Below are 288358 nucleotides of genomic sequence, written 5' to 3'. Positions count from 1 at the left end.
GGCTTCTGATTCTATCGTAGAAGTGAATGGGGCTGGGCGCGATACCAAGCACAGCAGCTATATAATGTACGGCACTGTGCTTGGTAATCACAGAGAAGACAACAGTGCTTACAGGAGTTCCGGTGCCTTCTCAAACAGCTGATCACTGGGATCCCGGGTGTCAGACCCCCACTGATCAGACACTGATGACCTATCCTGAGGATAAGTCATCAGTAGTAAAATCCCGGAAAACCCTTTTAACAACGATGTCAGCTCCTCTAGTGGCATCTCAACTTTTTATTGTAATTATCCATACTCTTCTTCAGTCTCTGGGTCAAATTCAGTGAATCCTTCGTTGGATGTTATTGTAAATCATCTGTGCACAGTTTAGGCCCAGGCTCACAAAAGCCTGGAAAAAAAAAAAGTACCGTCTGGTAAACTAGCTCCTAAGTTCATTGGACCATCTAACATCACGTCAGTTATAAAACCGGTATCTTTTCATCTTCAATTACCATCCTTGTTCAAGATGCATGACATTTTTCATAACTCATTGCTTAAGAAATACATTCCTCCTGTGATTCCTCCACCTAAACCTCCTGATCCAGTGGTAATGATGTGGAGAACAGTCTTGACTCTTTATCATATATTAACTTGGAGAGTTCAGGGCTCTCTGCAGTACCTAATTCATTGGAAGAGATATGGTGTTGAGAGAACATGGGAGCCAGCTCTGAATGTTTATGCTCCTCGTTTAACCGCCTCCGGACCGCCTAACGCAGGATTGCGTTCCGGAGGCGGTCGATTTGTTCCTCCTTGACGCTTCGGCGTGTCATCTCGCGAGACGCGAGATTTCCTGTGAACGTGCACACACAGGAGCCCTCCTAAAAGGTACTCATTGGAATTTGGGCCCCTTTGCGCACCTAGGCTGCAAAAAAGTGTCACACATGTGGTATCGCCGTACTCAGGAGAAGTAGGGCAATGTGTTTTGGGGTGTATTTTTACATATACCCATACTGTGTGTGAGAAATATCTCTGTAAATGACAACTTTTTAAAAATGTTTATACAAAGTTGTCAATTTACAGAGATATTTCTCTCACCCAGCATGGGTAAATGTAAAAATACACCCCAAAACACATTGCCCTACTTCTCCTGAGTACGGCGATACCACATGTGTGACACTTTTTTGCAGCCTAGGTGCGTAAAGGGGCCAAAAGTCCAACGAGTACCTTTAGGCTTTACAGGGTTGCTCACAATTTTGCCCTGCCCAAAATGCCAAAACAGTAAACACACCCCACAAATGACCCCATTTCGGAAAGTAGACACCCCAAGGTATTCGCTGAGGGGCATATTGAGTCCATGAAAGATTGAACTTTTTGTCACAAGTTAGCGGAAAGAGAGACTTTGTGAGAAAAAAATAATAATAATAATTTCCGCTAACTTGTGCCAAAAAAAAAAACTTCTATGAACTCGCCATGCCCCTCACGGAATATCTTGGGGTGTCTTCTTTCCAAAATGGGGTCACTTGTGGGGTATTTATACTGCCCTGGCATTTTAGGGGCCCTAAAGCGTGAGAAGAAGTCTGGAATCCAAATGCCTAAAAATGCCCTCCTAAAAGGTACTCATTGGAATTTGGGCCCCTTTGCGCACCTAGGCTGCAAAAAAGTGTCACACATGTGGTATCGCCGTTCTCAGGAGAAGTAGGGCAATCTGTTTTGGGGTGTCTTTTTACATATACCTATGCTGGGTGAGAGAAATATCTCTGTAAAATGACAACTTTGTATAAAAAAAAGGGAAAAGTTGTATTTTACAGAGATATTTATCTCACCCAGCATGGGTATATGTAAAAAGACACCCCAAAACACATTGCCCTACTTCTCCTGAGTACGGCGATACCACATGTGTTACACTTTTTTGCAGCCTAGGTGTCACTACCAGAGCTCTGAGACGTTCTCACAGCTCTGTTTCTCCACCCCTGTGATGATGTCACTACCTGAGCTTGGAGGAGTTCTCACTGCTCTGTTTCTCCACCCCTGGGATGAGGCCATTACTTTCTGTTTCCTTCCTCTCAGCTGTTTCTCCTATGTTTGATTTCTCTGCCTTTAAATCACCCCTCCTCCTTTTGTAGAGTGTGGATTATATTTCTCGTTTGAGTTGTAGCTCTTGCTTGAGTATCTTCACTTGTATGCTATCATTTCACTGGACCTGTGTTCTGCTGCTGCAAGTACTCCGGATATTGCCACCTGTCTTTGGATCCGTCTTCTCTGCTGCTGCAGCCCCTTCAGCTAAGTGTGCAGACATTGTAGTGTATCTGTTTGTTTTCTGACCGGATCCGAGGCGACCACGGTTCCCTCCATATACTGAGCAGGGCACCGGTGGCCGTGCCCCTTCCACTATTGTAGGGGTTACAGTGGTCATCAGTCTTAGGTACGCGGGCATGCCTCGTTCCACCTTTAGGATCCGGGTATGTGCTTAGCAGCGTAGGGAAAGCTTTGAGGGTCTGACAGGGGTCACCCTTTATCCTCCCTAGTTTGGGTCCGGTCAGTGGCTCTATTTTCTGTGTATGCTCTAGTTGCTCACATACAGCCGTGACATTATAATCCACCAAAACCGTGTTTTTTTACATGGATCCGCTTTCTGGCCTTGTTGACCGCATGCAGGGTCTTTCTTTGGAGGTAGCGGATCTCCGTCAATCTATGACTCAGCTTCAAGCATTGGGCTCTGCTCCGGCCCATGGAGTCTGTTGCGAGCCAAAGGTCTCACTTCCGGAAACGTTCTCCGGGGGCAGTGAGAATTTTGTTCGCTTCAGAGAGGCATGCAAACTCCATTTTTGCTTGTGTCCCCATTCCTCTGGTAATGAAGAGCAGAGGGTGAGGATTGCCATCTCCCTGCTATGGGGTAATGCTCAGACTTGGGCTTTTTCGCTGCATTAGGGGATCCCTCCCTTCGATCCGTGGAAAGATTTTTTGTGGCCCTGGGGCAGATATATAATGACCCGGATCGTGTTGCACTGGCCGAATCTAACTTACGTTTTTTATGCCAGAATAAACTGTCTGCGGAGCTTTATTGTTCTGAATTTCGGAGATGGGCAGCTGATTCAGGTTGGAATGATGCTGCACTCCAGAGTCAGTTCTGTCATGGTCTCTCAGAGAGATTGAAAGATGCGTTTGCTTTCCATGAGAGACCAACGTCCTTAGAGTCTGCCATGTCATTGGCGGTACGCCTTGACAGGCGTCTAAGAGAAAGAAACGAGACCTCTCTGTCCAGCCATTGTCAGTCTAGGGGCAGTGGTGCGGACTCATTCAGTGTGCAGGGGCCTCATCCTGTCTTGCTCCCCTCTGAGGAGGAGCCCATGCAGCTAGGTCGACTTGCCCCTGATAAAAGAGGATTTAGTCCTCAGAGTATGGTGTGTTTTTGTTGTGGGGGCATAGGTCATTTGGCGAATGTTTGTCCGTCTAGGAGATTCTTGAACTGTACTAAGAGCGATAATAAGAGAAAAACCTCAAAAGGTAAATCATCAAACTCTGCTTCATCTGCTACTTTGGGCAAAGTTGATGTAGGAATTGATGCTTTTCCTCTGACCTGCAGTTCCCGTTTTCTCCTGTCTGCCAGGGTGGCGCTAGAGAGCAAAGTCATTTCTTGTGAGATTTTTGTCGATAGTGGAGCGGCCGTCAATCTTATTGACACTCAATTTGTAGCCATGCATGGTTTTCAGGTTTGTACATTAGAAAAGGATATACCTGTTTTTGCTATTAACTCTGCTCCACTCTCACAGAGACCTCTGAAGGGCATTGTTCACAATATCCGGTTGGCTGTGGGTGACACTCATGTGGAGGATATATCTTGTTTTGTCCTTAACGGATTGCCTTCTCCTCTAGTTTTGGGGTTACCCTGGCTCACTAGACATAACCCCACTATTGATTGGCAAGGAAGGCAAATACATGAGTGGAGTGACTTTTGTAGAGAGAATTGTCTCACAGCGACTTTTGCAGAGGTGTCTACTAAAACTGTGCCATCATTTCTCTCTGATTTCTCGGACGTGTTTTCCGAGAGCGGTGTTCAGGAGCTACCTCCTCACCGGGAGTTTGACTGTCCCATTAACCTCATTCCCGGCGCCAAGCTGCCAAAAGCACGCCTCTACAATCTCTCACAACCGGAAAGAATCGCAATGCGAACCTATATTTCCGAGAGTCTCGATAAGGGGCATATTCGTCCCTCAAAGTCACCTGTGGCCGCGGGTTTTTTTTTTGTTAAAAAGAAAGATGGCTCTCTGAGACCTTGCCTAGATTTTAGGGAGCTGAACCGTATCACGATTCGCGATCCCTATCCCCTTCCTCTGATCCCAGACCTCTTCAACCAAATTGTTGGGGCCAAGGTTTTTTCCAAATTGGATTTGAGAGGCGCGTACAACCTGGTCAGGGTCAGAGAGGGGGATGAATGGAAAACGGCCTTTAATACCCCTAACGGGCATTTCGAGAATCTCGTTATGCCTTTCGGCCTGATGAATGCTCCGGCTGTCTTTCAGCATTTTGTTAACAGTATTTTCTACCATTTAATGGGGAAATTTGTATTGGTGTATCTTGATGATATTTTGATTTTTTCCCCTGATGTTCAGACCCATCAGGATCATCTTTTTCAGGTTCTGCAGATTCTGCGGGAGAATAAATTGTACGCCAAGCTGGAGAAATGTGTTTTTATGGTATCAGAGATTCAATTTCTGGGTTTTCTCCTCTCTGCTTCTGGTTTTCGCATGGATCCGGAGAAGGTCCGTGCTGTACTTGAGTGGGAGCTTCCTGAGAATCAGAAGGCATTGATGCGCTTTCTGGGTTTTGCGAACTATTACAGAAAGTTAATTTTGAATTATTCCTCTGTTGTCAAACCCCTCACTGACATGACAAAAAAGGGGGCGGATTTTTCCTCTTGGTCGGAGGAGGCGCTTGCAGCTTTTTCTAAGATTAAAGAGAGTTTTGCGTCTGCTCCCGTCTTGGTGCATCCCGATGTTTCCTTACCTTTTATTGTTGAGGTGGATGCTTCCGAGGTGGGTGTGGGTGCGGTTTTGTCCCAGGGCCCTTCTCCTGCCAAATGGCGACCCTGTGCCTTTTTCTCTAAAAAACTCTCCCCGGCAGAGAAAAACTATGATGTGGGAGATAGGGAGTTGTTGGCCATCAAGTTGGCTTTCGAGGAATGGCGCCATTGGTTGGAGGGGGCCAGGCACCCTATCACCGTTTTTACCGACCATAAGAATCTGGCATACTTGGAGTCGGCCAGGCGTATGAATCCGAGACAGGCCAGATGGTCTCTGTTCTTCTCCAGATTCAATTTTGTCGTTACATTCCGCCCTGGGATCAAAAATGTGAAGGCTGATGCTCTCTCTCGCTGTTTTCCGGGAGGAGGAAACTCCGAGAACCCGGGTCCCATTTTGGCAGAGGGGGTAGTTGTTTCTGCTCTATATTCTGATTTGGAGGCCGAGGTCCAGGCTGCCCAGACTGAGGCACCTGCCCGTTGTCCTTCTGGGAAGTTGTTTGTGCCTCCTGAGCTACGTCACAAACTCTTCAAGGAGCATCATGATACTTTTCTTGCTGGTCACCCCGGGAGTAGAGCCACGGTAGATCTCATTGCTCGGAGATTTTGGTGGCCGGCTCTTCGTAAGTCGGTGGAGGGTTTTGTGGCTGCTTGTGAGACGTGCGCTCGCGCTAAGGTCCCTCGTTCACGGCCTTCAGGTTCCCTTCTCCCGTTACCCATACCTTCCCGTCCTTGGACACACCTGTCCATGGACTTTATCACGGATCTTCCTCGTTCCTCAGGGAAGTCGGTGATCCTGGTGGTGGTGGACCGTTTTAGCAAGATGGCTCATTTCGTACCTTTCCCTGGTTTACCCAATGCTAAAACGTTGGCGCAAGCTTTTGTCGACCATATTGTTAAATTGCATGGCATTCCCTCTGATATTGTTTCCGATAGAGGCACGCAGTTTGTGTCCAGATTCTGGAAGGCTTTCTGTTCTCGCCTGGGGGTTCGGCTGTCCTTCTCTTCTGCTTTTCACCCGCAGTCGAATGGTCAGACTGAGCGCCTCAATCAGAATCTGGAGACATATTTGCGCTGTTTTGTGGCAGAGAACCAGGAGGATTGGTGTTCATTTCTCCCTCTTGCTGAGTTTGCTCTGAACAACCGTCGTCAGGAATCTTCTGATAAGTCACCATTCTTTGGTGCATATGGGTTCCATCCGCAGTTTGGGACATTCTCGGGAGGGGCTCCTTCTGGTTTACCTGAGGAGGAGAGATTTTCCTCGTCTTTGTCTACCATTTGGCAAAAGATTCAGAGTAATCTTAGAAAGATGAGTAAGAAGTATAAGCGTGTGGCTGATAAGAGACGTGTGCCTGGTCCGGACCTGAATGTGGGTGATCTGGTGTGGTTGTCTACAAGAAATATTAAACTGAAGGTTCACTCCTGGAAATTGGGTCCCAAGTTTATTGGGCCTTATAAAATCTTGTCAGTCATCAATCCTGTTGCCTTCCGTCTTGATCTTCCACGGGTTTGGAAGATACATAATGTATTTCACAGATCTCTCTTAAAACCATATGTCCAGCCCACGGTACCCTCCTCTTTGCCTCCTCCTCCGATTTTGGTTGATGGCAATCTGGAGTTTGAGGTTTCCAGAATTGTGGACTCTCGCATTGTCCGCAGTTCTCTTCAGTACCTCGTTCATTGGAAGGGTTATGGTCCTGAGGAGAGGATGTGGGTTCCGGTGTCGGACATTAAAGCCACTCGCCTCATCAGGGCATTTCATAGGGCTCATCCTGAGAAGGTGGGTCCTGGGTGTCCGGAGTCCACCCGTAGAGGGGGGGGGGGGGGGGTACTGTCACTACCAGAGCTCTGAGATGTTCTCACAGCTCTGTTTCTCCACCCCTGTGATGATGTCACTACCTGAGCTTGGAGGAGTTCTCACTGCTCTGTTTCTCCACCCCTGGGATGAGGTCATTACTTTCTGTTTCCTTCCTCTCAGCTGTTTCTCCTATGTTTGATTTCTCTGCCTTTAAATCACCCCTCCTCCTTTTGTAGAGTGTGGATTATATTTCTCATTTGAGTTGTAGCTCTTGCTTAAGTATCTTCACTTGTATGCTATCATTTCACTGGACCTGTGTTCTGCTGCTGCAAGTACTCCGGATATTGCCACCTGTCTTTGGATCCGTCTTCTCTGCTGCTGCAGCCCCTTCAGCTAAGTGTGCAGACATTGTAGTGTATCTGTTTGTTTTCTGACCGGATCCGAGGCGACCACGGTTCCCTCCCTATACTGAGCAGGGCACCGGTGGCCGTGCCCCTTCCACTATTGTAGGGGTTACAGTGGTCATCAGTCTTAGGTACGCGGGCATGCCTCGTTCCACCTTTAGGATCCGGGTATGTGCTTAGCAGCGTAGGGAAAGCTTTGAGGGTCTGACAGGGGTCACCCTTTATCCTCCCTAGTTTGGGTCCGGTCAGTGGCTCTATTTTCTGTGTATGCTCTAGTTGCTCACATACAGCCGTGATACTAGGTGCGCAAAGGGGCCCAAATTCCAAAGAGTATCTTTACGATTTCACAGGGCATTTTTTAGGCATTTGGATTCCAAACTACTTCTCACGCTTTAGGTCCCCTAAAATGCCAGGGCAGTATAAATATAATTATAATAATAAAAATAAAAAAACTTCCATGAACTCACTATGCCCATCAGCGAATACCTTAGGGTGTCTACTTTCCGAAATGGGGTGATTTGTGGGGTGTTTCTACTGTCTGGGCATTGTAGAACCTAAGGAAACATGACAGGTGCTCAGAAAGTCAGAGCTGCTTCAAAATGCGGAAATTCACATTTTTGTACCATAGTTTGTAAACGCTATAACTTTTGCGCAAACCAATAAATATACACTTATTGCATTTTTTTTTATCAAAGACATGTAGAACAATAAATTTAGAGAAATCTTTTTATGGAAATGTAGTTTTGTTTGAAAAAGTTTACAACAGAAAGTAAATTTTTTTATTTTTTTGCAAAAATTTCGGTCAATTTCGATTAATAACAAAAAAAGTAAAAATGTCAGCAGCAATGAAATACCACTAAATGAAAGCTCTATTAGTGAGAAGAAAATGAGGTAAAATTCATTTGGGTGGTAAGTTGTAGGACCGAGCAATAAACCGTGAAAGTAGTGTAGTGCAGAATTGTAAAAAGTGGTCTGGTCATTAAGGGGGTTTAAGCTAGGGGAGCTGAGGTGGTTAATAAGAAAGTTTTGTCTCAAATTTCCCTCAAAGCCTGCTCCCCGGGTTGAGGGTCCAGTGGCCCCTCTTAAGAGTGGGGGGTAATGTCACAAACTCACCTGTCTGGGCTCCAGCGGCACAATATCTGGCTTCAGTGTGGTGGCATCGGGAGAGATATGCTGCTAAACCACTCCCTCTGGTGATGTTCAGTGCCAATGATATTCTCTGACTTACTAGCTGCATTCCTGGTTCCTGTAATTGTTGGATTGCTCATTCCTCTGACCCAGGCTTGTCTTCTGACCACACTCTGTCTCTCGTATGGTACTGCGTTGTCCGTCTGGTTCTGAACCCGGCTTGTCTTCTGACCTCTCTCTGTCTCTCGTTTGGTACTGCATAGCCTGTCTGGTTATCACCTATTTATGAACAACCTTGTTTTTGTGTTTTTTTGTCTCTTGGTGTGAGCTGTGTTCTAGGTCGGGGCTCACTGTTCGTGTCTGTCCCTACCTGCAAGCAATACAATTTAGGATCATAATCCCTAAGAAGCAGAGAGGAGTATGAGGCAACTATTCAGCTCAGTGTTCTAAAGTATCTTGTCTTGCTGTGTGATTAGGACAGATTTTGTTTATACTAATAGGATGGCGGTCATTTTATTTCTCCTAATGATTGCTCCCTAGACAAAAGGAACAAATATAAATAATGAAAGATATTTGGGAAATTATTTTTCATAAAGTTATATTTAAATATAATATTTTCATTTCCTTAATTCCCGTAGAACCGCTTTAATTATCTCCCTTGCCCCAGAGGTTCCCAACCACCGGGCTGTGGACTAGTACCAGACCATGGATCAAGCTTTCAGGCTGATCATTAGTATATTCAAATTCTGGCCTTTAGGAACCAGCACTGCTTTAGAGTATACCGAATCCTGTATAGAAATCCATTACAGAATATAAGTGGCAATCTAAAGATTGCATGTTATAGTCACCTAGGGTGACCTTAAAAAAAAAAGTTTACTTTTTTTTTCTAATCACCCACTTTTCCTAAAAAAATAAAAAATAAAAAATCATGGGCATACATTGACACATCCCGTAGTATTAAAATATTGAAATATTTATCCCATACGGCGAACAGTGTAATGGAAAAAAATCTAAATGGCCCGATTTTTTGTGTCGCTTCATTTCCCAATTAATATCCAATTTAATAAAAAGTGATCAAAACCTCATACAAACTCCAAATTGGTATCAATCAAAAGTACCAGTTGCTCTGCAAAATATAAGCACACATAGCTTCATTGACCTAACTTTTAAAAAGTTATTTGGTTCAGAATATGGCGATGCAAAGAAATAAATTATTTTCCAAAGTTTTTACTTCTTTTTTCAGTGCTAAGACACAAGAAAAATTATATATCAATATGGTATTATTGTAATCATACTAACCCATGAATGAATAAAGGGCACAGGTCAGTTTTACAACATAGTTAATACCATAAAAACAAAAAACATAAATCTGTGGTGGAATTATGTTTTTTTTCAAATTTCACCAATTTGCTATTTTCTTTCCAGCTTCCCACTACATTGTATGCAACAGTAAATGGTGCTATTAGAAAGTACGACTTGTGCCACACAAAAAAAGCCCTCATAAGGCTATATGAACTAAAAAATAAAAAAGTTATGGCTCCAGGAAGGCCGGAAGCAAAAAATTGAAATGCTAAAATGGAAAATTGCAAGGTCCTGAAAGGATTAAAGCTGTGCTGAAATACACTGTCAGGACTGCTGTTAATGTGTGTCAAAGTCCTCTCCATTGTGTTAGCACAGCACAACAATCTGGACTGTGTATTTCAGCACAGCTGAGTCCAGATAATTGAGGAATGGGAGGCAGTATAAATGTCAAGCTGGACTCCTTATCTGAAGTACTACTCATGTATTACTGTAGATATTAATCAAGAATCGTGGTGACAGATTCCCCTTAAGGCCAAATTTAGCTATGTCCTTAAAGGGTTAAAATACATGGACGTGTGTCACATTTGAAATAGTATTCTTTAGTGTTCCCCAAATGAAGTACTTTCTTACACACTGGAAATACCTTAAAGTATTTATTCACAAGAAAATGTGAAAATACCTTCATAATTCTATTACATACTATTATTTACTGGTAATCTTCTCCGGCTGAACCACAGTGATGTGATATTATAAAAGAGTACACAGCTGTATTATATAATCGCAGGAAAGACAGCATTTGTGTTTGTTAGACAATCCCTGCATGTGTCCCAGTTTTCCAAAGACAGTAGAAAATTTTCTTTATGCTTAATTTCCTAGGCTGAGGAGGTGAACATGGGAAGTCTTTAGCAATGAATCCAGGTTCTATTTCAGGTTCCACGATGGTTGGGGTTGGTAATGGAGGCCTCGTGGTGAGCACTTCAATCCTGCCTTTGCTGTGAAGCAGCACATTGCCCCAACTGCTGGTGTTGATGATCTGAGCAGCCATTGCATATGATAGTTGGTGCCATCTCTATTAGTGATATTAGGGACACTAACAGTGCATCAATATGTGCAGAACATCCTGCAGCCACATGTGTTGTCTCTCATGGCAGGGCTTCCAACTAGCATTTTTCAGCAGGAAAATGCTCACCTACTCACAGAAGGGGTTTCCCAGGAATGTCTCTGCCAGATTGCAACACTTCCTTGGCTTGCCCAAGTGCCAGACTTATCGTCAACTGAGCATTTATGGGACCAGATGGGATCCCAGCTTCAGCAACCTATGAGTGTGCAGCCTCACCTGCAACATCTGTGTATATACGTGCCACAGGATACCATATGGAATCTGTATACCTCCATGCCCAACCGTATCTTCTCTTGTATCCAGGCTAGAAGTGGCCAAACAGGGTACTACGGCCTCGTACAGTTTTCCCCAATAAACTTATCCTTTCACTCTAATATAATCCCTTATATAAACAATGAATACAGGAAGTCTTTAAACCCTTTTACTTTTTTAACATTTTGGTATGTTGAGGCCTTGTGCTAAAATAAAATAAAATCATGGTTTTCTCCACCTCAGTCTTCAGGCAAGATCCTGCAAATTTATTAAAAAAGAAAAACTAAAATTTTGCATGGACATAAGTATTCAGACCTTTTGCTATGACAATAGAAATTTATTCTGGGGCCTTACACTTTTCTTGATCATCTTTCAGATGTTTTTTCACCCTGATTGGAGTCTAACTGTGGTAAATTCAGTTGATTGGACATCATTTGGTAATATACAAACTAAGAAGACAGGTTGGCATTAGCAGGAGGTGCTCAAACCCACATGCAGTTGTGCATATATATAGGGGAGCACATCCTGCACTTGTGGCCCGTTGCTAATGGCAATCCCCAGCAAAATGCATACGGTGGAGGATGCCCGCAGCGAACCACAAGTACCACAATAGACATCCTACACAAGGTAACAAGTGCGGATGTCATAATTAGTATAACAATATAACAAAACAATAACAAAGACAGGTGCACTCTGCAGTCTCACTAAACCCTCAAACTGATTTTAAAATTGAGAGATTAGTCAACATGTCCTACGGTATAGAACATGTCTAAGCCCGGGCACCACGCCAAGGTTTCTCAAGTAGCCCGGTACCTAACACTCTCCTACCTGAGCCGTATGGGCAATACCAGGAGCCAGTGGGCAAATTACAGGAGCATAAGGCCAACTCACAAACAGCTCACCAGTTACCTCCAGCATGTAGCCATGCTTGCAATGGGAAAAGGGAGGAGTCTGCGAGTCCCACTCAAGACTGGCTGATATGTCCCAGGCCTCACAGGTGCACCTAAATGTGGCCTGTAGATGGAAAACAGGCACATTTAAATTTGAGTTTATACACCTCCAGGAATCTATATATACAAACTAAGAAGACAGGTTGGCATTAGCAGGAGGTGCTCAAACCCACATGCAGTTGTGCATATATATAGGGGAGCAAATCCTGCACTTGTGGCCCGTTGCTAATGGCAATCCCCAGCAAAATGCATACGGCGGAGGATGCCCGCGGCGAGCCACAAGTACCACAATAGACATCCTACACAAGGTAACAAGTGCGGATGTCATAATTAATATAACAATATAACAAAACAATAACAAAGACAGGTGCACTCTGCAGTCTCACTAAACCTTCAAACTGATTTTAAAATTGAGAGATTAGTCAACATGTCCTACGGTATAGAACATGTCTAAGCCCTGACACCACGCCAAGATTTCTCAAGTAGCCCGGGACCTAACACTCTCCTACCTGAGCCGTTTGGGCAATACCAGGAGCCAGTGGGCAAATTACAGGAGCATAAGGCCGACTCACAAACAGCTCACCAGTTACCTCCAGCATGTAGCCATGCTTGCAATGGGAGGAGTCTGCGAGTCCCACTCAAGACTGGCTGATATGTCCCAGGCCTCACAGGTGCACCTAAATGTGAACTGTAGATGGAAAACAGGCACATTTAAATTGGAGTTTATACACCTCCAGGAATCTATATATACAAACTAAGAAGACAGGTTGGCATTAGCAGGAGTTGCTCAAACCCACATGCAGTTGTGCATATATATAGGGGAGCAAATCCTGCACCTCTCCATATAAGGTCTCACAGCTGACAATGCATATCAGAGCATAAACCAAGCCATGAGGAGGAGAGAACCGCCTGTAGAGCTCAAAGACAGGATAATAAAGAGGCACAGATCTAGAGAAGGATATAAACATTTCTGCTGCACTGAAAGTTCCCAAGAGCACAGTGGCCTCCATAACTCTTAAATGGAAGGAACTGGCCGCCCCCCCAAACTAAGTAATTTAGGAGAAGGTGGGAGAACCTTCCAGAAGATCAACAATCACTGCAACACTTCACCAATCTGAGCTTTATGGCAGAGTGGCCAGAAAGAAGCCTCTCCTTTGTAAATATACATGAAAGCGCACCTTGAGTTTTCAAAAAAAAGCACCTTAAGGACTCTGGCTGAGAGAAAAAAGATCTATGGTCTGATGAAACCAAGATTGAACTCTTTGGCCTGAACCCTAAGCGTCATGTCTGAATGAAATGCAGTGACCCAGCAGATCATAGCAAAAGGGTTAAAGCGCACATGTCATCACCTACCAGTAGGTAAAATGGTTAGCTGCTATAGATCAGTGTTTGTCTGCAGACTCTAATGATATCTCGAGTATCTCCGTATATACGGGTAATCTGTAGAAAAAAAAGGCTTTTTATAAACCCCTAGGTGCAAAGAGGATAATACTGTTGCACCTTGTTGCACCCAGAGACTCTGCTCCCTGTCTACTATTCGGTGCCCCCACTGCTGTGACAGACAGGCCAGGCAGTGAAAACATATTCACACCTGCCCCTGAAGTCTTGTTGGAGTTCATTCGGCACATGTGCAGTTAAGGGATGGAGATTGCCTATGTGCCCAGTGGTCTTCAACTCTTTTCTGTGCATGTGCCGAATGCACCCCAGAGAGACTTTAGGGCCATATGTTAAAATTTGTACGAATGTTCGTACAAAGCTGCCGAGGTAAAGCCTATATTAGACAGGCAGATAGTCTGCCGATCTTTGCTAATGAGCATTCATAGTAACGCTCATTAGCGATGATCTGGCAGTGTAATACTGACGCCGATTACCCATTGAACGAGCAAGCTTGTTCATCAGGCAATTGGAATTTTTTAACAGGTTTAAAAATCGTTCGCCAGCGGCAAATCCTGCTGCTGCTGACAATCAGTGATCAGTATGGGAATGAGTGATGGCATAAGAGATTGGTCTTCCCTATACTGTGGAGAAGATTGCTGCATGTAATAGCAGTAGTCTCCTCTGCCAACGAGGAGGCCATTGATGGGAAGGAATGCTCATTTATTGGGTGAATTAATCTTTCAAGCGGACACCTAAATCATCGTTTCTGGGCAGCAGATCATGCTGTCTAAGCAGCACTTTGCTTCCCAGAAACAATGACTCTAAATAGGAATGAGTGATAGCAGTAGTCATCTTTCATCCCCATAAAGTGGAGGGGATGGCTGCATGTAAATGCTGCACTTCAACATAACTCTCAAACAGGCAGTTGTCGCACTATCGGGCCGTGTAAACCCACCTTTACTTTTAGACGGTATTAGTAAATGTGGTCCTATAGTTATCAGTCCAGTGTATTGATTAAGGAAGTGCTCCCCACCCACTTTACAGTGATTGCTGGGCTGCTTTGTATGTACATAGTAATGAGCTCCCCTGATGGGGCTATGTAGTTCTGACTTCAGGAGCCAGAACTATACCAGTACAGCTGAACGGCGGGGATGTGTGGTGATGATGAGCCCACGCTGATCAGCTTGTGATGGCATATTCTGAGGATAGGCCAACATTTCATCAAACCTGGACAATCCCTTCAATAGCCAAAGCTCTGTATCCCTTTGTCTGTTTCCTCAAGTGTTGTAGCCCAGAGGTAAGACTTATTTCTCAGAATTCCTCTTGCAGAAAACATCCAGTATTTTATTATAGAACAATTTAATATGAATGCAGTAGATGAAATACAGAATATGATGATGTGTATTGTATAAAACCTCAAATAAAAGTACATTGGAACAGGCATCTAAGGGTACGACCACACATTCAGGTTTCCGGATGTAGTTTGAGGCCAAGACCAGAAGTGAATAAAAATAAAAAATATCTGTCCTTTGTATTTTCTCTCCTTTTATGATCCATTCCTGATTTTGGCCTCCAAAACTGCAAGACACAGCATGACACACTGCAGTGTACTTTAATGGACATAGAAATAACATTTTATTGTATATAAAATGAATAGAAAGCAAGCAGAGACTTATGAATAAAAGCGTGGCAGACACAGATGGGAGTTTTAAGGCAGAAAAGAGGATTTTAGAAAATCATAGAACATTTAAAAGAAATGCAGTCGTTGTATGTGCTTCTTCCCTCATTAAAGAATTAGTCCATTTAAAAGTCATTTTCTATTTAAAAGAGGAGCTTATGTAAGGGTGACCTTTGGGTAATAAATAATTGTGGTCAACAGAGTGCCAACTGCAGTACTTCTCCATACAGACAATTAATGAAGATGATGGCTGAAGCTATGACAGCTGCGCATAGTCATAACTTTAAATGTAATGCAAGAAAATGTAACAGAGACTGGATTAGTGGGTGAAAATGCCATGTATGGTTTTAGAAAAATGGGCAGGAAGTTAAACCCTGTTTTTCTATAACTTTCAAATGGAAGCATGGGGCAATTTCATAAGTAGATAAATATGTACAGATGAATTCAAATAAAAAGCAAAAGTATGTAACTAGGGATGAGCAAATTAATTCTAAACTATCTAAAAAAAAACAGAAATCTTCTACAATATTCTACCGCTTTGTCCATCTTGTTCCATACTGAATTGCTGTTACTGCTACTACTACCCCTACATAGCTGCACATCTCATTTTCATGTCCTTTATATTCCATACTGTACTGCCGCTACTGGAAACCCTACCTTGCATAGTATAACAAACCTAAAGTTTCCTTACTTTCCATGGCTAAATATATTTTCTTTAAAATAACACCCAATCTGTTGCTACTCCTCCTTTGTTAAAAACAACCTGCCATTGCTTCTTCTGATACCACTGTGTGTATAAACACAAGCAGAAATCTTCCCCCAAAAGGGTCAATTTCTTTACTTTTTTTTTTTTTTTTTTCATTTTAAAAAGGATAACAACTCTAACATTACAGTGTGTTGTTAACAGGCTGTTTGTTACCAACGGGTACTATCTGTTTACCCATGGCCCTACATGTCACTGTCATTTTGATGTTACTAATGCAGTCTTGGTGTTAAAGGGGTTGTCTCATCATGCACAATGGGGTCATATCGCTAGGATATGCTCCCATTCTTATAGGTGCGGGTCCCACCGCTGGAACCCGCACCTATATCGAGAACGGAGCCCGGAAAGGTGGTGGCTGGAGGACTCCGGTCCAGCCACCACCAAGCCGGCTCCCCATAGAAGTGAATGGGAGCGTACCGCGCATTTGCGGCCCCCGCTTCCATTCATTTCTATGAGGCCGACGGAAATAGCCGAGCCAGTGCTCGGCTATTTTTGCTGGCCCCAAAGAAAATTAATGGAGGGCGGCTGTGAATGCGCAGTGCGCCCTCCTTCATTTTTGGGGCTTCGTTCTCTATATTCCACCATTGTCCATGATGAGACAACTTAAGGAGCTGGAAAGGGGTTGGATACAGTCTTAGGAGATCTCACAGTGACATATCTTTCCAGGGTAATTTGAACACATTCGATTTGGGTCAAATTTAATCGTGCCCAATTTTGAATATGCTGACCGATTTGTTTGAATCAAACTCGAAACAAATTTCAATAAATCTCTATATGTAACAGTAAATAAAAAAGTAAAGAGAAAATACATAGTAAATGAATAGAGGAGATGAAGATACAGGCTGGCATAGACTTCAGCTATAACTTTCGCCACTTTCTGGCTGTTAAAGTAAATCTGGCAGGCAGCACAAAGTGCTGGCCCTTTTCTTGGCACTTCGGAAAAGTGCTAAGAAGCTGAAAAATTATGATGCACATATGCTGTGTGCCATAATTTGTGACTTTTTTACATCATAATTAGCCTGAACGATGACACATTCCCTTTGGAATTTTAATCCCTTGAGTACCGCCACTGTACATGTACGTCAGAAGTACGTCTTTTAAATATGGCGCCCAGTCGTGAGTGCAGCAGGCGCCATAGCCAGTGAGGCTCTGCTGTTTCAAACAGCAGAGGCCTTTAGCTGTGACTGGCAATAATTCCAACCTACGTTTAACACTTCAGATGCCGTGGTCATGCACATCTAAATGGCAAAAAACTGGATGCAGCGATCGGGGAGAGTCGTTCCTTCTCTCGGAAGTGCTGAGTCTCTCTGAAGAATAGCGGCGTATCAAAGCTGCAGTTCCTATGGAGGGCTGCAGGTGGAAGGTCTCCATAGGAAAACCGCAAATGTAGTTCTATTGAACTACAGTCCAAGGTAAAATAAATCAGAATGTTTCATATTGTAGCCTCCTGGAGGGGGCTAAAAAAAAGTTTTAAAAATGTTTTAAAGAATAAAAATATGAATCACCCCCTTATAAAAAACATGATTATGGGCATCACTATGTCCCAAAACGCCCGTACTATTAAAATATAAAAACATTTATTCCATATGGCGAGTGGCGTAATGGAAAAAAAATCATCCAAATAGCTGATTCGCAATTTTTTCATCTCTTCACTTACCAAAAAATTAAATCAAATTTCAACAAAAACACCCTCCAAAACTATATCAATAAAAAGTATTTGCTGTCAAAATATGGCAATGAAAAGAAAAAAACACTTTTTTTCTAAGTTTTTTTTTATTTTTTCAAGAAAAACTATATAATTGTTTCATCGTTGTAATCATACTGACCCAGAGAATAAAGGGCACATGTCCGTTTTACCACATAGGGAACTGTGTAGAGACAAAACTTGGAAAAACTGTGGCAGAATTGAGTTTTTTCCAATTCCACTCCATTTGGAATTTTCTTCCCACTACATTGGATGCCACATTAAATGGTGGCATTAGAAGTAGAACTTGTCCCACAAAAAAGCAAGCCTTCATATGGCTATGTGAACGGAAAAATAAAAAAGTTATGGCTCCGGGAAGACAGAGAAGAAAAATGAAAACGAAAAAAAGAAAAAAAAAACACCTCCAGTATTCAAGGGGTTAAGCAAAATATTCCTGAAAGTCTTTTGCAAGCAGGAGTTCTGATAACAATCCTACGAGCAGCTGTCTCTGTCATATCTTAATAACATTTCCAATTGAGGAAATGACAACCAACAATCTTTGAGAAACCTCCCTACTGTTGATAGGATAAAAACTAACTTTTTTTGATATACACTATAATGTGATAAATGACATCCCTATTAAAAATGAGATAATAATGGTTTCGATAAGTGAAAATAATAAATACAGGATCTCTATGAATGGGACCAAAACCTTAGTGTGTGTTTGGTCCTTCTTACTCTTGATTTGTTGAGATAACAGTTGCTGGGGTGGTAATTTTTTTCCTATGCACAGTCAGGAATACCCTGTCTTAAAAAGTGTGTTTCATCTTTAAAGGGGTTGTCCGGGTTTAGAGCTGAACCCGGACATACCCATAATTTCACCCAGGCAGCCCCCCTGTTGTTAGCATCAGAGCATTTCATGCTCCAATGCTCTCCTTTGCCCTGGATCATGCAGGGCAAGGGCTCTTTTATTTACAATAACACACTGCCGGGCGGAGGCTTCCGCCCAGCAGTGTGTTCGGTGACGTTATCAGCTCTGATGGGTGGGCTTTAGCGCTGCCCTAGCCGTTTTACAAGCCTCCGCCTGGCAGCCCCATGGAGAGCCCGGTGCGTCACCGGAACTCCAGAAAATGCCTTTGCCCTGCGCGATTTAGCGCAGGGCAAAGGAGAGCATCAGAGCATAAACTGCTCCGATGCTCTTGTCAGGTGGGCTGCCTGGGTGAAAATGGGCATATGTCCGGGTTCAGCTCTGAACCTGGACATCCCCTTTAACTTTATGCCTTTTGGAGATCATTTCATCTTCAACTTGCTTAACTGTCCACAGTAACAGTAATTTTGACCAAGGGTGCCCAAACTTTTGCATGCCACTGTACATTTAATGGCTTCATCATGCTAATGCGAGCAAATCAGAATGTACCCTTTAAAACAAATGTCATTATAGTCTATGGGTGACTGACGCCACTATAAGGCCCCTTTCACACGAGCATGACAGATTAGGTCCGGATGCATTTAGTAAAACTCGCGACATTTTGCAAGCAAGTTCAGTCAGTTTTCTCTGCGATTGCGTTCAGTTGTTCATTTTTGTCTGTGCGGGTGCAACGCGTTTTAATGTGTTTTTCACGAGCGTGATAAAAAACAGAAGGTTTACAAACAACATCTCCTAGCAATCATCAGTGATAAAAGCATTGCTGCCAGGGCTGCGTGAAAAACGCAGAATATAGAACATGCTGCGTTTTTCACGCAACGCAGAACTGATAAGTGAAAAGAAATGCTCATGTACACAGACCCATTGAAATGAATGGGTCAGGATTTAATGTGGGTGCTATGCGTTCACGTCACGCATTGCACCCACGCGGGAAAACTCGATCGTGTGAAAGAGGCCTCAGGCATTTGGCATTGCCTCCATTTAACATATACATAGGAGTAGTCTTGAGCGAGCATGCTCGGCCGAACACCACGTGTGCTTGAGCGTGATGCTCGAGTCAGTGTATTTAAATCGAATGTAGCCTCTATTTCTATGCAGAAGATCGCTGTACAGGGAGGGAATCCCTCAGTGTGAGTCCGCGGCTTAGGAGTCCCTGCTCTGACTCCATATATAGCTATGTCTTTATATGTAATCAGTGCTTGGGGACAACCCAGTGTATTTAAATCTAATTTAGCCTGTTTTTCAGAAAAGTTTCTGCCGGGATTCAAACTCACAACCTTTTGCATTAGAGACAAGGCACTTAACCACTCAGATATAATAGCTGCATAGCCAGTTACTATAGAAATAAAAATAAATATGAGACGTCTACTGTCCTGTACTACTACTTAGACCTATATAGTAGAAGCCTCTTTTTTTTTTTTTAAGTGAATGGCTATGCAGCTATATAGTGTAGTGGTTAAAGTTCTGGCCTATGATGCGGAAGCTGTGAGTTCAAATCCCATCACAAACTTTTTTTAGAAATAGAGGTTAAATTTGATTTATATATTTTATATTTTTTTTAGTAATTGTAAAAAATATATGGCACTAAATAAATGTGTAATTACAAAAAAAAAAAAAAAAATATATATATATATATATATATATATATAATCATACTTCTGATGTATATGAATGTATAATATGTGGGACTGAAACTACTACTGATGTTTTAGCCATAATATATTCACATATATTATATTATATATTCTAAATATATAATAATATATGTAAATATATTATGGCTAAAAAAAAAATATATATATATATATATATATATATATATATATATTTAACCCCTTAAAGACCCTGGGATTTTCCATTTTTGCGTTTTCGTTTTTCACTCCCCGCCTTCCCATAGTCCTAACTTTTTTATTTTTCTATTTACATGGCCATATGAGGGCTTATTTTTTGCGGGACAAGTTGTACTTTCTAATGGCACCATTTACAGTTGCATACCATGAAGTAGGGAGCGGGAAAAAAATCCAAATGGGGTAGAATTGGTCAGTACGGTTCCAACGATACCACACTTGTATAATGTTTCTTGCGCTTTAATACAGATTTTTTTTTTTTCATAACCATATTCTGACCCTTGTAACTTTTTTGTAGCTATGTGTACGGGGCTGTGTGAGAGCTCATTTTTTGCGGGACGATCTGTTCTTTTCAGTGATACCAATTTTTCCCGCTACACCATTTGCCGTATGCCATTTAATATTGTTATATTTTAATAGTATGGGCATTTTTGTATGCGGCGATGCCCATGATGTTTATTTTTTTATTGGTTAAGTCTTTTTATTTTAACAGAAAGGGGGTTGATTTTAACTTTTAGGTTTCTTTTTTTTTTTATATTTGTAAAAGTTTTTTTTACTTTTTTTAAGTCACCTTGAGTGACAATAACTGGCAAATATTCGATTGCCCATAGTATTCAGTGATGGCTAAATAGCCATCATTGAAGACTTCATTTGCACTATATCAATACAAGGCTGCCACCTAGTTGCACATCTAATTGACTCTGAAGCCTGTTTGAGACTTCGTTCAATTAGCGCAAGGTAACAGGTTCCCCAATCTCAGCCGGGGAAAACTGTTACCGGTCTGAAAGCGCGCGACTTCCGGTACCGGTCTGTGCAAATGCCGTGGTCAGATTTGACCACAGCAACTGAAGGGTAAGATGTATGCGATCAGCCTCTGCTATTTAAAAAAACGCTGCACGTGTGAGCGGGCGCCATGTTTAGGGATCAGACCCATGAAGTACAGCTATGTCATGGATCCTTAAAGAGTTAAATTAAGTTTAGCCTCTATTTCTGAAAAAGTTTATGACAGGATTTGAACTCTCAGCTTCTGCATCAAAGCCCAGAACTTTAACCACTACACTATATAGCCACATAGCCAGCTGCTTTTAAAAAATAAAATAAAATATGAGACTTCTACTGTATAGGTCTCAGTAGAAGTACAGGATAGTAGAAGTCTCATTTATTTTTTATTAATTTTTTTGTAACCGGCTATGCAACTGTACAATAGCTGAGTGGCTAAGTGCCTTGCCTCTAATACAGAAGGTTGTGAGTTTGAATCCCAGGGGTGTCCCCAAGCACTGACTCCATATATGGGCATAGCTATATATGGAGTCAGAGCAGGGACTCCTAAGCCGAACTCCTGACACCCTGGGGTTCTCCCATTGTGCTTGGTAGAACACCCAAGCATCGCGAAGTGTTCTACTCGAGCACTTTGGTGCTCGATCAACACTAATTAGGAGATTTTTGCTGCATACTCTACACACTAAAAAGAAATAGAAAATGATGTGTGTAGCCCTTAGGAGCCATGTTAAGGAAGGACATGTCTGTACTACTCATGTATTTTTGCATTACATGTTGTGGGACTCGCTCTGGTAGACAGGATTAGCGGACGCAGTATAGAGGCAACAAGTTATTTGGATGAAACAGTTCAGTGTTTTATTCACACTTTAGGCAAGTAACAAAACAAGCAGTCATACTCAAACAAAAATCACCTTGCGGTCTTGGTAGTAATTCACACCATGCGGCAATTATGCCTCAAAGAGTCCTTGCTAGTAGCAGCACCAACCTGTTTTCACCCCAAACAGGTAGCAAGCCTTCATCCAGACACAAGGCTCCCAGATCCCAACACAGAGCCATGGCTTCTGAACCCAGCTGCCTATTTAAGGACAGCCAGGTGCTGCCAAAACGCAGACTGGCATTTAAAATCCGGTCCAGTATTTGACCTCACCTGGCTGTTAATCAGCCCAGCAGCATTTGCTGGGAAAAAAATACCTGTTTTCCCAGACCAAACCTTTCACTGTGTCACAATGTATAACCATTGATTTTAATGGGTGCTGTATAATGCTTCATTCAGTTTAGTTGTAATAATAAGTGCTTAAAAGAACCTTTATACATTTAACAGAATTCAACATATCCATAGAAAAACCTGATAAATTAGATATCTCTTCCTAAACTCATTCATTGGGTAAAATATCGCTGATGGAGACACCTAACTTAGCATTAAGCAGATTGTGCTGTGTAGATAGCCATCTGCTGCCCAAAAACAATGAATGCGTCTGGGGACGAGCGATCTGTGTAGCGATCACTTGTCCCCATTTAGTGGAGGTGTTTGCTGTATGTAAATGCAGATTTCACTTCCTGTAACGGGCAATTATGCTGTTTTAGCCTATGTAAGGATGCGTTCACATGCGGCAGATTTTGTGGCAGAAAATTCTGTGACTGAAAATCTGTTCAATCCACCTTAACCCCTCAGTGACCACCCATACATGTTTTTACGGCGGTCACTAAGGGCCTTATGCCGAGCCGCCGCTTTTTCACATGAGAGCCGCGGCCCTGCTCTAACAGCCTGGACCGGTAGGAGTGACGATCCGAGCTGTTTAACACTTTACATGCCGCAGGCAATGGCGCCCGCCGCACGTAAGGCCCTCTGTCTCCCATTGGCAACCCGCAAATGTGATCGCGGGGTGCCCATGTGTGTGAAGGCTGTATAGCTTCTGATGTAGGCACCAGACCAGCCTTCAGTAATTTTCAGCAGACTGTGCCTCTCTGGCACAGCCTGCTGTCAATGTTAGAATAGCACTGACATTAAAATGCAATGGACTATAGGGATTTTTACGGCGTTCATGAAAAAAATTAGCGATATGACATCTAGGGAACATGGGCTACAGTGTGAGGCATCGCTTTTATAAAGTAAAAACTGGTGAAAGGTCCTCTTTAAAGAGGACCCTGTGATACTAGGAAGGCTGCCCCTGTCACCGCCTGCCATTGGCTGCTCTCCCCCCCGACACCAGATGTTTTCATCCGTGTAGATGTTTTCATCCGGAGAAGCAGCTGAGGCAGTGCGGGACCAGGAGCGACACGGGTGTCAGGGAGCAAGGTAAGTAGAATTAGTGTGAGTGGCCCAGGCATATAGGGGGCCATTTACAGCATCGGATAACCCCTTTATGTAAAGACCTTATAATTTACTTATCTTTGTCTTTGTGGGTTCCCATGTGGCTTTCAATAAGTCAGAGCCAGCCCTTGGTGCCTGAGTAACTGTTTAGGATTGGGTTTCTGAGTGAGCAACTGCTTTCAGAGACTGAACATATGTCCTAGGAGTGTCTAAATTTTAGAGTTGTTACCCCATGAACTGGCTGAAGGACCGTGTCCAGAGAGTTGTGGTCACTGATTCCTATTCAGAATGGTCCCAAGTTATAAGTGGTGTACCCCAAGGTTCAGTGCTGGGCCCTTTATTATTTAATTTATTTATTAATGATATTGAGGACGGGATTAATAGCACCATATCTATTTTTGAAGATGACACTAAGCTGTGTAGAACTGTACAGTCTATGGAAGATGTCCATAAACTACAAGCTGACTTGAACACTCTGAGTGATTTGGCATCAACTTGGCAAATGAGGTTCAATGTGGACAAATGTAAAGTTATGCATCTTGGTAGTGATAATCTCGGTGTTTCATATGTCCTAGGTGATGTAGCACTGGGAGAGTCACTTATAGAGAAGGATTTGGGTGTCCTTGTAGATCATAGATTTAATAACAGCATAGAATGTCAATCAGCTGCTTCTAAGGCCACCAGGATATTGTCATACATTAAACGAGGCAAGGACTCGCGGGGCAGGGATGTGATATTACCACTTTACAAAGCGTTGGTGTGGCCTCATCTGGAATATGCAGTTCAGTCCTGGGCACCAGTACATAGAAAGGACGCACTGCAGCTGGAAAAAAGTACAGAGGAGAACGACTAAATTGATAAGGGGAATGGAGGGTCTTAGTTATGAAGAAAGATTAACCTCTTTAGGACACAGGGCGTACAGGTACGCCCTGATGTCCTGGTACTTAAGGACACAGGGCGTACCTGTACGCCCTGTGTATTTCCGATCACCGTCGCGCGGCTGGCAGTGATCGGAACCCGGTGCCTGCTCAAATCATTGAGCAGGCACCCAGGGCCAATGCGCCGGGGGGGTCCTGTGACCCCCCCGTGTAGGAGATCGTAGCAAACCGCAGGTCAATTCAGACCTGCGGTTTGCTGCGTTTCCGGGTTATTCGGGTCTCTGAGGACCCGATAACCCGGAACAGGATGGTGATCGGTGGTGTGATATTACACCACCAATCACCATCCTGCGATCCTGAGAGGTGATGTGACATCACCTCTCAGGATCGTCCCTGATTGGTAGGTGGGCGGGCAGCGGGAGGTTCAAATCCTAGCAGCGCTCCTCTCCTCCTCCTTTTGTGTCCGGGGAGCAGAGGAGAGAGGAGTGCTGCCGCTGCACGTGTCGGATCTCAGCCAGCACCCCCATCTATCCAGGCATCGCCCCATCTGTGCCCAGCACCCGATCTGTGCCCCAGCACCCCCCATCTTTTCAATCAGGTACATAGGGAAAGGTTGGGTTAGGCAGGGATAATAAAAGGGAAAGTTAGTGGAAGTAAAAAAAAAAAAAAAAAAAAAAAAAAAAGTTTGTGATTGCATCACCCTAAATTGGGTGTCTGGGGTCCACAGCACAGCTGTGTGACCCTAGACCGCCCAGGGGTGCTGCAGCTTGCCCCCCTCCCCAACTTTTTTGGGGCACAGGCAGTTTTTTTTTTTTGTGCGTACGCTGACTGTGGCCGGCACTCTTAGCGTCCGGCCACTGTTAGCGCATCGCACACGCCACCGCTGATCAACTTCGGACGGTTGATCAGCGCTTTATTTTATTTTTTTCCACATTTTTTGCCCTTTTTTAGTTAGTTTTTTTTTTTTGTCTGTTAGGTTGCCCCCACACAAACGCACACTGAATAAAGATTTACACGCACACACACACGCAGACACACACTCCCCCCCTATGGCCCGCCGGATGTTCTCGGCCGAGGAGGCATACGCCCAGCTTGCCTCCGAGTCCGAGACTCCTAGTGAGGACGAGGATGACCCCACTTTCCTGTTGTCATCCGCGTCCTCCTCATCATCTAGCGATCATGATGAGCCCCCAAGGCGGCGGAGATGCCGCCAGGTGGAGCAAGGGTACCGCCATGCAAGGGACCCTGTGGCCCACCCTAGTGCGAGCAGCTCTGGGGCTCGTACTAGTTTTCCGGCCCACCAGTTAAATCCACCGGAACCCTGCCGGTGAACTTGTCTGGTGTACCCCAGAGCGTTATTAGCCTGTGATTCCTGATTTTGTAGGCTAACCAGGAATCCAGATTTCCACAGTGGGCTTCACTGAATATGACCTTTTTAGTCTTTTTTCAGTGACCACTTTGTAAATCTAATGGTGGAGCAAAAAAACCTGTATGCCCAACAGTTTGTTGCTCAACACCCTGGCTCCTTTTTGGCTAGGCCCGGTGGCTGGACCCCGGTCAGTGCAGCCGAGATGAGGACATTTTGGGGCCTCGTGCTGCACATGGGCCTAGTCAAGAAAACTAGTGTCAGGCATTACTGGAGTGGGGACATCCTCTACCAGACCCCACTTTACAGTACGGCCATGACACATACCCGGTTTGAGGCCATCCGGAAATGCCTGTTCAGATAATGTAGCATGTCCCCCCCAAGGTGATCCTGCCTATGACCGCCTGTACAAAATCAGGCCGTCATCGATCACTTTGGGGCCAAATTTGTACAGGCCTATGTACCTGGAAGGGAGGTCGCGGTTGATGAGTCTCTCATTGCGTTCAAGGGGAGACTTATTTTCCGCCAGTATATTCGCTCAAAGAGGGCGAGGTATGGTGTGAAGCTGTACAAACTTTGTGAGAGTACCTCAGGGTACACTTACATGTTTTGTGTGTACGAGGGGCAAGATTCCCGTATTCAACCCCCAGAATGTCCCCCCACTCTGGGTGTTAGAGGGAAACTTGTGTGGGACCTTATGCATCCAACACGGCCTCCCTGCCCACCCACTCCAGGTACCTATCCCCAGGGGTGAGACCCGTGCCCTTACCAGTGAAAACCTGTTGTTGGTCAGAGATAAGGACAAGAGGGATGTCCTTGTACTGTCCACAATTCATGGTAACGGCATCACCCCTGTCCCTGTCCGAGGTACCGCGGCAACGGTCCTCAAGCCCGATTGTATCGTCGACTACAATCGGTATATGGGAGGAGTTGGCTCTGATCAAGTCCTCAAGCCATATAACGCCCTCCGCAAAACCCGGGCATGGTACAAAAAAGTTGCGGTCTACTTGGTGCAGGTTGCCTTGTACAACTCTTTTGTGCTGTCCCGGAGCGCTGGCAACACAGGGACATTCCTTCAGTTCTATGAGGCAGTCCTCAAGGTCCTGATCTTTTCGGACCGGGAAAGAGAAGGGTGGAGTACCTCGGGAACTGGAGGCGCCCTGATCGTCCCTGGCCAACACTTTCCAGGTGTGGTCCCCCATACTGGAAAGAAGGGACGGACCCAAAAAAAGTGCAGAGTGTGTCGCAGGAGGGGGATATGGAAGGACACCACTACTCAGTGTGACACGTGCCCCAATCATCCGGGCCTCTGCATTGACAGTTGCTTCAGGGAGTACCACACTTCCATGGAGTACTAAATTTATATCCCAATTTAGCCACTGAAAATCGGATAAAAAAACTGGTTCTCAGATTTGAGACACTAAAACAATATTTTTTTTTCAAAAATATTATTTTGTAAAACTAAAATAAAATAGTAGACATATTGGGTATCGCCGCATCCATAATAATCTGCTCTATAAAAATACCCCCCCCTAACCCCTCAGATGAACACGGTCAAAAAAATAAAATAGGTGCAAATAATACATTACCTTACATCACAAAAATTGTAATAGCAGGCGATCAAAAAGTCAAATGCCCCCCAAAATAGTGCCAATAAAGCCGTCCTCTCATCCTGCAAAAAATGAGCCCCTACCTAAGATAATCAAAAAAAAAAATACTCTTAGACTATGGAGATACCAAAAACTTTTTTTTGTTTAGAAAATGATTATATAGTGTAAAACATAAATAAATTTAAAAAAGTTGACATATTAGGTATCGCCGTGTCTGTAAGAATCTGCTCTATAAAACAATGTTAAGGGTTAACAGCCAAACAAAACTTAATATTTATTACCCTCATACCGCAGTTTACAGAAACACCCCATATGTGGTCGTAAACTGCTGTATGACCAAATGGCAGGGCGCAGAAGGAAAGAAACGCCGTATGGTTTCTGGAAGGCAGATTTTGATGGGCTTTTTCTTTCCCATTTGAAGCCCCCCCCTGATGCACCCCTAGAGTAAAAACTCCATAACAGCGACCACATCTAAGAAACTTCACCCCTCAAGGTATCCAAAACTGATTTTACAAACGTCGTAAACCCTTTAGGTATTCCACAAGAGTTATTGGCAAATTTTAGATGAAATTTCTGAATATTTATTTCTGGTAACCTTGCCTCACAAAAATGTAATATAGATAAACCAAAAATAATATGTACCCTAAAAATAGTCCCAACAAAACTGCCACCTTATCCCGTAGTTTACAAAATGGGGTCACTTTTATGGAGTTTCTACTCTAGGGGTGCATCAGGGGGGCTTCAAATGGGACATGGTGCAAATAAACCAGTCCAGCAAAATCTGCCTTCCAAAAACCACACGGCTCACCTTTCCCTCTATGCCCTACCGTGTGCCCGTACAGTAGTTTACGGCCACATATGGGGTGTTCCTGCAAACTACAGAATCGGGGCAATAAATATAGCATTTTGTTTGGCTGTTAACCCTTGCTTTGTTACTGGAAAAATGGATTAAAATGAAATTTGAGAATTAAATTTTTTGGGGAAATTTTTCATCTCCATTTGCCAATAACTCTTGTGCAACACCTAAAGGGTTAACAATGTTTGTAAAATCAGTTTTGAATACCTTGAGGGGTGTAGTTTCTTAGATGGGGTCATTTTTATGGAGTTTCTACTCTAGGGGTGCATCAGGGGGGCTTCAAATGGGACATGGTGTAAATAAACCAGTCCAGCAAAATCTGCGTCCAAAAACCATATGGCGCACCTTTCCCTCTACGCCCTACTGTGTGTCCGTACAGTAGTTTACGGCCACATATGGGGTGTTTCTGCAAACTACAGAATTGGGGCAATAAATATAGCATTTATTTGGCTGTTAAAGGGACTCTGCCACCACTTTCTAACCCCTCCTTTTAAAAGTATTGTTCTCTCCATGGCGCCCTTGTGATTACAAAGGTGTTGTTATAACATAAATTCGTCGTCTCGTTTTGATAAAAATACCTTTTATCTAACCTGTCAATCTTGTGGATAAGGTGCCCAGGGCGTTTCTGAAGGTCTGAAGCTGCCGCCCGCCGCCGCCGCCGTTGGTGCCCAGCTCCTCCCCTGATCCTTTCAGCGCCGCCGGAATGTAAAGAAATCCGCCTCCGGCTCTCGCTCAGTGCCCCCTCCTCCTTTTCAAAGATCCCGCGCGTGCGCACAGGCCTGTGCCTGATGCGCCCGTGCGGACATTTAGAATCAGCCTCATTGAGCGAAGTGCGCATGCGCGCACTTCGCTCAACCTCCTCATAAGACGAGCACTGCAGCCAGCCACTCAGAGCCTGCCAAGCGCTGTATGGAGCCGCAGGCTCTGAGTGGCTGGCTGCAGTGCTCGTCTTATGAGGAGGTTGAGCGAAGTGCGCGCATGCGCACTTCGCTCAATGAGGCTGATTCTAAATGTCCGCACGGGCGCATCAGGCACAGGCCTGTGCGCACGCGCGGGATCTTTGAAAAGGAGGAGGGGGCACTGAGCGAGAGCCGGAGGCGGATTTCTTTACATTCAGGCGGCGCTGAAAGGATCAGGGGAGGAGCTGCGGTGGGCGGCAGCTTCAGACCTTCAGAAACACCCTGGGCACCTTATCCACAAGATTGACAGGTTAGATAAAAGGTATTTTTATCAAAACGAGACGGCGAATTTATGTTATAACAACACCTTTGTAATCACAAGGGCGCCATGGAGAGAACAATACTTTTAAAAGGGGGGGTTAGAAAGTGGTGACAGAGTCCCTTTAACCCTTCATTTGTTACTGGAAAAATGGATTAAAATGGAAAATTTGCCCAAAAATTTTAATTCTCAAATTTCATTCCCATTTGCCAATACCTCTTGTGCAACACCTAAAGGGTTAACGACGTTTTGGGTGACTTATATTATGTAAGCCTCACAAAGTGGCTTCAGACCTGAACTGGTCCCTAAAAATTGGGTTTTTGAAAATCTCAGAAAAATTTCAAGATTTGCTTCTAAACTTCTAAGCCTTGTAACATCCCCAAAAAATAAAATATCATTCCCAAAATGATCCAAACATGAAGTAGACATATGGGGAATGTAAAGTAATAACTATTTTTGGAGGTATTACTATGTATTATAGAAGTAGAGAAATTGAAACTTGTAAATTTGCAAAATTTTTTTACAAATTTTTGGTAAATTTGCAATTTTTTTTATAAATAAAAATTATTATTTTTTACTTCATTTTACCAGTGTCATGAAGTACAATATGTGACGAAAAAAAACTATCTCAGAATGGCCTGGATAAGTCAAAGCGTTTTAAAGTTATCACCACTTAAAGTGACACTGGTCAGATTTGCAAAAAATGGCCTCGTCCTTAAGGTGAAATAAGGCTGTGTCCTTAAGGAGTTAAAAGAATTGAATTTATTTAGTCTTGAGAAGAGACGTCTAAGGGTACTTTCACACTAGCGCTTTTCTTTTCCGGCGCTGAGTTCCGTCCTAGGGACTCAAATCCGGAAAAGAACTGATCAGTTTTATTCCCATGCATTCTGAATGGAGAGTCAGTCCTTCAGGATGCATCAGGATGTCTTCAGTTCAGTCTTTTTGACTGATCAGGCTTTTCAGAAAAACGTAGCATGCAGTATTTTTACCTCCGGCCAAAAAGCCTGAACACTTTGACTGAACGCCGGATCAGGCCTTTTTCCCATTGACTTGCATTAACGCCGGATCCTGCGCTGTGTGTTCAGTCAAAACGGATCCGGCTTTTGCATGTTAAACCCGAAAAATGTGAAAAAAAAGTTAAAGTCCCTAAATGGCGGATCCGTTTTTTCCAATGCATTTTTTCATTGTGATCAAAATCCTGATCAGGATTCAAATGTAATCCGTTTTCACACGTTTTTCCGGATCCGGCGGGCAGTTCCGGTGTCGGAATTGAACGCCGGATTAAAACAACGCTAGTGTGAAAGTAGCCTAAGGGGGGACATGATTAACCTATACAAATATATAAATAGGCCATACAAAAAATACGGTGAAAAGCTGTTCCATGTAAAATGCACTCAAAAGACAAGGGGGCACTGCGTCAAAAAGTTCAGTCTCCGGAAGCGTCAAAGCTTCCTTACTGTAAGAACTCTGAAGCTGTGGAATAGACTTCCTCAGGACATAGTCACAGCAGGAACAGTAGACAGTTTTTTCAAAAAGGGTTTAGACAAATTATTTAACGTAAAAAACATTACTGCTTTTGAAAATGTGTAGAAATCTGAGTCTCAATTCCTTTTGGGATTCACTTCCCCACTTATTCCTTGGTTGAACTTGATGGACGTATGTCTTTTTTCAACCGTATTAACTATGTAACTATGTACAGTAACTCTTTTACCTTCTAGCGTTTAATCTTACTAAGTGTTCAGATGTGGAGAAGCATGTGCTGCCTCTAGTCTCTTTGGTGGTGCAGAGACAGCTTGTCCCATAATCTTCAGCATTTTCACTGCTTGAAGGCTCATGCACACAACCGTATGATCATATGAGTGCGGGACAATAGCCCTGCGGGCGCCCCAATGTGCACAGTATCATAGTAACCTACAGTAGTGTTCAAAATAATAGCAGTGTGTTTAAAAAAGTGAATAAAGCTCAAAATCCTTCTAATAGCTTTTATTTCCATAGACACAAATGCATTCTACATAGAACACTACACATTCTATTCCAAATCAAAACATGAAGAAAAATATATCAAAATTTGTGTTGTTCCTCTAAAAAAAATTAAGAAAAGTGAATATTAGACTGTTCAAAAAAATAGCAGTGTTTGTATTCTTCTTTACAAACTCAAACATTCACTATATAAACTAAAACATGTTTGAAGATTTTGCTTTCCTTTGAATCACTTACCTAATATTTAGTTGCATAACCACTGTTTCTGAGAACTGCTGTACATCTGTGGCACCTGTGAACAGGTATTCCAGCCCAGGATGATTGGACTACATTCCACAGTTCTTCTCTATTTCTTGGTTTTGCCTCAGAAACTGCATTTTTGATGTCACCCCACAAGTTTTCGAATCGATTAAGATTCGGGGATTGGGCTGGCCACTCCATAACGTCAATCTTGTTGGCCTGGAACCAAGATGTTGCACATTTACTGGTGTGTTTGGGGTCGTTATCTTGTTGGAATCCCCATTTCAAGGGCATTTCCTCTTCAGCATAAGGCAGCATGACCTCTTCAAGTATTCTGATGTAATCAAACTGATCCATGATCCCTGGTATGCGATAAATAAGCCTAACACCTTAGTATGAGAAACAACCCCATATCATGATGCTTGCGCCGCCATGTTTCACTGTCTTCACAGTGTACTGTGGCTTGAATTCAGTGTTTGGGGGTCATCTGACGGCCACTAGACCCAAAAAGAACAATCTTACTTTCATTAGTCCTCAAAATGTCTCTTTAGGCTAGTCAATGTGCTCTTTGGCAAATTGTAACCTCTTCAGCACATGTCTTTTTTTCAACAGTGGGACTTTGTGGGGGCTTCTTGCAGTTAGCTTGGCTTCACATAGGCGTCTTCTTAATGTAACAGTACTCACAGATAACGTTAGACCTTCTTTGATCTTCCTGGAGTTGACTGTTGGCTGAGTCCTTGCCATTTTGGCTATTCTATTTATTCGAATGGTAGTTTTTCGCTTTCTTCCACGTCTTTCAGGTTTTGGTTGCCATTTTAAAGCATTTGCGATCATTTTAGCTGAGTAGCCTATCATTTTCTGCACTTTTTTATATGTTTTCCCCTCTTCAATCAACTTTTTAATCAAGGTACGCTGTACTTCTGAACAATGTCTGGAACGACCCATTTTCCTCAGAATTTCAGAGAGAAATCCACTGTAACCAGCATGTACAACATTTGCTGCCTTCCTTCCTTAAATAAGGGCAATAATTGCCACCTGTTTTTCAAAGAATGAATAACCTCACTCATTGAACTCCACACTGTTATTATTTTGAACATGCCCCTTTAAATACGTGATTGAATTACACAGAATCAGCAGCATGCATGTCATGACTGTTGGGTCTGTTGAGTTTCTATTACTCTACTACACCTGCTAGTAAATTATTTGCCATGTAGAAATATAATTTCTACCAAAAACAGTGATTGATCCGGTTAGAGATGTCTGACTGCTATTATTTTGAACACAACTGTATGAAGCTGTGCGCTCCCGTGCGCACGATGTATGCCGCTCCAGGAGATATGGCCCGCTCACGAACTGTATGTGTCGGAGGACATACGGTCGTGTGTTTGAGCCCTGACAAAGGAGATGCTGAGCAAGCATAAGCGCATTTTCCTCCTCTAAGGAGCAGAGAATTTCTACCAGGCACTGAGTACAGAGCAGCTCTCTTGAATTATGTGGGTATACACAGTACTTTGTTTGAAACTGGCAGGAGTAAAAACAGACCCATTCTGGATCGGATTAAAGCTTGCAGAGAGGATGTGGTATGGTACTGCTGCCTACTTGCAATCCAGCCACTGAAACCTACATGTGAACCCGCAAAGACAAAGATAAAGATAGCTAAATTATAAGGTGTTTACTTAACGGGGTATTCCCATGTGGGACATTTCTAGTATATCCATATGATATGCCTTAAATGTTCAAACTATGCGGGTCCCACCTTCAGGACCTGCTCCTATATCGAGAATAGGGCCATGGGGAGAGGCAACAGGTCATGCACAGCTCTCGATTCACTACTATGAAGGTTCCAAAAATACCTGAGTACGCACAATGGGGAGATTTATCAAAATTGGTCTAAAGTAGAACTGGCTTAGTTGCCCATAGCAACCAATCAGATTCCACCTTTCATTTTCCAACGAAGCTGTGAGTCATAAAAGGTGGAATCTGATTGATTGATATGAGCAACTAAGCCAATTCAGGAAATAACCCTTTAACCCCTTGCCATGCGCTACATGCAGCATACATGCACAGCACAGCAAAAAGTGAGTTCCAACACAAGTCGTAATAGCACAGCATGCTGATCAGGCAGGCAGGGGCCTAGCTGTTAGGGCTCATGCACACAAATGTATTTTCTTTCCATGTCCGTTCCGTACTTTTTAGGACCGTACGCGGAACCATTCATTTCAAAGGGTTCGCTAAAAGAAAACGGAAGTTACTCCGTGTGCATTCCGTTTAAGTATGTCCATTCCGCAAAAAAATAGAACATGCCTTTATTATTGTCCGCATTACGGACAATGATAGTACGGTTCTATTAGGGGGCAGCTGTTCCTTTAAAAACGGAATGCACACGGATGTCATCTGTGTGTTTTTTAAGGATCCATTTTTGCAGACCGCAAAAGACATACAGTTGTGTGCATGAGCCCTTTCTGATAACCGGGCACCTGCTGTATCTGCCGACATTGGTGAAAACTCTGATGCTGCTGCATTAACCCCTTAGATACCCTACTGAATGCTGACTGCCACGTCTAAGGAGATTTACAGAGGGAGGGGCTCCCGCTCTCACCCCATCAGCTCTCCACAATTTGATGGCTGCTATGGGTGCCACTGTAGGACATCTTTTACAGGCACACATTTAATGGAAAAGGGACCTGCCAGCTACAGAGGCTGGGTATCATAGGTGACCTGTCAGTATAATACTGACAGTTCAGTTCAGTAATATACAACATATAACAAGGATCAGCCCTTTAAAAGTTGAAGTCTCATAGAAGGACAAAAAAAAAAAAAAATGTAAAAAAAATGTAGAGTGTTTTATAAAAAAATAAAATTATGAAAGTAAAAAAAAGCACTCTTTCCCCTTATCAAGCCATTTACAATAAAAAAATAATAGATATATTAGGTATAGCTGCGTCCGTAATGGCCTGCTCTATAAAAAAAAAATCACAATCACATGATCTATTCCATCAGGTGAACACCTCAAAATAAAATAAATAAAAACTGTGCCAGAACAGCCATTATTTGGTCACCTCACAAAAAGCATAATATTGAGTGATCAAAATGGTACCAATGAAAACGTCATCTCATCCTACAAAATATAAGGCCTCACACAAGACCATCGGCAAAACGTCTGTCACGGCTGAGGATGGGGAAAACCCTCAGCCGTGCGATGCCTGGAGATGTTAGGTCGCTACTTGGCCAGTAACACAGAATTAGGGAGCAGGTCACCTCCTAGAGCTTCCCTAATCTGACCCTGACTCCTAGCTGCATGAGCCGCCCTTGAAGGTAGGAGGGCTCATGCTCAGGAACCTTGGATCCCTTCTGACCCTCCGTCGATCACTGTACTAGGAGCTGGGTAGACAGCCCGTTCCTCCTGGACACGGAGTAACAGGAGTCTAAAATGGCCAAGCTATAAAGAAAGGGGAACATAAACAGACATATGGCAATGGCAGGTAAGTGCAACTAGAACCACACTTACCTGCGACAGACACACAACCTGGAACCCACGTGCAAGTGCTGCTGTCCACAAACAACACAAAGGACACCGCACACACAGACATCACACGGGAACCCAGGAAACCATATTCTGCAATAAATAAAGACCAAACAAACATCTTCTAAACACCATACATAAACCTATGACCACAAGGGTGGCCCACACTGGCTGATGGAATACACAGACGGCTGCTCCAGCTAACCATGGCTGAAGTACCCCTCAGACAAGGATATTCACTGAGGCTTTATAGGCCCAAGTAGCCACACCCACATAGACACACCCCATGTTCACACACACAGAAGGGATTTAACCCTTCCAACACCAGGCAAGGGAAGACGGACTCTTAAAGGGGAATACACACATAAACAAACACACTTCACCTGTTGCCGCGGGCAACAGCATGCGTGGCAATCATGTCCTGGGGATCAGCCATAGGGCTGAGACACTGCCACCACATGCACACAACACCACACGTTGCCACGGGCAACCAAGTGAAGGAAAGTGTCACAAAACAAACCACTGGCCGTGACAACGTCACCTCTACGTAGATGTAGAGGTCTCTTCAAATGTGAAAACCATTACAGCAAATTTTACCCTCCAAAAGCCATATGGTGCCCCTTCCCTTCTAAGCACTGCAGTGTGCCTATACAGCAGTTTATGACCACCAATGAGGTGTTGCCATGTCCAGGAGAAAATGAGTAACAAATAGCAATAACAATAGAGCTATATTTCTCTCTAGACGGTAAAGAAGGAAATTGTGGGGGCATTACATATCATATGTATCTCTGAGGCTATATGTAAGTTAGTCATTTCTATGCAGATGAGGAAGAGATTAACAAGAGCTGATTGCAAGCCATCCTGGGAGTTGCTGGTGTTTGATGACCTGCTGCCTACCGACAGAAAGGGAGGAAATTCCTCCAAATATGTGAGAAAAAACTGTTATAAATTAGTAGAATTAGTAGAATACTGATAATTTTGCTTCTTATGCTACTTTCACACTCGCGTTTTGACTTTTCGTTTGTGAGATCCGTTCAGGGCTCTCACAAGCGGTCCAAAACGGATCAGTTTTGCCCTAATGCATTCTGAATGGAAAAGGATCCGCTTTGAATGCATCAGTTTGCCTCCGATCAGCCTCCATTCCGCTCTGGAGGCGGACACCAAAACGCTGCCTGCAGCGTTTTGCTGTCCGCTTGACGAAACTGAGCCAAACTGACACAATAGAAAACGGATCCCGCTCCCATTGACTTTCAGTGGAGTTCATGACGGATCCATATTGGCTATATTACAGATAATACTAACAGATCCGTTCATGACGGATGCATGCGGTTGTATTATTGTAATGTAATCCGTTTTTGCAGTCCAAAACGCGAGTGTGAAAGTAGCCTTAGCGTGGCATTTTCAGTGCATTGTACATACCGCTAGCCACTTGATATCTTCCCATTTTTAAACCCTCCACAGATGGTACCATGCATTACCATGAGCTGTCTCCCTATGATTAGCAGCAAGTTTTATGACTTTGTAGTGGAGATTTCAACCTTCCTTTTGTTATTCAAAGTGCAGCCTGACAACTCCAGTTATACTTTATATTGTATCAACTTTCTTTCCCATTGAACGACCTTTATTACTACTTTATATTTATTGCCAGCCTGACTGTGTATCACAGTACAGGATATTATTTGCAGTGCAATCATAATCAACATGCAGCTTTATAAATAATTATTATTTTGAATTCTTATGTATTGTTTTTTTAAATTGCTAAGAAATATTGTTACGTTTTAACACCCTGAATTGGTTACTATTTAGCAGAAGTGTCATGCACATGACTGTATTTTGCATCACATTTTTTGCAGATGGCAACCACGCCCATTTCTACGGGTCCACAAAAAAAAAACATAAAACGGAAAGCACCAGTATGTCATCCGTGTGCCGTACGCATCTGCATGTCTGTTACATAAATTATAAAACATGTCCTATTGTTGTCCTTTTTTGGTTGAGAATAGTCGTTTCTCAGGAGTGAGAGAATTGTGAGTGCACATGGAAGGGGTCCGTAACTCATGGGTCCATGTTTTGTGGAACGCAATACGGACATGGTCGTGTGCATGAGGCCTCTTACATAGGATTTTTAATCTGGATTTTTAACCCCCATATTAAATCGCAATAATAATAATCATCAGGGCATAAGGCATCAAAGTCATTACTTTACCTACTGCATTCAACATGGCTGAACACTGCCTCGTTATTATTTTTACTCCAAACTTCTGGATGCTTTTCGAGCTTCAAAAATGCAGACAATAAAATTTTACTTTTAACATACAACAGTTAAAAGTTTGGAACAAATACACCTACAGTACTAATATTAATTTGCATTATTACCAATAACAAAATGTAATCTTCCTGGTGAAATACCTTCCTAGGCAACAAATAGGACGCTCCAATTTTTGCAAACCCCTTACATGAACTGGAATGATAAACACTATACCATCCACACTTTGTGCAATGTACAGATACACATTTAGAGATACACACAAATACAGATACACATATACAGGTACACATACACAAATACAGATGCACATATACACATGAACAAATACAGATACACATATAAAAATACAGATACACATATACAAATACACATACACGTATACACAAATACAGATACACATATACAAACATGCACATATACACATGCACAAATACAGATACACATATACAGTACAGACCAAAAGTTTGGACACACCTTCTCATTCAAAGACTTTTCTTAATTTTCATGACAATGAAAATTGTAGATTCACACTGAAGGCATCAAAACTATGAATTAACACATGTGGAATTATATACATAACAAACAAGTGTGAAACAACTGAAAATAGGTCATATTCTAGGTTCTTCAAAGTAGCCACCTTTTGCTTTGATTACTGCTTTGCACACTCTTGGCATTCTCTTGATGAGCTTCAAGAGGTAGTCCCCTGAAATGGTTTTCACTTCACAGGTGTGCCCTGTCAGGTTTAATAAGTGGGATTTCTTGCCTTATAAATGGGGTTGGGACCATCAGTTGCGTTGAGGAGAAGTCAGGTGGATACACAGCTGATAGTCCTACTGAATAGACTGTTAGAATTTGTATTATGGCAAGAAAAAAAGCAGCTAAGTAAAGAAAAACGAGTGGCCATCATTACTTTAAGAAATGAAGGTTAGTCAGTCAGCCGAAAAATTAGGAAAACTTTGAAAGTAAGGGCTATTTGACCATGAAGGAGAGTGATGGGGTGCTGCGCCAGATGACCTGGCCTCCACAGTCACCGGACCTGAACCCAATCGAGATGGTTTGGGGTGAGCTGGACTGCAGAGTGAAGGCAAAAGGGCCAACAAGTGCTAAGCATCTCTGGGAACTCCTTCAAGACTGTTGGAAGACCATTTCAGGGGACTACCTCTTGAAGCTCATCAAGAGAATGCCAAGAGTGTGCAAAGCAGTAATCAAAGCAAAAGGTGGCTACTTTGAAGAACCTAGAATATGACATATTTTCAGTTGTTTCACACTTGTTTGTTATGTATATAATTCCACATGTGCTAATTCATAGTTTTTATGCCTTCATAGTCATGAAAATAAAGAAAACTCTTTGAATGAGAAGGTGTGTCCAAACTTTTGGTCTGTACTGTACATAAATACAGATACACATATACACAAATACAGATACTGAACTAAGTGTACTGATATTGAGAAAATCCGGTTCACCAGAAAAAGTCTTAGTGACTTCCACTTGTGCTTTTAATTTCTCAGCCAAATTGGTGAGGTTAATTCTTTCCTCCTCCAACAGCAACGTCATTAGTTGGAGTGAGCTATTAGTAGCCAGTTGTTCCCAACGGGCATTGAACCCCGGGCTTCTCTGTCTATATACAGGGGTAACTGAGATACGGAGCCCACGGGGTACAATACCGTGTTTGATGTACCTCCCACCAACTTGATAAATGTTCTTTGTAGAGACGGTTGAGCTCCTTAAAGGCAACCTTAAAAGAGGGTATACACCTTTTCTGTAAATACGATCTGTCTGAAAAGACCTCCTTAGCCTCCTCTAACCAAGTGTCTGTATTAATACCACTGTCCAGAAATCCTGCCATACCGTTTGGTGAATATAATGAACTAAGTGTACTGATATAGGAGGTCACAACAATAGAAATTGGCGCTCCAGATTACCAAAAATAAGGGCAAAAATCAGAAAGTGGGTAATCTAAAATTTAATATTTATTGATAATGCAGATAAAAATGGTTTCCAAAATAAAGTGTGCAAAGGACATACCTTGGGATAGAAATGATGTGTAGACCCTAGGGTAACCCAGGTGTCTATCCCAAATGAAAATAACAAAAAAAATACACTAATATAGTGCACGGCGGCACCAGTAACCGTTTGTCCTACCGGTACCGCGGAACAGGATGCGGATCGATCACCACCGTCGTCAAGCCTTCGATTAAGGTTTCTTCAATTCAAGGTAAGGATTGAAAAAATAAATGAACATTAGGCAGTGATGCACATGTGTGCAGGGTCCCTGTTGAGGCCCTATGGCTAGCTACGATGTATATCCCTAATACTAGATGTAGGTAGCAGCCTCACCACAGGGCACTCGTCATTACAAGGACGACCCCGTCCGGATCCTGTCCCTAAAAGGAATAAACTATGTGTCCCTAAAGGATCTAAAAAGAACTCCCTACACGCATGTTTCACTGCCCAAAAAACTAAATTAAAAGGCAATTCATCAGGGGAGAGATAAGGGAAAAAGTACTAGGGATAGGTATAAGATAAACCTTTCAGCCCTAGAGACCAGCCTAACTAAATACGTCAGCCAGTAGTGGGGGTAACCAGATGGTGGAAACCTCCTGGGGCGGTCTCTATAGATAAGGAGACTATGGTGCATGCAGTAACATGATAAAGAGAAGACTGCACATGGGACGCCAACCTGTCTGGCGTGTACACCATGTTTAAATAATCACCTGGCTGTCGCCTCCGCCGCCCACGGTGTAACAGGGCCAATGGGCGCATCCGTGCGCTCGCACGTCGGCGCCGCGCATGCGCTCACTGCAGAGTCAGAAGCGAGGTTTGGAACGCAAGGAAATGCCATCGATGCCGGCTCTCTCCTGCGCATGTGCGGCCTCGTTTGTTCTTACGATGCCGCGGCTGCCAGCTGATTTGACAGCGATACTATAGACAAGGACTGATAGCAGTTGTCTATTAATGCTGCAGAGTGGTAGAACGCTCGGAAATCGTCCCATCAACACAGCATATTAGCCCAGAATTGGGCCATCAGTAAAAAACGATATTTAGGCTATCTAGTCAGATACAGACCAAAGATCAAATTTCTGGATTATGGAAAAAACAGACACCATGATATTATGACTAATAGATTGTCACAGCCAGACAGTTGAGAAGCTCTGACAGGAGCCTTTCAGATCCTCCTCCTTGAATTTCTTAGTTTTGGTTTAGTTTCTCATCTCGTTAGTCTATCTCAGCTGTCATGCTGTTGGACTGATTGCTGCCCTTTAAGTTCCTCCCCAGAATGCAGTAGTGTGCGGCTTCCCAGTTCCCAGTTCCCAGTCCACAGTCCACAGTCGTCTGCAAGATAAGTTCTGTTTATGTATTTATGATTTTCTGTTTTCTGGATCCAGGTGACCCTGACTCCCTCCGTGTCTGTGTAGGGAGCCGGTGGTCGTGTCCCCTCACTATTGTAGGGTCTTCAGGTGTAAGATAGTCGAGGTACGTGGATATGCGCCCATCCACCTTTGGGGTGGTCGCATAGGCTGAGCAATAAGGGAGAGCGGCAGGTCTCTTGCAGGGGTCTCCCCTTTTGTTCCTTAGTTGTGGATCCAGTGAGTCATTGTTTATATATTGTCTTGTTTCCTGTACACCATCCGTGACATAGATATATTGGCACAAAATATTGTAGATGGAATGGAAAAGGCAATATTAATAATAAACATGGTAGAGAGATACAGGCCTACTCGATACAGCCCTAAATAGTGTCTGCATCCATACAGAAGTAGGGACACAGCTGAATTTTTTACAGAAAACAACTGTAATTCAGCTGTTCGTTTAAGCCCGTTGGTGCGACTGTTCGCAAAAGGAAGATCCAGCGGGCTTCACGCTGTAAAAGGATCTTATCCCAATCTCCTCCCCGTTTGGGGGGGGGGGCGACTGCTTCAATACCACTAACTCTAATGGCACGTGTATCACCTTTATGAAAGTCGCACACATGACGGGCAACAGCCGTATCTCGTCGTTTATCAATATCAAGGAGATGTTCTCCTATTCGCCTACGTAATTCACGTTTGGTCTTGCCAATGTACTCTTTTTCACAGATGCATGTGATTTTATGTATAACACCTGCCGTTCTGCAAGAGATGAAATCCTTGATGTCAAATGTACGCCTGAGGTTGCTACTGAAAAAGGTCTTTCCAGTGGCAATACTGTTACAGGCCACACAGCCGCTACACCTGAAACTGCCAACAGGCCGACGACTCAGCCAGGTGTCTGGGGCAGCCGGTGGTAAGAGGTGGCTGTGTACCAACAGGTCCTTGAGGCTCTTGCCTCGTCTAAATGTGACCTGTGGGTAATCAAACAAGATATCACTCACGTCAGGGTCCATCAAAAGAATGGGCCAATGGCGTTCAAGGATACAAATACAGATACACAAAAATACATACACAAATACACATACAGCTACACATACACAAATACAGATGCACATATACACATACACAAATACAGATACACATATACACAAATACAGATACACATATACACAAATACAGATACACATACAGCTACACATACACAAATACAGATGCACATATACGCATACACAAATACATGCACATATACAGCTGTACAGAAGTCCAAAAAATCCAAATCGGTGACTGAAATCCTAAAGACAAATCAGTTCATATGATGAATGGAAAACAGCAGCAGACTGAAGCAAACCAGGAGCATCTGCAATATTTCAGGGGGTGTCCCCCTCTCTGGTTTGGCTCATATCACTAGTCAGGTTTTATGGGACTATAATGGGTTACACATTGGCTTACAGGGTAGCTAACTATAGGTGGCACTAGAGTTTTCTTATCTCTGGAGGAGAGCAATTTTGCATGCTGGAATCCTGAAAACAGCAAAACACATTTCACTCTTCATTTCAGAAATTGGTGACAGGCGTGCGTTCCTGCGTTACTTTGTATTTTTGTGTCATCCGCCACATGTCCTGTAAGGATAGTCCTGATAGCTGACTGCAGATACAGGCGAGTTTATGTGCATATTATATAATGTGTGGAAAAGGGGCCTTCTATGTGTTGCTCTTTTACAGCATACCACTGTCATTCCACAACTTTTTACTTTTATAGCTAACTTCAGAGAAGGGGTTTGTTTGTAAAGGATCTATTAGGTTTAGTGGACCCAAATAAAAACTGTGTACATGCCTTGCAACAGATTTATTATGAGTTTTAGAGACTTGAAATAACCCTTAGAGCAGTGGTCCCCAACCTTTTTTGCACCAAGGACCAGTTTCATGCAAGACAATTTTCCCAGGCTAAATAACCATAATAGAACACTCCATTTACAGTATAACAATACAGTGCTACCACCTGCTGGCCTATTTTGATTTATACTAGTAATAGCTACGGAAGCCTGCTTGAGGCTTCGGGCTATTACTATACCATGACAGGTTCTCCAATTTCAGCCCGGGGAACGCTGTTACTGGTGCAGAAGTGTGAGGCTCCCGCTTCTGTACCATTGAGATGCCGTGGTCACATGTGACTGCAGAAAGGAGCAATACTTACCTTTCCATTCTGCCAGCATCTGCGCTCCTCTGCTATGTGTGAAGACACCGGCACCTTCACTTCTGGGTGGACTGAAGTTGACTGCGATTTCAAACATGGCAGAAGAGGGAACCTGCTGGAAGGTTGCAAAGGTAAGCTCTCATCCCTGCACAGCGCTTGCCCCTCTATGCAGAGGCTCCACTGCTACCAATGACTGCATATATATAAGACACAGCACATTATCAAAATCATGTATTTGGGAAATGCTTGATAAAATCCACTGAAACCAATGACTCCATATATAACATAGTAACACTGGACCACAAATGATTATTAGTGAGTCACAGAGTAGTCGCCATTAGATAGAGCTAATAGCCCTGTCAAGCAAAAGGGAGACAAAAGTGCAATGAGCACTAGGGGCATGGACAAAGTGCTACAGCCCGCCCCTTGGTGCTCCAACTGCCTGATTTGCATAGAGATAAAAATCCTCATATCTAAGGTACATTGCAACCTAAAAAGATAAGGTATCGTATTAATCCACATGATCAACTCCTGGTTTAAAAGGATTAATTATGCTGAGAGAGGCTCTTTAGCCACACCCACTGTGTATATTTAGAAACCTAACGGATCATAAAGACATAATAACTGATTGGCAATAAAAAAAAGAGACAAAAAAAGCAAAACCGGTACAAAAGGATAAGTTGTAGGCAAATTTATTTGCCGTGTTTATGGGAGGGGAGGCTTGGTAACGGCCCTATTTATGGACGTCCTCGGGCCCTAGGGTGACGTCAGCACGCCGGCTTTTCACTTCCGGGTCAGCGTGAGGGCGGTCTCGGCGGAGTCTCGTGGCCACACATCAGCGGCATCTCAAGTGCGGGGCAATAGGAGAGCCACGGCTGACTTGGTAGGATCGGGGTTGGTGGGTGTGGTGGCTTACGTCCCGGTTCGGTGCTGGCTCACGGCGGCGGGTCAGGTGCCATGCTAAGGGAATGTTTGTTTGGCGTGTATGTGATATGCTGAGGGGCCACGCTCACGGTCGGATGCAGTCATGTACGGAATCAGGGTGTTTGTATTCTATCTTTAAAAAAAAAAAAGACAGTATGGTTTAGTCTAGGGAGCTGCATTCAGAATTCAGCAAATTAGGTGTGTATGGTTGCACGTACTTATGGGGCACGTTCAGGGCGCTTTTCCGACCGTTATGTATACGTTTTTGTTAGGTCCGTGAGTGTCGTCTTGGGTCAAATTGGTGTCATTTCGGTGTTACTGCTTGCCAGAGGGTAGGTATGGTAAGGATGGTCGAGTCACTGTAGGGGTGCACTAGGTTTCACTTAGGTTCTTCGCGGTGGTTGTTTTAGGTAGATCCCACATAGTAGATCTTACTGGTTGGCATGGTCAGGCGGTCACGTCAATAGGCACAATTATACGCAAGACCTGTCACGACTACAGGCACAAGGTTATGAGTCCTGTCACGACTACAGGCACGATGTTACAAATCCTGTCACGACTACAGGCACAATATTACAAAGTATTCACGACTACAGGCACGATGTTACAAGTCCTGTCACGACTACAGGCACAATATTCAGAAGTCTGTCATGTCTACAGGCACAATGTTACAAAGCCTGTCACGACGACAGGTACGAAATAAAAAATAAAAATAAAAAAAAATGTTGCAGCAGACTCTCTTTCCCGGCTTAACTTTAAGCTCTTCTTCCAGGTATTCCCAGAGGCAGACTCCTTGCCGACACCAACTCCTCATCACAATCAACTGGTGATGGATTAGCGTTGCACCTCGCCGCGGCCAGGAGTCTTGTTGCTAAGTCATTATCCAGCAACACGGTTAAAGCATATAAGACCGTTTGGGTGTTATTCAACAAGTTTAAGGGAATGTACCCACCTGGGCCTGAGCATCTGTCGAAGCAGTAAGATAAGGGACTAGCTGCACTAGGGAATTCTAGGGACAAGTAGCTTGAGGGCAAGGTTCCAGACGGGGGTCATTCTTTTTAGGATGGGTGCTCCGTGGCTAAGACGATAGGGCCAGCATAGCACCCGTACCTTAGGGCTTTCTAGGGATCTAGAGACCCTTTCCGTACCTGTCCGTTACCTGACTTGTTTTTTAGGATCATATCATCTTCTGTATCCACGGAGTCCGGAGGACCCCCACGAAATGGTAGCCGCCGTGCACCACAATGTTTGAGTGTCATTGAGCACTCTTATTGTATACATTTTTTTCTTGTTGATCTGTTATATTCTTAGGGACTTATATAAATTTAACCGTTTAAATGTTACGTTTTATTTGGGATCACCGTTGACTATTTTCTTGATTCTGTACCCCGTGGTGATAGTGTTATTAATTATCATACAGTACTTATTTAAGTGCATAGCAGGTTGCCACTAGTGTTTATCGCGAATATTCGTATTACAAATTTTTATCGCGAATATCGGCACTTTGAGAATTCACGAATATTTCGAATATAGTGCTATATATTCGTAATGCCGAATATTCATATATATTTTTTTTTAATACAATACAGATCAGGTGATCATCCCTCCCTTCTTCTAGCTTGTTGGCCAATGAGAAGGCTTTGTCACAGCTTAGCAACATCCCTAGCAACCAACAGAAAAGTCGCCTAGCCCTTCTCTATATAAATTAAGCCACTCCCCAGCAGGCATTTTGTGGAGTTTCATGTGAGAGAGAGAGGAGCTGAATACCGTGCTGTGCTTTTTCAAATTACATTCCAAATCGCATATAAATATTACAGATAGTTAGTGTTAGGGTCCATTCACACGTCCGCAATTTTGTTCCGCATTTTGCGGAACGGAATTGCGGGCCCATTAATTTCTATGGGGCAGCACGATGTGCTGCCCGGATCCGGAATTGCGGATCCGCACTTCCGGGTCCGCAATTCCGATCCCGAAAAATATAGAACATGTCCTATTCTTGTCCGCAATTGCGGACAAGATTAGGCATTTTCTATTAAGTGCCGGCGATGTGCGGTCCGCAAAATGATGTCCGTGTTTTGCGGATCCGCAAAACACGCACGGACGTGTGAATGGACCTTTAGATAGTAATAGGGAATTGTGTAGCTGAATAGCTGATAGGGTCCAATGCAGGGTGTAGTGTAGGTTATAGAGATAGTTAGCTGAAATATATAATCCATATAGTTAGTGTTAGATAGTATAGGTTATAGTGTGTGGCAGGAAAATAAATGTGCAATGTGCATTTGAGAGAGATTTCTCTGCTGTCCATACATACATGCTACAGAAATAGTGCTGTGATGTCACAACAATACTAAGTTCAACAATCAATATTATGTTGTCAGACATGATTAAAGGTGAAGTTGTATGTATTGCGCTAAAATATTTGAATCAATAGTGGCGATTTGCGCGATCTCGAATACTTTGAAAAACTCTATCTGCATATAAAGCTATTGTTATGACATGCATGGAATTTTAGTCTAAAACAGTGCTGTAATGTACAATTACTTGTCGTGATCAGGAGTTCTTCCTCACTATCTTGAAAGTTGCTGCCAACCATTTCCATCACTTATGTAGCTACTAGTGCGTGCGTGCCTAAATATTTGTGATATATCGCGAATTCGAATATTGCCCCTGCCGCTCATCACTAGTTGCCACATATTGTATAAAAGGGAAGAAAAGAAAGAGTGGAGGTGTTAAGGAACCATATGAGGATGGTAGGGGAGAATGATATGGACATTGGGTAACAAATTTAGAAGAAAATAAAATTGAAATAAATCAGAATTTTTACAAAGAATTTTACACAAGGTTATTACTAGCAACATCATTATTATCATAGGCGAACCATTGTTAGCATTGTAGGCACCTGGTTACAGAGGGGGGAAAGGGACGGTAAGAGGTAAGTATAGGGGAGGGAGGGGAGGGTAAAGGGAAAAAGAAGGTGGGTGGGTTTCTCACCCTCACCAGATGCGACAAGAAATTCAACGGGTCTGAAAGAGAAATAAAGTTTGTGTTAGAATCCCAAATTCGTGGAAATAACAGTCAATTTATACATTTATAAAAAAGTCGCATTCACGGTTCAGACCATTAGGCGACAATGTTCCAAGCTTATGGATCCACTGGGCCTCTCTCTGTTTCAAAAGTAATGTCCGATGTCCGCCCCATCTGTTTCGGTATTTGAAAGCGTAGCTCAGACGCTTGATGTTTCTTTTCGGAAAAATGATGGGGGATTGGTAACATAGTATGTCCAAGTCTGATGGTTGATTTGGGTTTACTCACACGATCTCAAATGTGTTGCGTGGTCTCTCCGACATAAGCGAGGCCATAAGGGCATTTCACCAGGTACACCACGAAACTTGAATCACATGTAAAGAATCCTTTGACGGGATAGAGTCGTCCTGTGCGTCCGGTGGGTGACATATTCGCCTTTGATGACACTTGAATATTGAGCACAGTTCAGGCAGGGAAATGTTCCCTGTCGTTGGCTCCGTAAGAATAATCGTTTGGGCAATTTGACAAAGCTGCCTACATGAGCTTTGACGGGTTTGTCTCTGATGTTTTGGGGTCTTTTATAACTTGTTAATAGAGGTTGATGGAATTCTTCAATATTTGGGTATGCCTTAGTGAGTAATGGCCAGTGTTTCCTTAGGGCTTGGTGGATTTGAGGTATTATAGAATGGTAAGTGGCAACGCATGCTATCCTCTTTTGGTTGCTATTTTGCCGTGGTGTAGCTTCTCCCAAGTTGGTTAATACAGTGTCAAGGAGGAATTGTGGATAGCCCCTTGTGAGGAACTTTTGTGTCATGTCTTCAAGTCTTTCTTTTTAGTGTCATGATCTGATACAATACGGTTGACTCGCGAGAATTGTGATCTGGCTGAAGATTTTTTTGTCTCTCTGGGGTGGCAGCTTTTGTAATGCAGCAGGCTATTACGGTCGGTGGGTTTATTGTAGAGGTCTATTGTGATGTTTCCCCTTTGGTAAATCTTGACCATAGTGTCTATGAAACTAATTTCATCCTAACTGGTATGGCTGGTGAAGCTTAACTCAGTATGTACCCGATTGAGAACTTGGACAAAACCATAATTTGTGGATTTGGGGCCCCTCCATACGCAAACAATATCATCGATAAACCAAAGCCAAATGGTGGCAAATTGGCAAAACAGGGTGTGTGTGTGTACACGTGATCTTCTTAAAAAGGCATCATATATGTATTAGCATAAGGAGCCTCTTCTGGCCATGTATCACCGAACAGAAAAATTATGATGTTCAATAATGGAGAGCAGAAGGGAGAGATAGTGTCACGATAGGTAGGGAAGGGAACAGCAAACTGAAAGACCAACTAAACAACGGACTATGCCCCACAAGCTAGGGAAAAACAAGACCACCTCCTAGCAATCCCTGACACACTTTCCCTAGGCTGCTAAGCCTATGTGCATACCTCAATGGTAGATATACACATGTCCCTGTGCCTAAGACTATAACACACTAAACAGACCCTCAGCAATAGGGAAAAAGGATAAGAGACACCCAGCGCCTTCTACCACCGAAGGCGCTAGCGTCCCCACTAGAGGCCTAGACCAAACAGAAACCAAAAGGGGAAATTGCTAAAACTTGTTAGAGACCCAAAAGTCCTTTTAAGGACTATGGTGTGTGGCAGCAATATATATTTATAGCGTAGCCTGCACTAAATTGCTAAAACTTGTTAGAGACCTAAAAGTCCTTTTAAGGACTATAGTTGTATCTGGCAGCAATATATATTTTTAGTGCAACCTGCGCTAAATAGCTTGCAATTGTTTGGCCGCTGCAGACAGTGACATTATCTGCGCTAAATTTTCTGTCCAACATGTGCGCAGCCTAAAAATATCTGTGACATCCTGTGTAGTTTTTCCGTAGATTGTGTCCGCTGCAGACAGTTACATGACCTGCGCTACATCTCCTGTATAACGTTTGCATATCCGAAATATCAGTGACATTCAGTCTAATTTGTCTGCTGCTGGTGGCAGCAACATTACATGCGCTACATCTCCAGTATAACGTTAGCGCAGCCTAAAAATATCTGTGACATCCAGTGTACTTTTTCTGTAGACGGTGTCCGCTGCAGACAGTTACATTACCTGCGCTACATCTCCTTTATAACATTTGCGTATCTGAAATATCAGTGACATTCAGTCTAATTTTTTTGCTGCTGGTGTCAGCGACATTACCTGCGCTACATCTCCTGTATAACGTTTGCCCATCCTAAATATCAGTGACATTCATTCAGTGTAATTTTTTATTAGGCGGTGGTGACAGCGACATTACTTGAGCTATACCTCCTTTTTAACGTGTGCGCATCCTTAATATCAGTGACATTTGATCAGTGTAATTTTTTATTAGGCGGTGGTGAAAGCGACATTACTTGCGCTATACCTCCTGTATAACGAGTGCGCATCCTAAATTCAGTGACATTCATTCAGTGTAATTTTTTATTAGGTGGTGGTGAAAGCAACATTACTTGCGCTATACCTCCTGTTTAACTTGTGACATTCTGTGTACTTTATTTGCGCATACACTTACAAAACCTGCACTACTGTATGTGTGACATACTTGCAAGCATATATACCATTTAATATCGCAAGGCGAGCAGTAAGGGACGGGGAAGTGGCCGTGCTGCTGATGGTGCACGCAGAGGCCGTGGCCCTGGGCGCGGTGAAACAGTGCCTGCTGCCAGAGCACAAAAAAAACACACTCATCCACGATACCTAGCTTCATGTCCCAGTTTGCAGGGCGGTGCAGGACACCACTCTTGAAGTCACACCAGTGCAACCAGGTGGTCGGTTGGATTGCAGCAGATAATGCTTCCAGTCAGTTAAGCACCACCCTGTCTTCGACAAAGTCCAGTCTCAGTAGTCAAGAGTCTGGTCAATAGAATCCGAACCCTGATACTCCTTCCACCCACCATGGAGATTCTTGGCAAACAAGTGATCCCACACTCGGATATTCTGAGGAGCTGTTTTCATCGCCTTTCCTTAATTTGGGCCTCTCACCAAGCCCGCTTGAAGAGGGACATGAGGAGATCTTGTGCCCTGATTCCCAAACTCTGGAGCATCCACAGTCAGAAGAAGATGACGGTGGGGAACGGCAATTAGTGTTTCACGAGGTGGATGATGATGATGAGACAAAGTTGCCAATAAGTCAACCGCAAACAAGTGATCCCATACTCGGATATTCTGAGGAGCTGTTTTCATCGCCATTCCTTATTTTGGGCCTCTCACCAAGCCCGCTTGAAGAGGGACATGAGGAGATCTTGTGCCCTGATTCCCAAACTCTGGAGCATCCACAGTCAGAAGAAGATGACGGTGGGGAACGGCAATTAGTGTCTCAAGAGGTTCAATATGAGGATGAGACACAGTTGTCAATAACTAAGGTTGTTGTTAGGTCAACAAGTCAGGAGGATGACCAGAGTGAGGAAGTGGAAGAGGTGGTACTGGACGATGAAGTCACTGACCCAACCTGGAAAGGTGGCAAGCCGAGCGAGGACAGCAGTACAGAGGGGGAGGGATCCGCAGCACCGCAACAGGCTGGAAGAGACTGTGGGGTGGTAAAAGGGAGAAGGTGGGCCACACCAAACAGGCCCGCAACTGTTCCCCAGAGCACCCACTTGCGGCAATCTCCCTTGCCAAGGGGTAGGTGTTCCACAGTCTGATGCTTTTTTGAGGAAAATGTGGATGATAAAATAATTGTCATTTGCAACCTGTGCCATACCAAAATGAGCAGGGGTGTGAACACTAGCAACCTAACCACCACCAGCATGATCCACCACATGGCATCAAAGCACCCTATGTGGGCCGAACGCCTGGGTCCACAACCAGTGTCTGCAGGTCACACTACTGCCTCCTCTTCCCCTGTGTTACATTCTGGCCGATCCCCTGTCCAAGACACAGGCCCGGATGCCTCCCGCCATGCACCTGGACCTTCACAAGCACCATCAGCTAGCACATCTACTTCTGCGTCCCAGCACAGCGTACAGATGTCTATACCCCAGGCCTTTGAACGAAAGTGCAAATACCCAGCCACCCACCCACAGACCATATAGCACTAAATGCGCACCTTTCCAAATTGCTGGCCCTGGAAATGTTTCCATTTAGGCTTGTGGACAATGAGGCTTTCCGCAGCTTGATGGCGGCGGCTGTCCCATGGTACTCTGTCCCCAGCCCTCAATATTTCTCATGGTGTGCAGTCCCAGCCTTACCACAGCATGTGTCCCTTAACATCACCTGTGCCCTGACCAACGCAATTATTGGGAAGGTCCACTTAACGAGTGCTTTTGGCCAGAGACGCTACATTTCCCTGACAGCACACTGGGTTAACGTTGTGGAGATCGGGAGCGAGTCGTACCCTGGGATCGCACAGGTGTTACCGACGCCAAGGATTGCAGGCCCTACTTCCATCAGGGTTTCCACCGCCACCTACGTTAGTGGCTGCAACCCCCCCTTCTCCTCCTCCACTTCCACCTCTGAATTATCATCTTGCAGAACCAGTCAGCCATCAGTCAGTAGCTGCAAGCAGTGTAGCACTGCAGTGGGGAAGCGGCAACAGGCCGTGCTTAAACTGATCTGCTTAGGTGACAAACAGCACACCGCCACAGAGCTGTGGCAGAGGATAAAGGACCAGACTGAGCATTGGCTGTTGTCACTCAACCTACAACCAGGCATTGTTGTGTCTGATAATGGCCGTAACTTGGTGGCGCCCATGTGTTCAACCTAGTGGTTTAGCGGTTTCTCAAAACCTACCCCAATTTGCCTGAGCTACTAGTGAAGGTGTGTCCATTTCCGCAAGTCATCGAAAGCTTTTGCCGGTCTGGCAACGCTGCAGCAGCGCTTGTAATTGCCAGCTCACCGACTGTTGGGCGACGCGAGCACTTGCTGGAACTCCACGTTCCGCATGTTGGCCAGGCTTTGTGAGCAGCAAAGGGCAGTAGTGGAATACCAGCTGCAACATGGTCGTCGCCATTTCAGTCAGCTTCCGCACTTCACAAGCGACAAGTGGGCATTGATGTATGACCTCTGTGAGGTTTTGCGCAACTTTGAGGAATCAACACAGATAGTGAGAGGCGATAACGCTATTTTTAGCGTAACCATCCCACTTCTGTCTCTACTCAAACACTCGCTGCTCACAATTAAGGCGGACGCTTTGCATGTGGAAGAGGTGGAAATGGGGGAAGAATGTACACAGGGTGATAACCAGACCACCCTCAGTTCATCTTCTCAACGCGAATTGGATGATGATGAGCAGGAGACGGTTGCCTCCGCTACAGAGGGTAGTACACATGGAAGTTTTATTCCATCTGTTAAGTGTGGATGGATAGAAGAGGAGGAAAAGAATGAGGCGATTGAGAGTCATCCTCATGATGAGGACAGCGAAGTCTTGTCTGTTGGGACTCTGGCACACATGGCTGACTTTATGTTAGGTTGCCTTTCCTGTGACTCTTGCGATGTATGCATTTTGGCCAACACCGATTACTGGTTGTTCACCCTTCTCGACCCCCGCTACAAAGAGAACTTCTCATCTCTCATTCCTATGGTGGAGAGGATGAGCAAAATGGTGCAATACCAGAAGGTCCTTGTGGAAAAATTGCTCCAAAAAATCCAGCTGACAACGTCGGCTGCAGAGTACGTAGTTCCGTGGCCAACTGAGGAGGGGAGATGAGGGGAACACACAGCAGTTCCAACAGAGGTAGGGCAACACTTTCCAAGGCCTGGGACAATTTTATGACACCCCGCCAGCACCCTCAACCTGATGCGCGGTCACAAGGAGGGAAAAATTTGGGAAGATTGTGAAAGAGTACATAGCAGACCGTGTCAGCGTCCTCAGCGATCTATGTGTGTACAACTATTGGGTGTCCAAGCTGGACACGTGGCACGAACTGGCTCTCTACGCCTTAGAGGTGCTGGTCTGCTCCGCCACCAGCGTTTTGTCAGAGCGTGTATTTAGTGCTGCTGGGGGCATAATAACTGATAAGCGCATCTGCCTGTCAACTGAAAATGCTGACCGGTTGACTCGAATGAACAAGGCCTGGATTGCCCCTGACTTTTCTACTCCACCAGAGGAAAGCGGCTGAACATAAAGGCACTCTAAATGTGGCTTTTATGGTGTATTGAATACACTGTATTCCCATGCACCCTTTCCACGACTAAAAAGGGTATATGGTTTAATCTCCCTTTTCTCGTCCTCCATCATATCAAAATGCTTATTAGACTGCCCTCGCTCCTAATGTTTTAGAGGGTCAGCTCAGCAGGGGGCCCACACCCACGATGTTTTTGAGGGCACCAGCAGGCCCTCAACCATAATGTTTTTGAGGGTCACAGCAGGCCCTCAACCATAATGTTTTAGAGGGTCAGCTCAGCAGCAGACCCTCCCTCCTAAATTTTCAGATGGTCAGCTCGGCAGCAGGCACTCGCCACAAACTTTTTTAGATGCTCAGCTTGGCAGCAGGCCCTCGCCCACAAAATTTTTTAGATGGTCAGCTCGGCCGCAGGCCCTCGCCCGCCAAATTTTTTCGATGGTCAGCTCGGCAGGAGGCCCTCCTTTATGTGATATACAGGTTGTATCGGAGTGCCTCTTCCTTGTAATTTTTGGCAGTACTTGCACTTTATATACAAGTAAATATACAGGAAAGAATGTTTCTTAATAATTTTTCCTCTAAAATCGATTTTATCTTCGGTTTGGTCTGTATTTTTGTCAGTCTGTAAAAGTGGCGTACTACTCGGACAACATCGTTCCCAGCAGCGACCTGGGAGTCCAAGATGCATCCAGACATCCTCCACATGCTGTTCCCGAACTATTTCAGTGGTGTTTCCATCAATTTCTGACGTTTTCCTATGAACCGGACACACTCCCCTCTTCAGAAAAGGGGGTGCCTGGTTTAATGCTCGGGTTCTCCCATTGTGCTTGGTAGAGCACCCAAGCATCCCGAGGTGTTCTACTCGAGCACCTGAGCACTTTGGTGCTTGACCAACACTAGAGGCTACTATTGGACGTCTTGGGCGGGTATTGAGTCTCTTATGGATTTTAGGTAATGTGTAAATAAACAATGTAATAGGGTCCTGTTTGGTAAGAAATTTTGCTGTTTTAGAATCAATCACCCCTTGGTTAGTAAATATCATCAACGTGTGGGATATTAATCCATGAATGTGTCTGGTGGGGTCATTTGGAAGGATTTCATATGTGGTGGTGTCTGCTAATTGTCTTTTGATATCCCGAAGGTAATCCACTTTGTCCATTACTACCAAGGCTCCACCTTTATTGGCCGGCTTGATAGTGATGTCGGTATTAGTCTGTAGGGTATTAAGGGCTATCCTCTCTTCCACGGATAAATTATTAGTGTCTAAAATGGTCTAGTGTATTCTTAGTCAGGATTTCTTGTATTGTATTATAAGAAAAGGAGATATAGGTTTCGATTGGATGATTGTTCCGTGGGGGCATGAAAGAGCTCTTATTCCGGAGGCCTACAGTCTCTATCAATAGTGTGCTCGGTGGGTTAGTGGTGGTTTGTGGGTTAGAGCCCACTTCACTGAAATGGACTATAGGTCGTAGAGTTCGATAGAATCTCTGAAGTTCTTGTTCTAGTGTAAATGTATTTAAGTTCGGTGTAGGACAAAATGACAAACCCTTCTGTAGTACACTAGTCTGTGCTGGGGACAAGTTCAACAAACAAATGTTGATTACTAAGTTGGCCTCCTTACCTTGGATCTCGTCTGGATTCGTTCTCATTGGTTACTTTCTGACACCTCTCCTGGTGCACCTCTTCCCGGTCTGCCTCTTCTCCTCAGATATCCTAAAAAACGAGGTGGATGTCTTTAGCCTGTTGATCTGTCACTGTCGAAGGACGATCCCGGACCAGAGTGATAGGGGTATTGATTTTCCCAGAGACTCTGTTGTGGATTTCCTTTCCATTTGTAGACCGTATCCAGACGGTATTCCTCTGCGTCGCGGATACATTTTTGTCGCTTGTTCTGTTCCGTGATTTTCTTGTACTCACTCAGTTGTTTTTAGTTCTTTCCTTGGCTTTCTTCCACTCTTCCTCTGGTGCTGTTGTTGTTAACGTTGTTTCTGTTAGTTCGATTTTACACATTAGCTAAAATCCATAAGAGACTCAATAACCCCCCAGGACGTCCAATATTAGCCTCCACAGACTCCGTCTTCTCTCCCCTTGCAATCTATGTAGAAAAAATTCTCACACCGCTGATCAGGTCATCCAGATCCTTTCTCCTTGACACAACTGACTTTCCTACTTGATACGCAATTGTACGTTACTGACATTAGATGTTAATAGTTTATATACGTCAATTGAACACGATAAGGGCATACAGGCAACAGACTAATTACTTCACACTCACTCCAAATTACAAGATAGGCAACAAGAATTCTGCCTTGAATTATTGAACATCATACTCACACAAAAAAAATCTGTTCGGTGATACATACTATGGCGAGAAGAGGGGGACCGCTATGGGATCTAACGTGGCCCCTCCTTATGCTAATGCATATATGATGGCATTTGAAGAAGATCACGTGTACACACACACACACCCTGTTTTTTCTAATTTTCCACCATTTGGCTTCGGTTTATCGATTGATATTTCTTGCATAAGGATGGGCCCCGAATCCACAATTCATGATTTTGTCCAAGATCTCAATCGGATACACACTAAGTTAAGTTTCACCAGCCATACCAGTCAGGATGAAATTAGTTTCCTAGACACTATGGTCAAGATTGACCAAAGGGGAAACATCACAATAGACCTCTACAATAAACCCACCGACCGTAATAGCCTGCTGCACTACAAAAGCTGCCACCCCAGAGAGACAAAAAAATCTTTAGTCAGATCACAATACTCGCGAGTCAACCGTATTGTATCAGATCATGACACTAAGAAAGAAAGACTTGAAGACATGACACAAAAGTTCCTCACAAGGGGCTATCCACAAATTCTCCTTGACACTGCATTAAACAACTTCGGAGAAGCTACACCACCGCAAAAAAGCAACCTAAAGAGGATAGCAGGCATTACCACTTACCATCCTATAATACCAAAAATCCACCAGGCTTTAAGGAAACACTGGCCATTACTCATTAAGGCATACCCAAATATTGAAGAATTCCATCAACCTCCATTAACAAGTTATAAAAGACCCCAAAACATCAAAGACAAACTCGTCAAAGCTGATTGCCCAAACAATTATTCTTACGGAGCCAACGACAGGAAACATTTCCCTGCCTGAACTGTGCTCAATGTTTAAGTGTCATCAAAGGCGAATATGTCACCCACCCACACACAGGACTACTCTTTCCGTCATAGGATTCTTTACATGTGATTCAAGTTTCATGGTGTACCTGTTGAAATACCCTTGTGGCCTTGCTTATGTCGGAGAGACCACACAACACATTTGAGATCGTGTGAGTTAACACAAATCAACCATCAGACTTGGACACACTATGTTGCCAAACCCCATCATTTTTCCGAGAAGAAACATCAAGTGTCTAAGCTACGCTTTCAAATACTGGAACAAACGGATCCACCCAGACGGGGCGGAAATCGGACATTACTTTTGAAATAGAGAGAGGCCCAGTGGAGCCACAAGCTTGGAACATTGTCGCCAAATGGTCTAAACCGTGAATGCAACTTTTTTTTATAAATGTATAAATTGACTGTTTTTTCCACAAATTTGTGACTCTAACACAAACTTTATTTCTCTTTTAGACCCGTTGAATTTCTTGTCGCATCTGTTGAGGGTGTGAAAACTCCCCGCCCCACCCCTTATTTTACCCTTTTCACTCCCTCTCCTATACTTACCTCTTACCGTCCCTCCCCCCCTCCTTTATAACCAGGGCCTACAATGCTAACAATGGTTCGCCTATGATAATAATGATGTTTCTAGTAATAACCTTGTGTAAACTTCTTTGTAAAATTCTAGTTTATTTCAATTTTATTTTCTTCTAAATTTGTTACCCAATGTCCATATCATTCTCCCCTACCATCCTCATATGGTTCCTTAACACCTCCTCTCTTTCTTTTCTTCCCTATACAATATGTGGCAACTTGGTATGCACTTACCATATAGTTTGTATGTAATTTTATACACATATTACATATAATTATATCAGCGCTAACACATAAGTGAGTACTATTGCCAACCCTTCATGACATTTTGATGTACATATTGCGTATACTGCGCTCATGGGACCTCACTTTGTTCTCCTTCCAACACGACTTTCCACTATAGGTATGGTTCCACCATATGCTACCCACTACTATAAAATCCACACTACAGTCTTTCCTCCCCCTACAATACAGAAGTTACCCTTGTGGAACGCAGATCGCGACTTCCGTGGTCACGTGACGCGGTGCTGGAACGCAAGTCCAAGCCTACCGCATCACGTGATCGGCACTCCAATGAGCCAATACAGTTTAAAACCACGGCGCTCACAGGCCAGCGTCCTGTGATCCAGCGCGCCACAAACCTCAGCCACAGAGGAAGGTAACACATTTCAGAATACAACCATTTCCAGATGCTATTCCATATATGCCTACTGATTTCTTGAGTACTTCGGCTCTTGTTCTAATCTTTTTTTAATCCTTCTCCTAATAGCCATTTGTCCTCCCATCCTTTTTTCCCCATTTCTAAATGTTGGAGTCTGAACACTCCTTTTACTCAGGGCATTTGTCACCACCCCCTTAATAACATGCTCTATTTATAAATAAAAATGCCTTTAAGTGTTTAGTTCCATATTGTCTTACACCATATTTTGATCATGTATATCTGGTTACTAATATTACTAATAGGATCTATATTATTAATACACCATAGATAACTAGACCGTGCTTTTAGGACCGAAACGTCCGGTCAGCGCGATTATCAAAAGTGGCTACAATATTGCATGATGTAACTGGATCATAATTCATATATAATGATGTCAAACTAATAAATGGTATAAATTGCAAAAGAAGAATCTGTGTGCTGCAATCTTCTCTTCTCTGATTACGACTACCAAGTCCTTGCTGGCACTAGCAAACCTAGTGTGCGGAGCTCCATCACTATAACATTGTCATAAATTAAGAGCATACTCCAGCAGCGCAGGGTGTATCAAAGACTGACATAACACGCTAATCTTTGATAAATGACCCCCGATAAATTTTTCTCTATTTATGCCTCATGAGGTATTAATTAGGAGTCCTAAAATCGACATTTATTAATTTAGTGTTCCAGTATACTGAAGTAAAAATATTGGCGTAAAGTAAGGCAGTGGAAGAATGCATTATTTGTGTTTTATTCCATAACTTTTTTAGACTTTTCCTTACTGGTTTAGGCCCGCATCTGATCTGTGTTTTTTGCAGATTGGATGCGGACCATTTATTTAACCGTGTACTGTCCGCATCCGTATGTACATTCTGCAGTCCCGCAAAAATGATAGAACATGTCCTATTCCTGTCCGTTTTGGGAACAAGTATAGGCAATGTTACAATGTGTCTGTAAAAAAAAATGGATACCAGACTCTATCCGTATGTTTTGCGGACTGCAAAATACATACAGTTGTGTGAATGCACCCGCAGGAATAGTTGTGTGCGCACAAATTTATGAAAAAAAACATGATGGTTGATGAATAGCCTGTTTATTTTTATTTTTTTGAGACTTTTCAAAAAAAAAAAGTTGTAAAGATAAATCTGGCTAACAATTCCAGAAAACTCACAGAATAGAGTGGCCTTACTGGGAGGAAATGCTCAAACCCCAAATACTGTAGTGTATTTATAACCGGGGGAGCAGATCCTCCACATGTGATCCGTTGCTAACGGCAATCCCCAGCAAAAATGCATACAATGGAGGATGCCGGCAGCAGACCACATGTACCACAAAAACATCCTACACAAGATGAAATAATGTGTGGATGAAAATATAAGAGTAAATAGATCACTGCAAATGGTGCACCACACTAATATGCACCTGACAATACAAGGCTAAACCCTCACACTGATATAAAAAATATGAGATTTTAGCCAATATATTCCTGTCAGGAACATATCGGAGCCCGCGCACCCCGCTAAGGTATCTCAGTGTAGTGCGGGACCTACCGCTAACCTACCTATAGTGTGTGAACACTGTCCGATAGATGCCAAGGTCCGACTCACAGCCAAACTTCCACATACCTCCAAAGTAAGATCACTAACACTAAGTTCACACACTATAGGTAGGTTAGCGGTAGGTCCCACGCTACACTGAGATACCTTGGCGGGGTGTGTGGGCTCCGATATGTTCCTGACAGGAATATATTGGCTAAAATCAAATTTTTTAACATCAGTCTGAGGGTTTAGCCTTGTATTGTCAGTTGCATATTAGTGTGGTGCACCATTTGCAGTGATCTATTGGCTAACAATTCCACCCACTTTTATACCACTTTTCAAAGGGCTGACGTAAAACAGCTAAAAGTTGCACATTTTGGAGCATAACAGCACATGCGCCACATTTTGACTTTTGTATGGCAAAAACCACAGAGACCTTTTACTAAAGTCGAAAAATTCACAAGCCACTCATAGTGGGAGAGTTCTTAAGCTTCTACTCCAGTTTTCGGGCATAGAAAAGTTGGTATGTGTCAAAATTTACGACTTTTTGCCCTTTACAACACTTTTTTTTGTAAAATTAGCACAAAGTGTGTGCCAGAGGGTGCAGGCCGGTTGACACCTAAGGGTGAGTTCACATCACCATTTAGCTTTCCGTTCTTCTGATCCATCAGAAGAAAAGAAGGAGAAAAAAAACTGGATCCAGTAAAGAAACGGATCCTGTTGCATCAGTTATGCATTGGATTGCAATGGATCCGTTTTTTTACAGTATCCAGTAAAACAACGGATCCTGTGGTATGAGCTGTCATCCGTTTGAGCCATTTCCGTCTGAGATCAGTTTTTTAGACAGAAACAAAAGTACTGCATGCAGGCAGGGGCCCAACTACCATAGCGGCAGACCATGCGACTGCTATGGGGCCCAGGGCAAGAGGGGGCCCAGTCTTAGTTGGGATTATCTCCTCTTCTACTGGAGGTGAAAACTTAGTCAGGACTCTACCCTCTAAAGGAACTACTTTTAGCAAATGAGGCAGTGGAAAAAATGGCCCAAGGGTCATTGAAGAGGGTTTAGGCAGAAACCCTTCTGTCCTCTGTGGGGGCCTGGTTTGATTCTTGCTATGGGGCCCTTACTTATCTATGTACGCCACTGCATGTAGGACTTTTTTTCCCATCTAAAAAAAAGGATCTCAGACAGAGATGACTTAAACGGATGACAACTGATGCAACAGGATCCGTTTTGTTTTTTACAGGATCCTGTTTTTTCCCCCCTCTCTCTTCTTCTGACGGATCAGAAGAATGAAAAGCAAAACGGTGATGCGAATGCACCCTAAGATCTACTCTGTTTTGGGAAATGGGTGGCGCAGGATGTACAACAATTGTTAAGAGGTGTGCGCCTCTTAATAATTATGGCGCATCTCACGAAGAGAAGCACAGATTAAAACCCATCCCCCTTAGTAAAAAAAAAACCTCTGGAGGAAGATCCAACCAATTTGTTAAGAGGTGTCTGCCTCTATAAAAATGTGTTGCATCTTCTGCTATCTGTGGACCAGAAAGTGAAATCTACTCTAGCTCCTGGCTGGGTTTTTGGTTTTTTGGCATAAATGATATTGCGAGTTGGCGAAAAGTGTGCCAACTGTATAAAAAGTCACATGTTAAATTTGTTGCATCTGTAAACCTCACACTTTGTCTAGAAACAGTGGCGTTAGCGTGGGTTGCCGGCAAGCAAAGTATTGCGCCCCCCCCAACCTGTTGCCACGCCCCTTTTTACAGAAAGTGTAGTAGATGTCACCTGCAGTCCTACGTAACTTCACAGATAACACAGTGATAACTCTGAGTACAGATAATGTAGTAGATGGGTGTGAGCCGCCAGAATTCAGAACACACACAATGTGACCTGAAGTCTGGGGCCAGGATGCGGCAGGGTGGGTCAAATTCTATATCCACCCTCCCATCACTACAGAACATACAGGGTAATACAGCGCCCCCTACCTTTTACATCCAGTGACGTCTCCTTTGATGTAGATGGTCTCTTTCCTCATCTTCTCCTTTCAGACCAGACCACTCTTTTTCAGCCATTTCTCGTCTGAAAAAGGGTGGTCTGGTCTGAAAGGAGAAGATGAGTTTACTACTTAGTTTACTACTTTTCCATCATTCTCCCATCTTCTGGATAAATCATCCTACCGCCTCCAATACTCTGCCTGCCATGTTCCCCAATATTATACTGCAGAAACAGATAAACCCCCTGAAAATACTAGTGCCACACTGCCCTATAACTGAGCCCAGCAAATAGTGCCCCTGACACTAATAGCGTAAACATAACATCCCCCAAAAATGATTGTGGTAAGCTGATACTGTGCCAAGGTGCCCCCACAGTAATAGTGCTCCCAAAAGTCCCACCAATAGTAATAATTCTCTGCTAGAGCACACATGGTAGTAATAGTGCTTCTACAGTGCCCCCAACATCTCCCCACTGTGACCCAGAATAATGCTCTCATAGTGCCCATACTAGTAATCATGTTCCCCCTAGACCCCTAGTAGTAATCAAGCCCACCATAATGCCCGCCAGTAGTAATAATTCTCCTTATAATGTGACAGTATAAAAAATGCCCCCTTATAATGTGTGCCAGTGCAAAAATTACCCCCTTTTAATGCCCCCAGTTGAGCTAATGTCCCCATAATGTGGCAGTATAAAATACCACTATGTAGTGCCCCCAGTAAATGCCCCCATAGTGCCCCTCTCTCCCTTTCTCCTAGTGTCCCCCATATTGTACAGGTATAAAATGCCCCATATATAGAGCCCCAGTAGATGGCCTCAGTGTCCCCCATAATTTGAGAGTATAAAAGACCCCTTCTTAGTTCCCCCGTATATGACCCCATAGTACTCCTCTTCCCCATAGTAACCACCATGTGTCCCAGTATAACATACAGAGCCCCCATATATAATACCCCTTCTTTGTGGCCTCAGTAGATGCCCCCAAGAATGTGCCAGTAAGAAGTGCCCCCATAGTACCCCCCAATAATGTGCCAGTAAGATATGCCCTATAGATGCCCCCTATAATGTGCTAGTAAGAAGTGCCCCATAGATGCCCTACAAATCATGTGCCAGTAAGAAGTGTCCCCCATAGATGCCCCCCAATCATGTGCCAGTTAGTGCCCCCATAGTACCCCCCAATAATGTGCCAGTAAGATGTGCCCCTATAGATGCCTCCTATAATGTGCCAGGAAGAAGTGCACCATAGATGCCCCCAATATTGTGCCAGTAAGAAGTGCCCCATAGATGCCCCACAATCATGTGCCAGTAAGAAGTGCCCCCCAATCATGTGCCAGTAACAAATATTGTACCATATAAAAAAATAAACACTAATACTTACCTCCATCAGGCTGGCAGCAATGCGATGCAGCCTTCTTTCGGCCTGTGTCCCGCGCTGTACGGCACCGGTAGACGCCTCTCCCCTGCCCCGCAGCATCCATCTGTATCAGATGACTATGGAGATGAGCGCTTCCACAATGGAAGCGCTTATCTCTCTGTGCCCTGCTGCTGCGCCTTTTCAGCAAAGCCGCGCCACCTGGGGCGATCGCTTCACTTTGCCTAATTTGCGGTGTGGCCCTGCTGGTACCCCCTGAAGTTTTGCACCCGAGACAACGCCCCCCCCCTCCCCCACGCTACGTCACTGTCTAGAAATGCGATCTGATTTCCCCTGGGGTGTGATTTGGCAACTTTTTTAAAAAAAATAAAAGTTGCTTTGATAAATCTGCCCTGACTTAAAGAGGACCTTTCACTACAATAAAAAAATCTAAACTAAGCATACAGACATGGAGAGCGGCGCCCAGGGATCTCCCTGCACTTACTATTATCCCTGGGCATCGCTCCGGTATCTTCAGATTTTCGCCTCAACTGGGAGGAGCCTGCCGGCGTCTTCTTTTCCCAGGCTGGAGTGCTGACCAATCGCAGCGCTCAGCTCATAGCCTTTTTTCTCCCAGGCTATGAGCTGAGCGCTGCGATTGGCCAGCACTCCAGCCTGGGAGAAGGAGACGCCGGCAGGCTCCTCCCAGTTGAGCCAAAAATCTGAAGATACCGGAGCCTATACCGGGAGAACGGAGCGGCGCCCAGGGATAATAGTAAGTGCAGGGAGATCCCTGGGCGCCGCTCTCCATGTCTGTATACTTAGTTTAGATTTTTAATTGTAGTGAAAGGTCCTCTTTAACCGCCTCCGGACCGCCTAACGCAGGATTGCGTTCCGGAGGCGGCAGCCCTGCGCACAGTCACGCATATATGCGTCATCTCGCGAGACGCGAGATTTCCTGTGAACGCGCGCACACAGGCGCGCGCGTTCACAGGATCGGAAGGTAAGCGAGTGGATCTCCAGCCTGCCAGCGGCGATCGTTCGCTGGCAGGCTGGAGATGCGATTTTTTTAACCCCTAACAGGTATATTAGACGCTGTTTTGATAACAGCGTCTAATATACCTGCTACCTGGTCCTCTGGTGGTCCCTTTTGTTTGGATCGACCACCAGAGGACACAGGTAGCTCAGTAATAAGTAGCACCAAGCACCACACTACACTACACTCCCCCCCCGTCACTTATTAACCCCTTATTCACCCCTGATCACCCCATATAGACTCCCTGATCACCCCCCTGTCATTGATCACCCCCCTGTAAGGCTCCATTCAGATGTCCGTATGATTTTTTACGGATCCACTGATACATGGATCGGATCCGCAAAATGCATACGGACGTCTGAATGGAGCCTTACAGGGGGGTGATCAATGATGGGGGTGATCACCCCATATAGACTCCCTGATCACACCCCTGTCATTGCTCACCCCCCTGTCATTTATCACCCCCCGGTAAGGCTGCATTCAGATGTCCGTATGTTTTTTACGGATCCACGGATACATGGATCGGATCCGCAAAACACATACAGGCGTCTGAATGGAGCCTTACAGAGGGGTGATCACCCCATATAGACTCCCTGATCACCCCCCTGTCATTGATCACCCCCTTGTAAGGCTCCATTCAGACGTTCGTATGATTTTTACGGATCCACTGATACATGGATCGGATCCGCAAAACACATACGGACGTCTAAATGGAGCCTTACAGGGGGGTGATCAATGACAGGGGGTGATCACCCCATATAGACTCCCTGATCACCCCCCTGTCATTGATCACCCCCCTGTAAGGCTGCATTCAGATGTCCGTATGTTTTTTACGGATCCACGGATACATGGATCGGATCCGCAAAACACATACAGGCGTCTGAATGGAGCCTTACAGGGGGAGTGATCACCCCATATAGACTCCCTGATCACCCCACTGTCATTGATCACCCCCCTGTCATTGATCACCCCCCTGTAAGGCTGCATTCAGATGTCCGTATGTTTTTTACGGATCCACGGATACATGGATCGGATCCACAAAACACATACGGACATCTGAATGGAGCCTTACAGGGGGGTGATCAATGACAGGGGGGTGATCACCCCATATAGACTCCCTGATCACCCTGCTGTCACTGATCACCCCCTTGTAAGGCTCCATTCAGACGTCCGTATGATTTTTACGGATCCACTGATACATGGATCGGATCCGCAAAACACATACGGACGTCTGAATGGAGCCTTACAGGGGGGTGATCAATGACAGGGGGGTGATCACCCCATATAGACTCCCTGATCACCCCTTCATTGATCACCCCCCTGTCATTGATCACTCCCCTGTAAGGCTGCATTCAGATGTCCGTATGTTTTATTACGGATCCACGGATACATGGATCGGATCCGCAAAACACATACGGACGTCTGAATGGAGCCTTACAGGGGGGTGATCAATGACAGGGGGGTGATCACCCGATATAGACTCCCTGATCACCCCCCTGTCATTGATCACCCCCCTGTCATTGATCACCCCCCTGTAAGGCTCCATTCAGACATTTTTTTGGCCCAAGTTAGCGGAATTATTATTTTTTTTTCTTACAAAGTCTCATATTCCACTAACTTGTGTCAAAAAATAAAATCTCACATGAACTCACCATACCCCTCACGGAATCCAAATGCGTAAAAATTTTTAGACATTTATATTCCAGACTTCTTCTCACGCTTTAGGGCCCCTAGAATGCCAGGGCAGTATAAATACCCCACATGTGACCCCATTTCGGAAAGAAGACACCCCAAGGTATTCGCTGAGGGGCATATTGAGTCCATAAAAGATTGAAATTTTTGTCCCAAAAAAAAAAAAATCTTTTAAATTTCCGCTAACTTGTGCCAAAAAAAAAAAAATTCTATGAACTCGCCATGCCCCTCATTGAATACCTTGGGGTGTCTTCTTTCCAAAATAGGGTCACATGTGGGGTATTTATACTGCCCTGGCTTTTTAGGGGCCCTAAAGCGTGAGAAGAAGTCTGGGATCCAAATGTCTAAAAATGCCCTCATAAAAGAAATGTGGGCCCCTTTGCACACCTAGGCTGCAAAAAAGTGTCACACATCTGGTATCGCCGTACTCAGAAGAAGTTGGGCAATGTGTTTTGGGGTGTGATTTTACATATACCCATGCTGGCTGAGATAAATATCTTGGTCAAATGCCAACCTTGTATAAAAAAAGGGAAAAGTTGTCTTTTGCCGAGATATTTCTCTCACCCAGCATGAGTATATGTAAAAAGACACCCCAAAACACATTACCCAACTTCTCCTGAATACGGCGATACCACATGTGTGACACTTTTTTGCAGCCTAGGTAGGCAAAGGGGCCCACATTCCAAAGAGCACCTTTCGGATTTCACAGGTCATTTACCTACTTACCACACATTAGGGCCCCTAGAATGCCAGGGCAGTATAACTACTCCACAAGTGACCCCATTTTGTAAAGTAGACACCCCAAGGTATTCCGTGAGAGGCATGGCGAGTTCCTAGAATTTTTTATTTTTTGTCACAAGTTAGCGGAAAATGATGATTTATTTTATTTTTATTTTTCTTACAAAGTCTCAAATTCCACTAACTTGTGACAAAAAATAAAAACTTCCATGAACTCACTATGCCCATCAGCGAATACCTTGGGGTGTCTTCTTTCCAAAATGGGGTCACTTGAACTATCCTGGGATTCTAGGGGCCCTAATGTGTGGTAAGTAGTTTGAATCTGTAAAAAATGGCCGGTGAAATCCGAAAGGTGCTCTTTGGAATGTGGGCCCCTTTGCCTACCTAGGCTGCAAAAAAGTGTCACACATGTGGTATCTCCGTACTCAGGAGAAGTTGGGCAATGTGTTTTGGGGTGTCATTTTACATATACCCATGCTGGGTGAGATAAATATCTTGGTCAAATGCCAACTTTGTATAAAAAAATGGGAAAAGTTGTCTTTTGCCAAGATATTTCTCTCACCCAGCATGGGTATATGTAAAATGACACCCCAAAACACATTGCCCAACTTCTCCTGAGTACGGAGATACCACATGTGTGACACTTTTTTGCAGCCTAGGTGGGCAAAGGGACCCACATTCCAAAGAGCACCTTTCGGATTTCACCGGCCATTTTTTACAGATTTTGATTTCAAACTACTTACCACACATTAGGGCCCCTAGAATTCCAGGACAGTATAACTACCCCACAAGTGACCCCATTTTGGAAAGAAGACACCCCAAGGTATTCGCTGATGGGCATAGTGAGTTCATGGAAGTTTTTATTTTTTGTCACAAGTTAGTGGAATATGAGACTTTGTAAGAAAAAAAAAAAAAATCATCATTTTCCGCTAACTTGTGACAAAAAATAAAAAATTCTAGGAACTCGCCATGCCCCTCACGGAATACCTTGGGGTGTCTTCTTTCCAAAATGGGGTCACTTGTGGGGTAGTTATACTGCCCTGGGATTCTAGGGGCCCTAATGTGTGGTAAGTAGTTTGAAATCAAAATCTGTAAAAAATGGCCGGTGAAATCTGAAAGGTGCTCTTTGGAATGTGGGCCCCTTTGCCCACCTAGGCTGCAAAAAAGTGTCACACATGTGGTATCTCCATACATCCCAAGGTATTTCATGATGGGCATAGTGAGTTCATGGAAGTTTTTATTTTTTGTCACAAGTTAGTGGAATATAAGACTTTGTAAGAAAAAAATAAATAATAATAGTTCTATAAACTCACTATGCCCATCAGCGAATACCTTAGGGTGTCTACTTTCCGAAATGGGGTCATTTGTGGGGTTTATCTACTGTCTGGCCATTGTAGAACCTCAGGAAACATGACAGGTGCTCAGAAAGTCAGAGCTGCTTCAAAAAGCGGAAATTCACATTTTTGTACCATAGTTTGTAAACGCTATAACTTTTACCCAAACCATTTTTTTTTTTACCCAAACATTTTTTTTTTATAAAAGACATGTAGAACGATAAATTTAGAGAAAAATTGATATATGGATGTGGTTTTTTTTTGCAAAATTTTACAACTGAAAGTGAAAAATGTCATTTTTTTGCAAAAAAATCATTAAATTTCGATTAATAACAAAAAAAGTAAAAATGTCAGCAGCAATGAAATACCACCAAATGAAAGCTCTATTTGTGAGAAGAAAAGGAGGTAAAATTCATTTGGGTGGTAAGTTGCATGACCGAGCAAAAAACTGTGAAAGTAGTGTAGGTCAGAAGTGTAAAAAGTGGCCTGGTCTTTCAGGGTGTTTAAGCACTGGGGGCTGAGGTGGTTAAAGAGCCATAACTAGCCACAAACCACTTTTCAAATGTAGCAAGTGTAGTGGAAAACAGTATGCTAGAAACCTGGAATATAGGGGGAGATTTATCAAGACCAGCGTGAGGTACATTAGTCTTGATATCCCCTGCGCTGCCGGAGGATGTGTTCATTTATGGCGAGGCGCATCCCCTGCAATCCATACACCTTAGGCCTCTTAATAATAATAATAATAAAATGTATTTATATAGCGCCACAATAATCTGCAGCGCTTTACAAGTTCATAGGGTTCATATAGAAAACAAAAATAACTGGATAATATGCAACTGAAACACTAGCAAGAGCTTACAATCTATGAGGAATTGGGGGTGACACATAAGGTAGTTGATTGTGATAAGTATGATTTGAGCCTTTATTGAACTGACAGGAGTGGTGCCGGCCAATCTGCTTCGGGTTTGGGACTACTAGAGGATGGAGTTTAGGCCTGACGAGTTGGTGGGGGAAAGGTTTAGACTGGGTAAAGACATTTTAGGTAGCTTGATAAGCCTGCCGGGAAAGATGTGTTTTTAAGGCACGTTTGAAGGCGGAAGAGTTGTGAATTGACCTAGTATTCCGGGGCAGAGTATTCCAGAGAGTAGGTGCAGCTCGAGCAAAGTCTTGAAGACGGGAGTGAGAGGTACGAATTATGGAGGCTATTAATCTTAGGTCGCTAACAGAACGGAGAGCACGAGTAGGGTAGTAGATGGGAGGAGATATATGGAGGTGCAGCACTGAGGAGAGCTTCGTGGGGGGGGGGGGGGGGGGGGGGGGTGAGAAGTTTGAACTGTATTCTGTGGTGGATGGGCAACCAGTGAAGTGACTGGCATAGACTAGTAGCATCACTGTAACGGTTGGATGGATAGATGAGCCTGGCTGCAGCATTTAGGAGAGACTGAAGGGGGGAGAGTTTAGTGAGAGGGAGACCGATTAGTAATGCGTTGCAGTAGTCAAGGCGAGAAGGAATTAAGGCAACAAGAGTTTTTGCCGTTTCCACCGTAAGAAAAGGGGGGATTCTGGCGATATTCTTGAGGTGCAGACGACAAGAGCGTGCAAGTGATTGAATATGGGGAACAAAGGAAAGATCAGAGTCAAATGTGGCCCCAAAACAGCGGGCCTGTCTCACAGGAGTTATGATAGCGCTGGAGACCGAAATTTAAATATCAAGTTTAGGTGAGTTAGTAGATGGGGAAAGACACGAACGTTGTGTGCCCGTGGCCGTATTGCGGCCCGCATACGGCGGGTCCGCAATACACGGGCACCAGCCCGTGTGCACTCTGCATAACGGATGCGGACCCATTTACTTGAATGGGTCTGAAATCACAGAGATACGGAACGGAAGCCTGGATCGGAACCCCACAGAAGCAGTACGGAGTGCTTCCGTGGTGTTTCTGTCCGTGCCTCCTCACTGCAAAAAAATAGAACTTGTTCCATTTTTTTGCGGTGCGGACGGATCACGGACCCATTCAAGTTGAATGGGTCTTGATCCGTCCCGGCCGTCGCACGGACAATGCCCGTGCATTGGGGACCGCAATGCACGGAGCGGATGCACAACGTTCGTGTGTAAGGGGCCTTAACCGGGATTGCCAACCAGAATTTATTTTTTTCTGGACAACTTGTCCCATTGTCATATTTCTTACGGACATGTTGGAAAACCATAATGAATGATAAAAATGACAAGTAATACAGGTCTATAGATCAATATACTGATTATAACTCATCACCAGCGTTTACTAGTTGCCTATTTTTACGGACTGTCCAGAAATTTCTGGACGGTTGGTAATTCTGCCCTAAACTGAAATCTGCGGCAGCATACAAATGACACTTGCGACAGTTGGCATTTGAAAAGTCGCAAACATGGGGTTTGCAACTTTTTTCTGGCAGGAAACTGGCATAGGAAGATGATAAATCTCTATAATCTTGGTGAAAAGTGTTAATAAATCTGCCTCATTTTGCGCCGTGTGTCAAGGCCATAGCCCTCCGTCCACAGGTAATACCGGGGCAATGATTAGGCGCAGGGCACACTGTGCAGGGACGTGCGGTTTCCTCATGGCAGAGTTGACAAGTTTCGCCGTCCCTCCCGCTCTCCTCCCCCTGCTCTGGCTCAGTGACACACAGCGGCGCCGCCAGATCCGCCTTCCTCCTCACTCTCAGCACATCCATAGGCTGCCCTCCTCGGCTTCTCCCTGTCCCCTCAGAGCTGTCACCCTGCAGGCATCTGCTGGAAGGTAAGAGCGAGGTGAAGCCGCGGCCCAGGCCTCGCCAGCACCTGGTTATGGGGAGAGGTGGCACTCACTGGCGGGGCGGTGCGATGCCAGGCCTGCGTCTGCTGTGTGCAGCAGGGATTTCCATGTGTCAGCCGCTCCCTGTCCCAGTGCTCTGCCGGCTGGGTGTCACTGCTTCCTCAGGCAGGGTGTTGGGGGAGGGGGCCCATCCTGTCACAGGGTCCTGTATGGCCGGGAGCACTCTGTATCATGTATGCCCCCTAGACTTCTCTGGACATAGACTAGTAGGCAGAAGATGGAGGGCTGTTGTGGGAGCCCCATCTCTGCATCTACTGGACATGTATGACCAGGCTGACAAGGCGGTTCTTTGTGGTAAACTATACCATTTCCCTGGGTACTGTGTATGCAGGGGGCATGGTGTTAATACTATTACTTATTGCTGTGCTGCTGTCACATAAGTATAAAATATCTCTCAGTGAGTGAGAATGTCTCTCAGTGTGTGAGAATGTCTCTCAGTGAGTGAGAATGTCTCTGTGATTGAGAATGTCTCTCAGTGAGTGAGAATGTCTCTCAGTGAGTGAGAATGTCTCTCAGTGAGTGAGAATGTCTCTCAGTGAGTGAGAATGTCTCTCTGTGAGTGAGAATGTCTCTCTGTGAGTGAGAATGTCTCTCAGTGAGTGAGAATGTCTCTCAGTGAGTGAGAATGTCTCTGTGATTGAGAATGTCTCTCTGTGAGTGAGAATGTCTCTCTGTGAGTGAGAATGTCTCTCTGTGAGTGAGAATGTCTCTCAGTGGGTGAGAATGTCTCTCAGTGGGTGAGAATGTCTCTCAGTGGGTGAGAATGTCTCTCAGTGGGTGAGAATGTCTCTCAGTGGGTGAGAATGTCTCTCAGTGGGTGAGAATGTCTCTCAGTGAGTGAGAATGACTCTCAGTGTGTGAGAATGACTCTCAGTGTGTGAGAATGACTCTCAGTGTGTGAGAATGTCTCTCAGTGTGTGAGAATGACTCTCAGTGTGTGAGAATGACTCTCAGTGAGTGAGACTGACTCTCAGTGTGTGAGACTGACTCTCAGTGTGTGAGACTGACTCTCAGTGTGTGAGACTGACTCTCAGTGTGTGAGACTGACTCTCAGTGTGTGAGACTGACTCTCAGTGTGTGAGACTGACTCTCAGTGTGTGAGACTGACTCTCAGTGTGTGAGACTGACTCTCAGTGAGTGAGAATGTCTCTCTGTGTGTGAGAATGTCTCTGTGTGTGAGAATGACTCTCAGTGAGTGAGAATGTCTCTGTGTGTGAGAATGACTCTCAGTGAGTGAGAATGTCTCTGTGTGTGAGAATGTCTCTCAGTGAGTGAGAATGTCTCAGCTTGTGACAGCTGTGTGCTGCAGACCTCTCACCTCTGGAAGCTGCGCACCAGTCAGCATGATGTATTCGCCCAGTGGGAACAGCCGGGCATGTGTTGTGGAACTGGCGCAGATTCTAAGGAGGGGAACGGCTGCAGAACGTGATGGTTGTCCAAAATATATTCTCTTTAAAGAGTGTTCCTTTAATCTGGCATTTGATCACCCAGATGGTGTGATAATCTGCAAGAAGAAGACCAAGTGCCAAACTGGTTAGGAAAATTCTCTGATTAAAACCCAGTTTAGGCAAGGGCTACATGGTGATCTCATCACATCACCAGCAGTCGCTGGGTAACTCTGCAGTCTATGAACTGAACGGGGGTCACAGCTCAACAAATTGCCACAACCCCAAAGTTTTTCGTGATTTAGTTCAACGAGCAACAAGTGTTGTGGCCGAGATTGCCATATAGATCCCGGCCTTATAGGGGTTGTTTATCTTCTGGGGGTCTTTCAGCAGACCTCCCCCCTTACTCTTGGGCATACCTGCGGAGGAACCTGCTCCATCACTCCTCCGCTGCCACTGTAGCCATCCACTTTGATGCCCCTGCAGCCGGTGTCTGCCCCCCCTCCTTGTGCAGGGGTGCGAAGGGGCTGGGGCCCAGTGGCAGAGAGGCAGGTAAGGCCACAAGGGGGGTGGGGAGTATGTCAAAATACCCCCAGAAAATAGATGAATAACCCTTTTAAGGGTAAATCCGGATTTGCAAAGGGATTCTGGGATTTTAAAGATTCTGTAGAAAATTACAGTAAAATCCATACACATGTAGTGACATTTTTTACATGGAAAATGAAGCATGCTGCCAATTTTCAGATCTGTAGGTCATTCTGTGATGGAAGTGCCGTGGATTCGAACCGTTCAATGTATAAAGGCAGACCAGACTCATCCACAGGCAGCACATGCTCTTCCCGTTGCTCCAGATTTGCCCTGAGCAGTGGGAAAATCCCACCGCAGCCGCCTTCTCTAACAAGGTCAAGGAAATTCAGAATTGCACAACCATAGCTGCTGTTGACTTTATTTTTTAGGTAGAAAAACACTTGGAAAAAATTCAAATCTAGTTGTATTTTCTTCAGTAATAAAAGATTGTGTACACGTTTTCCCCCCTGGGGAGTAATGGAGGTCTCATGTGATGGCACATGTGTCTTTAGGTCACGATGAAGCCCTAGATTTTATTTTGGGCTTCCTTCATGGAGGTTCCTGATCATGACAAGTTATGTACAGCGAAACCTCTCCATAAAACCACCTTTATGGAAGACCAGCCCCTTATCCAGACCACAAATTTCGGTTCCATATGTCTTGCCTACTGGGTCTCCTCTCTGAGAAGACCACCTTTCAAAGCAATGTTTGGTGGTCCTGTTCTGATGGTTCCCCTGTATGTATCTTCCTACAGCCATTTGATAATCTCTTGATTTATCTCATATTTGTTCCATTGATCTCCGATTAGGAATGTGTCCTACGTATACAGCTCTGTGTAGCCTGTGCACAAAGCTCCTGCCGTCAGCAGATGTCCACGGCAGCCAGTTCTTTGCACAGTAGTGTCGCACAAGTAAACATTGTCCCCCCCCCCTTGCTTTTATGACACCGGGTGGCCGTACAGTTCTCCTCATACTCCTGACTCATTCTCTTCGTATGTCATCTTCCAGCATAAAATGATAGTTGGAGGTGGTGTGCGTGTCACTACAGGTATCTGACAAGATGAATATTCCAGCAATGTAGTTTTAACCCTTTAGTCAAGATATGTTATGTGGCCAAGGCCAGCAACCCTGGGGCTTAGACATATTCTGCGTATCCAGAGATATATATATTAGTTGTCCCTATTTTTATTCATTAATGTTTTATATAAATCGTTTCCAATTATTGCATAATACAGAACTGGTATAAAAAGAGAAAAATTGGGTTGACCATATTGGCATATCACTTGTGGTTAGACTAGTGGAGAAGCTCCGTTTGGACAGTCATAGGGTGTACAGTATGGAGCATGCAGATCTGGGGAAGAAGAATATTACATCAGCCATCAATGATATAACGTGTGCAAACCCACAAGATGCAACAAACAACGAGGCGAGCATTTCATCGTTGGTCACTCAGGTGATGGGCACCTTTACATTGGCAATATAAGGGGACGTGTGTATGAACGATTGTTCAGCCAAGTCTCTGTGCCATGGTCTTCTGTTAGGGGGGTAGTCTACATGCTTGATTAGGAAGAGTCCATCTGACAGGTTTATTCTATTGGCCAGACCGTATAGCTGCTGCAAAGCATGGACCCGCTGTCCGTGTAATTCAGGCCTCATGCACACGGCCGTGGTTTTGTCCGCATCCGATCCGCACATCAAAAGATGCGGACAGCACAGGTTTTACAGACAAGGATAGGACAGTTCTGTAGACGGGTATCCGTGTTTTGTGGCTCTGCAACTTGCGGACCGAGAAAATTGCAACGGTCGTGTGCAAGAGCCCTAAATACAGATAGTGAATAGATATGTAGGAGTTGTATCAGCAGAAACAACCCCTTTTAAAATGTGGCTGCCAGGTCAGATCTACTGTCCTATCTATCTATCTATCTATCTATCTATCTATCTATCTATCTATCTATCTATCTATCTATCTATCTATCTATCTATCTATCTATCTATCTATCTATCTATCTATCTAATATCTATTGTATCTATCTAATATCTATTGTATCTATATAATATATCTATCTATCTAATATCTATTAATCTATCTATAATATATCTATCTATTGTATCTATCTATCTATCTATCTATCTAATATCTATTGTATCTATCTATCTAATATCTATTGTTTCTATCTATCTATCTATCTAATATCTATTGTATCTATCTATTTATCTATCTAATATCTATTGTATCTATCTATCTTCTTTCTTTCTTTTCTTCCATGTAACTATATATTGGCACTACACATACTGAAGTTTTACATGTGCTCCGATAGCATCAAAGCAACACCTAGAAAAGGCACAGGTAATTACAGAGCATATACAAAAATACAAATTTTTATTGTCATAACAGAAAAACAGACAAGTGAGAAGATATAGTATATCAGAAGGCAATGGTATCCTGAGGTCAGGCAGTAACAGACACTTCAGACAAAATCCTATGCATAACTCCTACAGGGAAACATGTAAGAAGAGTAGAGTAACAGGACTATAGTTTCTCATATTTTTTTTATTGCAAATGGAATTAAAAGAATTAGAGTAAAGGTAGAGAGAAAATCGATTTTCACACCAGTGTTGGAGACATCTGGCATGCTGTTCTGGCAGAGATGGAGCCTACTGGCGTTCCCTGGATCTGGCATAGCTGGAAAGTGCCACCTGCCCATTGGCCCCATTGACTGTAATGGGATCTGGCAGAGATATGGGCACTCTCCAACATATGCTGGATCCAGAGAACTCGGGCAGCCTCTTCTCTGCTGGAACACTTATACAGAGGATGCCATCAATCACTGATAACACCTCCCCTATGTACAACTATCAGTGACTGACACTTATCTCTGTATACACACTTACACAGAGAATGCTATCAATCACTGATAACCCCTCCCCTGTGTACAACTATCAGTGACTGACAGCTATCTCTGTATACACACTTACACAGAGAATGCTATCAATCACTGATAACCCCTCCCCTGTGTACAACTATCAGTGACTGACAGCTATCTCTGTATACACACTTACACAGAGAATGCTATCAATCACTGATAACCCCTCCCCTGTGTACAACTATCAGTGACTGACAGCTATCTCAGTATACACACTTACACAGATAATGCTATTAATCACTGATAACACCTCCCCATGTACAACTATCAGTGACTGACAGCTGTCTCTATATGCACACTTACACAGAGAATGCTATCAATCACTGATAACATCTCCCCCTTTTACAACTATCAGTGGCTGACACTTATCTCTGTATACACACTTACACAGAGAATACTATCAATCACTGATAACCCCTCCCCTGTGTACAACTATCAGTGACTGACACCTCTGTATACACACTTACACAGAGAATGCTATCAATCACTGATAACATCTCCCCCTTGTACAACTATCAGTGGCTGACACTCATCTCTGTATACACACTTACACAGATAATGCTATTAATCACTGATAACACCTCCCCATGTACAACTATCAGTGACTGACAGCTGTCTCTATATACACACTTACACAGAGGATGCTATCAATCACTGATAACATCTCCCCCTTGTACAACTATCAGTGGCTGACACTTATCTCTGTATACACACTTACACAGAGAATACTATCAATCACTGATAACACCTCCCTTGTGTACATGTATCAGTGACTGACAGCTATCTATGTATACACACTTACACAGAGAATACTTTCAATCACTGATAACACCTACCCTGTGTACAGGTATCAGTGACTGACAGCTATCTCTGTATACACACTTACATAGAGAATACTTTCAATCACTGATAACACCTACCCTGTGTACAGGTATCAGTGACTGACTGACAGCTATCTATGTATACACACTTACACAGAGAATTCTATCAATCACTGATAACACCTACCCTGTGTACAGGTATCAGTGACTGACAGCTATCTCTGTATACACACTTACACAGAGAATACTATCAATCACCTCCCACATGTAAAGAAAGAGCAGACATATAAATGTATAAATTACTGAATCTTTTATCAAAACTATATATCAATCTACTCAGCTCCTCCTGCTCTATAACATACTGCCTGCAGATTACACTATATTTTGTAGTGACAGGTCCTCTTTAATTTACCATGATCACCCTACCATGTAGTATGCCTGACATAATAGGGTTGATCATGCTGACAGATGCTCTTTAGGCTACTTTCATGTATGCATTTTTGCATTCTGGTTTAAAGATCCTACAGAGGATCTTAAAACCAGCCCAAAATGGTTCAGTTTTGTCCCCATGCATTCATTTTGTGTCTGGTCATCGAAACGGAACAAACCGGATCTGTAACTAAAAACAATGTAAGTCTATGGTGACGGATCTAGTTTTTTTAGGATCCTAAAAAAAACTGATCCGTAACCCAATGACTTTCAATGTTTTTAGTGACAGATCCGGTTTGTTCCGTTTCGATTTCACACAACCGCATCCTAACGGAACGGATGCATCTCTGCCGGATCTCAAAACCTGAAATCAAAACGCAGATGTGAAAGAAGCCTAAGATAAATGATTGTTTTTTCTCTAAACTAGTTTCCCCTATTATGATATTTGGCTTTGATTGCTGATAACATTTGTTGATGAACTGGCATATAATAATACAGTAAATGTATGTAATTTATAGCAAAAGCAAAGAATAAATCCTCTCTTCCCTATCCATTCCCTCCACATGAGAAATTATCCTCCATTACTGTGTTTGCTAAAAATGACAGCCATGAAGCTGGTTTTGGAAAACCTGGCTTTTGTAAGTTCTGCTCTGTTGCTTCCAGGGTCACGGTTTGCATTCCTGTAAAAGAATGTCGGCCCCTTTTGTGAATAGAGCTAGTGAACAGCGTGGGTCCTATTATTAACGTTAAATAATATGTAAGATGGGTCCGAGATCTGGCCGTTCCTCAAAAAGATAGGACTTGTTCTATCTTTTTGCGGAATGGAAGTACAGGACGAAAACCCCCTCCGTAGTGCTTCCGTAGGGTTCCATTCCGTGCTTCCGTTCCGCACCATTCCGCATCTCCAGATTTGCACACGGAACCGTGCCGTGTATTGCGGATCCGCAAATGTGGTCCGCAATATGGCCACGGAGCGCACACGTTCATGTGCAATAAGCCTAAGTCGTGGATCAGTGAAAATGGACCTCACACAGATGGCATACATGCAGTCCGTGGTTTTTATGGAATCATTGAAAAGAATAGGTGCATTATGGCCAGAAAACGGGCCACGGTAGTGCATGCTCCTTTGCTTTTGCTATGGACTAGCAGTCCTCAGAAAAAGACGGACGTCTATATACACATATACAATTTAATGACTCTGTGAGCTGTCTGTGGGGAACATAGACAAAACACGGACGTGAGTCACTGACGTGTCAATAAGCCCTCAGATCGTAAACCCGGACTAGACAAATTTATCAGTGGTTCATAGATGATAGATGGTAAATTTGGTGGATTTTAAGACACTTTTGTCTAAGTGTGTGCCTGCTATTGGCTAGTTTACTTTTGTGCTTGAGATTTACGGAAACATTTTGGTGCATTTTTGGTACACAGTATCGCATCATAAATCATGCTTTCTTTCGGACAAACCACATCCCTTTCTTGCTAATACACATCCCTGGATTGTTAAAACACTTAAAGGGGTTTTCTGCGATTTTTTTTTACTGATGAACTTTCCTGTGGATAGGTCCTTAGTATCTGATCGGTAGGAGTCCGACAACTGGTGTACCCGCCGATCAGCTGTTTGAGACAGCAGCGGCTCTCCTGTGAGCACCACGACCTTCTCTCTGCTTTTCCTAGGCCTTTGACGACACGTTCACTGATTACGTGGCCTAGGAGCTGCAATACCAAGCACAGCCACTATACAATGTACCATGGACTCACAGAAGGTCATCAGTATCTGATCGATGGGGGTCTGACACTTGGGACCCTCGCTGAGATTGGTATCTCACTGAGCCCCATTCACTTCTATACAACTAAGCTGCTCCTAGGCCATGTGACTGATGTACGTGTCGTCACTGGCCTAGGAAAAGCTGGAGAAGGCCGCGACACTACTTCAAGTGCCACTCCCTTCTCGAACAGCTGATCGGAGGGGGTCCCAGGTGTCGGACCTCCACCGAACAGATACTGATGACCTATCCAGAGGATAGGTCATCAGTATTTAAGTCTCAGAGAACCCTTTTAATATGAGATGTCTCAACAATCTGATTGCATTGTATGCATAAAATGGCATTAGAAATTAAGATTAGTCGGTGGATCATCTGTTCAGGACTATAATACATGCACAGTTCTGCATATAAGGAGCCCAGTTCACCATTTTTTATTTTCTGTCTGCCTCCCTGTTCCAACTCTCTCAGCACACAAAGCTGCACTGAAATACACTGTTCAGTCTGCTGTGCTAACACAATGGAGGGGACTTCTGTGCGCATGCACAGCAATCCTTACAATGTATTCAGACAGCAGGGGAATGGAGGGCAGTAGGAAAATTGAAAAAAAAAGTCTAGATTTCTTCTCTGCAGTACTACTCATGCATTACTGCAGGTAATAGTCCAAGATCGTGGTGGCAGATTGTCTTTAAAGAGCCTGATGATAGAAACCTTTTCACACTGAACATTCAAGATGATCAGAGGTATAACTCATTAAGATACTCTTTCTGCATATTCTTATGCTTGATGGAAACTTGAATTGGCTGTAAGGAGAACCAGTGGTCTAAGTATATCCAAAGTAAGTCCTCAAGGCAGCATGGTGGCTCAACCAAGGACAGCATCTGCCTGCAGTTTGTGGGGGAAATTTATCAAAACTGGTATAAAGGGAAATTAGCTTAGTTGCCCAAAGCAATCAATCAGATCCCACCTTTCATTTTAAAAAGGAGCTCTGAAAAAAGAACCATCAGAACAACCACTGACCAAACATGGATGCCATTTGTGTTGTGCCTGTGGTTTTCATGGACCTATAGACTATTACCTCCGGCACTCCAGCTGTGGTTAAACTACAACTCCCAGCAAGCTCCAGTAGAATATGACTGATACTTGCATTTTATCAGATCATGTATGCAGAGCACTGACTTTACTTGCTATGTACAGGTATACACACATTCTACATTCATGATTCTAGTCCCCGTCTCATTCGCCCTCTCTGATTATTCTGAATTTACTAAATAAGGTTATATTTTAGCTCTGGACAAAAATCTAATAGCTCAGGGACCAATTCCCAGTTCTACTTTTCATGTTGGCATTTGAACAACTATGTGATGTTTAATACTTTTGGCATTCCTCTCCGATGTATCCAGTTGCAATGCTGTAACTTCCTTCCACCAGGCAGGTGGGTGTAATATAAACTTTTCACAATGCGTCTGCGTTTAGTAGGTAGTCTGGCTGTAAGCAATGAGGCTTTATTTGGTGTTTTTATACCATACTAGCAGAAGGACCCCACTTCGCACGAGCATATTTCATCTATTTAATTTATTTTTCCGTGTCGTAAAAATATATCAACAGTTTCACCCATAACAGTGACCTCTACAGTTCCCGCCCCTTTAACAATGACCTCCACGGTGCCCGCCCCTTTAACAGTGATCTCCACAGTGCCTGCCCCTTTAACAGTGACCTCCATATTGGCCACCCCTTTAGCAGTGACCGCATCTTTAACAGTGACCTGCACAGTGCCCATCCCTTTACCAGTGTCTGCCCCTTTAACAGTGACCTCCACAGTGACCGCCCTTTAACATTGACCACGCCTTTAACAGTGACGTTCACAGTGCCCGCCCCTTTAACAGTGACCTCCACAGTGCCCGCCCCTTTAATAGTGACCTCCACAGTGTCCGCCCCTTTAACAGTGACCTCCACAATGCCCACCCCTTTAATAGTGGCCGCCCTTTAACAATGATCTTCACAATGGCCCCCCTTTTAACAGTGACTTCCACAGTACCTGCCCCTTTAGCATTGACCACCCATTTAACAGTGACCTTCATAGTGGCCGCCCCTTTAACAGTGACCTCCACAGTACCCGCCCCTTTAACAGTGACTTCCACAGTGCCCGCCCCTTTAACAGTGTACTCCACAGCGGCCGTCCGTTTAATAGTGGCCCCTGCCCCGATGCATGTAGCAGCATAGTTCTGCTCTCATACGTCATATGACTGAATATTTAAGGACCTGCGAACCTCTAAAACCTGTGATCAGTTGTTATTGCAACCTCGAGTAGGACCTGCGAGCTTCTATTGGCTAATAAGGGACATGTGACCGTGTAAATGGCAGTTCGGATTTAAGTGAAAGGCTTGCTGGCTTGGAAATATATCAGGACCGGTAAGTCCTAGAGAGCTGAGACCCGGTCTAAAACCTTCCCACACACCTGATGTACCTGTGTGCCAAATTTGGTGAAGATCGGTCCAGTCGTTTGGTCGTGCATAAAGAACGTCCAGACAGACAGAAACTAATTTTTATATATATACTAGCAGAAGGACCCGGCTGCACACGGGTATATTTCATCTATTTCATTTTATGTTTCCGTGTGTCGTAAAAAGATATCGACAGTATCCCCATAACAGTGACCTCTACAGTACCCGCCCCTTTAACAATGACCTCCACAGTGGCCACCCCTTTAACATTGACCTCCACAGTGGCCGCCCCTTTAACATTGACCTCCACAGTGGCCGCCCCTTTGACAGTGACCGCCCCTTTAGCATTGACCACCCCTTTAACAGTGACCTTCACAGTGTCCGCCCCTTTAACAGTGACCTTCACAGTGTCTGCCCCTTTAACAGTGACCTTTACAGTGTCTGCCCCTTTAACAGTGACCTTCACAGTGTCTGCCCCTTTAACAGTGACCTTCACAGTGTCTGCCCCTTTAACAGTGACCTTCACAGTGTCTGCCCCTTTAACAGTGACCTTCACAGTGCCCGGCCCTTTAACAGTGACTTTCACAGTGACCACCCCTTTAACAGTGGCGACCCCTTTAACAGTGACTTTCACAGTGACTGCCCCTTTAACAGTGACTTTCACAGTGACTGCCCCTTTAACAGTGAATTTCACAGTGACTGCCCCTTTAACAGTGACTTTCACAGTGACCGCCCCTTTAACAGTGACTTTCACAGTGACCGCCCCTTTGCCAGTGACTTTCACAGTGACCGCCCCTTTAAAAGTGACTTTCACAGTGACCGCCCCTTTAAAAGTGACTTTCACAGTGACCGCCCCTTTAAAAACAGTAACTTCCACATTGCCCGCCCCTTTAAGCAGTAAAGAAAAATTACTGGGTTGTTATGGAAACCTGGAGTAAAACTGTGTTTATAGCAGTTGGGATTTGAAGAGAAAGACTTGCAGGCTTGTATTGGGGGGGGGGGGGGGGGACCTCATTTTTGGGGAATATCTCAGGAACAGTACGTTCTAGAGAGCTGAGACCTGATCTAAAACCTTCCCGGACACCTGATGTACCTGTGTACCAAATTTGGTGAAGATCGGTTCAGTTGTTTGGTCGCACATAAAGAACGTCTAGACAGACAAACTCATTTTTATATATATATATAAGAGATAAGAGACAAGTATATCCTGTATACGCTGAGCTACAGTATTATCCCTGGTTGGAATACAGCTGGAAAGTTGTGATGATGTGTTTGTGTCACTCAGAGTGCTCAGTGTGGTGAACGCTCTCCCAGTTACGTCCGGTCGGCTGATAATTATGGTTCTGCCAGCTCAGCGTATTGCTTATGCAAGTTGGACGAGAGCTGCAGCCAGAGAAAGGTTTTACAGCTTTGATTTCATCTTTGTATGATAAAAAGTTACATCAGAAATCTTGGCCACTGCACGGCTGCTGCCACACAGGGCTGTAGTGATGCAAGTGAAACACAGCCACTGCATCTACATGTCCCCCCACATGTCCAAGTGTTTTAATGCAGTTTGGGTTCAGAAACTGCATCACAAATCCTGAATTTGTGGCAACACCCTAAGGTGTCATGTCCCTTTTCCACTCTGCAAACAACAGATTTACAAATTAAGGATGCCTTCCTGTGTGCATTCCATATTGTTCTCACTCAATAGAAAGGACTATGCAAAACGGACAAGAATAGGACATATTCTCTAAGTTGCGGAACAGCCTCGTGGATCCACACAAAAAATGGGTGGGAGGAGGCGGAGCGCTGGCTGGATCTCCGTGGCCCGATTTTTGGGGGTGTAAGGACCCAAACCCGCCAGTTAAAACTCCTGACATATCACTATGACATATCAAAAGTTTTATGAAACAATAGGTATGTGGGGAGCATTTCCTGACAATTATACTCAAACATGAGTGAGACCCTAATGCAGGTTGTTTTCAGGCGATCCAATACAGGTAAAATATATCACCAGAGCCTCATTTTCCATGGTCGAACGGCTTTCTGCCGGGTCAACTTCTTCTTCCATTCTACAATCTAGCATCTCCATTCTACTGCACACATTGATGAATATATTCATCTCTACAGCTAAAAGCCTAAAGACTTGGATGCATGGATTTTGTGAAGAAGCAAACCTGTGTGTGGTGTGACAAGCTGGATATAGTCAATAATGACTGCTGTTTAGCTACTTATGAAAGTGTCACTGTAAATTGCATTCAGCTTTTTCTTCCATTTACGGCAGCTTTGATCTCTCAGGATGTTGTCACGCCGTACATTAAAGCCGCAAACACTAATGTCTCTTCTTATACTACCCTTCTGTTGGGTTTATGATTGATTTTATTCCTTGACTTCACGCTACAGTCTAGAACACGGGGGACTGCGAGGGGATTTGTAACGCTACTCCACATTAAATTGAGGCGAAATGTTGTGACTGTCTGACACTCTTTTTCAGTCGAGAGATCACATGTGAATGTATGTTTGTATCTCTGTAGAACATAGCCTTGTATGTAGCTTAGGCTACATCCAAATCTTTGGGTTGTGTTTGGTCCGGCAGAGGAACAGAATACCGGAACAGACGTATCCGGCATAGCCGGGAACGTCGGGGCATGCAGCAATATTTTTCTGGCAGATAGCCAGGATTCATACCGGAAAGACAACAGACCCCATTATACTGAATTGAGATCCGGTGGTCCCCTATGGTGTCCCGCTATGCAGACTACTGAAATGCCGGCCACAGATGTGGACGTAGCTTAGGGCTAGGTTAGTATCCAGGGGTGCAACTAGCCTTTCTGCTGCCTGAGGCGAAAACTGAAACGACACCCCCCCCATGCCAATTTCTTAACCTAATCCCTTTGCCACAATGAAAGCGCTCATTGCCCATGGCCCCTCCTCTGCCCCCCTCTTGCCCTTAAACCTGACAGACCTCATTATAGTCAGTGGAAAGCACTGGGTGATCCCCCCCCCCTTCCTATTTTATGTTCCTATACCGGAACAGAAAAGTGGGGCATTTCTGATCCTAGCTTCATACCTTATTGAGCTGTCCATCGAACCTGCTATTTACAGCAGGATCAGCCACAATCTGATGCATATGAGGAGCTCCCATATAGGTAATGTTGCGGGCAAGAAAGATGGGGCGAACTGATTTTTTTTCACCCAATCCTTTTGTTCTCCCAGGAGGTAATCCATGGTCAAAGGTGCCTGTCAGCTGCTGTCTCCTCTCCCCATTAGAACACATATACACTCAGCAACTGTATTGGAATAGATCGCTGTCAGCAGAACGGACGTTCAGCCAACCACTGTATGGACACGTTTAGGCTTTGACCAACAGTACTGATCATGTTAGGATAAACTCGTAGTCATAAGGGTGCCTTCACATGTGGTGGAAATATCCTCCAGTTCAGACTCAAAGTAAAAAACGCACCAAAAACCAAATAAGCTTCTTCTTTATGTTTCTTTATAAAAAATACTTCACATTATAGTGGATACATGAATGGTAAAAAGCACATAGCATCACACAGTTAATACTTATCGATAAAGTCCTGTGTGCATAGGGTCCTTCTGAGGTTCAGCACATGTGGTCCGCCCCCTTTGTCAAGCATGCTAGGCCCTTAATTTGAAACAGTGAAGATATGTATGATCTACCTCGATAGTTATTTTAATTGTCGGCTGAAGCAAAATATGTCTTCCACGATTTCTTTCAAGAGGTTTTCCAGGTTCAGAATAGGTCATCAATAACAGATCGATGGGGTGGGACTCTGCACCCCTGTCCATCAGCTGCTTCATTGTTTACATGAGGCCATCTACCTGCACACCATCTTAGTTGCTATGGACTGCATATTAAGGGTATGCATAATGTGGATCATACATGATGCCTTAGTGTATATTATATTTCTTCTTTTTATATATTATGTCACCTTTTCTGTATAACCAAATAATAAAAACAGGCATTGGTATTTTAGTTTGGATGTTACACTGCAGCATCAGGTTACACCCCGACAATGGAAGTGAGATAAACAGGGTGAGATGTATCATGTTATCATTGTGCATCTTCTGCTCTGGTGTTCTGGCAGCACCGTGCAGTGATCTATTCTGGTTAGGTAATGAGCTCACCAGGGACGGGTGCAGGAGGTAACAGTCCCATATCTCAATACATATTCTTGTTATTATTAATATCATAATTTTGAATGTGATGCATCTGGAACAAGGACCCATTAACTAGTACCACGGAGGTGCAGCTCAAAAAGAAAGTGAGAAAACTGGCTTAAATGGTCATTACATTTTCACACAACTTTGCATAAATCATTAGGCTAAATAACCATAAGAAACGTAACATGTCTTATCAGAGAGAAATGTCCAGTTCTCATGTTATCAGCTGTTTACCTCTCCCCCTCCTTGCTAAATGCTTTTCTCATTGAAACATGCTTACACATGTCAATACAATTCTATGGAGAGGGGAGAGGGAGGAGTGAGCAGGAACAGAGTGAGAGAGGAAGCTAGGAGAGACAACAAATAGAGTGCTGCAGCTAAATAGAAAGTTTGTATCTCAACCTAAGTGCTTTATTCAAAACCATACATGTCAGTTCTTCTCTGTTTTTCCAAGTTTGTTAAAGGGATTCTGTCATGACATTTTAGGCCTATAACCTAAACATATGGCCAGGTCCGTCCAAATAGCATGAATCCGAAACTGTACCTATTAAATGTGCCTGTGGCTCTATTAGCACATAAAACAGGTTTTTATAACCTGTCATTCACCTACCTAAGGTGCCCAAGGGGACGTCGCTTCATACTGGGTGCCCGGCTGCAGCCATCTCCGTCTGGTGCCCAGTGCCGCCTTCCCAGTTGAAATCGCCGCCTTCCTCACCTCAGCCCCGCCTCCGCAATCGTCCGGTCCCTCAGGTTATGCCTGGTGTGCACGCGCGGGATCTGGCAGAGGGACCGGACGATTGCGGAGGCGGGGCTGAGGTGAGGAAGGCGGCGATTTCAACTGGGAAGGCGGCGCTGGGCACCAGACGGAGATGGCTGCAGCCGGGCACCCAGTATGAAGCGACGTCCCCTTGGGCACCTTAGGTAGGTGAATGACAGGTTATAAAAACCTGTTTTATGTGCTAATAGAGCCACAGGCACATTTAATAAGTACAGTTTCGGATTCATGCTATTTGGACGGACCCGGCCATATGTTTAGGTTATAGGCCTAAAATGTCATGACAGAATCCCTTTAAATGGTTAGGTATGCCTTAAAGTTGTTATTTTTAGATCTATGTCCGGATGTTTAATATTGATCACCTATCATCAGAATAGGTCATCAGTATCTGATTGGTGGGGGTCTGACTCCCAGCAGCTCTGCAAATCAGCTCAGTTCCGCCAATCAGCTGTTTGAAGAGACTGCGGTGCTCACCGGAAGCTCTCACTAGGCCTTTGGCAAAAGACCTAGACACAGCTCAATCCCATTCAAGTCAAAAGGCCTGAGCTGCAATAACAAGCACAGCCAGCATGCAATGAATGTGCTGTGCTTGGTAAGCTGCGAGGAAACAGCTGATTAACCCCTTAAGGACCCAGGACGTACCGGTACGCCCTATTTCCCGAGTCCTTAAGGACCCAGGACGTACCGGTACGTCCTGACTTAAAATCTGTATTCCGGTGCCCCAGGGGTTAATCGGAACGGGATTTCGGCTGAAATCATTCAGCCGGCATCCCGTAACAATGCAGGGGGGGGGGGGGTCATTTGGCCCCCCCGTATCGGCGATCGCAGCAAACCGCAGGTCAATTCAGACCTGCGGTTTGCTGCGCTTTTTGCAGTTTCTGATCCCCGCGGGCCCTGACCGCGGGGATCAGAAACTTTTGAGTGCCTAAAATCATTATTTTTTATTAACTGTCATCGGTCAGGGAGCTCCCTCCCTCTCCATCGGGGGGCTGCTGTGCCTTTGCAGCCCCCCGATGGAGAGGGAGAGAGCCCCCCTCAGCCCTGTGCTCACCCTTCCCCGTCTGCGAAGTTCTGAGCAGACGGGGAAGGTTCCCATGGCAACAGGACGCCTGCTCCTGCTGTCCATGGTGCTGAACAGATCTGTGCTAAAAGCATAGATCTGTTCAGTGTAAGTAAAATACAGTACAGAACAATATATATTGTACTGTACTGTATTATACAGACATCAGACCCACTGGATCTTCAAGAACCAAGTGGGTCTGGGTCACAAAAATGTAAAAAAAAGTGAAAAAAGTTAAGATAAAAAAAAAAAACATTTATCACTGAATAAAAATTAAAAAAATAAAATACACTACACATATTAGGTATCGCCGCGTCCGTAACGACGTGATCTATAAAACGGTCATGTTACTTTCCCCGCACGGTGAACGCCATAAAAATAAAAAAATAAAAACTATGAGAAAATTGAAATTTTGCCCACCTTACTTCCCAAAAAAGGTAATAAAAGTGATCAAAAAAGTTGCATGTACGCCAAAATAGTACCAATCAAACCGTCATCTCATCCCGCAAAAAATGAGACCCTACTCAAGATAATCGCCCAAAAACTGAAAAAACTATGGCTCTTAGACTATGGAAACACTAAAACATGATTTTTTTTTGTTTCAAAAATGAAATCATTGTGTAAAACTTACATAAATAAAAAAAAAGTATACATATTAGGTATCGACCGGCTCTATAAAAATATCACATGACCTAACCCCTCAGGTGACCACCGTAAAAAAATAAAAACAAAAACGGTGTAAAAAAAGCCATTTTTTGCAATCTTATGTCACAAAAGTGTAATAGCGAGCGATCAAAAAGTCATATGCACCCCAAAATAGTGCCAATCAAACCGTCATCTCATCCCGCAACAAATTAGACCCTACTCAAGATAATCGCCCAAAAACTGAAAAAACTATGGCTCTTAGACTATGGAGACACTAAAACATTTTTCTGGTTTTAAAAATGAAGTTATTGTATAAAACTTACATAAATAAAAAAAATAGTATACATATTAGGTATCGCCGCGTCCGTGACAACCTGCTCTATAAAATTACCACATGATAAAACCTGTCAGATGAATGTTGTAAATAACAAAAAAAAAAAGTGCCAAAAAAGCTATTTCTTGTTACCTTGCTGCACAAAAAGTGTAATATAGAGCAACCAAAAATCATATGTACCCTAAACTAGTACCAGCAAAACTGCCACCCTATCCCGTAGTTTCTAAAATGGAGTCAATTTTTGGGAGTTTCTACTCTAGGGGTGCATCAGGGGGCTTCAAATGGGACATGGTGTCAAAAAACCAGTCCAGCAAAATCTGCCTTCCAAAAACCGTATGGCATTCCTTTCCTTCTGCGCCCTGCCGTGTGCCCGTACAGCGGTTTACGACCACATATGGGGTGTTTCTGTAAACTACAGAATAAGGGCCATAAATAATGAGTTTTGTTTGGCTGTTAACCCTTGCTTTGTAACTGGAAAAAAAATATTAAAATGGAAAATCTGCCAAAAATGTGAAATTTTGAAATTGTGTCTCTATTTTCCATTAAATCTTGTGCAATACCTAAAGGGTTAACAACGTTTGTAAAATCAGTTTTGAATAGCTTGAGGGGTGTAGTTTCTTAGATGGGGTCACTTTTATGGAATTTCTACTCTAGGGGTGCATCAGGGGGCTTCAAATGGGACATGGTGTCAAAAAACCAGTCCAGCAAAACCTGCCTTCCAAAAACAAAACCGCGCACCTTTCACTCTACGCCCTACTGTGTGGTCGTACAGTAGTTTACGGCCACATATTGGGTGTTTCTGTAAACGGCAGAGTCAGGGCAATAAAGATACAGTCTTGTTTGGCTGTTAACCCTTGCTTTGTTAGTGGAAAAAATGGGTTAAAATGAAAAATTAGACAAAAAAATGAAATTCTCAAATTTCCTCCCCATTTGCCAATAACTCTTGTGCAACACCTAAAGGGTTAACAATGTATGCAAAATCAGTTTTGAATACCTTGAGGGGTGTAGTTTCTTAGATGGGGTCATTTTTGGGTGGTTTCTATTATGTAAGACTCGCAAAGTGACTTCGGAGCTGTAGTGGTCCCTAAAAATTGAGTTTTTGTAAATTTCTGAAAAATTTCAAGATTTGCTTCTAAACTTCTAAGCTTTGTAACATCCCCAAAAAATAAAATATCATTCCCAAAACAATTCAAACATGAAGTAGACATATGGGGAATGTAAAGTCATCACAATTTTTTGGGGTATTACTATGTATTACAGAAGTAGAGAAACTGAAACTTTGAAATTTGCAAATGTTTCCAAATTTTTGGTAAATTAGGTATTTTTTTGTGCAAAAAAAATAATTTTTTTGACTTCATTTTACCAGTGTCATGAAGTACAATATGTGACGAAAAAACAATCTCAGAACGGCCTGGATAAGTCAAAGCGTTTTAAAGTTATGAGCACTTAAAGTGACACTGGTCAGATTTGCAAAAAATGACCTGGTCCTTAAGGTGAAAATGAGCCCGGTCCTTAAGGGGTTAAGCAACTGATTGGTGGGGGTGCCGAATGTTGGATCCCCACTAATCAAATTTAACCTGAGGATCAATATGAAAGTCCTGGAAAACCCCTTTAAGGCCATTTCACATGGGCCAGTGCCCAGGCAATAATTGGGAACAAACGGAATGTTGTGAGTTGGGGTGATAACTGCATTCACATGCAGGATCTATATGGGGATGAATGATTGCAACTGGGATTGCTAGTCTACATGCAGATTCATTGTTTGCCAGAAGCACATAACGTATTTTTCGCCCCATATGACGCATTTTTCCCCCAAAAAAGTGGGGGGAAAATGTCCCTGTGTCTAATGGGGCAAATGCTAATGAGCGCTTCCATTATGAAAGTGCTCATTAGTACCGGAGGGCCTGGAAGCGGTGAATGCAGCGCTTCCCGTGCTCTGTACTCACCGCTTCCTGGTCCTTGGCTGTAGTCTGTGCTGTGGCTGCGCGCAGCGTGAGGGCGCTCTGTGACCTCACGCTGTGCGCGTCTGATCACAGCACAGCCGACGGAGGAGGAGGAGGAAGAAGAGCGCTGGAGCGGCGGCGTCTGGAGGAGGAGAGGTAAGTGTTTTTTTTTTAATTTTATTAAACATGAGGCAATAGGGGTTACTGGGGGCTGATATGAGGCAATGGGGGCTGCTAGGGGCTAATATGAGAGGCAATGGGGGCTACTGGGGGCTGATATGAGAAGCAATGGGGACTGCTGGGGCTAATATGAGAAGCAATGGGGGCTGCTGAGGGCTGATATGAGGCATATGGGGGCTAAAGAGAGGCATATGGGGGCTGATAAGAGGCATATGGGGGCTGATAAGAAGCATATGGGGGCTGATGAGAGGCATAAGGCTCTTACCTGAGGTCTGATTGGGGGTCATTCACATTGGGGTCTTGTTGGGGTCTTATTAACATTGGGGGTCTGATTTGGGCTGTGAGCTCAGGTCTGATTAACATTGGGGGTCTGATTGGTGGTCTGACCAGAGGTCTAATGAAAAACTTTTTTTTTCTTATTGTCCTCCTCTAAAAGGTCTAATGAAAAACATTTTTTTTCTTATTGTCCTCCTCTAAAACCTAGGTGCATCTTATGGGGCGAAAAATACGGTACCTGTTTAAACAGGACTATGTGCTAACAGCAAATGATGATCTAAACTGGGCAGCACGGTGGCTCAGTGGTTAGCTCTGGTGCCTTGCAGCGCTGGGGTCCTAGGTTTGAATCTGACCAAGGACAACATCTGCATGGAGTTTGTTTGTTCTCCCTGTATTTGTGTGGGTTTCCTCCCACACTGGGGACAGTTGGTTGCTAATGTCTGTAAAGCGCTGCGGAATATAGTAGCGCTATATAAGTGCATAAAATAAAATAAATAATGTGGCGCATAAAAGATGAGCAAGCATTGCTTCAGGTGATCAATGACACATTTACACTGGGCAATTATTGGGAATGAGTGCTTGTACAAACTCTAATCCCACATAAAAGGCCTTTAGTCTGCAGCTCTTTCTACGTGATCCTGACATAAACAGTCATGTAGAAATCCTTCAGAGCGCTAAGGGAATAATGTCCTGGTGACCAAGGGGTTGAAGTATTAACTGTGCTATGACAAAAAAATAGGAGTAAGAATTTTTTTCTGTGATTAGTGTTCTAGTGGGATGGTAGTAAAATATTAAAGGGGTTGTCTCACTTCAGCAAATGGCATTTATCATGAAGAGAAAGTTAATACAAGGCACTTCCTAATGTATTGTGATTGTCCATATTGCCTCCTTTGCTGGCTTGATTCATTTTTCCATCTCATTATACACTGCTCGTTTCTGTAGTTACAACAACCCTGCAATCTACACACTTCAGGAAGGCTGGCACTTTTTTCTATAGTGTGCAAACACAGCCACCTCTGCTGGATCTGCTGTATTAACTTTCTCTACACGATAAATGCCATTTGCTGAAGTGAGAGAACATCTTTAATGTTCCTTTAGGCTAAAGTCTCATGTACATATTGGTGTCACATATAGCATGAAGGTATAGGAGCTATATGGTGCCTCCATATGAAGTCTTTATCCTATAAGAAATACACTGACGAGCAAAAGGGTAACAATGTTTTGAACTTTTGACTTTCAGGCTCCATATCTCATCATCCACTACAGCTTTGAACTAGGGCTGAAGCGATTCATCGATGTAATTGATTCAGAAAAATCCTCGATGCGGTTTTCCCGCATCGAGGATTCGTTTAAATCACATCACCACGGAAATCTGGCTGACGCTGTGTGTTATGTCAGGTCCCTCCCGGTGCATGCTGGGAAGAAGACGCATTAGTCTCCTGCGGACTCCATGTCAGCGCACTGCCAGGAAAGGTAAGTATAAGATAGCACTAGCAGGGGCACGAATCTGGGGGGTGTTGGGGCCTGCAGATTTGAAGGGGGCACCTGTAATTTGAATTGATGGCACTGGAGGACATGGATAGCAAATTGGCAGTGGCATGGAGGGGCTGATGATGTCTGATGGTACTGGGGGACATGGATCATTGGAAATGGCATGGAGGGGCTGATGATGATATCTGATGGCACTGGGGGAGTAAGGGACATGACATGGAGGGGCTGATGATGATATCTGATGACACTGGGGGAGTGAGGGACATGACATGGAGGGGATGATGATGATGATATCTGATGGCACTGGCGGGGTAAGGGACATGACATGGAGGGGCTGATGATGATATCTGATGACACTGGGGGAGTGAGGGACAGGACATAGAGGGGCTGATGATGATATCTGATGGCACTGGGGGAGTGAGGGAAATGGCATGGAGGGGCTGATCTGATGGCACTGGGGGACATCACAATGGATGGCATGGCATGGCGTGGAGGCACTGGGGGAGTGGGTTGGGGCCGGCAAAATGGCAATGGATAGCATGGGGGTCTGGCTCTGATTGCATGTTTCTGAAATTCTTATTTTACTCCCCGTTAAGGTGTGACTCTTTTATTGTTGTACAAACCAAGAGGCAAGACCTAAAGAAGTATTACGTTACTTCAACTGTGAAATGGAGAAAGAGAGAGAAAATAGTGAGGCCGAGGGGCGAACAGAAGAGACAGGACAGAGAAAACGACAGAGAGTGTCCAAAGTTTGGGATCATTTCAAGATGAAAAAGAACAAAAGCTCTGTACAATGTGTCTGTTGTAAAACCGAACTACCCTACCATAATATCACAACATCAATGCTTCAACATCTCACCAGAAAACACCCAGTTTTCGCATTTAGTTCACCGAGCGGACCAGACCCAAGGTAAGTAAAGCAAACATTTTATATAATCTTAGTGACACACACAACACACAGGCTTTGTATTGTAAGAATAATTGTTTATTTGACCTCTTTTTCAGTACATCACAATCACCATCATAGCGATGTATGGACAGCTATGTGTGGACAGCTGCATCAAGTTCAAGTAAAGCAGCTGAGCTTACAGACAGCATTCTGAACATGATTGTCACAGACATGCGCCATGGTGGAGGATGAAGGTTTTCAGAGGATGATTTCCACTTTCAATCCAAGATACACTCTTCCTTCAAGAACCTACTTCATGAAAATTAGGGAGAAAAAGTATGAAGAAATCAAAGGCAAGTTAAAGAACACTCTTAAGGAGACTGCCAGCATTGCACTTACAACTGATATTTGGACGAGCGTTGCTACAGAAGCTTATCTGGGGGTGACGTGTCATTTTCTTGGGAAGGATTGGGAAATGAGGTCCTACAGCCTAACAACGATGCCCCTTGAAGAAAGACACACAGCTGCAAATATTGCAGAGTGGCTTGAGGATGTTATTGCTGTATTTGGCATTCCAGCAGAGAAAGTCAAAGCTGTTGTCCATGACAATGGTGCTTATGTTGTAGCGGCAGTGAAGATTTATAAAAGAAAAACATGGATGGGCATCAGTGCGATGTGCAGGCCACACCCTGAACTTGGTTGTGCAAAGCGCTCTGAAGAACCGTCAAGCTATCTCTAAGTATGTGGCTTGTGTAAGATGCCTTGTTGAGCATTTTAAGAAAAGTGAGTTGGCATGCACCAAGCTAAAGGAGAAGCAACAGCAAATGGGCACACCACAACACATGCTGGTGCATGATGTAAGTGTGCGCCGGAATAGCACTTATCACATAATATCAAGAATGCTGGAGCAAAGATGACCAGTGACTGCTGCTCTCTCAGACCCAGAAGTGACTTCAAGAGGAAAACACTACTACCTTGATCTGAAGCCTGAACAGTGGAGCCTGAGGAGCTAACCCAGTCCCTTGAGCCATTTGAAGGAGGCCAGAAGTACGTTACCCTCTCTGCACTTCCACAGGTAGTGCAGAGCCTAAAGAAGTTTATACGGGGTTTAGCTTTTGAGATTGCACCATTAAGGTCATACCAGGCTCATGTGGTAGAACAGATCACAAAAAGATGTTGAGAACTGTCTATGTTTCAACCTGACTCTTCAAACACTGCCCTAATTGCGGCTGCTCTGGATCCCAGATATAAGAAACTTTAATTTTTGTCTGCTGATGAATCATTCAAGGTCCAAAGCACAGTACGGAGAATGGCACTTGTTGCCAAAAATGTAATGACACGGCCCGGTGAACATGATGGAGCTTCTTCTAGAAGAGGACAAGAAGATAACCCTGCTGCAGCAAAGCATGCCAATGATCACGCAACAGCCACACCATTCCTCCAAAATATACTGGGATCATCAGAGTCCAGCTCCAGTGATGAAGAGGATAAGGAGCAGCAGTTAAGTCAATCAGATACACATTCTGGCAGACGAACAGCCTGTTATACCGTATTGGGTATAGCCGGATACAACCAGCTATATGCTATCATTGACTATAATGTGGTCCAAGGCCAAGGCCATCTGGCCATGTTCCGGCATACATGCTGGGTATCATCCAAAGCTTTTTTTTTTTATCCGGCGAAAACCCAACTTGAATGCTGTAACAAGGCCGGACCCCATTACAGTCAATCGCTGCAGCAATCGGCAGTATCCAGCTATACCCGATATGGTACATCCTAGCCGGCTGTTCTTCTGACAGAGTGTATATTGCAGCTGTGAAAAAAGCCTTATGTGTGTGCAATTATTTGCTATACCACTTTAATAAATAAAAATGTTATTTTTATAAAGCAATACGTTATTTTAAGAAGGTTTTTCTTATTAGAATACTCGATTAATCGTAAAAATAATCAATAGAATATTCGATTACTAAAATAATCGTCTACTGCAGCCCTACCTTGAACGTGAGACTACCATATTTTTATAGACAATCCTCTTGGCTATCTCATACATAAATTTGCAGATTTTTGTCATGTAACTGCATTGTTACGATTTTGCTCCTAAAATTCTAGATTTTAATTTTTATTATTTTGTTCGTATTTTGTAAATCCAGCTTTGGTTTTCAACACTGCCTGAATCCTTCTGGACGTGATATTAATCAGATTCAACCACGTCTTGACTAAAATCTGTTCCCAGGTCTCTTCTACACAATGCCAGTGTTGGTACACACTGGTCGACTCACTTGGATATCAATATAGCTTTTTCATAAACTCTACACACAAGTGTTCGATTGGGTTGAGGCCTGGGGCCTGTGGGGGCCAACCCAGCTCCTCTATTTAATTGTCATTGAACCGTTATTTTGTCAATCTCGACAAATGCTTTGGGTCGTTGTCCTACTGGTACACTATGTTGTCGTTTTCATACCCATAGTACTCTAGTGTACAAAGTAACTCATCTTGTAGGATACTCACATATATCTCAGAATTGAGCCAAGATGATTGTCTATAAAATAATGGTAGTCATACGTTCTAATCTGTAGTGGATGGTGAGATATGGAGCCTGAAAGTCAAAAGTTCAAAACATTGTTACATAGTAACATAGTAACATAGTACATAACGCCGAAAAAAGACATTTGTCCATCCAGTTCGGCCTGTTATCCTGCAAGTTGATCCAGAGGAAGGCCAAAAACCCTGTGAGGTAGAAGCCAATTTTCTCCACTTTAGGGGAAAAAAAAAATTCCTTCCCGACTCCAATCAGGCAATCAGAATAACTCCCTGGATCAACGACCCCTCTCTAGTAGCTATAGCCTGTAATATTATTAAGCTCCAGAAATACGTCCAGGCCCCTCTTGAATTCCTTTATTGTACTCACCATCGCCACCTCCTCAGGCAGAGAGTTCCATAGTCTCACTGCTCTTACCGTAAAGAATCCTCTTCTATGTTTGTGTACAAACCTTCTTTCCTCCAGACGCAGAGGATGTCCCCTCGTCACAGTCACAGTCCTGGGGATAAATAGCTGATGGGATAGATCTCTGTACTGACCCCTGATATATTTATACATATTAATTAGATCTCCCCTCAGTCGTCTTTTTTCTAAAGTGAATAACCCTAATTTTGATAATCTTTCAGGGTACTGTAGTTGCCCCATTCCAGTTATTACTTTAGTTGCCCTCCTCTGAACCCTCTCCAGCTCTGCTATGTCTGCCTTGTTTACAGGAGCCCAGAACTGTACACAGTACTCTATGTGTGGTCTGACTAGCGATTTGTAAAGTGGTAGGACTATGTTCCTATCACGGGAATCTATGCCCCTTCTGATGCAACCCATTATCTTGTTGGCCTTGGCAGCAGCTGCCTGACACTGGTTTTTGCTGCTTAGTTTGCTGTTTATTAAAATTCCTAGATCCTTTTCCATGTCAGTGTTACCGAGTGTTTTACCATTTAGTATGTACGGGTGACTTGCATTTTTCCTTCCCATGTGCATAACCTTACATTTATCAGTGTTAAACCTCATCTGCCACTTATCTGCCCAAGCCTCCAATCTATCCAGATCCCTCTGTAGTAGTATACTGTCCTCATCAGTGTAAATTACTTTACACAGTTTAGTGTCATCTGCGAAAATTGATACTTTACTATGCAAGCCTTCTACAAGATCATTAATAAATATATTGAAGCGAATAGGGCCCAAGACTGACCCCTGAGGTACTCCACTAGTGACAGTGACCCAATCTGAGTGTGTACCGTTAATAACCACCCTCTGTTTTCTATCACTCAGCCAGTTACTTACCCACATACAGATGTTTTCTCCCAGTCCGAGCATTCTCATTTTATATACTAACCTTTTATGTGGTACAGTGTCAAATGCTTTGGAGAAGTCCAGATATACGACATCCATTGATGCGGTGCTGTAAAGTCTAGAACTTACCTCCTCATAGAAACTGATTAAATTAGTCTGACATGACCGATCCCTCACGAAGCCATGCTGATATGGCGTTATTTGCTTATTTCCGTTGAGATGCTCTAATATAGCATCTCTCAGAAAACCTTCAAACAGTTTACCCACAACAGATGTTAAACTTACCGGCCTATAGTTTCCAGGCTCTGTTTTTGGCCCCTTTTTGAATATTGGCACCACATATGCCACGCGCCAATCCTGTGGGACATTCCCTGTCAGTATAGAGTCTGCAAATATCAGAAATAAGGGTCTGGCTATGACATTACTTAATTCCTTTAGGATACGGGGGTGTATGTCATCCGGTCCTGGCGATTTGTCTATTTTAATCTTTTTAAGTCGCTGATGTACTTCTTCCTGGGTCAGACAGGACACTTTTAATGGGGAATTTATTTTTACATTCTGCATGTCATCTGACAGTTTATTTTCCTCAGTGAATACATTGGAGAAAAAAATATTTAACAGCTTTGCTTTCTCCTCGTCGCTCTCTGCGACTCCCCCCTCATTATTCTTTAAAGGGCCAACACCTTCAGATTTATACTTTTTAACATTTATATAATTGAAGAACATTTTAGGGTTAGTTTTACTCTCTTTGGCAATTAATCTCTCGGTCTCTAGTTTGGCCGCTTTTATTTGTTTTTTACATGTTCTATTTTTTTCCTTATAGTTTTTCAGTGCTTCCGTGCTACCCTCCTGTTTTAGTGTTTTATATGCTTTCTTTTTGTCATTTATTGCATTCTTTACAGTTCTATTTATCCACATTGGTTTCTTTTTGTTCCTTAACCTTTTATTACCATACGGTATGTACCTCTCACAATGAGTTTTTAGGATGTTTTTAAAGATATCCCATTTTGTGTCTGTATTTGTGAGGACTTTGTCCCAGTTAGTTTGGCCTATGGCCTCTCTTAGTTGGCTAAATTTAGCTTTTTTGAAGTTTGGTATTTTTGTTCCTCCCTGTAGAAACGCTCTTTTGAATGATAATTGGAAGGTTATTACTTTATGGTCACTATTTCCCAGGTGTCCCCCAACCTGCACGTCTGTTGTTCTGTCAGGTCTATTGGTTAATACTAAGTCCAGTATGGCCGTCCCTCTAGTCGGGTCCTGAACCAGTTGGGAGAGGTAATTGTCTTTGGTTATTGCCAAGAATCTGTTTCCTTTATGAGATATACAAGTTTCAGTTTCCCAGTCTATATCTGGGTAGTTGAAGTCCCCCATAATAACCACCTCATTATGATTTGCCGCCTCGTCTATCTCGTTTAGTAGTAGATTTTCTGTGGACTCTGGTATATTCGGTGGTTTATAGTAAACTCCTATTAGTAATTTATTGTTGTTTTTAGCTCCATGTATCTCTACCCACAGTGACTCCACATGTTCATGTCCCTCACTTATATTTTCTCGGACTGTGGGCTTTAGACAGGACTTTATATAAAGGCAGACCCCTCCCCCTCTCCGGTTTTGGCGATCCTTTCTAAACAGACTGTAACCTTGTACATTAACTGCCCAGTCATAGCTTTCATCCAGCCATGTCTCAGTTATTCCCACTATGTCATAGTCCTCCTCACACATCACTAATTCCAGTTCACCAGTTTTATTAGTCAGGCTTCTGGCATTAGTATACATACATTTGAGAGGTTTATGTATATTTTTTACCCTACACCTTTCCTTCTGAACTGTTCTAGTCCCTCCTTCCATTCCTCCCCCATTCTTATTACCTTGCCCCCGGTCTCTATCTGCACTATCTTCCCCTCCTATAACGTAATTACCCTCCCCCCCAGTCCCTAGTTTAAACACTCCTCCAACCTTCTAGCCATCTTTCTCCCCAGCACAGCTGCCCCTTCCCCATTGAGGTGCAGCCCGTCCCTACGATAGAGCCTGTAGCCGATAGAAAAATCGGCCCAATTCTCCAGGAACCCAAACCCCTCCTTCCTACACCAGTTTTTGAGCCACTTGTTAATCTCCCTAATCTCCCATTGCCTTTCTTGTGTGGCTCGTGGTACAGGCAGTATTTTGGAAAATACTACCTTTGAGGTCCTTGCACTCAGCTTTTGACCTAAATCCCTGAAATCATTTTTAAGGACTCTCCACCTACCTCTAACTTTGTCATTGGTTCCGATATGGACCATGACCGCTGGATCATCTCCAGCCCCTCCCAGTAATCTGTCAACCCGATCCGCGATGTGTCGAACTCTAGCGCCAGGAAGACAGCACACTGTTCGGCGATCACGGTCTTTGTGACAGATTTCCCTATCTGTTCCCCTAATAATGGAGTCTCCCACTACCAGCACCTGTCTGGCCTGCCCTGCTCTCCTGGTTCCCTGCTTACTGGAGCTGACATTCCCCTGACTGGCAGAGGAAGTGTCTGGCTGCAGCAGTGCCGTCCCCGGACTGACATCCCCCTCATCTGCCAAACGTGCAAACTTGTTGGGGTGTGTCAGATCAGGGCTAGCCTCCCTGGCACTCTTCCCTCTACCCGCTTTCTAACTTTTACCCAGCTAGCTACCTCACTTTCCTCAGCCTCCTCTCTGTCACCCTCCCCCTCATCTACCCCAAAGAGTGCTTGCTCGGTGAGAAGCAAACTCTTTTGCAAATTATCAATGCCTCTCAGTGTTGCAACTTGCCCATTTAGAGACTCGATCTGCGATTCCAAACGGGTAATTTGCTCACATCTAGAACAAAGATATACACCCTTGAACTCCTGTTCCAGGACTGCATACATCATGCAAGATGTGCACTGGACTGCGTTGTAAATTGTGCAACACATACTAAATGGGGATTACAACAGTAAAAAAGTAAAACAGTATAAATTATTTAGATTCTGTCTGCTGTAGTCGAAGGACCACGTAAAATTAAGCCAACAACACACAAGGAAATTATATCCAACCTTAGTTCCCAAACTCCTTTTCTTAAACTCCTGGTTTTTTTGTTAACCTTTTGCTCATCAGTGTATGTAATAGGGCATCATATAAAACATGATGGCGACCAAAAGAGTATAGCCTTTTTTTTGCCTTAGTTGACTATGCTATTTTGTGTAGAGGCATCCAAAAAACAGCATACACGTTATTTTTTAACATGGCAGTCTATAAGCGATGAATGCCACTGTGTGCCTATAAAGTCTGAAAGAAATTCCTGCTGACAAATGTAAGTGGATGTACTTGGGATCAACCCACCACAAACTACAAAAAGTTTGTATATGAAACTAAAACATAATTTTTAATCAGATTTCTACTTTAAAAAAAATCAACATCATAGACATATACACAATGGACACCCCAAGTCAAATGTGCAAAAAAACAAAAAACACATATTCATGCGTAAACTCAATAACCAAAATTAAATGGTACAATTATGTTCACAACCTGAAACCGCAGTGCCACAACAGACCAGTAGTTATGGAATGATCTTACCAATATCCATGTATTACTCGTGTTTCTTAGGTCACCGGATATATTGAAAATTATAGCATAGGGGTCAGGGCAGTGGTTTCTTGCCCTAGAATGCCCTGTCAGGTCTATTTTTACCCTGGTAACCTCCTAAATACGGAGTCATGGCCCTGACAAGAGCGGCCCTGATCTGGAACCTTTCCCTGTTACCAAGGCCCTGGACGTCCCTTCCAGTGGGCAATGATAATAAGTCCTCAAAGTAAGGAGAAGTTAAAGAAAAGAGTCCCAAAGCCGTTTCAGGTTGTGGACATAATTGTACTATTTAATTTTGGTTATTGAGTTTACACATGAATATGTGTTTTTTGTTTTGTTGCACATTTGACTTAGGGTTCACATTGTGTATATGTCTACAGTGTCAATTTTTTTAAGCACAAATCTGATTAAAAGTTATATTTTCGTTTCATATACTCTAATTTATGCTGATAAAGTCGCCTTTGTCAGAGGCATCCATTGGAGGTATAGGTTGGAGAATGCTCCCAACATATACCGACATGCACTGCAGACATATTGCACTGTTCATAAGGACTGTGAGGCCTTAGGCTGGCTTCGCATAGAGTTTTTGCCTCCATCAGGTATTCAAACATTACACTGCGAAGGATACAATCACTTTAGTAAGGTACATTCACTGCTTTCCATTTGTTTCTCAATTTTTTGCTGTACAGATTAGCAAAGATCAAACAGGCTTGGAAAAGAGTCAAGGCCTGCCTGAGAAGAGTCAGGGGTATTTGAGCTCCAGCTCACCTCACCCACATAATTCACCGTTTTCTCCATTGTTGCCTTCTTTAGAGAAAACTGTCGATCATCAGCAGGTGGGTGGAGAGAGCAGGGGCTCAGGAATAACCATGACTCTTCTCAGACAGGGGCTAGTATACAGTAACTTCTCAGCAGACACCTGTTACTGTGATTCATGGGTGACAGACGCTGAAATCAGTTGATGACACTTTCCCTTCAAATCACCAAACTGTGTGATGTCAACTTTGAACGTGACCAGTATATACATTTAAATCTTTCTGGAAATACTGAACCTATATAACCAGGGAATCTACATCAAATAAGCACTAGAGTGTATTAAGTTTAAAATACTATGGGGGGAGTCATTTAGACTCCGGTCTTAATAACCCCTTGTGTTGGCCTTGGATCTGCCAAAGTTATATAGAGGTGTCAGGCATCTACATAACTTTGGCGCATCCACCGCTGGTCTAAAGGTAAGCCAGCTTCCTAGCTGTCTTACATTTAGACCATATTCCCCTACCCCACCCACGTCACTCCCACTTTTTAAGACCTGGAGTGATCAGGTAAAAGTCACAGACTGCAACATAAAGGAGCTATGCGCCGCAGTTTGTGTCAGACATACACCAGAAAACTGGCGTATATCTGATAGTAAATTACCACATATATATATATATTTTTTTTTATGGGAAGAACACGTTTAGCACAAGCTTGATTTAGTTCTCCATCCTTATTCCAGTAATAAGAAATTGTCGAGAATAGTTGCAGGTCTCTTGCATTATACATTTAATAAGCTATTAGGACAGTACTGGAAGTAGCATCACCACGCCCGAGGTATTGATTCTGAAGACATAAAATTCAGCATAGGTATCTCCTCTTTTTTGTCATTTATCTTTATTAAAGGGTAACTGTCATATATTTTTTTTTTTAAGTAATTGCCTTGGTCTCACTAAGTTTACCTTAGTTCCCTAGTCAATACTTTTCAATAGGTATTGAATTAACTAGTAATTGCAGCATTTCAGTGGTGCGGGTAAAACAGTGTTGCTAGTTGTCCTCCGTCTCCTATCTTCTATATACAGAAGACGGAGGACTTAGCAGTGGGCAGTCCTCAACGCTGCATGCATGCTACCGTTCGACCGCTGAAGTGACTTGCTTCTAGAGCAATGTAATTCCCGCTATAGGGCCTAATAAAGCGCCAAGGAGGAAGGGGGCGTGTTTAACTGTGAGAGAAGCCGATTGGTTGGGGTGAGGCTGCGCGTTCCCAAGATGATCCTAAGTCATTCTGGGTAGTTAGGGAGGGCGGTCTTAGCCTCAGGGTAAGGGCATCGGCGGCCATCTTTAGAAGATTATCAGAAAGAAGTCTTGTGAGGAGTGGTTGCTATGGACGGAATCTTATTAAAGGGATTCGGTCATGAGAATTTAGCCCTATAAGCTAAACATATGCCCATGTCCGTACTAATAACATGAATCCTAAACTGGCCTTATTAAACCTGCTTGTGGCTCTATTAGCCCAAAAAACTGGTTTTTATAACCTGTCAATCACCTACCTAAGGTGCCCAAGGGGTTTTCCGTTAATACCGGGTGCCTGGCCGCACCCATCGCCGTCTGGTGCCCAGTGCCGCCTTCCTCACCTCAGAGACAGGGAGGGCGGCGATTAATACTGGGAAGGAGGCGGTGGGCACCAGACGGCCGGGCACCCTGTATTAACGGAAAACCCCTTGGGCACCTTAGGTAGGTGATTGACAGGTTATAAAAACCTGTTTTTTGGGCTAATAGAGCCACAAGCAGGTTTAATAAGGCCAGTTTAGGATTCATGTTATTAGTACGGACATGGGCATATGTTTAGCTTATAGGGCTAAAATCTCATGACAGAATCCCTTTAAACAAGTGGTATGTGAACACAATAATTAGTGATTATGGATTATCACCACAGCAGCAACAACATATAGGAAAATTGAATTTTGAGTGAAAATATAACAGTTATCCTTTAAATGTCTGGATACAGGTCTCATTTCTTGTTCATGGTTTGGTGGATAGTTTGTAAAGCAGAAAATAGGTGATCTTCATGCCAGATACCTACCTCTTCATCATCATGACACATAGGCCTCCTTATCTCAAAAATGTGATGTTTAATTGTAATCATTTTCTTCTTTGTAACCACAGTAAGTGTCCACTGACTTTTATATATAGGTTAGCAATGCAAACTGTGTAGGTCACACATGCTTGCATGTGGTCAGCAGCAGTAGGTGCGTCACAGTCTGTCTCTGTTGTATTCTTATCTCTGAGTTATAAAGTCTTATCTCTGATTTAGGCCTCATGCACACGACCGTTGTGTGCATCCGCGGCCGTTGTTCCGTTTTCCGTTTTTTCTCGCTGACCCATTGACTTTCAATGGGTCCGTGGAAAAATCGGAAAATGCACCGTTTGGTTTCCACGTCCGTGATCCGTTTTTCCAGTCCGTGAAAAAAATATGACCTGTCCTATTTTTTTCACGGACAACGGTTCACGGACCCATTCAAGTCAATGGGTCCGTGAAAAATCACGGATGCACACAAGGTAGTCATCCGCGTCCGTGATCCGTGTCCATGATCCGTGTCCGTTTTTCCTATCATTTTCAATGCAAACTTGACTTAGTTTTTTTTTTCACTTTTTATGTCCATGGATCCTCCAAAAATCAAGGAAGACCCACGGAAGAAAAAACGGTCACGGAACAACGGAAATCAGTTTTGCGGAACGCAAAAAAAAACGGTCGTGTGCATGAGGCCTTACACTATTTTTTGTTTCAGGAGATTACAAAAAATATTAGGATACAGTCCAATACAGATCCCAGCATGCACTGAACAGGACACCCTTTTGGCATACATTCATCTATTAGACAGTATAGGCTTATCAGCATACACATCGGAATATTTTCCTGTGGTTTGGGCTGGCAGAGTACCACATGTCATAAATTTAGTCTTACTCATAGGCAGGGGTGGATTGGCCATAGAACTTGCAGGGAAATTGCCCAGTGGGCCAATGCCCAGGGGGCCGCCAGAGCCCTCCCCGCGGCTGGCCAGTGGGTTTTTTGGGATGTATTTTGTGATGGACTGTGGTATTTGGCTCTGTTGGGGTGGTATAATGTGCCTCAATATGGTATTACTGGCCTTGCCTTCCATCAATTTGGACCCAACTACAAAACAGGGCCACTTTTAGCGTACTTTCACACTAGCGGCAGGACGGACCTGACAGGCTGTTCACCCTGTCGGATCCGTCCTGCTGCTATTACGCCGGACTGCCGCTCTGTCCCCATTGACTATAATGGGGGCGGAGCTCCGGCGTAGCACGGCAAAAGGCCACCGGACTAAAAGTACTGCATGTCTGACATTTTAGTCCGGCGGCGGCCTCTCACCGCGCACTGCCGTGCTGCGCCGGAGCTCCGCCCCCGTCCCCATTATAGTCAATGGGGACGGAGCGGAAGTCCGGCGGCACGGCGAAATAGCGGCAGGACGGATCCGACAGGGTGAACAGCCTGTCGGATCCGTCCTGCCGCTAGTGTTAAAGTACCATTAGTATTTTTTCTAGGACCTCTAAGTTTCCAGTCCGCCCGTGCTCATAGATGCTGATGATTCACACTACTTTCTCTGGTTTTCTACTACTTCTGGGGAAACAGAAGTGAGAAGAGCTGATAACCCCTATAGCACATGTGGTCGCATACTGTAGCCTAAGAGAAATTTGCAGAGGAATTGCGCTGCACAGTATAAATTAGTCCCACAGATGGCCCTGAATTGGAGGCTTTTCTTATATGACAGGTGCAGGGCGAGGGGGGGGGGTCTTACTAATACAAGAATATTAGCGACTAGTATAGGAAGCATGTAACTACAGTGGCATGCTTGGGTAATAAAGCAAATTCTGGATGTATGCCAGTATGCCCCTGTGTATTCAGAGGTTAAGGTGTATATTACAGTTTACCAAGGCGTAAACAGATGCATCATCTTTATTCTGTCCCCTGATAATGACTGTATGCCACAGAGCACTCACAGGGATCATAACAACACAGCGCACTTGATGGCAGACAGGTTTTTAATTGCATGAAGTATGAATGTCTATCATCAGGAATCAGGGGACTTGTCCGCTCCAAACATGCTTCTTGTAATGCCTGGAACAACAGCTCTTTGCGGCTTCTTTGAGGAGTAAACAAGGAACTTGTCGGGCTGATATGATGCACTTAGTAAGGAAATAATACACTAGACTGTCTTCTCCCACGTGTGTGGTGATTATATGCCCATGGTCTAGAAAGGATCTGATTACTTTGACATAATCAACTGCAATGGACAATTCCCAGTCAACAAGTGGATGGGAAATTGTTGCTAGATCCTATGTCTTTATATTCTTTCCTGATGTCTGTAAGGGCATGTTCACACGACATATGTAGATAACACACTGAAAAAATCAGCGCAGAATCTGTGCGTTTTTTTTTTCCAGCTTTCTGTCCATTTCAATGGAAGAATCAGTGTGTATGCTGTTCCAAAATAGAGCGTGCTGCTTCTTTTTTCCATGCAGTTGTTTCAGTGTTGAAATAAGGCAAGTTTCGCCTCTCATTGAAATGAAAGGGAGGCTATTTAGAGGCGTTTTTTGGCACAAAATCCACACGAAACATGCGTGAAAAAACGGTGCCAATAAATGTCATGTGATATATAGAGTTCTTTATTCAGGGCAATAAAAAGAGTTGCATTGTCTAATTGGGGTTGTGACATAATTGATGTAACAAATGAAAACCAGGCCATCCTTAAGTACATGACAATCTCTTTCTAACAAAGCTAGAACCTCCCCTGTACCTCACATGGATCCAGAGATCTTCCTGATCTTTGCTTCAATAGCTCTGCTACATTTTCTTCAGACTGAAAGCTTCTAACTGTAGATATGGCTGGTAGCAGTTGAAGGATGAAACTGAACATGTGTGACCACCTCAGTAGGTGGACGTGAACATTACTATACAGATAAAACACCAGGAGGCACCATTATAATGAAGTATAGCAAATATCTCACAACTGGAGCAATTTTGTAACAGAAAGTAAATTACAAAAGTAACTCGTTTTTCATACTGAATTATATTAAAATTACATTTAAAGAGGACCTTTCACTAGTTTAAAAACTAAAAACTAACTATATCAGTGGGCAGAGCGGCGCCCAGGGGTCCCCCTGCACTTACTAGCATGTCTGGGTGCCGCTCCGTTCGCCCGGTATAGGCTCCGGTGTCTGCAGTTCCCTCTGTTGTACTGGGCGGAGTTTTTGTATTAGGGTTGTCCCTTGCTGCAGCGCTGGCCAATCGTAGCGCACAGCTCATAGCCTCATCCATCCACAAAACATTGTTCCAATACTCTTCTGGCTGGTCCAGGTGATCTTTAGCAAACTGCAGACAGGCAGCAGTATTCTTTTTGGATAGCAGTGTCCTCCTGATGGTGGACTAATTAACATTAGCATGAGAAAGGCCTTTGGTTGCTTACAGGTTACTTTGGGTTTGTTTGTGACCTCACAAACTATTACAGGCAATGCTCTTGGCGTAAGACCAGTCCTGGGGAGGGTAATAATGGTCTTAAATTTTAAGCACCAGTTTATCTAGTAATTCACAAAGAAAATATGGAGAATATGCTATTTTTATTTTGAATTGATATTTATGCATTTATATTTATGTGTATTTTTATAGCAACTAATAAAACATTTTATGTACTATCCATTGGTTGCGTGTTGGTGGCTGTAAGGCTGAAGAGTAGCGCCACTGAGAAATTCTGTATACATTTTATTATATTTTAACCACACAACCTTGCAGACTGAGATCAGTGCAGTGAGGCTCAATAGCCTTGTTAAAGGGGTTCACTGGACTTTTAATATTGATGTCAGTCAGGATAGGTCATGTATATCAGATCGGCGAGGGTCTGACACCCCGCACTCCCGCCGATCAGCCAGTGCCATACAAGTAAGAGCCCCATAGCAATGATCGAACTAGGCCCCCCACACAGGACAGAAGGGTTTCCGCCTAAACCCTTTTTAATGACCCTTGGGCCATTTTTTCCACCGCCTCATTTGCTAAAAGTTGTTCCTTTAGAGGGTAGAGTCCTGACCAAGTTTTCACCCCCAGTAGAAGAGATCCCAACTCGGCCCCCTCTTGCCCTGGGCCCCATAGCAGTTGCATGGTCTGCCGCTATGGTAGTTACTCCCCTGCGATCAGCTGTATGAGGAGACGGTGCGCACAGTGTGCAGGTGCCATCTCCCTTCTCTCTTCCTGTTAGTTGCTGCTTTGTCATAGAAATAGCAGCAGCAGGAAGAGAGACGGGAGTCCAACCCTGCCAATCTGATATTGATGACCTATCCTGAGGAAAACCCATTTAAACCTCTAGGGCTGTATTACCCTTTCAACGGGGCTTATATGCCAGCCCCAGTTCCAGTAAAAATCTGCAAGAAAAAAATATTGTTATAATGCTTCCCAATGGTCTTGTAAGACAGGGCTCAACAAATCCCAGGTCGCCATGGCGACCAGGAATTTAGTCCTGGCGCTTGGGTATTTGTCAGCACGTTTTCAAAGGTGCCCGGGCGATGGGTGCGGAGCTGCCGTTCTGTCCGGAGGCAGCACCGTTTGAAACAGCTCCGTCACAGCACACAATAGCAGAGACGCTGGCAGCTGGGAGGGGAGGGACTCGGGAGGAGTGTAATCTGATCCTAGAGTGGAAGCTGCTTCTGCCAGCCCCTCCCCTCCCCGACCACCAACCAATCAGAGCTGAGGCAAGGCAAGCACTAGCAGCTCTGAGTCACTGACACAAGTACAGGGAGTCTAAGTAAGAAAGAATCGAATGAGTCTCAGGTTAAAGGGCTTCTGTCACCCCACAAAACTCTTCTTTTTTTTTTTTTGGATAGTTACATTCCTTATAGCGCGATATAGGAGAATATAATCTTATCACTTACTTTCATGCGGCCGTTTCTTTAGAAAACGAAGTTTTATAATATGTAAATCCGGTCTCTACCAGCAAGTAGGGCGTCTACTTGCTGGTAGCCGCAGCAGAAAACCGCCCCCTCGCCGTGTTGATTGACAGGGCCAGCCGTGATCTCCTCCTCCGGCCGGCCCTGTCAGTATTTCAAAAATCGCGCGCCTCTGTTCATTCGGCGCAGGCGCTCTGAGATGAGGAGGCTCGTCTCCTCAGAACTCCCTCAGTGCGCCTGCGCCGATGACATCACCGAAAGAGAAGATGTCATCGGCGCAGGCGCACTGAGGGAGTTCTGAGGAGACGAGCCTCCTCATCTCAGAGCGCCTGCGCCGAATGAACAGAGGCGCGTGATTTTTGAAATACTGACAGGGCCGGCCGGAGGAGGAGATCACATCTGGCCCTGTCAATCAACACGGCGAGGGGGCGGATTTCTGCTGCGGCTACCAGCAAGTAGACGCCCTACTTGCTGGTAGAGACCGGATTTACATATTATAAAACTTCGTTTTCTAAAGAAACGGCCGCATGAAAGTAAGTGATAAGATTATATTCTCCTATATCGCGCTATAAGGAATGTAACTATCCAAAAAAAAAAAAAAGAGTTTTGTGGGGTGACAGAAGCCCTTTAAAAGAATCTAAAGATCCTACAGTTAGTGACTCATTCGATTCTTTGAGTTAAAAGAACAGTCAGTCAGACTCTAGAACAGTTTAGGCCTCTTTCACACTTGCGTTGTTGGGATCCGGCATGCACTTCCGTTGCCGGAGGTGCCTGCCGGATCCGTAACAACGCAAGTGTACTGAAAGCATTTGAAGACGGAACCGTCTTCCAAATGCTTTCAGTGTTACTATGGCACCCAGGACGCTATTAAAGTCCTGGTTGCCATAGTAGGAGCGGGGAGCGGGGGAGCGGTATACTTACAGTCCGTGCGGCTCCCCGGGCGCTCCAGAATGACGTCAGAGCGCCCCATGCGCATGGATGACGTGATCCATGTGATCACGTGATCCATGCGCTTGGGGCGCCCTGACGTCACTCTGGAGCGCCCGGGGAGCCGCACGGACGGTAAGTATGCTGCTCCCCTGCTCCCCGCTACACTTACCATGGCTGTCAGGACTTTAGCGTCCCGGTAGCCATGGTAACTATTCAGAAAAAGCTAAATGTCGGCTCCGGCAATGCGCCGAAACGACGTTTAGCTTAAGGCCGGATCCGGATCAATGCCTTTCAATGGGCATTGATCCCGGATCCGGCCTTGCGGCAAGTCTTCAGGATTTTTGGCCGGAGCAAAAAGCGCAGCATGCTGCGGTATTTTCTCCGGCCAAAAAACGTTCCGTACCGGAACTGAAGACATCCTGATGCATCCTGAACGGATTACTCTCCATTCAGAATGCATTAGGATAATCCTGATCAGTATTCTTCCGGCATAGAGTCCCGACGACGGAACTCTATGCCGGAAGACAATAACGCAAGTGTGAAAGAGCCCTTACACTGAGGCTGTGGCTGATGCTTTTGCAGCAGTGATAAGATTAAGGGACAGGAGCAGAGAGATAAGAGAAGTGACAGGACACAGTTTAGATTACAGTTTGAATTAACCCTTTAGGATCAAATTGGCTTCTCAAGGAGATCTATATGTTAAAGGCATCCCTTCTTCTGTCTCATTCAGTAGCTATAGAACTAAGGCTACTTTCACACTTGCGGCAGGACGGATCCGGCAGGCTGTTCACCCTGTCGGATCCGTCCTTCCGCTGTTTCGCCGGACCGCAGCTCTGTCCCCATTGACTATAATGGGGGCAGAGCTCTGGCGGCCTCTCACCGCGAACTGCCATGCTGCGCCGGAGCTCCACCCCCGTCCCCATTATAGTCAATAGGGGACGGAGCGGCGGTATATGTAACATGGTATACAGCATTATTGGGGGGGCTCTATGGAGAAGTGGGGGGGGGGCACTATGGGGGCACCTACTAGGGGCTTTATGACGCGGCTCCGCCTGGCTCCTAACTTTTTTAGCTGGCTCCTAGATTCCAAGGAAATTTGTCAAGCCCTGTTGTAAGACCTTAAGGAGGAACGAATGTCAAATACAAAATATAAAAAATAGACACAAAATAAAAAAGAATAATCTAATGAAATGCCACCACTAGTCCACACTGCAACTTCTGATTGACTTCTCCCTGCGCGCTGTATGTCATCAGCAGCCTGTACCAAGCTGTACCAGGATGAACAGGCGTGCTCACTGATAACTGTTCTTGACCTGGATGCCACCCAGATGACCATTCTGTGGTAATTTACATATACTGTAGCATGTAGCAGTTTATTAACTGATTTCTCTGTCTAGGTCAGATTTAGTGCACATGGGCATGTTCAGAAACTTTATTAGGTCGTATGGCGGTTTCGGTGCAAAGATCTGCCAGGTTCCCTTTAATTTAGCGCTATGAGTTTTTCAAAAAGTAAAGTAAGCCCATTCCAGTTCTGCAGCAGTAAATGTAGAGTCTGGTGTTTTTGTGCTGTATACTTGTTCTAGTCAGATGACATCTGCTTTCTTTGGTGTTGAGTAAAGGACAGCAGGCTTTTACTAAGATGATTTATCAAAGCTCATTAATTTCTTGTTGAATACATGGGTGACCTAATTTCAAGAGGTCACAATATGTCCACAGCAAAATTTAACATCACGCTTTAAGGGTAACGAGCATGACAAATATTTCACCTTTGTTTACTACAAGTATCTAATAATGATGTTTCCTTGGAGACCATTTAGCTTTCAATTTATAGGAGCTTTTTTGGCATTTTGCTGACATTTCAATAATTATTTATTAATAAAGTAATTATTCCCATAATCACAACTGGTCTTTGACCTGTCTCGTCTTGGAAAGCTGTAAGCGCAAATGCTTTTAGCTGCTACCATTATCGAATGTAATCAATTAAAATTAGTGTAGCCAGAGAGTACAGATTGTGTTATTGCTGCATGGACAGGAGTCGTTTTTATCGCATACTGTACTCTGATTGCTGAAGGCGTCATTACTAGGGGAAGTCCAAGCAGCATGCCGTGGTAAGGCTGGCCCAGAGCTGTTGCGCACATCTCACCTCCTAAGCTCCTGCTCCGTCATGGATCTGCAAAAATGGATCCGTTACAATAATACAACCGTCTGCATCCGTCATAAACAGATCCGTTTGGATTATCTGTAACATAGCCAAGACGGATCCGTCATGAACTCCATTGAAAGTCAATGGGAGACGGATCCGTCTTCTATTGTGCCAGATCGTGTCAGAGAAAACGGATCCGTCCCTATTGACTTACATTGTGTGCCAGGACGGATTTGTTTGGCTCAGTTTCGTCAGCAGCGTTTTGGCGTCCGCCTCCAGAGCGGAATGGAGACAGAACGGAGGCAAACTGATGCATCCTGAGTGGATCCTTTTCCATTCAGAATGCATTAGGGCAAAACTGATCCGTTTTGGACCGCTTGTGAGAGCCCAAGACGGATGTCACAAACGGAAAGCCAGTGTGATAGTGGCCTTAATTAGAGACAAGTGGAGGAGGACCGAACATGGCAGCTATTAATGGCCACCACAGAGGTACAGCTTCGGGGGAGATATTTTGTACTGAGGCAGTATTTTGTGTAGTGCTGTGGTATTTGGTTCTGCTAGGACGTTATTTTGTGCTGCACTGTGGTATTGCTGAATCCACCTGCTTGTGTTGACCCACCTTCTTTCAATTTTGACTTACCTACAACATGGGGGTTCCTAGTCCACCCCTGTTTGCCGACCTTAATAGACGGTTTTACATACATTGTACTCTGCACATGTTGCAAGTTTATTTTTAAGAGGTGTGGTCCATATAACTTACACTTTTACTCACAAATATAAACTTATGTTATGAAAATTTGCAATTTGGTGCAAAGTTACATGAAGGTGTCTGCGTGTATAAAGTGCTTAGTGGTATTTTGACAATGTGTTGGGTGTCTACTTTCAGAAAATATATGGGTATGGGGATTAGCATGATTTTTTTTTAGTAATTTAGGTTTTATTTTTAGATGTCAAAACTCCAAAAATTGTCCTGTCTACCAGAGGTGAAAAATGTCCTCCTGGTAGCAAAAGGGTTAAAGGTATTTTGTCACTTGGATTGAAGACTATTGTTAGAGTTGAGTGAACCTGCCTTTTGGCAAGTTCAAGTTTGGGTTCAGGGTTTAAGTGAATTACGTAATGGATTCCGTTCTCACAGAATCCATCACTTAATTCAATGCCGGCATGCCGCATAATACACGTGTATGGCCAGCACCGAGGGCTCTGTTCTGTTGGCCATACACTTGTATTATGACGGCATGCAAAACGGAATATCTCTAGAGGCATTCTGTTTGGCATGCCAGCATTGAATTACGTTATGGATTCCGTGAGAACGGAATCCATTACCTAATTCACTTAAACCTCGAACTTGAATCTGCCAAAAAAGGCAGGTTCGCTCAACTCTACCTATTATCTGCAGTCCTGAATGAATAGGACTGCAGATAAGGAGTCTGTATCGGGACTGTTTATTTCCATGCTACCCATTTTCATGACTGTGTGCTGACAAAACTCCACTGAAATGCATTGTCTGGACTGCTGAGCTTGCGCTCAGGAGGACCTCTCCATTATCTGTGTCCAGACAGTGTCATTCAGCAGAGCTTTGCCAGCGCACAGTGGGGGAATGAGGGGCAGTATGAATATAAAAAATATATAAAGTACTGATCCTGACTCCTTATCTGTAGTCCTAACGCTCGTTATGAATGAATTGCCAGCAGTTTGCGATAAAGTCTAACAGTTGGAAGGAGGGGTGGGGGGTGGTCCTGGATAGTATCCGATATTTATACAGAGAAGGCTGTCAGTCACTGTTAGGACCGCCCACTAAGGCAGCTGAGCTCAGAAATAGCAGAGATTGTAATGAATAAGTTACACATTGTGCTACATCTTTTCCCATAAAACCATGTACCAATCTGCTCAGCTCCTCCTGCTCTATGACATGTTGCCTGCAGATTGCACATCTGACAGACTCCCTTTAAATGGGTATATTGGTAAGGCCTCTTTCACACGGGCGAGTTTTCTGCGTGGGTGCAATGCGTGAGGTGAACGCATTGCACCCGCACTGAATCCGGACCCATTAATTTATATGGGGCTGTGCACATGAGAGGGGATTTTCACGCATTACTTGTGCGTTGCGTGAAAATCGCAACATGCTCTATATTGTGCGTTTTTCACTCAACGCAGGCCCCATAGAAGTGAATGGGACTGTGTAAAAAACACAAGCAAGTGCGGAAGCGGTGCGATTTTCACGCATGGTTGCTAAGGAGATGATCGGGATGGGGACCCGATCTTTATTATTTTCCCTTATAACATGGTTATAAGGGAAAATAATAGAATTCTTAATACAGAATTAGGTAAATTAGGGATGGAGGGGTTAAAAAATAATAAACAAATTTAACCCACCCCATCCACTTGGTCGCGTAGCGGATCTCCTCTTCTTTCTTCAGGACCTGGGTAAAGGACCTTTGAGGACGTCACTGCGCTCATCACATGATCCATCGCATGGTCCATCGCCATGGTGATGGACCATGTGATGAGCGCAGTGATGTCATCAAAGGTCCTTTACCCGGGTCCTGAAGAAAGAAGAAGGAAGAGGAGATTCGCTACGCGACTAAGTGGATGGGGTGAGTTAAATTTCTTTATTATTTTTAACCCCTCAATGGACATTTTACTAAGCATTCTGTTTTAAGAATGCTATTATTTTCCCTTATAACCATGTTATAAGGGAAAGTAATAAAATCTACAGAACACCTAACCCAAACTTCTGTGAAGAAGTCCGGGTTCGGGTCTGGGTACCAAACATGCCGATTTTTCTAAAGCGCGTGCAAGACGCATTAAAACGCTTTGCACTTGCGCAAAAAAATCTTGCATTTTCCTGCGACGCAACCAGATTCTATCTGGCCCTCACACGCGACGCCCGTGTGAAAGAGGCCTAAGGGTAATAGGATAAGGGAAAACTATTAGATCAGTTTGGGTCCTACTGCTGGGACCCCGCTCCCCCACTGATCACGAGAATCAGCCGCCCCCCTTTGAAATGAAGAGATCAGTAAATTGAGCATGTGCATCTCTGTGGGATCTATGTGAAATAGCTGAAAGAGCTGTACTCCAGCAGTCAGATAGGCATGAATGGAGCAGCCCTTCATTTTGGGGTTCTGCGGGGTACAGGCCCCTGTTTTTATAATTAGCAGGGGTCCCAGTAGAAGGGACCATTGAACTTGAATACCCCTTTAAGGATGTAGCTGCTTTGCTTGCTGTTGTTAACCAGACCACTATAACATCACTCGACCACCATAGAAATGAAGCATTTGAACTTAGCAGCTGCATTTTCTGAACGGATTTATTCCTGACCTTTTCTCACTATGGCTATTTTGGGCTAGTTGTCTTTTAGGGAAAGGACCAACATTATTCTGTCTGCCTTTGCAGATAATGAAATGTGATGCAGCACAGAGGGGAGAATATCACATAATAAACATGATCTGGTGGCTCTGGCTCTATATATAGCAGCCAAAACCTCAGCCCTCGACTGTCAGCGCTGTGACCAGACCCAAATGATGACTCCTGTGTTGTCAGGAAACAGAACCCAGCTGTTTTCCCACATACAGCTATAAGAGACAGTTAGCATGCTCCAAATAAGCCGAATATTGCTTTCAAGTCCATTATGCAGAACACTAGTGCCAACCTGTGCTTATCTTGCTGGGGGAATCAGTAGTGATTGGGGTTGTCATAGTAACCACCAACATGAGCAAAATCTGATGTTAATCCAGATATAAATGAGTTAAATACCTCTAGGTGAATGCCATGGATATTGCCACCGGTACCCTGACTGTATTTAACTGTATTTGTCTAATTCAGTCTGGATAGCAGGAGGAAAAGGAGTATTATTTAAAGATGGCCTTTCATGGGTCCAGACATTATAAAAGAAGTATCACGTTATGTAAGGCATAAAGCAGGGATCTAATAGCGCTTACTATTTTTCCTGGGCACCGCTCCGTTCACCCGCTGTGCCCCTGTTAAATTCTCCTGCCTGATATGCTAATTAATAGCATCGGTACAGGGAGGAGGAGACGCCAGGGTTTCTCAATGGGCGTCTCCTTCTCCCTGTCTGTAGCGCGGTCCAATCACAGGGGAGAGCGTCACAGTCAGGGAGAAGGTGAGGTTTTTTTTTCTCCCTGACTGACTCTCTCCGCTGTGATTGGACAGCGCTACAGACAGGGAGAAGGAGACGCCCATTGAGAAACCCTGGCGTCTCCTCTTCCCTGTACCGATGCTATTAATTAGCATATCAGGCAGGACAATTCAACAGGGGCACAGCGGGCGAACGGAGCGGCGCCCAGGAAAAATAGTAAGCGCTATTAGATCCCTGCTTTATGCTCTACATAATGTGCTACTTATTTTATAATGTCTGGACCCATGAAAGGTCCTCTTTAAGATTTTGTAATGGAGTCATAGACACTAATATGTCATATGGATGTTTTAGAGACACATTTGTTATAACAATCATTGTGAGTTAAAGTAAACTCCACCTGATATATTGAAGGGGATGTCTACTCACGGACAACCCCTGTGGTCCGAGAGTTGCCCTGGTGGTCAGGCAAATCTTAAAGAGAACCTGTAACTTCTCCGGACATCTACCGTACATGTATTTCCCATGTAATAACAATTGCAGAGCATCTATTCTTATGTCTGTATCATGTACCATTCCTTTATTATTCCTGCTAGAAGTTAAGAATGAATTTCCAGCAGTCTATAGGTGAAACTCGAAAATTTTGAATATTGTGCAAAAGTCCATTTATTTCAGTAGTGCAAATGAAAAGGAATTGCATTAATGCAGCTTAAAATTAGAATATTGTGAAAAGGTTCAATATTCTAGGCTCAAAGTGTCACACTCTAGTCAGCTAATTAATCCATACCCCCTGAGCAAAGGGTACCTCAAAATTGTGACTTTGGGGTTTACTGTAAGCCATAATCATCCAAATTTTAACAAATAAAGGCTTGAAATATCTCACTTTCTATCACATATGTTAGTTTCACCTTTTAAGTTGCATTACTGAAATAAATGAACTTTGCACAATATTCTAATTTTTCGAGTTTCACCTGTGTAGTAAAAGTCCAGCTGGGTGTTACCAGTTGGGGGGGGTGTCTCTGTGCAGTCTGACACTATCCAATCAGTGCTGCTGGTGTCAGGTGTGCACACTCCAACTGGAAACACCCATCCGGACCTAAAAGAGGACCTTTTACCGGTCCTGACATGATCACGTAAATAGCTGGCAGTGTAGGGCATACCAAAGTCATGTTACAGCGCTTACTATTTTTCCCTATGTGCTGCTCCGTTCCCCCGCTGTGGCCTCCTGTTGTGGTTTCCCTCCTGGTATGTAAATCCATACCACAGGGAGGAGGAGATGGCCGTGTTTCTCAAGGGTGTCTCCTTCTCCCTGGTTGTGGTGCGGTCCAATCGCAGCGGAGAGCGTCACAGTCAGGAGGAAAAAAAACTCACCTTCTCCCTGTGCCGCTCTCCGCACCACAGCCAGGGAGAAGGAGACGCCCCTCGAGAAACACGGCCATCTCGTCCTCCATGTATCTCTGATATGAATTTACATACCAGGCGGGAAATCATAACGTGGGGGCACAGCGGGGGAACGGGGCCTGCCTAATTCTGTTGCCCCACCTTCTGTCAATCTGGACCCCCTACAACATGGGGCCACTTTTAGGATTTTTTTCCAGGGCCACTTCCTAAGTTCCAAGTCTGCCCCTGACTACAACATATGTGTCAGGAGAGGTGAAGGAAGATGTCTTGTTTAGCCTGTATGTGGTGTATTTACAGCTTGTGATGCTCATCCCGTCCAGACAGGAAGATGCAGATATGCTGTAAAGCAGGGGTTCTCAAGTACTTTTGGTAAAGGTCCACATACCTGACTCTGCTGTAGGATGAAGGTCCGAACTGCAAAACAAAAACATATATAAAAAGGGACAACACCATTGGCGTGTAGCGCCTCTTTATTATTATTTTTTTACAATAATCCACACCTCCAAGCCCACCTAATATCCTTTCTGCTGACCAAACAGTAAGAATGTCCTTTCAGTGCTCCCTGACAGTAATGACACCCCTTTAATGCCCCTCAGACAGTATGATATCCCTTTAGTGCTCCACAGAGAATGATACCCCTAAGTGCACCCTCACAGCAGGGTGATCCCTTGGTGCCCTCACACATTAGGATGCTCCTTAGTTCCCCTGACACATTGTGATGCCTCCTTAGTTCCTCCCCACAGAGTATGAATACCCTAAGTGCCCCCTCACAGTAGTAATGCCCTATCTGTGCCTCTTCACAGTTGTAATGCCCTCTTTGTGCCCCCTTCATAGTAATAATCCCCATTGTGCCCCCTTCATAGTAATAATCCCCATTGTGCCTCCTTCACAGTAATACTGACCCTTTATATTAGTAATGTCGATTGTACCCCCTTCACAGTAATAATGCCCATTGTGCCTCCTTAATAGTAATAATGCCCACTGGGCTGCCTTAATAGTAGTAATGTCCATTGTGCCCCCTTCACAGTAATAATCCCTGTGTCCCCTCCATAGTAGAAATCCCTATTGTGCCCCCTTAATAGTAGTAAGGCCCATTGTGCTCCGTCACAGTAATAATGCTCTGTGTTCCCCCTTCATAGTAGTAATGCCCTCTGTGCACTGTGCCCCCTTCAGAGTAGTAATGCCCTCTGTGCACGGTGCCCCCTCCATAGTAGAAATGCCCATTGTTCCCCCTTCACGTTAGCAATGATGTGTGCCCTCTCCAGAGTAGATATGCCCATTGTGCCCCCTTCACATTAGCAATGCCCATTTCGCCCCCTCCATAGTAGAAATCCCCATTGTGCCCTATTAATAGTAGTAATGCCCTCTGTGCTAGTAATGCCCATTGTGCCCCCTTCACAGTAGTAATGCCCTCCGCACTGTTCCCCCTTCATAGTAGAAATGCCCATTGTGCCCCCTCAATAGTAGAAAGGCCAATTGTGCCCCCTCTTCACATTAGCAATGCCCATTGTGCCCCCTCCATAGTAGAAATGCCCATTGTGCCCCCTTCACATTAGCAATGCCCATTGTATTTCCTCCAGAGTAGAAATGTCCATTGTACCCCCTCCATAGTAGAAATGCCCATTGTGCCCCCTCCATAGTAGAAATGCCCATTGTGCCCCCTTCACATTAGCAATGACGATTGTGCCCCCTCCAGAGTAGAAATGTCCATTGTGCCCCCTCCAGAGTAGAAATGTCCATTGTGCCCCTTCCAGAGTACAAATGCCCATTGTGTCCCCTCTGTGTTAAAAAAACAAACAAAAAAAACCACAGTAACTACTTACCTTGTCCCGCTCCTGAAGCTCACAGTCCTCTCTCCCCTGCAGACACAGATCGCGCGGCAGCACTGTGTGGGCGGAGCTTGTGCAGATTTCCATGAAGCTGGCTCCGCCCACACAGGCCGGCAGCGCGATCTTTGCCTGCAGGCTGAATGGTAGAGCGCGAAGAAGTCTTCCTGCTTCACCATTCAGAACGCTGCCGGCCTGAAGGAGGGGAGAAGCGCAGGGATCTGAGTGGTGAGTGACAGGAGCGCAGCTCCCTGCGCTCCAGCAATGAGCGCTTCCTCTGTATTGATGGAAGCACTAATTGCTTCTAGGCTCTGGTACCCCGTGACCCCGGACCGCCCCCTTCCTTAGCACGCCACTGCGCAGGGGTCCAGACAGCTGACAACCATGGTCCAAAAGTTGAGTACCCCTGCTGTAAAGTATTCATCTCTGGCAGGGACACTCCAGGAATGGTATGTCTGTTGTCCTTGGCTACATGTCCACTTCAGGCCTCAAAATAATCCTGCTGAATCAACTCCTGGGCAGGTAGATGAAACCGTATATACATTGTGGTCAAAGAGCTTGAGTAAGTGCACAGTGTAAATACCTGATTAGTCCGGCTCACTGCCATAAGATTACATATCCTGTTAACCACACTCATTTATTTGACTTCATCTACATATATCCATCTCTATAGTGGCAGCATTTTATTTATTTTTTTCGCCTGGAGATTAAAGGTATTATCCCATGACTAATGTAAAAAACAAAAATCAAATATATCATGGCAATCTCTTTAGAACAAAGCTAGACCCAGCCCTGTACCTCACATGGATCCACAGATCTCCCTTTTATTGCTTTTCTTCTGCAGCTCAGGGGGCGTGTCCATACTCTCCCTATCACCGCTCAGGAGGCAGTTGAAGGATGAAACTGAGCATGTGCGGCCTTCTCAGTGAGCGGACAAAGAAATAAGAAAAAAACAAACAGCAGGTGGCACTATACAGATATATTTCATTCAATAATTTTTAATTACAGGCAATTACAAAAGTATTTAGATCCAAGTGCTGGTTTGAAAACTGTAGAATGTTTTTCGTGGGACAACCTCTTTAAGTTTTTTTTCTCTTAGAAGAAATAATGCTAAATGAATACTAAATCCTATAATATGACCCAGAAAGAATCTTATCAGATTGCCATTGACCAAAACCTAGCAGCGGTGACCTGTCAGTGGCACAGGGGGCATTTCCTGTGTTTAGAAGTCAGCAGGGGCCTGAAATGAAGGCAGTGGATCAGTTACTTGAGTATGTGAGAGGATACACACTGCTCTGGGGTAGTGGGGGCGGTTATCTGCATTCTGATTGGTCTTGTCTATCTCTGGTTAACTGTATGTGAGAGGATACACCTCTCTGGGGTAGTGTGGGCGTTATCTGCATTCTGATTAGTCTTGTCTGTCTCTGGTTAGCTGTATGTGACAGGATACACACTGCTTTGGGGTAGTGGGGGAGGTTATCTGCATTCTGGTTGGTCTTGTCTGTCTCTGGTTAGCTGTATGTGAGAGGATACACACTGCTCTGGGGTAGTGGGGGAGGTTATCTGCATTCTGGTTGGTCTTGTCTGTCTCTGGTTAGCTGTATGTGAGAGGATACACACTGCTCTGGGGTAGTGGGGGAGGTTATCTGCATTCTGATTGGTCCTGCTAGTTCATGTGAGGAGAGCAAGGGGTTATGGGAAGTGAGAGAAGTACAGGATGGCCTCAAGGACAGGGCAAAGATCACCACAGGAAGTGCAGCAGAGGCCATCTTAGAAACATGCTGAAATAGAGGCACAGAGAATCAGAATACAGACATCAGAAAGGTAAAAATTACCTGAAAAATAAAGCTTCATGAATATCTTCCCTTCAGGATCACATTAGTTAGGAATTTCATTTATGGTAGTGAAATGGCAGTTACACTTTAAATATAAATTAGCCATGCTCCAAGCTTTTACCATATCTCTGTGTCAGTTTGGTCCCTAAAACTTCCCATACACATTCAATAGTGAATAATCTTTTGGCAATAGCTTTCTCTCCCAACTCCCCCATATACATACGTGTTCAGTTTGGCTTTATGGTGTACCATTCCTTTGCAGTGAAGGTCCAGATGGGTGTTCTCAGTATGGGGTGTGTCCATTCACAGTCTGACATAACCCAATCGGTGCTGCCCATTGTCAGACTGTACAGGAACACACCCCTCGATTGGTACCAGCTATCTGCACCTTAATTACAAGCTGCTAGCATTCATTCATAAAGTTCTAGGAATAATAAATGATTGGTACAACACCGAATTGTTATTACATGGGAAATGTCTGGAGAGGTGACAGGCCCTCTTTAAAGGGGTTGTGTCACTTCAGCAAACGGCAATTATCATGTAGAGAAAGTTAATACAAGGCACTTACTAATGTATTGTGATTGTCCATATTGTCTCCTTTACTGGCTGGATTCATTTTTCCATCATATTACACACTGCTCGTTTCCAGGGGTTGCGATCACCGCTGCAGAGCAGATACAAGGTGGCTGGGATGGGAGCTGCTACACATGCATAGATATGTGCTCCCACGGTCAGCCCTTTTTCCCATGGTATGCAAACACGGCCACCGCTGATGGATTGCAGGGTGGTCGTAACCATTGAAACGAGCAGTGTATAATGTGATGGAAAAATGAATGAAGCCAGCAATGAGGCAACATAGACAATCATAATACACTAGTAAGTACCATATATTAACTTTGTCTACGTGATAAATGCCATTTGCTGAAGTGAGACAACCCCCTTAAGGCCACAATATGAAACAGATGTCAGGGAAGAGAAGGATTAGACAAACAGAATTTTTTAGCCCTTTTGTCCTCGCAGGAGAAGAGCTGAGCACAGTGACTAAAACAAACACCTACCTCCAGTCCCAGTCCCTGCGATCAGTTCTTCAGTTCAGATTAGGAACATGTATGGAGCAGGTCTGATGAGCTTTACTCGTATGAAGGGTCAGATCCTTTTCAGTAGTTGTATGCATGCTGCCTTTTTGTATGTGTTTTACTTTCCTTTGTCTTTTATGATAGCCTCCACACAAGATAGACAGCGGCACTGGTTTTAGTTATCTGTTTGGTTTTGGTTTATTCGTTTTTTGAATATTCATTCTGTAAGGGATATTGAGGAACCGTTTCCCTAGTTACTATGGGAACACATTTTGTATGCTGCAGATATGCGGTGCTGTAGACAGGAATTATTTAAGGGATGTATCCACTTGATCTGTGATTTCTGGATTTACACGATAAGGTCCAGAAAGGTTGCATATGTGGCCTTTGATGGCAACGTCTTAAAATAGATAGCTGCATGATCAAGTGCGAGGTTTCTTAGGGTAATTGGCAAGGATGCTTGTTACGAGCCTTGAGTTTGTATCTTGCTAGCTTCTCTGTTCTATGTAAGGTGTTTTGCATTTTAGCATTTGCTTAGTGTTTAGGCTTTTACGGGCAAAAAAAAAAATACCATGGGGCTAAAATTTTGAAGCCGAACATCGTGTAAATGATCGTTAAATCGAGCGAAACGACGCGATTATTGAGCAGTGTACAAGCAATGAACGATAGAGCGACAACTGACAATCGGTAGATTTCTCAGCCATCGCCTGCTAGCTAGTGGAGGAGACCGCTGCTATTACATGCAGCGATCTCCACCGCAGCATGGGGAGGAACGATCGTTATGCCATCGCTCTTCCCTATGTTGTCTAGTTGTTTGCTGGCGGCAGATCGTAATTAGCAGGTGTGATACAGCCTTAAGGTCGGATTATTTGACTTTTGTGAAGCCTTTTTTGATCTCTAAATGGTTCAGATCTTTCATCCTCCCTGCTGGTTTTTATTGGGATATTGTCTGGAAGCGAATGGTGGATCTTAGCGAAAACATCAGATGCAAACTGGAAATGGTCCTGTAACATTGGCCATTCTATGTTTGTGGTCATTGAGTATGAAATCAGGAACAGAAGCAGGTCTTCACAGCCCGAAGCTCAGGGCATATATGTATCATCTATATACAGTGGATGACGGCATGTGAACTGAAAGTTCCTTATTAAAGGGGACTTGTCAGCTCCCATATGCTGCCCTCATGACTCACAAAAGCCCGCAGCACGTGCCAGCAGTACGAGAGATGATACCAGTGAAGCACGCTGCCCCCGCCCTCCCTCGCCTCTGGATAATGAGTGACAGCTTTCTTTTCTGTGTGCATAGGCTTCATCTTCATTTCTGTCGCCGAGCTGGTGACCAGTACTCTAAAAGTACTGAATGCCATCACAGGAGTGACAGATTGCTGCCATTACACTCTGCTGTCCCGAGTGAGTGCAGCAAATGGGAGCTGACTGGTTACCTTTAAAACTATTGTACGGATTAATTCACTTAGCAGAGGGCCCCTTTCTCTCCATCAATAGACCGTCTACTTCTCAGTTAGTATCCCCCTAATGTCTCTCCAAGACTCTAGCGGTAATTGTGAGCTATGAAATTTATTACTGCAATCAGATTCGTACTGGCCCACAAGGGAACAGGTGAAGTAAAGTGGTCCCCGAGCCCCCATACCCTGAACAAGTGGCATGTGATACAGTAGACAGACTGCGCTACATATAGATAGCGTACAGCGTCTCTCTACACTGAGCGGATCCTTTACATTTACTCTATATCTTTAAGGTGGGGAAGGGCCCCTTTCCAGCTGGCCCCTGTGCAGATGACTACTATGGCAGAATAATGCTTACAGTGGGATTCATTGACTCCGAGCACAGTGTAGAGCGATGACACCCAGACATGGTGAAAGTGATTGCTGACTGTGCGTGTCTCCCGGTCAGCTGCACTGGTGGGGGTGAGGGCACCTTATGCTGCTCATGCTTTCCTATGGAGGATAATAGTGTTAAACCGACAGGAGTTGCTATAGTACTTGTTGCAATTACAATGTAAGCCCCACCAATCCTCTTTCTCCACAGCCTTTTTAATAACACCATAAGATTTCCTTAAAGGTACAGGTGAGAGATGACTAAAACATTCCTAATAAATTGAGAACCATCCTAAACTGTATAGACATAGTAGATAGGATTGAAAAAGACAGGTCCATTAAGTCTAATTTACAGAGCTACTGAGGTGGTCTCCAATTACCCTGCATTGTGGGAGAATTCCTTCCCGACTAGAATACATGCCTGAATCTAGTAGATATAACTTGGGATAGTTTTACCCAGCCTCCCCCCGTTTGAACTTGTTTGATGAATCCGCCTCTTATGGCAGAGAGTTCCGCAGTCTCACTGCTTTTACAGTAAAGAAGCAGCGTCTATGATGATGATACTTTCATTCCTCCGGAGTAGAGGATGTTCTCTTGTCATAGTTACAGGCCTGGGAATAAAAAGGTAATTAGAAAGATCTCTGTGCTGTCCTTACACATATTTGGACATTGTTATTAGATCGCCCCGAAGATGTCTTATTTTCCAGACTAAATAAACCCAAGTTTGTTAACCTGTCTTGGTACTGCAGTCCACCATGCCCTTAAATACCCTGGTTGCCCTCCTCTGCACCTGCTCTACTTCAGTTATGCCCCAAACTGTACACAGTATTCAATGTGTAGTCTGATTAGTGATTTATATAGAGGCAAAACTATGGGGGTTATTTATCAAACTGTTGTAAAGTAGAACTGGCTTAGTTGCCTATAGCAACCAATCAGATTCCACCTTTCATTTTCCAAAGGAAAAATGAAAGGTGGAATTTGATTGGTTGCTAAGGGCAACTAAGCCAGTTGTACTTTACAACACTTTGCTAAATGACCCCCTGTGTTGTTGACATGGGTGTATATGCCTTTTTTGATGCATCGCTTCATTTTATTTCCCTTTGCAGCAGCTGCTTGGCATTGATCACTGAAGTTATGTTTACTGTCCATCGGTTTACCAAGTCTTTTTCAATGGCAGTTTTACCCAGTGCTCCACTATTTAAAGAGGACCTGTAAGCTCTCACTTTTCTTGTCACTGTTCAATATTTTACTGCATCGTGTGGAGCAACATAAATTGTGTGCTACATTCTCCCCTATGTGTTCCCCTATGTTTATCTCCTCCTGACTTTTTTCAAACTGGGGCAAAGGAAAACTGGCTTAGTTGCCCTAAGTAATCAGATTCCGCCTTTCATTTTTCATAGTTTCTTTCGAAAATGATAGGATCAATCTGATTGGTTGCTAGGGGCAACTAAATCACTTTTCCTTTGTACCACTTTTGATAAATTTCTCTGTGGTTTTACTGATTTTTAAGCATGGTTGTAACATACTTTTTTTTATGGAAATGTTTATTTTTACTAGAAAAGAGGCTGCAAAGAGTCTCCTTAGCTACATTCTTGACAGCCTGTCTTCAGTGTCTGCTGAATGCTGAAGACGACTATTTGGAACATAGAGAGGCACGCTTCTCAGCCTGCCTCTTATCTTACTGCCCCAGCCCCTAGCTCCCTGTATGTGCTTTAATGGTCTCTGCCTGCGTCCCTGCCTATCTGACTTGTTGACAGCACTGACAGCTCTGCTCAGTTATCTCTGTTAGCTTAATTGGTGCATCCAGTTTCAGAGCTTCTGTAGCGCATCCAAAAGAGGGCATGGCTTAATGGGAAAGGGTGTCGCTTTGTAGGAAAGGTGTTGCAGCCTAAGATGCAATGTTTTATACTAAAATAACGCCACCAGAAAATCTCAAAGTAAGCCAACCAATAGTTGGTATACAGTTACTGTACTTTCACAACAGCGTCTTCCCTTTCCGCTATTGAGATCTGTCATAGGATCTCATTAGCGGGGAAAACGCTTCCTTTTTTCTCCACATTCATTGTCAATGGAGACAAAACTGAACTGAATGAAACGGAATGCACCAGAATGCATCGCGGGCAGAATAACGCTGCAAGCAGTGTTTTTCTGTCCACAATGTGGTGCGGAGCAAAAAGCTTCCGTTCTGATAATACAGCCGCCTGCATCCGTTATGAACCGATCCGGTTGTATTATCTTTAAGATAGCCAAGAAGGATCAGTCATGAAATCCATTGACAGTCAATGGAGGACGGATCCGTTTTCTATTGTGTCAGAGAAAATGGATCCGTCCCCATTGACTTACATTGTGTGTCAGGATGGATCCGTTTGGCTCAGTTTCGTCAAGCGGACAGCAAAACGCTGGAACAGTTTTCTCTGACACAATAGAAAATGGATCCGTCCTCCATTGACTTTCAGTGGTGTTCATGACGGATCAGTCTTGGGTATGTGAAAGATAATACAACCGGATCCGTTCATAACGGATGCAGGCGGTTGTATTATCAGAACAGAAGCATTTTTGCTGATTCATGACAGATCCAGCAAAAACGCCGGTGTGAAAGTAACCTCAGAGAAAAGTGTCAATTCCTGCACCACATTTCTCAACCAGCCTGAGCCCCTGTGATGATGTAGGACTGTCTAGACTGGATGACGTTTTGCACTGTCAGTCTCACCATTCATACTGTGTCCCTATATTAGTAAAATTCCCCCCAAATATTTGTCATGAATGGCAGATGGCGTTGTTTTTTTATAGGCAAGTCTTCAATGTTTCTGCTGTAGTCACCTTGATATCTCTGTCATTTGTCAGGATCAGCTATGGGTTTTGCAGCCTTGGCTGAGTGGTCGTGTGCTGTGCATTGTTTACTGTGCTTCATTCTTTTCATGATGTTTTCATGACTTGTATCATATCCTCCCAGTTTTACCACATATTCCTTATTAATCAAACGTGTCACCTCCTTGTGACCACAACATTAATCTGCAAGAAGCAGTCTTCGTTTACTCAGCTTGTTTATGTGGCCAGACGTGTTGTCGGCCATAGGGAATAGTTATGTTGTGTCTAGTTTTCCTAGAATTACCGTAATATTTACAATAAAAGAATTCTATATTTCGGCTTGTCATTCCCCCAAGCCATCCTCTTTCTTCCCCAGCGCTGATGTCTCTCCTCCACAAGGGTGGGTAATAATGTACTGAGCACTTTATGTATCTACTGTATGTACACCTACACATCATAGCAAACTTTAACACCCCACCCATCCCTTTTTCTTGTAAAAAAAAAAGTGTCAGTATAAGGAGAGATAGTCTTGTATAAATATTAAAGTTGTATAGGATTAGAAAATAAAAGCTATTCCTGTTCCAAAAACAGCGCCATTCCAGTTATTAGTTAAAATGGGGCTGAGCTGCAGTACCAAGCACAAACCATGAACAGGAATGGCGCTCTTTCTGGAACAAAGCAGACCCCCTATTTTAATCCTGAAGTCTGGTCTTGCATACAATAAATTAAAAACCGTGACTAGGAACTAAATTTCGATTTTACATTTCTTTTTGGCTGAAAAGAAACATGGACCATCAGCCTTTCCTACCGGATGAATGTGAATTAAGTAAAAGAAGAATCATAAAAGTAAACTTTTGAAAGTCTTTCTACTCAGTTTTTCCTGCCGATAAATTATCCCTCCATAGGACATTATTCCCAGTGACACATCCTAAATTCTACTACTTCTTCATTTTGTACAATTTTGCCATGGAAACTTGGCTGGGCAAATTTTAAATTGCTGGATTCTCTGTGGCACATTCTCAAGCACAATATTCTTATTGGAAAAGCTTCTGTAGCTATTTCAAGTTTTTCTTTACACCCTGTATACCCATCTACTTAATTAACATAATAGAACGCAAAAGAATTGTAGAACACTGTAGTACTAGTAATAATAATAGTAATAATAAAATACATAGTAATTAGGGATGAGCGAATCGACTTCGGATGAAACATCCGAAATCGATTCCCATAAAACTTTGTTCCAATACTGTACAGAGCATCCGTACAACATTAGAATGTATTGGCTCCGATGAGCCGAAGTTATTGCTTTGTGAAGTCTCACGAGACTTCGGGTAATAACTTCATGAATTGATTTCTACTGTCAAAAAAACATTTCCCGAACTCAGGTTCGGTTCCAAGGTACCACGGAACCGAACCCAAGTTCGGGAAATGGTTTACAGTACAAATTAATTTATGAATTATTACCCAAAGTCTCGCGAGACTTCACAAAACAATAACTTTGGCTCATCTGAGCCAATACATTCTAATACTGTACGGAGCTCATGCTCTGTACAGTATTGGAACTAAGTTTTATGCAAATCGACTTCGGATGTTTCATCCGAAGTCGATTCGTTCATCCCTAATAGTAATGCTACGCAGTAATAATGTTAAATGGGTTGTCTGGTTTATCAAACATATTTTGAAATACACTCTAAGGCCTCATGCACACGACCGTTGTTTTGGTCCGCATCCGAGCCGCCGTTTTTGCGGCTCGGATGCAGACCCAATCACTTCAATGGGGCCGCAAAAGATGCGGACAACACTCCGTGTGCTGTCCGCATCCGTTGCACCGATCCGTGGCCCCGCCCAAAAAACATAGCATGTCCTATTCTTGTCCGTTTTGCGGACAAGAATAGGCATTTCTACAATGGGCCTTCCGTTCCGCAAATTGCAGAAGGCACACGGGCGGCTTCCGTTTTTTGCGGATCCGCGGTTTGTGGACCGCAAAAAACGGCACGGTCATGTGCATGTAGCCTTAGGCTAATTTCACAGTCGCGTTTTGGGCGGATCTGTCATGGATCTTCAAAAACAGATCCGTTACAATAATACAACCGCATGCATCTGTCATGAACAAGTCCGTTTGTATTATCTGTAACATAGCCAAGACGGATCCATCATGAACTCCATTGAAAGTCAATTGGAGACGGATCCATTTTCTATTGTGTCAGAGAAAACGGATCCGTCCCCATTGACTTACATTGTGTGCCAGGATGGATCCGTTCGGCTCAGGCAGCGTTTTGTCGTCCGCCTCCAGAGCGGAATGGAGACTGATCGGAGGCAAACTGATGCATTCTGAGCGGATCCTTTTCTATTCAGAATGTTTTAGGGCAAAACTGATCCGTTTTGGACCGCTTGTGGGAGCCTATGACGCATCTCACAAATGGAAAGCCAAAACGCGAGTGTGAAAGTAGCCTTTGGCTACTTTTAAATCTGCATTTTTAGCTCAGGTTTTGAGATCCGGCAGAGGATCTCAAAACCTGAGTTAGGCTACTTTCACACTAGCGGTATTACTGGATCCGGCAGGGTTCAGTAAAAACGCTGCTTGCAGCGGTTTTGTGTCCGGCTGCAAAAAGCAACTGAACTGAACTGATGCATACTGGTACATCCAGATCAGTTTTGTCCCCCATTGTCAATGAATGGGGACAAAACTGATCAGTTTACTTCATGTTTTGAGATCCTTAGGCCTCTTTCACACGGGCGAGTTTTCCGCACAGGTCCAATGCGTGAGGTGAACGCATTGCACCCGCACTGAATCCGGACCCATTCATTTCTATGGGGCTGTGCACATAAGCGGTGCTTTTCACGCATCACTTGTGCGTTGCGTGAAAATCGCAGCAAGCTCTATATTGTGTGTTTTTCACGCAAAGCAGGCCCCATAGAAGTGAATGAGGCTGTGTGAAAATCGCAAGCATCCGCAAGCAAGTGCCGCTGCGGTGCGATTTTCACGCATGGTTGCTTGGTGACGATCGGGATGGGGACCCGATCTTTATTATCTTCCCTTATAACATGGTTATAAGAGAAAATAATAGCATTCTTAATACAGAATGCTTAGTAAAATAGGGATGGAGGGGTTAAAAAAATTAAAAAATTAAAAATAAACTCACCTCATCCTCTTGTTCGCACTGCCCAGCTCGTCTTCTTTCTTCTTCTTTGATGACCTGGGAGGAAAAGGACCTTTGGTGACGTCACTGCGCTCATCACATGGTCCATGTGATGAGCGCAGTGACGTCACCAAAGGACCTTTTCCTCCGAGGTCATCAAAGAAGACGAGCCGGGCAGCGCGAACAAGTGGATGAGGTGAGTTTAATTTTTATTTATTTTTTTTTAACCCCTCCATCCCTATTTTACTAAGCATTCTGTATTAAGAATGCTATTATTTTCCCTTATAACCATGTTATAAGGGAAAATAATAAAATCTACACAACACCTAACCCAAACCCGAACTTCTGTGAAGAAGTCCAGGTTCGGGTCTGGGTACCAAACATGCCGATTTTTCTCACGCGTGTGCAAAAAGCATTTAAACGCTTTGCACTCGCGGGGGAAAAATCGTGCATTTTCCTGCAACGCACCTGCATCTTTTCCAGCACGTCACCCGCAACGTCCATGTGAAAGAGGCCTTAAGAAGCACTGACACAACTTTTTTTATTCTCTGATCTGTTAGGCTACTTTCACACTAGTGTTTAAGTTTTCTGGTATTGAGTTCCATCATAGGGGCTCAATACCCAAAAAAAAAGGCTTCCATTTTGTCCCCATTAATTGTCAATGAAGAAAAAACTGAACTGAACAGAACGGAATGCTCCAAAATGCGTTCCCAGACCAGAGCAAACCGCAACATGTTGTATTTTGCTTTCCGTCCTGGGATGCGGATGCAAAACGGATCCGGCATTACCCCAATGCAAGTCAATGGGGACGGATCCGTTTTCTCTGCCACAATAGAAAACGGATCCGTCCCCTATTGACTTTTAATGGAGTTAATGACAGATCCGTCTTGGCAATGTTAAAGATAATACAACCGGATCCGTTCATAACGGATGCAGATGGTTGTATTATCAGTAACGGAAGGGTTTTTGCTGGACCCTGCCGGATCCAGTAAAAGCGCTAGTGTGAAAACTAAAAAAAAAAGCCTAATTATTGCAGATGATCAGTGGGGGGTGGTTTGCCATCCACCGTTGATCTCATATTGATGAAGAAAACCCCTAAGTGTTTTATTATGAGTATTTATATTTTGGTTACATCAGCATGTAGCATCTGCCTTGTACAATGCCCCCCCAGCAGGCTGGATTTCCTTGTAACTGGGGTTCCTTTGGATGCCCCAGTTACAGTGGAAATAGTGGGAAAAAGATCTCCTATTGTCTCCTAACACCCAGTTCACACCTGAGCGTTTTACAGCGCGTTCCTACGCGCTGTAAAACGCTCAACAAGGGGAAACCAATGCTTCCCTATGGGAATGGTTCTCACCTGGGCGTTTTACAGCGCGTACGATCGCGCTGTAAAACGCCCGACGCTCAAACAAGTACTTGAGCGTTAAGGGTCTGTCAGTGACCTCTTGGGGATAAATTAAGTGAAAAAAATATTTGAAAAATTTTTTAAAAAAAAATATAATACAACACAAATAAAAGAAAAAAATATAAGCAAAATATAAGCAAAATATAAGAGTGTTCACTGTCCCCCAACAGGCTTTTTATGATCCCTTGGGGGACATATTATGTGGCAAAAATATATGAAAAAAAATAAATATAGAAAATTATAAAAAAAAATACAAAGAAAAGAAAAAAAGGAAAAGGAAAAAGTGCTAAATAATAGAGTGTTCATTGTCCCCCAACAGTCTTTTTATGACCTCTTGGGGGACATATTATGTGGCAAAAAAATAAAAAATAATACACTAAAATATTAATAAAATAAAAAGGAAAAAGTGAAAAATTACCAAAGTGTCAGTGTCTCCCAAAGGTTTATATTATATAACAAAACGACTGACACAAAATAGGGAACTAATTATAATAATTTATTTTGGTGTCAGTTTGCATATTTAAAGAATAGGGAGCTATAGTTTGAAAAAAAAATACTTTAAAAATGTTTTCCAGTTTCCCCCAAATAAAACAAAAAAATTGAGTCTGTGTCAAGTAAAAAATTGTAGCAAAAATAATTTTGTTAGTCCCAAAATAAAAAAGTTACAACCGTTTGAACCACCACGTGCGCTAAATCACAAAAAAAGTGTCTGTTAGCCCTGGGTATTAACGTATTAACCAATGAGTGCTTTCCCTACTAGTGCTTACTGGTTATTGCAGGACTCCTGTAACTGGGGGGCAGAAGGTGGTAATAACCAATGAGCACCGTCCTCTGCAGTGAAGGAAAGCGCTGATTTATACAGGGAGTGCAGAATTATTAGGAAAGTTGTATTTTTGAGGATTAATTTTATTATTGAACAACAACCATGTTCTCAATGAACCCAAAAAACTCATTAATATCAAAGCTGAATATTTTTGGAAGTAGTTTTTAGTTTGTTTTTAGTTTTAGCTATTTTAGGGGGATATCTGTGTGTGCAGGTGACTATTACTGTGCATAATTATTACGCAACTTAACAAAAAACAAATATATACCCATTTCAATTATTTATTTTTACCAGTGAAACCAATATAACATCTCAACATTCACAAATATACATTTCTGACATTCAAAAACAAAACAAAAACAAATCAGTGACCAATATAGCCACCTTTCTTTGCAAGGACACTCAAAAGCCTGCCATCCATGGATTCTGTCAGTGTTTTGATCTGTTCACCATCAACGTTGCGTGCAGCAGCAACCACAGCCTCCCAGACACTGTTCAGAGAGGTGTACTGTTTTCCCTCCTTGTAAATCTCACATTTGATGATGGACCACAGGTTCTCAATGGGGTTCAGATCAGGTGAACAAGGAGGCCATGTCATTAGATTTTCTTCTTTTATACCCTTTCTTGCCAGCCACGCTGTGGAGTACTTGGACGCGTGTGATGGAGCATTGTCCTGCATGAAAATCATGTTTTTCTTGAAGGATGCAGACTTCTTCCTGTACCACTGCTTGAAGAAGGTGTCTTCCAGAAACTGGCAGTAGGACTGGGAGTTGAGCTTGACTCCATCCTCAACCCGAAAAGGCCCCACAAGCTCATCTTTGATGATACCAGCCCAAACCAGTACTCCACCTCCACCTTGCTGGCGTCTGAGTCGGACTGGAGCTCTCTGCCCTTTACCAATCCAGCCACTCGCCCATCCATCTGGCCCATCAAGACTCACTCTCATTTCATCAGTCCATAAAACCTTAGAAAAATCAGTCTTGAGATATTTCTTGGCCCAGTCTTGTTCAGTGGTGGTCATCTTTCAGCCTTTCTTACCTTGGCCATGTCTCTGAGTATTGCACACCTTGTGCTTTTGGGCACTCCAGTGATGTTGCAGCTCTGAAATATGGCCAAACTGGTGGCAAGTGGCATCTTGGCAGCTGCACGCTTGACTTTTCTCAGTTCATGGGCAGTTATTTTGCGCCTTGGTTTTTCCACACGCTTCTTGCGACCCTGTTGACTATTTTGAATGAAACGCTTGATTGTTCGATGATCACGCTTCAGAAGCTTTGCAATTTTAAGAGTGCTGCGTCCCTCTGCAAGATATCTCACTATTTTTGACTTTTCTGAGCCTGTCAAGTCCTTCTTTTGACCCATTTTGCCAAAGGAAAGGAAGTTGCCTAATAATTATGTACACCTGATATAGGGTGTTGATGTCATTAGACCACACCCCTTCTCATTACAGAGATGCACATCACCTAATATGCTTAATTGGTAGTAGGCTTTCGAGCCTATACAGCTTGGAGTAAGACAACATGCATAAAGAGGATGATGTGGTCAAAATACTCATTTGCCTAATAATTCTGTACAGGGTGTAAATAGGAGGCAGGATGGAAGGAAATGTCACCACTTTTCCAGGTTTTTCCTGTAAAAATGATTTTTTAAACAAGTTCTTGCAGTGTGGTCGCTGAAATAGAAGATTCATACTTGCCTGCTACATGCCGCTTCGGTCCGCCGCACTGCCTCCGCTGCCTCCATATTCCGGTTCCTGCGCTGTTTACACCTGGCAGTTGATGGCCATGGTCACATACACCACTCCAGTCAATGATTGGCTTCGGAGGTGACATGCTGCTTGTAGCCACATTACTGCTGAAGCCAGTCCTTGGCTTGAAAGGTGCATGTGACCACGGCCATATACTGCCAGGTGAAAACAGTGCGGGGACTGAAATATGGAGGCATTGGGGGCAGTGCGGAGAACCAGAGCGGCTGGTAGCAGATAAGTTTAACTCTTTGGTTTCAAAGGCCATGCTGCAGGAACATGTTAAAAATTATTTTTTACTGGGAAATCCCTTTAAGCCCGTAATACACTGAGATATTCAGGTCAATTACTGGGAACAAGTGTTCATAGGAACGCTCATTTATGATAATTGGCCAGTATAATCAGGGATGTGCTACTGGTAATCAATACAACTAAATGAAGGAGGAATGACTGTGATATTGATCACTCCTCCCAAGTCACTTTACATTGGCCTGTGTAATAGGCCGATGCAAATAAGCGGCAATCAACTTTTTTAATTTTTTTTATTGCGGCCCCTTGATATAGAGCGATGTGACAATGCGGCCCTCAGACCAAAAAAGGTTGTGCACCCCTGATCTAAGGTATGTTACATCTGACACCAACAGCTGATTTAACTCCTGTGCTGTCACTGCACTGTACATGTATGTAGCAGAGCAGGAAGAGGGTTTTATGGGGCGTTGTATGTCTATGGCAGGGAGGGATGCTGTGTATATGGGGGATTGCACATAGAGGTTATCTTTATTGAGACCACCCCTGTAATAACTATAGTACCATTTTCCATGTTGTTTCCACATCATCCGTCATATATAAAGTATGAAGATACTGATCATCTTAACACATTGTGTGGGGCTGGGTATTTTATCTGTTCTCCTTATGTCCAGGTGAGTTCTTTTTCTTGCCGTAGACAATCAGCATTTGTACTCAGGAATAAATGTAGGCCAATCGTTATTTCTTGTTCCCACCAAGAGGAAGTCATTGTTGAACAGGCATCAGTGAAGTGTCCTTACCGAGCACATTCGGAGCGCATTACTGCCTCGCTCGATCAATATCAAAAACCTGGCAGGTCTGTCATGTTAAGCATGTTAAACACGGCACATGGAATGGGCACGTTTCCATATTCAGTAATCTTTCACCGCTCCTGACATTCCTGTTTTAATAGCTTCATGCATTCCCCGTGTAATAACAATTCTGGAGCCTCTATTCTTATGGCTCTATGTCGTGCCATTCCTTTATTATTTCTGCAAGAAGTTATGAATAAATTACTATTAGCCTTCAGTAAGGGTACAGAGGGGAGGTAACCAGTTGGGGGGGTGTCCCTGCACAGTCTGACTCTATCCAATCAGTGCAGCCATTTTCAGACTGTGCAGGTACACCCCCCAAACTTATTACCTCCCCTCTGTACCCTTACCAAGCGCACATGTCAGACATGACAGATGCCCTTTAATAAAAATGGGACATTTACTTAACTTTTATAATTTTACTCGTCTATGGTCACCTCTTATTCTTCATCTCGCCCCAAATGATATCTAGTCTTCCATCACATGACTATGCAACCAATCTGTGGCCACAGATGTGACGTCTGTCAGTAAGGAATATCACCATTATGGGCAGAGATTGGCTGCAGGATCTCATGATGGAGAGACAGGGCGCTGTTATCACTGGGTAGACCTGGGCAATGGCTGTTGTAGGGGAAAGTTCGTAATACATATCCTCAAGCAGCATATATTTGGTTATATTGCCATCCAACATGCCCACTCCTTGTTTCCGCTAACAGCAGTTAGACTGTCTACTTCAGATATTGTTCTAGTGGATTGTGTTTTGTGTATAGCAGCCCCAAATTAGCAAGCAGCTAAACGGATTGCTCAGTATTGTGTGGCAGAAGTTGAAGAAGCCAAAGTTGCCCCAGTCGTTCAATATGTGACAACATTAGACAGGCATGTAGGTACCTTCGATGTATGTCCAGATGTAATGTTATTTATGTCACTTCTGAAGCATTATGGCGGTCATTTATTATACGCCACTTTTTGGCGTATTCAGGTTGAAGATTTTGGCGGACCGGCCTATCTCATTCATCATTTTCCACGCCAGTTTATGGCGTGGAAAATGGCTTTCACACCTTAAGGACCTTGCCATTTTTCACCTTAAAGGGGTTCTGGATAGATCATCAGCATCTGATCGGCGGGGTCCAACACCCGCCCAGGCCATTGATATTAGTCATGACGTCACTGGTCCTGCGGTAAACAGCGAGAAGGCTGCGGCGCTACTGCCAGTGCTGCTGCCTTCTCAAACAGCTGATCGGCAGGGGTCCTGGGTGTCGGACCCCTGCCGATCAGATGCTGATGATCTATCCAGAGGCTAGATCATCAATTTAAAAAAACTGCAGAACCCCTTTAAAGTGAATCTGTCACCAGAATCATCACCATTATACTAAAACTATTGTCTTGTAGCACTTACTACCTCCTTTCCAGATGTGCTTTTCTTTCCTTGCTGCTTGGTTTCTATCTTTGAAAAAATCCACTTAATTCCTTATGCAAATGAGCTAGTAAGGTGCCCAGAGTGGCGTTATTTTTGTTCAAAGGCGCCCAGGAACACCCCCATTGAGTGCCCAGGCCCGCCCTCCAGCAGAGCCCAAGCACTTCTCTCCTCGGCTTTGCAGCCTCTACCAGGTTTTCCTCTAGGATTGTCCTGTATTTAGCTCCATCCATTTTCCGATCAACACTAACCAACTTCCCTGTCCCTACTGAAGAAAAGCATCCCCACTGCATGATGCTGCCCCCACCATGGTTCACAGATGTGTTCAGGGTGATGTGTAGTGCTAGTTTTCCGCCACACATATCATTTCGCATTTAGGCCAAAAAGTTCAACTTTGGTCTCATCTGACCAGAGTACCTTCTTCCACATGTGTCCACTAAATGGCTTGTGGCAAACTGTAAACAGGACTTCCAATAGCTTGCTTTCAAAAATGGCTTTCTACTTGCCACTCTTCCATAAAGGCCAGTACACGACCAATAGTTGTTCTATGGGCAGATTATCCCACGTGAGCTGTGGATCTCTGCAGCTCCTCCAGACTAACCATGGGCTCTTGGCTGCATCTCTAATTAGTGCTCTCCTTGCCTGGGCTGTCAGTTTAGGTGGACGGCCATGTGTTGGTAGGTTTGCAGTTGTGCCATACTCGTTCAGGTTTCGGATGAATGATTGAACAGTGCTCCATGAGATGTCCAGAGCTTGGGATATTTTTATAACCTAACCCTCCTTTACACTTCTCCACAACTTAATCCCTGACCTGTCTGGTGTGTTCCCTGGTTTTCATGATGCTGTTTGATCACTAACGTTCTCTAACAAGCATAGAAACATAGAATGTGTCGGCAGATAAGAACCATTTGGCCCATCTAGTCTGCCCAATATACTGCATACTATGAATAGCCCCTGGCCCTATCTTATATGAAGGATGGCCTTATGCCTATCCCATGCATGCTTAAACTCCTTCACTGTATTTGCAGCTACCACTTCTGCAGGAAGGCTATTCCATGCATCCACTACTCTCTCAGTAAAGTAATACTTCCTGATATTACTTTTAAACCCTCTAATTTAAAACTACCTTATGTCCTCTTGTAGCAGTTTTTCTTCTTTTACATATTCTCTCCTCTTTTACCTTGTTGATTCCCTTTATGTATTTAAAATTTTATCATATCCCCTCTGTCTCGTCTTTCTTCCAAGCTATACATGTTAAGGTCCTTTAATCTTTCCTGGTAAGTTTTATCCTGCAATCCATGTACTAGTTTAGTAGCTCTTCTCTGAACTCTCTCCAAAGTATCGATATCCTTCTGGAGATATGGTCTCCAGTACTGCGCACAATACTCCAAATGAGGTCTCACTAGTGCTCTGTAGAGCGGCATGAGCACCTCCCTCTTTCTACTGGTAATGCCTCTCCCTATACACCCAAGCATTCTGCTAGCATTTCCTGCTGCTCTATGACATTGTCTGCCTACCTTTAAGTCTTCTGAAATAATGACCCCTAAATCCCTTTCCTCAGATACTGAGGTTAGGACTGTATCACTGATTTTATATTCTGCTCTTGGTTTTTTATGCCCCAGGTGCATTATCTTGCACTTATCAACATTAAATTTTAGTTGCCAGATTTTTGACCATTCCTCTAGTTTTCCTAAATCCTTTTCCATTTGGTGTATCCCTCCAGGAACCCTGTTACAAATCTTTGTGTCATCAGCAAAAAGACACACCTTTCCATCGAAGCCTTCTGCAATTTCGCTGATAAAGATATTAAACAATATGGGTCCCAGAACAGATTCCTGAGGTACCCCACTGGTAACAAGACCCTGGTCTGAATATACTCCATTGACTACTGTTTTCTGTCCCTCAGCCATTGCCTAATCCATTCAACAATATGGGAGTGCAAGCACAAAGACTGCAATTTATTGATAAGCCTTCTATGTGGGACAGTATCAAAAACCTTACTAAAGTCTAGATAAGCAATGTCTACTGCACCTCTGCCATCTATTATTTTAGTCACCCAATCAAAAAAATCAATAAGATTAGTTTGACATGATCTCCCTGAAGTAAACCCATGCTGTTTTTCATCTTTCAATCCATGGGATTTTAGATGTTCCACAATCCTCTCCTTAAGTATGGTTTCCATTAATTTCCCCACTATTGATGTCAGGCTTACTGGCCTATAGTTCCCCGATTCCTTCCTACTACCTTTCTTGTAAATGGTCATAACATTTGCTAATTTCCAATCTTCTGGGACGACTCCTGTTACCAGTGATTGGTTAAATAAATCTGTTAATGGTTTTGCTAGTTCACTGCTAAGCTCTTTTAATAGCTTTGGGTGTATACCATCAGGCCCCTGTGACTTATTTGTATTAATTTTAGACAGCTGACTTAGAACCTCTTCCTCTGTAAAGACACATGCTTCAAAAGATTCATTAGTCTTCCTTCCTAACTGAGGTCCTTTTACTTCCTTTTCCTTTGTAAAAACTGAACAGAAGTATTCATTGAGGCAGTCAGCTACTTCTTTATCTTCTTCCATATACCTTTCTTCTTTTGTTTTAAATTTGGTAATTCCTTGTTTTAGTTTCCTTTTTTCATTTATGTATCTGAAGAATGTCTTATTGCCTTTTTTTTTACTGATTGAGCTCATTTCTCTTCTGCCTTTGCTTTAGAAGCTCTTATAACTTGTTTTGCCTCTCTCTGCCTAATCTTATAAATTTGCCTGTCATCCTCGTTTTGGTTTTCTTTATAATTCCTAAATGCTATCTTTTTGTTTTAAATGATTTTGGCCACTTCTGCTGAGTACCACAGTGGTCTCTTCCTTTCTTTGCTTTTACTGATAAGCCTAATGCAATTATCTGTTGCCTTCAATAGTGCCATTTCTCCTGGACTCCATTGAAACTGTTCCAATCTGATAGGGACTCGTATACCACTATTTTAATAATTTATTTTAGAAAAGTCTGTTTTTCTAAAATATAAAACTTTAGTTTTTGTGTGGTGTGACTCAGTCACTGTACTTATAGTAAACCACACTGACTGGTGATCCCTAGATCCCAAGCTTTCCCCTACAGTAAAATCCGATACCAAATTCCCTTTTGTGAATACTAAATCTAAAATGGCCTCCTTCTGGGTTGGCTCCTCAACTACTTGCTGTAGAGATAATACCAGTAGGGAATTTAGAATATCTGTACTCCTGGCAGAACTAGCTATTTTGGTTTTCCAGTTTACATCAGGAAGATTAAAGTCTCCCATAATGATAACTTCCCATTTCAATGTCATTTTAGCTATTTCCTCAACTAGTAGATCATCTAATTCTTTGACTTGGCTAGGTGGTCTATATATCACACCTACACGAGTTACCTTATGATTATCAAGCTGCAAGTTAACCCAAACAGACTCTAAATTGGTCTTGCTAACTTGTATTAAATTAGATTTTATGCTTGTACAGTTCTTTTTCATTCCAACGAGAGCTAACATGAGACACAAAGCCAAACCCTTGGTTCAGACACCAGTCACCAAGCCATACATTGAATTCCTTAATGCGCATCTTCCTGTCATGCTGAAGGTTATGCATAGGCGAAACTGCAGAGAATGAAACAGTTGATGCAACCTCCCGTATATCATTTCCAAGTGTGTGAAAAGCTTCCTTCACCTTTGAAACCTCATTGCAAGCCAGATCATTTGTCCCAAGATGGACAATAACATCCACCTCCCTTTCCTGCTTTGCTTGCCTAACAATATTAAGGATACGTCGTCTATCCCTGCAAGTGGTAGCACCAGGGAGACATCTCACAAAACCATTTTCCTCAAACTTCACACCTCTTATGATAGAATAGCCCACCAACAGCTGCTTACTATCAGTCCTCATCTTATCCTTTTCGTCTTTGGCTACAGTCTTGCATACTTTAGGCATGGGATATGATTGTTCCTCACCCACTGTGCCTGAGCCATCCTCAGTGTTGCTTTTGCGCTCTGAAAGTGCTGCAAATGAATTATGGAGAGCCACAGACTGTGGGACATGTCTATCATCAATAACTCTCAGTCTACCATAACCTGCAGTAACCCATCTTCAATTTCTAGGGGGCCTCTGTGGCAGTAGCATTGCAACATTCCCAGCCTGAGTTTGTTTAACAGTTAATTTACAAATCTCAGATTTCAAAAATGATATTTCCTGCTGCATTAGGGCTAATTCAGACGGCCGTATGCTGTCCGCAAAAATACTGAATGCTATCCGTTTTTTTGCGGATCCGCAAAAAAAATGAAACATGTCCTATACTTGTCCGTGAAAATCAGGACATGGCCCCATTGAAGTCTATGGGTCCGCAAAAATACTGAATGCTATCCGTTTTTTTGCAGATCCGCAAAAAAACGGATAGCATTCAGTATTTTTGCGGACAGCATACGGCCGTCTGAATGAGCCCTAATGGAGAGCTTTCTACAGATCAGACAACATCCAAACCTCCGAAGAGTTGAACCTGAAATAAAAGCACAACAATTCCTGCACAGAACCAGGTCTGCCATTTTAAAGAGGGGAAAGATTTTAAACAAAAAAAAATCTTACTTTTTTAGATAGCATCCACCTCCAGATTACCTCCTGATTATCTCAGATGCACTTATAAATGCTGCACTTGAGAATACTGCAAGCTATAATTAGGCAAGCTAATACTATGTTTTCTATATACACACACTCCCACAAAAGCTCCTACCCCAACAACAAATTTAACACCTTAATCACCTATGCTCATTTGCAATCAGACAATAGCAAGAACCTTACCTGTTTTGAAGCACAGTGTCTGAGTCTCTGAGGCCTTCACAGAACAGCTGTAGTTGGACTGAGAATAAACTGCATACAGGTGGACTCTATTTACTAATTAGGTGACTTCTAAGGGCATCTGGTCACACTGGATTTTATTTAGGGGGATCAAAGTACAGGGGGCTGAATACTGATGCATGCTACACTTTTCAGATTTTTATTTATGAAAGATTTTGAAAACCATGTATCATTTTCTTTGTGTTGGTCTATCACATAAAATCCCAATCAAATACATTTGTTTGTGGGTGTAACGTGAAAAAATGTGAAAAAGTTCAATGGGTATGAACACTTTTTTCAAGGCCTGTGTGTGTGTATATATATATATATATATATATATATATATATATATTTATTACACACACACACACACACACACACACACACACTCACCTAAAGAATAAGGCTACTTTCACACTTGCGGCAGAGAGATCCGGCAAGCAGTTCACACTTGCCAGATCAGGCAAAATGTATGCTAACTGATGGCATTAGTAAGACTGATCAGGATCCTGATCAGTCTTAAAAATGCCTGATCAGTCGAAAAAATGCATTGAAATGCCGGATCCGTCTTTCCGGTGTCATCCGGCAAAAACGGATCCGGCATTTATTTTTTCACCTTTTTTTCAGTCTGCGCATGCGCATACCGGAAGGACGGATCCGGCATTCCGGTATTCTGAATGCCGGATCCAGCACTAATACATTCCTATGGGAAAAAATGCCGGATCTGGCATTCAGGCAAGTCTTCAGTATTTTTCGCCGGAGATAAAACCGTAGCATGCTGCGGTTTTCTCTTTTGCCTGATCAGTCAAAACGACTGAACTGAAGACATCCTGATGCAAACTGAACGGATTACTCTCCATTCAGAATGCATGGGGATAAAACTGATCAGTTCTTCTCCGGTATAGAGCCCCTATGACGGAACTCTATGCCGGAAAAGAAAAACGCAAGTGTGAAAGTACCCTTATTAGGAACACCATACTAAGGGTACTTTCACACTTGCGTTTTTCTTTTCCGGCATAGAGTTCCGTCACAGGGGCTCTATACCGGAAAATAACTGATCAGTTTTATCCCCATGCATTCTGAATGGAGAGTAATCCGTTCAGTTTGCATCAGGATGTCTTCAGTTCAGTCGTTTTGACTGATCAGGCAAAAGAGAAAACCGCAGCATGCTACGGTTTTATCTCCGGCGAAAAAAACTGAAGACTTGCCTGAATGCCGGATCTGGCACTTTTTCCCATAGGAATGTATTAGTGCCGGATAAGGCATTCAGAATACCGGAATGCCGGATCCGTCCTTCCGGTATGCGCATGCGCAGACTGAAAAAAAGGTGAAAAAATAAATGCCGGATCCGTTTTTGCCGGATGACACCGGAAAGACGGATCCGACATTTCAATGCATTTTTTCGACTGATCAGGCATTTTTAAGACTGATCAGGATCCTGATCAGTCTTACTAATGCCGTCAGTTAGCATACATTTTGCCTGATCCGGCAGGCAGTTCCGGCGACGGAACTGCTTGCCGGATCTCTCTGCCGCAAGTGTGAAAGTAGCCTAATACGGTGTTGGACCCCCTTTTGCCTTCAGAACTGCCTTAATTCTACGTGGCATTGATTCAACAAGGTGCTGATAGCATTCTTTAGAAATGTTGGCCCATATTGATAGGATAGCATCTTGCAGTTGATGGAGATTTGAGGGATGCACATCCAGGGCACGAAGCTCCCGTTCCACCACATCCCAAAGATGCTCTGTTGGGTTGAGATCTGGTGACTGTGGGGGCCATTTTAGTACAGTGAACTCATTGTCATGTTCAAGAAACCAATTTGAAATGATTCGAGCTTTGTGACATGGTGCATTATCCTGCTGGAAGTAGCCATCAGAGGATGGATACATGTTCTCATTCTGTTTACACCAAATTCGGACTCTACCATTTGAATGTCTCAACAGAAATCGAGACTTATCAGACCAGGCAACATTTTTACAGTCTTCAACAGTCCAATTTTGGTGAGCTCGTGCAAATTGTAGCCTCTTTTTCCTATTTGTAGTGGAGATGAGTGGTACCCGGTGGGGTCTTCCGCTGTTGTAGCCCATCCGCCTCAAGGTTGTGCATGTTGTGGCTTCACAAATGCTTTGCTGCATACCTCGGTTGTAACGAGTGGTTATTTCAGTCAACGTTGCTCTTCTATCAGCTTGAATCAGTCGGCCCATTCTCCTCTGACCTCTACCATCCACAAGGCATTTTTGCCCACAGGACTGCCGCATACTGGATGTTTTTCCCTTTTCACACCATTCTTTGTAAACCCTAGAAATGGTTGTGCGTGAAAATCCCAGTAACTGAGCAGATTGTGAAATACTCAGACCGGCCCGTTTGGCACCAACAACCATTCCATGCTCAAAATTGCTTAAATCACCTTTCTTTCCCATTCTGACATTCAGTTTGGAGTTCAGGAGATTGTCTTGCCCAGGACCACAACCCTACATGCATTGAAGCAACTGCCATGTGATTGGTTGACTAGATAATTGCATTAATGAGAAATAGAACAGGTGTTCCTAATAATTCTTTAGGTGAGTGTATATATATATATATATATATATATATATATCTATATCTCAAAAATCTATTTTCTGTTCTACATCTGTGTCACAGTCCAGCTCAATCCCATTTCCACTCCGTGAACTGCAGTCTTTGTCTTTGTGTATTAAGGGCAGTATCATTAAATGCGGGTTTCATGGAGCCACTAGGGAACGACTGTGCCTCTACTACAACATGCTGTGGGTTAATGTAAAATAAATGTCATCAGAACACCTTAAAAAGGGTAGACGAATGATGTATTTACCTGATAGAATTGTTTCAGCTATCTGTAATGCTTTTCTGCTACAACTGTTTCTTGTAAGATATTTTCCAGATGAGATACTTGGACAATCCAGTTCCTTTCTAAAGCAGACATTAGCACCTCTCAAAGTACCTCCAAGAGTTTAGAACCAACTAGGACTGCGTTATCTAATATAACTAGAATTACATTATACAGTGATGTCATCTTCTTCTGCACTCTGCTGACCACTTGTATATTTAATAGATGTTCAGCAGGTGTTCTTTTATTCAAAAGATTGACATATTTTAAGTGACATGCCATACACACAGCAAAGCTTGTTATTCACATTGTGCTACCTGATATTTGTCCAGGAGCCAACTGTTTACACAAAAAGCAATACTGGTGCAGAGAAGGAATTATTTATGTTGAGTGTGCAGACTGTTATGACCTACTACAAATGTGGTGCAGCTTCCTGAAGAATGTTAGCCCATTCCTGACAAGCAGTAACCTTCATTTCCCTAATATTCTTGGGTTTGCGTGCTTCCACTGCCTTCTTTAAATTTCACCCAAAAAGTTATATTTCAAGTCAGGTGAGAGTGATAACCTCTCCAGAATCTTACAAAACTTGTCCGGAGACCAAGCCTTGGTCGACTTTGAGGGTATCCTTGGGATCATTTTTCTGTTGGAAGGTCCAATGACGCTTCAGCTTCCTCACAGAAGACATTACATTTTCTCCTAGGGTTTCCTGATACTTAAATGGGTTATGCCAATTTGCAAATTGGGGGTATATCGCTAAGCTATGCCCACAATGTCTCATATCTGTAGGTTCCACCTCTGGGGCCCGCACCTATCCTGAGAACGGAGCCTGCACTTTGCAGGCTCCGTTCTAAGGATAGGTTCAGGTCCCAGAGGTGGGACCCGGGGCATATCCTAGTGAAATGTCCCCAATGTATGTCGAAGATGGGACAACCCCTTTAAGTAATTTAATCTTGCCCTCCACAATCTGCAGGTTTCCAGTTCCAGAGGAAGCAAACCAGCCCTAGAGGATCAGTGAGCCACCACCATACTACACTGTAGGAAGAGTCTCGTTTTTCTTCCTCTAGACATATTACTGATCCATAGATTCAGAAACTTCACAGAATAGAATTCCAAAAGTTCTGTAGCTTTTTTGTATTTTTTTGAGCATATTGTATCCAACTTACATATAGTTACATAGTTAATATGGTTAAAAAAAAAGTCCATCAAGTTCAACCAAGGGATAGGTGGGGACGTGAATCCCAGAAGGGAGTGAGACGCAGATTTCTACACATTTTCATAAGCATTAATGTCATTTACTTTTAAGAATTCATCTAAACCCTTTTTAGATGAACTTTTCTTGTGTTTTTGGTTAGTAGAGGTATATGTCTTGGAATTCCAGCATGGAGACCATTAGTGTATAATCTGTGCCTTAGGGCTCATTTGGACGGCCATGAGTGTTTTGCGGTCCGCAAATTGTGGATCCGCAAAACAGAGATACCGGTCGCGTGCCGCACTCAGCCAGCCCTATACAGAAAATGCCTATTTTTGTCCGCATCTTTTGCTGCCCCATTGAAACCATCAAATATTGCTGCAGGTCGTTTGCAGTCACACAAGGGTTTTCGACCATCTGCTTCTTCGGGATGTGGTGGCAGCAGGTGATAGCTTCTTCTTTTTGCCACATCCAGGTACTTTAGCAAGTGTTCTTTTAACTTTGAACTTGCAAACTATAACTATGTTTCCCATTGTACCTCTCTGAACATTCAGTGCCTTTGCTATTTTTTTTTATCCTTTTCCTTGTTTGTTGAAGGCAACAATCTCTTCACTTAACTTTTCACACTAACGGCAAGGAACTCCAGCAGGATTTTCCGGCAGGTGAACAGCCTGTCGGATCCGGACTACCGCTCCGGCCCCATTTCTGTGTTTCTAATGTCACAGTCAGCAAACCCCTAGCCAGTTTAATTTAAATTTATTTTTTATAAATTGTATTCAGGGTTTGGCCACGTGTTCAGTTTTTTTTTAATGCAGTTTTTGAAGCCAAAAATCAGGTGTGGATCATAAAAGGAGAGAATGTATTAAGTTCAGATCCTACTTCTCCACATTTTTGAATCTACTGGTTTTGGCTTCAAAAACTGCATAAAAAACCTGAACGTGTGGCTGCACTCTGAGGGTTGAACAATTCTGGAACTGTAGTAGTCATTAAAAGTGGTATTTTGTGATGAATTTGGAGAAAACAGTTATTATATTAGGCTACTTTCACACTCGCGTTTGTATTATTTTTAACATAGCCAAGACTGAAAGTCAATGGAGGACGGATCCGTTTTTTATTGTGCCAGATTGTGTTATAGAAAACGGATCCGTCCCCATTGACTTACATTGTGTGTCAGAACTGTTCCGTTTGGCTCAGTTTCGTCAGACGGACACCAAAACGCTGCAAGCAGAGTTTTGGTGTCCGTCTCCAAAGCGGAATGGAGACTGAACTGATGCAAACTGATGCATTCTGAGCGGATCCTTTTCCATTCTGAATGCATTAGGGCAAAACTGATCTGTTTTGGACCACTTGTGAGAGCCCTGAACGGATCTCAAACGGAAAGCCAAAACGCCAGTGTGAAAGTAGCCTAAGTTGTGTTGAGCAATTTAACTTTTTCTTGTTTTATTGGTTTATTGCAAATAGCTGAAAGTTTGTAAATTTGGCAAATAAACATAATTTACAATGGAAGTTAAAGGGGTTGTCCGGGTTCAGAGCTGAACCCGGACATACCCATATTTTCACCCAGGCAGCCAATCTCATGCTCCTATGCGCTCCCTTGCCCTGCGCTAGATCGCGCAGGGCAAGGGCTCTTTTGTGTACAATAACACACTGCCGGCAGAGGCTTCCGGCTGGCAGTGTGTTCGGTGACGTCACCGGCTCTGAACGGCATGCTTTAGTGCTGCCCTAGCTGTTTTACTGGCTAGGGCAGTGCTAAAGCCCGCCCATCAGTGCCGGTGACGTCACCGGGCCTCCTTGCAGCCCCATGGAGAGCCCGGTTTGTCACTGGAACTCCTGAAAATGCCTTTGCCCTGCGCGATTTAGCGCAGGACAAAGGAGAGTATCGGAGCATGAACTGCTCCGATGCTCAAGTCAGGGGAACTGCCGGGTGAAAATGGAGGAATGTCCGGGTTCAGCTCTGAACCTGTACAACCCCTTTAAATAGTTTTGATTGCAACTATATTTGTTTAACTGCAGAGTCCAGAAGTCATCATTCTTTCTGCTGACTGGCACTTTTCACACAACTGTACTAGGCTAGGTTCATATCTGCAGAGAAGATTTGGGCAGGAGTCTGTGTTGCAGATTCATGCAGATGCATGCAGCAGTATTTTGGAAACATGACAAACCACCATTATAGTCAAGTGGCATCTGTAAGGCACCAGAAGAGAAAAACAAAATTTCACCTCTGATGTGAACTTAGTCTTGTATCTCTGTACTGAGAAGTGTATAGCAGGAATACGACTCTTAGGCCTCTTGCACATAAACCTTTTTTTTTTTCCGTTTCCGTTCGGTTTTTGCGGATTCCGTTTACGGTCCGTATGCGGAACCATTAATTTCAATGGTTCCACAAAAAAAGAAAAACTGAATGTACTCCGTATGCACTCTGTTTCCGTATTTCCGTTCCACTGAAAGATAGTACTTGTCCTATTATTGCCCGCAAATAACGATCCGTGGCTCCATTCAAGTCAATAGGTCCGCAAAAAGTACTGAATGCATATGGAACATATCCGTATGTCATCCTTTTTGCGGATCCATGCCCACTTTGCCCATGTGTATACTGTTAAAACACATTACTGTACATTACATTAATGATTAAAAATGTTATGTTTCTGTTTGCGATCCGCAAACAACGGATCACATACGGAAACCATACAGAGATTTTTTGCGGAACTAGGGAACGAAAAATGGAAACACAACAGAAACAAAAAACTGAACAACGGATCCATAAAAAACGAACCGCAAAATACTGAAAAAGCCTTATGGTCGTGTGCAGGAGGCCTGAGGCTGTATCTACCTTTATGGTATGTTCACATGGCAGATTTTGATGGTGTCTAAATCAGCTGCATATTTCGTGGCAGAAATTGCAGTGTTTTTTTTTTACTTTGAATGCTGCCGACCTGCTTGTGGTTTAGTCCCATTCAGTGAAGCTAAGTTTCAAGTGGCCTTCAATACTGAAAAAGCCATACGGTCGTGTACAAGAGGCCTTAACCTCTTCAGGACACAGGGCGTACAGGTACGCCCTTATGTCCTGGTACTTAAGGACACAGGGCATACCTGTACGCCCTGTGTATTTCTGATCTCCGCCGCGCAGCGATCGGAAGCCGGTGCCTGCTCAAATCATTGAGCAGGCACCTCGGCTAAATGCCCGGTGCCCACCCACCCCATGTCGGCGATTCAGACCTGCGGTTTGCGGCTTTTACCTATGGCGGCGGGTGGTGCCATCGGGTCCCCCCTACAGCCGCATGGAAGGCAGCGCGATGTCTAAGGAAGGCATCGCGCTGCCTTCCTGTGACGTGCCTGTGAGATCCGACCTCTGGATCTCACAGGCCAGAAGCTGTATTAGTAATACACACAGTATTACTCATACAGCAAATGCATTCCAATACAGAAGTATTGGAATGCATTGTAAAGGATTAGACCCCCAAAAGTTCAAGTCCCAAAGTGGGACAAAATTTTTTGTGAAAAAATAAAGTTTTCCCGCAAAAAAATCTAAAGTTTCAAGTAAAAATAAACAAAAACGTAATTTCCCCCAAATAAAGTTAAAAAAAATTGGTAAAAAATAGGGGGGAGGAAAGAAGTATACAAATTAGGTATCGCCGCGTCCGTATCGACCGGCTCCATAAAAATATCACATGACCTAACCCCTCAGATGAACACCGTAAAAAATTTCAAATAAAAACTGTGCTAAATTTAAAAAAAATTGTCACCTTACATCACAAAAAGTACAACAGCAAGCGATCAAAAAGGCGTTTGACCACCAAAATAGTACCAATCTAACCGTCACCTCATCCCGCAAAAAATTAGCCCCTATCTGAGACAATCGCCCAAAAATTAAAAAAACTATGGGTATCGCCACGTCTGTATCGACCGGCTCTATAAAAATATCACATGACCTAACCCCTCAGATGAACACAGTAAAAAATGTAAAATAAAAACTGTGCTAAATAAAAAAAATTTGTCACCTTACATCACAAAAAGTGTAATAGCAAGCGATCAAAAAGTCACACGCACCCCAAAATAGTGCCAATAAAACAGTCATCTCATCCCGCAAAAATCATACCCTACCCAAGGTAATCGCCCAAAAACTGAAAAAATTATGTCTCTCAGACTATGGAAACACTAAAACATGATTTTTTTTGCTTCAAAAATGAAATCATTGTGTAAAACTTACATAAATAAAAAGAAAGTATACATATTAGGTATCGCCGCGTCCGTGACAACCTGGTCTATAAAAATAACACATGGTCTAACCTGTCAGATGAATGTTGTAAATAACAAAAAATAAAAACGGTGCCAAAACAGCTATTTCTTGTTATCTTGCCTCACAAAAAGTGTAATATAGAGCAACCAAAAATCATATGTACCCTAAACTAGTACCAGCAAAACTTCCACCCTATCCCTTAGTTTCTAAAATGGGGCCACTTTTTTGGAGTTTCTACTCTAGGGGTGCATCAGGGGGGCTTCAAATGGGACATGGTGTCAAAAAAAACAGTCCAGCAAAATCTGCCTTCCAAAAACCGTATGGCATTCCTTTCCTTCTGCGCCCTGCCGTGTGCCCGTACAGTAGTTTACGACCACATATGGGGTGTTTCTGTAAACTACAGAATCAGGGCCATAAATATTGAGTTTTCTTTGGCTGTTAACCCTTGCTTTGTAAAAGTAAAAAAAATATTAAAATGGAAAATCTCCCAAAAAAGTGAAATTTTGAAATTGTATCTCTATTTTCCATTAAATCTTGTGGAACACCTAAAGGGTTAACAAAGTTTGTAAAATCAGTTTTGAATACCTTGAGCGGTGTAGTTTTTAGAATGGGGTCATTTTTGGGTGGTTTCTATTATGTAAGCCTCGCAAAGTGACTTCAGACCTGAACTGGTCCCTAACAATTGGGTTTTTGAAAAATGTCTGAAAAATTTCAAGATTTGCTTCTAAACTTCTAAGCCTTGTAACATCCCCAAAAAATAAAATATCATTCCCAAAATGATCCAAACATGAAGTAGACATATGGGGAATGTAAAGTAAGAACTATTTTGGAGGTATTACTATGTATTATAGAAGTAGAGCAATTGAAACTTGGAAATTTGCAATTTTTTTCAAATGTTTGCTAAATTTGGTATTTTTTTATAAATAAAAATGAATTTTATTTATTTCATTTTACCAGTGTCATGAAGTACAATATGTGACGAAAAAACATTCTCAGAATGGCCTGGATAAGTCAAAGCGTTTTAAAGTTATCACCACTTAAAGTGACACTGGTCAGATTTGCAAAAAATGGCCTGGTCCTTAAGGTGAAATAAGGCTGTGTCCTTAAGGAGTTAAAGGGGTTGTCGTAGCATGCCTGGGATAGACATAGGACTAGCCTATGAAAAGATGAATGCTCAAAACACACATAAAATAATAAACAGGCAGACGGGTGGACTTCATAGTCTTTTTCTGCCGCCACTACTCTGTATTTCAAGTCTATGTTTCTCCTGTGTTTTGGAAAAGGTGGCTCAGTAGCTTGGCAGGTGTACAGCAGGAACAGCCAGGGACATTTTGCACATAGTCTGGAGAGGTTCATTTGTGCTTTACAGCTGGTTTAACGAGCTGCCATCAGGGAGGCAAAGAACAGAAAATAAGCGCTAGGTCTCTGGAAGGAGAGGAACAGTAATGCTGCAATTGTATGGGGCATCATTCTTCACATGCCCAATATCTCTGACTTGGTATTGTAGTGTATTTCATTAATATTTATTTTTTATTTTTTATGGTTTCCTTAGTTTTTGCCTTAGTTTAAACAGATCTAATTACCCAAATTTAAAAATCTATAAAATGGGCTCAAAACATAAAGAATTTGTGTCAGACTCAAATATTGATGACTTACCCTTACAATAAGTCATCCATATCTGATCAGTGGCTCATCAGTATTTCAGTTGCTGACAACAAACTTTGCAATATACTTCCCGTACCTATTGGATATTGACTACTTTCCTACTTGTGTGTGCTGGGAGGTGACTGTGAGGGCTCCGCTGTGATATCACCATTGCTGCTAAGCATATATAGTGGCTGCTATCTCTCAAGAGGACTGAAGGTGGGAACATGCCCTTTTGAATGCTTATGTTTTCCAAAGGAAAATGAGGCAAAAAAAACACAATTTTGGTATGCCATTTTTCCTGTTACCCTCTGGAGGAATAGCATGCTGCAGAATGAATTAAAACCTTTCAGAAAATTATGTTCTCACTGAAACAAATTAATATTGCCATGAGGGATCATTTCAGATGAAATAAGACAATTCTACTGACAATTTGTGGACCGCAAAACATGCTACGGTCGTTTGCATGAGACCTAAAGCAGATAGCAGTTTATTTATTACTACATTTATCAGTAGTGTTGATGGTACATTTAGCCTTTCACTGCCATCACACCCACCACCATGAATTAGAGCATCTCTGCTCTTTCTGGGCTGAGGAAATATGAAAGGGCCTACTTAGCGGCTGACAGCCTTCCTATAGTGCAGCGGTTCTCAACCTAGGGGTCGCGACCCCTTTGGGGGTCGATCGGCCCTTTCCGGGGGGTCGCCTGAGGCTTCCTATTGTGGGTCGCAGCGGCCCCTTATCCTCACGCACAGGAAGTGATGTCCCATCACTGCCTGTGCTTGAAGGAGCCTGACGTCTGGACGGGTAAGTCGGGCCGCCTGTCTGCTGAGGTCCGAGTTTTTTCGTTAATGACACCGCCGCTGAGAACCACTGCCACCAATGATTTAATTGAGCCTGGCTAATTTTATTTTAATTATTTGGCTGAGCAAGGCTTAATTCATTTGGGGGGACCTGAAGCACCGCTGATTTATTTATTTGGGGGACCCTGAGCACTTCTGATTTATTTATTTGGGGGACCCTGAGCACCATTGATTTATTTATTTTGGGGGGGGGATCTGAAGCACCGCTGATTTATTTATTTGGGGGACCCTGATCACTTCTGATTTATTTATTTGGGGGACCCTGAGCACCATTGATTTATTTATTTGGGGGAAACCTGATGCACCACTGATTTATTTATTTGGGGGTACCCTGAGCACCGCTGATTTATTTATTTGGGGGAGACCTGAAGCCCCGCTGATTTATTTATGTGGGGGACCCTGAGCACTTCTGATTTATTTATTTGGGGGGGACTTGAAGCACCACTGATTTATTTATTTGAGGGGTACCCTGAGCACCACTGATTTTTTTATATTTTTCTTTGGGGGGGGGGGGTACTGTGAGCACCACCGAGTTATTTATTTGAGGGGTACTGTGCGCACCACTGATTTATTTTTTAGGGGGTATTTGTTGTTTATTATTTATTTTAAAGTTATTTATTTGGTTTACAAATATTTTGTATTTATGCTAAAGTTCTGTGGTTATGAATGAATACTTGTGTATTTGAATTAACATTTGGTGTATTGGTGTCTGTGCGTGTTTTTGGTGGGTCATCATAACAGTAGCAAAATTAGTTATGACGTAGCAAGGAAAAAAATGTAATGGTTGGGGGTCACCACAACATGAGGAACTGTATTAAGGGGTCACGGCTTTAGAAAGGTTAAGAACCACTGCTATAGTGAGTGTGTGTGCACATCTAGCTGTCAGCCACTGATAGGACCACACACATGACTCCTTAGCTCAGAATTGAGATGAATAAATTACAAATGATAAAGAATCTTTTCCCTACGTATCAGTCGGCTCAGCTCCTCCTGCTCTATAATATGTTGCCTGCAGATTGTACTGCATTTCATGGTGACAGGTTTCCTTTAAACTCAACCCCCTTAGGGGGCTTATGGGTACAGTATGGGGCAGATGTTAGCAGTGGAAAACAAGCTATATTCTATATGATTTTTCTATATTAGTACGTCACTTGAAGCCAGTGATACAATGATGTATGATGTATGATGAATTGCAGCATCCTGGAGGAAGCACATAGACTGCAGTGTCACTGCAGCAGGGATGGTGAGGTGCTGGTGATGTTGGTTGTGGTGCAGAAGCGCTCCTGTTTACTCAGCAGGACGGGGAAGCTTTCCACTGCAGCTGTTGCTGAGTTACAGTTCCTGTCACCTTCAAGCAGCCGCTGAGGTTTCTGGGAGTTGTATTTCAGCAGCGGCTGCACTGTTGAAGGTTGCTTACCCCTGCAGTAGAGTGATGCAGATGCTCTTATCAGATCCTGATGTGGGTGACGCTGAGATTCTGGAAAGGAAATACCATTTTCATCAGTATGGATGCATGGTTGTTTTTGCACACTAGTTCTGCTGTATTGCAGTGTCAATCAGGATCCTGGAGCCAGTGCGGAGAAACCAGAGATGAGGAACCTGCCTCTTATTGGTTCCTGTAGACTGGGAGGGATAGAAAGGAAGGGCTGCAGATCTCCAGCGACACTGTACAAGCCATCTCTCTCTGCTTCATCATCTGATGGGAAACCCCTGGAAGGGCAAAGCCTCTGTGAGGGTGCCAACAAGACAGCGGCAAGACAGCTAATTCCTCAATGTAGTGAGAAGGATGCTGCTGCATGTCAGACAGGGGCGGACGGCCAGTGCAGAGATATAACAAGTGCTGTGGAAGGTAAGAGGATTGTTTGAGGGCTCCTCCATGTAATAAGAGTTTACTGCAGTCTGCTGCATACTGGATGTTGCAGTAACCCAGGAGAGCTTCCCAACCTATGGCTAGCACACCACTTCATGTGACATGTCATCTTGCAGATTCATCCTGACAGCTCAGGCAAACACCTTATGCTAAGTGCATATGCAAGCCTCAGAGACCACATTTTCCCTGTGGTTCAGATGAAAGTGTTGCATAATCTAGCTTGCTTGTATTGATTTGGAGTATTTGGACTCTATAGGTTGTAAGTGTATATTGGATTTGCTATCTCAATAACGCCTACTTCAATTATGCCGTGCTCATGCAATATTAATGAGAACACACAGCCAGCAGAATAAATTAATGGCATGAGCTTTTTCTTTCCCAGAAAAGCCATGCTTTTGCTTTTAGCTCCCTTTCAACTTTCCAGCTTTCTTTCAGCCTTGGAGTAAGATAAGAAATATTTGTTTGCAACTGACGTGTCTGTAGCAAGGGACATATTAAGAGCAGGAGGCTGGTACTACCCTGCCCGTAGCCCGTCCAGGAAGGCTAGGCCTCAAGTGCAGCCATGACTGGTACTGGACACAGCAGAGACCTCCTCTGAAACACTCTGAACTCACTTTGCTTGAAGGTATCTAAGCTGAAAAAGAGCTTTGAGGCTTGCTGGTTCTGCAATTGTATTTGGACTACAATTTATAAAAACTGATAATCATGCCCTTCTAATATATATATATATATATTCTTATCTGCAGTCCTAAAGAGTCCATTTATAGTAGTCGGAGCAGTTGACTGCAGCACCTCTGCAGTGTGTATGTCTTAATTGGTATGCCTGCAATTTAGGAAGAAAAAAATATGCAGTGCCATAAAATGCTGTCAGCCTGCGTCATACACCATACAACTAATAAGCTGCACAATATTCAAGAGAATGCTACTTACAAGGCTCTTGTGTACATTATGTTATCATTATTTATCAGAGTTCAGTTAATTCCAAATAAAAAGTTATAAATATTTGCAATCTACATTATTATTTATTTTTGATTCATTCCCATTCTTCATGACAGACATCCATAAGAACAACTTTACTCACATGCAGGTTTCCATAGACCCATTCATAGAACTGTGTCACAAAATATGTATGTTCTTCTATGCTCGGAGATATGTGCCTGTCTGTGACATAGACCAAATACCATAGTTACCTTCTGCAGGGATTTGGATGCTAAAATACCGTAGTCTTTTTTTGTTTTATTATTTTTTTTATGTGCTTTTATGCCGCAAAGCCTCTGTTTTGTTAATCACAGAAATTAAATTACTTTGTGACATCAGTTCTCCCTCTATCACACAGTAACAGTTAATGCTGTTTGTGACGTCTTATTTCAGTGGGATGTTTGTAGGGGAATCAGTCAGGTCTAAAAGAGTTGTCCCATTAGGACAGCCACTGTCCATATGCCCTATTAAAGTACCCCTCTAGAGTGCATTATTTGACAACGTGTAATACCACATGTCTCCTGCAGTGGCCACTGCAGGAGAAATGTGAGGCTGCCCAGAGTTTTCTAGTATCACCTGATCGTCTGGGGTTTTCGCTGCCAGACCTACAGATATCAGATTTTTGCCAGGGGCTCCTCATTTAGAAAATGAGTCATCTTGATGAGACAACCTTTCCTAATAGTCCTACAGTTGAGATCACTTTACTATTGGTGTTTAAAGCGTACATTTATCTTTGGTAAAGAACATAACCCAATATAGAAAGAATTGCTTAAATCGATTCCCTAGTGTATGCTTTTTAGTGTTTGCACTTTCCTAGCCATTCCTCTTGATTCTATCATTCAGGACATGGCTGACTTAGAACATGATCACAGATGCTCATTATCCCTCCTTTTTAGATACAGTTTCACCTATCATGGCACCAGAACACAATGACCAGTATTAGTATTTTACAGCCTCATGCTGATTTATATACCACACCATTAACCACTGAAGATTGGGGCCCTGGGCCTTGTTTGCTTGTAACCCATTTTCAGTGACCTTTGATTCACTTCTTCCTTACATTGCTGTGTCTGTGGATGGGGTCAAGATCTTATGCAAGTTCTGATCATCCGGTAGAAAATAGGAGCAGGCCAATCTAGGAGGTGCACTGTATCCGCAGGGTCCTAAAGCAGCAGTGTGTGCCGCCTCTATGGTGCTACTTTGGTTGTCCTTATTCACCAAAAGTATTTAAGTGAGAGGGATAATAACCCTGACTACAGCCACTTCTATACCATCTTTTTCTTCTTGCTTAGTCTGTATTAGGCCATTATGACATGGTCAGTATTTCACATCAGTATGTGAGCCAAAACCAGGAGTGGAACCTACAGAAAAAAAGTATATTGGAAAGGTTTGTGCCTATTCTGTGTTTTTATGGTCCATTCCTGCCTCTTATGTTAGTCCCAAATCACCAACTGTTCTCTTAATAATACTTCAAAGGTCAGAAATCCAAAAAGAAATAGAAGGAATGATGGGATGATGATCTCCGAGCAGCGGGGAAGAGCGTAAAAAGCTATTAGAAAGACAAAGTATGATCTGTGCTGGGCTTTTGGGAGGATGCTTTATGATGATGATTATGATTATTGTGATTATTTATCTTTTTGTAACAATTGCGGTAACTACAGTAAGTGATGTGCACACAAAGTTTATTAATGATAAATTGATGATTTAACCTCCATCTGATTTTCCACTCCTATTTCATCGGATTGAATAAAATCAGCCTAGTGCTTTATAAACTCATTGCAATATTTCTGAAATTAGTAAATGGCAAATCCAAAGTCCGGAGTTTGCTAGTGTCACTTACCAAGTGGCCGACTCAAACATTAGACGTTGACATATGGACACTTATACTTGTAGTGCTTAGTGAGGATTGTATGACATAATCACATAACAAAGACATGGGTGTAAATGAATTAGCACTAATTGACTGGCACACTCAAATCAGTAATGAGAATTGGTTGCAACAAGGACCCTATTTAAATCAGCTTCACAAAAGGGTAATGCGGGTCTATTTGTGTGCCCATATTACGGCTAAAAATCCGAGACCAGCCAAGGGTATAGTAACCTGAACTGACAGCATTGTGGTCAGCACAGAACTGAGTGTACAGATGCAGCTGTATTACATTGTGTGTTTGTATACTTGTCCTTAATTTATCAAAAGGTTCTAGAAATTTTCAATACAAGATGCATGTACCTCAAGGCCGGGAATGAATGTTCTACCTCTAGGGGATATACTTAATCTCCTGCTCGGCATTAGGGCCATTTCATATGAGAATTTTCAGTGCAGGAAATATGCTCCGTGTGACAGCAGTATTTCTGGATCTGAACATTGCTCCTGTGACAAGAACTCACAGCATTATAATTATTTAAAATGCTGTGTGTTCCTGAGTACAATTCAGTACAACAGAGGCCAGGGGAGCAGTGTTCAGTCAAGAAAATACAGTAGTCACATGGAGCATATTTTCTCCACTGAATATGAAAATGTCCTTAAAGAGTATTTGTTAGCATGATCGACCCTAGTATACCAGGCATACTGCCTGGAAGGGTTGATCATGCTGAGTGCAGAGACAGCTATGTTGACGCAATCTGAAAAAAAAACAAAAAACACTTTAGTTTTTATGCTAGGGAGGTAGTCAGGGCACCTAGGGGCAGGCATAGACCCTCAAAGCCCCACTTCGACTTCTACTTTCATACTTAGTCACTCCCTTTCTCCCACTGATCGTCAGTGTCAGGCTTCATCACTGTTCCAGTGCCTGACCCTGTCAAGAGTTGAGTAGGCACATCTGTAGTAGATCGCATTTGGCTCTGCAGTTAAAGGGGTTGTCCGTGTTCAGAGATGAACCCGGACATACCCTTATTTTCACCCAGGCAGCCCCCCTGAGGCTAGCATCGGAGGCATCTGATGCTCCGATGCGCTCCCTTGCCCTGCGCTAAATCGCGCAGGGCAAGGTCTCTTGTTTTCAATAACACACTGCTGGGCGGAAGCTTCCGCCCGCCAGTGTGTTCGGTGATGTCACCGGCTCTGATGGGCGGGCTTTAGCGCTGCCCTAGCCATTTTACTGGCTAGGGCAGCGCTAAATCCCGCCTATCATTGCCAGTGACGTCACCGGGCTTCCTGGCAGCCCGGATCTCAAAAAATGCCTTTGCCCTGCGCGATTTAGCGCAGGGCAAAGGAGAGCATTGGAGCATGAACTGCTCCGATGCTCAAGTCAGGGGGGTGGCTGGGGTGATAATGGAGGTATGTCTGGGTTCAGCTCTGAACCCGGACAACCCCTTTTAGATCCAAACTGCGATGAGTAAACTCTTGCTGGTGCATGTGCAAGATTTCAGGGCGAGCCTCATCACTGCTCTGATCTTGCTCATATGAGATCTACTGCGCATGTGACAGTTGACAGTGACAGTTGAACTACTGCATGTGCAAAATTTTAGGACCATGCATTGTAACAGTGAAAAGTTGGAGGTAAGATGGTGCTCCTAGGGAAGTGATGGCGGACCTTTTAGAGACTGAGTGCTGAAACTGCAAACTAAAACCCACTTATTTATTGCAAAGTGCCAACACAGTAATTTAACTTGAATACTACAGACCAACATAGTATATCTTCCCTGCAGGGGTGCACCTCCAATGAGGCCAGGTGAGGCGTTTGCCTCAGGCGGCGAGGCCTAGAGACAAGTGAGGGCGGTGGCAGGGCTGAGTGAATTGAGCGCTTCTATTGTGGAAGTGCTCATCTCTCTATATTCAACTGTATCACAGTATGCCTTTAACAGTAGGGGTGAAAGGGAGGCGTCGTTTCAATTTTCACCTTTCACCTCAGGCAGCAGAAAGGCTAGGTGCACCCCTGGGTCCCTGTACTTTATCTTTAAGCAATAATAGCCTGCCTACATTCATTGTGCTGCCTGTGCTGTTCATAGTGTGCCCTGCACTGATTAATGGCAGGAAAAGTCTAAGGCATATTGGTACACCATAGACTTTTTGTGCCCACAGAGAGGGCTCTAAATGCCGCCTCTGGCACCTGTGCCATAGGTTCACCATCAATGTCCTAGGGTCTAGGCCTGCTCCTTGGTACTTTGAGCACCTAATTAGCATAAAAATAAAAGTGGTATTTCAAAATGACAGATCAGATTGCTCCAAGATAAGGGATTGTTGCACTCACCATGATCAACCCTACCAAGCAGTATGCCTGGTTTACTAGGATAGATCATGGGGACAGATGTTCTTTAAAGGGGTTTCCTGAGAATTTTGAACTAATGACCTAACTGTCACGGCGGGCAGTGGGGGAAACCCCCCACCGTGCCTCAGCGTTCGCTGCAATGCAGGAAAGCAGGGAACAGGGAGCAGGACACCTCCTAACGCGACCCTGAAGATCTCCCTAAACTCCTAATGCATGAGCCGCCTCAGAAGGTAAGGAGGCTCATGCTCTCCAACCTAGAACCCTAGGTATCCCTGCTATGCCCTAAGCCTGAAGACAGGGCAGAGACCACCCATTCATCCAGCACAACGGATGCATGGTGTCTGCAGAAGCCCAGCAGCTGGCCACCAACTAGACAGGGTTCACAGCCGAACGACAGGTAAGTAATAAAAGGCAACAGACAACCTAGGTTACCAGAACTTACCTGCCGCCGACGAGATGGACCGGAAACGCACTGTCTAGATGTTTGCTTAAACCCCTCCGGGAAAGCAGCCGCACTTTCGGAGGAAACACACAACAACACAATAACCTCCAAACAAGGCCCACACATACAAACATACACCAGATGGGAGAGGGAAAACAGAAACACGCCGGAGGGGACACACAGACAGAGCAAGGGAAACAATATAATAAATAAGGGTGGCTCACACAGACTAAGACATTCAGCCAGGGAGCAGAGCTCCCACACAGACTGACAAAATCAAACTGACCACAAGCTCCAACACACCAACATATAAGGAGGCCTGAGGTCACACCCACCACACCTACTAAGCACACCTTAACCCCGTGCACACCAAACGGAGAAAGTGCACACATACAAACACACGTTGCCAGAGGCAACCGCATGCATCGACAGTGTGCCGCCTAGCAACAAGCTCAGGCTGCTACACTGCCAACAACACCATGTTGCCAGCGGCAACCGCATGTGAGGCTACCAACTAACAGCCCTCACCTGTGGTAAACAACCAAACCTGGCCACTGGCAACTGCATGCGGCTCTAAGAGTCACGACCATGACCATAGTCGTGACACTAACTTTTGGATAGCAAATGAAAAGAGGTAGCGGCAGCATCTCCGGTGAATCCTGTATTCAGACGAACTTTACAGAAAGTGTGCCATAAAATTAAGCAGCAACGTTTCGGCTGTTTCCCAGCGTTTGTCAAGCCTAGGTTTGACAAAGGCTGGGATACAGCCGAAACGTTGCTTCTTAATTTTATGGCACACTTTCTGTAAAGTCCGTCCGAATAAAGGATTCACCGGAGATGCTGCCGCTACCTCTTTTCATTTGCTATATGGTTGACTGCTGAGGATCTGCGGTCGTGGTTTGGCTGTTGCATTGCCGGTGTGGCCGTTTGCGTCCTTGGATGCTGCTCTACAAACACTTTTGTTTACTATCTTTTGGATAGGTCATCAGAATCTGATCGGTGGGGGTCTGACACCCTGGACCCCCGCCAATTAGTTGTTTGAGAAGGCACCGATGCTCGCAGGACCGCCGCAGCCTTTTCGCAGCTTTCCCTAAGCCATGTAATATAACGTTCATTGGTCACATGCCCTAGGCGTAGCTCAGACCCATTGAAGTGCATGGGGCTGAGCTGCGATACCAAGCTCAGCTGCTATCGAATGGACGGCGATGTGCTGGATAAACAAAGAGAAGGCCGCGGCGCTAATATGAGCTCCGGTGCTTTCTCAAACAGCTATTGGCAGAGGTCCTGGGTGTTGGACCCCCACTGGTCAGATACTGAGATAAGTCATCAGCTCAAAAATCTCAGAAAGCCCTTTTAAGTGATCTGTCAGAGACATCTCCTGCTGGAGATACTTATTTCCTCCTGTGCTCCTCTGTGGCACAAGACGGGGGAGTTAGTTAGCCACTCAAATTGGCCACTTCCTACTAGTATATTTCTGATCTTGTAGATTGTAAGCCCTCGAAGGCAGGGCCCTCTCTCCTTCTGTAGCAGTCTGTAACTCGTCTTGTTCATGCTTAGTTAAATTATCTGTATTATGTATGTGCATCCCTTATCATATATACAGCGCCATGGAATGAATAGAGCGTTCATAATAAATAATAATAAAATGCATAGTGCGTTTCAAAATATCCACTTAGGCCTAGTTCACACGAACGTTTTTTTTTGCGGGTGTACGGTCCGTTTTTTTGTGTTCCGTATACGGTCCGTATACGGAACCATTCATTTCAATGGTTCCGCAAAAAAAATGGAATGTGTTCCGTATGCATTCCGTTTCCGTATTTCCGTTTTTCCGTTCCGTTGAAAGATAGAACATGTCCTATATTTGGCCGCAAATCACGTTCCGTGGCTCCATTAAAGTCAATGCATCCGTATGTCTTCCGTATCTGTTCCGTTTTTGCTGAACCATCTATTGAAAATGTTATGCCCAGCCCAATTTTTTCTATGTAATTACTGTATACTGTATATGCCATACGGAAAAACGGAACGGAAAAACGGAAACACAACGGAACTCAAAAACGGAACAACGGATCTGTGAAAAACGGACCGCAAAAAACTATAAAAGCCATACGTTCGTGTGAACTAGGCCTTAATGTGGTCAGTGCCGGTGAGAAGCCACTTCTTGTGCACTCATTCCTATTGGCTGGCCTGCAAAACATCTGAAATTAACCCACCGTTTATTTACAAGAGGATCTAGACACTGCGACTGCGCTACTAAGCATGAGTGACCTCTAGCACTGGACAAATTTGGTGGACATTCTAAGAGGGAATCAAACAGCAAAGGGCTCCATAACAAGCATGTAACAGCAATAGCTTGACACTTGAGCTTTTTGGAAAAATTATTCCAATTGAATAATTATTATGTTTTGTATGATCTAACAGGGTAAATCAGTAGTGATGGCCAGTTCGCAGTGTTCCCCGACGAACACATGCGATCTGCCATCTTTATTCCCAAGCCTGGCGATGCAGAGGTAAGTCCTTACCTGTGCCTGCGCCGCGAGCCGCTCTGAAACACATGCGGTCCCCGGGAGCAGGCAGTTCCGAGAACTACAATGTTGTCTGTAATGTTCTAAGGGTCCTTTAACCACTTCCAGACCAGGCCATTTACCCCCTTCCTGACCAGGCCTAATTTTGCTAATCTGACATGTCACTTTATGTGGTAATAACTTTGGAACGCTTTTACTTATCCAAGCCATTCAGAGATTGTTTTCTCGTGACACATTGTATTTCATGTTAATGGTAAATTTGAGTCAATATGTTTTACCTTTATTATTTTTTTAAATCCAAGTTAATGAAAATTTTAAAAAATTCACTGTTCTCTAAATTTGAATCTCTCTGCTTTTAAGGGCTCATGCACACGAACGTATTTTCTTTCCGCTTACGTTCTGGTTTTTTTGCGGACCGTATGTGGAACCATTCACTTCAAAGGGGCTGTAGAAAATACAGAAGCTACTCCGTGTGCATTCCGTTTTCATTTGTCCGCATGGCCGTTCCGCATAAAAGTAATGCATGTCCTATTATTGTACGCAAATCACGGTCCGAGGCCCCATTCAAGTCAATGGGTCTGCAAAAAATACGGAACGCACACGGAACACATCCGTATGCCATCCGTATTTCATCCGTATTTTCTGTATCCATACTGTAGAAATGCTATGCCCAGCCCATATTGCTCATGTGTTTGGCGATTAATAAGTTACTGTTTCTGTATATGAACCGCAAAAAAATGATCAAATACGGAAACCAAACGGATATGTTTTGTGAAATAACGGAACGGAAGAAGACTTCTATCAGAGAAAAAAAAAATCAGATACATAACAACGGATCAGTGAAAAACGAACCGCAAAACAGCAACAGTCGTGTGCATGAGCCCTAAGATAGTGATGCCTCATTAAAAATGTATTAATTAACGTTCCCCATACTTTACATAATTTTTGTAATGTAATTTTTATCTTTTAGGATGTTATAAGGTTTATAATTTTAGAAGCAATTTTTTTAATTTTTAGAAACATTTCCAAAGTCAACTTTTTTAAGGACCAGTTCAGTTCTGAAGTCACTTTGTGGGGCTTACATAATCAAACTAACCCATAAACTACCACATTTTAGAAACGACACCCCTCAAACTATTCAAAACTGGTTTTAGAAATGTTGTTAATCCTTTAGGTATCCCATAGGAATTAAAGGAGAATAAGGGTCAAATTTCCAAATTTCACTTTTTATGCAGATTTTCCATTTTAATCAATTTCTTCCTGGAACACAGCAAGAGTTAACAAAAAAACAAACCCCATATATGTTGTCATATACCGCTGTTTGGACACACAACAGGGCACAGAAGACAAGGAGCGCCATATGGTTTTTGGAGGGCAGATTTTGCTGGAATGGTCTTTGGGCACCATGTTGCATTTGAAGAGACCCTGAGGTTCCCCCACAGTCAAAATCCCCAAAAAGTGACCACATTTTGTAAACTACACCACCCAAGGAATGTTTAAGGGGTGTAGCAAGCACTTCACTCAACAGGTGTTCATAGAATTTTTAATGCTTGGTTGTGAAAATGAAAAAAAATATGTATTTTATTTTACAAGATAATGGTGCTTTAGGCCCAAACTTTCTTTTTCACAAATAATAACAGGAGAATACCACCCCCACAATTTGCTACCCACTTTCTCCTGAATACAGTAACACCCCAACTGTGGTCGTAAACTGTTATTTGGAGATACACCGTGGCTCAGAAGGGAGGGAGCGGCATCTGGATTTCCTAACATTGAATTTTCTGTCTGGGTTTTTAAGAGCGATAACTTTTTTTTACTCTTTGTTGAATGAGCTGCGTGAATTTTGTGCGGGACAAGCTGTAGTTTTTATTGGCACCATTTTGGCATACATTTGGCTTTCTGGTTGCTTTTTATCTCATTTTTTGGGAGGTGAAGTCACTAAAAAAACAGTTTGGTGTCATTTTGCAATTTTTTTTTAATACTGTTTACTTGATGGGCTAGATCATGTGATATTTTTATAGATCCGGTCATTACGGACGCAACAATACATTTTTTTACGTTTTACACAATAAAAACATTTTTAGGGCGTTATGGAGTCCGTTATTGAAAATATAAGACGGAAGGATGGATCAGTTTTGCTGCCTATAGACTTGCATTGCGTTTTGCTCTGTCCTAATAGAAGTCTATGGGAAAACATAACTGAACCGTCTGGGTCCCGTTATGCAAGACGGAAAACAAAGTCCTGTCGACAGGACTTGGTTTTCCGTCTTGCATAACGGGACCCAGACGGATCCGTTATGCTTTCCCATAGACTTCTATTAGGATGGAGAGCAAACGGAATGCCTTTTAAAAGGCTTCCGTTTTGCATTTCATCCTATGGATTCTGTTATTTTCCGTTATAACCATGTTATAACGGAAAGCAATAACGGAATCCCTAACGCTAGTGTGAGCCCACCCTTAGAAAAAAAAATCATGTTTTTGTGTTGGCATTTTCTTAGATCCATATTTTTTTTTATTTTTCTGGCTGTAGTCTCGTGTGAGGGCTTGTTTTTTGGGGACGAGGTGACATTTTTATTGCTACCATTTTGGGGTACAAATAACTTTTTGACTGATTGATATGTTTTTTAGGAGGTCACTAAAAAAAGCTTTTTTTTCATAATTTTTATTAGTTTTTTTACACCATTCACTTGATGGGGTAGATCATGTGATATTTTTGTAGAGAATTGTTACGGATACCAAATATAATCTTTTTTATAATTTTTTTTTTTTACGTTTTACACAATAAAAGCATTTTTGAAAAAAATCATGTTTTTGTGTTGCAGTTTTCTTTTCTTTTTTTCTTTTCTTTTTTTTTTAGCTATGGTCTTGTGTGGGGGCTTATTATTTGCGGGATGAGGTGACGTTTTTATTGCTACTATTTTGGGGTACATACTACTTTTTGATTGATTAACATTATGTTTTTTGGGAGGTGAGCTAACTAAAAAATCTGTTTTGGAGTAATGTTTACTTTTTTTTTTACTGTGTTCACCTGATGGGGTAGATCATATGATATTATAGAGCTGGTCGTTGCTGTCTATTTAATTTTTTTTCTCCTATTTTTAAAAATTTTTAAATAACGGATTTGGCGGGGAATTTTTTTTAAAATGTGAAATTTTTTTTTTTTCCAAAACATCTCTGAGGGACATTAAACGTTTTTTTTAAACTATTGATTACTCCTGTAACTGGGGCTGACATAGTAGCCCCAGTTACAGGGGAAATGCACCCCCCAGAGATACTGTACAGCAGTATACAGTGCTGTACAGCCTCAGTGCAGGGCTGATCGAGGTCTGTGGACACCGGGCTGGGACAGGAAGTGGCATATCGCTACCTGATCTGTATACAGAGCGCTCGTTGAGCGCTGTGTATACAGCGATCTAAAAGGCAAGGACCTACAGAAACGGTCCCTGCCCTCTCTCTGGGGTGTCCTGCTGTCACTGACAGTGGGCCCCCCCTCTCGCCAGCTGCACGATTAGCGTTTAGCTGCCATCTCTGAAAGGACGTTCCAGAACGTCCATTCAGAGATAAACCGACCACCCAAGGACGTTTATAGTCAATGGGCGGTCGGGAAGTGGTTAACCCTGAAATAAGCACTGCCCGTAATGAGCATTGATCAACAATATATCGAATTGATTCATGCTTATTTACTTTGATATTCATATTGCAATTAACATGAGAGGCATGTTCGAAGGATCATTTGTGTGGTTGGCTGTTCCCCCTTATCTCATACAGTTTGCATATAGCACTAGCTGAGGTGCTAGTTATATCAGCCTAAAGTTAGTTTCACACTAGTGCTAAAATCTGCAGGCAGAACAGCCTACGAGAGTTCATGCTGGAAATGGCCGGAGCACCCAGCAGCGGGTTTTGTTCGACCGAATCACGGCACCAATGCCAGATCTCACTGGGTGCCATTATAGTCAATAGTCTTTGCCAAGGAAACGTAGCATCTGGCTGCCTATTGTGAAAGTAGCCTATAAGATGTAATTGAGCTTTGTCGTTTAGTCACTGGGCAATGATCAAGAATTAATATTTATATGAATGATCAGGTGATAATCGTCCGGTGTGAGGCAGGGGCTACACTCGCACAACTTTTTTTGTAATGATAGTCAATGGTGTCGCAATGCAACTTGCGGAATGCACAAAAAATCCATCCATTTTTGTGCGACTTTCGCTTTGCAGTCGCAGCATGTCACATGTCGCATCACGATGCCATTGAATATCATTACAAAAAATGTTGTGTTACTTTTCAGTGACAAGTCTGGCCTAAGAGTAGGAGGATGGTTGATGGGGAAGATTATTATATAACAGAATCTATCAAGAGTTGTACCTTGATTGTTACCACATTATTATTTCTTAATTTTATATGATGCTTACTAGCAGCATACATTACAGATAGATATATTAAAGGGGTTCTGCAGTTCTTTTAAACTGATGATCTATCCTCTGGATAAATCATCAGCATTTGATCGGCAGGGGTCTGACACCCGGGACCCCTGATGATCAGCTGTTTGAGAAGGCAACAGCGCTCGGTTTCCCTCAGGCCCAGTGATGATGTCACGACTTGTATCACTGGCCTGGGCGGGGCTAAGCTCTGTTCACTTGAATGGAGCTTAGTCTACTTTCACACTCACGTTTGTTGCGGATCTGTCATGGATCTGCACAGACGCATCCGTTCAGATAATACAACCGCATACATCCGTTCAGAACGGATCCGTTTGTATTATCTTTAACATAGCCAAAACAGATCCGTCTTGAACACCATTGAAAGTCAATGGGGAACGGATCCGTTTTCTATTGTGTAGGGATCGACCGATTATCGGTTTTACCGATATTATCGGCCGATATTCAGTATTTTGACAGTTATCGGTATCGGCATCTAATTTGCCGATATTCCGATAACGTATTGGGAACACAGATCGCGCTGCTGTCAGCGCTCTCCGTGTTCCCTCAGCAGCACAGGGGAGAAGGAAGCAGTGTCTCCCTCCCCCTGTGCTGCTGCCGCTGCAGCCAGTGAGAGGAAAGAGGACAAGAGAAGGGGAGGGGCTGTGGCCGCTGCGCCACCAATGAAGAGAAATCTCTCATTTAGGCCTCATGCACACGACCGTTGTGTGCACCCGTGGCCGTTGTGCCGTTTTATGTTTTTTTTCGCGGACCCATTGACTTTCAATGGGTCCGTGGAAAAATCTGAAAATGCACCGTTTTGCAGCCGCATCCGTGATTCGTGTTTCCTGGCCGTGAAAAAAATATGACCTGTCCTATTTTTTTCACGGCCAACGGTTCACGGACCCATTCAAGTCAATGGGTCCGTGAAAGAACACGGATGCACACAAGATTGGCATCCGGATCCGTGGCCGTAGGTTAGTTTTTATACAGACGGATCCGAAGATCCGTCTGCATAAAAGCTTTTTCATAGCTGAGTTTTCACTCGTGAAAACTCAGAACCGACAGTATATTCTAACACAGAGGCGTTCCCATGGTGATGGGGACGCTTCAGGTTAGAATATACTAACAGAACTGTGTACATGACTGCCCCCTGCTGCCTGGAAGGTGCTGCCAGGCAGCAGGGGGCAGCCCCCCCCCCCCCTGTAGTTAACACATTGGTGGCCAGTGTGGCCGGCCCCCCCCCCCCCCTCCCTCCCCTGTAGTTAACTCATTGGTGGCCAGTGCGGCCGGCCCCCCCCCCTCCCCTGTAGTTAACTCGTTGGTGGCCAGTGGGCCCCCCCTCCCTCCCCTGTAGTTAACTCATTAGTGGCCAGTGCGGCCGGCCCCCCCCCTCCCCTGTAGTTAACTCGTTGGTGGCCAGTGGGCCCCCCCCCCTCCCCTGTAGTTAACTCATTGGTGGCCAGTGGGCCCCCCCCCCCTCCCCTGTAGTTAACTCATTGGTGGCCAGTGCGGCCGGCCCCCCTCCCTCCCCTGTAGTTAACTCGTTGGTGGCCAGTGGGCCCCCCCTCCCTCCCCTGTAGTTAACTCGTTGGTGGCCAGTGGGCCTTCTCCCCTCCCTCCTAATTAAAATCTTCCGCCTATCATTGGTGGCAGCGGAGTGTACCGATCGGAGTCCCAGTTTAATCGCTGGGTCCGGTCGGGAGCTCCTCCTACTGGTAAGTGACAGGTCCGGCCGGGAGCTCCTCCTACTGGTAAGTGACAGGTCATGTCACTTACCAGTAGGAGGAGCTCCCGGCAGGACCTGTCACTTACCAGTAGGAGGAGCCCCCGGCCGGACGCAGAGATCGCAGCTCGCAGGTAAGTATAATGGTTCTACAAATTGCTAAGTAGCGTCCTGGTTGCCATGGTTACCGATCGGAGCCCCAGCGATTAAACTGGGACTCCGATCGGTACACTCCGCTGCCACCAATGATAGGGGGGAGATTTTAATTAGGAGGGGGAGGGAGGGGAGAAGGCCCACTGGCCACCAACGAGTTAACTACAGGGGAGGGAGGGGGGGGCCCACTGGCCACCAATGAGTTAACTACAGGGGAGGGGGGGGCCGGCCGCACTGGCCACCAATGAGTTAACTACAGGGGAGGGGGGGGGGCGGCCACACTGGCCAGCAATGTGTTAGCTACAGGGGGGGGGGCTGCCCCCTGCTGCCTGGCAGCACCTGCCAGGCAGCAGGGGGCAGTCATGTACACAGTTCTTTTAGTATAGTCTAACCTGAAGCGTCCCCATCACCATGGGAACGCCTCTGTGTTAGAATATACTGTCGGATTTGAGTTTCACGATGTAACTCAAATCCGACAGTATATTCTAACATAGAGGCGTTCCCATGGTGATGGGGACGCTTCAAGTTAAAATATACCATCGGATTGGAGAAAACTACGATCCGATGGTATATTAACTCCTGACTTTACATTGAAAGTCAATGGGGGACGGATCCGTTTGAAATTGCACCATATTGTGTCAACGTCAAACGGATCCGTCCCCATTGACTTGCATTGTAATTCAGGACGGATCCGTTTGGCTCCGCACGGCCAGGCGGACACCAAAACGACTTTTTTTTCATGTCCGTGGATCCTCCAAAAATCAAGGAAGACCCACGGACGAAAAAACGGTCACGGATCACGGAAAAACCGAACCCCGTTTTGCGGACCGCAAAAAAATACGGTCGTGTGCATGAGGCCTTATTCATATACAGGAGGCGGGAGCTGGCTGCAGAATCACATAGCCGGCTCCCGACCTCTATGAGCGGTAGCTGCGATCTGCGGTAGTTAACCCCTCAGGTGCCGCGGATCGCAGCTACCGCTCATAGAGGTCGGGAGCCGGCTATGTGATTCTGCAGCCAGCTCCCGCCTCCTGTATATGAATAAATGAGAGATTTCTCTTCATTGGTGGCGCAGTGTCCCCCCCCCAAGCCCCCCAATATTAATCATTGGTGGCGCAGTGCGCCCCCCCCCCAAAACCCCCAGTATTAATCATTGGTGGCGCAGTGGGCCCCCCCACCCCCATCCCAGTATTAAAAACATTGGTGGCGCAGTGGGCCCCCCCACCCAAGCCCCCCCCCAGAAAAAAAACAAAAACAAAATATTAAGTATAAATGAAAGAAAGATTAAAAAAAAAATAATAAAATACACGTTAACATTAAACATTAATTTTCAGCAGATTTGTGTAGGATTTTTTTAGTTTTTTTTTTTTTAAATGAAAATTACCAGAATATCAGTATAAATTATAGGCTATCGGCCTGAAAGTTCACAAATTATCGGTATCGGCCGTAAAAATCAATATCGGTCCATCCCTACTATTGTGCCATATTGTGTCACTGAAAACGGATCCGTCCCCATTGACTTACATTGTGGATCCGATTCAAAGCGGAATGGAGGCAGAACGGAGCCAAACTGATGCATTCTGAGCGGATCCTTTTCCATTCAGAATGCATTAGGGCAAAACTGATCCGTTTTGGACCGCTTGTGAGAGTCCTAAACGGATCTCACAAATGGAAAGCCAAAGCGCCAGTGTGAAAGTAGCCTTGTGATACTAGTCGCGACGTCACTGAGCCTGCAGTAAACAGCAAGAAGACCACGGCGCTACTGCCAGCGCTGCTACCTTCTCAAACAGCTGATCAGCGGGGGTCCCGGGTGTCCAACCCCCGCCTATCAGATGCTGATGATCTATCCAGAGGATAGATCATCAGTTTAAAAGAACTGTAGAAATATAGGCAGTCAGTACATGGAGCCACTGGCAGATCATACATCCTGAGTTTCAGAGTAAATTGGAGGTCACAGGGGCTGCACCCTTCGGCTTTAATAAGTTGATAACATGACATGGGAGACATGTATGCACGGTATGCAGACCTAAAATGCACTAAGCAAAGTTTAGCACTGTTCCAGATCTACTTCTTTAGCAGTGAAGTAATCGTCTTATTTCAATCTGTTGAACTTGTGTCTCAAGCTCTTGTAGGCTTGCTATGCTAATGAATATGCTGCACTAAACTACATAGACTACTGATATTACAGGATAATACTTTATAAAATGATGCTCCCAAGGTTCACAATTGTGATGATGGACATCAGCATAATGTTTGAGCAATCATTAGCATAATGGCACTTCTGTAGAATCTAAAATTGTCTAGAAATTGTACCATTGTGGTGAGGATCACTGCATTTTCTTGCTAAATTACAGTTATTTTAAATGTACCGTATTTTTCTTACTATAAGACGCACCTAGGATTTAATAAAAAAATTTTTTTTTAAATAAGATCCCCAAGCTCCATCAGACTCCGATCAGACGCCCCCAGCCACCTTTGGCCTCAGATCGGACCCCTATCAGCCGCAGATCAGACCCCCCAACCTCCATCAGCCTCACATGAGACTCCCATCAGCCTCAGATCAGACATTTTAAAAAATATACTTACCTCGCTTGCTCCGGACTGCAGTGCCATTCTCCAAATCCAGGACTCACCGCTCCCTGGTCTTCTTCTGTCCTGATGTTGTACTAATAACGGAGCCAAACTAATGTATTCTGAGCAGATCCTTTTCCATTCAGAATGCATTAGGGCAAAACTGATCCGTTCTGGACCGCTTGTGAGAGCCCTGAACGGATCTCGCATACGGAAATCCAAAACGCCAGTGTGAAAGTAGCCTTAACTCAAATTATGTACTTGATTATGTGTCAAAGGGTTAAGACAAAAAGCAGATAAGTAATACAAATGCAAGTCCTTACATACAACATGCAGAAAAAGCTTCTGGAAGCCGTTAATCACTTTCCATGTTGAAGGCAGGAGCCACACCCAGTATCCAAAGGAACAGTTTGTCTAGGTACAGGTAAGGCTACTTTCACACTCGCGTTTTGGCTTTCCGTTTGTGAGATCCGTTCAGGCTCTCACAAGCGGTCCAAAACGGATCAGTTTTGTCCTAATGCATTCTGGATGGAAAAGGATCCGCTCAGAATGCATCAGTTTGGCTCCGTTCTGCCTCCATTCCGCTTTGGAGGCGGACACTAAAACGCTGCCTGCAGTGTTTTGTTGTCCGCCTGATGAAGCAGAGCCAAACGGATCTGTCCTGGCACACAATGTAAGTCAATGGGGACAGATCCGTTTTCTATGACACAATCTGGCACAGTAGAAAACGTATCCGTCCCCCATTGACTTTCAATGGTGTTCAAGATGGATCCGTCATGGCTATAGAAGACATAATACAACCGGGATCCGGTTGTATTATGTCTTCTATAGCCATGACGGATCCATCTTGAACACCATTGAAAGTCAATGACTGATGCATGCGGTTATATTATTGTAACATAAGCATTTTTGCAGATCCATGACGGATCCGCAAAAAACGCTAGTGTCAAAGTAGCCTAAAGAGCAGTGCAGAACATGTAGTATGTTCTGTCAGACAGTGTATTGTGTAGGTACTCTTCCCTAGAAACATTTCTTGCTGAGGGAAAGAATAGTCCCTTAGAGAGCACATGGCAGCAATCGACTGCCTTCGGCTCCATAATACTAATTTGTAGGGACTTTGTGTCCCACTGTACAGGCTTCACGCACACGGATTTGCCATGTGCAAGCTTAAAGGAGATGCTGTGTGGGAAACAACGCAGTTCTAGGTGTGTATTGCCCGAGGCCTGTAATGCGGCTGTCAGCAAGTATTTATTAGCCAAAAGGCCCCACCCTTTTTATCTTCCACATTGTTAAATACTGTTTTTAGAGAGAGAAGAAAACCAAAAGTGTCAGTTACTAGATAAAATATACAGCAATATTTTCCTTTCCTTTAATTTTTTTATTTCTTTATTGGTTGAATGTACTTGGGCTGTGGAGTTACAAAGCCAAACTTCTGATTCTTTTAGTTTTCCACACTACAACTCTTTGTATAAGGCTACATGCACACGAACGTTGTTTGTTTCCGTGTCTGTTCTGCTTTTTTTTGCGGATAGGATGCGGACCCATTCATTTCAATGGGTCCTTAAAAAATGCGGACAGCACACCGTGTGCTGTCTGCATCAGTATGTCCGTTCCGTAGCCCCGCAAAAAAAATAGAACATGTCCTATTCTTGTCTGTTTTAGACATTGTTACAATGGATCCGCAAAAAAAAAAAACTAATGGCATAGGGATGTCATCCGTTTTTATTGCTGATCCGCAATTTTCGGACCGCAAAACACATACGGTCATGTGCATGTAGCCTTAGGCTGGTTTCGCACGGCCGTTGCGGTTGCGTTGCGGGAAAAGATGCGGGTGCGTTGCGGTCACATGCACGATTTTTCCCCGCGAGTGCAAAGCATTTTTAAAGTGTTTTGCACGCACGTGAGAAAAATCGGCATGTTTGGTACCCAGACCGAAACTTCTTCACAGAAGTTCGGGTTTGGGTTCAGTATTCTGTAAATTTTAGTATTTTCCCTTATAACATGTTATAAGGGAAAATAATAGCATTCTTTAATACAGAATGCTTAGTAGAAGGTCAATTGAGGGTTAAAAAATTAAATTAAAATGAACTCACCTCCTCCAATTGATCGCGTAGCTGCCGGTCTCCTGTTCTTTCTTCAGGACCTGTCACCTGTGGTGACGTCACTGAGCTCATCACATGGTCTATCACCCTGGTGATGGATCATGTGATGGACCATGTGATGAGCAGAGTGATGTCACCACAGGTCCTTTGACAGGTCCTGAAGAAAGAACAGGAGACCGGCAGCTACGCAATCAGTTGGAGGAGGTGAGTAAATTTCTTTTATTTTTTTTTAACCCTCAATTGACCTTCTACTAAGCATTCTGTATTAAAGAATGCTATTATTTTGCCTTATAACCATTGTGAGGGGTAGCTTTCTTTCAGGGGATCATCCTCACAGGTACGGCTTCAGGACACCAGGTTTCAGGTCCAAGTTCATTTATTGTGATACACCAGCACAAGCAAAATGACAAAAATAATAAACACTCGCCCGTCCAGGCTCTAACTAAACATAATATTCCTGACTCACTGCAGCTTTCTCAGCCAATGTCCCACAGCCTCCTGGCTGTACAGAGCACAGTACGCCCACTGTCTCCAGTCCAGTGTCTCTTGGGGAATAGTGGTCTCTCAGCCCCCCTGCTACGGTTTTATCTCCGGCGAAAAAAACTGAAGACTTGCCTGAATGCCGGATCTGGCATTTTTTCCCATAGGAATGTATTAGTAGTATTCAAAATACCAGAATGCCAGATCCGTCCTTCCATCCGGCCGGATCCGTTTTGCCGGATGACACCGGAAAGACGGATCCGGCATTTCAATGCATTTTTTTGACTGATCAGGCATTTTTAAGACTGATCATGATCTTGATCAGTCTTACTAATGACATCAGTTAGCATACGTTTTGCCGGATCCGGCAGGCAGTTCCGGCGACAGAACTGCTTGCCGGATCTCTCTGCCGCAAGTGTGAAAGTAGCCTTATTTCCATTGTGGACAGCTTTCATATATTTTATATAGAGGAATGCAGTTTTGTCACTTTCTGTAATATATTGGCATAACAAAAGTCACACACCGCAGGTTTGCGACTTTTTGAGCACCACTGTATCTAAAATTAGGCACATATGATGTTTGTATACTGCCCTCGTCACTTTCTAAAAAGGTGGGGGTTGAGGGCAGGAAGTGTGTGTTTATGCATAATTCACTCAGCTAAATGATCACACAAGTTACACCCTATGGCTACATGTCAATACTTTTCTCCTTTGGCATTAGGCCTCCTGAATTTAAGCTATTGTAACACTTTCAGTGTTTTCTGCAGTGTTTTGCATCTTATCAGATAATTTTTAACCCCAACCTGCAAAAAATCTGGTTTCTGTGTCGAGGGGGTGGTTATGGGTGGACCTTAGGCATATTTATGAACTGGTATTAAACCTACAACCACCCCCAATAAATATACAAAAATAATATTTAAAAAAATCAATATTTTATTAAACACAAATACAAAAAATAAACTGGTGAAAACGGGGGCAAGTTGGAATACCCACACATTACTGCTACAGGATAGGAAGCAAACCAATTGGACATAGGACTATATAGAGAATAATCAATACCGGGACAATATTAGGCCCCTTTCACACGGGCGAGCATTCCGTGCGGATGCGATGCGTGAGTTGAACGCATTGCACCCGCACTGAATACCGACCCATTCATTTCTATGGGGCTGTTCACATGAGCAGTGATTTTCACGCATCACTTGTGCGTTGCGTGAAAATCGCAGAATGCTCTATAATCGCAGCAGGCCCCATAGAAGTGAATGGGGTTGCGTGAAAATCGCAAGCAAGTGTGGATGCGGTGCGATTTTCACGCATGGTTGCTAGGAGACGATCGGGATGGAGACCCGATCATTATTATTTTCCCTTATAACATGGTTATAAGGGAAAATAATAGCATTCTAAATACAGAATGCATAGTAAAATAGCGCTGGAGGGGTTAAAAATAAATAAATAATAATTTAACTCACCTTAGTCGACTTGATCGCGATGCCGGCATCTCCTTCTGTCTCCTTTGCTGAACAGGACCTGTGGTGAGCATTCATTACAGGTAAAGGACCTGTGGTGACGTCACTCCGGTCATCACATGATCCATCACATGATCTTTTACCATGGTGATGGATCATGTGATGACTGGAGTGACGTCACCACAGGTCCTTTACCTGTAATGAATGCTCACCACAGGTCCTGTTCAGCAAAGGAGACAGAAGGAGATGCCGGGCTGCGCGATCAAGTGGACTAAGGTGAGTTAAATTTTTATTTTATTTTTTTTAACCCCTCCAGCCCTATTTTACTATGCATTCTGTATTCAGAATGCTATTATTTTCCCTTATAACCATGTTATAAGGGAAAATAATACTATTTACAGAACACCGATCCCAAGCCCGAACTTCTGTGAAGAAGTTCGGGTTTGGGTACCAAACATGCGCGATTTTTCTCACGCGAGTGCAAAACGCATTACAATGTTTTGCACTCGCGCGGAAAAATCGCGGGTGTTCCCGTAACGCACCCGCACATTTTCCCGCAACGCCCGTGTGAAAGGGGCCTAAGGCTGGTTTCACACGGGCGTTGCGGTTTGGGGCCGGATGCTCTCAGAGTGAGTTCAGTGAAACTCGCACCATTTTGCAAGCAAGTTCAGTCAGTTTTGTCTGCAGCTGCGTTTAGTTGTTCAGTTTTTTTCTGCGCCGGTGCAATGCGTTTTTCACGCGCGTGATAAAAAACTGAATGTTTACAAACAACATCTCTTAGCAACCATCAGTGAAAAACGCATTGCACCCGCACTTGCTTGCGGATGCAATGCGTTTTTCACGCAGCCCCATTCACTTCTATGGGGCCAGAATATAGAACATGCTGCGATTTTCACGCAACGCAGAACTGATGCGTGAAAAACAACGCTCATGGACACAGACCCATTGAAATGAATGGGTCAGGATTCAGTGCGGGTGCTATGCGTTCACGTCACGCATTGCACCCGCGCGGAAAACTTGCTCGTGTGAAAGGGACCTAAGGCCTTTTACACAAGCATGACGGATTGGCTCCAGATGCGTTCAGGGTGCGTTCAGTGAAACTCGCACCATTTTGCAAGCAAGTTCAGTCAGTTTTGTGTGCGATTGTGTTCAGTTGTTCAGTTTTTTCCACGCTGGTGGAATGTGTTTTGATGTGTTTTTCACACAAGTGATAAAAAACTGAAGGTTTACAAACAACATCTCTTAGCAATCATCAGTGAAAAACGCATTGCGCCCGCACTTGTTTCCAATGCAATGCGTTTTTCACTGAATCCCCATTTACTTCTATGGTGCCAGGGCTGCGTGAAAAACGCAGAATATAGAACATGCTGCGTTTTTCATTGAAATGAATGGGTCAGTATTCAGCGCGGGTACTATGCGTTCTCATCATTCATCGCACCGGCACGGAAAACTCGATTGTGTGAAAGAGGCCTAAGGCCTCATGCACACAAACTTCTTTTCTTTCCGTGTCCGTTCCGGTTTTTTTTTGCGGACCGTATGTGCAACCATTCATTTAAATGGGTTCCGCCAAAAAATATAACATGTCCTATTATTGTCCACATTACGGACAAGGATAGTACTGTTCTATCAGGGGCCAGCTGTTCCATTTCACAAAATACGGAATGCACACGGAAGTCATCCGTATTTTTTGTGGATCTGTTTTTTGTGGACCACAAAATACATACGGTCATGTGCATGAGGCCTAAGAGCCAGGAAGCGGTGGACATAAGGGGCTGCCTACAGCTTGTTTTACATTTGTTGTACATTTAGCATATGCATTAAACATATACAGAAAAACCATTGTACAAATTAATGCAATTTTATGCATTTGTTTCTGTTTTTAAAACTTACCGTACATTTTTAAGGTATTGGCATACACTTTGATATGTTTGTGTCCTTTTAAAAAAAAAAAAAAAAACATCAGTTTATACACATGGGGAAAAAATTATAAAAAATATACCTTTAAAGAAAAACTGTCTTTATTGCCCACAGCAACCGATCACAGAACAACTTTAATTTATTAAGGTTTATAAGAAATAAAAGCTGTGCTGCGATTGGTTGCTATGGTTAACAAAGACAGTTTTTTTTCTTTTAGTCATTTTCATAAATTGGCCTTACATTTTTTAAAATTTGGAAAAGCCTTTTAAGCAGGCCTGTATAGAGAGCAGGTGTGCTGTTCTGTGTGGCCCCCAACCATCTGGTCACTGACATACTTCTCGGAGTCTGGTGGCTGCTCACATATCAGAGATAAGGAGTTGCACACAGCATGGGAGCAGTGATGAGCAAGCATTAATGGTTGACTTTGTGACCATCTCTGGAATCTGACTCCTATGTGACACTCCGAAGAGAACCAGATGAGGTGGCCATACATATGTGTGGCTATTTTCACCGTAGTGTATGGGAGTAGGAACTCAAATAATCTACAAAAATAGCAACATGGTCACCTCACCACCTCAATTCTTTTTAGATGTCACACGGGCGAGAGACCCTCATTCTGGCACTATATGGGCATGGGCTTGGAGAGAGTTGCATCCATGCATGGTCTCTTGCTTTCTAAAGTGTGAATGGTGAAAGGGAGCTCCCATTCTCTAGATAGGTGGGAGTCCTGGAACCATCACCTGTTTAACATTTATGGCATATACTTCCAATATATTATAAATGTGTCACATGGTATTAACCTTTTAAGTTTTATTGAGCCCTGTGAGATTGGTTTAGTCTGGCAGAGTGGCCCTTGGTCCAGAAAGTGTTGTCTTTCCCTGATTTAGAGCATTCAGTTTAAATTTATCTCAGATGGCCCTTAACAGAGTACAAAATGCCACTTCGTTAGGGATATTACATGCTCACAAAGTGACAGTCTGTTGTTACTAAGGGACAAGTAAGAACATTTTACTGGCACAGAAGGCAGAAGTGTTGTCACGAGGATAAAGGAGTATAGCTAGAACAGGTTCTAAGCCTCTACAATCAAGCTTGGAAACTCAGCAAAAAAAAACATTTATGGATGCTAAATCGCCTTTCAGTAGACGTGTGGCAGTTCTCCCTTGATTTTATTTTACACAAAAATAGAACAGTACATGGCTGTAGACTAGTGTCTGTTTTAGGCTTTTACTTGTTTACTTGGACTTGGCTAAATAGTTCTCCATGTATGGCTAGGTGCCTCAGCTCCAGGGAGGCAATAACTCATCCTAGTCACAGAAAGCTGGCATAAACCATTGTCTCACACTTCATAAACACAAATCACAACTAATACCAACTCTTTCCTCTATTCCTATGGTATTCACCTCTTCTAGCAGTGTTTTGAGGTAACTAATGCTACAAAATGGACAGTGTATTAATGTATATTCACTGCAAGGACTAGCAGTTATAATAAGCTTTTCTTATGCAGCTAATTATTTTATTATTATTATTCTTTATCAAAGCGCCATTCATTCCATAGCGCTGTATATATGAAAAGGGCTATACATACATAATACAGACAATTAGACTAAGCATAAACAAGACGAGTAACAAACTGGTACAGAAGGAGAGAGGGACCTGCCTGTGAGGGCTTACAGTCTACTTGGTATAGGAGAAGGACACAGTAGGTGAGAGTGAAGTTGGCCATGGCGGTATAGAGGCAGCAGGGTCACTGGTAGGTGATTCCACTGTAGGTGAGAGTCTGATATGGTGGGGTAGCAAGTTCCAGAGTGTGGGGGATGCATGGGAGAAATCTTGGAGGCGATTGTAGGAAGAGGTGATAAGAGGAGGGGAGAGAAGGAGGTCTTGTGAGGATCGGAGAGTGTGTGTGGGGATGTATCGGGAAAGTAGCTCAGAGATGTAGGGAGGGGACAGGATGTGGACGGCCTTGTATGTATTTGTTAGTATTTTGAAGTGAATTCGCTGGGCAATGGGGAGCCAGTGAAGGGATTGGCAGAGGGGAGAGGCAGAGGAGTAACAGGGTGAGAGGTGCATTAGTTTGGCAGCAGAGTTGATGATAGATTGGAGGGGTGCGAGAGTGCTAGATGGAAGGCCACAGAGGAGAATGTTGCAGTAGTCTAGGCGGGAGGTGATGAGGGCATGTACAAGCATTTTTGCAGATTCAAAGTTAAAGGGGTTCTGCACTTTCATTTAACTGATGATCTATTCTCTGGATAGATCATCAGCTTCTGATCGGCGGGGGTCCGACACCCGGGACCCCCGCCAATCAGCTGTTTGAGAAGGCAGCGGCGCTCCAGCAGCGCCGCAGCCTTCTCACCGTTTACCTCCGGCCCACTGACGTCACGACTAGTATCAACTAGCGTGGGCGTGGCTAAGCTCCATTCAAGTGAACAGAGCTTAGCCCCGCCCACGCTAGTTGATACTAGTCGTGACGTCAGTGGGCCGGAGGTAAACGGTGAGAAGGCTGCGGCGCTGCTGGAGCGCCGCTGCATTCTCAAACAGCTGATCAGCTGATGACCAGAGGATAGATCATCAGTTAAATGAAAGTGCAGAACCCTTTTAAGGAAAGCGCGGATGCGGGAGATGTTTTTGAGTTGGAGATGGCAGGTGGTGGAAAGGGCTTGGATGTGCGGACAGGAGAGGGCAGAATCCAAGGTCTCTCCAAGGCAGCAGACTTGGTTGACCGGGGAGTGTGAGCAGCCATTGATCGTGATAGATAGGTCTGTTGGGGGGTTGAGCAAGATGGGGGAAAGATGATAAATTCTGTTTTATCCATGTTAAGTTTTAGAAAGCGAAGGGAGAAGAAGGATGATATAGAAGATAGACATTGTGGGATTCTGGATAGTAAGGTGGTGATGTCTGAACCAGAGAGGTAGATTTGTGTGTCGTCAGCATAAGGCCTCATGCACACGACCTTCAATGGGGCCGCAAAAGATGCGGACAGCACTCCGTGTGCTGTCCGCATCCGTGGCTCCGTTCAGCGGCCCCGCTAAAAAAATATAACATGTACTATTCTTGTCCACGCTTTGCGGACAAGAATAGGCATTTATATTGCCGGCGCCCTTTCCGTTCCACAAATTGCGGAAGGCAACACGGGCGGCTTCCGTTTTTTGCGGACCGCAAAAAAAACGGCACGGTCGTGTGCATGAGGCCTAAGAGTGATGCTGAAAGCCATGTCCCAGGCCAAAAGTGTAGATAGAGAAGAGCAGGGGTCCTAGGACAGAGCCTTGCGGGACACCAACAGAGAGGGAATGAGACGAGGAGGTGGTGTGAGACTGGAAGACGCTAAACGTCCGGTCTGTGAGGTATGATGTGATCCAGGAGAGGGCCAGGTCAGTGATGCCTAGAGATGAGAGAGTTTGCAACAGAAGGGAGTGGTCGACAGTGTCGAAGGCAGAGGACAGGTCAAGGAGAAGCAGGACAGAGTAATGTTTTTTGGTTTTGGCTGTTAGGTAATTGGTGAATTTGGTAAGGACAGTCTCAGTCGAGTGGTGGGGTCGGAAGCCAGATTGTAGCCGGTCAAAGAGGGAGCAGGAAGAGAGGTGAGAGGACAGTTCTGAATGGACATGTTGTTCAAGTAGCTTTGAGGCATACGGAAGAAGTGATATGGGGCGTTAACTGGACAAAGAAGATGGGTCAAGTGAAGGCTTTTTGAGGATGGGTGTAATGGTAGCATGTTTAAAAGCAGAGGGGAAGACACCAGAGGTTAGTGATAGGTTTAAGAGATGAGTAAGGGCTGGAATAAACACTGTGGTGAGGTTAGGGATGAGGTGGGATGGGATTGGGTCAAGTGCACAGATGGTGAGATGTGATCTGGAGAGTAGAGTGAAGAGTTTTTCTTCTGTAATGGTGGAGAAGCTGGTTTTGGGAGAAGTGGACCGAGCAGTTGTGTAGAGGGTCTGTGGGAATTGTGTACTAAAGCTTTCTCTGATGTTGACTATCTTTTGTTTGAAGTATTTGGCAAAGTCCTAAACTGAGATGAGAGGAGAGGGTGGGGGTGCTGGGGGACGGAGAAGGGAGTTAAAAGTGTTAAAAAGTTGTTTAGGGCTGTGGGCCAGGGAAGATATGAGAGATGAGAAGTAGGTCTGTTTTGCATCAGCGAGTGAGGATTTGAATATGAGGAGGGATTGCTTGCTAATAACGGAATCTATCAAAATTAAACCAACGTTTTGTAGATTTTTACTACAATTAATGTTCTGCAAATTTACAACAAATATATTCATATCTGAGATGACAGAAAAATGAAGAAGTGCTGAAGAACTGGTGTATTTACAGAACAGCTATTGACCAGCTTTACGTGAGTTATGCCTCATTCACACGTCAGTGTTTGGTCAGTGATTTCAATCAGTGATTTAAAGCCAAAACCAGGTGTGGCTCTAAACACAGAACAGGAGCAGATATTTCCCATTATGTCTGTGGAGGCTCCAGTTCTGGTTTTGGCTCACAATCACTGATGGAAATCACTGACCGAACACTGACAAGTGAATGAGGCTTAAGGCCTCATGCACATGACCATGTCTGTATTGCAGTCTGCAAACCATGGATCTGTTTTTGTTTCAAATCTGTTTTTAATGAAAGGTACATTCGACAAAGTCAAGAACATCAAGAATAAATGTACACTTGTAGTAACACTCATAATTAGAAGAAGGTACGGACAATCCTTACAGATTCTGGCATGCAAACCTCTGTTTATATAAAAGTAGGTACTGACATTGCAAAATATAGCTATTAAGGCAAATAACAATAATGTAACTAGAGGAGGAATATTTTGCATCTAGAGATCGTTACATCCTCCAATTAACTCTATAAGGTACATAAACAAAGAACAAATTTCTCCGGTGATGACCTATCTGTTGATACAGTGGGATCTATAAGGGTTAAGGAAGGAACAGGGGGAGGAGGGGGTATGGAAGAGAGATTTAGATTAGAATACATTGGATGCCACTCAATGATAGAGCACTAGATTAGGTGAGACTCCTAATCATCCCAAGATCTCAGTATAGGGTTGAACCTTTTTGTTAATAAAGCCTAGCCATGGAGTCCACAACTGAAGGAATCTTGATCTGGAGGGAGTTTCCCAACTTGCCAGCTCCTCAAACCTACAGATTTGGTGCACTTTACTGACCCACTGCTCAAGGGTGGGCGGAGAGGTCGACCTCCAATGCAGAGGAACAAGCAACTTGGCTGCTGTTATAAAAGTTGTAGTTAGGTCTTGTTTAGCAGGGCAGAAAGGCCTCCTTGAGAGCCAGAGGAGGACCAATTTTTCATCTAGGATAGCCCTTGACTTGGGGCAAATCTGGCGTAATGCCTCTTCTATATCCGACCAAAACGTATTAATCTTCCCACACTCCCAGAAGATATGTGAAATAGTTCCAACTCCAACACAAACCATGGATCGGTAAAATACTGTTACATTTTTCTCACTCCCATCACTAGAAATGACTATTCTCGTTCACAACGGGGGCAAAAATAGGACATGTTCTGCATTTTGTGGAACCCATAGAAATGAATGAGTCCCTGTGTCCAGACTTAGAGGAGATTTTATTCATCAGATTTGCTGCAAAAACATGATGGCAAAATTTCAGACACTTGGTCCTTTACTAAGTGATGGTTGGTATAAGCCACTAATGTTAGCGTAACCTCCCAGCAATAACCTTTCAGGAAATAGTGTTTTTTTAGTGGCCCAGAAATAAAATCTTTCCTAGGCAGAAAAACATTCTAGCCACATTAGCTAAATGGCTTCTGGGATTTATCCAGCCCTGTGACACGATATCCATGATTGCACGTTGTGATCACCCAAGGGCAGTCATGGATGGTTAGCGTCTGTGGTTACAGATTCTGCTTACATTTGTAAAAGGAAGTTGCTGTCATGCATGACTTTCATTTATGACGTCGGTATATATCACTTGTTGCTTTGACTCTCAACCCATCTGTAGGTCACAAGACACTTTCAGATGTGACAGGTGGTACTGAACCACCTATTAAAGACATGAACAAGTAATGGAACTTTACATATGTTACTACCAGTAACATAGTTTAGACATTAGTTTCAGATTAATGTTATGTCTCTGCAGGTGCCAATACCTGGGGAGCTATATATGGAAGCCCACAATTGACATGTCCAAGCCACTGGTTAGGGAACACTGGCCTGTGATAAATGTCGGTCTGCTATTGCAATCATTCACTAAACACGAAAGCAGACTAAAAATGCCTTGGACCTTTGGTCTGGGAAAAGTAATTTTATCATTCCCCGCATGAGGGATAACAAATAATGTAAAACGTTCATTAGATGGACTGAGCGAGTATGTGGACTATGGCTTGATTACACTGTCATCTCTCAAACATTACTATGTATATGGCTATTAGCGTGTATTTTAAAGGGGTTCTCCACTTTAAACTGTCCTTGAAAATAAGCAAATCACAGTCTCCCAGTGAGGACCCCAGCAATCAGCAGTTATTTGTGGGGTAACTGGCTGTAAGTGTTCAGTTTTCCTGCAGTGCCACCACAGGGGAAATGAAGCATTATACACTGCTCATTCTAATCAATTGTACACTATATGACTATGATGATTTGTTCTTGGATGATGTATTTTTAAATATGTCATATACTGATCTTGTAATCACGTTGAAGTTTTTTATCATATATTTCATGCACATTTCTTATATGACACTTAATTGTAATTATGATGTCACTGATTCGGGGTATATAAACTGACCCGGTAGTAGTAGGTGGGAGCTAGGGCTGCAACGATTAATCAAAGTTATCGATAATATTCGATAACGGGATTCGTTGTCGACGAATCCCGTTTTCAAATAATCTGCCAATTCGTTGCTATGTGGGCGGGAGCGGGCGGTTTACTTTAACTTTAAATCAGCGCATCTTTATTACCTTACAGTGAAGCTCCAGTAACAGGCAGAGCGGGCGGCGTAACGTCACTTACTCACGTGACGGCCTGCTCCGCCTGCTTTATTCATAAAGTGGGTGGAGCAGGCGCGTCACGTGAGTGGATGACTTTACGCCGCCGCCCGCTCTGCCTGTTACTGGAGCTTCATTGTAAGGTGATAAAGATGCACTGAACCTGATTTAAAGTTAAAGTAAAAGTTACTGCCGGGCCAGGGCTGTTATCGGGGGGGGGGGGGGGGGGGGGGGAGGGGGGGATCTGTGGATGGCACTGTTATGGGGGATCTGTGGATGGTGCTGTTATGGGAGGGGGATCTGTGGATGGCGCTGTTATGAGGGATCTGTGGATGGCGCTGTTATGGGGGGATCTGTGGATGACACATATAGCATAAGATGATATATAGTGTCATCCATAGATCCCCCATAGCATGGTCATCCACAGATCCCCTCCATAACAGTGTCATCCACAGGTCCCCCTCCCCATAACAGTGTCATCCAAAGATCCCCCTCCCCATAACAGTGCCATCCACAGATCCCCTCCATAACAGCGCCATCCACAGATCCTCCTCCCATAACAGTGCCATCCACAGATCCCCTCCATAACAGCGCCATCCACAGATCCTCCTCCCCATAACAGTGCCATCCACAGATCCCCCACATAACAGCGTCATCCACAGATCCCCTCCATAACAGTGCCATCCACAGATCCCCCCATAACAGCACCATCCACAGATCCCCCATAACAGTGTCATCCACAGATCCCCCATAACAGTGCCATCCACAGATCCCCCATAACAGTGCCATCCACAGATCCCCCATAACAGTGCCATCCACAGATCCCCCATAACAGTGTCATCCACAGATCCCCCATAACAGTGCCATCCACAGATCCCCCATAACCGTGTCATCCACAGATCCCCCCCATAACAGTAAAAGAAAGACAGGAGCACCACACAAATGGCTTTCCAGAGCTTTAGTTGAAGGAATGCAGAAGCTGAGCAAGAGACCCCAGATCCAGGGCGGTCAAGGTGAAGGCAATAGAAAAACGTAGGCTTCAGCAGCATCTCCAAACAAATTACCTCTTTATTCAGAACTCCATGGCACGGTGTACAAAAACATGCAACGTTTCGGCTACATCTAGCCTTTGTCAAGCATACAATACAAGTGATAATGCCCACATATAAATAGTTAAAAACATGCACTCCCACAACGTTATTCACCCAATCAAAAAACAGGATTAATGAAGCAAATCTAATCAAAGCCAATAATAAATGGATCGGACTGCAGTGCCTATTTAACATAAAGTGTGTACACCCCTATAGCTCACCTGTATGAGCTTCCTGTGATGGCGGCTATGCAGACCTCGGCGTGCCCGTCGAGTAACTGCGCACGTCCATACACGTCATTGTCCTGCGACGATGCGAGAGCAGATCAAATCTCGCGGGCTTAGCTGTGGTCCCACCTCTCCTGGAGATCGCAATTAGAATAAACCAGCGGCGTCAACAACCAATGAGAGACGCCCGCACCGACGACGTCATAGCCGACGTGCAAGTCACGTGACCGATGATCTCGATCACATGACCGCTGTTTGTGTATGCGTTGTTATAGCCACGCTGTGATGCTGTCGCAAACTGTCGCAGCCCTGGACATGCGCATCTCCACGAGAGGGGCCACGAAGTATGTTAAATACTCGCCCACCATCATGCAGAGGGATGATCAAAAATGTTATAAGAAGTGATGATTGTTGGCACACTGATCCTATATACTAAGTGCCACACAATAATAGGGCCTGGGAATCTTTACATAGAGATACCTCAAATTATTGCAGTGATTAACCAGGGGGTGCATATAAAACTCCCATATAAAAACATATCAATACTTGTGACGGATGAAGACCTAACTGATCCCTGCAACATTGAACTCCAAATTGAGTCCATAAGGTTGCAGGGACCTTAGGGTATATATCCATTTAAGTTCTTTTTTTCTAAGAGCAGCGTCTCCGTCTCCACCCCTACGTAAAACACCCACACGGTCTATCACCCTAAAGCGCAATAGATTGACAGAGTGTCCTGCCTCCACAAAATGTTTGGCTATTGGTTTATCCAGGTTAGCCTTGCGAATTGTACTTTTATGTTTGTTGATCCGTTCACGAATCTCCATCGTAGTCTCACGTAGTCTCACCAACATAGATGAGACTACAAGGACATTGTATGACGTAAACAACATCTCGGGATCTACATGTGTAGTAGCCATTAATCTTATACTTCTTGCCACTATAAGGATGAAAAAAATGATCACCTTTTAGAATGTTACCACAATTGCAACAGGATAAACAAGGGAAAGTTCCATTTCTACGTGAGGCCAAGAGCCTTTGTGTGCCCAGACCTGAACCTCCAACGTCTGTCTTTACCAGCCTGTCACGCAAATTAGAGTTCCACTTGTACGCCATCAATGGAGGGGCACTAAGTTCATCAATATCCGGCAAACCTCTTTGTAGTATATGCCTCTCCTTTCTAAGGATATGAGCAATATCTCCACTGTCCCGACCATATACAGACACAAAAGGAACTCTACTCGTGACCTTAGCTCTCGATGATTTGTGGAGTGCAGAATCTCTGTCAATCAATGTCACCCTCTCTTTTGTTACTCGACGGGCACGCCGAGGTCTGCATAGCCGCCATCACAGGAAGCTCATACAGGTGAGCTATAGGGGTGTACACACTTTATGTTAAATAGGCACTGCAGTCCGATCCATTTATTATTGGCTTTGATTAGATTTGCTTCATTAATCCTGTTTTTTGATTGGGTGAATAAGGTTGTGGGAGTGCATGTTTTTAACTATTTATATGTGGGCATTATCACTTGTATTGTATGCTTGACAAAGGCTAGATGTAGCCGAAACGTTGCATGTTTTTGTACACCGTGCCATGGAGTTCTGAATAAAGAGGTAATTCGTTTGGAGATGCTGCTGAAGTCTACGTTTTTCTATTGCCCCATAACAGTGTCATCCACAGATCCCCCCCATAACAGTGCCATCCACAGATCCCCCCATAACAGTGCCATCCACAGATCCCCCCATAACAGCGCCATCCACAGATCCCCCATAACAGTGTCATCCACACATCCTCCCCATAACAGCGCCATCCATATCCCCCATAACAGTGTCATCCACAGATCCCCCATAAGTGTCATCCACAGATCCCCGATAACACTGTCATTCACAGATCCCTCCCATAACAGCGCCATCCACAGATCCCCCATAATCGTGTCATCCACAGATCCCCCATAATAGTGTCATCCACAGATCCCCCATAACAGTGTCATCCACAATTTGTTTTAATATGGCCTTTGAATATAATTTTTCAAGTAAAATCATATAAACCCCTTTTTTTTTGTCATTTTGGTGTTTTTTCCCGATTAATCGATAAAATTTTTGACAACTAATCGATTATTTAAATAATTGTTAGCTGCAGCCCTAGTGGGAGCTAAAACGTTGCTGCTATAAATCGGAGTACTGCGGTCCCTGCTGCTACTACTAAGTCTGGACCCTTGATCTTGGTTTGGATCGCTTCCACCAATCTTCTTTTATTTTACCAAGTGCTGCTTTCATGTTTTATTTATCAGGAAATTAGACTTTTCACATTGCATTAAATTCTCTATGTAGCCAAGTGCCAGATATATGGCTGGAGGAGGCTGCCTGTGGCGGCCTTGCCAAGGATTATTAACCCCTTCACGACCCTTCCATTTTTCACCTCAAGGACCAGGCCATTTTTTGCTAATCTGACATGTGTCACTTCATGTGGTAATAACTTTAAAACGCTTTTACTTATCCAAGCCATTCTGAGACTGTTTTCTCGTCACATATTGTTCTTCATGACAGTGGTAAATTTGAGTCAAAATATTTCATTTTTATTTATAATAAAAATACCAAATTTACCAAAGATTTTGAAAAATGAGCAATTTTCTAAATGTCAATTTCTATGCTTTTAAAACAGATAGTGATACCTCCTAAAATAGTTATTACTTTACATTTCCCATATGTCTACTTCATGTTTGGATCATTTTGTAAATTACATTTTCTTTTTTTGGGACGTTACAAGGCTTAGAAGTTTAGAAGCAAATCTTTTTAAGGACCAGTTCAGGTCTGAAGTCACTTTGTGAGGCTTACATAATAGAAACCACCCATAAATGGCCATTTTAGAAACTACACCCCTCAAGGTATTCAAAACTGATTTTACAAACTTTATTAACCCTTTAGGTGTTCCACAAGAACTGAAGGAAAATGTAGATGAAATTTCAGAATTTCACTTTTTTGGAAGATTTTCCATTTTAATTCATTTTTTTCAGTAACAAAGCAAGGGTTAACAGCCGAAAAAACTCAATATTTATTACCTTGATTCTGTAGTTTACAGAAACACACCATATGTGGTTGTAAACTGCTGTACGGGCACGCGGCGGGTTGCAGAGGGAAAGGAACGCCATATGGTTTTTGGAAGGCAGAGAAAGTTGCCACGTCACATTTGAAGACCCCTTTGTGATGAATACCACCTCTCTTGCCCGCTTGACGTCAACTACGTTGAGCTCACGAGATACAGTATGGTTACTGGTTACCAAGGCGTGACGTTACACCCTCCTGGAGGAGCCGGTAAGGTCAGTCTTGGTACAGTTTTCACAGACTCCTCCTGTCCACACGGGCACAGAGAGGCAACAAGCTGAGAAAGCCTTTTCACTGCCCCAGTGAAACAGCGCATTCTCAGCCCGGGAAGACTGCCACCAGTTTCTTGTTTGGTATAAGCCCGGTCCGCTAACGGGATTATATAGGGTAAGAAACCAACCGGTAGTGTATAACTAGGCCGAAACATGGACGTGGGGATTCGTGATCGAGATACAAGACAGCACAAGATTAAATTATATATTTAATCACCTTAAGGGCTCACTAGAAATAACACTAAACACACAAGGATATATACAGTGGTCTGAGGTTACAAATACAGGTGGTATGGTACAAACAGGGTTAAGCAGAACAAAAGTCAATTCACCAGATGGATGAGTCCTTTTGTGTTGTGATGAGTTCTTAGCTGTATTCTCATGGAGGGCAGTGATGTCAGCAGGTTGCAGGTCCCTGTAAACACATGGCACGATGTGACCCTCCTTCAGAGAAAAGACACGCCCGCTTGCTGGCACAAGCCTTTTAAACTGTAGCCGGCTCCTCATCTTCCCGCCTCTGGGAAGGGTCCCTCCTCCCTGCTGATCCTGGCAGCTCAATGACCCACAAAACCCTTTAGGGTTCATAGCTCCAGACCAGAAGGTCACAGGGAGATGGTTCTGGGACCAACCGACCCACCTGGGTTCTGGCTATAAGTAAAGTCCAAGCATGGTACCATTATTTAGTAACAGCCAAACAAAACTCAATATTTATTACCCTGATTCTGTAGTTTACAGAAACACCCCATATGTGGTCGTAAACTGCTGTACGGGCACAGGGCAGAGCGCAGAAGGAAAGGAACACCATATAGTTTTTGGAGGGCAGATTTCACTGAGATAATTTTAAGTTGCCATGTCACATTAGAAGACCCCCTGATGCACCCCTAGAGTAGAAACGCCAATAAAAGACCCCATTTTGGATACTACGGGATAAGGTGTCAGTTTTGTTGGTACTATTTTAGGGTACATATGATTTTTGGTTGCTCTATATTACACTTTTTGTGAGGCAAGGTAACAAAAAATTGCTGTTTTGGCACCGTCTGACAGGTTAGATCATATGGTATTTTTATAGAGCAGGTTGCTACAGACGTGACAATACCAAATATGACTACTTTCTTTGGTTGTTTATTTCAGTTTTACATAATAAAGCATTTAAAAAATATATATTATTTTGTGTCTCCATATTCTGAAAGCCATATTTATTTTTTATTTTTTGGGCGACTGTCTTATGTAGGGGCTTATTTTTAATTTTTTTCGGTATGAGATGACGGTTTGATTGGTACTATTTTAGGGAGCATATGACTTTTTGATCGCTTGGTCTTACACTTTTTTTAATGTAAGGGGACAAAAAATAGCTTTTTTGAGAACACTTTATATATTATTTATTTTTTTACTGGTGTTCACCTGAGGGGTTAGGTCATGTGATATTTTTATACAGCAGGTTCTTAGGCCTCTTTCACACGAGTGTGACGGATTAGGTCCGGATGCGTTCAGGATGCATTAAGTGAAACTCGCACCATTTTGCAAGCAAGTTTAGTCAGTTTTGTCTGCGATTGCGTTCAGTTGTTAAGTTTTTTTCCACGCTCGTGTAATGCGATTTGATGCGTTTTTAACACGCGTGATAAAAAACTAAAGGTTTACAAACAACATCTCCTAACAACCATCAGTGAAAAACGCATTGCATCTGCACTTGCTTCCGGATGCAATGCGTTTTTCACTGAAGCCCCATTCACTTCTATGGGGTCAAGGCTGCGTGAAAAATGCAGAATATAGAACATGCTGCGTTTTTTCACGCAACGCAGAAGTGATGTGTGAAAAAAACCGCTCATGTACACAGACCCATTGAAATGAATGAGTCAGGATTCAGTGCGGGTGCTATGCGTTCACGTCACGCATTGCACCCGCTCAGAATACTCGCTCGTGTGAAAGGGGCCTTACGGATGTGGCGATACCTAATATATATAGTTTTTTTTTATTTATTTAAGTTTTACACAATACATTTTTTTATTTTTTTGGCGATTGTCTTAGGTAGGGTATCATTTTTGCGGGATGAGATGACGGTTTGATTGGCACTATTTTGGGGTGCATATGATTTTTTGATCGCTTGCTATTACACTTTTTGTGATGTAAGGTGACAAATAATGGCTTTTTGACAGCGTTTTTATTTTTTTATTTTTACTGTGGTCACCTGAGGGGTTAGGTCATGTGGTATTTTTATAGAGCAGGTTGTTACGGACGCTGCGATACCTAATATGTCTACTTATGTTTTTTACATTTAACACAATAAAAGCATTTTTGAAACAAAAAAAATCATGTTGTAGTATCTCCATAGTCTGACACCCATAGTTATTTTTTATTTTTTTGGCAATTGTCTTAGGTAGGAGCTAATTTTTTGCAGGATGAGGTGACGGTTAGATTGGTACTATTTTGGGGGGCATACGCCTTTGCGATCGCTTGGTGTTGCACTTTTAGTTTGTTCCCCTGAAGGGTTATGTTATGTGATATTTTTATAGAGCCGGTCGATATGGACGCAGCGATACCTAATATGTCTACTTTTCTTTTTTCCCCTATTGTTTACAGTCAGTTTTTACTTTATTTTGGGAAAAGGACGCTTTTTTTTTTTTTACTTGAAACTTTTAATTTGTTTTGTAAAATGTTATTTTTTTTAACTTTTTTTCACTCTATTTTTTGTCCCACTCTGGGACTTCAACTTTTGAGGTCTGATCCCCTTTACAATGCATTACAATACCCCTGTATTATAATGCATTGGCTGTAAGTGTATTGTAATACACTTACAGCCTGCTTGCCTGTGAGATCCAGGGGGCTGGATCTCACAGGCTGTCACGGAAGGCAGCCACGATGCCTAAGGCCTCTTTCACACGGGCGTCCCGGATTTCCTCCGGATGTGTAGAGTGTGCATTACGGGAAACCCACGCGAGTGTGCACGCAATTTCAGTCAATTTTGACTGCGATTGCATTACGTTGTTCAGTTTTTTATCGTGCGGGTGCAATGCGTTTTGCACGCGTGTGATAAAAAACTGAATGTGATACCCAGACCTGAGCCCGGACTTCTTCACTGAAGTTCGGGTTTGGTTATAAGGGAAAATAATAACATTATTAAATGGGGTTGTCCGGGTTCAGAGCTGAACCCGGACATACCCATAATTTCACCCAGGCAGCCCCCCTGATGTTAGCATCGGAGCATCTCATGCTCCGATACGCTCCCTGGCCCTGCGCTAGGTCGCGCAGGGCAAGGGCTCTTTTGTTTACAATAACACACTGCCGGGCAGAAGGCAGTAAAATGGCTTGGGCAGCGCTAAAGCACGGCCATCAGAGCCGGTGACGTCACCGGGCTTTCTGGCAGCCCCATGGAGAGCCCGGTTCGTCACCGGAACTCCTGAAAATACCTTTGCCCTGTGCTATTTAGCGCAGGTCAAAGGAGAGCATCGGAGCATGAACTGCTCCAATGCTCAAGTCAGGGGGCTGCCTGGGTGAAAATGGAGGTATGTCCGGATTCAGCTCTGAACCCGGACAACCACTTTAAAAATGTTTTTATTAATGCAGAATGCTTACTAAAATGTCGATTGAGGGGTTAAAAAAAATAAAATAAATAACTCACCTCATCCACTTGTTCGCGCAGCCGGCATCATCTTCTTCTTTCAGGACCTGCAAAAGGACCTTTGATGACGTAATCTTCATTCAGCAGTACCTGCGCTGACGTCGCCACGCTCACCAAGTGGTGAGCGCGATTACGTCATCAAAGGTCCTTTTGCAGGTCCTGAAAGAAGAAGAAAGAAGACGATGCCGGCTGCGCGATCAAGTGGATAAGGTGAGGTAATTTTTTTTCTTTTTTAACCCATCAAATCGACATTTTAGTAAGCATTCTGTATTAAGAATGCTATTATTTTCCCTTAAAACCATGTTATAAGTGAAAATAATACAGTGAATTTACTTTAATGGGGTCCGGGGTTGCTCATCCCTATCATCTCCTAGAAACCATGCGTGAAAATCGCACACCATCCAGAACATGCTGCGATTTTTACGCAACGCACAAGTGATGAGTGAAAATCACTGCTCTTCTGCACAGTCCCATTGACGTGAATGGGTCCGGATTCAGTGCGGGTGCAGTGCATTCACCTCACGCATTGCATCCGCGCGGAAAACTCGCCCGTGTGAAAGGGGCCTAAGGAAGGCATCGGGCTGCCATCGGGTCCTCGTCACTGCAGCGCGGGGACCTGATTGACACCGGGCAGGATCCCGCACGTGCTGCAGTCAATGCTGACCTTGGCAGTGCGAGGATTAATGCGCCGGCATCAGTGTTTTCACCGATGCTGGCGCATACAGCAGAGGTCCGGCTATTAATGACTGCCGGACCCCTGCCGCTGATCGGGCAGGCGCAGCTCCTGCACCCGCCTGATCAGCCCACCGTACATGTACGGCGCGGGTCCTTATTGGGTTAAATACGATGTCTGAGGTGTGCTGAAAAATGTCTTTCTCCAGTAACCAGTCTTATCTTTATTAGCTCTGGTTTTAGATCTGGTAGACTTCTTAAACTTCTACTTAGACTACTTTCACACTAGCGTTTTACTGGATCCGGCAAGGTTCAGCAAAAACGCTTCCATTACTGATAATACAACCATCTGCATCCGTTATGAACGTATCCGGTTGTATTATCTTTAACATTGCCAAGACTGATCCGTCATGAACTCCATTGGAAGTCAATGGAGGACAGATCCATGCAGTTGAGAAAGGTGGGACAGGCTGAAACGCGTCTTGTAAATTTTGTAGTTGAAATAAAGAGTATAACATATATTAAAGACAAGAACACTTTCTGGGATTTTTTTCATTGGATTTGCTATGAGGATTGTCCCTTCCCGTGCAGCGTGAATAAGGATCGTGAGCTGTTGATTTTCCTCTCCGTTTTCTATTGTGGCAGAGAAAACGAATACGTCCCCATTGACTTGCATTGGGGGTCATGCCGGATCTATCTTGCTCTGCATCGCAGGACGGAAAGCAAACTACAACATGTTGCAGTTTGCTCTCCGGTGTGGGAACGCAACTAAACAGAACGGAATGCATTTTGGAGCACTCCGTTCTTTTCAGTTCAGTTTTGTCCTCATTGACAATGAATGGGGACAAAACTGAATCATTTTTTCCGCTATTGAGCCCCTATGACAGATCTCAATACCAGAAAACTAAAACGCTAGTGGGAAAGTAGCCTTATTTGCTCATGAATGTCATTAAGAGTTCCTTAGCGTGACATAGTGGGCGTTTAAAGACAGCTAAAAGTCAGGAACTATAGCAAATTTTGTTATCCATCATTTCTAGTTCCCTTGCTCTTTACATGCATTACTGTCAAACTAATCTCTCCTGCCTTGATAACTTCATGGTGGTTAATATTAGCAAGCAGAGTGGTTCTTATGTACAGAAAATATATTCCCTAAGACTAAAATCTGCTATTAATGGGAGTCTTAATATATTGGTTAGGAGGCTAAGCACATTAGAGTGAATTGTTTTCGAGGTGGCTTGTCTAATTATTGTGTCTGCAACATTCATCCATTTCTGAGTCACTCCCATGTGCTGGATGGATGCCTAGAATATTACAGCAATATGTGCTCCAATTGGTTCTTCTGCTGTCATGCAAATCTTCTCGGGGAAGGCTGACTTTTTTTCTTTTTTATCTGAACAGAGACTTGTATTATGCAGTTGGTTTCAGTGACACTGCCTCGTTGGATAGGTGGGGTTAGTTGTTGATCTGATTTTATTTTCACCCATCTTTTTTGTCATTATTAACCTTATGTATGCTCTGTTTGTCTTTTAGATTTACTACTTATTTGGAAAGTGCCTGCTTCCAAAGTTACATCTGCCAGTAAGTGCTCAACGAAGTCACGTTAAATGCCAAACCCCCAAGATCTTGCCATGAAGTTTATCTAAAATTACCTTGTATGTCTACTGTGTTGTTGCCAATGACTCATCGAGAAATGGACTAAATATCTGCGGCATAGGGGACGTAGGCTCTGTCCAGTAAAGACTGTGGATTCCCTAATAAGGCCAATATTCAATTTCATCTTACTGAAGAGTAACCAAGAGAAGACTTATTCCAGACAGGACCACCATTAGGCTGGAAGTACTTTATGGATAGAAGCTAAGTGGTAATCCCACCCTGATATTTCCATCCCTGGAGGTCTGAGTATGTTGTCTTCTCAGCCAAATTTGCTGAAGTAGTGCATTTTGATTGATGACTGACTAAATGCAGATGAATTGGCTTTTCTCATGCAGCTTTGCGTGTTTTGGACTCTATTCAGCAGTTCAGTCCATCTAACGCAATTACATTTTTATTGTACTGAAGCCTGCTGAGGAAGGCTCCAAGCTCCAGCTGACTTAAGTTACAAAGTCACCAGGCAGACTTCAGCTTCTGTTCCGTTTCTACAGCATGGCTTTGAATGTAGCTCCGGTAAGAGACACTAAATGGCTGACCCTTGAAGTATGCAGGCAGTTCCAGAGGGGGACATGTTCAAGATCTGATGAGGAATGCAAATTTGCACATCCACCTAAAAGTTGTCAGGTTGAAAATGGACGTGTTATTGCCTGCTTTGATTCCCTGAAGGTAAGAGAGTATTTTATTATTTCAATAAAGTTCATTAATGTATCTAAAGAAATGTCGTTAATTATACTGCCACAAAGGTTATTACTTGGCGCAGTTCATGCTCAATGTATTTTTGGGACAAGGGTCATTCTTCGAATTGTCTAATGATCCTTAATAAAAATAAAAAAAATTTATATTGTAAGCCTAACAACTTATTTATGCATTAAGATCAGGAGCAGACTGGCCATAGACTGTACAGGGAAATTTCCCAGTGGGCCAATGCCCGGGGGGCCCCCGAGCCCTCTTCACAGCTGCTGACCAGGTAAATATCGATCTAATGCTCTCAGTATTAATTAATGCTAGGAGCATCAGGTACTTATGTACTTGGCCAGCAGCCCGGTGCCCTCCTGAATTCAACTGTATCACCGTCCTCAATATGGTGATAGGGCAGTATTTTATATTGAACTGTGGTATTTTGTTTTGCTGGGGCAGTATTTTGTGCTGCACTACGGTACTGCTGGCCCTTCTTATTTCTGTTGTCCCTGCCTACTTGTGGCTTGTGTTGCCCCGCTTTCTGTCAATTTGGACTCTCCTACAACATGGGGCCAATTTTTGGTTTTTAACCAGGGTCACTTTAGGTTTCCAGTCTGTCCCTAATTAAGATACATACTAAGGGCTCATTCAGACGCCGGATGCTGTCTGCAAAAATGCGGATACATTATTTTGCAGGTTAAATGAGGTCCCATTCAGTTCTATGGGGCCCTTTTCTTCCATTGCACGGCTCAGCAAAAAAATGAAACATGTCCTATACTTGTTAGTCAATGCAATCAGTTTTTTTGCACATATGCTGAACTGTCCGCAAAAACACGGGTCCGCATTTTTGCGGACAGCATACAGCCGTCTGAATGAGCCCTAAATATGTATTGGTGTGAGGATCCGACAGGTTTCCGTCATAAATTTGTCCGGCTTTCAGCTGGACAAATTCCGTTGTAGTCAATAGGGATCTGGCAGTGTCTGGCTTTGCCGGATACAGTAACTCCAGTGGTCTGTTCCTCTGGTGGAAGGAACTGCTGTATTTGCCTACTGGAGATGTGAATGTAACCTTAAACAGATTTGAAAAAATACCTAAAAAATGTTGCAAATCTGGGCATACATTGGTTTAAAAGGGTTTTCCAGATTCAAAATATTGATGATCCCATTAAAGCAGGCATCCACAAACTGCGGCCCTCCAGCTGTTGCAAAACTACAACTCCCAGCATTCCCGAACAGCCTACAGGTATCAGCCTACAGTGCTGCTATACCTTGCACTCACACAGGCATTGCATCCTCCTCAAAATGTTGGTCTCCTTATTACATTATGATCTATTGATCATTTTTATGTTGGCACTGTGCAGAAATTTGACACTGGAAAACAAACTTCACCACTGCATTAGAGATGCATCTAGTTTGTTGACTGTTTCCAGTAGCAACTAGAAGAATTGTGAATGCAGTTATAACAGGCTACAAGTCTGGTTTAAGATGAGAAATGCAGATTTATGCAGATTTGGAGTAACCTTAAAGGGGTTGCCCACCCTTAGTGAGTGTTTCTTTAAGCCCTGATGCTCAGTGCTGGGTCTCCCCATGTATTAATTTTTTTATTTTATTTTATGCATTTTATATAGCGCTACTATATAGACATTATTATCCAACAATCTAAGGTCCCTATCAGTATGTCTTTGGAGTGTGGGAGGAAACCCACACAAACACGGGGAGAACATACAAACTCCATGCAGATGTTGTCCTTGGTCAGATTCAAACCTAGGACCCCAGCGCTGCAAGGCACCAGTGCTAACCACTGAGCCACCGTGCTGCCCCATGTCAAAATCCGTTTGACGCAGGACATGTGACCACTGCAGCCAATGATTAAACCCTTTAAAATAGTTATCAAAAGTGGACATATGCCTTAGGTACTCATATCTTGTATATAGAGCACAGACTGTCTAAAGAGTGTATGGAATTGGTCTAGTCATTAATATGGTAATGCCACATTTGGGTCTTTGTGAAAAGCAGAGGAATACATGTTTCATGACTGTGATGCACAATTGTTCACTGTATTGTGGTTTATTGTTCAAAATTAAATTTACTTTTTACAATTTTTTTGTCATTAATGATATCCTGTCTCTAAAAATGACCAGTCATGTAATGGACCTCTTCTTGTAGACTGCGTCTGACTTGGCAAAATTTATTATGCTTCTGATAACTTCTCCGTATCTTACTCTCGTTGTACTGGAATGTGTGCTTGTAATATAAGCATATCTTTGTTGAACATATTATGCGGCCACACCACTCCCTTAGGTGCCTAGACAAGCCCTTATTTCCATAGAACCATGCCCGACTATTTCAGAATTAATTGTTTACTGGACCTATTTATCTGTGTGTATATATATGATGCGGTCTTGTGCTAAAACAAAACAAAAAGTCAAAGTCTTCCCCCATCATTCTGCACTCATTATTGACAAAGTGAAAACAGAATGTGCAAAATCTTTGCTAATTTATTGAAAGGGGAAAAACTAAAATCTTGCATTGGCATAAATATTTAGATCCTTTACTCGGGACTTAATTAAAGCACCTTTGACAGTAATTACAGCCTCCAGTCTTCTTGGGTATGAGGCTACAAGGTTTGTACGCTTAGATATGGGGATATGTTGTCTTGACTGTGCGCTTAGTCATTGTTCTGTTGGAAGGTGAACCTTAAAAGGGTTTTCTAAGAATTTTATACTGATAACCTATCCCCGGGTTATACTAGTTTATACTGATAACCTATTGTGAATGGTGAATCCTGTCTTATCTGTCATTCTAATCCTGCCTGGAATCATACCACCTCTGTGTATAGATGAGCAGTAAAGTGATCGGTACAGATCAATTAGGGCTCTTTCACACTTGCGTTCTTTTCTTCCGGCATAGAGTTCCGTCGTCGGGGCTCTATGCCGGAAGAATCCTGATCAGGATTATCCTAATGCATTCTGAATGGAGAGAAATCCGTTCAGGATGCATCAGGATGTCTTCAGTTCCGGAACGGAACGTTTTTTGGCCGGAGAAAATACCGCAGCATGCTGCGCTTTTTGCTCCGGCCAAAAATCCGGAACACTTGCCGCAAGGCCGGATCCGGAATTAATGCCCATTGAAAGGCATTGATCCGGATCCGGCCTTAAGCTAAACGTCGTTTCAGCGCATTGCCGGACCCGACATTTAGCTTTTTCTGAATGGTTACCATGGCTGCCGGGACGCTAAAGTCCTGGCAGCCATGGTAAAGTGTAGCGGGGAGCGGGGGAGCAGTGTACTTACCGTCCGTGCGGCTCCCCGGGCGCTCCAGAGTGACGTCAGGGCGCCCCAAGCGCATGGATCATGTGATCGCATGGATCACGTCATCCATGTGCATGGGGCGCTCTGACGTCATTCTGGAGCGCCCCGGGAGCCGCACGGACTGTAAGTACACTGCTCCCCCGCTCCCCGCTACTACTATGGCAACCAGGACTTTAATAGCGTCCTGGGTGCCATAGTAACACTGAACGCATTTGGAAGACGGTTCCGTCTTCAAATGCTTTCAGTACACTTGCGTTTTTCCGGATCCGGAGTGTAATTCCGGCAAGTGGAGTACACGCCGGATCCGGACAACGCAAGTGTGGAAGAGGCCTTAGTGGCACCTATTATTAGGGTTAGTGGCCTTAGTGTTTAAAAATAGTGACATGAAAAATTAAAAATATCACCAAAAATGACAGTAGGTCATTTTCTTTTGACACATTTTCTTTAAGCACAGTCTGAGGTCCAGCACACTCTGGTTCAGGTTTTCATTAAGAATATCCCTCTACTTTGCTCCATTCAGTTTTTCCCAAACCCTAACCATTCACCCTGCTCCAGCCACTGAAGAGCACTCCCACAACACGGTGCTGCCACAACCATGCATCACTGTAGGGATCGTGTTGGGCTGGTGATTAGCAGTGCCTGCTTTCCTTCAGACATGAATCTTAAAATTGAGGGCAAAAAGTTCAAACTTGGTTTCATCAGACCAGAGAATCGTGTTTTCCTTTTTTTTTTGCAAACTACAGGCGGACTATTATATGTATTTTACTAAGGATGGGGCTTCTTTAGTGTGTATATGTAGTGCCATGTATGGTGTATACTGTACCTGTGCATATGTAATGCAGTATATAATAGTGCCATGTATAGTGTATATCTGTTTATATGTAGTCCCATATAGTGTAGACCTGTATATATGTAGTACAACCACTAGGGAAGCTTTAATAAGTAGAAAATATTTTTTACAAATTTTCTGTAATAAAACATGGGGTGCGTCTAGTGTAAAAGAATACGGTATTTGACTAATACATCAGATCATGTAACGTACAATAAGATTATTTGCTGTGGCTTTATTTACATTGCTGGAAATGAAGGGCAGGTGGCATTGGCTTTTTCTTATCATACAATGTGTCTTTTCCTGGGAGAACAGAAGCAGCTGTTAGAGAAAGTTGCATGTTCTGACCATTGCTAGTAACGTAAGAAGGTGTGATCACATATACAGTATATACTAGTCCTCTTGCATATTTACATGCCATGACATTTTCAGTTGCCATGAATGGCCAGCTATAAAAATAAAGGTTCAACTTTGTAAGGCCAGCTTCCCCCCAGGCACAGCAGCCAGATGTTACATGTGAATGGATGGGAATTCATGGATTCCCATTCTGACATATTATTCAACAAGCCCTAGTTATTGTCTATGCCCATGATAATAGATATAACCCAGGTCCACATCACCTGCAAGAAGCCCACAGATTTATTGGATTTTATGACTGTTTTCATGAGATGACATCACTCAATCTGCTTTATGGCTCATGCGCATGACCGTTGTTGTTTTGCGGTCCGTTTTTCACGGATCCGTTGTTTCATATCTGAGTTTTTTTTCTCTGATTTAAGTCCTCTTCCATTCCGTTATTGCACAAAACATATCCGTATGTTTTCCGTATTTGATCTGTTTTTTGCGGAACGGAAACGGTAATTTATTAATCAGCAAACACATGAGCAATATGGGCTGGGCATAGCATTTCTACAGTATGGATCCATAAAATACGGATAGGTTCCGTTTGCGTTCTGTTTTTTTTTGCAGACCCATTGACTTGAATGGGGCCTCAGACCGTGATTTGCGGACAATAGGACATGCACTACTTTTTTGCGGAAACGGAATGCACACGGAGTAACTCCTGTATTTTCTACAGCCCCATTGAAGTGAATGGTTCTGCATACGGTCCGCAAAAAAAACGGAACGGAAGTGGAAAGAAAATACGTTTGTGTGCATGAGCCCTTAGGCAAATGCACCATAACAGCTTCAAGGCCTTTCTGGCACAAAGCCCGATGGGATTTATTTGACAGAAATGTAACTATAGGAAATGTAATCTGTGGCTTAGTGGAGCAGATGGAATGTGATTGAAACTGCATCCACAGCTAAATAATAGTGTGCTACACGCCCAGTGATGTGCATTATTCTTAGGCCTCTTTCACACTACAGTATGTCCATTTCAGTGTTTTGCGTTCCGTTTTTCACGGATCCGTTGTCCCGTTTTTGGGTTCCGTTGTGTCTCCGTTTCCGTTCAGTATGTCCGCAAAAACCTTTCAGTATGGTTTCCGTATGGTTCCCGTATACGGTCCGTTTTTCACGGATCAAAAACGGAAGCCACCTGTATTTGTGCTCAGCCAAAGTTTGGCAACAAGAAACACATGGCCACAGTGGGCTGGGCCTAGCATTTGTTAATGACGGATCCGCAAAAAACGGATGACATACGGATGACATACGGATGCCTTCCGTATGCATTCCGTTTTTTTGCGGACCCATTGACTTTAATGGAGCCACGGACCGTGATTTGCGGACAAACATAGGACATGTTCTATCTTTCCACGGCATGGAAATACTGAAATACTGAAACGGAATGCACACGGAGACACTTCAGTATTTTTTGCTGAACCATTGAAATGTATGGTTCAGTATCTGTTCCGTATACTGAACTCAAAAAACGTCCAGTATACTGAACGCAAAATACTGTAGTGTGAAAGAGGCCTTAGTAGGTAATGTTGAAGTGAATACGTTGTTAATTTAAGAAATTCTGTTTGCATCGTGTATATTTATATTACCACTTCTCACTTATTTCTTTTACGCACTTCTGTCATATTTATGTTGCTTTTACATCATCTACATTTTGTCACTTGGTGCAGTTGGGAGTATATGATATGTCTTGTTTCTTCTCATAAGCCTTGGTCACATAGTTGAATCTGCCACACAGAGCCAGATTTAGGCCTCTTTCACACTACAGTATGTCCATTTCAGTGTTTTGCGTTCCGTTTTTCACGGATCCGTTGTCCCGTTTTTGGGTTCCGTTGTGTCTCCGTTTCCGTTCAGTATGTCCGCAAAAACCTTTCAGTATGGTTTCCGTATGGTTCCCGTATACGGTCCGTTTTTCACGGATCAAAAACGGAAGCCACCTGTATTTGTGCTCAGCCAAAGTTTGGCAACAAGAAACACATGGCCACAGTGGGCTGGGCCTAGCATTTGTTAATGACGGATCCGCAAAAAACGGATGACATACGGATGACATACGGATGCCTTCCGTATGCATTCCGTTTTTTTGCGGACCCATTGACTTTAATGGAGCCACGGACCGTGATTTGCGGACAAACATAGGACATGTTCTATCTTTCCACGGCACGGAAATACTGAAATACTGAAACGGAATGCACACGGAGACACTTCAGTATTTTTTGCTGAACCATTGAAATGAATGGTTCAGTATCTGTTCCGTATACTGAACTCAAAAAACGTCCAGTATACTGAACGCAAAATACTGTAGTGTGAAAGAGGCCTAACTGTTAGTTAGGCCTATTGCACACGACCGTATGGCTTTTTCAGTGTTTTGCGATCCGTTTTTCACGGATCCGTTGTTCCGTTTTTTGTTTCCGTTGTGTTTCCGTTTCTGTTCCGTTTTTCCGTTCCGTTTTTCCGTATGGCATATACAGTATACAGTAATTACATAGATAAAATTGGGCTGGGCATAACATTTTCAATAGATGGTTCAGCAAAAAACGGAACGGAAACGGAAGATATACGGATGCATTTCCGTATGTGTTCCGTTTTTTTGCGGACCCATTGACTTGAATGGAGCCACGGACTGTGATTTGCGGGCAATAATAGGACATGTTCTATGTTAAAACGGAACGGAAAAACGGAAATACGGAAACGGAATGCATACGCAGTACATTCCGTTTTTTTTGTGGAACCATTGAAATGAATGGTTCCGTATACGGACCGTATACGGAACGCAAAAAACGGCCAGTAAACGGGAAAAAAAAACATCCGTGTGCAATAGGCCTTAAAGGGAGTCTGTCATCAAAGTTTCACCTTTTTAACCCTTCCCATAGCTTTCCAGCAGCCTTAGAGTTAATAAAAACGTTACCTTTATGAGCAATCCTGGACTTATAAAACCGGCAAAAAACAACTTAGTAGCATATGCAAATGAGGGCTCGCAAGTGCCCAGGGGCGGCGTTACCCTCGTAGGTGCCCAGCTAGCTCAGCCTTATCGTCGCTTCCCCCCGCCCATTCTTTCCCTCTGACCGCCCATCTACTTACTTCTTGTTTCGCCGAGATCCCGCGCCTGTGCACTGCGATGCCCATTCCTTGTACGGCATCACAGTAATTAATGCGTGTGCTGTCCGCATCCGTTGCCTCGTTCCGTGGCCCCGCAAAAATTATGAGTCTGGTCCTATTCTTGTCCATTTTTGCGGACAAGAATAGGCATTTCTATAAAGGGCTGTCCATTCCGTTCCGCAAATTGCGGAAGGCACACGGGCGGCATCCGTGTTTTGCGGATCCGCAATTTGCGGACCGCAAAACACAGCACGGTCGTGTAAACAAGCCCTTATACTTAGGCCTCTTTCACACTACAGTATTTTGCGTTCAGTATACTGGACGTTTTTTGAGTTCAGTATACGGAACAGATACTGAACCATACATTTCAATGGTTCAGCAAAAAATACTGAAGTGTCTCCGTGTGCATTCCGTTTCAGTATTTCAGTATTTCCATGCCGTGGAAAGATAGAACATGTCCTATGTTTGTCCGCAAATCACGGTCCGTGGCTCCATTAAAGTCAATGGGTCCGCAAAAAAACGGAATGCATACGGAAGGCATCCGTATGTCATCCGTATGTCATCCGTTTTTTGCGGATCCGTCATTAACAAATGCTAGGCCCAGCCCACTGTGGCCATGTGTTTCTTGTTGCCAAACTTTGGCTGAGCACAAATACAGGTGGCTTCCGTTTTTGATCCGTGAAAAACGGACCGTATACGGGAACCATACGGAAACCATACTGAAAGGTTTTTGCGGACATACTGAACGGAAACGGAGACACAACGGAACCCAAAAACGGGACAACGGATCCGTGAAAAACGGAACGCAAAACACTGAAATGGACATACTGTAGTGTGAAAGAGGCCTTAGGCCTATTGCACACGGACGTTTTTTTTTCCCGTTTACTGGACGTTTTTGGCGTTCCGTATACGGTCCGTATACGGAACCATTCATTTCAATGGTCCCGCAAAAAAAACGGAATGTACTCCGTATGCATTCCGTTTCCGTATTTCCGTTTTTCCGTTTTAACATAGAACATGTCCTATTATTGCCCGCAAATCACAGTCCGTGGCTCCATTCAAGTCAATGGGTCCGCAAAAAAACGGAACACATACGGAAATGCATCCGTATGTCTTCCGTTTCCGTTCCGTTTTTTGCTGAACCATCTATTGAAAATGTTATGCCCAGCCCAATTTTATCTATGTAATTACTGTATACTGTATATGCCATACGGAAAAACGGAACGGAAAAACGGAACAGAAACGGAAACACAACGGAAACAAAAAACGGAACAACGGATCCGTGAAAAACGGATCGCAAAACACTGAAAAAGCCATACGGTCGTGTGCAATAGGCCTTACACTAATTAAAATCAGCCTATGGGGCAGACAGGCTGGTCACAGGAGTGCACGACTTAATAGAGTCAGCCACACCTTAGGTTTAAACATCCCAATGCACTTGCGCATTGGGATGTGCTAACTGACCCTTTTTTACTTCACTGTAAGGCCTCTTTCACACGACCGGTTTTTTTTTTCGTTTTGCGGGCCGTTTTTTGCGGTCCATATACGGTCCATATACGGAACCATTCATTTCAATGGTTCCGCAAAAAAAAACGGAATGTACTCCGTATGCATTCCGTTTCCGTATTTCCGTTTTTCCGTTCCGTTTAAAGATAGAACATGTCCTATATTTGGCCGCAAATCACGTTCCGTGGCTCCATTAAAGTCTATGGGTCCACAAAAAAACGGAATGCATACGGAAATGCATCCGTATGTCTTCCGTATCTGTTCCGTTTTTTGCGGAACCATCTATTGAAAATGTTTCTGCTCAGCCCATTTTTTTCTATGAAATTACTGTATATGCCATACGGAAAAACGGAACGGAAACGGAAACACAACGGAAAAATAAAACGGAACAACGGATCCGTTTAAAACGGACCGCAAAACACTGAAAAAGCCATACTGTCGTGTGAAAGAGGCCTAATTGTGGGCCTTATTTTAACATATTAGTTCAGCAATAACTTACTGTGCAGTGTTGGCACATTATTAAAAGCAAAAATTGGCACAGGCATTACCATTTGATTATTGAAACAGCTAAATAATTTTTTTTTTACGTGATAACAATAGCATTCACTTGTTCCAAGAAATACTTTCCCTGGGCATTGCATCCAATAAAGACATAAAAGTGTACAAAACGATGTGGGGTGTTGAGTTCATCAAATTCCATCTATCTGAATTCACGCAGTCCCGTCAGACTAAACAGCAATCATGTTAATGCTACAGGACTCACAAATCCTCACCTTGGCTAGATGTGCATCTCTTTCACGACAGGAAATTCTGAGGGAGCAGTTGTCAGTTTTTATACTCTCTCCTTTAGGAGAAGTAGGGCAGTCTCTATGGCAGTGTCTCCTGCAGCTTCAGTATGTAACGAGTGTCATTGGACGGATAGATGGGATAAATATAGTGATTAGACTAATGTCGGTACTGGGAAGATGAGTGCTCTGACCAATTACACGTTTTAGCCAAAACCACATTGGTGCTTTCTGCAAACATATACTTTAACAGACAAAGTTACAAATATTTCCTGCAGATGTGGGACCATTTAGGACATGATTGGAATTATAGAGGCGTTTCTGTAAAAAGGATTTAGAAAAAAAATAAGCAACTCGGTTGTGGTTTTAGTGAAACATTTCAATGATTTCTCACTTTAGATCATTTTTGCTGGACCCCCACCATTAAAAAACAAAAAGAGATGACATTCAAATAGCTATGGTATGATGTTTTGAGGAGCATCATGCTCCTTCTTTTTTCAGTGGCTTCTGGAGAGATGAATGTAGACCACCAGCTGGATGAATGAATCTTTCAAGAATAAAGCCAAGAGAAACTAGCGGGGCTAGACCCTCTGCAAAACACTATGTTCCAATAATGTACGTCTGCTGTGATCTCCACCAACGAGAGCTTCTGACATGTCTCCAACACATATTAGGGTACACTGTAATGGCTCAAAGAATTTAGAAATGCATTTTAATCTGTATAAAACCATGGTCCATTTTCAGTCTCCTTAGACGTCAATGGTGAAAACACAGATTGCACAAGCCAAGAATAGGGAATTTTGTATACGCGAAACATTTGTCAGAATTACCATATTAAATAACTATTAAGTAGTTTTCTGGTCTTTAAATTTGTGTGCAAATGTTTTTACTGTCTGCATCTGTCTGAGATGTGTCGGTAACTAGTGGTACATGCAGTCACAAGACCGGAGATGTGTCGGTAACTAGTGGTACATGCAGTCACAAGACCAGAGATGTGTCGGTAACTAGTGGTACATGCAGTCACAAGACCAGAGATGTGTCGGTAACTAGTGGTACATGCAGTCACAAGACCAGAGATGTGTCGGTAACTAGTGGTACATGCAGTCACAAGACCAGAGATGTGTCGGTAACTAGTGGTACATGCAGTCACAAGACCAGAGATGTGTCGGTAACTAGTGGTACATGCAGTCACAAGACCAGAGATGCGCCGGTAACTAGTGGTACATGCAGTCACAAGACCAGAGATGCGTCGGTAACTAGTGGTACATGCAGTCACAAGACCAGAGATGCGTCGGTAACTAGTGGTACATGCAGTCACAAGACCAGAGATGTGTCGGTAACTAGTGGTACATGCAGTCACAAGACCAGAGATGTGTCGGTAACTAGTGGTACATGCAGTCACAAGACCAGAGATGTGTCGGTAACTAGTGGTACATGCAGTCACAAGACCAGAGATGTGTCAGTAACTAGTGGTACATGCAGTCACAAGACCAGAGATGTGTCGGTAACTAGTGGTACATGCAGTCACAAGACCAGAGATGTGTCGGTAACTAGTGGTACATGCAGTCACAAGACCAGAGATGCGTCGGTAACTAGTGGTACATGCAGTCACAAGACCAGAGATGCGTCGGTAACTAGTGGTACATGCAGTCACAAGACCAGAGATGCGTCGGTAACTAGTGGTACATGCAGTCACAAGACCAGAGATGCGTCGGTAACTAGTGGTACATGCAGTCACAAGACCAGAGATGTGTCGGTAACTAGTGGTACATGCAGTCACAAGACCAGAGATGCGTCGGTAACTAGTGGTACATGCAGTCACAAGACCAGAGATGCGTCGGTAACTAGTGGTACATGCAGTCACAAGACCATGCTCTTGCAGCTCCTACTTTTGTGGCATCCCATTCAGTGAACACATCTTTATCTCCTCTCTCTCTCCCCTTACCTGTGGGATGTCAAGTATAACCTTGCATCTTATCTCCACTGCTCCCTAACTCTCCATACTCGCTTCTAGTGATGAGCGGCATAGGCAATATTCGAATTTGCGATATTTCGCAATTTTTTGTCTGAATATTCGCCATAAATTTGATAATTCGTGATCTCCATTCATTATTTACTTGATTGTGAAAATGGGCAATGTAATATATTCGTGATAAAAATTTGCGATTAGAATATTCGCGATCAACGCTAAGGGGTAGGCAACTTTCCTATTGGTTGCTAGGGATGTTGCTAAGTGCCAATATTCGCAATAAATTCGCGATAAATTTGCAATTAGCATATTCGGAAATACGAATATAGCACTATATAATTCTCGAAGTGGCGATATTCGCGATTAAAATTTGCGATTCGAATATTCGTGCTCAACACTACTCCCGTCCAGTTTCTGGAGGGATTGTGTTTCACATGCAGGGTGACAGATAGTGAAGTGTTCACCGAGTAGGAGACCAGCAAAGAAACATGTCAGCATCAGAACATGTGTGTGTCTTGTGTGACAACAGGAATCACAGTGCTGCCTTATTTGAATTAGAAGAGCATGCGTGCAGCTGTAAATAGAAGCAATGGGGGACAAGTACTACCGTAAATACCCGTGTTTCATACGCCAGTCTTAGTAAAAATTCCTCTTGAGTAGGATGCACCAAATTTTTTACGGAACACACACCTCTTAATAAATTTGTTGTATCTTGTGCAGTGCGTGCATCACAAACTGGAATATACAGTGCTGCCCATAATTATTCATACCCCTGGCAAATTGTGACTTAAAGTTACTTTTATTCAACCAGCAAGTAATTTTTTTAAGGGAAAGGACATAGGTGTCTCCCAAAAGATAATAAGACGATGTACAAGAGGCATTATTTTGGGGGGGGGGGGGGGGAACATTTCTCAGCTTTTATTTACATTTGAGCAAAAAGTGTCCAGTCCAAAATTATTCATGCCCTTCTCAATAATCAATAGAAAAGCCTTTATTGGCTATTACAGCAATCAAACGCTTCCTATAATTGCAGACCAGCTTTTTGCATGTCTCCACAGGTATTTTTGCCCATTCATCTTTAGCAATGAGCTCCAAATCTTTCAGGTTGGAGGGTCTTCTTGCCATCACCCTGATCTTTAGCTCCCTCCACAGATTCTCAATTGGATTCAAGTCTGGACTCTGGCTGGGCCACTCCAAAACGTTAATGTTGTCTGCTAACCATTTCTTCACCACTTTTGCTGTGTGTTTTGGGTCATTGTCATGCTGAAATGTCCACTGGTGCACAAGGCCAGGTTTCTCTGCAGACTGCCTGATGTTGTCACTGAGAATTCTCATGTATTGCTCTTTTTTCATGGTACCTTTTACTGTGACTAGGTTCCCTGGTCGCTTGTCTGAAAAACACCCCCAAAGCATTAGGTTCCCACCACCATGTTTGACAGTGGGGATGGTGTTCTTTGGGTTGAAGGCTTCTCCTTTTTTACACCAAATAAAGGAAACATCATTGTGACCAAACAATTCAATTTTTGTTTCATCTGACCATAACACAGAAGAACAGAAGTCGTCTTCTTTGTCCAGATGAGCTTTTGCAAAGGCCAAGCGAGCTTTTGTGTGCCTTATCTGGAGAAGTGGCGTCCTCCTTGGTCTGCATTGTGCAGTGCAGAGCCCAGATTCACCAGGATGGCCTTGGTGGTGATCCTTGGATTCTTTTTCACCTCTCTAACTATCCTCCTGGCCAGCACAGGTGTCACTTTTGGCTTCCGACCACGTCCCCTGAGATTTTTCACAGTGCAGAACATCTTGTATTTTTTGCTCAAAGGTAAATAAAAGCTGAGAATTTTTCCCCCCACAATAATGCCTCTTGTACATCGTCTTATTATCTTTTGGGAGACACCATGTCATTTCCCATCAAAAAATTACTTGCTGGTTGAATAAAAGTAACTTTAAGTCAAAATTTGCCAGGGGTATGAATAATTATGGGCAGCACTGTATATATACACCAGCTATGATCTGGTGTAGATTTCAGTTATAATTTACACTAGTTTTCTGGTGTAAATTATTGTAAATGTGTCCTGCACCCTTGCTTTCTACCTGCTTTTTTTTTTTTTTTTTAAAAGGCAAGAGAGGCAGCAAATCATATGAAGACATAATGGCATTTGTGAAAAACAAATTGTGCCTTTTGTATACCAGAAAACTGGCATGATAAATGTTCCCCAATATCTGATTCATGGGCACTGTATTCCATTACATTGCAAACCCAATCAATTGCAAGCTTCATCTAAGTGGTTACTCTACCAATGCATTTGCGGAGTTTCAAGGGTACTTTGGCAGCCAGGGGCTTAACAACGGCCTCTGGGGCCTTGCCGTATCGACCTCATGTCAGTCAGTAACTGATATAATGCTCTTCAATACAGAAGTATTTCAGCGTACTATATGAGAGGTCAGAGGATCACATGTAGAAGTCCACTACTAAAATAGAAATAAAGGGTTTGGGAAAAAATCAAGTAAAAATTGCCTTTTTCACTTAGAAAATCCTTTATGTAAGTTGATAACATTAAAAAAATAAACTGCACGTGACTGGTATTGTCGCATCCATAATCACTCGTACAATAAAATGATCACAGTTTTTATCCTATGTTGTAAACTTAACAATAAAATATGGCAAATTTTCCTATAAAAGGCAGTAAAAAGCAATCAAAAAGTCCTATGTGCCGCAAAATGGTACTAATGAAATGACAACTATTCCTGCAAAAAAAAGAGCTGAAGCTCTGTTGACAGAAAATATTTTTGACAGAAAACATGTATTGTGTAGAAGTAGAACATCATTATAAAATCTATAAATTTGATGTTGCCATAATAGTTACTAGCCCACTCTGAGTAAAATTCTTGTGTCACTTTTATGGCACTGTAAACACACAAAAAAAACTAAACCCAAAAAACAATGATAGAATTGCTATGTTTTTTTACATCGTCATCCCCCAAAAAGGAAAAGTATAAAGTTATACTGTATATTAGATTTACCTCAAAGTGACAAAAAAACAAGCCCTGATTTGGCTATATTGACAGAAAAATACAAAAGCTATGGCTTTTTTTTAAAATGTGGACATGATAAAACTAAAAAAAAATGTAACGTCCTGAAGTTCAAAATAGGTGGTGCCCTTAAAGGGGCTATTCATCCCCCAGGGCCTTTTGAGCAGTCCCCTAGTGTGGCCAGACCTCAGAGAGAATAGTATTTGCCTGATCCCTATCGCTAGGTTTTGACTCCCTCACTCCCCAACAGCCGCCTCCACTCCCCCCTCTCTTCGGTGATGTGTACCCCATGTGTCATGTGATCCAGTGATATGACTCATAGGATACATGTCACTACTGCAGCCAGTCATAGTCTGCAGTGTCCTTGTTGTCCCACAACTGGATGTTGGTGCGACTGCAGTGTAGATTTCAATCTGTACAGATGTGCCACAATTATTATATGGACTGCACATTAAAGGGGTTCTTTAAGGACATATCCCCATTTTCACCCAGGCAGCCCCCCTAATATGAGCATCGGAGCATTTAATGCTCCGATGCTCTCCTTTGTCGTGTGCTGTATTGCGCAGGGAAAGGCTTTTTTTTAGGAGATCCGGCAATGTACAAGGCTCTCTATAGGCACTGCTAGGCGGAGGCTCCGCCCAGCAGTGAGCCCGGTGACGTCACCAGCTTTAATGGGCGGGCTTTAGCACTGCCCTAGCCTGTAAAACGGCTAGGGCAGTGCTAAAGCCCACCCATCCAGGGCCAGTGACGTCACCGGCAACATGAAATGCTCCAATGCTCATATCAGGGGGGCCAGATGGATGAAATTGGGGGTATGTCCGGGTTCAGCTCTGAACCTGGACAACCCCTTTAATAACTGTGGTGCATCTGATGCCAGCAGAGATTAAGACCAGCATGTAATAAACGGCCTCCTTCGTTCAAATTTTCTGTAAGAGAAAGTCAGTACCATTAAATCTCATTTGCATAGTGTATAATCGAGTGTCTTTAAATGTGACATGATTTTAAGGATCTAATTACGGTATATATGGAGGTAAATGTTATGCTGTACTGAAAATGTTGTAAAGAAGCAGAATATCATATTGAGATCACAACCAAAAAAATGAAGGAAAAGTATGCTTCTGGATTTTAATTAGGAGCATGTAATTCCTGTTAAGTGCAAAGTGAAATAATTAGTACAGTGACATACTTAAAAGAGACTAAAATAGCTACCGTTCATAGATTAATTAACCTGTAATTGACTGTTCTGTAGTTTACACCTCGAAAATGTTCCCCACTTAGAGATTATCAACTTTAAAATCCATAATTCTTAAAGAAGCTGTCACAGCGGGATGTATTAGTGAAGTAGACCCCATGGTAGGTAAATGTAAAGTGTCTGTCATTTACTTTAATGCATACCATGAGTACAAAGATCCCCATTCCTAGTCACTGGCTGTGTCCACGTGCAGCAGGAGCCTCCTGGTGCAGCATAAAGAAATGTTACCCCATGACAAATGCATGCTTCGGTTTGTGTCCAGCCGATTCTTGGCATAGTCTACCGAAACAGCCTGCCGGAATTCACAACCAGAGGTGTGAAACTAGCCCTACATTGGTTTTGTGGTTTTCGGTAGACTCCATATGGCATTTTTTATTACGGCACTGCATGAAAGTCTACTGAAATGTTTTATTTTACCAATTTAATGAGATCACAATGAGAAAGATTTCTGAAACCGTCTAGAAGAAAAACTGTCTTTGTTGTCTTTACAATAAACTCTATAAAGGGCATCTGTCAGCAGATTTGTACCTGTGCACTTGGCAGCTGAAGACATCTGTGTTTGAACTGATCTCTATTGATTGTCTGAGAAAAGGGTTTTGGTAAATGTGACCCTGCGATTTAATAAGTTTGTCTGGGAAAAGAGGATAATATTCAGTTTGCAGCTTCTGTCATGTTTGATGGAAGAATAGCACCATGTGAAGTATTATTTTTCTCGGTGGAACCAGGTGGACTTCATGGGGTCTGTTGGATGCCATTGATGTATGTCATGTGGCTGATTCGGCATGTGGCATTGTTCTGTTATAAATGGGAACCACGATGCTGATGAGCTGAGCCTAACTCTTGTTTTCCTCTGCACCCTTCGCTATATGATCAGGCTGTACATAATGTAATATTGTCCAATGCATTTTACATTTTTTATTATACACTTTCTACAAATCTTCTCCTTACTTTGGTGAAAACATATTCTTGGCTCTTTCTTGCTGGGCCCTCATGCTGGTAATCCTGGGACTCTGTGTGGTACAAGTTCCTCATTTCCTCTTCAGCAGATGGAGAGGCCAGAGTCACAGGATTATCACCTCGGGTACAACCAGAGCAGATCCAATTTCACTTTGCTTTTTATGACACAGTTTACAGTAGATCTGGATACTTATGCTGGACTCACCATCCTACAAATAAAAAAAGATTGAGATATTTTATTGGCTCACATCCAACGACAAATAAATTCATATTTGGCACATTATAAATATTCATTAGAATTCAAAGTTACTGAGTTTCAAAATAATTTTCCTGCGAAAACCAATTAACGAAAATCCTGATTATATGTGTCGGTGAACTCTAAATGTGTTTACCCACAATCTAGCATATGGTATAAATGTTTGGCCCTCACCTGCCGGGGCCAGTGTGTATGTACTCTCATACACTCTCTCCTATTTCTAGAATATCTCCTAGTTGTAATGTAGACTGGCCACACATGCATGGGCATCTTTCTGCCCCATATACCGTATATGCAATTTATTTTTTAATTAATCAACTTAGGCTACTTTCGGATCTCCAATTTTTGCTGTCCGGTTTTGAGATCCAGCATGGGTTCTGAAAACCATAGCAAAACGCATCCATTTGAATAATACAACCGGCTGCATCGGTTCAGAACAGATCCAGTTGTATTATATTGAAAATGAATAAACCGTCGCTAAAACTATTGTAAGTCAAAGGTCGCAGCATCCAGATTTTTCATGTCTGAGAAAAACGGATCTGGCACCATTGACCTCCGTGGTTTTTGGTGCCAGATCCGGTATGTTCAGTTTCCCATGCTGCACACAAAAACGATTTTGTGTACTTCAAGGGACGCAAGAAACCTGAACGGAATGCATTCTGGCGCACTCCGTTCTGGTTTGTTCAATTTTGTCCCCATTGACAATGAATGGGGACAAAACTGAAACGTTGTGTTGCGGTTTTAGGAGCCTGTTTTGGATCTCAAAACCGGACAGCACAGCGTAGATGTGAAAGTAGCCTTAAAATATAGGACCTAAGAGCAAAATTGGATCCTTGGACGTTCATTTTAAAAATCAATGTCAGGTGATCATGTAATAAGGCATGTTTGATCAAATAAATAGCTTCTCAACCCAAGGTACATGTACCCCAGGAGGTGCATACCAAAGCCCTACAGGTATGCCATACATACGGTACCAGCAGCCCATACCAGAAAGGGGGACACAAATTGAAAGTGTTTATGCAGATGTAGCCAAAAAGTCCCCATTTTGGGGGTGTTCCTGGGGTGAACCTCAGTTGACCCAAGTTAGGGAATCTAAATGTTGGTAATTATGGTACATAAACAGTGCTTATGCTGTGCTTTTAATAGGTTGCACAGTATATGATGATAGCTTTGGGGGTAGGTTAAAGTAATGTGGGGGAACATTGAGAACTAGTCTACTACTTCTCTGTCATTCATATTCACATTGGAGCTGAAGGTTTTGCAGCATGTTAATAGCCGTCCTATGGTGTTCTCTAGCAGGATGAGTTTCTTAAGAAGCTAGCTGGTTTATCCTATTTTTAAGCATGCCAGCTGAGGGTGCATGCAGAATGTGTTTAATAAGCTGAGGAGTTTATTAATAGGTTTGAAGAATGAGACTGCGCTGTCTAATTACTTATTAACCTTTAAGTCCATGAAGCACAAAGGGACATGGTTCAGTCTGTGTCATCTTAGCCATTGTAACTTGACTGCACTTAATATAAGCCTTTTCTACCATTGGAGTGTACATTGTAGCCATATTTCGGGAGCTTAGATAGTGCTAATCTGCTTGCTTTTTTATATTTTTCTTTCATTAATATGTAATTTTCTTACATCCAGAGATTTGACTGACTTGGAGAAATGGTTTTGATATGGAATTCTGTTAGTTAAGAACTTTGTTAGCACACTTATGTTGATGGGGCTACTTAATGTAGACATTTTTGAAGTCAAGTACAGCCCACTGAACTGCTGATCTGGTGACATGAAAATCTTTGCCCTTTAGAATGGGGAACTTGGGATTGTTACCAGCTACATTAGTTCATTTGTAATAAGTACCTTAACTTTTCTCCCTGTGCTTGACATGTTCTCCTAAACTTTTAAGATGTTAGTTTTCTGCATGGGTAGATTGTTAGAATTAGTTGTCGGTGGTCAAAGTGGATACCCTTTATAGGATTTTAGTAGCCATATTAAAATAATTAGTCTTATCAGGTAACACCCTTTTTTCTCAGCTGTTCTCTTGACCATGATCCGTATCGGTCCTTAGACTCGTGTGTCCAGAGACTGTTGACAAAGTCTGATGAGGTGAAGGGGTTAATGGTAATAACCTGGTATTGTGCTATGGACTAGGGAAAGATATTATAGTATTATCTTTTAGGTCTTTGGCAGTGAAGGGTTCATGTCTGCCTAATAGACTATGGTAGTGAAAGGTTTACTGCAAGTTTCCTCCACTGGTATCCTAAGGCCTCTTTCACACGGGCATTTCGGATTTGCTCCGGATGCGTCGCTTGTGCGTTGCGGGAAAACCACGCGAGTAGGCATGCAATTGCAGTCAGTTTTGACTACGATTGTGTTCCGATGTTCAGTTTTTTCAGCGCGAGTGCAATGCGTTCACCTCACGCATTGCACCCTCACGGAATTCTCGCCGTGTGAAAGGGGCTTAAGTCAGTAAAGTATTTAACGGTGATATTCCCGTGGTCTAAGGAAATGAAACATACCTGTGGTCTAGGGTAGTTAAGGGGTTAATTTAAAAATCCCTAGAAGTCATGGGTATTGAAAGGGTCAGTGTCAACATCTCTAGTGTACTGAAGGGGGTTGTGTCTGCATCCCTTGTAATCTATGGCAGAGAAGGTGTTATCCACTTCTAAAAATGCTCCCCACAATGACCGGGCCCTCCAATAGATAATACTTATCCCACTCCCCGAAACCCGCGTCACTCCAGATCCACCACTGCATCTCCCCGTCTTGCAAATCAATACATACAGGGGGAAATGCAATCAATAGCAGGCCGTAACAGTAACCAGCCTCCCTAGCATCACTGAGGAGATGCAGTGGCGGTGGTGCAAGGAACCAGAATGATGCAGGTGCTAGGATGCAGGGTAAGTATGGTCTATACGAGTGGCATTGTGTGGGGGGGGCTTTTTTAAACTTGGATAACCCCTTTAATGACCGCATCACATGTAGTTTACGGCAGAGATGGGATTAATATTAAAGGGAACCTGTCATAGGCACATATGCAAACTGTTGTAATTCCTACACCGTTCACCTGATTTGGATGTAAATGCCCTCAAATTAAAGCTGACAGTCTGCAGTTAAAGCACATCTTGTTCGTTTCATTTCAAATCCATTGTGGTGGTGTATAAAGCCAAAAAATTTAGAATTGTGTCGATGTCCCAATATTTATGGACCTGACTGTATGTAATGGTTCAGGCCACAAGTACATATGGCTATGTATAAAGCTGATTTATTAATTGGCTGGTATCATTTGAGACTTCACATGTCTGTTCATATATTTCGCTTGAGAAGGTACTCCTTAGTAACTCCTATTTCATACTTGGTAGCAGATATGACTCAGCCTTGTATTATTGAAAACACATTTACCAGACATGGATATTGCTCAGAATATTAGATTTGATTAGCGATTTGACTTGTATTAGTTAAGCTTGGTGCACCATGCATAAAAGCAGGGCCGACTCCAGGTTCATGTTGGCCCTTGGGCGATAAAGTCTCAGTGGGTCCCATTGTGGCATTTTGCACGGCTGTTACAGCAATGAAACTGCATGTATTATAGATTAAATACCTTACACAGAGCATGCTACAGAGCGGATATATGTGAATCAGTCCTTATGTGCCTACTTTTATTTTCTACCCAGTGTTTCAGTTCTCAGGTCTACTAACAGATAAGTGCCCCCTTCATAGTAGATATGCCAAGATATGTGCCCCCCTCACAGTAGATATGCAAAGTTATGTGCCCCCCTCACAGTAGATATGCCAAGATATGTGCCCCCTCACAGTAGATATGCCAAGATATGTGCCCCCTCACAGTAGATATGCCAAGATATGTGCCCCTCTCACAGTAGATATGCCAAGATATGTGCCCCCTCACAGTAGATATGTCAAGATATGTGTCCCCTCACAGTAGATATGCCAAGATATGTGCCCCCTCACAGTACATATGCCAACATATGTGCCCCCTTTACAGTAGATATCCCAAAATATGTGCCCCCTCACAGTTGATATGCAAAGATGTATTCCTCCTTTACAGTAGATATGCCAAGATATGTGCCCTCTTATAGTGGATATGCCAAGATATGTGCCCAGTGTCCCCTTCACAGTGGTTATGCCCAAATGTGCCCCTTCACAGGAAGGGAAAAAAAAAAACAATAAATACTCAATCACCTGGCTCCTCCCACGATCTGCGCTTCCCATCAGCAGGATACTGTGACACATCGCGCTGCTGTGTAGGAGGAGCAGAGGCTGATTCCCAGCCTGCCCCGCTCCTCCTCCTCCTACACAGATCAGCAGGATGATGTGTGAGGACATCGTGCTGCTGCTGCTGTGGAGCGCTGGCGGTGCCCTGCTTCAGTGGCGTGCCTACGGTGTTTGGCACCCAGGGCGGGTCCTTTCCCGCCCCCCCCCCCCAATACTTTAAAATAAATTGTACCCCCTCACAGTAGTATTTCCCTCATTGTGAACCTTCACAGTAGCTTTTTACAGATGTGTGCCCCCTCACAGTAGTTATGCCCACATTGTGCCCTCTCACAGTGGTTATGCCCTCTGTGCCCATTTCACAGTTGAAATGCCCTATCTGTGCCCCCTTCACAGTAATAACCCCCATTGTGCCCCCTTCATAGTAATAATCCCCATTGTGCCTCCTTCATAGTAGAAATACCCACTGTGCCCCCTTCACAGTAATAATGCCCACTGTGCCCCCTTCATTGTAGTAATGCCCTCTGGCTCTGTGCCCCTTCATAGTATAAATGCCCATTGTGCCCCCTTCACATTAGTAATGCCCTCTGTGTCCCCTCCAGAGTAGTAATGCCCTCTGTGCCCCCTCCATAGTAGAAATGCCCTCTGTGCCCCCTCCATAGTAAGAAAGTCCTCTGTGCCCCCTCCATAGTAATAAAGACCTCTGTGCCCCCTCCATAGTAGTAAAGTCCTCTATGCCCCCCCATATTAATAAAGCCCTCTGTGCCCTCTCCATAGTAATAAAGTCCTCTGTATTCCCTCCATAGTAATAAAGACCTCTGTGCCCCCTCCATAGTAATAAATACCTCTGTGCCCCCTCCATAGTAATAAAGTCCTCTTTGCCCCCCTCCATAGTAATAAATACCTCTGTGCCCCCTCCATAGTAATAAAGTCCTCTGTGGCCCCACAGTATTAAAAACAAAAAAACACAGTATCTACTCACCTTGTCCTGTTCCTAAAGCTCACAGTCCTCTCTTCCCTGCAGGCACAGATTGCTCTGCAGCACGGTGTGGGCGGAGCTTATGCAGATTTCTGGGCTGCAGGCTCCACCCACACAGGCTGGCAGCGTGATCCGTGCCTGCAGGCTGAATGGTGGAGCAGGGAGAAGTCTTCCTGCTTCATCATTCAGAGCACGGCTGGCCTGAAGAAGGAGAGGAGCGCTGGGAGCTGAGTGGTGAGTGACAGGACCCAGCTCCCTGCACTCCAGCAATGAGTGCTTCCATCTGTATTGATGGAAGCGCTCATTGCTTCTTGCCTCTGGCAGCTGTGCTGTGGACCCCCGCAGGAGCTGTGGTCCCAGGCACTTGCCCGGGTATGCCGGGTGCTGATGCAGCCTTGTCTAAAAGTATTCCTGAACTTTTAGGTTACAGTCATCTCATTGATATTTGACACGATCATCCATGCTAGCTCCTCCTAATCATGAGTTCAATCTTGACCTCCATTAGTATATACATTCTTGATGTAAATGTACCAAAATTATTAAAAATGTGTTTGTTCAATTGCATTGCTCTCCTACTGAAGTAAGGGACACATCCTGAACACATCCTGAGCAGATTACTGTGCAGTCATACATAGTTATAGGTATACATTAAATACGTTGGACAAGAGCACTATCTGTTTGTTGATGGTGCACGTCCCTAATAACCCCACTTTGCCAGAAGGTCTGAGATATGGGTGCTGTAATTGTGAGTAATGGAACTGGTACAGCACTCGTTCGGTTTTATGCACTAGCAGGTCTGCTGTAACACCACCCTGGCTACTCAGTGCACATCCAATGTAAGCCCCAAATATCTTTTTTTTTTGTGCGCAAACTGATTCAAAATAAAAATCACAGATTATTGCTTAAAACTGAACGCGTAGTGTCCCATTACTTACCATTACAGTATAGATATATGTATGCAACTAGCTGAAACTGATGATTTTTCCCTTGTATAAAGCAATATGTACAGTGAATCTGCACAGATAGTAACATTCACAGCTCTTGGAACACCATCTGTCTTTGGAATTTGTCATAACCAATTTAAAGAGGCTGTTAAGTGCTAAAATTCAATATTAGGAGGATTATGTGGTGGTCTCAGCAGTCCATCAAGATGCTAACGCTAGCATAGTTTGGGAAGTGACAACTTGACTGAAGAAGGTGTTCCTTTTAGCTGGAGGCTAGGCTGTAGTTACAATTGTAGTTATAATTTAGCTACTCATCGAGTTTTGAGATCATGTCCATTCCCAAAATTAGCCTGTGGTCTACAAGGTGAATTATGTGGCAGGTAGGTGAAGGTTTCCTAGAATCTGTTGGATAATCAGTTCTTTGTGTCCAGTTTTAAAAATTGGGTTGGAAAAATAGGCCTTGAGATGAAGGTTAGATGGTGGAGGCCCCCTATATCCCCAAAGGTGGTAAAGGCCTTGAGGCAGCTTCACCAGGTGCTCTACCTACTATATAACTGAACTCTAAAGACTTCAGAAACCTGCCCACCCATGCATTAAAGTAGATGCAAATTTTATTTCCTGCTCATGTGATCAAAATACTAAATTTATTAAGAATCATGCACCTTTTAATAAAATGGCACAAATTACTCCAACTATCTCCTCTACTTAGACGGGCATAAGAACACTAGCCCTAGTAAATATGGATGCAGTATTTTTATCTGAATGAGTAATTACAAATATGCATATAATGTACATGTTATTTTAAAGAAATAACTCATGTTTTTTCTTCCTCAAAGTATATACATAATATACATGTACACAATATTATGGCTAATCCACCAGAATTAGATTTTGCCAATCTCTTCCCTTACATTGGGTATATGTGAGTCATAGATTTAAATAGCGTAGAGGTCCTTCTAGAATGTAATGCTAAAAAAGACTGGCAGGCACAGAAATAGAAATCCAATATCTAAGCTCATTTCTTAATCACTCAATGTTCTGTGTTCTTGATGTCTGTATTAAAATCATCTGGAGCTTGGAGAGTATGAATCATATGTATAAAACAGGCCAAATATATTTCATAAATCTGGAGATGTTTGACCATTAGTAAATGTTATTCGGTTTTATGGGGGACAACTTTTCATTGAGCTGTGAGCCAGGCAAGTCACAGATCACGACCCTCCATGATGAATCACTACTGGGGAAACGGCTTGAAGAGTGATCACATGGGGTCATGAATAAGGATCAGTATTAGAGCATCCGAAACATGTATACCTGCTTGCCGTGTTGGATTGTTTTTTATCCTGTGTTATTTTGGAATAAAGAACAACGTCTTTTTTGGAAAGCTGGACATCCCGTCTTATTTTCATAATGATCACATCTCTGCACCAATGCTACTAGGAAAGTAGAGCATTGAAATCAGCATGTCGATATATATTACCTCAGCAGTCCTCTTTATAGTAGCTCTCTGATGGAAGGGGTTCTTTTCTATTACCTGCAAGTCTCGACAGGTCCAGGATTCTCTTGGCTTTCCTCAGGACACAAAAGAGTGAGTTATAAGCATTCTTCCTAGAGCATGGGCTTTCTTAGGGAGTCCTCGTCAACCCTTTCTTGGGCTACATGCCAGTACCATCTATTTGCAAATTGGTTTTATTTCAGTTTAGGCTAGTTTCACACTAGCGGCATGGAACTCCAGCAGGCTGTTCCGGCGGGTGAACAGCCTGTCAGCTCTGTGCTGCCGCTCCCGGACTCTCCAGCCCCATTGACTATAATGGGGACAGGCCGGAGTTCCAGCGGCAGCACAGCAAAACATGCCGAGAGGCGGCCGTAATAAAACGACATGTCATAGTTTTATTCCAGCCACCTCTTGCCTTGTTTGCTGTGCTGCCGCCGGAACTCCAGCCCGCCCCCATTATAGTCAATGGGGCCGGAGCGGTAGTCCGGGGGCACGCGTGCACTAGCGGCAGCACTGACACGACAGGCTGTTCACCTGCCGGAGTTCCTTGCCACTAGTGTGAAAGTACCCTTAGAAAGCATAGACAAGTGATGTGATAAGTCTTCAACCAACTAGAGTATTTTACTTACAAAGATCTTTCCAATGATCTGTTTATACCCAGGACTGTAGGTATAACAAGGGAGCAGCATCGACATCTATAGGAAAGACGGTTTCTACAGTATGGAATCATATTTTTTACTATAAGAGTGGTGAGACCATGGAGCTCTCTGCCAGAGGAGGTTGTGATGGTGAACACACTAAGGCTGAATTCCCATCAGCATTCGGCCTTTCCGTTATAGGAGCAGAACGGAAAGGACGGATTGAGCCGAATGGAGCATATAGACTATAATGGGGTCCATTAGGTTTACAGCAGAGGAAGATTTTTATAGCAAAAGTTCTGCATGCAGAAGAACAGAACGGCTGAACACTGATGTGAACTCATCCTAAGAGTTTTAGAGGAGATTGGATGTATTTCTTGAATTTAACAATATTACAAAATATGATAATTACTATGTTACTGGAAAAATGCAGTTGATCCAGGAAGTTATACTTATTGCCAGATTTGGAGTTGGGAAGGAGCCTTCGGTCTAAAATGAAAAACATTGTCTTCAACCTCATGTGTGTTGTTGCTTTTTTGTAGATCAAGTTTGTAGATGAGTAGGCTTAGCTGGCTGGGCATGTCCTTTTTCCAACCTCACAAACAATGTTATTCCTCCTGTTAGTGGGTGTACCAGACACAATAAGAAATCTGATTTTTCAACTTATATTGTATTATGTGTATATAAGACTTCATGGGGGTGAACAGCATGATAAGCCATTTTAAGCAGTAAGGCTTGTCCTTATTAGTGCCACTTGTTGGCACTGAGAACCATCTCACATTATTGTGTACACTGTGGTGTTCTACCAAATCCAACCCAATATTCATAAGCACGATTATTGCTCTTTGATAATATAATTATTTCTAATAGATTAACATTTAGACAGATTATTTTCTTGGAATTAGAGCATTATTCTTCAGGAGAAATATGAGACTTCTCACAACCAGATCAGACACAAAGCTGACTCAGAAGATATTTGCTCAGAAGGATAAAGTAGACCAGACTGGTCATGAGAAGCTTAGCTATCTGATACAGGAAGATCTGTTAATATACTGAAATAAAGCCGAGGCTGCAATCTGTCAGGATGTTGTGTTGTTCAGCACCTCATTTTGGCATATAGACAAGGCCTTTCATCATTCAGCAGTACAGGAAAGTATTGGAGAACCTGCCATGAAAAAGATGCCTGAGATGGCTCTAGGATGAACAGTCCTCCTTTAGGTTCCCACATTCACTATTCTCTCATTGCAGCTTACGGAGATACTGGCTCTCCTTAAGGAGACCAACTGTGTATGGAGACTTAGTGGCAATGCTCCATGGGAACATAATATGCAATGAACTATATCCCAGAGAAAGACAACCGTCTCTCTAGTGCCACCTTTTTTAAGTGGCTCTCTATGAGTCAAAGTCCAGCTTTTGGAACATGACAAGAGAAAATAGCCAAGCCAAATATCCATTGTCAGACAGCTGTTTTGAGTGTTTGTCTATCATCAGTGAGACAGTTTTTTTGAAGTGATTGGGACCAGCACTGCAGTGACCACGCCATCCAGTTGTAGGATCTGTGTAGTTCCGGTGCCAACTTCTGCTGCTGGAGCTGCTCTGAAACAGCTGATCACCGGGGGTGCAGGGTGTGGAACCCCCACTGAACAGATATTGATGGCCAATCCTTAGAATAGGCAACCAATAGTAAAGGAGTGGACAACCCTTTTAACTCATTTTCCTGATGTTGTATAGAGTTTAGAAAACCTTGTTTTTCATGCTCCTAACAATGACTAAGTCTAATTATTCTACATTTTTCAGGGACGTTGTTCAAGGGAGAACTGCAAATATCTTCATCCGCCAACACACCTAAAGACCCAGCTAGAAATAAATGGCAGGAACAATCTCATTCAGCAAAAAACAGCTGCGGCTATGCTTGCCCAGCAAATGCAGTTCATGTTCCCGGGTACACAGCTGCAGCCAATGGTAAGTACATTTCCACTGTGCACCCTCACATGTATGTTAACATCTGCCTGGATTTGTTTTCTTCAGGGTTAACCATGATGACTGGTCCTCTAATAAGAGATTACCAGTATTCTGACATGAAGAGTGACTGGAAGGGGAAGGTCTGTGAATGGTTCTCTGTAATCATTTCCAAAAGAATGGTCACCAAAATTACCGGCTAGAACTTCTATTAGTCATTAATGGTAGTTACAGACAGATGTATTGTGGAACATTTTGAGAATGATTTTACTTTTGCCAGTTATGACCAGTATTGTGGTAATATAGAAAGTAGTGGGATGTAAAACACAGGTCGGAACCTACGTGAAAGGGAACACAATGACAATTATGTTATTGTCTTTTAATAGAGGGTGATGCGGTTCTGCAACAACATCTTTTGGAGGGGTGCAGAGAATCATTTTGGAGACCAGTAAACTGAATACACACTATTTTTTCTATTGCTGTGGTGCCGCAGCAGTACTGCCTCTGCTGCAATCAATGACACTAATATATAAAACAAGAACTGTGGACACCGCGTGAGAATGTATACGCCCCACGTCCTACTGACTCCTATTGCAGGGACATCCGCGGATGCTAGTTCGGCATATAAATAAGAATGAAGCTCGTTATCTTGCTTGTTCCCTCTGCTATGTTCGCTTTCTCCTTTCTCCTCCTTGCATTTAGCGGTATCTCCAGGATAGTGTGCTTGATACTGGCGATCGGAGAGTACCGTGGCCGGCTGCAGTGCTCCTATCTAAAGTTAAAGCTCGCACTTCATAATTTCGGCTTTTGACATCATTTTAATATAATCTTCACCTCTGTCTCCTGCTTTTATCTTTTGTGTGCCAAAAAATGTGGATCCTTTATATTGGCCTCCATGTTTGTCCTTAAAATGCCGTGACAGGGGGTGACCCTCATATTTCCTTTGCCTGTCACTGCATTTTAAAGGGGGTTATCCAAACCCTATAATGCCCCCTCTAATGCCCGGTTCTCTCACACAGGTTGTACTTACCTTGCTCCACAGCACCCACATCGCTTCTGATGCCCACACAGCCGCCATTGCATATCACCTTTTCGTGGATCAAAACATCTGGCAACGTCGGGGGAAGCGACGATGTTGTGTGCAGTCAATAGCAGGCCACGACAGGGATGAGTCTTCCTAGCATCACCTACGATGCTAGGAAGGGTCGTCCCCATCCCGGCTATTGGCTACCCCATGCCCACCTGCCCCCACCCCCCGAACCCCGATATTTTGATCTGCGCGACATGCAGCGGCGCCCGTGTAGGCGTCAGAAGCAACACGGGTGCCGAATAGCAAGGTAAGTACAACCTGTGTGAAGGGCCTGGGCATTATAGATAGAGGTGGAGATTATATTAAAATTATGTCAACAGCAGAAAACTAGGTGGATCTTCAATCTTAACTCACTGGTACCAGGAGGCCTTAATTCAGAGATCAAACTGTTTGCATTTGATTATGTAACCAAATAACAAGAAATAATCAAATATTTGTAACAGAAAAAAACAACATAAAAAACATGATGAAAACCAGATTTAAAGAAACGCTAATGTCTGCTGGCATGGAAGAGGTTAATCCAGGGTTAACTGCAGGAGCCTAAATAAGACACCAAGAAGAGTTGAACGATATCCCTCATAAAGGAAAGAGTTATTTCAGAAACGCATTGGAGGAAGTTTGGCTTAGTGAGGCCACTGTAGCTCTAATAGTGACGTCACTAAGTGCTCCTACGGAGAAGGAGACTGCGGATCGCAAACAGAGCAGAGGGAAGAAGAAAGGTAACGAGCTTCACTCTCATTTATAAGCTGATCATTTGGAGAGATGTTAAAGCAGTTGTCCAACAATTCAGAATCAAGCCCTGCAATTTCTTAAAATAAAAAGTCATCTTATACTCACCCCTTTCTCCAGAGCCATTATCAGTTTCGCTGGTCTAGTTCTTCTGCTGCTGCTTGTTTACAAACTGCAGTGGGCACATGCTGGTATACAACACATGACCACTGCAGCCAATCACTGTCCTCAGAGGAAAGTGATTGACTACAGTAGTGACGTTACGTATACCTGCTCATCACTGTGCATGTCAACAGCAGCAGCAGGAGAGGAGAAAACGATGAGTATAAGATTATTATTTTTTTTATTATAAGCTGTCGCAGGCCTTGTCCAAGGCTTTTCATTATCTCAGGGAACCCCTTGATCCCCTTTAACCTCTCTCTTAGCAAATGAGCTGTTACAGCTACTGTTCATAGAGCTCCGAGGAAGCTCCAGTCAGTGCTGCTAATCTTTGATTGCCATGGTTCATGACTGTGGCACAATCAAATGGGACTCCCTCCTTGGATTGGGTCACTGGGTTTCCCAGGGGTTAGGAGGTTAACAGTTGTGCTGCTTACTTCCACACGAAAACAATACAGCTTCAGTGCCACATCCACTGGTTGTAGCATTGTACGCAACTACAGCTAGTGCCAAAAAAAAAATTACCTATCAGTAGTAGGTCTTTTTGGAAAAAACAACCAATAATTTTGGGTTTGACTGACATTTATCTCATGTCTGTGGCCAGCATTAGTATATGTGAGCTTTGCATATGGATCTAAGTAAGTGCCTCATAAAATACACAAAAATTTGCGGATTGCGACATCTTTTTTCACTGTGTGGTAGTCAAATGATTCATGTGTATATGAGGTGCAAATCTCAGTACAAAAAACACTGTTCCAAGCCTCCAGTCAAAAGGTAAGACGAGCCAGCAAACATATCTTGTCCTTCTTGGCCACCTACATGGGTACAACCAGTGTCCAGTGTACCAATCCACTTCAAATAGTTCTCATTCTTAGATTTCTGTTTTCATTTTTTCCAATTACTCTTTTGTATTTCTCTTCTCTGTGACTATACTGGGAACCATAATAAAATATAAAATACTATATCCTATATATATATACACTGCTCAAAAAAATAAAGGGAACACTTAAACAACACAATGTAACTCCAAGTCAATCACACTTCTGTGAAATCAAACTGTCCACTTAGGAAGCAACACTAAATGACAATCAATTTCACATGCTGTTGGGCAAATGGGATAGACAACAGGTGAAAATTATAGGCAATTAGCAAGACACCCCCAATAAAGGAGTGGTTCTGCAGGTGGTGACCTGACCACTTCTCAGTTCCTATGCTTCCTGGCTGATGTTTTGGTCACTTTTGAATGCTGGCGGTGCTTTCACTCTAGTGGTAGCATGAGACGGAGTCTACAACCCACACAAGTGGCTCAGGTAGTGCAGCTTATCCAGGATGGCACATCAATGCGAGCTGTGGCAAGAAGGTTTGCTGTGTCTGTCAGCGTAGTGTCCAGAGCATGGAGGCGCTACCAGGAGACAGGCCAGTACATCAGGAGACGTGGAGGAGGCCGTAGAAGGGCAACAACCCAGCAGCAGGACCGCTACCTCCACCTTTGTGCAAGGAGGAACAGGAGGAGCACTGCCAGAGCCCTGCAAAATGACCTCCAGCAGGCCACAAATGTGCATGTGTCTGCTCAAACGGTCAGAAACAGACTCCATGAGGTTTATATGAGGGCCCGACGTCCACAGGTGGGGGTTGTGCTTACAGCCCAACACCGTGCAGGACGTTTGACATTTGCCAGAGAACACCAAGATTGGCAAATTCGCCACTGGCGCCCTGTGCTCTTCACAGATGAAAGCAGGTTCACACTGAGCACATGTGACAGACATGACAGAGTGCCTGCAACATCCTCCAGCATGACTGGATTGGCATTGGGTCAGTAATGGTGTGGGGTGGCATTTCTTTGGAGGGCCACACAGCCCTCCATGTGCCCGCCAGAGGTAGCCTGACTTCCATTAGGTACCGAGATGAGATCCTAAGACCCCTTGTGAGACCATATGCTGGTGCGGTTGGCCCTGGGTTCCTCCTAATGCAAGACAATGCTAGACCTCATGAGGCTGGAGTGTGTCAGCAGTTCCTGCAAGACGATGCTATGGACTGGCCCGCCCGTTCCCCAGACCTGAATTCAATTGAGCACATCTGGGACATCATGTCTCGCTCTATCCACCAACGTCACGTTGCACCACAGACTGTCCAGGAGTTGGCAGATGCTTTAGTCCAGGTCTGGGAGTAGATCCCTCAGGAGACCGTCCGCCACCTCATCAGGAGCATGCACAGGCATTGTAGGGAGGTCATACAGTGACCTCCACAGTGCCCGCCCTTTTAACATTGACCACCCCTTTAACAGTGACCTTCATAGTGGCTACATCTTTAGCAGTGACCTTCACAGTGCCCGCCCCTTTTACAGTGACTTCCAGAGTGCCCGCCCCATTAACATTGACCACCCCTTTAACAGTGACCTTCATAGTGGCTGCACCTTTAACAGTGACCTTCACAGTGCCCACCCCTTTAACAGTGACTTCCACATTGCCCGCCCCTTTAACAGAGACCTCCGCAGTGCCCGCCCCTTTAACAGTGACCTCCCCGTTGCACATCCCTTTAAGAGTGACCACCCCTTTAACAGTGAACTCCACAGTGCCCGCCCCTTTAACAGTGATCTTCACAATGCCCGCCCCTTTTACAGTGAGCTCCACAGTGCCCGCCCCATTAACATTGACCACCCCTTTAACAGTGACCTTCATAGTGGCCGCCCTTTTAACAGGACCGGGCTCATTTTTACATTAAAGGGGTTCTGCACTTTCATTTAACTTATGATCTATCCTCTGGATAGATCATCAGCTTCTGATCGGCAGGGGTCAGACACCCGGGACCCCCGCCGATCAGCTGTTTGAGAAGGCAGCGGCGCTCCAGCAGCGCCGCGGCCTTCTCACTGTTTACCGCCGGCCCACTGACATCACGACTAGTATCAACTAGCGTGGGCCGGCTAAGCTCCATTCAAGTGAACAGAGCTTAGCCGCGTCCACGCTAGTTGATACTAGTCGTGACGTCAGTGCCCCGGCGGTAAACAGTGAGAAGGCCGCGGCCCTGCTGGATAGATCATAAGTTAAATGAAAGTGCAGAACCCCTTTAAGGACCAGGTCATTTTTTGCAAATCTGACCAGTGTCACTTTATGTGTGAATAACTTTAAAATGCTTTTACTTATCGCTTGTTTTTTCGTCACATATTGTACTTTATGACACTGGTAAACTGAAAAAAAAAAAAAAAAACATTTTTATTTATAAAACAATACCAAATTTACCAAAAATGTAAAAAAAAAAGCTAATTTCCAAGTTTCAATTTCTCTACTTCTATAATACATAGTAATACCTACAAAAATAGTTATTAATTTACATTCCCCATATGTCTACTTCATGTTTGGATCATTTTGGGAATGCCATTTTATTTTTTGGGTGACGTTACAAGGCTTAGAAGTTTAGAAGCAAATCTTGAAATTTTTCAGAGATTTTCCAAAACCCACTTTTTAAGGACCAGTTCAGGTCTTAAGTCACTTTGTGAGGCTTACATAATAGAAACCACCCAAAAATAACCCCATTTTAGAAACTACACCCCTCAAGGTATTCAAAACTGATTTTACAAACTTTGTTAACCCTTTAGGTGTTCCACAAGAGTTATTGGCAAATGGAGATGAAATTTCAAAATTAACGCGGGAACGCGTCATGGCCATACAGTAGAGTGTGGTCTGGTAGAAGATGTCCCCACTCTAGTACTGCCTGACACTTGGTTTTTTGACTAGGCCCATGTGCAGCACGAGGCCCCAAAACGTCCTCATCTCGGCTGCACTGACCAGAGTCCAGCCACCGGACCTAGCCAAAAAGAAGCCCGGGTGTTGAACAATGAACTGTTGGGCGAACAAGTTCGTTTGCTACACCATCAGATTCACAAAGTGATCACTGAAAAAAAAACTAAAAAAGTCATATTCAGTGAAGCCCACTGTGCGAATCTGGATTCCTGGTTGGCCAACAAAGTCAGGAATCACGGGCTCAAAATCCTCTGGGGTACACCAGACAAGTTCACCGGTAGGGGGCTCAGGTAGACTTATCTGGTGGGCTGGAAAGCTAGTACAAACCAGGGCAGCTCATACTAGTGTGGGCCACAGGGTCCCTGGCATCTGCCGCCTTGGGGGCTCATCATCAATAGATGATGTAGGAGGACGCGGATAAAAAAGAGGAAAGTGGAGTCATCCTCACTTGGAGTCGGAGACAAGCAGGGCGTATGCCTCCTCGGCGGAGAACGTCTGGCGGGCCATAGAGGAGTGTGTGTGTGTGTGTGTGTGTGTGTGTGTAAAACTTTATTTAGTGTGTGTGTGGGTGGACGGGTGTTCACATTCACTATAAACCTAACAGAAAAAAAAATCTAAAATTAAAGGCCTAAAGATTTGAAGAAAAAAAAAACAATTCAAACTCGCTGATCAGCGGTGGGGTGCGCTAACAGTGGCCGGACGCTATGAATGCCAGCCACAGTCAGCGCACACATACAAAAAAAAATATGTGTGGGGGGGAGCAGGGGGGCAAGCTGCAGCACCCCTGGGGTGTCTAGGGTCGCACAGCTGAGTGTGCTGTGGAACCCAGACACCCAATCATGGTGAAGCCCAAAAAAAATACTTTTTTTTTCCCCTAAAACTATCCCTCAGTCTCCCTGCCTAATCTAACCTTTCCCTAAACCTGTCCCTGCAAACTTTTTAGTGCCAGATGGTACTATGGTGGCTCACGTGGGGGTGCTGGGCTCAGAGGTGGACGGACGGGCTCCTCTCTCCTGGCTCCACGGAAGCAGTGTGGAGGAGGAGAGCAGAGCTGGGGGAAGTTAACACCTGCCCACCCGTCCAGCCAATAGGATGCGATCTTGAGAGGTGATGTCACTGCCACCTCTCAGGATCTAAGGATGGTGATTGGTGGTGTATTATCACACCACCGATCACCATCCTATTCCGGGTTATTGGGTCACCGGAGACCCGAATGACCCGGAAACACAGCAAACCGCAGGTCTGAATTGACCTGCGGTTTGCTGCGATCGCTGATACAGGGGGGTCACAGGACCCGCCGCGGTCTTGGAACAGACTCGGACATCAGGGCGTACCTGTACGCCCTGTGTCCTTAAGAGGTTATGGACCTGCGAACTGCTAAAACCTGTGATCATTTGTTATGGCAACCTGGAGTAGGACCTGCGAGCTTCTATTGGCTAAAAGGGACATGTGAACGTGTAAATGGCAGTTCGGATTTAAGTGAAAGGCTTTCTGGCTTCTATTGGCTAATGCAGGTCATTTCTTGGGAATATCTCAGGAACTGTAAGTCCTAGAGAGCTGAGACGGTCTAACGGTACCTGTGTGCCAAATTTGGTGAAGATCGGTCCAGTCGTTTGGTCGCGCATAAACAACGTCCAGGCAGACAGACGTCTAGACAGACAGAAACTCATTTATAATATACAGTACAGACCAAAAGTTTGGACACACCTTCTCTTTCAAAGAGTTTTCTTTATTTTCATGACTATGAAGGCATCAAAACTATGAATTAACACATGTGGAATTATATACATAACAAACAAGTGTGAAACAACTGAAAATATGTCATATTCTAGGTTCTTCAAAGTAGCCACCTTTTGCTTTGATTACTGCTTTGCACACTCTTGGCATTCTCTTGATGAGCTTCAAGAGGTAGTCACCTGAAATGGTCTTCCAACATTCTTGAAGGAGTTCCCAGAGATGCTTAGCACTTGTTGGCCCATTTGCCTTCACTCTAAGGTCCAGCTCACCCCAAACCATCTAGATTAGGTTCAGGTCCGGTGACTGTGGAGGCCAGGCCATCTTGTGCAGCACCCCATCACTATCCTTCATGGTCAAATAGCCCTTACTTTCAAAGTTTTCCCAATTTTTTTCTGGCTGACTGACTGACCTTCATTTCTTAAAGTAATGATGGCCACTCGTTTTTCTTTACTTAGCTGCTTTTTTCTTGCCATAATACAAATTCTAACAGTCTATTCAGTAGGACTATCAGCTGTGTATCCACCTGACTTCTCCTCAACGCCACTGATGGTCCCAACCCCATTTATAAGGCAAGAAATCCCACTTATTAAACCTGACAGGGCACACCTGTGAAGTGAAAAACATTTCAGGGGACTACCTCTTGAAGCTCATCAAGAGAATGCCAAGAGTGTGCAAAGCAGTAATCAAAGCAAAAGGTGGCTACTTTGAAGAACCTAGAATATGACATATTTTCAGTTGTTTCACACTTGTTTGTTATGTATATAATTCCACATGTGTTAATTCATAGTTTTGATGCCTTCAGTGTGAATCTACAATTTTCATAGTCATGAAAATAAAGAAAACTCTTTGAATGAGAAGGTGTGTCCAAACTTTTGGTCTGTACTGTATATATATATATATATATATATATATATATATATAGATCCAGAAAAACGGGCGGCACTCCAAGAGATAAAAGAAAGTGAACCTTTATTCACCCAGGTGGTGCAACTTTTTGCTTGAAAAAGGCTCAAGTGTAGAGCCGAAACGTTGCACCACCTGGGTGAATAAAGGTTCACTTTCTTTTATCTCTTGGAGTGCCGCCCGTTTTTCTGGATCTACACATTGGGGTAAGAAGCCTATTCCCCTTGGGACGTGCACCCTAATTTCAACTGATTTTGTACCAGTGCCGCCTTTTTTCCTTGATATATATATATATATATATATATATATTTACAGTGGATATAAAAAGTCTACACACCCCTGTTAAAATGTCAGGTTCATGTGATGTAAAAAAAAATGAGACAAAGATAAATCATTTCAGAACTTTTTCCAGCTTTAATGTGTCCTATAAACTGTACAACTTAATTGAAAAACAAATTGAAATCTTTTAGGCAGAGGGAAGAAAAAATATAAAAATAAAAAATTATGGTTGCATAAGTGTGCACACCCTTAAACTAATACTTTGTTGAAGCACCTTTTGATTTTATTACAGCACTCAGTCTTTTTGGGTATTAGTCTATCAGCTTGGCACATTTTGACTTGGCAAGATTTGCCCACTCTTCTTTGCAAAAACACTCCAAATCTGTCAGATTGCGAGGGCATCGCCTGTGCACAGCCCTCTTCAGATCACCCCACAGATTTTCTATTGGATTCAGGTCTGGGCTCTGGCTGGGCCATTCCAAAACTTCAATCTTCTTCTGGTGAAGCCATTACTTTGTTGATTTGGATGTATGCTTTGGGTCGTTGTCATGCTGAAAGATGAAGTTCCTCTTCATGTTCAGCTTTCTAGCAGAAGCCTGAAGGTTTTGTGCCAATATTGACTGGTATTTGGAACTGTTCATAATTCCCTCTAGCTTAACTAAGGCCCCAGTTCTAGCTGAAGAAAAACAGCCCCAAAGCATGATGCTGCCACCACCATGCTTTACTTCTTTTGGTGATGTGCAGTGATGTTTTTGCGCCAAACATATATTTTGGAATTATGGCCAAAAAGTTCAACCTTGGTTTCATCAGACCATAACACCTTTTCCCACATGCTTTTGGGAGACTTCAGATGTGTTTTTTCAAAATGTAGCCTGGCTTAGATGTTTTTCTTCGTAAGAAAAGGCTTTCGTCTTGCCACTCTACCCCATAGTCCAGACATATGAAGAATACGGGAGATTGTTGTCACATGTACCACACAGCCAGTACTTTCCAGATATTCTTGCAGCTCCTTTAATGTTGCTGTAGGACTCTTGGTAGCCTCCCAGACCAGTTTTCTTCTCGTCTTTTCATCAATTTTGGAGGGACGTCCAGTTCTTGGTAATGTCACTGTTGTGCCATATTATCTCCACTTGATGATGACTGTCTTTACTGTGTTCCATGGTATATCTAATGCCTTGGAAATTCTTTTGTACCCTTCTCCTGACTGATACCTTTTAAGGCTACTTTCACACTGGCGTTTTGAATTCCGTTTGTGAGATCCGTTTCAGGGATCTCACAAACGGTTCAAAACTGATCAGTTCAGCCCCAATGCATTCTGAATGGATAAGGATCCGTTCAGAATGCATCAGTTTGGCTCCATTCCGCCTCCATTCCGCTCTGGATGCGGACACCAAAACGCTGCTTGCAGTGTTTTGGTGTCCGCCTGGCGATGCGGAGCCAAATGGATCCGTCCTTACTTACAATGTAAGTCAATGGGGACGAATCCGTTTTCACTGACACAATATGGTGCAATTGAAAAAGGATCCGTCCCCCATTGACTTTCAATGTAAGTCAGGACGGATCCGTTTTGACTTAGACTTTTTTTTTTAACCCCTTAAGGACATAGGACGTACCGGTACGCCCTATTTCCCGAGTCCTTAAGGACCAAGGACGTACCGGTACGTCCTAACTTTTAAATCGGGATTCCGGCGCCCGAGGGGTTAAACGGAACGGGATTTCGGCTGAAATCCTTCAGCCGGCATCCTGTGACAACGCCAGGGGGGGTGATGTGACCCCCCCGTGTCGGCGATCGCAGCAAACCGCAGGTCAATTCAGACCTGCGGTTTGCTGCGCTTTTTGCAGTTTCTGATGCCCGCGGTCCCTGACCGCGGGGATCAGAAACTTTAGAGTGGCTAAAATCTATATTTTTTACCCCCCCCCTGCACCCCTGCATGATTTGATGCCGGCGGGTGGTGCGGGGGGGGTGTCGCATGCGGTGGGGGCGTTGCGGGAGGCGGGCGGTGCGGCAGGCGGGATCGCGATCCCCCGCCCGCCTCCCATGAATGATCGTTGGCTTCTAGTGGTTATACCAGGGTGCCAGCACATTGCTGGCACCCTGGTATAAACGGCTGACATCTGTGCAGATGTCAGCCGTTTAACCCTTTCCATACCGCGGTCCGTACGGACCGCTGTATGGAAAAAGTTAACTGTCATCGGTAAGGGAGCTCACTCCCTCTCCATCGGGGGGCTGCTGTGCCTTTGCAGCCCCCCGATGGAGAGGGAGAGAGCCCCCAGAGAGCCCCCCTCAGCCCCGTGCTTACCCTTCCCCGTCTGCGAAGTTCTGAGCAGACGGGGAGGGTTCCCATGGCAACAGGACGCCTGCTCAGGCGTCCTGCTGTCCATGGTGCTGAACAGATCTATGCTGAAAGCATAGATCTGTTCAGTGTAAGTAAAATACAGTACAGAACAATATATATTGTACTGTACTGTATTATACAGACATCAGACCCACTGGATCTTCAAGAACCAAGTGGGTCTGGGTCAAAAAAATGTAAAAAAAAAGTGAAAAAAGTTAAGATAAAAAAAAAACACATTTATCACTGAATAAAAATTAAAAAAATAAAATAAACTACACATATTAGGTATCGCCGCGTCCGTAACGACCTGATCTATAAAATGGTCATGTTACTTTCCCCGCACGGTGAACGCCATAAAAATAAAAAAATAAAAACTATGAGAAAATTGAAATTTTGCCCACCTTACTTCCCAAAAAAGGTAATAAAAGTGATCAAAAAGTCGCATGTACACCAAAATAGTACCAATCAAACCGTCATCTCATCCCGCAAAAAATGAGACCCTACTCAAGATAATCGCCCAAAAGCTGAAAAAACTATGGCTCTTAGACTATGGAAACACTAAAACATGATTTTTTTTTGTTTCAAAAATGAAATCATTGTGTAAAACTTACATAAATAAAAAAAAAGTATACATATTAGGTATCGCCGCGTCCGTATCGACCGGCTCTATAAAAATATCACATGACCTAACCCCTCAGATGACCACCGTAAAAAAAATAAAAATAAAAACAGTGTAAAAAAAAGCCATTTTTTGCCATTTTACGTCACAAAAAGTGTAATAGCAAGCGATCAAAAAGTCATATGCACCCCAAAATAGTGCCAATCAAACCGTCATCTCATCCCGCAAAAAATGAGACCCTACTCAAGATAATCGCCCAAAAACTGAAAAACTATGGCTCTTAGACTATGGAGACACTAAAACATTTTTTTGGTTTTAAAAATGAAGTTATTGTATAAAACTTACATAAATAAAAAAAAATGTATACATATTAGGTATCGCCGCGTCCGTGACAACCTGCTCTATAAAATTACCCCATGATCTAACCTGTCAGATGAATGTTGTAAATAACAAAAAAAAAAAACGTGCCAAAAAAGCTATTTCTTGTTACCTTGCTGCACAAAAAGTGTAATATAGAGCAACCAAAAATCATATGTACCCTAAACTAGTACCAACAAAACTGCCACCCTATCCTGTAGTTTCTAAAATGGAGTCACTTTTTTGGAGTTTCCACTCTAGGGGTGCTTTAGGGGGGCTTCAAATGGGACATGGTGTCAAAAAAACCAGTCCAGCAAAATCTGCCTTCCAAAAACCGTATGGCATTCCTTTCCTTCTGCACCCTGCCGTGTGCCTGTACAGCTCTTTACGACCACATATGGGGTGTTTCTGTAAACTACAGAATCAGGGCCATAAATAATGAGTTTTGTTTGGCTGTTAACCCTTGCTTTGTAACTGGAAAAAAAATATTAAAATGGAAAATCTGCCAAAAATTAGAAATTTTGAAATTGTGTCTCTATTTTCCATTAAATCTTGTGCAACACCTAAAGGGTTAACAACGTTTGTAAAATCAGTTTTGAATACCTTGAAGGGTGTAGTTTCTTAGATGGGTCACTTTTATGGAGTTTCTACTCTAGGGGTGCATCAGGGGGGCTTCAAATGGGACATGGTGTCAAAAAAACAGTCCAGCAAAATCAGCCTTCCAAAAACCAAACGGCGCACCTTTCACTCTACGCCCTACTGTGTGCCCGTACAGTAGTTTACGGCCACATATGGGGTGTTTCTGTAAACAGCAGAGTCAGGGCAATAAAGATACAGTCTTGTTTGGCTGTTAACCCTTGCTTTGTTAGTGGAAAAAATGGGTTAAAATTGAAAATTAGGCAAAAAAATGAAATTCTCAAATTTCATCCCCATTTGCCAATAACTCTTGTGCAACACCTAAAGGGTTAACGACGTATGTAAAATCAGTTTTGAATACCTTGAGGGGTGTAGTTTCTTAGATGGGGTCACTTTTAGGGAGTTTCTCCTCTAGGGGTGCATCAGGGGGCTTCAAATGGGACATGGTGTCAAAAAACCAGTCCATAAAAATCAGCCTTCCAAAAACCATACGGCGCACCTTTCACTCTACGCCCTACTGTGTGCCCGTACAGTAGTTTACGGCCATATATTGGGTGTTTCTGTAAACGGCAGAGTCAGGGCAATAAAGATACAATCTTGTTTGGCTGTTAACCCTTGCTTTGTTAGTGGAAAAAATAGGTTAAAATGAAAAATTAGACAAAAAAATTAAATTCTCAAATTTCCTCCCCATTTGCCAATAACTCTTGTGCAACACCTAAAGGGTTAATAATGTATGCAAAATCAGTTTTGAATACCTTGAGGGGTGTAGTTTCTTAGATGGGGTCATTTTTGGGTGGTTTCTATTATGTAAGCCTCGCAAATCGACTTCAGACTTGAACTGGTCCCTAAAAATTTAGTTTTTGTAAATTTCTGAAAAATTTCAAGATTTGCTTCTAAACTTCTAAGCCTTATAACATCCCCAAAAAATAAAATATCATTCCCAAAACAATTCACACATGAAGTAGACATATGGGGAATGTAAAGTCATCACAATTTTTTGGGGTATTACTATGTATTACAGAAGTAGAGAAACTGAAACTTTGAAATTTGCAAATTTTTCAAAATTTTTGGTAAATTAAGTATTTTTTTTGTGCAAAAAAATAATTTTTTTGACTTCATTTTACCAGTGTCATGAAGTACAATATGTGACGAAAAAACAATCTCAGAATGGCCTGGATAAGTCAAAGCGTTTTAAAGTTATTAGCACTTAAAGTGACACTGGTCAGATTTCCAAAAAATGGCCTGGTCCTTAAGGTGAAAATGAGCCCGGTCCTTAAGGGGTTAAAGAATAATGCAAACGGATCCGTTCTGAACGGATACAAGCTTTTGCATTATAGGTGCGGATCCGTCTGTGCAGATACCAGACGGATCCGCACCTAACGAAAGTGTGAAACTAGCCTAACAATGAGATCCCTCTGATGCTTTGGAAGCTGTGGACCATGGCTTTTGCTGTGGGAATGCGACTTTAAGAAAATTTCAGGAAAGACCAACTAGAGCAAAATAACTTTATTTGGGGTTAATCAGAGGCACTTTAAATGATGGCAGGTGTATGCTGACTCTTATTTAACATGATTTTGAATGTGATTGCTTAATTCTGAACACAGCTACAAACCCAGTTATAAGAGGGTGTGCACACTTATGCATCCACATTTGTTTTTTTTTTCTTCCCTAAACCTAAAAGATTTCAGTTTGTTTTTCAATTGAGTGGTACAGTTTATAGGGCACATTAAAGGTGGAAAAAGTTCTGAAATTTTTTATCTTTGGCCTTATGCACACGACAGTATTTTTTTGCGGTCCACAAAAAGCTGTTCCGTGATCCGTTTTTGTTTCCGTGTGTCTTCCTTGATTTTTGGAGGATCACCAGACATGAAAAGTGAAAAAAAAATCTAAGTCAAGTTTGCCTTGCAAATGATAGGAAAAAAATGGATGCGGATGACAATCTTGTGTGCCTCCGTGTTTTTTCACGGACCCATTGACTTGAATGGGTCCGCAAAATAAATAGGACAGGTCATATTTTTTTTGACGGACTGGAAACACGGATCACGGACGCGAGTGACAAACGGTGCATTATCCGAATTTTCAACGGACCCATTGAAAGTCAATGGGTCCGCAGAAAATCACGGAAAACGGAACAACGGACACGGAACACAACAACAGTCGTGTGCATGAGGCCTTTGTCTCATTTTTTTACATCACAGAAACCTGACATTTTAACAGGGGTGTGTAGACTTTTTATATCCACTGTGTATATATATATATATATAGAACACACAAACTGTTATATTCGTTAGTGAGCCTATATCTGTACTTGTATGGCCCAAACAGTCTATGTATAACAGAAAGAAGCATTTTTTTTCTGATATCACTCAATTTCAGTGCTGGATTTTACTCATGTTTTCATAATTCAGTAAACATATCTTTATCTGATGCACTTACTAATGTACTTTTTTTTCAGCCCACTTTTCCTGTAGGCCCAGGATTAGGAACTAATACAGCTATTAGTTTTGCTCCATATCTGACTCAGATGACACCAGGTGTTGGATTAGTCCCGACAGAAATCCTGCCCTCTACACCTGTCATTGTTCCAGGAAGTCCACCTGTATCAGTCACCAATTCTACTGCTACTCAGAAACTTCTCAGGACGGATAAACTGGAGGTACAGTTTAATAACCCTGAAATGTTCATGACTACATCTGGTGTTGCGGAAGTCAGTCAACAGTCCTTGTCACTAAATGTTTAATTTGTGCCTTTCCTGTTAGAATTTAAACACCCCTTAGATGGGATAGTTACTTCCATTGGTCATCCACCCAAAATCAGCCTAATGGTGGTGTAGGTAAAAACTCTAACCGGAGTTGCATTGAACATTGTACGTACATAGCAAATTCATGCATGCTTTCTAGCTGGCAGCTCAGTGAAGGCCGTCATGATGATCCTTTGGTTACATTTGAGGCCCAGAGGCCCATATGGAATTAGCTGTACACAGATAACATTTAATTACATTGCATTTCTCACTGTTCTTATGAAACATGAATTTGCTGTGCATCCAACGGATGTCAAACTGGACTTCATTGTTTTACTGACATTGTATTTATTATTGCAGCTATATAAAATGTGCAGACCATCACTGATTTATCCTTGTATGTCTTATGTAGGTATGCAGGGAGTTTCAGAGAGGAAACTGTGCACGGGGAGAAACTGATTGCCGCTTTGCACACCCGGCAGACAGCACGATGATTGATACAAATGATAACACTGTAACCGTTTGTATGGATTACATTAAGGGTCGCTGCATGAGGGAGAAATGCAAATATTTTCACCCTCCTGCACATTTGCAGGCCAAAATCAAAGCTGCACAACATCAAGTCAACCAGGCTGCAGTAGCAGCACAAGCAGCTGCTGCAGCTGCAACCGTAATGGTAAGTGCAAGAAAAGTGTTCACCCACCTTCAGTATGGTTGTCAGTTAAGCTTATTTTACATGATGTAGGATTTTATATCATACACACAACTATATATTATAGGGTGAGAAGTAGGAAGTTACAGTATGTTGCCTTCTTGTTCTGTACATCACTCAGCAGAAAGGGTACTGTAATCTGATTAAAGCTCTTTATGTTAAAGATGTCACCAACTTTTACATCCTTTATTTTATAGCCACCTATTTACTATGTTCTGTTTTGTGTTACAGACAGAGGGTTTTGATCCAGCTAGCTTTGATTTGGTAATTCCATTTTAAAAGGAACCTGTTATCAACTTTATGCTGACATCACTGAGGGCAGCATAAATTAGTGACAGAAATGCTGATTTCAGCGATGTGTCACTCAGGAGCTAAAAGTAAGTGGTTGCCGAGAACCAGCATCATAATCATTGCAGAACAGGCCTTAAATCTACCTGAGAAGAGTCCTGGTTATTCATAATCTCCCGCTCTCTCACCCATCTGCTGATGATTGGAAGTTCTCTCCTAGAGAGAAAGGGAGAAAACTAGGTAGAAGACGGTCAGTCATCAGCAGGTGGGCAGGAGAGCAGGAAGTCATGAATAACCAGGACTCTTCTCAGGTGGCCGGGACTCTCTTCCAGGCCAAGTCTGCAATGATTGTGATCTTGGTTCTCGGGAAACACTTACTTTTAAGGTATAAAGGACAGACCGCTGAAATCAACTCACCTGTCTCTACTTTATTCTGCCGTTAGTATGGACAGCATAAAGTTGATGACAGGTTCCCTTTAAAGCTTACCTGAGTTTCCCCGAACTTCCCAATAATCATGTGCATTAAAGTCTTTCCATACTTTCCAAATGTGCATAGAAAGCTCCAGGCACATATGCTAAACGGACCCATAGGCCCCCATTCATCCAACAGAGGCCAAAAGGGCACTCTTTTGGCCACCATTGGACTGGTATCTGTTAGGGATACCATTTTCTACTGTAAGGAACAGCGCGATAAACTGCTGTATTCCATACCTAGGCATCCAGTAAAGAACCATATAGCGCATGGTTTATGTTTTTTAACATGTGTACATAAGGGTGACGGATATCAGTGGCATGCGTTAAACGCATACGTCTGAGATTTTTGGTGGGAAATCCTACCAACGGGAACCTTGGACTGGCACTGCATACGCGGTGTGAAAAAAAGCCTAACTTAGACTTCTCCTTCCTAATCCAGTAGGAGGAATTGTTTGTCATTAGAAAATGAGAAAATGAAATCTAAACTGAGAAGGATGGATATCAATAGAATATGGAAATCCATAGGCTAAGGGGGTCATTTATTAAGACCGATGTTTTAAACTCCTTAATAACCCCTTGTGCTGGCGCTGGTCTATATGTAAGCCAGTTTACTTTGCCGCTTAAATTCAGACGGTTTTCTACTCCTAAAACCGCCATTGAAAATGATGAATGAGATGGGCCTACCTGCCCATCCCCTTCCCTGTCCACACCACACCAACTTTTTTAGACCTGTGTGAGCAGTGAAAAGTCGCAAATAAACTTTGCTCCGCAATCTGCAACAGGCGTACACCAGAAAATAGTGTATATCACTTAGTAAATGACTCCCTAAATGTCTAGTCAGGACTAATGAGCACTGAAGCAATTACAATCTGCATACATGTAGGTAACCATTTCTGTATAAGTGCAGGGACTGATGCACCGCAGGGCACTGCACATTACAGCCGTCTCAACTGATGCCTGCTTCTTTTCTTATTGTTCTGCCAATGTGGCATACACTTATTTAATAGGTATCATGCCCCCTGTCCACGTCTTCACACCCAGGACCCTTGCTTATAAAGGCGTCGATGGTACCATGTTTATTAAGGTGGATTTAGATGGGCAGATTATCGGGCTTGTTCCCGACTATCTGCCCGTGTAAATGCAATGCAGCTGTGTGAGGACGAGCGATAGCAATAGCGACTACTCATCCCCATATTGTGGAGGTCGCCTTCACTGAACGAGCAGCCAGCTATCAGGAAGAAACAACTCCTTCCCGACAATTGTCTGCTCCTCGGCGCATGCAAATGCACCTTAATTGTAGGAATAATCTTTACCTTGTTATTTCAATGCAAGATTGGTACAGTCAGTCCAAGCGCCAAGGCCTTCATCAGCAGTTCTACATTTCAATGGATCCATTGTACCTTATAGTCAGATAGCCTTTTGTTAGCATAGAAAGGGCCATTGTCCAAACTGGTAGTGAGAGACAATGACAAATAATACATTTTACATAAGTGCAACTTTTCATGTGTGAATAATAGAAGCATTCGACCCCAACAAGTACTACTGTACGTAAGTAATCAGCACTAAGCTGTCACTCACATTGTAATGAGGGAGATGAATACAGTCCATTGTCATATCAGCTAATGCAAACATTAACTCTTTTGTTCCTGACATTGAGAAGTAGCACTGCACTGCTTTTTCCTACGTTTGTTATTTTAATAATTTCTTTTACTTGGAGGTCATTGCATTGTAGATTGCACTACGTGACTCAATAGTTATCAAGTGCGTACCAGTCCTATTGCAGCCCTATCAGAGTGCCCCCACTTACAGTGCCACTAACGTACCTTCATTAGCACTCCCATCAGAGTGACCCTGCTACCTCTCAGCAGAAATGTACATGCTTGAGATGGGGTTCCGGGACAGTAGGAGACTGGCAGTTCTGGGCTTTCTATTACGCTGCATTAACTAAAGACCGACTCACAAGCTTCTGAGCACCCATCTGTGATTTACGATGAACAGGCTGCCATGCCAGGGCCTAGAATAATTTCATGATGGCTAGTGTTTGCATAAAGGTGCAGTGATTTGGGGACATAATTCGTATTCTTGATATTATATATTGTAGATAAAGCAGCTAGAGCCCCAGGTTATACTACCTTACAAACTGGAATATGAACAGTAAAAGGTTATCAATTTAAATATACGAGAGCACAAATAATATAATGTGATAGTATTGAGCTAAATCAATTAATCCTTAATCGTGCCTAAGTATCTGGATTACCTTGAGCTGTACACTGTAATCCTGCACCTTCAAGAGCACACCCTGGTGGGATAATGTGTCTCTAGTGAATGCAGTTTTTCCTGTAGGTGTACACCAGTCAGTGTTCTAATCTTGTTTTCATACACATCCATATTATTCTTTTCCTACTCTTGAAAGGGATTTGATCTTTAAAGTACACCACATGTCCCCATAGCTCTGAAGGAGTAAAGCTGTTCTGCTCATGCGGTTGCCAGTTTCTGAGTCATGCTAAAGAAAACATTTCTTTTCTGGATAACATGGAACATTTTAAGCCCACAAGCATGAAAAAAATTCAGCAAGTGAACTCCAAATCCTAAATAGGAACATGCCTCGCTGTCAGTCAGGGGGATTATTGGGCACATTTTATAAAAACAAGGCTGTATTCACATGTTCCACGTCAGACGTATATTTTCTAGTTTAGATGAATATTGCAGGTGACGGATGCAGCTGTATACTGCATGCCTCTCCCATGTAGCTATAAGATATCGCTATTATTCCTGTCAAAACAATGAACACCACATTGTTGGCATATGTTCATGTCACATCTTGTTAACAGTCAGCATATAGATCAAGTATCAATGCTCCAGGAGCGTAAACCAAACGCAGCCATAGGCACCCTTTGACCAAGTGTGTGCCAAAGGAGTGTCTATTTGGCTTACCTTAATGGGTTGTGCAAGAATGGGGGGAACAGGTGTTTTGGCAAACCCTCCGACTTAGCCAGACCTGTAGAAAAGCTTACATACTTGCTTCCTGGCACTGTCTCCCTGCCCCTTCTCCTCCAGGCCTGGGCCGCTCCACTGGGCTCCCTCTCTGAAAACATCTGGTTTGACATCACCTCAGCCAATCACTGACCACAACGGAGACTGGAACCCCTTACATCATGTGACCGTTTGTCATGATGTAAGGGGAGCTGGCCAGTGATTGGCTGCAGGAGATGTCAAACCAGATCTTTACAGAGAGGGAGCGCAGCGGAGCTTCGCAGGCCGGGAGAAGGAGCCTGAAGCAGGTAACTAAGCTTCCGTTTACCAACCCCCCCCCATTCGTGCAGAACCCCTTTAAGGTGGTATGCCTTTTTTCTTGCTGTACTAAAAATTGTAGTTGACTGCAAGCATCCCAAAACCATGTACAATACAGTAAACGCTTATTTAACGTAGGAGCCTATGGGGGAAGTATGCATCTGTATGACATAATGTATATAAACCAATGGTGTGAGGTGAACAGAAGCCTAAAGGTGCCCATAGACCTTCAATAGCTGTCGGCCAATGGTTTGTTTGACAGCTATCTCTCTCAGCTCCCCCATTCACATTACACGTTTCAGCCGAGGATGTATGGGTTGTCAATAGGGAGAGAGCTGCTGCCGGACACCTCAGGCGGCTTCTTATCTCACGGGAGAACAAATAGATCGGGTGACAAAATTCAACTCACTTGATCCTTCTCATCTCTCAGGAGAGCCAGGAGCTCCCATACACATTAGGTTATCAGCAGGTCCCACCAATACTGGCAGGTTCAGCCAACAATATACCAATGTGTATGGGGCCTTAAAGGGGTTGTCCGCTTTATTTATATTGATAACATATCCTCAGTTTAGGTCATCAATATCAGATTGGTGGGGGGCCGATTCCTGGCACCCCCACCGATCAGCTGTTTGAAGAAAGGCTCACTGCCTTCTCCTCATTGAGAAGGATAGAATCAATATAAATAAAGCGGACAACCCCTTTAAAGCTATTATGAGGGTACATGAGGGTTGATTTTCAATTCTTCTGACCAATGTAAGTGCACATTGTTATTAATAATAAGAAAGCAACACATTAAAGTACAATTGGAAGGTGTGGATTATAAATGGAATATATAATAGCGATGCTGATGAGCATGAATTCAAATGGAGTAAAAGTGGTGACATAATAGATGCAGAGCTGTAACTATGCTGTTACGTACCCGTTCTGCTGAGCAGATTGAGTGTCAGCATTGTGATCATCATACAATATATGTATGCTAATTATAATAGAAACAAAGGCACTTTATTCATGAGGCTCTATATGTACGTTGGTGAAACATTACAATACAACATTGTTTAGGTTGCTTTTCATTTTTCATTGAGTTCCCTGCTAGATCCATTCCCTCCAAACATGACATTTAACATATGAGATCACTTGGGTAACATGAAAGTCTAGATAGAATTTGTTTTGCCAAGTTATCAGTTGTCTTTCTATGCAATGGTTAGTTCCGAATCTCATCTTTATTGTTTGTGAAGAACTTGTTAATGCTATAGCTACAGTGACGCTTGCAGACAGTAGGACTCTAATAGACGGAGAGGGCCGTGACTGAGGGTCTGCTAAAAAAGCTTATTGTCTAACCACTTTGTGGTTGTTTCTAGTCTAATAGATTGTAATGCTTGTAAAATACACATTCATGATGCATTTATTTTCATGGAATGACTGCACTTGTGACATACGTGGTGCTATTTTTTAAAAAGGTTTATCATGTTTACATTAACAGCGCAGTGTTTTCTCTGTTAGATGTGAACAAAGATATCTATCCATTAGGACCCATGCACATGACAGTATCCATTTTGCGGTCCACTAAATACGGATGCTGTCCAGGTGCATCTGGGTTCAGGATGATCCGTGTGCTTTCCGCATCTGTATGTCCGTTCTGCAAAAGGATAAAACATGTCCTTTACTTGTCCACAAAATAGAACATGTCCACTTGTCAACAAAATGTGGACATCTCAATGGGTCTGCAAGAAACACGGATGCAACATGGAGAGCATCCGTATTTTGCCCGCAGAACGGATACGGTTGTGTGCGTGGGGCCTTAAACTGATTTGCAACAGCGTGAAGTCATGTAACTGGGTGATTTCAGTCATTTTTCTGCTTTCCATTATGAGCAAAACTACTTCTGTATGCCTCACTGTTGCTGCAATATTTCTGTATTTTAATATGCAGTGTTTAGATTCTACTTATTAAAGTCTCTGGGCTTCAGACTTAACAGTGATTGTAAGGGGTTTACTTTAATTCGGTTTAACTACTATATTGGTTTATTTCAGACCTGTTTTTTAAGACAATTTTTCCTCATTTTTGTGTGTGTGTGTGTCACATTTTTGTGACAACCCGTTACATATTAAAGGGGCTTTCCCACAACTGACATTTATGACCCATCCATAGGATTAATGATAAAGGACCACCATTGGGTCCCCAACCAATCACTAGAGTGGGAGTTTCATGCCCCGAGAGACAGCAGTGTACAGCGTAACCCCTGTGGTCATGCAGTAAGGAGGTGCTTGAATTTAGTAGTGGCACTACGCATGCTTGACCGTACTCTATTCAGAGTTCTCCACATTGTGGTTATGCAGTGAGGACGTATGGGGGGCTTGAGACCTCCATTCTTGTGGTTGGTGGGAGTCGCAACAGTAGGACCGCCATTGATTAGATATTTATCACTGGATAGGTATTACATTTCTGTTGTGAGAAAACCCCTTTAAATGGGTCGTCTGTGACGAGACAGAAACAGTTTTATAAGTGGCACCAAAGATATATTTTCCTTTTTCTAGAAGCATATAGACAACCCAAAACTTGCTTCAAAACCTATATGCTAAGATGCAATTTTATCCGCTGTGGTTCTAGATTCTCCAATATGTACCCCCAGCATTATGATTATTTAGTTGTATATAATTTGAAGCTGAATTTACGGTGTTACTCCGATCTCATTAACAAGGGGCTTCACTGTTAATGCGCAGCCTGAAGACTTTGATAAGTGAGCCATTATGCTAGCTGGTATTTCTATTTGATCACGTATCTGTGTCAGATGACATTAGCTGGAAATATCTTTGTAATAGACAATGGTTAAACCCATCTTGCAATACAAGAACTTAAAATGATCCCCAAAAAAATAATCTATTATTTCATTTGCTTTAAAGTAACTAGGCATCAATATACTTTTAAGAGCAGTAAAATACAATGGCAATGCTCCGGTGGCAGCACATATTAAAAAGCGACTAACTTCTTGTCTGCCATGGTGGAAGAAGCTATTTCATCTTGCTATGAATTGATCTTTAATTTGCAAATGCTTACTGGAGTTTTAGAGATGCTATATTAATTAGATTTACCTGAAACATCTGTATTTTACTCTCTTATCTGCTTTAACTAAGGTACAGTAGATGCATTTTGCTTTAGTACTAATTCAAGATGTAATGTTCATTTCTTTAAAGAAACATTTTTGTTGTTGTGCATGCCTAGTGTTTTATATGTTGTATATTGCATTCAGAATATTTTTTTCCTTCTCACCTATCCACAATGCAATGCCGTTCCCATGATGCACCTCTGCTTGCTGTTTACCTGTATGTTAATTCGCTTGAATCCCATTGGCCCACTGCCATCATGTGCTCGCTGCCTGTTATTAAAAGACGCAGTCGACTGCCAAAGCAATGAAGCGACCTCTCGAAGCAACTGTAGATCTGGTACTTTGACCTTTCACCTTTTGCTTTGCATGTAGCTTTTTTTTATTTTTTATGAAGCAACTAATATTTTTTATTTATTTATTTATTTTTTTTAAACATCATCTGAGACAACCAATGCATATAGCTAATGTATGGAAATGATCAAAGTCATAATGAGCCATCTTCATTTTTTTCATAAATTACAAATTAAGATTGCCGTTATCATGACTTCATTTTGAAGTACTTGTATACAAGATATAGCTGAACCCATGTTCTGTGTCATTCATTACAGTAGTGAAGTTTGGCAAAATTACAAATTTATATTGAAAGTAGCAAATCGTATCTGATAGTATATTTGTCTGTATCTAAAATGAAGACTAGAATGTGATCTGCACAGACGCTATAATGCTCATGTAAATGATGTCACTTCTGTAGTCTTGTGACTACAGGCTTAATGTTATGGTAACCATGCTTTTGCTACCAATAACCAAATCTCACTCATTCTGCATTGCCTCAGTTTGGGTTAAGGTGCATGGCAAGGCATCATTATTTTAGTTACATTTTTCTTTAAATTTTATCACAACCCGTAATTTGATGTTTACGTGTGTTTCCAGGTTTGCATAGACCTTCTGACCTCTACAAGTGTCGTCTAATTCTCTGTTGACAGGCTTTTCCACATGGCGTCCTTCACCCTTTACCAAAGAGACCAGCTCTAGAAAAAAGCAATGGTGCCAGCGCATTTTTTAATCCTAGTGTCTTGCACTACCAACAGGCCCTTGCAAATGCACAGTTGCAGCAGCATGCGGCATTTTTTCCAGCAGGTATGTTTCATAATTTTTCCACTGCTGAAAGTACAATATCAATTCTTCCATTTTCTTGACAAATGTAAATGATTTATTTAAACCTATTTAAAATGTATTTCTGTAGAATCTCAAAAACTCTATGTCGTAAGGCATACTTGTATGTTGTAGTCAACTTATATCTATTGTATAGAAGTTGTGCACAGTCAAAGCAGTAGTCATCTGGCTTAGGGAAATTGCTGAGGCGTGAGGTTATTCTGTATCAGGCCTCAATGATCTTACTAGTTGGACTGGAAAATTGTTCCTTTCACAAAAACCGTCCACTGTATGCAGATAACAGCAGTATTTCAAAGCCCTTCTAAGCAGTGTTTAGATCTGTCTATCTACCTATCAGCCTATCTGTCTGCCTATCTATGTTGTATGTTACGCACAAACCAGTGTCAGATTTTACCTACATAAATACGTAATATCCTGTTATCTATAACAACTCATCAGTTGAAGGAAGCCATAAGAATCTTCCAGCTGAGCAGGCCATTTTAGTTAATATTCATGTCTTAGGTTCTGTTCACATTGTCGAAGTTTCCATCACAACAGCTTACTATAAGGCTACTTTCACACTTGCGGCAGTGTGATCCGGCGGGCAGTTCCGTCGTCGGAACTGCCCGCCGGATCCGCCGATCTGCCGCTGACTGAAAGCATTTGTGAGACGGATCCGGGTGCGGATCCGTCTCACAAATGCATTGCAAGGACGGATCCGTCTCTCCGCTTGTCATGCGTACCGACGGATCCGTCTTGTACATTTTTTCACATTTTTACCTATCTGCGCATGCGCATGCTGGAACGACGGATCCGGCATTCCAGTATTCTGAATGCCGGATCCGGCGCTAATTCATTCCTATGGGAAAAAATGCCAGATCCGGCGTTTAGGCAAGTCTTCAGTTTTTTTCGCCGGAGAGAAAACCGTAGCATGCTACGGTTTTCTCTTTTGCCTGATCAGTCAAAACGACTGAACTGAAGACATCCTGATGCAAACTGAACGGATTACTCTCCATTCAGAATGCATAGGGATATGCCTGATCAGTTCTTTTCCGGGATAGAGCCCCTGTGACGGAACTCTATGCCGGAAAAGAACAACGCAAGTGTGAAAGTAGCCTAAAGTAACCTGAAACATGAAGAGGATCTAACGCCCCTGCTGACTTGTCTGTTTTTTAGTAACTACTCGCACTCTCCGTGCAAAAAGAATTCTGAAACATGTTTTCTTTTAACTCTATTATATCTACTAGAAGTTTATTAATAAAGTTACAACTGTCGGGGGAGGGTGTCCCTGCAGAGTCTCACATTGGCAGTTCTGAATGGACAGTATGACCATGTGTAGGGACAGACTGGTAACGTCTAATTGTACCTTTGTTCGTCAACTTCTAGTAGAGGAGTGGCACAGCTTGGGATCAGAGGAAGAGAGGCTCCAAAATTGTCCTCTCCTGTGGAACACAATTATTTACAGATAGGTCAGGAGAGGTGACAAAGCATCGCTAAAGTGCATGTTCCCATTTGAACAACATGTTGAGAACAACATTTCCTAATATGATTTATTTTATAATATATCTTTATAGTCTTTGGAACTCCATTTTCTGATACTAAGCTCCAAACTCCTTGCTTAGACATAAAGTAAAGATCATTCTGCCTGCAGCCACCACTAAGACATGCTTAGGTGCGTAACATAAGCAGTATGCACTCTTAGTGATGGCTGCAGGGAGAGAGAATTTATTATTAACTCTGTAACTATGTTGTGAACTAAGAGATATGTATCAGAAAAGAAAACATCTCTATAAAGATATATTAAAAATATATTTAACGCAGCATTTTCTACCTTGGAGTAAAAAAAAATCACAAAATAGTGTTGAAGGGAGGATACTCACTTTAAAGTTTGTATATTTTTTATCTAATGAAAGTCAGCGGCAAGTGTGTGTAACTCTGTAGGCATAAAGTTGCATACAGTATTTTTGCTTTGGCGGGCATGGTTTACAGAGAACCTTAGTCTTTATCAGATATCGCATATACGGTATGCCTATTGCAATAAAACAGAATTAAAGTGAGATTACATTTTAGAAACTAAAGGAAAGCAAGCATGTGTATTGATTCCTGACTCACTGGATGGAAACTGGATACATGCATGGACTTTCTGTTTGGTGCACCCACTGGAAAAAAATATGCCACATACACTATTAACTATCCTGCATGCATAGCTGAAATATAGGATGTTTGATTACAACCGACACATTCACCAAGTAGATAAGTAGATAAAATGGAAACCAATAGATGATCTGTAGTAAAGGACGCATTCATATTTGCTTGTTTTTCTGTAGCTTGTTTGCTACAGTACTTTACTGTAATAGCCTGATGTTACACTGGTGTTCATACAATGTGGCAGGACATCAGATGGTTTAGGTCATCCTACAGATGCTAAACATTAAGAAAAACTTAACTGCGTGTAATCCGCATAAAAAAAAAAGGTTCCATATGATTCACTTCAACTGCAGGTGATCCAGGTCTTGGGGCGATAATATGGATGCTAAAACGTGACCTCATTTTGAATGAGCAAGGCCTGGCTTACGCTTGAAAAATGGATGTTGATTTTGATGGTTTACCAGGAAGCTGAATGAGAATAGGGAACATTCAGAGAGCAGGCACAACAAGTGTTGTCAGTGGGATTTTACATACCGTAGAACTAGTTTTCCGTTGACAGTACTGTCTAACACACATATAATATTCATAAGCAGTAAAATGCAACCTTGGTTGTAAAGGCTCATGCACACGAACGTATTTTATGTCTGTGTCCGTTCCGTTTTTTTTTTTTGCGGACCGTACGCAGAACCATTCATTTCAATGGATCCACAAAAAAAACGAAAGGTACTCCGTGTGCATCCCGTTTCCGTATGTCTGTATTTCCGTTCCGCAAAAAAATAGAACATTTCCTACTATTGTCCGCATTACGGATAATGATAGTACTGTTCTATTAGGGGCCAGCTGTTACTTTCTGCAAAATACGGAATGCACACGGACGTCATCCGTATTTTTTGCGGACCACAAAATACATACGGTCGTGTGCATGAGGCCTAAATGGAAGGATCAAGTAAAATACCCTTGGTTGTAATATACAGATGCTAATTCAATTTTTTCGCTCAGGACATTTTTGTTAGACATTTGGTTTAGTTAGAAATGATGGTAGATTAAAAGTCCCACACATAAAAAGTTTCAAATAAAGCATGTTATTATGATTATTATAAAGGGGAATTGCGACTAAGTACATTATATGCCTACACTGAAGAGTTAGGGAGCAATGATCCTATTGTACAGCAACATTGTCTGAGGCGAGGCTTTGCTTGAGTTAAAGGGGTTATCCAGGAATTTGATATTGATAGCCTATCCTCAGGATAGTTCATCAATATCAGATCGGCAGGGGTCCCGTCGATCAGCTGTTAGAAGAGGCCAGGCTCTCCTTGAGCATTTAGACCTCTTCCTAGGTCAATGAAGTCACCATATATCGTTCTGTGGCCTAGGAGCAGCCCAGTCCCATTCAAGTGAATGAGTCTGAGCTGCAATGCCAAGCACAGCTGCTATACAATGTACGGCACTGTGCTTGGTAAGCAGTGCTGAGGCCATAGCGCTCACTGGAGCTTCGGTTAGTGCAGCAGCCTCTTCAAAGAGCTGATCGGCAGGGGTGCTGGGAGTCAGACCCCCACCGATCTGAAATTGATGCCTTATCCTGAGGATAGGCCATCAATATCTAATTCCCAGATAAGCCCTTTAAGGAGGGCCTATCGCCTCTACTGACATGTCTATTTCAGTAATTACTTGCAATCCACACATAATAACAATTTTGGAGCAACTATTGTTATGACTGTATGTTGTTCCATTTATTTATTTATTTTATGCACTTATATAGCGCTACTATATTCCGCAGCGCTTTACAGACGTTAGCATCCAACTGTCCCCAATGGGGCTCACAATCTAACCATTCCCCTGTTATTCCTACTGGAAGTTTGTGAATGAACATTGACACTATCCAGTGTCATACTTTGCAGACCCCAACTGGTAACATCCAGGTTACAACATACAGTAATAAAACTAGATGTTTCAGAATGGTCATTGCCATTGAATGAAAGTAGTTACTAAAACAGACATGCCAGGAGAGGTGACAGGTGCTCCTTAAGGCTATGAGGAGACCCTTTGCCACAACATATGCACATGTTTTATATCAGGAGTTTCAGTACAGTAGGTGAAAGCTGCATTGCCAGGTCATATTGTGGCTGTTGAAGTTACAGCAATGGAGTCTTATATGAGATTTTGCATGCCGCATGTTATGATTTTGTTGCATGGACAAAGTTATGTGAAAGTCGGCTACTCATGCACATGGACGTATTACAGACCTTTCTGGTATGGATCTGTAATATCGTGCCTATACTGGAACTCTGTGTGCCTCTGATTTTATAAGGAGAAATATTTTCTGTCATGAATTATCATAGAATGTGTGAGGAAATCATCCTGGCATGTTCCATAAAATGCCATATTACGCAGGTATTGTACTAGTGCTTCTAGTGGAGAATATGGCTCACAGCTCGCTAATACAGACCCATAGGAGCACTGCTATACAGCAGTTTCATGTAGGTGGCTTCATTTGAAATTGACATAGATTAGAAGAGTTTTCATAGTGATGGATCAGAGGGAAAACACAGGATATCAAGAATGATTCTCTTTCACTAAATCAGCCTGTCTTCAGTCTCCTTTGTTCGGTTTGGAAAGGCAACCTACCATTTATAACCTGGCTTTTCTGTCAGGTCAGCTCTTTGGTTGGCAAAATACTTTATTAATGGCTGCCTAGATAATTAGGTCTAGTATATCAAAATCATTCAAATAATTAGTGCCTTTCCAAACCAATAAACCAGCCACCAAACTGACTCAGCTCTCATCTCTGTAGGATCTAGAATGTGCTTTCTTGATCTCTTCCACATAAGTGACATGCATAGTTCAGGTTGTTAAGTTCTGGTACTGATTTGCTATGCCACGGCGTTTCAGCTAGCTGGAATTGTTTCGCTTTGCAGCTGTTTAGTTAAAGAATGTCTTAGCAGCTCCTCTGTGAATGTCATGTATTTTCTATGTGTTGCCCTTAGCTTTGAGGCCATTCATCAGTTTCCTCAGCAAATGTTAATCCTAACAGTATCATGAAAATACATATTTACAGGGTATTAGCCTTTGGTAGACGACTGGTAGACTTCTTCATGTACTTACTGCCTACTTCATACAACCATACTGAAAAGCATAGATAACCAACGCCCCCAGGGCCAACTTATTCAAACATTATAAGAGTCTATCTCTACACCTACAGATAATTTACAGACCCATTTTCCGGCAGTTTAAAGAGGACTTGTCACCAAACTAGTCACTCTTCCCTGAGCATGGCATATTTTATGTTCCTGCTCCCCCTCGTTCTTCAATTATGTCCCTCTAAAGTTCTGCCACCACATATGTAAATCTGAAGTAGTTAGGCATGGGCTGTGGTTAACCACTTTGCTCCCCGCCATGACAATCTCTGTCACACACCCTTCAGCTGCAGTGTGATCTTCCTGTGAGACGCTGTGCTACATACTACCTTCCACCGACACAGCATCTCACACAGCCTGGAGTGAGACGTCACTGCCAAGAGAAGACCAGAGCCTGAACCACTAAGAGAAATCCAGAGCCAGCACCAAACAAGAGGAGACTCCTGTCTGGTGAGATGCTGTCCCATCAGAAGGTCTCGTGAGAATAGGTAGGTCTTGCAGGATCATACTGCAGCTAAAGGGTGTGTGACGGAGATCGTCACAGAGGAGAATAAACCTCCCCTTGCAATGAAGCAAAGTGGTTACCCACACCTCTGTGGCTCACCATTTCAGATTTATATATGTGGTGGCATAACTTTAGGAGGACATAACTGAAGACCAGGTGTCGCAGGCACATGGAATAAAGTATGCCATGCTCTGGGAAATGTGGATAATAACATTATACAAACAGCATAGTTTTTTAGTTTGGTGATAGGTCCTCTTTAAAAAAGAATAACACCTAAATATATACTTTGTAATTAGAAATTGTAAAACAAATTTGTGTTCCTTCACCACCCCCGTTAATAAGATTGGTTACGTGTGCACACTGCGATTTCAATAACTACTATGCATAGGAAACCTGAAATTCTGTGTTGTAATTTACAAGAATTGCTGTGATACACCAAATTAAAAGAAGAAAGAGTGTCACTATAGTAGCGTGCGCATCCACCAATAAATAGGTCAGAAATTTAAAAGTCACTTGATTAAAATCCACACTGGAAAAACATTAAAATCTATATATAGAGAAGACCATAATACTCCCTATTCAGCAGGTGTAGAGTCCAAAAGTTTTTTTTAGCCAGACTTACAATACATTATAATAAAAAAAGCATTCCTAAACATCTCTCAAACTCATGTGAAAAACCTGTGTGTAATCAGAATAATTTTCTTTTTAGTTTAAAGCTGAATACACACTAGCTTCTTAATACACACTTCTGTTTTCCTAAGGATCTACCGTACATTGACAGACCCCATTGACTTTCATGTGGTCCTTTGAGGTTGCTGTGTTTATGATCACTATACTTTTCAGAACAGAGTGTAACGGCGACTATATACTTTAGATGAATGCTGGCTAAACCCACCATTTTTGGTGGAATTGTCTGACTTATCTAATATGTGTAGGTAATCTAGGAATTGAAAACTATTGAGCATGTCGGTTTCAACGTGTCGGATTCTTTGTTTCTGCGAGAGCAGTCTGGCAGTAGTTTGCTGCCTTTGCTGTTCATGTTGAAGTCAGAACAAATAGCTGATGTTCATCAGCTCTCTTAAATGGTCACTGTCATTTTAACAAACTTTGCATAAATAAATAGTACAGGTGAATGTAACAAGGCATGACATTTCGTTTCCATAAAGGTATTCATCTCTGTAAAAATAAAAAAATGTATTTAAAATATGTAAAAAAAAGCAAGATAATAAAAAGCTGAAGGCTTAGTTTAAAAAAAAAAAACATCATCAAGATGTAGCGGTGTATTCAAAGTTGCAGAGACATGATGGAAACAGATTTGATGCTCCCGATAATATCACTCTGGCAGTGAGACTGACATGCAGGGTGTGAAACCATGAATGGCCTCAGTCAATGATGTTTGTACTAACTGCTACTGATCTAAAGCTGTGCCTGAATTTCACTCCAATTGTTAACTCTGTGTTCCTAACCTGTTTCTTTCCCTTTATTCATTTTTCCCCCTCTCGTTGCATGCCGTGCAGGGTCAGTTTTGTGCATGACACCAGCTACCAGTATTGGTAGGTTTCTATCTACTTTTTTGCTACTTAAGTTTTCCTTCTGTGGTTCTCAGTGTTTTCTAAAATGTTATAGCCTATATCCAACTATTATGTGTTACTGTAGTACTCAATGCTTAGAATATTCAGTCTGTAATACTCACCTATAAGATCGCAGATGTCTTCTATTGCTCTGTGGCTTTATACTTTTACCTATGACATATTGTGTTGAGAACAAGAAATGTACTTTTATTTTATATCATGATGTTTGTTGAGTTTAATGAAATTGAAGTGTAAGTACAGTAGTATCACCTGTGTCTTAACGTGTCATAGTGTTGTGCTTTTTTTCTCCTTTTTGCTACGTGTAGAATATTTCATCAGAGTTTCCCAGAAACCTATAACAGTATATAATGTGCTCACATCCAGTACCTAAAGTAGGCAGCACAATCCCAATAATGGGTGGGACGATTTAATAGGTAACCCTATTAAATGCAAGCTTGCAACACATTCTTGTAAGACAATGCTGTGTACTCATTCAATTGGCATATCTACAACTGTGCAGCTTATTGCATAATCACGTCTTATTGACATGCTACCATTTTGCATAACTTTAGCTGGTCATGCACTTTATAAGGCTGTTGTTCAAACACTCCTTTGGCTGACATCTATTCCTTCAGACCCTCCCATACACATGCACACTTGGCTCAGCCGAGTGTGCATGTGGTCTGAATTGGGAGAGAGAAGAAAGCCACTACCAGACAGCACTGGCACCAGCTTGTCTCCTAGAGAACAAAAAGATCAGGCTTGTTGAAATGCACATTATCTGCCATCAGGGGAAAGTCCATGGCACCCCTATACATGTGACATGGTTGGCTAGTCCTGCTGAAATTGGCGGGTTCACCCAACATTAATGTGTATGGCCAGCTTTAGATCTTCTGTAATGTGGTAGTGTTTTTATAGGATAGATGAAAATAACAAACTAAATGGTACACACAAAATATGCAGTCTATTGTTCACTGGGTATTATTTTCTAGTGTAATTAATTTAGATTGGCATATACAATAGTGACCTGCCTACAGCCTTAGGCCTCATGCACACGGCCAGTGTGTGGCGGTTCCGTGTATTGGGGACCGCAATTTGCGATCCCCAATGAACGGCAATGTCCGTGCGGCGGCCAGGACAGATCGAGACCCATTCAACTTGAATGGGTCCGCATATTTGATGCAGGGTGCACACTGCCAGTGCCCCATGTATTGCAGAACCGCCGTATGTGGGCCGCAATACGGCCACGGCCAGGCAATGGCCATGTGCATGAGGCCTTAATCTTTTTTCTGGGAATCACTGATAATATATTTTTTTTACAAACTTCCTTTAATTGTACCTGTAATAAGCTTATTTTCCCTTTTTTATTTCTCTCCCACGCTTCCTTGCTTTGCATTGTGATTGCATGCCATCTGCTGGTTTAACCCATGATGGCTTGCTGCTATGTGATATTCACCATGCCAAACCACTTCTATTACCATAATGCTACACCCTCCTGTTCATTGCTTCCATGGTTCCCCTCCTGAAAGTACCCATGATGCACAGCGCTACGTCCGCCACTGTCTCTGCAGCAACAACTCCTGCAACAAGTGTCCCCTTCGCCGCAACAGCCGCAGCCAATCAGGTTTGCTCCTTTTAAAGCTTTCTTTCACAAATCCCAAACTCTAAATGAGTGCTAATATGTTAAAAAAAATTCTTTAAAGAATTTTTTTTATAAATGTCTACCCATCAAATTTTTATTTTGTTATTTTTATTTTTACAGATGTGTTCATGAGCAGTTTGCACTTATTCAGAGTTAACATTTTTGCAAGTATTGGTCTTTCTGTTTTATGTTTCCTTGAATGTTTTGCAGTGATTGACAGTCTTACTCCAGAGGCATTATAATCCATCTCCAGCTACACCCTCTGTCTATGTGTAATAACGAGTACTCTGCATTATATGGGTTTGCCATTTAAGACCTTAAAGCAGTAGTAAACCTCAGTATCACATGCCTAGGGGACTAGACAAGACATGCCGAAGTGATGGAACCTATTCCAGGATTCCCTAGATTAGATGTGTATGTTACTTTTCTACAGGGCTGAAGCCAGGTAGCCACTGCATCTAGAAATATGCTACCTGGTATTCCGCCAGTTCTTATTGCAGGGCCACAAAAAACAATATAATTTTTCTGACCCCTGTCTCTGATCATATATTATTTGAGTCAAATTTTATCATTCTTTTACTTTCCAGTCCTCAGTCTACTGCAAAATAAATGTTGTGACACTACCACGAGTATCATATTTCTTTAAATGCATACGGTATGCGTGATTTAATGAAGCTTTAGAATTATTCATATGGTTTTTCACTAAAGCAGGAGGCGTCGATTCTGGACTGCTTTTGAACATTGACCTATATCTACAAGTCTTATGATGCGTCTAATGTAATTTTTGCCTTGAAATAACCATTACCCTTTAACTGTTTACCTTTTTAAATACCATTTTTTTTGTCTTCCATGGCTGTCAGCTAATTAACTTTCCCATGAGTCCATGGCATAGACAATGACACACTTGTTCCCATAAAGCCTACAGATATAGGTTTCTGTCCAAGGCTATTAGGTCATACAGTGTAAACAAGTACTGCTGGTTTAAAGGGAACCTGTCACCGGGATTTGGGGTATGGAGCTTAGGACATAGGTTGCTAGATGGCCACTAGCACATCCGCAATACCCAGTCCCCATAGCTCTGTGTGCTTTTTTTGTGTAAAAAAAAAACTATTTGATACATATGCAAATTAACATAAAAGAGTCATATCTTACTTGTGTGACCAGAGAAGAGTCATATTTTCAAGCTCTGACTCATCTCAGGTTAATTTGCATATGTATCAAATCGGTTTTTATACACAATAAAAGCACACAGAGCTATGGGAACTGGGTATTGCGGATGTGCTAGTGGCCATCTAGCAACCCATGTCCTCAGCTCTATACCCAAAATCTCGGTGACAGGTTCCCTTTAATTTTGACATTTTATGCTTACCTTTTGGAATCGATGAGCACATAACTTCTGACTACTATGTAAAGCATAGCATAACACTTTACTCTACAGCATCATGCCTCAGATACAATATTCCAGACTTTAAAGGATACCTCCAGCAACCCTTTAGGATTATGCACCACTGTCTAAAAAGTATTTGCTGTTTATTAGCTTAATTCACTTGTAGGTTGCCTGTGCAGGTGAAGACACATCACAAACTCTGAGAGACAGACATACAGTTAAAATAATTAGCTTATCTTACCATAACAGGAAATGAAAAGCTGTGTGTGTGTTGTAGAGGTAACTTAAGGTCCCTTTACGTTACCCAATGTTTGGGCAAATTATTGCTAACAGGCGTTCATACAAGGGATAATCTGCCGGTGTAAAGGTTCCATCGATTACCCGATGAACAAGCGGAACGCATCCTTCTCAACAATCGTATGCTCCATCAAACAGTGTAAAGGGGCCTTTACATGCTAATAAATCCATCTGATCACAGCAGCATTGTCACTGATCCAACCAGGCAGTCTCTTTCTCTGCAGCATGAGAGGGGAGGTGGAGGAACTGTAATTTGAGCTAGCAGTCCCGTAGAAAAAGTGACCGAGACCGAGCTGCAACTCCACTGGTTCTGTACCAAGGCAGTTAATAATAGCTTCTTGATTTAGAGAATTAGGAAGGAGAGGTCTGTAGCACAAATCTCCAAGGTTTAAAGGGACTGTACATGATTTAAGAGCATGTTGCAGTTCATATTTTCTCTCTGGTGGTTATTATGATAAATGTGGCAGTTAGAAATAGAGAACAATGTAATTTTGCTCCTAAAACCAACTCTGCCATCAGTTTGGATGCAATTCTACCTTAAAGCGGTTTTTAATTAAACAATATCGGTCACAAAATACACATAGATTTACGTTCACATATAGAGATCCTATGTGAAAAGAGTACCCTAAAATAACATACCCACTCAGTGTACATCAACATACACGAACCATAGATAAACTGAGACTAAATGGGTTTTGGTAGCAAAATATAGATATACTTTATTCAATAATTATCATAAAATATTAGATGTAATACATCGGATAAAAAAGTGGACTATACCTGAGGGGACATAACACAATAGACCAGTAGGTGGAGGACAATAAAAAAAACAACCACAATTGGCTGTAATTCACACTAGGTACACTGATATATACAAAAATCACACAAATATCCAAGTCGTATCAAAGTGCAAGTGCATATCAATGTGAGCATGAAGGAAATGACCATCAATACCCTAGAATTGGGCCGTAAGCAGAGATGTATACATACATATAAGTTAGTCACTTAAATGGCCGTGTCCACTGTTAGTGAACACAAACTCTATAAGAAAGGGATCGCAACAAGTAAATGCAACAAGTAATCCCTCTATCACATATAGCAAATGGCAAAGTGTACTAGAAACATATAGTATATGCAGGCACCAACCACTTCACAAGCCTCACACCATTGAGTAACATACCTATAAACCAGTAGTGTCTGCCTCAGGAGAGCCACGTACCCCGACGCTCGTTTCGGCTAAAATGCCTTCCTCTGGGGGATGTCCCCCAGGCTTTTGTATAAGTGGTTGGATATTTGTGTGATTTTTGTATACATCAGTGTACCTAGTGTGAATTCCAGCCAATTGTGGTTGTTTTTTTATTGTCCTCCACCTATTGGTCTATTGTGTTATGTCCCCTCAGGTGTAGTCCACTTTTTTATCCGATGTATTACATCTAATATTTTATGATAATTATTGAATAAAGTATATCTATATTTTTCTACCAAAACCCATTTAGTCTCAGTTTATCTTTGGTTCGTGTATCTTAAAGATGTTCTGCAGTTTTTTTTAAACTGATGATCTATCCTCTGGATAGATCATCAGCATCTGATCGGCGGGGGTCCGGCACCCCTGCCAATCAGCTGTTTGTGAAGGCAGTGGCGCTGGCAGTAGCGCCGCGGCCTTCTCGCTGTTTACCGCAGGCCCAGTGACGTCACGACTAGTATCAATGGCCTGGGCGGGGCTAAGCTCTGTTCACTTGAATGGAGCTTAGCCCCACCCAGGCCATTGATACTAGTTGTGACGTCACTGGGCCTGCGGTAAACAGCGAGAAGGCCGTGGCACTACTGCCAGCGCCGCTGCGTTCTCAAACAGCTGATCGGCAGGGGTCCCAGGTGTCGGACCCCCGACGATCAGATGCTGATGATGTATCCAGAGGATAGATCATCAGTTTAAAAAAACAGCAGAACCCCTTTAAAGAGGGTTTTCAGAGATATAAGGTCCCCCTAGACAGGAAAAGACATAAAATAAAATAAATAACATACACTTCGACCACTGCTATACCGATCCTCCCCACCGAGCATCGTTTATTTACCTGCAGCAATGACCGGCCTGTATACTCCAAATGACCACTGCAGCTGTACCATATACCACTGAGGCCAGTAATTGGCCTCAGCTGTGTGCGAGGTATACAGACATGTATACAGACATGTCATATGATAGCCTACATATATAAAATTATATTTTAATAAATTATACACACCGTATAGGTATTATTTAACAAAGTATTTAATCCTTTTGCATAATCTGGCATACATGTACAGTGGATGTCAGGGCTTTAAACATGGCACCCACTCAGGAGTTGAACGGGTGCTTGCTATTTTACAAAGCAGACATTCACTGGCAGTGTCCATGATCAAAGACATCCCAAAGAAATTCCATTTCAGGCATTAGTGCCTGTAACCCCTTTAAAGTCATCTGAGTGGTCATTTGTAGAGGGGGTGCTCCCTCTTGAGACTGAAAGCCCCTATTCACCCCTGTAATGGGATGACAGGAGAAGTTTGGTTGCTATGGCAGCCTGGGGCCTTCTGAAAGTAGACAGGGAGGATATTAGACGTTTACCTTAGACTGCAATACTATTTGATTATAGTATAATAGTCTACTGTATAAGCTATATAAGACCACGTGTTCAAGTACCCTAGGGCAACTAAAAAGAAATTGAGAAAAGTAAAATAATGTTTTTTTAAATATATATATTAAAAATCGTATTGCCGCATCTAAAAATGTTATCAATAAAAACTACAGCTCACCCCGCAATAAAAGACACAAAGCTTTGTAGACAGAAATGTAAAAAAATTATTGGTGTGAATGTTTAAATTTGGTATCACTGTAATCATTCCGACCTTCAGAATAAAGAAAAGGGTCATTTACCAACCAGTCAATGCCATAAATACAAACCCATCAATGTGAGAATTGCATTTTATTCTTCTTCCATTCCATTAGTATTTTTTTCAGATTCCAATTCATTGTATGGAATATAAAAAGTGCAATTAGAAATGACAGCTTGTTCCATGATAAACAATCCACCATACGGCTTTATGAACAGAAAAGTGGAAAAATTATGGAAGGAGATAAAGAAAAAAAGAAAAATGTTTATGGCAGCGAGGAGTTAAAATTCTTAGAATAGACACTTAAGTATATTTTAGTTTATTGCAGCTATAGAGTGATTAAACCATCCTGCCGAATTTTTGTATCACGCACATTTTTTCCTAAAGTAACCATTTTCTCTAATAGTTTGCAATTAGGCCTACTTTAGAAGGCTCCTCTTAGTAGTAGATTGCAGACTGCCACTGACATATATAGCTTACAGAGTTACTAATAAAATGGCAGAATAACGTGACAGTCTGTAGTTAGAGAGCAACCTAGAGAACTTACAGGATTGTGGCCCTTTTTAATTAGCCCAAAAGCAAGGGATACCTAACTTAAAAATCATACTGGCCTGCTCTCCATGCCTTTGTTCCTGATCTCACGGTCTTTGGCCTCTTTACTTCCAGCTGGAACCAATGACTGGCCTAAGTGGTGACATGTCTCCAAACGGCACATGACCCAGCAGTGATTGGGCAGATTTACTATTGCAAATTCACCCAAATTCTAGCTCAGGTTGAGCCAGAAATCTGGCACGCATGCTATACATCTAATTTATTAAGGGTTTTAGCCATTTTTTCCAGTTCTCCCAGCTCTTGGTTTAGAGTGAAAGTCATATGGCTGAAGAATTGGTCCTGAATTTTAGCACAAAATTCTCACCACTAAAAGTAAACCACCTAATGGCGATATAAATGTAAGGGTGTGTAAGATTTATTATCCACCATCATCCATTGTGATAAATGTAGCACATCTTCAGACTGCTTAGGCTAAGCTTACACTGCCTCAATCTTCGAAAGGATTAGTAAATCTGGTAAACCAGTGTGTTTTAGTTCACACCAGAGGATCCTCCAGTCGGCCCAAACTCTGACATAATAATGGGCCCCTTATAAAACAGGTCCCCAGGGCTAGCAGAAGATAATTTGGAATTGCCATTGGAACTAATAACCTCCAGATAATATACAGTCCTGATCAAAAGTTTAAGACCACTTGAAAAATGGCAAAAAATCATATTTAGCATAGCTGGATCTTAACAAGGTTCCAAGTAGAGCTTCAATATGCAACAAGAAGAAATGGGAGCGAGACAAAACATTTTTTGAGCATTCAATTTAATGAAAACAATGAATAAACTGAAACAGGCTGTTTTTCAGCTGATCAAAAGTTTAGCACTACATGCCTTTAAAAGGCCAAATCTGTGCAAAGATGTGGATTCATTGTCATTTTCTGTCAGGTAGTCACACGTTGTGATGGTAAAGGCAAGAAAACTCTCCCTTTTTGAACTTGGTCGGGTTGTTGAACTGCATAAGCAGGGTCTCTCACAGCACGCCATCGCTGCTGAGGTGGGACGCAGTAAGACAGTCATTTGGAATTTCTTAAATGATCCTGAGGGTTATGGAACAAAAAAGTAAAGTGGAAGACCCAAAAAAAATTCATCAGCACTGAGCCAGAGGATCCAATTGGCTGTCCGTCAAGACACTGGACGATCCTCAACCCAAATTAAGGCCCTTACTGGTGCTGACTGCAGCCCCATAACCATCAGACGGCATCTGAGACTGAAGGGCTTCAAAAACAAAAAAATGTCTGACTGCAGCCCCATAACCATCAGACGGCATCTGAGACTGAAGGGCTTCAAAAACAAAAAAATGTCTTCAAAGACCTCGTCTCCTTGAACACCACAGAACTGCTCTTTTGGACTTTGCAAGAGAGCACCAAACATGGGACATTCTAAGGTGGAAGAAAGTTTTATTCTCTGATGAGAAAAAATGTAACCTTGATGGTCCTGATGGTTTCCAACGTTACTGGCATGACAAGCAGATCCCACCTGAGATGTTTTCTACGCGCCACAGTGGAGGGGGCGCCATAATGGTCTGGGATGCTTTTTCCTTCAGTGGAACAATAGAGCTTCAGCAAGTGCAGGGGCGTCAAACGGCCGGTGGCTATGTGCAGATGTTGCAGAGAGCATTCCTCATGACTGAGGGCCCTCATCTGTGTGGTAATGACTGGGTTTTTCAACAGGACAACGCTACAGTACACAATGCCCGCAGGACAAGGGACTTCTTCCAGGAGAATAACATCACTCTTTTGGCCCATCCTGCGTGTTCCCCTGATCTAAATCCAATTGAGAACCTTTGGGGATGGATGGCAAGGGAAGTTTACAAAAATGGACAACAGTTCCAGACAGTAGATGGCCTTCGTGCGGCCGTCTTCACCACTTGGAGAAATGTTCCCACTCACCTCATGGAATCACTTGCATCAAGCATGCCAAAACGATTTTTTGAAGTGATAAACAATAACGGCGGAGCTACACATTACTGAGTTCATGTTTGGAAGTTGGATTTCTGTTTTGGGGGGGTTTAGTTTTTTTTTGGAGGTGTGGTCCTAAACTTTTGATCAGCTGAAAAACAGCCTGTTTCAGTTTATTTGTTGTTTCCATTAAATTGAATGCTCAAAAAATGTTGTATGTTGAAGCTCTACTTGGAACCTTGTTAAGATCCAGCCATGCTAAATATGATTTTTTTGTCATTTTTCAAGTGGTCTTAAACTTTTGATCAGGACTGTATTAAACATTATTGATGATACCGAAATTCCTGAATGTGCAATGATAAACATTTCTTAGACATGAGCGTGCATATGTCCTGTATACACAGAAGGTGGGCACTCAGAATAATTTTCTTTAGTGGGCCCAGGGAAATTCAGTCTGACTCTTGTCTGAGATATGGAGTTGTTCCAGAAACTACAGGGAGTGCAGAATTATTAGGCAAGTTGTATTTTTGAGGATTAATTTTATTATTGAACAACAACCATGTTCTCAATGAATCCAAAAAACTCATTAATATCAAAGCTGAATATTTTTGGAAGTAGTTTTTAGTTTGTTTTTAGTTTTAGCTATTTTAGGGGGATATCTGTGTGTGCAGGTGACTATTACTGTGCATAATTATTAGGCAACTTAACAAAAAACAAATATATACCCATTTCAATTATTTATTTTTACCAGTGAAACCAATATAGCATCTCAACATTCACAAATATACATTTCTGACATTCAAAAACAAAACAAAAACAAATCAGTGACCAATATAGCCACCTTTCTTTGCAAGGACACTCAAAAGCCTGCCATCCATGGATTCTGTCAGTGTTTTGATCTGTTCACCATCAACATTGCGTGCAGCAGCAACCACCGCCTCCCAGACACTGTTCAGAGAGGTGTACTGTTTTCCCTCCTTGTAAATCTCACATTTGATGATGGACCACAGGTTCTCAATAGGGTTCAGATCAGGTGAACAAGGAGGCCATGTCATTAGATTTTCTTCTTTTATACCCTTTCTTGCCAGCCACGCTGTGGAGTACTTGGACGCGTGTGATGGAGCATTGTCCTGCATGAAAATCATGTTTTTCTTGAAGGATGCAGACTTCTTCCTGTACCACTGTTTGAAGAAGGTGTCTTCCAGAAACTGGCAGTAGGACTGGGAGTTGAGCTTGACTCCATCCTCAACCCGAAAAGGCCCCACAAGCTCATCTTTGATGATACCAGCCCAAATCAGTACTCCACCTCCACCTTGCTGGCGTCTGAGTCGGACTGGAGCTCTCTGCCCTTTACCAATCCAGCCACGGGCCCATCCATCTGGCCCATCAAGACTCACTCTCATTTCATCAGTCTCCTTTCTTACCTTGTCCATGTCTCTGAGTATTGCACACCTTGTGCTTTTGGGCACTCCAGTGATGTTGCAGCTCTGAAATATGGCCAAACTGGTGGCAAGTGGCATCTTGGCAGCTGCACGCTTGACTTTTCTCAGTTCATGGGCAGTTATTTTGCGCCTTGGTTTTTCCACATGCTTCTTGCGACCCTGTTGACTATTTTGAATGAAACGCTTGATTGTTCGATGATCACGCTTCAGAAGCTTTGCAATTTGAAGAGTGCTGCATCCCTCTGCAAGATATCTCACTATTTTTGACTTTTCTGAGCCTGTCAAGTCCTTCTTTTGACCCATTTTGCCAAAGGAAAGGAAGTTGCCTAATAATTATGCACATCTAATATAGGGTGTTGATGTCATTAGACCACACCCCTTCTCATTACAGAGATGCCCATCACCTAATATGCTTAATTGGTAGTAGGCTTTCGAGCCTATACAGCTTGGAGTAAGACAACATGCATAAAGAGGATAATGTGGTCAAAATACTCATTTGCCTAATAATTCTGCACGCAGTGTATAGGTAATTTTCAAGTAAAATATTTTATATTTGAAACTTAATTACTACATACATTATTTTAGTTTAAATCTGCTAAAAGCAAAATACAAAGACTTTGGTTTCATTATTTTTTATCGATTTTGAGTTACATTAAACCTCATTTTTAAGGCACATCCAAGGCATTCAGAATTCTACTGCTTGCCTCTTTGAATCCATCATTATGTTGATGAGATATTAGTTGAGATAGCATGCCCAAATCCTATCATTTGTAATTCATTATGGAAATTTAGTGTATGTAAAATACTATTGAGTATTTGGTGCACTCTAGCAGAGCATGCTCTTTACAGAAACAACCAGCAGGGGGCTGCAGGATGAAGTGAGTTCAGTCACATAAGAAGTCAGCAGAATTTAGATCACACAGCTCTGGATGTTAATTATTCTCACATGAAATTCACTTTTCAACTTAAAAAAAAAAGTCATAAAAATGACTCTAAGGGTGTCGTAATTGGAATGGCATTTCTAAACAAAAGTGTAAAAGATGCACCAAGTTTATCAAACAACATGGACAGATTGATAAATTTGGCGTTCATTTTGCCTTCTCAAACTCAAAGCAAAAGTGACTTCAAAAAATCTCACCAGGATATATTCCCCACATTTCTATTGTTAACCCATCCTTCTGTAGATGTCACATTTCTCAATGGAAACATACATCATACTTGCTAACAAGCCTCTGCTTTATATGTGCTTTCAATCCCTTTGTCTTAAAAACACCCTGCTATTTAATTTCTCTGCTTGCATTCTCTACTAGGTGAGAAAGATGTCATAAGGGGAGTATCATTACTTAATGATAATAATACATAATCTTATTATGTATTATTACCAGCAGGCTGAATGAAGATAGGATGTAAATATGGGTACCATACTCTCTGGCTATGGTTGTGTTCACATTTTAAGACACCATCCTGTAATTTTCCAGCATTGTACTTACAGGGGTTATCCTATGACTGATGTAAAAAATTGAAAATCAGACATCATACAGTACATGACAATCTCTTTCTAACAAAGCTCGAACCAGCCCTGTACCTCACATGGATCCAGATATCTCCTCATTATATCAAGCTAAAAGCTCAAGGGGAGTGTCTCTTCTGCTGCAGCTCAGAGGGCGTGTCTCAGCTCTCCCTATCACAGCTCAGGAGGCAGTTGAAGAATGGAACTGAGCATGTGCGGCCTCTTAGTGTGCAGGACAAAGAAATAAGAAAACAGCAAACTTCATGTGGCGCTATACAGATACATTTTGGATAACTCAGTGGCTATGCTAAATTTTTAATTCCATGCAATTACAAACGTATTCAGATCCAGGTAATGGTTTGAAAACTGTAGAATATTTTTTGTGGCACAAACCCTTTAATGGGTGTATCAATAGAAGTAAGCATGACTGCTATCTTTATTATATATGATTATATTGATTGCATCAAAAAAAAACTTATCTTATAATCCATGTTAATATCTATGAATTATATATATTAAAGGTCCACAATAGCTACAACAAATTCTTTATAATGGACTGACCATCAGACTGTTGTATGCCATGATAACTAAGGCTGTATTCACATCAGTGGACTTTATGGGAGTAGAATAACGAGAATAACAGACACGTCAGATCTATTACATGACAGACACAAACGGATCTCATTGACTATAATGGACTCTGTTGAGTTTTACGTAATGTGTCCTAGCATTTTACCAGATAAAATAGTGCAACTTTCTGCACTTTTTTGTCCCATATTTTTCACAGAATCTGCAATGGAAACCCCGAACAGAGCCTCTGATGCAGATGTGAAAATGATGTTTGTGTTGCACTCAAAATGTCGCGTAGACATTTGCTCAGCCAACAACTATTCCTCCTCACTCACAAGAAACAGGCAATTTGAAATTGAGCATGCTCAATCTTTCTTTCTTCTGACATCTTCCATTGGGGGAGTGTAGGGATGCACAATTTATGAGGCAAACCCAGCCTCTGGCCTCAGGCGGCCCTGTGTTAGGACTGTCGGGACGGCAGTTTAGCCTCCAACCCTGTACTCCTGAAAATCCCTGCACACAACTTGGTCTTTGATAATTATTGTATACCACAGTTTTATTGCAGTTTTTGCTATGATTTACACCAAAAACAATGACAAAACTGTGATATACAATAACACCGAGGCATATGTGTGTAGGAGAGGGAAACGACCTTTGGGATCATGTGTGCATGTCACATGACCGTATTGTCAAAGTTCAGAGGTCCTTGAGCCTCCGTGGAGGAAAAGAAGGCGAACCTGCAGCAGCCTGTAAGTAAATAAGTGTGTGCGTCTGTGTGTGTGCGTCTCTGTGTTTTGTGTTTGTGGGGGGGGGGGGGGGTCTATCTGTGAGTGCATCTGTGAGTGAGTGTGTGTGTGTGTGTGTGTGTCAACATTTGCTCTTATTCTGTAATAGGGGAACTGCACATCACAACTAATCATGTGCCACTGGTTTAATTCTCAGTATCTGGACATGAGTAGTAGTGGTGTGTGCCAATATACAGCATTACACCCTGTATACATGACATGAATAACAGTGCTGTGCAACATAGATAGATAGATACCGTATTTTTCACTTTATAAGGCCTCTTTCACACTTGCGTTGTCCAGATCCGTCGTGCACTCTATTTGCGTTCAGTGTTACTATGGCACCCAGGACGCTATTAAAGTCCTGGCTGCCATAGTAGTAGTGGGGAGCTGGGGAGCAGTATACTTCCCATCCGTGCGGCTCCCGGGGCGCTCCAGAATGACGTCAGAGCGCCCCATGCGCATGGATGACGGAACTCTATGCCGGAACAGAACAACGCAAGTGTGAAAGAGCCCTAAGTGAAAAATACAGTTTTAGAGGAGGAGAATATTTTTCATCAGACATCATATCAGATCAAACCCCCATATCGAATCCTCAGATCAGATCTCCATATCAGATCAGACCCCCATATCAAGACCTCAGATTATACCCCTATATCAGGACCTCAAATCAGACCACATAGGACCTTACAGACCTCCATGTCAGACCCCCATCAGACCTACATGTCAGATGTCCCTGCCAGACCCCTATCAGATCTTAGATTAGGCCTATATTTCAGACCTCCATGCAGACCCCCATTAGACCTCCATGTCAGACCCTCAGCAGACCTCAGATAAGACTTTCATGCCAGACCCCCATCAGGCCCCAGATTGGACCTTAAAATAAATAACTTCACTTACCTCTCCTGCTCCACTGCTCCTCTACAGGTCCAGCGGTCTTCAGCAGTCGCGCTCCCTGATCTTCTCTGGGCCCGCACTGGTCTGTTAGCTGACTGTGTACAGTGTCAGGTCATAGTGCACGCGCAACGTCCTGACGCTGTGCGCGGTCAGGACAGTGCAGAGCGGCCCTAGGGAAGAAGACCAGGAAGAGTGAGTACGCAAAGTGCTTTACTTCCCGCTCCCTGCACCTATTGCATACTAGTGAGCGCTTCCGTGATGGAAGCACTGACTAATAAAGTGTAAAATCTAAGGCCAGATCTGCAACATTGGAAATGTGCAATATTTTTTAAAGCTGTTGGGGACGGGGGAGAGGTTGGGCACATTTCACTTTTTGCCTCAGGCAGCAGAAAGGTTTGGTAAATCCCTGGGGAGAATCTTACACATATAATATAGTTGGCCCATCCTGCCAAAATTGGTTGGTTTGACTGACTTTTATCTAATATGGATGGCTAGTTTCATTCATATCTGAGAGCTTCTTTTAGTGCAAATCATTACAAATAAACTTTCGGACACTTGTCTGAGCTAATTTTATCCTTGACCCTTATCATCTGTTTAAAGGGATCCAGAAAAAAAAAAAATATATATATATATATATATATATATATACAGTACAGACCAAAAGTTTGGACACACCTTCTCATTCAAAGAGTTTTCTTTATTTTCATGACTATGAAAATTGTAAATTCACACTGAAGGCATCAAAACTATGAATTAACACATGTGGAATTATATACATAACAAACAAATGTGAAACAACTGAAAATATGTAATATTCTAGGTTCTTCAAAGTAGCCACCTTTTGCTTTGATTACTGCTTTGCACACTCTTGGCATTCTCTTGATGAGCTTCAAGAGGTAGTCACCTGAAATGGTTTTCACTTCACAGGTGTGCCATGTCAGGTTTAATAAGTGGGATTTCTTGCCTTATAAATGGGGTTGGGACCATCAGTTGCGTTGAGGAGAAGTCAGGTGGATACACAGCGGGTAGTCCTACTGAATAGACTGTTAGAATTTGTATTATGGCAAGAAAAAAGCAGCTAAGTAAAGAAAAACGAGTGACCATCATTACTTTAAGAAATGAAGGTCAGTCAGTCAGCCGAAAAATTGGGAAAACTTTGAAAGTAAGGGCTATTTGACCATGAAGGAGAGTGATTGGGTGCTGCTCCAGATGACCTGGCCTCCACAGTCACCGGACCTGAACCCAATCGAGATGGTTTGGGGTGAGCTGGACCGCAGAGTAAAGGCAAAAGGGCCAACAAGTGCTAAGCATCTCTGGGAACTCCTTCAAGACTGTTGGAAGACCATTTCAGGGGACTACCTCTTGAAGCTCATCAAGAGAATGCCAAGAGTGTGCAAAGCAGTAATCAAAGCAAAAGGTGGCTACTTTGAAGAACCTAGAATATGACATATTGTCAGTTGTTTCACACTTGTTTGTTATGCATGTAATTCCACATGTGTTAATTCATAGTTTTGATGCCTTCATAGTCATGAAAATAAAGAAAACTCTTTGAATGAGAAGGTGTGTCCAAACTTTTGGTCTGTACTGTATGTGTATATATATATATATATATATATATATATGCTTTCTCAAGCATGACCAAGTAGACATGACACTCCCAAAACGCTGTGTGGTCATTATGCTGCCCTGACATAGGTGAATCTGTTTGTGTGGACTTTGCTCTGTATGCCGCACACTAAATAATTATTTTCTTTGTTCCTATCATGGACTTCTGTACACTCAGAGGAGCTGAGGAAAAGTTACTTAAAGGGAATCTGTCACAAGCGACATCCCTATCCATTGTTTGCGTAGACACATAGCTGTGGTTTTACCTGTTTAAAACAGTGTTTTTCATATGTTGATCTGGGACTCCGTTCCCGAGTTATTTAACTTTTTCTTAATATGCAAACTAGGTTTTTGATGCAGTGAGGGTGTCACCATTGCCCTTGTATCCATGTTCCACACGTTTACATGGCCAGCCCCTTCCTCACTGCTTTGATTGACAAGGCCAGGCAGTGGTAAAGCAGCAAGAGAGGGGCTGACCACAGAAAGAAGTGGAGCCTGGATGCAACAAGAGCAATGATGACATTCTGATTTTACCAATACCCTAATTTACATATTAAGAAAAAGTATTATAACTCAGAAATGAAGCCTCAGATCAGCAAAAGAAAAACAGCATTTTTGCATGCAGGCAACATTTGCCTGCTTACATCCTGCAACCGCTGAGCGCCGATGAGTACCATCATTTACTGATTGCATTTGTCTTCAGTTTTCCATGCAAGATTTTTTTTTTGTGTAGTAAAGACCTTTTTTGCTACAAATTTTTTATCTTAATTTATTACAAGCCCCTTCACATGTGAAAGCACAATATACACACCCTTGAGAATAAATTAAATTAATATATACTTAAGACATGTTTACAATCACAATCTTTACACAACCCAATAAAAAAAAGTACGGTTAATCCCAAAGAATGTATTCAGCTGAGGGGACATACGGCATTCTTGCCACTGCAACTGAGACAGCCTCTATTCCTCTTCCTCATCATCAAGTAATGAGGGACCCTCAAGATGGCGTCCCAAAGTGATCCCCTATGGACCCCACCCACTGAGGATCATCAGCCTCAAATTCCTGAGTTTGTGATAAGCTCAGCAATCCACACAAAATCTTTTTCTCTGAATATTTTGTAAATTAAATGGTGGCCCAAACAGCAATTTATTGGCCAGAATCCCACATCGATATTTGCTCAACCCCAGACATTGACCCCAGTAAATGCAGCAGAGATGTTTGACGTTTGGGGGCTTGTATCTGCATATGGGCCTTGTTAAAAAGATACATATTAGAAATTATTGAAGTGCAGGTGTTTTGTACCACACTGCAGTTTACAATAATGCCATGACCCAGAATCTATTTGAATAGATTCTGAAGTATTTACATTACAATGATAACACACAATGCCTGGCCCAAAATTACCGTAGATATGACCGTCTGTTTCAAATTAGGCCAGTCTTACCATTTAACAAGTACACCCCTGAAAAAAAACATTTAATTTCATCAAAATCTAGCCTCTTAAATCTAGCCTTCCTTTCTTAGCTCTGCCGTGTGTCCATACAGACGTTTATGACCACATATGGGGTGTTACTGTAAATTGCACACATATGGGGTGTTACTGTAAATTGCAGAATCAGAGTAATCGATTTTGAGTTAGTTTTTTTTTTTTTGCTGTTAACCCTTGCTGTGTTACAGGAAATATGGATTAAAATGGAAAATCTCAAAAAAAAATATTACATTTTTCAATTTCACTTCAATTTTTGCTTTAATTCCTGTGGAACACGTAAAGGGTTAACATAGTTTCTAAAGTCAGTTTTCAAGAATTTAGGGAGTGTAGTTTCTAACATGGCGTCATTTATGGGTTATGGGTGGTTTCTGTTATGTAAGCCCTTCAAAGTCTCTTAAAAACTGAAGTGGTCCTTTAAAAAGTAGGTTTTGGAAATTTTTTTGAAAATTTGAAATTGGTTCTAAAATTCTAAGCCTTCTAACAAAAAAATAAAATAAAATGTACATGGTGTCAATATAAAGTACACATGTGGTGAATTTTGTGTCTTAAAAGCAGAAAATTTTCCATAAATTTGGGATTTTTTATAAATAAAGGTAAAACATTTTTACCCAAATTTGCCACTAACATAAAGTAAGTGACATGTCAGATTTGCAAAATTAGGTGCTGTCTTTAAGGTGAAAACTGGCTGTGTCCTTGAAGGGTTAATAAAAAGTAGGCAAAATAAAAAGTTATTAATGTTATTGCTGTGAATACTTGTGGTGCTGTATCCGAAGTGGCTTCTTTCAAAACTTTGGATTAATACTTTACGGAGATCCGTCTCCGAGTCAAGTTCAGTTCCAAGTTTTAAAGTCATTTTCCTCTTTAAAAATCAACTACCGAAGTTATTCAATGAAGTCTTGCACGACTTCACGAATAACTGACTTCGGTTCATCGAAGCCCATACATTTTAATACTGTACGAAGACGGATCTCGTAGCATCCGAAGCTCGCTTTGTTCATCACTAGCTGGGATACATTTACATAAGATGACTTCAATCAGTACATAAGTGTACAATGTTCAGGAAGGACAAGCGCTGATTGACAATAAACATATCTGATGAAAAGTATCAGGTTGTATTGATTACCGGCAGCACATCTTTTATGTTTTATTAAAGATGCAATCAACCTACAAATGAGCGTTTGCATGTTTGTCAGCTGATCTGCAGCACAATTATACAGCCAGTTATCCTGAACTAGTATTTCTATGAATGCTTGTTCCTGATAATTGGACTAAAAATTGGGTAATGTAATAGTGCCTTAAATCTGAGAACAGGAAGACAGTATTGTGTAGGTTATTTTTGCTGACCAAATCTAGCTTGCATTCTAAACTACCCAGTCATTTTACTTGAGTTAGCCTTCTTTTGAATGTTTTGAAATATAGATGTAGCAAGTGCCAAATGAATGTTTGGTGCTATAAAAAGGGTTGTCCCATGAAAAATATTCAACATTTTTTTAACCAGCACCGGGATCTGAATACTTTTACAATTGCATGTAACTAAAACTTAGTATAGCCAAGTTAAAATGTATCTGTATACTGCCATCTGTTGTTTGTTTTCCTTATTTTTCTGTCCACCTTACTTACATTGCTGAGGTGGACGCACGTTCTCAGTTCCATCCTTCAACTGCCACCCACTAGATCTTCTTTTAGAAGCTGTGACAGTTCTGGTTCTAGCTTTATTAGAAAGAGATTGTTATTTACTACACAATGTCTGATTTAATTTTTATTTTTTTACATTAATCATGGTATAACCTCTTTAATGCAGAGTACCACAGCTCTTTATGCTGTCCATTTTAGTATTACGTGTATGTATCCTGTGCATCATAAACAGCATAGGTGTGCTACATTAACAGCATAGTGCATTATAAACATTCGTTTGATGCTTGTTACATTTGTACACTGGTAAAATGTTAGAATATGCAAGTATATTCATTTGTACTGTATTACGTTATTAATATTATGTTGTATTTAAGCATATAAGTAAGTATTTATTCTCACACTAAAGAGTTAACCTGCCTTCAAGACTTCATGGGAATCTTTATATGTTTTCATTTTATCGAGTCACCCATTACCATGATCAACATTGCCATAGTTTCTGGTGAACAACTGGGCATTTTGATAAAAAAAATTATTCACATTGGCAAACTTTTGTTGTCATTGTCTTAAAGACTAGTGTTTCCATTCTCCATAACCTTGTCTTTTTCTTCCTTAAAAGTATTCAAAGTGGATTAATTCTATGAATATTAAATTGTGCAGTGTTACTTGACGTCTCTTTAGAAAAATTACAGAAATGTGAGATTGTAATAGCATTGTCGGTAATATTTTTTTTACAATTTTTTAACCTAAAATCCTGATTTAAGAACTGACTTTCATCTTGTCTTTTTTACCAGATTATACTGAAATAATAACCAAGACTGGAGTAGAGCATCAAGAAGATTCACAGAAGATAGCAAAGCATTCATATTGTACATACTATCCAGTCTCCTCCTCTATAGAGTTGCCACAAACTGCATGCTAAACAAAAGGATCTTGTTCTCTTTATGGACAAACTACAAACTCTTAGAAAGCTAGTGCTGCTATATTCTAAATTGATAATATATATGGTATGCGTAATATATTCCAACATAAAATAGTTAACTACCTGATACCAGCTGTGATGTTAGTGGGTAAAGTTTACTTTTTAATATTTGTATACCTGGCTCCCACTTGATAAAACTGTCTTATCTCCCATCACATCCAAAACCAAGAGTTTATCCCCCACCCTACTGTATATTGTAAATGCTGGGAAACATTTAAAATGTATCAATATTTTTGTGTTCTGATGGCAAACATGCAATATTGGATTGTGAATATAAGTAATACATTAGAGATTATTTTAGCCATAATTATAGGGATTTATTAACTTCCCCTTTGAATAGAAGACCAAGAAGATAAAGTACGTTCTCAAATGTGGAAACAAGGCTTATTTTAAAGCACAAATTCAAATCATAAAACCGGCTTCACACCCAGTGTACAAAAGAGATACAGAAACACTTGTATTAAAATAGATGTATATTCAAAAGAGCAAAAAGGGCGAAAAAAAAGTGATCATTTGCACAGTATGACTGTCATACACAAGAAAGTCTTGAATATCTTTATTTTAGTTGTGAGCATATAGTGTTTTTTAACCAAGACTTTGCAGAAGTGCCTAAATTTCACCACAGTACAACAAACGCAAAAAGTATATGACTGCTGCCAACCTCCCAGTTACCAGCAAGTGCAAGGTTAAGAAATATAGCAGGTTCAGTACTTGGTTATTACAGGTTAGCAAGGCATCGGAGGAGGAGTTTTCTTAGATAATCGAATGTACAAACGTATATATATATAAATATATATAAATATATATATTGGCCAGTCACGACATAAAGGTGACTCTAATCTATAGAACATATTACATTTTTGAAATGTAGTAAAAGTTTTATTTTGACCCTGTTCAGTGCTCAAGGGGCCTGCAAAACACTGCAGAGCAATGCATTACAGGCCTTCAATGCTGAATCTTGTGATAACAGCAGGCAGTGGGGAAAATTCTTAGGAAAATGGTTAGCTGCAGGGTCTATAGTGTTATACATTTTTATAATTGGATTTAGAGAGTTGTAACAGGATTACAGCACAAGATTAAAGAATATTGTGTTTAAAAGCATATTTTATGTCTGAAAAGTAATGAAGAGTTGTTGCATATATGAGAAATATTGAAGACAAAAAAAACTATGGATAAAGCAGATTTTTGATGTTTACTTTTATGGTAGGCTGTTGATTTACATGGTAATTGTCTGTACCAATAATGTGTAATTTAGTTAAAGTTTATTTCAAGCACTATTGTACCAAATACTTCATGTTTCTGTGTTGCACATTTGTCACACAAAGTATGTTGTTGCTGAATTATGGATATGAAAACAGAACAGCTGTTATACATGAATAGTATACTTAAGTGTTAGAAATATGTTTTTTTTTTCTCTTGTAAAAAGACAATATTAGTGATTGCAGTATTTTAAGAAAAAAATTTCAAGAGTTGAATGTAAGCTATTTTTAATGTGGGCAGCCTCTTCTAAAAGAAGGCGCTGTAATTCTTTAATCGGTAATCAGGAAAAAAAATTCTGCCTTTATTTCTATTTTATTTTGTAATATATGTACAATGTTTGATTTCTGCTCTTATATTGAAGAAGCAGGTCTGATTACTAAGCAGAACTAAATCGAAATCCACTTGAAAGTGAGTACCGTATTTTAATATTGCTTATATCACTGTGTCTTCAAAGGCAAAAGTGACCTAATCAAGTCTATACTCTAATCTATACTGAGATTTTTATTCTTATTAATTTTGGGAGCAGTGACCAGCCATCATTTTTTGTCACTTCAGCCATTTAACCAAATGCAGCCTGTCACATATATATATTTAAAATACAGGAAGTACCATTTTAGAGTGAGTGTTATATAATATACCAATATTTTGTGATTCATAATAGCCCCTGTACTGGCAAATATAGCTTGCTCATGTACCAAATCAGTTCACTGAAAATGGAAATTGCTTTAAATGTAACAAGATCAACTTACATGTTTATAGTAATCATTTTAAGAATGTACATTTTTCATGCAATATATTTTCATCAACAACTTTTAGGTTACAGCGTCATACTCATCCTTATACAGTATATCAGTTCCCTCCAAAATTAAAATGGGGTCTAAAATTGTAAGGATGTAAATGGCTGGCCTGTGTTTCAATTTTTACTTATACCTATATTTTATTATTTTTAAAGGAGATTTAATTTTGGATGACATTTCTGTTTTTGTATTTTTGTTTTTGTAATGTCCAATAATTAAAGTATCCTCTTAAATAAAGCATAAGGTATGTAATGCTTTTGTTAAAGTACAGCAAGCCCTATGGCATGTTCACACTAGCATCTTTTGTTGTCCAATGTACACTCTATGGAAAACTGATGCAAAAAATGCACTTAAAAGCTCAAAGATGAGAAGATTCTAGCGTGAACAACCCTGTAAAATATAGACTATAAAACAATGGTTCTGTTTAGACACATAATAAACTAGTGAAAAGAAAATCTGTGCTTTAACCTCTTCTGGTCAATTGGATTACATTTAGCATCTTTGAGCTTCTTAAGAGCAACAGTTTTGTGGTTACTATAGATAATTTTCATTGCACTAGACTGTGTAATATCCGTTCATAAAGGAATATTTGTGGTGCACAAGAAACTGAAATAAATGTGCCATAACTAATAGAAACCTGATTCTATCTGCAACCAGTTAAAAATAATATTAGCAACAGTTAAGACGCAGGTAAATATGTAAAGAAAATAAATTACAACCCGCTTTTTGTACAATTACCACAACACGTTTTTAGAGGGCTTGTAAGAGATTAGAAAAATATGGCTGCATTCATCCAGAAACAGCACCACTCTTGTCTATGGGATGTGTGTATTGTAGCCAGCATCATTGACGTGAATTGGGTTGAGCTTCAATAAAAGACACAGTAGTACTGTTTCTTGAAGAAAGCAGTCATGGCTTTCTAATCCCATGTAAGTGCTATCCAATTTAGAAACCAACTGCAGTATGATTATAATCAATTAGGTTGCCTGTTATTATCTCTATTGGTTCACCCTGGTCTTTACATTGCACAGATGCTCTTTAAGTTCTTCACACCACTGCAGAACCTTCTAAAGGCAATTGGTAAAGAATTATTGAAGACAAAGCATTTATATTTTATGACATGATACCAAGACCAGCACTAAAATCCTCTGACACTTCAAGAGGTTGCTACTTGTGCAAGTTAAGAAGAATAGACAACATTTTGCATCTGCACTGTCCTACTTCAAGGTCTTCTCTTTGTATGGGGATGTAAAATATTGCAAAGTTTAATAAATTATTTTGGTGCAGGAGTTTTTTTCTTGTTTATATTTTTCCAGTATGGAAATTACAGCCATAATGCAGCTAAAGATTTCACAATACAAATGACATACTAATATAATACAAAAAACATACATTATTAAATAGATCTCTTCGACCTGATGAGACTGGTGTTCTTACTTTAAAAATCCATGTTAGAATGGCTGTATAATTCTTTATTAAAGTTTTCCTGCCTGATATTAAAATAAGTATTTTATGAGTCAAGCTAAAGAGTAAGAGTCAAGTCTATTCAGAGCTAAACCCAGTCTTCGCCCACTTATCCTAATTGACAGATTTATTTCAGTGAAATGTTACCAGCAGCAGGGGAAAAAGGTAAGATCGGTGGGGGTCTGACACCCAGAACCACAGACTTATGATGTTTTAATATAATAAGCCACATTCACCCAGAAAATAAAAAAACACTACTTGGTAAGTATGATAAAATAATTTCTTAATTTGTTCTGGATTTGTGTTTAAATACTTTCTTTGCGAACAAACTTTGAAACCCATACCTGTAGAGACCTACATTTAAAAGGACACTAAACCTGTTGTCAGCCTACAAGACTTAGTTCTCTTAATTTTCAGCTGGAATTTCAGTAAAGAGCAGGGCTTTGCATACCTATTCTCCCCATACAGCCAGCACAGTGTAATGGGTCTGCTGCAGCTAGCCAGCCAAATCAAAATAGTTCTGTTCATTGATCTGCAGCAATTTCTAGAGAGGGAGACATGGATGTTTTCACACATTGTTATTGGATTGTGGTAAGTACAGACTTTGGAAAAAATGCATTTTAGACATTAATCCAGATCTTAAATATTTTTGTCATGCGCTCATGACTGAAAACCATACGTTATAAAATATATCTGAGCTCGGGTGCCTGTTTATTCCTTGCATTGTTTCAATACTGGAAACTCATTTAGTAATTTTCTGCCACCAGTAAGTGACCATATAATGATGCCACACGTGAAAGCTTCCATCATTACGAGGTCTCCTAATTTCAGTATATACACTGACGAACAAAAGGGTAACAAAGATTTGAACATTTGACTTTCAGGCTCCATAGCTCACCATCCACTACAGCTTCGAACGTTAGACTACCATCATTTTATAGACAATCATCTTGGCTATCTCATACATAAATTGGACTTGCAACTATTTAGCATATAATTAGTTATGCAGATTCTTGTCAGTAACTGCATTGTTACTGTTTTGCTAGTGGTGGTGGAACAATCTTTTTCTTCCTGTATACTACAAATTACAACCTGTTCTCACATTCCCTAATAGCTCAGTGTGTTATTAGGTTGATTCCCAAGTGAAACGTCACTGGTTCGAATCCAGGAGAAGCCATAAAGAAGATTTCCCAAGAAAATAGAAACAGTGACATCCAGCTCGTCAATAGTGGTATCTCAGCATCTCAGCTTAGAAAATTGCCAAACTGCATCATGTAGGGTTGTTGCGGGTATCGAAATTTCGATACCCAATCGATACTTTTGTCCCGGTATCGATACGATACCGGGATTTCCGTTTTTTCGATACTGGGCTGCGCTTCTGCGCAGTCTAGTATCTCTGAACATGAGCGCGCTGCTATCGGCGCGCTCATGTTCTCTCTCAGCAGCACGGGGAGAAGGAAGCTGTCCTCCCTCCCCCTGTGCTGCTGCCACTGCCACCAATGAGAAGAGAGGGGCGGAGGAGGGGCGGCAATGAGAAGAGAGGGGCGGAGGAGGGGCGGCAATGAGAAGAGAGGGGGTGGAGGAGGGGCGGCAATGAGAAGAGAGGGGCGGAGGAGGGGCGGGCGCACTGCGCCACCAATGATAGGATTACTATCGGAGCGATGGGAGGAGACATCAGCTTCACTAGTGGGCGTTCCTTTTCCCTGCGCTGCGATTGGACAGCGCTACAGCCAGGGAGAAGGAACGCCCACTAGTGAAGCTGATGTCTCCTCCCATCGCTCCGATAGTAATCAGCAGCATGTGGAGCAGGAGAGGAGACAGTAATGGGGCACTGCGGGCGAACGGAGCGGCGCCCAGGACTAAATGGTGAGTACTGAGACATCGCTGGGCGCCGCTCTGTGTGGCCTAATAGTGAAAGTCTGGACTCATATACAGTAGTCAGTCTTTAAAACATACAGGAGGCTGGTGCCGGCAGCAGAATCGCATTGCCGGCACCCTGCCCCTGACAGGGAGCTGCGATCAGCGGCAGTTAACTGCCGCTGATCTGCTAGTACCCGCCTCCTGTATAAAGGGGTAAAATCATTGGTGGTGCAGTGTGCCCCCCCCCTCAATCCCCCCATCCCATTAAAATCATTGGTGGCACAGTGCGCCGGCCCCTCTCAACCCTCCAGTATTAAAATCATTGGTGGCAGTGGCCACAGGGACCTCTCCACTCCCCCTCATTGGTGGTGCAGTGGCAGCTTCTGATCGGAGCCCCAGCTGTGTAAGCCTGGGGCTCCGATCGGTTACCATGGCAGCCAGGACGCTACAGAAGCCCTGGTTGCCATGGTAACATCCCTGATGCTGTGTGCACAAAGCACAGAGCAGCAGGGACAGTGTGGAGTCCTATTCACCCTGATAGAGATCTATCAGGGTGAATAGGAAAAGGGATGAAAGATCCCAGGTTCTAGCCCCTAAGGGGGGAAATAGTTATTAAATAAAAAGTGAAAAAAAAAAAAACACTAAAATATGAAGTATAAATCACCCCCCTTTTCCCAATTTCACATATAAAATATATAAATAAACATATTACATCGCCACGTCAGAAAAGTCCAAACTATTAAAATATAAAAAAAAAATCTAGGTGGTGAATGCCGGAACAGAAAAAATAAAATAAAAACTGCGCGATTCGCCATTTTTAAAAATGAGGAATGCACGTGGCTTTTTTTGTTTATTTTTTTCGCGTGGTATCGAATGGTATCGAGTATCGCAATACTTTTTCATGGTATCGAAACCGAATCAAAAATTTGGTATCGCAACAACTCTAGCATCATGACAGTTGAAAGAATATGAAATTAAGTCTGTCCATCCATTCCAAAGCCAAGAGGTGGATGTCATGCAAAATATCTGAGTGAACAAGTCTGCTCATCACAAGTTCTGGCTCATATGTTTCATAATAGTGATATCATAGACATCCATGCGATGCATTGCAAGTCTGCAATGGTGGGCCATAAAAAGACAAAGAAGCCTCGACTACAATATCGTCATAAGAAGCGTTGGCTCGAGTTTGCAAAAAAGTATGAACATTGGACAGTAGAAGATTGGAAATGGGGGATTTGAAGTGAGGAAACAAGAGTCAATAGACTGGGCTCTGATGGGTGCAAAAGGGTCTGGAATAAACCAGGGAAAATGGGGCTAACGGATCAAAAAATTTAAGGAATTGTCAAGTTCACTAGAAGATATGATGATATGGGGTTGTTTCATAGCCAAAGGCATTGGATACTTGACCAGGATCGATGGTGGGCTCAATACTGAGCTATATGTGAGTATCCTACAAAACTAGTTACTTCGTACACTCCAGTACTATGGGTATGAAAAGCACGACAAAGTGTTCTAGCAGGACAATGACCCAAAGCATACATCAAGATTGTCGAAGAATTGTTTTAATGACAATGAAGTTGAGGTGCTGGATTGGTCCCCACACCTTAACCCAATCAAACAGTTGTGGATAGAGTTGAAGAAAAAGCTGTATTCGTACTCAAGTGAGTTGACTAGTACCGACTTTGGGAACGTATAGAAGAGACCTGGGAACAAATTACGGTCGAGAGATGCTTCAATCTGATCAAGAGCATGCCCAGAAGGATTCAGGCAGTGTTGAAAGCTAAAGGTGGATTTACAAAATAATAAAATTTTGGCATTTTAGGAGCAAAACAGTAACAATGCAGTTATATGACAACTAATCATACGCTAAATAGTTGCAAGTCCAATTTATGTATGACATAGCAAAGATGATTGTCTTTAAAATAATGGTAGTCTCATGTTCGAAGCTATAGTTTATGGTGAAATATAGAGCTTGAAAGTCAAAAGTTCAAAACATTGTTACCCTTTTGCTTATCGGTGTATCATACTATTCTAACCTGCCCTTAACGAAAACCAGTGATGCATTTTCTGTACTAACTAAAGATGTAATGAATCCAGAGGTTCTGTTAGTGTGTAACTGGGACAGTGTACCTGACACAAATACTAGTGGATTTTACATGACAAGCCTACTCCCCTTATTTCTGGGGGTTTAAAATCTTAGCAAGAATGTGGATTTGTATTCCTTACAGTATGCTGCAAGCCTGAGGTCACTAAGATATTTTTTGTAGGTTAAGGGGTTCCATATTCTTGCACATTGAGTGCGCCCTTTTAGTTCACATTAAAAATTACCAAGTTGAGCCTTTTTTTTTTATACTTTTCCACCCATCTTTAATGAAGTATTTCATTAACATTTTACATTGCATTGTAAGGGTACGGCCATACCTGCCACGGTAGATTTTCTGCAGCAGATGGTGCCGATTTTGTTGGAGAACACTGTTGTGGAAATGCTGCGGGTTTGACACAGATTTTACACTCTGCATTACAAAGGGTGAGATCTACAGCAGATAAATAACATAAATTGACATGCTTTGAATTTAAAATCTGCAACAAATGTCACATTATGTGTGGTTATTGTTTTAAAATAGTTCTGCAGTGTGTGTATGAGTTTTTTTTTTGTTTTTTTTTTTTAGATCGCATTTACTTCACCACTGCTGTAAATGCTGCAGATTTTCTTCACGCAGTTATGTGTGGCTTTACCAAAACGTCTTAGGACCTGAAACATTTTTGTTATGGAAGCGTTGTACAGAAAAGACTGGTAACAAGAAAAAGGCAGCTGTTTACAGGAGAATATTGCTGGTACTTTTACCAATATGGATGTATTGTCAAGTATTGACTGACATCAAAACTATTGCACATTTTCTGGTTATATTCTGTAAACTGTTTCACTCAATTGGACAATGCATTTCCGTATGGCCTATTAGGAAATATGGATGTTATAGAGCAGTGGTTTTCAACCCTTAGTAACAAGAATTTCAAACTGAGTACCCCAGAAACGAGAACTGATAAATGGTAACAAAATAAGGTTATTCTCGCACCACACTCATAGGCTCTGTTGCAATCTTCTGTCAGCAGTTTCTTCAGTTTTCGCAGAAAGAATATCGCAGCATGCAGCTGTAATCTTCCTGTCAAAATGACAGACACCACAGTAGGACCCATGATGGGTGACTATTACATTTTAAATTACATTTACCACCACCAAACATACAGAAGGATACAGAACCACATACCTTTCACACAGGGGTGCACCTAGCCTTTCTGCTGCCTGAGGAAAATTGAAACAAACCCCCCCCCCCCCCCCCCCCCCAATGCCAAATTCTCAACCTTACTTCTTCACTCCTAACATTACATACAGCGCTACAAAACATATAGGGTAATACAGTGCCACATACCTCTTGCATCCAGTGAGGTCTCCTCTAGACTTTCTCTTCCCTCATCTTCTCCTTTCAGACCAGACCACCATGATGATTTCTTTTAGCCATCTCTTGTCTTTGCCACTCCCAATACTGTGCCTGCTGTGCTCCCCAATACTATACTGCAGAAACAGTCTACCTGAAAATACTAGTACCATGCAGAGTGCACCCTTCAATAATAATTGGCACACAGTGCCCTAAAAGATAACTGTGCTCAGCCAATCCCTGGCACTAATAGTGTTGTAAACATAATGTCCCCCAAAAATAATTGTGCTAAGCTAATACTGTGTCAAGGTGCCCCCACAGTAATAGTGCTCCTACCAATAGTAATAATTCTCTGCCAGAGTGCGCTTAGTAGTAATAGTGCCCCTTTAGTGCCCTTAATAGTACTAATGTCCCCACTGTGCCCCAGAAGTAATAATGCTCCCATAGTGCCCATAGTAGTAATCATGTTCCCCATAGTCCCTTTTGTAGTAATAATTCTGCTTATAATGTGACAGTACAAAAAGTACCCCTTATAATGCGCACCAGTGCAAAAAATGCCCGTTCTGTGTGCCAGGACGAAAAATACCTCTTCGTAGTGTCCCCAGTAGAGCCAATGTCCCCCTAGTGCCCCCATAATGTGTGCCAATGCTCCCTTGTGTGTGTGTCAGTACAAAAAATACCCCCCTCTTAGTTCCCCCAGTTGCTCCAGCGCCCCGGTGCAGCATCAAACTGTATTGCTATCCTAAGGACGGTGATTCGGTTGAATATAGAGAGATAAGCGCTTCCACAATGAAAGAGCTAATTTCCCACGGCTCTGTTGCCACCCATTCTTTCTCCAGGGTCGCGCCATCTGAGGCGATCACCTAACCTTGCCTAATTGGTTTTGCAGCCCTGCTCTTACATCCATTAATGTCTCCTCTGATTTACATGTTCTCTTTCTCACTTTCTCCATTCGGACCAGACTCCCAGGATGACTTTTTTCGGCCATATCTTGTCTCCGCATAGTTTCCCACACAGACATCTTAAGTTCCTACTTCTCCATTATCCTCCCTTCTCCTGAAAACCCCATCCTGCCATTCCCAATACTGTGCCAGATTTTCTTGCCAATACTGTACTGCACAAACAGACTGTCCCCTTAAAAGACCTAGTACAACACAGATAGTGCCTCCTTTAATAACTATTGACATGTAGTGCGCTCAAAAATAATTGTATCCAGCAAATAGTGCTCCTGACAGAAATAGTGCTGCAAAGTGTCCCCCAAAATTGTTCAAAGCTGATACTATGCTCACAAAAAACCCACTCAGGCCTCATGCACACGACCGTTGTGTGCATCCGCGTCCGTTGTTCCGTTTTCCGGTTTTTTTTCGCGGACCCATTGACTTTCAATGGGTCCGTGGAAAAATTGGAAAATGCACCGTTTGGCTTCCGCGTCCGGGATCCGTTTTTCCAGTCCGTGAAAAAAATATGACCTGTCCTTTTTTTTTCACTGACAACGGTTCACGGACCCATTCAAGTCAATGGGTCCGTGAAAAATCACGGATGCATGTCCGTGATCCGTGTCCGTTTTTCCTATCATTTTCAATGCAAACTTGACTTAGTTTTTTTTTTTCTCTTTTCATGTCCGTGGATCCTCCAAAAATCAAGGAAGACCCACGGAAGAAAAAACGGTCACAGATCACAGAACAACGGAAATACGTTTTGCGGACCGCAAAAAAAAACGGTCGTGTGCATGAGGCCTAATAGTAATAATTCTCTCCCAGAGTGCCTTTACAGGGAGTGCAGAATTATTAGGAAAGTTGTATTTTTGAGGATTAATTTTATTATTGAACAACAACCATGTTCTCAATGACCCCAAAAAACTCATTAATATCAAAGCTGAATATTTTTGGAAGTAGTTTTTAGTTTGTTTTTAGTTTTAGCTATTTTAGGGGGATATCTGTGTGTGCAGGTGACTATTACTGTGCATAATTATTACGCAACTTAACAAAAAACAAATATATACCCATTTCAATTATTTATTTTTACCAATGAAACCAATATAACATCTCAACATTCACAAATATACATTTCTGACATTCAAAAACAAAACAAAAACAAATCAGTGACCAATATAGACACCTTTCTTTGCAAGGACACTCAAAAGCCTGCCATCCATGGATTCTGTCAGTGTTTTGATCTGTTCACCATCAACATTGCGTGCAGCAGCAACCACAGCCTCCCAGACACTGTTCAGAGAGGTGTACTGTTTTCCCTCCTTGTAAATCTCACATTTGATGATGGACCACAGGTTCTCAATGGGGTTCAGATCAGGTGAACAAGGAGGCCATGTCATTAGATTTTCTTCTTTTATACCCTTTCTTGCCAGCCACGCTGTGGAGTACTTGGACGCGTGTGATGGAGCATTGTCCTGCATGAAAATCATGTTTTTCTTGAAGGATGCAGACTTCTTCCTGTACCACTGCTTGAAGAAGGTGTCTTCCAGAAACTGGCAGTAGGACTGGGAGTTGAGCTTGACTCCATCCTCAACCCGAAAAGGCCCCACAAGCTCATCTTTGATGATACCAGCCCAAACCAGTACTCCACCTCCACCTTGCTGGCGTCTGAGTCGGACTGGAGCTCTCTGCCCTTTACCAATCCAGCCACGGGCCCATCCATCTGGCCCATCAAGACTCACTCTCATTTCATCAGTCCATAAAACCTTAGAAAAATCAGTCTTGAGATATTTCTTGGCCCAGTCTTGACGTTTCAGCTTGTGTGTCTTGTTCAGTGGTGGTCATCTTTCAGCCTTTCTTACCTTGGCCATGTCTCTGAGTATTGCACACCTTGTGCTTTTGGGCACTCCAGTGATGTTGCAGCTCTGAAATATGGCCAAACTGGTGGCAAGTGGCATCTTGGCAGCTGCACGCTTGACTTTTCTCAGTTCATGGGCAGTTATTTTGCGCCTTGGTTTTTCCACACGCTTCTTGCGACCCTGTTGACTATTTTGAATGAAACGCTTGATTGTTCGATGATCACGCTTCAGAAGCTTTGCAATTTTAAGAGTGCTGCATCCCTCTGCAAGATATCTCACTATTTTTGACTTTTCTGAGCCTGTCAAGTCCTTCTTTTGACCCATTTTGCCAAAGGAAAGGAAGTTGCCTAATAATTATGTACACCTGATATAGGGTGTTGATGTCACTAGACCACACCCCTTCTCATTACAGAGATGCACATCACCTAATATGCTTAATTGGTAGTAGGCTTTCGAGCCTATACAGCTTGGAGTAAGACAACATGCATAAAGAGGATGATGTGGTCAAAATACTAATTTGCCTAATAATTCTGTACAGGGTGTAGAAGTAATAGTTCCCCTACAGTGCCCTAATAGTAATAATGTCCTCCATTGTGCCCCAGAAGTAATAATGTTCCTCATGGTCCCTAAGTAGTAATAAAGCTCATCGTAATTCCCCCTGTAGTGCCATCAGTTGTAGCAGAGCCCACCATAATGCCCCTAGTAGTAAAATGCCTGCTTGTAATGCCCAAGTAGTACTAATGTTAATGTGCTCCAGAGGTAATAATGCCCAGCTATAGTGCCCCAGTAGTAATAAAGCCTCCATAATGTGTACTAGTAAAAAAAAAAAAAAAGCCAGCTTATAGTGCTGCCAGTAGTACTAATGCCCTTTTTAATGTGTGCCAGTAGAGAAAAAATCCCCTTTATAATGTGTGCCAGTAGAAAAAAAATGCCCCTAAAATGTGTGGCAGTAGAAAAAAAGCTCCCATATAGTGTGTGCCAGGAGAGAAAAATGCCCACTTATATGTGCCAGTAGAAAAAATGCCCCTTATGTGTACCAGTTAAAAAATCCCCCCTTGGGGCTCATGCATACGAACGTATTTTCTTTCTGTGACCATTCCGTTTTTTTTTGCGGACCATATGCGGAACCATTCATTTCAATGCGTCCGCAAAAAAACTGTTACTCCATGTGCATTGCGTTTCCGTATGTCCGTTCTATAAGCAGATAGAACATGTCCTATTATTGTCCGCATTACGGACAAGGATAGTACTGTTCTATTAGGGGCCAACTGTTCCGTTCCACAAAATATGGAATGCACACGGACGTCATCCGTATTTTTTGCGGACTGCAAGATACATTCGGTCGTGTGCATGAGCTCTTAAAATCTGTGCCAGTAGAAAAACAATACCCCCTTATAATGAGCCAGTAGAAAAAAATACCCCCTATAATGTGTGCCTGTAGAAAAAATGTCCCCTAATAATACTACCAGTAGTACTAATGCATACTTTTAATGTGTGCCAGAAGAAAAAATGCCTCCTTATGTGTGCCAGTAGAAAAAAAAAGAGCCCTCTTATAAGGTGTGACAGTAGAACAAGTGTCCCCTTATACTGCCCCCCAGGAGAACCAAAGTCCCCATAGCTGCTTGCCTGCACCGGCCTTTGATAGACTACAGACACTAGGCCTGGAGCCTGTCAGAGTGAACAAAGGGCACAAAGACATCGGTCCGCTGCAGAATTTAACAGTATTGCCATCCTGAGGATGCCGAAACAGTTGAATATCGAGAGGCCCTAGCAACCAGCAATCAAAATATAGGGTACAAGAGGTACGGTTGAGTACCACTGTTATAGAGGGGAGTCCTATATTAACCAGAGAGAAAAGCTGCAGGAACGGCTTTTACTCTGGCAGACTTGGCACAACCATACATTAAATAGTTGCCTATTCCTTTGATAATAAGTGACCGCTTGCAGCTGAACCCACAACAACCAGTTCATGTGTGCAGTAATAAATCTAGTGAAGTGCCTCTTTATAATATATGCCAATAGAGAAAAAATGCCCTCTTATATTGTGGGCCAGTAGAAAAAAAATGCCCGCTTATAATGTATGGCAGTAAAAATATTGCTCCCTTATGTGTGCTGGTAGAGAAAAATGTTTCCTTATAAAGTGTGAGGGTAGAAAAATTGCCCCAATTATAGTGTCCTGTGGAGAACCAATGTCTGCATAGTGCACCCCTAGTTATAATAATGACCCCCCCCCCCCCCCACCCAATAGTGGGCCAGCAACATGCTGTCAAACAAAAGTAACAAACTCAAATACTAACTTCCATGTAGCTGTCTGTCATCCAATCTTCGTCCAGAGTTGCTTCCAGTCCAGCTCATGCAGCGCAATGAGGATGATGTCACTAGACTTGGAACCTATGAGAGTGAATGGGGGCAGGGAGACATTGGTCCGCTGCAGCATTTAACGTTGTCTGATACAGTTGAATATCGAGAGGCCCTAGCAACCAGTAATCAAACTATGGGGCACAAGAGGTATGCGTACTGCAGGTTTAGAACCACTGTTATAGAGGGGAGTCCTATATTAGGCCTTATTTACATGTTAGTGTTTTGGTCAGTGATTTCCGTCAGTGATTGTGAGCCAAAAGCAGGAGTGGAGCCTTATAATGGAAAGATCTGCACCTGTTCTGTATAGCCTCCACTCCTGGTTTTGGCTCACAATCACTGATGGAAATCACTGACCAAAACACTAACATGTGAATAAGGCCATAACTAGTGTTGAGCGAACTTGTGTTTTAAGATCGGCGTCTAAAGTTCGGGTTTGGGTTATCGAAGAATCGTGTTATGGATTCTAAATTCCGTTATGGTCTGTGGTAGCGGAATCCATAACGCGATTCTTTGATAACCCCATCTTTAGACGCCGAACTTAAAACACAAGTTTGCTCAACACTAGCCATAACCAGACAGAAGAGCTGCAGGAACGGCTTTTACTCTGACAGACTTGGCGGAACCATTCATTAAATAGTTGCCTATTCCTGTTTCATATTACATTGCTGTAGAGGAAGTGACCACTTGCAGCTGAACCCACAACAACCAGTTCATGTGCAATAATAAATCTGGTGAAGTGAAGCTGTTGTCAATGGTGAACAATAAACTTTTAGCTATATCTGTCTCTTGGCCTGCTTAGAAAATGAAAACCGTAATCCTATGGCAACACTTTCAATTTCCCTTTGCACAAATTTTCAAACGAGAGAGATTTTATATTCCACAGAGTCCACCGCTGCCACTGCTGTACAATGAGACATCACCTCAAACAGTATGTATCCATGGAGAACTGAACCAGCTGTGCGTCTGACATAGCTTGTGTGAATCCTGCAGAAGCATTGCTTCTCAAACCATTATACACTATTTGTTTCCTTTGTTTCAGGCAGTTTAACGTGTGTTCACATGATGATTTTGATGACTTACACGTTCAAACTTTGTTTTCCATAAATAAAGACTTGAAATACTGAGCTCACTGCTTTATTGCACAGGCAATTTGGGGGTCCCAGTTCTCAAAAATTGTGGAAGTCCAAGAGCTCGGACCCCCAGTGATCATATATTTATCCGCCATCCGGTGATAAATTTTATAGTTTTTTTTTATTGAGAAATCCCTTAATAAGGGTGCTGCCTTGAGCAGTTTTCTACCTGACATGAGCATCGTGTGCCGATATACAGCCGTGTCCGTCCATCACATGGAGTAGTGGCATGAGGATTTTTTGCAGTAGTAGTGTCAGTCCTATCTTACATATGAGCAGTTTTGCCTGACTTGCTCAGAATTTTTGAGGCACTTTTGCCCATGTTGTGTTTTTCACATAGGACCTGCCATTTTTATGCATGCCTAGCGTTTTAATAGAGGAAAGTATGTGCCCTATCTATTGTTGCTTCCTGTGTAAAGCTGTATGGAAAAAAAACATTGGTAAAAAAAGAATGCCATTAAAAACACCAGCACACATTGCACATATATTTTTAAAGCTACAAAAAAAAAGGAAAAAATACGGGCAGTGACCAAAAAAATAATGACACCTGCCGGCAAAATCAGTTCTGCTGGAGTATCAGGAGACTGAAAGGCACAATAACTTCGGGATAGGGCATCTGCTTTGCCATTTTTACTTTCTGGCCTGAAAGTAATACAAAAGTTGAAGCGTGTGAAGAACAATGCCCACCTAGCCTGTCTGGGATTCAAACATTTAGCAGATTCCAAAAACATCAAATTCTTATGATCAGTAAGTACAGTAACCTGATGTTGAGCCCCCTCCAAAAAATGACACCATTTCTCAAAGACCCATTTAATAGCAAGTAATTCACGATTACCAATATCGTAATTTCTCTCAGTAGAGGAGAATTTACGAGAGAAGAAAGCGCAAGGCCTCAGTTTAGTGAGAGTTGATGACCCCTGGGAGAGTACAGCTCCAACTCCATCCTTGGAGGCATCAATCACAAAAGGTTTTTCTTGGTCTGGTTGGACTAA

The 288358-nt window shown here is 42.9% G+C and overlaps 1 protein-coding gene across 11 annotated transcripts; it reads left to right on the top strand.

Annotated features, from left to right (window-relative positions):
- Positions 1-69654: 69654 nt before the first annotated feature.
- On the top strand, positions 69655-274563 carry MBNL2 (muscleblind like splicing regulator 2). Of its 11 annotated transcripts, XM_040425298.1 has the most exons (10): positions 69655-69767; positions 192548-193333; positions 220805-220969; positions 236004-236204; positions 236701-236964; positions 244440-244493; positions 245140-245293; positions 252613-252648; positions 254196-254290; positions 272082-274563. In XM_040425298.1, exons 2-10 carry the CDS (start codon positions 193160-193162, stop codon positions 272094-272096), a joined length of 1158 nt encoding a protein of 385 aa, XP_040281232.1. In that variant the 5' UTR covers positions 69655-69767; positions 192548-193159; the 3' UTR covers positions 272097-274563. The 11 variants fall into 11 exon arrangements, with proteins under 11 accessions (XP_040281232.1, XP_040281236.1, XP_040281235.1 ...); XM_040425302.1 differs by lacking the exon at positions 244440-244493; XM_040425301.1 differs by lacking the exon at positions 252613-252648.
- Positions 274564-288358: the final 13795 nt, after the last annotated feature.

This window comes from Bufo bufo, chromosome 3 (genome assembly GCF_905171765.1).
Source record: "Bufo bufo chromosome 3, aBufBuf1.1, whole genome shotgun sequence".
NCBI classification, from domain to species: Eukaryota; Metazoa; Chordata; class Amphibia; order Anura; family Bufonidae; genus Bufo; species Bufo bufo.
Note: the sequence above shows the minus strand (reverse complement) of the source record. Positions and strands in the feature narration are given on the sequence as shown.

What these genes read in the sequence shown, in the direction of transcription:
- MBNL2 (XM_040425293.1), top strand. Translation starts at nt 193,160, where the DNA reads ATGGCTTTGAATGTAGCTCCGGTAAGAGACACTAAATGGCTGACCCTT. An exon ending in TCGAAGCAACTGTAGATCTG is followed by an intron (nt 244,494 to 245,139) that starts GTACTTTGACCT and finishes CTCTGTTGACAG; the next exon opens with GCTTTTCCACATGGCGTCCT. An exon ending in GACACCAGCTACCAGTATTG is followed by an intron (nt 252,649 to 272,081) that starts GTAGGTTTCTAT and finishes CTTTTTTACCAG; the next exon opens with ATTATACTGAAATAATAACC.